At 42.5% G+C, this 243,793-nt stretch overlaps 4 protein-coding genes and 1 long non-coding RNA gene across 9 annotated transcripts in view; 4 read left to right on the forward strand and 1 right to left on the reverse strand.

The window, feature by feature from the left end:
- The window catches only part of LOC311131541 (RNA exonuclease 1 homolog), a 17,853-nt gene extending 15,962 nt beyond the window's left edge, over positions 1–1,891 (forward strand). The window contains exons 15-16 of the mRNA XM_084164583.1: positions 1–58; positions 558–1,891. The exon at positions 1–58 is cut by the window's left edge and continues 63 nt beyond it. Coding sequence (XP_084020709.1) covers positions 1–58; positions 558–646 — 147 coding nt within the window. The 3' untranslated portion in view covers positions 647–1,891. The remainder of the gene's footprint in view (positions 59–557) is intronic.
- Positions 1,892–19,408: 17,517 nt separating this feature from the next.
- LOC311131556 (casein kinase I) lies at positions 19,409–74,767 on the forward strand. 3 transcript variants are annotated; one of them, XM_084164610.1, is made up of 12 exons: positions 19,459–19,569; positions 22,318–23,119; positions 54,140–54,209; positions 58,865–59,013; positions 59,221–59,455; positions 59,758–59,843; positions 60,626–60,710; positions 60,836–60,984; positions 61,254–61,334; positions 62,382–62,489; positions 73,340–73,446; positions 73,725–74,767. In XM_084164610.1, exons 2-12 carry the CDS (start codon positions 22,892–22,894, stop codon positions 73,777–73,779), a joined length of 1,353 nt encoding a protein of 450 aa, XP_084020736.1. In that variant the 5' UTR covers positions 19,459–19,569; positions 22,318–22,891; the 3' UTR covers positions 73,780–74,767. The 3 variants fall into 3 exon arrangements, with proteins under 3 accessions (XP_084020734.1, XP_084020735.1, XP_084020736.1); XM_084164608.1 differs by lacking the exon at positions 62,382–62,489 and having other exon boundaries at positions 19,409–19,569; XM_084164609.1 differs by lacking the exon at positions 62,382–62,489 and having other exon boundaries at positions 19,417–19,569; positions 60,839–60,984.
- A 3,394-nt stretch (positions 74,768–78,161) lies between these two features.
- Positions 78,162–90,690, forward strand: LOC311131571 (major facilitator superfamily domain-containing protein 12-like). The gene is made up of 11 exons (XM_084164628.1): positions 78,162–78,757; positions 80,387–80,597; positions 83,505–83,637; positions 88,159–88,362; positions 88,455–88,547; positions 88,673–88,765; positions 88,878–89,048; positions 89,152–89,246; positions 89,348–89,478; positions 89,789–89,836; positions 90,199–90,690. Exons 1-10 carry the CDS (start codon positions 78,478–78,480, stop codon positions 89,830–89,832), a joined length of 1,455 nt encoding a protein of 484 aa, XP_084020754.1. The 5' UTR covers positions 78,162–78,477; the 3' UTR covers positions 89,833–89,836; positions 90,199–90,690.
- A 26,718-nt stretch (positions 90,691–117,408) lies between these two features.
- LOC311131572 lies at positions 117,409–124,407 on the reverse strand. The gene is made up of 2 exons (XR_014613433.1): positions 124,323–124,407; positions 117,409–117,775 (listed from the first exon to the last, which is right to left on the reverse strand). It is a non-coding gene; the product is annotated as an uncharacterized lncRNA (long non-coding RNA).
- LOC311131551 (nuclear factor 1 C-type-like) lies at positions 124,010–237,663 on the forward strand. Of its 3 annotated transcripts, none has more exons than XM_084164601.1 (11): positions 124,010–124,551; positions 160,395–160,926; positions 205,428–205,499; positions 205,865–205,939; positions 215,496–215,619; positions 216,268–216,392; positions 219,448–219,558; positions 221,779–221,960; positions 223,756–223,930; positions 224,818–224,903; positions 237,544–237,663. In XM_084164601.1, the coding sequence occupies exons 1-11, from the start codon at positions 124,549–124,551 to the stop codon at positions 237,562–237,564; spliced, it is 1,506 nt and encodes a 501-aa protein (XP_084020727.1). In that variant the 5' UTR covers positions 124,010–124,548; the 3' UTR covers positions 237,565–237,663. The 3 variants fall into 3 exon arrangements, with proteins under 3 accessions (XP_084020727.1, XP_084020725.1, XP_084020726.1); XM_084164599.1 differs by lacking the exon at positions 124,010–124,551 and adding an exon at positions 126,333–126,810; XM_084164600.1 differs by lacking the exon at positions 124,010–124,551 and adding an exon at positions 126,335–126,810 and having other exon boundaries at positions 223,756–223,915.
- Positions 237,664–243,793: the final 6,130 nt, after the last annotated feature.

Raw genomic sequence — 243,793 nt, forward strand, 5'->3', positions numbered from 1 at the left:
AAGCGGGCCCTGAGGAACCTCATGGCAGATCACCTCAAACGCATCATACAGGACAGCGGTGAGCAGCTAAACCCTCACTCCACTGTTTATTGTTCCTCTGTATTATATATATATATATATATATATATATATATATATATATATATATATATATATATATATATATATATATATATATATATATATATATATATATATATATATATATATATATATATATATATATATATATATATATATATATATATATATATGTGTATGTATATATGTGTATGTATATATATATATATATGTGTATGTATATATATATATATATATATGTATATATATATATATATGTATGTATATATATATATATATATATATATGTATATATATATATATATATGTATATATTATTTATATATATATATATATATATGTATATATATATATATATATGTATATATTATTTATATATATATATATATATATTATTTATATATATATATATATATATATATAATATATATGTATGTAACATGTCACTAGTAGGCCATTTCCCTCTCTGGTTTCAGTTGAAGGTCATGACTCCAGTGAGGACGCCTGCGCCTGCATGGAGCTCATGATATGGAAGATCCGAGAAGACGCCAAGGTAAAGAGATGACTTCTGCTCTCCTCTAACCGGACCGCTGTAGAGAGACGGACAGTGAGGGGGAGAGAAGGGGGGCTGAGGGCCCTGGAGAGAACTGTCAGTCTGAGAGGCCAACTGCCCAGTACTTGAGTTCTACTGTGGTCGGACAGTGACAGAGAGCGAAAGGCTGAGAATGGGCTCCTCTGAAGAGATCTGCTGGGATGGCCAAGTCACTATGTTGCCTGGTCAGGTGGGCCATAGTGAACAGGTGCTGCTGGAGTACATTGTTGGAGTGCAGCAGAGCCAGAGCCCTCGATAGAGTGAGCTGGTAAAATACAGAAATCAACAGTGTTTTCATTTACTGTTCCTATTTTATTGAGAAGATCCATGATCATGATTGTCACCAGTTTTTGTTTGTATGTATTCTTCTCCTTCCACGATCTAACTCTGAAAGACAGTGGGGGTGGGGGGGGGGGGGGGGGGTTGTTCACATTATGTTATGGTGAAAATGCTATTGCTGCTGAGCTGCATCCTTGGCCCAACTTGCACTATAGAAATGCTCTCCTTGTATTGGGCTAAAGTACCTCATCTGTGTTGAATGAATACAGTACTAAAGACTTGGTACTGAAGAACTCGGTGCATCGTTGTCTAAACATGGTTATTCTCAGACATGGAACGTTGCCACCATACATGCACTTGGTGTTGGAGTTTGGACTTAGATTGACCACATTTCATCTAATAGTACAGATGTGGTACAATCTTTTAGTATTTTGGCGGCTCTCGAACTTGATTAATCATGACGGACTTGGTCAGACCCCAAAACAGAAGTATTTATGTGTCTAAAATTGTCCTGGTATGGTTGATTTAGAGATATTGTGTTGAATAGCTTGACCATCAAATCTCACTATATCTGTGTCTTGTGCACTGCATGAAAGTGAACTTGGGCTACTTTTATAGCCACACAGATAGAACCTATTACTCACAGGGTATGTAGAAAAACTATGTCCACATTATGCAACAATTAGTTATTCAATGCAGACAGATATCAAATCGTTTATAGTAACTAACGCCTATAATTTTGTTAAATATGGTATAACATATGAGGGTCAAAAAAAAAAAAACTTATGCTGTAAATATGCTGTAAGTTGTTTCCTTTTGTATTAGTTTTTTTGTTTATCTTTTTCTATTAAAAAGATTGAAAAGATCTGGTTTATGTAATCATTTCAAAGTTAAAAATATTTCTGCCAATGTCAAAGCATAATAAATGTAAACATCACTAACAATAAGTGCCTTCTATAATGTATAGTTGTCCAAATGTAAGTTGTTTACTTATATTAGTGCATATCCTGTGCATTTACTGTGCCTTCAAAAAATATTCACACCCCTTGACTTTTCCCACATTTTGTTGTGTTACAGAGTGGGGTTAAAATTGATTTAATTGTAATTTTTTGATCAACGATCTACACAAAATACTCTGTCAAACTGGAAGAAAAATTCTAACATTTGTATTAAAAAAAATGTATATATATAAATATATATCTTGATTAGATAAGTATTCAACCCCCTGAGTCAATACATGTTAGAATCACCTTTGGCAGCGATTACAGCTGTGAGTCTTTCTGGGTAAGTCTCTAAGAGCTTTGCACACCTGAATTGTACAATATTTGCACATTTCTTTAAAAAGTTGGTTGTTGATCATTGCTAGACAGCCATTTTCAAGTCTTGCCATAGATTTTCAAGCAGATTTAAGTCAAAACTGTTACTAGGCCACTCAGGAACATTCAATGTCCTCTTGGTAAGCAACTCCAGTGTATATTTGGCTTTGTGTTTTAGGTTATTGTCCTGCTGAAATATGAATTTGTCTCCCAGTGTCTGTTGGAAAGCAGACTGAACCAGGTTTTCCTCTAGGATTTTGCCTGTGCTTAGCTCTATTTAGTTTATTTTTATCATAAAAAAACTCCCTAGTCCTTGCCAATGACAAACATACCCATAACATGATGCAGCCACCACCATGCTTGAAAATATGAAGAGTGGTACTCAGTGATGTGTTGGATTTGCCCCAAACATAACACTTAGTGCTCAGGACATAAAGTTAATTTCTTTGTCAGTTTTAGTGCCTTATTGCAAACAGGATGCATGTTTTGGAATATGATTTATTCTGTACAGGCTTCCTTCTTTTCACTCTGTCATTTATGTTAATATTGTGGAGTAACTACAGTGTTGATCCATCCTCAGTTTTCTCCTATCACAGCCATTAAACTCTGTAACTGTTTTAGTCACCATTGGCCTCATGGTGAAATCCCTGAGCGGTTTCCTTCCTCTCCAGCCTCTGAGTTAGGAAGGACACCTGTATCTTTGTAGTGACTGGGTGTATTGATACACCATCCAAAGTGTAATAACTTCACCATGCTCAAAGGGATATTCAATGTCTGCTTTTATTTATTTTTACCCATCTACCAATAGGTGCCCTTCTTTGTGAGGCATTGGAAAACCTCCCTGGTCTTTATGGTTGAATCTGTGTTTGAAATTCACTGCTCGACTGAGGTACCTTACAGATAATTATGTGTGTGGTACAGAGATGAGCTAGTCATGTTAAACACTATTATTGCACACAGAGTGAGTCCATGCAACTTATGTGACTTTAACATATTTAGGCTTGCCATAACAAAGGGGTTGAATACTTATTGACTCATTTTTAATTAATAAAAACAAAACATCTAAAAATATAATTCCACTTTGACATGATGGGATGTTGTGTGTAGGCCAGTGACACAAAATCTCAATTCAATCAATTTTAAATTCAGGCTGTAACACAACAAAATGTGGAAAAGGTCACCGTGTGTGAATACTTTCTGAAGGCACTGTATAGTACAGTATGTCTCTTCGCTGTGTGTATACTCTTACGGCAGGTGCGCTGGTATTAAGTCTCCTTTTCTTAGCAGATGATTGTGTGGGATACAGAACGGGACAGAAATGCTAAATGGAGAGGCCCATCCTTTCTTTTTCACCAGGCTCTGCATGTTTGCCTATTGAGCTTCTCCCGTCACATGTCAGCATGCATTTCCCCAACTCAGGCCAGAGATCTTCTAGACCCCAGGTATTAAAGACCCAGTTAGCACAGATCAATAACCACACAATGTTCTAGTGACAGGGAGGAGATTCCTAGTGTTTGAGTGTAGCGGCGATTTGAGCATGTGGGGCGAAGCAGCTTAGAGGTCTTCTTCATTATCAAAATCGATCAGTGCATGCCCTCTGATCACCTTTGACTGCTGGGGGTCGCTTGGTGCCGGGGTTGGCGACTGCTTGCGGGAGCACACATATGACCCCATGCTGGGATAAAGCTGGGTTATCCCTCAAAGCAAACCACTGACCACATCCCTCTCACTCTTTACTGGTTTTAAACATTTAATGAACTTTGGTTAGGTTTCCATTTATCTATACAAATATTACTTTGTATAACATATTCCTGTATTATGCCAGTTGTACTGTACAGTGGGGAAAAAAAGTATTTAGTCAGCCACCAATTGTGCAAGTTCTCCCACTTAAAAAGATGAGAGGCCTGTAATTTTCATCATAGGTACACGTCAACTATGACAGACAATGAGAGAAAAAAATCCAGAAAATCACATTGTAGGATTTTTTATGAATTTATTTGCAAATTATGGTGGAAAATAAGTATTTGGTCACCTACAAACAAGCAAGATTTCTGGCTCTCACAGACCTGTAACTTCTTCTTTAAGAGGCTCCTCTGTCCTCCACCTGTTACCTGTATTAATGGCACCTGTTTGAACTTGTTATCAGTATAAAAGACACCTGTCCACAACCTCAAACAGTCACAATCCAAACTCCACTATGGCCAAGACCAAAGAGCTGTCAAAGGACACCAGAAACAAAATTGTAGACCTGCACCAGGCTGGGAAGACTGAATCTGCAATAGGTAAGCAGCTTGGTTTGAAGAAATCAACTGTGGGAGCAATTATTAGGAAATGGAAGACATACAAGACCACTGATAATCTCCCTCGATCTGGGGCTCCACGCAAGATCTCACCCCGTGGGGTCAAAATGATCACAAGAACGGTGAGCAAAAATCCTAGAACCACACGGGGGGACCTAGTGAATGACCTGCAGAGAGCTGGGACCAAAGTAACAAAGCCTACCATCAGTAACACACTACGCCGCCAGGGACTCAAATCCTGCAGTGCCAGACGTGTCCCCCTGCTTAAGCCAGTACATGTCCAGGCCCGTCTGAAGTTTGCTAGAGTGCATTTGGATGATCCAGAAGAGGATTGGGAGAATGTCATATGGTCAGATGAAACCAAAATATAACTTTTTGGTAAAAACTCAACTCGTCGTGTTTGGAGGACAAAGAATGCTGAGTTGCATCCAAAGAACACCATACCTACTGTGAAGCATGGGGGTGGAAACATCATGCTTTGGAGCTGTTTTTCTGCAAAGGGACCAGGACGACTGATCCGTGTAAAGGAAAGAATGAATGGGGCCATGTATCGTGAGATTTTGAGTGAAAACCTCCTTCCATCAGCAAGGGCATTGAAGATGAAACGTGGCTGGGTCTTTCAGCATGACAATGATCCCAAACACACTGCCCGGGCAACGAAGGAGTGGCTTCGTAAGAAGCATTTCAAGGTCCTGGAGTGGCCTAGCCAGTCTCCAGATCTCAACCCCATAGAAAATCTTTGGAGGGAGTTGAAAGTCCGTGTTGCCCAGCGACAGCCCCAAAACATCACTGCTCTAGAGGAGATCTGCATGGAGGAATGGGCCAAAATACCAGCAACAGTGTGTGAAAACCTTGTGAAGACTTACAGAAAACGTTTGACCTGTGTCATTGCCAACAAAGGGTATATAACAAAGTATTGAGAAACTTTTGTTATTGACCAAATACTTATTTTCCACCATAATTTGCAAATAAAGTCATAAAAAATGTGATTTTCTGGATTTATTTTTCTAATTTTGTCTGTCATAGTTGACGTGTACCTATGATGAAAATTACAGGCCTCTCTCATCTTTTTAAGTGGGAGAACTTGCACAATTGGTGGCTGACTAAATACTTTTTTCCCCCACTGTATATCAAGAACATAATGGGTAATTCCACAGTAATGGAATGGACTTAGATCTTTGTATGCCAAACCAAAAACAGTGATTGCAAAGTTAAACAAACCATACAACTCTGCACAAGGACTACTTTTAACAATTTCCACTGAAGATTTTACAGAAACACGTTTACTTGAAGAACAGTGCAGATGCAAAATTTGGTAACAGAATGACGGTTGGTGCTGTTTGTGCCGTCATTAGTAGTCCTTGTACATAGAGTTGTATGGTTTGTTTAACTTTGCAAAAAATATGTTTGTTTGGCATACAAGTGGAAAATCTGAGTCTCAGCATCACCCTGCTACTGTGGAATTGCCCTTATTGTGACAGGGCAGCATATTTGTGTTGGTGCTGAAGACTGAAAAGTGGTCAAGCTTTTGTGAATTAGCATTTCATATTGAAACAAAAGCTAGCAATTAGAATTTTCTCATACAGTGAAATGACTTGTGCACAGAAACTGAAAATACATCTGTATGAATCATAGCACCTGCTTGCAGGTTGAGTGAAGCCTTTGTTTAGAGTTTGGATTATGGCCCATAATAGGCGAGTCCATTTCAAAGGTCACTTGTGTGCTCTCTTTGGTCCTAGCCAGCCTCTACCCGGCCCTCCGCTGCTGCCCTTGACCCCCTGGGCGGGCCTAGCAGCCGCCTGTCCCTCTCTCGGTCATTAACTCAGACTCATGCTGCCCAATTAAGTGACTGATCTTTACTCAGTCTCTCATATTGATCTGCCAGATGAGCTGCCTCTGGCAAAGCTCCCTAGGGTTTGGGTGGAGATCATATGAAGTTAATGTCTCTAGGCCTCATAAGAATGGAATTACTAGTGCCCAGTTAACCAAAATCAATGAGTTTCAGAGATCTCAATGCGCCACTCTAGATCTATTAGATGAGATTGATAGATTGGTTAGAGGCTGGTTGGACAATTTAATGGCCAATAGTTATGAGAGCAACTGGTAGGGATCAGTTAAACATTTTTCAAGTTCAGAACAGTCTGCAGAGGTTTGCAAAACTTTGCATTGGCATCAAGATATGCTGTTCTGGTTCTATGTCCTGAGCATTCAGTATTACTCCACATAAGTTTTATTCAAGTTCTATTCTAAAGCAGTAATCCAATGTTAAAAGGACAATACAGATGCCCCTATAGCTCCATTATTAGGTGTGTATGTGAGGTCATTGTCAGTCTAAGCTGTGTGTGTGTGTCATAGCTAGTGTCAGGGCTCACAGCGTGATCCTAGCACTCACTGGGGCTTAAGAAGGGCTACTGACCCGCCGCTCGCTATTCCTGTCCCCTATGGGTCAAAGGGCAGCCGGCCCCATCGATTTCCTCCAATGAAGAAGTCTTTAGCCCCTTACCCGCTCTCCTCTGGTCCTCATGCCACAGCCCTGACAAGGCAGGCCTGAAAGCCTCTGTATTGTGTTTGCGTGCCGATCGATCCAGTTGGTGTCCAAGGGGCCTCTCCTTTGAGCAGCTCTCCCACAGATAACTGACAACTACAAAGCTCGCCTCTTGACAGGCGCTTGTCAATACAAATGTCCACTATTGATAAGTAATTAAAGAAAGGGAAAAAGATAAAGCGGTGCTTTAGAGGGGGCTCCTCTGACTGCTGCTCTCCAGCTGAAACATCTGTTAAACAGGAGACATGAACAAAAACACTTTTAGAAGACAAAACCAGCCCCCCTCCACCCTCTCTGGCTCCCCTGTCGTTTTTACCAATCTGAAGAATATTAAAACACAATTCAGTGGATGGGCAAGATGAAAGAAACATTGTATAAACTGATCGTTTTTTGTTCTTCAAACTGTTCCTGCTCCAATTTGTCTGATATCAGGAGTATGAACTTGCTCTGTTTTCTTCTTTTGATAAGATTAGCATGAAAATATTAAAGTAAAAATGTTGCTTTTACAACATAATCATTTCTTGTGAACTTTCCGCACAATTTAACTTTTATTATTTAAAAAAATGTGCATGCAAAATTCCATGCAAAAGGTTTTAATGTTTTGTCAGTGATTATATTTTTCACCCTTCCAACAGTATTTCTCGACCCAATCATCTTCCAAAGTCCCAGTAATATCATGTCTGCTCACTGCAGTTATTAAACCTAATTTCGGTCTGCAAAGTCTTACCTGCTTGATGGTGAGACCATTGTGATGTGACTTACTAAAGATAACCTTTGTCTTTTAGTGCCAGTAATCCGTGCATGTGTAAGTGGATCCACCAAGAAGAGGATAATTCCCTTAAGCCCTTTTAAACGAGGGACTGCAAGCCAGTAATCTATTTTTGCCTCATCATTTACAGTAATCCAGGTTATTTGCTGAAATAATAATCTCAACTGTGCTGAAAAGAAGTAGCATGTGAATCATAATGCATGATGATAAATCCAGTCTCAAATTATGAATTTTGAGTCATTGCTTAGAGGCGCAAATGTCATTGGACATCAGTACTGTTTATTCTTCAAGTTCTATCGTCCTACTACTTAGTGGGTGGTGTGTGGGGTTTAAGACAAACAAAGCAATCAGTGAGGAGCACTTTTAATGACTTGGAACAGTGGGAGGAATCAGTAAGGACATCACTAATTTAGAGTGGAACCACAGTGCTGTGGTGGTGCCTGGGAAGTGGTGGTGGTGACGAGGGGAGGAGGTGTGCCTGTGGAGGGGAAGGTTTCCAGGGGGACAGTGAGTTGGGGTGGTGGCTATGGGGAGGGGGTCGCACACAACCAGAGTCTTTGTGTGCCTTTAATCCCCCCAGCCAACACGGCTTTGGCCAGGTTTCATCATGAAAGTGCCATGAAATAACTACTTTTTTTCTTAGCAGTAAATCTCCCCTAATCCTGCGGGCTGAGGAGACAAAGGCCTCTGGGACCTAATCCTGGAGCTTTTAGTGGGGTTCAGGGGCTGGCCTACAGAGCCTCTTCTAAATGACTTATTTTTATCAGACACTAATATAGCTTGACAGCCAAGAACAGAGAAAAGAAGGGAGAAAAGCAAGGGGAAAGAAAATAGAAAAGATTTCACATATTTTAGGAATCTGGATGGTGTACAAGTATGAACAAAAAGTTTACATTTCCAGTAAAATTGAAATGCTTATCTACACAGAATATGTGCATTTGTTCACGACAACCTTTTTAGGCAGATAATGATGTAATATTTTGTGTAGTGCATGATAGGCTATAAGCAAGATAGGGTAGTGGAGCTCATAAAAAATAAAAGGATTGTGTGACCTCTGAGACTGAGGGTCACTGATCAAATTCAGCAAAAATTAGAACAGAAACATGCCTGATAGTGAGGAAACCAGCCAAGAGGTCTGAGAACTCTATTCACGTTAAATCAGTGCATTAGGCAATTCAAAGCCTACAGAAATAGTGGAATCAAGTGCAATAATGAAAACATACTTCTTTGAATGTTTATCAGTGACACAGACTTTCACACAGCGTATTTGAGATCAGAATTTTAACACTCACAGTGTGAAATTAAACACTTTCTTAGAAATGAAATTTGACCCACCGAAATAGTGTTAAACGAACACTTTTCAAAGTGTTGATAAACTTACAGTGTTGGGTTTCTAACACCGTAGGTGTTGCATATTCCGACTTAAATTAGCACTTTATTAGAGCTGATGCCTTTGTGTAGTGTTACAGTATTTCTAGGGGCTGTTGTTTTAAGACTCTAAAGCCTTATTTGCATATTTCCCAGAGTACCTTTTGTGTGAATGTTAGAGTTACCCACCCATGACTGTGTTTGTTATCGACAAAATCAGTCCCTTCCCCTTGGCCCTCTATTTGCGTGTTCACGTGCGCCTCACATGCACCGTGATATGTTTGGAGTTTGTGCAAGGTAATACAAAAGAATGGAGAGGCATGATTAATTATATGCCACGTGCATTTGTTTATGTCTGATTTCGAGATTTGACACATGTAACAGATGAAATACCTCCCAAATTAAATATTTAGCTGTTACTGAGATTTATATTTTGTAAAACGACAGGGGGGATTTGTTAATTAGAATTTCATGCTTGTTTTAGTATTTAAAAGTGAAAATTGAAATGCGTCATTCAAGTCACGAGTGTGTCCCGAAGTTGATGCGTTTATTGGTCCCCTCGCCACTCTGGAAGTCATCTTCTTAGTTTCATGCTGGGAAATATGATAATGAGGCCCCTCCCATGTGTTTTTCACTCTGAGAGAGTTAAAGGAAATTAACTCAACACAGTCGAGTAACAACAACACCACACTGTGTTGATAGAAACCAGCAGCATACCACCCTGCATCCCACTGCTGGCTTGCCTCTGAAGCTAAGCAGGGTTGGTCCTGGATGGGAGACCAGTTGCTGCTGGAAGTGGTGTTGGAGGGCCAGTAGGAAGCACTCTTTCCTCTGGCCTAAGAAAAATATCCCAATTCCCCAGGGCAGTGATTGGGGACATTGCCCTGTGTAAGGTGCTGTCTTTCGGATGGGACGTTAAACGGGTGTGCTGAATCTCTGTGGTCACTAAAGATCCCATGGCACTTATTGTAAGAGTATGGGTGTTAACCCTGGTGTCCTGGCTAAATTACGAGTGGCGCAGTGGTCTAAGGCACTGCATCGCTGTGCCGCTAGAGATCCTGGTTCGAATCCAGGCTATGTCGTAGCCGGCCGCGACCGGGAGACCCATGGGGTGGCGCACAATTGGCCCAGCGTCGTCCAGGGTAGGGGAGGGAATAGCCGGCAGGGATGTAGCTCAGTTGGTAGAACATGGTGTTTGCAACGCCAGGGTTGTGGGTTTGATTCCCACGGGGGGCCAGTATAAAAAATATATAATAATAATAATGCATGCACTCACTAACTGTAAGTCGCTCTGGATAAGAGCGTCTGCTAAATGACAAAAAAAAAAAAAAAGGTCACCTAATCATCCCCAGCTTCCAATTGGCTCATTCAACTCCTCTCCTCTGTAACTATTCCCCAGGTCGTTGCTGTGAATGAGAATGTGTTTTCAGTCAACTTAACTAAAAAAATAAAAAATAAAGATTATACTGTGATTTCAAATAACACTTAATTTATTCACTGCAGGTGTCGTCAATTTCAATCTCACTGGTGTTAGCCCCACTGGAATCAGCACTCAGACATAACACTCACAACACTTTATACCTCAACACCGAGACTTTAACACCTGCAAATATGCGGTGTAATTTTTTTGTGGTACTGGATTCTCCTCTCCTGACTGTATTTGGCTGGTGTATTTGGTGTGTGTTAGCCCAGCGTTTCCTAAACCCGGTCAGAGACTTGTCCCGAAGCCACTCCTGCGTTGTCTTGGCTGTGTGCTTAGGGTCGTTGTCCTGTTGGAAGGTGAACCTTCGCCCCAGTCTGAGGTCCTGAGCGCTCTGGAGCAGGTTTTCATCAAGGATCTCTCTGTACTTTGCTCCGTTCATCTTTCCCTCAACCCTGAATAGTCTCCCAGTCCATGCCACTGAAAAACATCCCCACAGCATGATGCTGCCACCACCATGCTTCACCGTAGGGATGGCATTAGCCAGGTGATGAGTGTTGCCTGGTTTCCTTCAGACGTGACGCTTGGCATTCAGGCCAAAGAGTTCAATCTTGGTTTCATCAGGCCAGAGACTCCTGTTTCTCATGGTCTGAGAGTCCTTCAGGTGCCTTTTGGAAAACGGCAAGTGGGCTGTCATGTGCCTTTTACTGAGGAGTGGCTTCTGTCTGGCCACTCTAATATAAAGGCCTGATTGGTGGAGTGCTGCAGAGATGGTTGTTCTTCTGGAAGGTTCTCCCATCTCCACAGAGGAACTCTGGAGCTCTGTCAGAGTGACCATTGGGTTCTTGGTCACCTCCCTGACCAAGGCCCTTCTTCCCCGATTGCTCAGTTTGGCCAGGCTGCCAGCTCTAGGAAGAGTCTTGGTGGTTCCAAAGTTATTCCATTTAAGAATGATGGAGGACACTGTGTTCATGGGAACCTTCAATGCTGCAGACATTTTTTGGTACCCTTCCCCAGATTTGTGCCTCGACACTGTCTCTGAGCTCTACGGACAATTCCTTCGACCTGAAAACTTTCCGAAAGCACTGTATGTATTCATTTGTGGATGTCCGCCATTTCATATAATATGTTACGAATGACAATTTGTATGATATGTAACGGATTGCAATTCGTACAATTTGTACGGGGCGGCAGGTAGCTTAGTGGGTAAGAGCGTTGTGCCAGTAACCGAAAGGTCGCTGGTTCTAATCCCCAAGCTGACTAGGTGAAAAATCTGTCGATGTGCCCTTAAGCAAGGCACTTAACCCTAATTGCTCCTGTAAGTCGCTCTGGATAAGAGCGTCTGCTAAATGACTAAAAATGTAAAAAATGTAAAGAATTTGCTAAACATATGATATGTTGCGAATTCCAATTTGTTGTAGCTAACATTAGTTAGCTAAAGTTAGGTAGGTTAAGGGTTAGGAGATAGGTTAAAGGGTTAAGGTTAGGATAAGGGTAAGGCAGTGCTTAATATGTAAATCGGGAGGTCCCGGAACACATAGTGAGCGCGAGAGGGGGTTATCCAGGGTGCTCTGAGGTACCCCCCCCCCCCCCCCCCCCCACCACATTGCGAGCAAAACATTTTAGCAGCCACCCTCTTGACAGCGGAGAGAACATTTTCGTGCAATTCTACACAATTTGCCATGTGGCATAGAGAAGATTTAGCAATTTAAAACTAATATCATGCAATTCTACTCATTTTGCCATGGGGCAGAGAGGACAATTTGCTGTTTTTTAGCAGAACACGCATATGAGAATATATAGACCTCCTGCCTATGTGATAAAATGAAGCGCAAATTCAGATTAACTTCACAGTACAGAAAAATAAACAGGAAAAATATGTTCCTACCTTAGTTTTCAAAACCTTCCACAATGACTCTCCCAATGTCAAGTCCATTTAACTCCTGATTGTTAATTTCTTGCTCAATGCAAGAAATGTGGCTGTGATGGTTAGCCTCCTTGTAAGGCTGTTCGGAACACTGTCTGTAGTGTCTATTTTTTCATTTTGAGTGTTAACTATAACCTGGGTGTCCTCTTTAGCCTTGTCTACATTGCTTGCTGCCACTAAATGCACCTTGGTTCGGGTATGTTCAAAAACCTTTTTTTCTGAGGGCTCTTTGTAGTTTTTTTACGTCGGAGGCAGAGGACGTTACTGTAACTTCCACCCACTCTTTTGCTAGTTTAATCCATCCAGTCTTTTTTAGACCCAAGCTCCCTACTTTTTTGCATGTTGTACAGCCCAGCTTTGAAATTTGCATGACAAGCCAGGGGTAATAAGTTTGCTTGTTCTTGAACTGAGCCTTCGTCCAAATTGCACCTGCTCCGAGCACTATGTCGGTGGATGCACGGTGGAGAGGTCTGGAATCAGTGTGGCAGGATAGGGTGATTACACAGAAGGATCCCAGCACTTTTACGTGATGGTTTTTCTTGGGGGGTGGGAGAAATAACGAGGAGGCAACTTGATTTAACTCTGGTCGCTTTTATTAGAATGTTTGAAATTAATAAATAATGCCGCGAGAGGTAGCGGATCCGGGAAAATAGGTACCGGAATGAACTATGTCAAATCTGAGAGATGCCGGATCCAGCTCAAATTAAGCACTGGGGTATGGGTTAGCTAACATGCTACGTAGTTGCAAAGTAGCTAAAAAGTATGATTATTATTATTTAATTTTTTAAGTAGCTAAAAAAGTAGTAAGTAGTTGCAAAGTTGCTAATTAGCTAAAATACTAAAGTTGTCCGTGATGAGATTTGAACCCTTTGGGTTGCTAGATGTTTGTGTTATACACCCACCCATTGACTCCGACCAACAACCCTACCTTTGTTTTTGCCTTAAGTAAGATTCTGTGTTATCTAACCATACCAAACGTAACCATATCAAACTAATTTGAGTGTCCCAGATTTACATTTACTATGTTACGTCTAGTCTATGAGACCAGGCTATAAATATTTTCTGGGTGTGGAGTGCAACAGCCTACTTTCACAATAAAGTGCATTATCATGTTTACTGCATTTGTGAAAAAAATATACATTCTGTGAGTTCTGTGCAAGTGCTACTGAAAAGAAAACACTCCATCTAACCTACATGCAAATTATGAATAAAATATTTGCATGTTGTTTTTTATTATTTTAGTGTGACAAAGCACAATAATATGGAAAACTTAATTGTTTAATTAATTTCCTTATTTTGGTGGGATAATAGTTCTCTTTGAAGAGATCTTGAATCTGGTTTAGTTGAACCTTAGGAAATTGGTCTTAATGGCCCATGTCTAGATTGTATTTCACAGGCTGACAGTTTATGGGCAAAATATGGAGCCTGTTAGCAAAACAAACCGCAAAGCAAACCCCCTGCAAGTGGAGATTGACAAAGCAGGGAGTTTAGGAGAAAGGAGGCTGAGAACAGGGGACAATCAAAGGCTGTTATTTTAATCTGGGCTGCCTCAGAGATTAGCAGACCACATTGTTTTAATTGTTTTAACGGGAGGGAATGAAGCGCTCGTTTATTGTGGGGAGATCCTTTGCGTAAATCTCCTCAAGTTCAATAGTTTCAAAAACTTGAGCCCTTGGACCCCCCTCTTTTCCCTCATCCCACCTAATCCAAGCTAATACCTTTCTTTCTATTGGCTAATGGTTTAGGGGAGCTGGAGTAAATGCTTCTTAAATAGTCGTGGGTCGGTGGGTGAGAATGGTTTTCGGAGAATTAGATCCATGACGTGGCGTACGAGGATAAGGCCTGAATTTCGAAAGTATTGGACTGTATAGGTGGACTTCTTTGCCTAAAAGCGGACGAGAATTGGTTACATTTCTGCTGTTTTGTGAGCTTTTCAGGTAAAATAAAAAATACTAGAACTTTTACACACTTTTTTGTCTGATCTGTATTTTGAAAATAGTTGTATGCTGGTAGCCTACTGCAGCAGATTACACAAAATCAAGTGGCAATGGTTTATGCTTAGAGAATAATAACTTTCATTTACTTTAAATTATCAAGAAAGTTGAAAACGTATATTTACCAGTTGTTCTGTATTTTACATTTTTTAAGTGAGTTTAGACTGTAAATCTAAATTGCACAGTGCAAGCGTCTTACATTTACAGTAAGCTATATAGGCGATATAGTCTTTTCCATTGTAGGCTTAGTTATTATAGTTATTAAAAACGGTTATTTTGTCTATATACATTTAGGGCCGCTATGAATTCCTTGAATTTCTGCGGGGGATCCAACAGTGGAGTCTATCCTCTACACAGCTTCAACTCCGTCTTTTTCGACCACCACCAGATGGAAGACCAGTACCAGGTTTATTCATTGGCCAATCCCTCCTCGGTTAACACGTTCTCTGTTGCTGAAAGACTTGCAGGTATTTAGACTACACTACTTTAACTTATGACAGTGTCTGTAATCGATGCATGCAATCAAACAAATGCAGGTGGCAACATTTTTCACACACAAAAACAACAACATAAAAAACATTTGTAGGCTGCAAAATGATAATTGTCATCAAATCAAATTGTATTTGTCACATACACGTGTTTAGCAGATGTTATAGCAGGTGTAGCGAAATGCTTGTGCTTCTAGCTCCGACAGTGCAGTAATATCTAACAATTTCACAACATATACCCAATACACACAAAAAAGTAAGGAATGGGATTTAAGAATATATACATAAATGGACAAGCAATGACAGAGCGGCATGGACTAAGATACATAATTATATTATAGAATAGAATGCAGGATATGCTGGTATTTTCACGTTTAACCCGATATCTCACATGCCAACTGGCTGTTTCACCACTAATCTGGTTGTGGCTTTTCCTCTGTCCCCACAGAGTTGATCCTGGAGGCCCGTTATGGGAACCAGCAAAAGCAGCGTCGGAGCCGCACAGCCTTCACTGTGTCCCAGCTACAGGCTCTAGAGAAAGCCTTCCAACAGACCCAGTACCCTGATGTAAGCATGAGAGAGAGACTGGCTGTCTGCATCAACCTGCCTGAGGCTCGCATTCAGGTCAGTAAAGGCCGCTCTTCAAAGAGGACCAGCCTGTGCGCATGCATTCATTCATAATATTTATTTGAACTGCTGCTTTTAGTAACTTTATTCTTGTAATATACAGTACCTTCGGAAAGTATTCAGACCCCTTGACTTTTTCAACATTTTGTTATGTTACAGCCTTATTTTAAAATGGATTAAATATTTTTTTTTAAATCTCAGCAATCTACATTCAATACCCCATAATGACAAAGTCAAAACAGGTTTTTAGAAAACATTTAACATTTATTACAAATAAAAAACAGAAATACCTTATTTACATAACTATTCAGAACCTTTGCTATGAGACTCGAAATTGAGCTCAGGTGCATCCTGTTTCCGTTCATCATCCTTGAGATGTTTCTACAAGTTGATTGGAGTCCACCTGTGGTAAATTCAATTGATTGGACATGATTTGAAAAGGCACACACCTGTCTATATAAGGTCCCACAGTTGACAGTGCATGTCAGATCAAACACCAAGCCATGAGGTTGAAGGAATTGTCCGTAGAGCTCCGAGACAGGATTGCATCAAGGCACAGATCTGGGGAAGGGTACAAAACATTTATGCAGCATTGAAGGTCCCCAAGAACACAGTGGCCTCCATAATTCTTAAATGGAAGACGTTTGGAACCTCCTAGAGCTGGCCGCCTGGACAAACTGAGCAATTGGGGGAGAAGGGCCTTGGTCAGGGAGGTGACCAAGAACCCGATGTTCACTCTGACAGAGCTCTAGAGTTCCTCTGTGGAGGTGGGAGAACTTCCAGAAGGACAACCATCGCTGCAGCACTCCACCAATCAGGTCTTTATGGTAGAGTGGCCAGACGGAAGCCACTGCTCAGTAAAAGGCACATGACAGCCCGCTTGGAGTTTGCCAAAAGGCACGTAAAGACTCTCAGACCATGAGAAACACGATTCTCTGGTCTGATGAAACCAAGATTAAACTCTTTGGCCTGATTGCCAAGAGTCACGTCTGGAGGAAACCTGGCACCATCCCTACGGTGAAGCATGGTGGTGGCAGCATCATGCTGTGGGGATGTCTTTCAGTGGCAGCGACTGGGAGACTAGTCAGGATTGAGGGAAAGATGAACAGAGCAAAGTACAGAGAGATCCTTGATGAAAATCTGCTCCAGAGCGCTCAGGACCTCAGACTGGGGCGAAGGTTCACCTTCCAACAGGACAACGACCCTAAGCACACAGCCAAGACAACGCAGACAGTGGCTTCGGGACAAGTCTCTGCATGTCCTTGAGTGGCCCAGCCAGAGCCCAGACTTGAACCTGACTGAACATCTCTGGAGAGACCTGAAAATAGCTGTGCAGCAACACTCCCCATCCAACCTGACAGAGCTTGAGAAGATCTGCAGAGAAGAATGGGAGAAACTCCTCAAATACAGGTGTGCCAAGCTTGTAGCGTCATACCCAAGATGCTTTAATCGCTGCCAAAGGTGCTTCAACAAAGTACTGAGTAAAGGGTCTGAATACTTATGTAAATGTGATAATTTTAAAAAATAACTGTTTTTGCTTTGTCATTATGAGGTATTGTGTGTAGATTGATGAGGGAAAAAAACAATTTAAATAATTTTAGAATAAGGCTGTAATGTAAGAAAATGTGGAAAAAGTCAAGAGGTCTGAATACTTTCCGAAGTAGTGGTATCAGTATTACTTTTTAAAACCTTTATTAACACTTCAACCCTTCACCAATAACTAAATAATATACTCCTCCAGGTGTGGTTCAAGAACAGAAGAGCAAAGCTCCGTAAGGGACAGCGATGCTCTCCTCTTCGCAGAGTACAAAGCCTGGAGGAATCACATCAAACCAAGGCAGGAGGGGAAGAGAGCACTACCAAGGACTCCAAAACACAAAGCAAATTCGCTCCTCTCAGGGAAGTCAGTGATGCTCCCACCATTTCTTGTCCTGTAGACGCCATTGCAACTCAGGCCCACTCAAGATTACATTATCCTCCCGTTTTTCCCTTTGTGTGTGGAGAGCAGAACCACCTTCCACATCATCATGCTTTAGGGATGCTGTCAGCTGGCTTACATTTCACCCCCATATTCTGGCCCATTCTACAGCAACACAGCCCGGCCTTAGGAGTTGCCCCACCGGTTGGTAAAAATGGCAGCCTTTCCCTTCAGACTTTCTATCCCAGTAAAGCTTTACCCCACACCAACCTGGGTCTATAACTTCTCTGCAGTGTGTGTTGACAAAAAGGGACTCAAATAAGAAAAGAGTACACTGGTGTACTAGTATCAACATGGACACATAAACTACTGATTGTAACTTTGACTCTGTACAACTGTTTGTATGTGTGAAGGACCTTTGCTAATTGTCCTGTTAGAGTACCTCTGACAAATGATTATGTCTGTAGATGATTAGTTTGATTAAGAAACACTCAAGGGGCTAGTATGTTGTGAGCATTCGGGATCGCAACCGGGAGTGTATTGGTACATACTGCATATGCTTAGAGATGTTACTGTCAGTTTTTACTCACTTATGACAAGCACTCTGTGTTGTTGTTGGTTTTTATCGCACTGCTTTGCTTTATCTTGGCCAGGTCGCAGTTGTAAATGAGAACTAGTTCTCAACCATCTTACCTGGTTAAATAAAGGTGAAATAAATCAAATAAAAAAACGTAGGAGAATAGAGAATTTAAATGTGGTTTGGGGCACTTATTTCTTTTAAAATAAAATATCAATTTGTTCAAGACAATTTTCTGTAATGTCTCATGGTATGACTCTTTAGGCCTATCCTATATTAATTTCATGTTTATACACAATAAAACCGTAATTCAACTGTGTGTGAATACAATTATTTTGAATGTCTTTTTAGTTTTTCCATTTGTTTCTTTTTTCAAATAGAAAAATAATAACCCAGATGAGTTTGGGTCTCTGGTCTTGGGCAAAAGAAAGCAATAACTCAAGCAATGGGAGGTCAAGGGGTTAGAACAGAGGGTAAATGACTGGGATGTGCTCCAACAGATTCCTTGCAGGGAGGGAGTGCCAACCAGATACCCCTGTGTCAGGACAGCCAATAAGCCTGGCACGGAAGGCTACCAGCCAGGTGACCAGAGGTAGCAGATGGTGGTTATAGGCCTACAGCACACATCAACTATAGAGCTTCAGATTGACCTCTACACCATTGTTAGATTGAACTAATATACTAGTCAAAAGCACAATAAAAGATTGAAATAAGGGTCATGGCAGAGGAGGAAATATTTGACAAAATTCTCATGCTGTGTAAATCAGCAGGACATGAAAATTACTTTTATGTCTAGTAGGTTATATAGGCCTCCTGTAGCTCAGTTGGTAGAGCATGGCGCTTGCAACGCCAGGGTTGTGGGTTCGATTCCCACGGGGGGACAGTATGAAAAATGTATGCACTCACTAACTGTAAGTCTTCAGAGCGTCTGCTACATGATTAAGATGTAAATGTTTTAATATAGCCCCCTCAAGACAACAAAGTTAGACAAATAAATGCTCTTCAAAATCATGCAATATTGTTGGTGTTTGATGATTTTGGTATGCTTTACCAAATGACAGCCCAGTAGTTCACAAAAGCTCAGCATTTGTATCTCCATAAATTGTATGGTTGGAAACTGAGCCACAGCATCAACACACGACTATTTTCATGGGTTATTGAGCTGTATGGATTTTAGTCATATTCTCCAAGCAAGGTGCGCTAGTTTACCAGCGCGAGGATATCGGTGGGAGTGGAAGGTGACGCTGAATGCTTGCTTATCGGCTGGGAGGCTTAAAGAAACAGCAAGACCTAGCGAGGGAGAATAGATAAAATCTCATAAATACATGAACATGTTGATACATCCACTTTGAAAATACACGTTGACAGGTAAAATACGTTTCATGGTTAAGTGGGGGAGCTTTTTCCGAAGGCAATCGCATTTAGCCGTAAATGAACGACCTAGCTAAGGAAAGAGCTAACGTTAGCTGCAAACTGCATTTCTGTTGTGGGATTAAGGAGTTGCCCACTGATGTTATGTTTGGGAACTGAAAACAAACGCAGCTAATTTAGGTGAAATGCACTTTGTTAATTCGCTTTTACGTACTTCGTATAATATGTTTACACTATTAGAAGGGCTTGTCATGATTAATGTGGAATTAAGGTTATGGCAATTACTATTTGATGTTCTATGCAGTTTTAGCTTGTTCTACTCGGCAGTAGCTTGCTTGCTAACGTTAGCTAGTTAGTACGTGACTGATCAGTGTGTTTTGGGAACAAGTAGCTAGTAGGCCAGGATATTTTCAATGATCACCCGATGAGGAACTAACTAATCAACAATTTGAATAGTTTGACAAGAAAACAAGCTGGTGACAATATCAGTATTGGCCACTTCCAATTACATGTCAGCTACCTCACCTCAGCACGCTAGTAGTAGCTAGTTCGCTAATGTTAGATGGGTAGCTAGCTATCTAGCTGGCTGGCAAGTCTGAAAGTCGATTTTTCCGGCTCCTGTTTCTTTAACTCGTGGGTAGTATTTACGGAGTTGACAAGTAGAAAAATATGGAAATCACCGATTGATCACAAGTATTGTCCTCTTCGTACGGGTACCAGGTTAAGCTACCTTTCCTAAAAGGGCCACACAACTGACAGCAGCTGCCATAGAATCAGGCTAGCTAACAAGCTAGCATGAACTCTGCGCGAGGAAGAGAATGCGCTAACTAGCGAGTTAGCGCGATGTGAGGCCTTCTTTAACCAGTGGAGTTGCCTTCATCACATACCCTAGCTTTATAGCTTGTCACTAATCTCACTTGTTAGCTAATTTACTACAGACGTTATTGTTTCGTTTGTCTGTTACTGTTAGGACTCAACTCGTTGGAAAGAGAATATAGCAGGATACTAAGGCAAGTAGCTAGTTAACGGTCGCTAGCTAACACAACATCTCGTGAAAATGTGTCGCGCAAACATTCGACCAAGCATTTATTGTTTCTTCAGTGTCAAATGGCTACCAAATAGGATTCAATTCAATGCCTCATATTGGCTATAGTATTTATAGCTAGTTAGTGTCTTGTATATTGCTTGAATGATGACTATATTGTAAACAAATGTTGGCTAATTTATGTATGAAAGACGGTGGTTACTCTCATAACCACATGTTGGCAATTTATGCCAAGTTAAAACAAATGTGACAATAATATTCAACTGTTTATGTAGTTACTAACTAGTCAACTGTAGTGTTCTGTTTCTGTGGCTTTTCAATTTCTCAGTAAAACAGTCGGTTGGAATTGATAATGTATCATCACATTGACTCAAATTATTTGTTCATTTTACTGTCAAGTTTGAAATATGGTTTTCCTATTAAAACCAGCCACACTAATCAAATTCTCCTCCTTTTTCTCTGTTTACATGACTGAGCTGGAAGTAGCATGTGTTCAGTGCTCTCACAATTTCATAATTTGTGGTGATGGATACATTTAGCAAGTAATGGGGTTTCCATTTAATTGATTGACTTTTTAATGACTAAGACATGTCCAACTACAAGGAGGATACAGTGATTTAATGATTTACCTTATCTGCTCTGAACACATGCTTCTGTTTCAGTCTTTGCACAGGTGAAGGCACACACACACACATAGTCCTACATTTAGCCTATTCTACTCGTGTAAGTTAGTTTATTCTACTACTGCAAAAAGCTTGCACTGGGTATTGGGCAAGTTAAATTGGTTAATGTTGTGTTTTACTTGCTTTCTCTTTACATGCTATTTCATGATTTCATTGATGAACATTGATATATATTATATAGGTAAGCCCTTTGGCTTGCCCTCTCCATTTCAACTCTATGATGTGAATCAGTTTCCCAGGCTATCAGACATTTTGGCAGTCATTGATCAGTTTAAGTGCATTTCCTGAGGAAAGCATAGCTGCCTGCAGATATTGCTGGCATTACCTGCTCTCCATGAGTATCAGCAACATCACAGTTCCCAAGGGAAGGGGAGGGAGGAAAGCTGGGCCTCAGGGTTATACAGAAACCTCCATGTATGCTATTAACTATTCAAAGGCTGTCAAATCACACTACCAGTGAAAACTGATATATTGATGAGGTTGTGGATGATTGTGCCAAAGCATAGGCTATGTAGCACACTCCAGTTGAATTTGTCCAATTTTACATTCCTATGAATCAATCACGTTTGATAGTCTTTACAGCTAATAGTCAAGGAACACCTTTTGTCCAAAGCCATAGCCCTATAGTGTGTTTGTATAGATACAGGTTTTTGGGCATTCAAAGATGAAATGTCCTGGAAAGGGGTGTGTTGTTCTCAGTCTAGTATGTGATGTTTCCACCCGTATTGATTGCTTTATTGAATTCACTGCATGTACCACTCTGAAAATGGATCCAATTTCTACTTCAGGCTGGAAATGTATGAATTACCAGTAACATACTAGCCTTTATAAGATCTTATCTCAGACTATTATTGCATGCAGATTTCTGCAGTCTTTAATGCTTATAATTAGAAAAGACATGTAATTGATATCTGATCAATGCAAATGTGTCTGATCACTGCAAATGTGTCTTTGGCAAGAGATTCTGTAATGGATTGTTACACCTAGGGGCTAATTCAGTTTGTTTGTGTTTTTCAGATATCCAACTAAACAGAACAGGACTCTACTGCAGTATCTCATCATCATTGTTGACTATACCTCCACCATTGCCTCTTTTGCTGTGGCACTGGAACATGAAGAATGTCTGCTGTATTACCAAAGACTGACCAGAAGGAAGCAATGAGGGGCCCCGGGGGAAGTTGCCAAGCTGCGTTGTGGATCCAGTAGCTGGGATTCCGAGTGCTTGTTGTGTATGAGTGTGTGTTTGTGTGTGCGTGGGTGCATGCTAGCACAACCTGCCCACTTCAGGCAGCGACATGCTACTCTGAGACTGGAGTTGGACAAACAGAGAAGAAAGGAGTCGACCACCATAAACAAGAAGGAAGAAGGGGAGAGCACGCAGTACAACATTGGCAGATAGACGTACTCTGTGTTTTGGCTGCAGTTTTACCCCAGTGGAAGTGGCTTTTAATACATTGCACATTTCTATAAAACACCTTTCCGCTGTCTTTGTATCACCTCCCCCATCCCTTAAGAGTCCTGGTTGTTTTGGTGCCTCTGTGATTTGCATGGCCGGAGAGTAATCGTGGAGAGGCCAGGGTATCACAAGCTTATGGATTTTGACAAGAAGGGGAGTAAGGGAGAGACAGAGGAAGGGAAAAATATGTCTAAGGCAGCTGGCAGCAGGACTGGACATGGGGGCCGGGGTACAGGGACCAACTCTGGGGTTCTTATGGTTGGCCCAAACTTCCGTGTCGGAAAAAAGATCGGCTGTGGCAATTTTGGAGAGCTGCGGCTGGGGAAGAACCTCTACACCAACGAATATGTGGCCATCAAATTGGTAAGGCCAACATGCTTGACTAAACGGCATGGCTGTGGTGTGTTTCTGTTTGGATGCACTCCTACATTAATCATCCTCACCACTGTCTTTTTCAAATTACATACTGTAGGTCTATATTTTGCCATCCTCTCCAATCTAACATTCCTCTACACTACTTCACTACAACTAGTGCAGCTGCTTTGTGACATTCATTTTTTTGTGTTATTAGATTTGTGTTACTGTAGTTTAGCCAAGGTAATTTAATCCAGTTTCCTTATAGCAGCAGAATACCCCACCCCTGATGACTTGTTGACCTTTTAAGAGACAGGAAACATTTGAGTGCTTACAATGTCTCTCTCCCCCTCCCCCACAGGCAAATATTTACTTATCTGTAGCTAGGTCCCATGCACTGTTAATGAGTCAACCATGCTCAGTTTGTATTATATTAAAGAGAAGGAAGAATAATTAACTTCCCAGGTCATAATATACACGCCAGAGAAACGCCCACTAGAACTCCTTGAGGGAGCTAAGGGAATTGTTGCACAATATCACTATGAGAACAAGTCAACTACAGTACAGTCTCATGGTGATGTGTGCATGCATGTACACACACACACAGTAGGGCTCTTGCCTTTTAACTCGAAGGTGAAATGGAAACTCTGAGTAAACCAGCGTAAGGGGCTCAGAGAGGTTGCAAGTCAAGATTTTAATTCTGCAGCACGCAGAGAGTGGGTCTGGGAAACCACATGAAATGGCAAGACCCATTTATTTTCTGACTGGTGAAGGGAGGCCCGGCCAGAAACTGAGCTTCCTCTGCAATATACAGAGTGTGGGTCTGGGAAAACATGAGATGGCAAGACCCATTTATTTTCTGATTGGTGAAGGGAGGCCGGCCAGAAATTGAGCTTCCTCTGCAACATATTTTAAGTTTCTGTTTTCCTCCTCCAGTCATGTGTAAGACTGAATGTCACTGTATCCATATGTTTTATTGGGGTCATTTAAAGTTGCCAATTAGAAGTCTCCTGGAAAAAGGCCTTAGTGTAACTCTGCACCCTACGAGAGAGGTTGTTTGTCATAAATGGCGTCTGAACGCTGCACTCGAGTGTGGGCTTGGCGTCACCACCTACACAGCCACACTGGACCGTGTATGATTATCTTTACATTTGTATCTCCCGGGGAGGTCATTATCTCTGACTAGGCACATATTGAAGGCTTTGCTAACCGCATTGAAAGCAGAGGTTAGCGCTGTAATTTAATCTCTTTTACTTCTGAAATCCTCCGCTGTGCTGCTTCTTCTCTCTGTCTGAAACGTTCCATCTGTTTTGGGTATTTTTATCTGCATCATGTCCATTTTATATCCGGCTCTGGCATTATTTCCGTAACATCGCTGGATATTGTGCCACTGTTGCTCCATGAGTACATTTGAAGTGAACCAAATAATTTGTTTCAATGGTGGTTACTAGCTAACTACTCCCTCACCTTTCCTAATTAGGGCAGTGGCATTGTGCCCTGTTGATTGATCTCATCAGCTAGCTGGCAACATGGACCTGTTCAGCGAGGCAACAGATAATGGCATTACTGAACTGTTACTGGGCATCAACACAGCCAGCAAGATTTTGTTGTTTTTCTCCAGCGAAATATAGGCTTATGTGCTGCTGGTTTGACTTGTGTCCTCTCCTCTGAGGATCTGACGCATGTGAACTCCTCTGACCTCAGTTTGGGCATGAGTGGCTGGTTCTGCTTTAGCTCCCCTGGCTGACCTCCAGTCTAGTGTAGCTGTCCACATGTTTGTGCGTTCCACTCTCTGGTCACTCAAACATGGGTTATTCCACCTCAAGCACAAGAAAGAGAATTTTGACACCCACCATCTCAGATTGTGCTAAATTAATTTCTATAGTTCGAAACAGATAAGATTTGCATTCCTGAAACATTATTTTGAAATAGAATTTGATCTATGAGAAATTAAGCAAATTGATTGTACCCAAATGGCAATATTAATTTATAGGAATCATACAATCATCTGATTTAGACCATAATTCTTCCAAATAATGAGTAAGGGCAATTTCAGTGTTACAGATGTGACATTTGCATACAAAATGAGAAACAAAATGTCTCACAGAATTGACTTATCAGGCATAAATGTTAATGTGTACTGTGCATTCGGAAAGTATTCAGACCCCTTGACTTTTCCACATTTTGTTACGTTACAGCCTTATTCAAAAATGGATTCAATAGTTTTTTCCCCATCAATCTACACACAATACCCCATAATGACAAAGCAAAAAATTGAAATATCACATTTAAGTAAGTATTCAGACCCTTTACTCAGTACTTTGTTGAAGCACCTTTGGCAGTGATTACAGCCTCGAGTCTTCTTGGGTATGGCTCTACAAGCTTGGCACACCTTTATTTGGGGAGTTTCTCCCATTCTTCTCTGCAGATCCTCTCAAGCTCTGTCAGGTTGGATGGCGAGTGTTGCTGCACAGCTATTTTTCAGGTCTCCAGAGATGTTCGATCGGTTCAAGTCCGCGCTCTGGCTGGGCCACTAAAGGACATTCAGAGACTTGTCCCGAAGCCACTCCTGCGTTGTCTTGGCTGTGTGCTTAGGGTCGTTGTCCTGTTGGAAGGTGAACCTTCGCCCCAGTCTGAGGTCCTGAGAGCTCTGGAGCAGGTTTATATCAAGGATCTCTCTGTACTTTGCTCCGTTCATCTTTGCCTCGATCCTGACTAGTCTCCCAGTCCCTGACGCTGAAAAACATCCCCACAACATGATGCTGCCACCACCATGCTTCACCGTAGGGACGGTATTGGCCAGGTGATGAGTGGTGCCTGGTTTCCTCCAGATGTGACGCATGGCATTCAGGCCAAATAGTCCTTTAGGTGCCTTTTGGCAAACGCCAAGCGGGCTGTCGTGCCTTTTACTGAGGAGTGGCTTCCGTCTGGCCACCCTACCATAAATACCTAATTGGTGGAGTGCTGCAGAGATGGTTGTCCTTCTGGAAGGCTTTTCCATCTCCACAGAGGAACTCTAGAGCTCTGTCAGTGACCATCGGGTTCTTGGTCTCCTCCCTGACCAAGGCCCTTCTCCCCCGATTGCTCAGTTTGGCCGGGCGGCCAGCTCTAGGAAGAGTCTTGGTGGTTCCAAACTTCTTCCATTTAAGAATGATGTAGGCCACTGTGTTCTTGGGGACCTAAAATGCTGCAGAAATGTTTAGGTACCCTTCCCCAGATCTGTGCCTCGACACAATCCTACCTCGTAGCTCTACGGACAATTTCTTCATGGCTTGGTTTTTGCTCTGACATGCACTGTCAACTGTGGGACCTTATATAGACAGGTGTGTGCCTTTCCAAACAATGTCCAATCAATTGAATTTACCGCAGGTGGACTCCAATCAAGTTGTAGAAACATCTCAAGGACGACCAATGGAAACAGGATGCACCTGAGCTCAATTTCGAGTCTCATAGCAAAGGGTCTGAATGCTTATGTAAATAAGGAATTTTTGTTTTAGATTTTTATTACATTTGCAAAAATGTCTAAACCTGTTTTCGCTTCGTCATTATGGGGTATTGTGTGTAGATTGATAAGGAAATGTTTTTATTTAATCAATTTTAGAATAAGGTTGTCAAGTAACAAAACTTGGAAAAATAGAAGGGGGCTGAATACTTTCTGAATGCACTGTATATTTGTAGAACCCTATAGGGGAAGTGTGGACACAATTACAACATTCTAACTAATACCACTTTGAAGTAACGAAACAACAACTTGCATTATGGATGTGACGGAAATTGACAGGTATTTTTGTGAGAATGGTCTTAGGGTAAAATATGAATAGCCACTTTGAAAGTAAGGCTTGGCTACACACAAAAACAACAATTATGAAAATATTATAGTTGTCATATGCTTTAGAAGAAAATTTACTGTTATGGATGTGACATTCTCCATTATGGATCTGACGCTGAGCAAAATAAGTGTTTATATTTTAAAGATTTGTTCACCAAACTTCATCATCATACTTTTGTTGTCACCTGAAAATGCAGTGTACCACCAGTATCTTGAATAGTTACAATTTACAGTTCTTTATTTGAAAACCTCTTTTCATTGCGAATTAGAGTGCTGCATACCTCAACAATTATATAAATATTAGCACTTTCATAATACCGCTAGAGGAAAATGTTATGGATGTGACATTCTGCGTTATGGATGTGACATGGTCCCAAAAGACAGACAGAAAATGACACTGCACTCCATTTCAAATGTACAATATTTTAATAATTTCATTCTTGATCATTAATGACTTTTATTTAAAATATTAAATGTTATTATCAATCACCTACTGAGTAACAGCATAAACATACAAAAACTCAAACTCAATTCAAAGTTTATTTTATTTTATAAGGTCATGCTTTGTATTAATGTCACACCCTTTAATCTGCCAGCACAGGCTCTATGAAATGGTACCTCTTCCCCCTGTTGTCCACAAAAGTACACAGGGACTGGACAACTTGACCTGCAGCCACCCAAGCCTTGTCATCCTTGGCTGGCAAGATGTACACATCCAGTGTGGTCGGTTCTCCTCAAGAACTGCATTTCAACAGCATCAGAGTCAGTCTTTATCTGTTACCAGTCCCACAAACTGCCCTTATATCCACTGAGTATACCAAACATTAAGAACAACTTCCTAATTAAGTTGTCAACAGCCTCAATTCGTCGGGTCATGGACTCTACAAGGTGTCGAAAGCGTTCCGCAGGGATGTTGGCCCATGTTGACTCCGATGCTTCCCACAGTTGTGTCAAGTTGGCTGGATGTCCTTTGGGTGGTGAATCATTCTTGATACACACAGGAAACTGTTGAGCGTGAAAAACCCAGCAGTGTTCCAGTTCTTCACACAAACCGGTGCACCTGGCACCTACTACTATACCCCATTCAAAGGCACTTATATTTTTTGTCTTGCCCATTCACCTTCTGAATGGCACACATACACAATGTATGTCTCAAGGCCTAAAAATCCTTCTTTAACCTGTCTCCTCCCCTTCATCTACACTGATTGAAGTGGATTTAACAGGTGACATCAATAAAGGATCATAGCTTTCACCTGGATTCACCTGGTCAGTCTGTCATGGAAAGAGCAGGTGTCCTTAATATTTTTTACACTGTGTATAATCCACAGCATAATTAACTTAACCATGCTTAAATAAATATTCAATGTCTGATTTGTTGTTGTTACACATCTACCAATCACTGCCCGTCTTTGAGGCTTTTGAAAAGCTCCCTTGTCTTTGTAGTTGAATCTCTGCTTGAAATTCAATACTTGACTGAGGGACATGTATGTATGTATGTATGTACAGTGAGGGGGAAAAAGTATTTGATCCCCTGCTGATTTTGTACGTTTGCCCACTGACAAAGAAATGATCTGTCTATAATTTTAATGGTAGGTTTATTTGAACAGTGAGAGACAGATTAACAACAACAAAATCCAGAAAAACCCATGTCGAAAATGTTATAAATTGATTTGCATTTTAATGAGGGAAATAAGTATTTGACCCCCTCTCAATCAGAAAGATTTCTGGCTCCCAGGTGTCTATTTATACAGGTAACGAGCTGAGATTAGGAGCACACTCTTAAAGGGAGTGCTCCTAATCTCAGTTTGTTACCTGTATAAAAGACACCTGTCCACAGAAGCAATCAATCAATCAGATTCCAAACTCTCCACCATGGCCAAGACCAAAGAGCTCTCCAAGGATGTCAGGGACAAGATTGTAGACCTACACAAGGCTGGAATGGTCTACAAGACCATCGCCAAGCAGCTTGGTGAGAAGGTGATAACAGTTGGTGCGATTATTCGCAAATGGAGGAAACACAAAAGAACTGTCAATCTCCCTCGGCCTGGGGCTCCATGCAAGATCTCACCTCGTGGAGTTGCAATGATCATGAGAACGGTGAGGAATCAGCCCAGAACTACACAGGAGGATCTTGTCAATGATCTCAAGGCAGCTGGGACCATAGTCACCAAGAAAACAATTGGTAACACACTAAGCCGTGAAGGACTGAAATCCTGCAGCGCCCGCAAGGTCCCCCTGCTCAAGAAAGCACTAATACATGCCCGTCTGAAGTTTGCCATGAACATCTGAATGATTCAGAGGAGAACTGGGTGAAAGTGTTGTGGTCAGATGAGACCAAAATGGAGCTCTTTGGCATCATCTCAACTTGCCATGTTTGGAGGAGGAGGAATGCTGCCTATGACCCCAAGAACACCATCCCCACCGTCAAACATGGAGGTGGAAACATTATGCTTTGGGGGTGTTTTTCTGCTAAGGGGACAGGACAACTTCACCGCATCAAAGGGACGATGGACGGGGCCATGTACCGTCAAATCTTGGGTGAGATCCTCCTTCCCTCAGCCAGGGCATTGAAAATGGGTCGTGGATGGGTATTCCAGCATGACAATGACCCAAAACACACGGCCAAGGCAACAAAGGAGTGGCTCAAGAAGAAGCACATTAAGGTCCTGGAGTGGCCTAGCCAGTCTCCAGACCTTAATCCCATAGAAAATCTGTGGAGGGAGCTGAAGGTTCGAGTTGCCAAACGTCAGCCTCGAAACCTTAATGACTTGGAGAAGATCTGCAAAGAGGAGTGGGACAAAATCCCTCCTGAGATGTGTGCAAACCTGGTAGCCAACTACAAGAAACGTCTGTCCTCTGTGATTGCTAACAAGGGTTTTGCCACCAAGTACTAAGTCATGTTTTGCAGAGGGGTCAAATACTTATTTCCCTCATTAAAATGCAAATCAATTTATAACATTTTCGACATGGGTTTTTCTGGATTTTGTTGTTGTTATTCTGTCTCTCACTGTTCAAATAAACCTACCATTAAAATTATAGACTGATCATTTCTTTGTCAGTGGGCAAACGTACAAAATCAGTAGCGGATCAAATACTTTTTCCCCTCACTGTATGTATGTATGTATGTATGTATGTATGGGGAACAGAGGAAGGGTTAGTCAATCAAAATTCATATCAACCCCTATTTCACACAGTGAGTCTATGTAACTTATTATGTGATTTGTTGTGCCAAATTTTAACCTGAACTAATTTAAGGGCTGAATACTTCTGCAATGACTATTTATTTATCATAACGCTAGATCACCTTTACTCCACATACAGAAACGCGTACAAGGCCCTCCCTTTGGCAAATCAGACCATAACTCTATCCTCCTGCTTACAAACAAAAACTCAGAGTACCAGCTCAATACGGAAGTGGTCCGATGAAGCGGAGGCTAAGCTACAGGACTTTTTCACAGACTGGAATATGTTCCAGGATTCATCCAATAACATTGAGAAGTTTACCACAGTCATCCCCACAGGGACCGTACGTACATAACCCAACCAGAAACCATGGATTACAGTCAACATCTGCAATGAGCTAAAGGCTAGAAAGCTGCCGCTTTCAAGGAGCGGGACACTAATCCGGACGCTTATAAGAAATCCCACTCCGACCGCCGACGTACCATCAAACAGGCAAAGCGTCAATACAGGACTAAGATCAAATCCTACTAAGCCGCCTCTGACGCTCGACGGATGTGGCAGGACTTTCAAACTATCACTGATTTACAAAGGGAAACCCAGCAGTGAGCTGCACAGTGACGTAGGCCTACCAGACGTGCTAAATGCCTTCCATTCTCGCTTCGACGCAAGCAACACTAAACCATGCATGAGAGCACCAACTGTTCTGGAGGACTGTGTGATCTCGCTCTTCGTAGCCGATGTGAACCTTTTAAACAGGTTAACATGGACGCGTACTCAGAACATGCACTGACCAGCTGGCAAGTGTCTTCACTGACATTTTCAACCTATCCCTGATCCGATCTGTAATACCAACTTGTTTCAAGCAGACCCCCATAGTCCCGTGCCCAAGAACGCCAAGAAATGCTATAGCCATAAAATGCTTTGAAAGGCTGGTCAGACACCCTGGACCCACTCCAATTCGCATATCGCCCCAACAGACGCAATATCTATTGCACTCCACACTGCCCACACCCACCTGGCCAAAACGAATACCTACAGTATGTAAGAATGCTGTTCATTGACTACAGCTCAGCATTCAACACCACAGTCCCCTCCAAGGTCAGGACCCTGGGACTGAACACCTCCCTCTGCAACTGGATCCTGGACTTCCTGACGGGCCTCCCCCCGGCGGTGAGGGTAGGCAACACATCCGCCACGCTGACCATCAATATGGGAGCCCCTCAGGGGTGTGTGCTTAGTATCTTCCTGTACTCCCTGTTCACCCACAACTGCATGACTCCAACACCATCAAGTTTGCTGACGACACAACGGTGATGGGACTGATCACCGAAAACGATGAGGCAGCCTATAGGGACGAGGTCTGAGACCTGGCAGTGTGGTGCCAGGACAACAACCTCTTCCCTCAACGTCAGCCAGACAAAGGAGCTGATCGTGGACTAGAGGAAATGGACTGGAGAGCACACCCCTATCTACTTCGATGGGGTTGTAGTGGCGTGGGTCAAGAGCTTCAAGTTCCTCTGTGTCCACATCAATAAGGAATTAACATGGTCCACACACACACACACATACAGTCGTGGTCAAAAGTTTTGAGAATGACACAAATATTAATTTTCACAAAGTCTGCTGCCTCAGTTTTTATGATGGCAATTTGCATATACTCCAGAATGTTATGAAGAGAAAATGAAGTTAATCCCAAAAAAAACATTTCCACTGCATTTCAGCCCTGCCACAAAAGGACCAGCTGACATCATGTCAGTGATTCTCTTGTTAACACAGGTGAGAGTGTTGACGAGGACAAGGCTGGAGATCACTCTGTCATGCTGATTGAGTTAGAATAACAGACTGGAAGCTTTAAAAGGAGGGTGGTGCTTGAAATCATTGTTCTTCCTCTGTTAACCATGGTTACCTGCAAGGAAACACGTGCCGTCATCATTGCTTTGCACAAAAAGGGCTTCACAGGCAAGGATATTGCTGCTAGTAAGATTGCACCTAAATCAACCATTTATTGGATCATCTAGAACTTCAAGGAGAGAGGTTCAATTGTTGTGAAGAAGGCTTCAGGGCGCCCAAGAAAGTCCAGCAAGCGCCAGGACCGTCTCCTAAAGTTGATTCAGCTGCGGGATCGGGTCACCACCAGTGCAGAGCTTGCTCAGGAATGTCAGCAGGCAGGTGTGAGTGCATCTGCACATACAATGAGGCGAAGACTTTTGGAGGATGGCCTGGTGTCAAGAAGGGCAGCGAGGAAGCCACTTCTCTCCAGGAAAAACATCAGGGACAGACTGATATTCTGCAAAAGGTACAGGGAATGGACTGCTGAGGACTGGGGTAAAGTAATTTTCTCTGATGAATCCCCTTTCCGATTGTTTGGGGCATCCGGAAAAATGCTTGTCCGGAGAAGACAATGTGGTCAATCCTCAAGAGGCGGATGGACAAACAAAAACCCACAAATTCTGACAAACTCCAAGCATTGATTATGCAAGAATGGGCTGCCATCAGTCAGGATGTGGCCCAGAAGTTAATTGACAGCATGCCAGGGCGGGTTGCAGAGGTCTTGAAAAAGAAGGGTCAACGCTGCAAATATTGACTCTTTGCATAAACTTAATGTAATTGTCAATAAAAGCCTTTGACACTTATGGAATGCTTGTAATTATACTTCAGTATACCATAGTAACATCTGACAAAAATATTTAAAAACACTGAAGCAGCAAACTTTGTGAAGACCAATACTTATGTCATTCTCAACTTTTGACCACGACTGTACACACAGGCAGTTGTAAAGAAGGCACGACAGCGCCTCTTCCCCCATATGAGGCTGAAAAGATTTGGCATGGGCCCTCAGATCCTCAATGTTCAACAGCTGCACCATTGAGAGCATCTTGACTGGCTCCATCACCACTTGGTACGGTAACTGCAAGGCACCCGACCGCGTGGCGCTACAGAGGTTGGTGAGTACATTACTGGGACCTATCTCCCTGCCATCCAGGACCTCTATACCAGGCGGTGTCAGAGGAAGGCCCAAAACAACTCCAACCACCCAAGCCATAGACTGTGCTCTCTGCTACCACACGACAAATGGTATCATTGCACCAAGTCTAGAACCAACAGGACCCTGAACGGCTTTTACCCCTAAGCCATAAAGATGCTAAACAAGACTTCTAAATAGCTAATCAAATGGCTACCCGGTCTACCTGCATTGACCCTTTTTTGCACTAACTCTCTTGCACTGACTATGCACACACACTGGACTCTACCCACACACTAAGTACTGTGAACATCGACTCGGTACTGGTACTCCCTGTATATAGCCATGTTATTTTTTATTTGTTATTCACTGGTGTATTTATTTATCAAATTTTATATATATATATTATTTTTTTACTCTGCATTGTTGGAAAAGGACCCATAAGTAAGCATTTCACTGTTAGTCTACACCATGTGATAAAACAACATTTGATTGCTTTTTGTTCCCCGCACTTTTGCTCTGAAAACACCATCACCCACTAATGAATTTGTCATTTTTGCAGATTCAAAGGGTTTGAACTAGTAATGTGTCTATTTATCTTTCAAAAATGTGCTATTACATAGCCAATGAATATACCATGTATGTATGTATGTATGTATGTATGTATGTATGTATATGTGTGTGAGCACAACTTTTCACCCCAAAGTTTTTACGGAGTTAACTTTTCTTCTCCTCCCGTTTCGACCATGCAGTGCTGGTAGCTGTCCTCGTTATGAAGTGATCAACTTTACCCTGTATATCTAAAAATGACTATACACTGATTGTTTAAAGCAAAACTACCAGAACTATTGCTGATGGTGAACCTGAACAATTGAAATCAAATCTGATGTAACCTAAGCCCTGATCAGCTGGTAGGCTATAGCGAGATGAGTCGTCTCAGACGGTAGCTTAGGCTACTTTATTCCGGTAAAACAAAATGTTCAACAGCGAATTTAATGATTCCCAAATAGACAAGAAAATGATTTTTATTCATTATTTAGTTACTTGTCTTTAAGTCATATTCTGGCATTTCAAATGAAAACACAATTTGCTTGTATAATGATGATAACCAAGTATCTCGCTATTACATTTTGGGTAAGATTCACAGTATTTTCACTAAACCTAGACAAAATAACTATTATCTTGTGTGTTATTACAGTTGAAGTCGGAAGTTTACATACACTTAGGTTGGAGTCATTAAAACTTGTTGTTCAACCACTCCACACATTTCTTGTTAACAAACTATAGTTTTGTCAAGTCTGTTAGGACATCTACTTTGTGCATGACACAAGTAATTTTCCAACAATTGTTTACAGACAGATTATTTGACTTATAATTCACAATTCCAGTGGGTCAGAAGTTTACATACACTAAATTGACTGTGCCTTTAAACAGCTTGGAAAATTCCAGAAAATGATGTCATGGCTTTAGAAGCTTCTGATAGGCTAATTGACATAATTTGAGTCAATTGGAGGTGTACCTGTGGATGTATTTCAAGGCCTTCCTTCAAACTCAGTGCCTCTCTGCTTGACATCATGGGGAAATCAGCCAAGACCTCAGAAAGAAATGTATAGACCTCCACAAGTCTGGTTTATCCTTGGGAGCAATTTCCAAGTGCCTGAACGTACCACGTTCATCTGTACAAACAATAGTACGCAAGTATAAACACCATGGGACCACGCAGCCGTCATACCGCTCAGGAAGGAGACTCGTTCTGTCTCCTAGAGATGAACGTACTTTGGTGCGAAAAGTGCAAATCAATCCCAGAACAACAGCAAAGGACCTTGTGAAGATGCTGGAGGAAACCGGTACAAAAGTATCTATATCCACAGTAAAACAAGTCCTATATCGACATAACCTGAAAGGCCGCTCAGCAAGGAAGAAGCCACTGCTCCAAAACCGCCATAAAAAAGCCACAGACTACGGTTTGCAACTGCACATGGGGACAAAGTACTTTTGGGAGAAATGTCCTCTGGTCTGATGAAACAAAAATAGAACTGTTTGGCCATAATGACCATCGTTATGTTTGGAGGAAAAAGGGTGTGGCTTGCAAGCCGAAGAACACCATCCCAACCGTGAAGCACGGGGGTGGCAGCATCGTGCTGTGGGGGTGCTTTGCTGCAGGAGGGACTGTTGCACTTCACAAAATAGCTGGCATCATGAGGAAGGAAAATTATGTGGATATATTGAAGCAACATCTCAAGACATCAGTCAGGAAGTTAAAGCTTGGTCGCAAATGGGTCTTCCAAATGGACAATGACCCCAAGCATACTTCCAAAGTTGTGTCAAAATGGCTTAAGGACAACAAAGTAAAGGTATTGGAGTGGCCGTCACAAAGCCCTGACCTCAATCCTATAGAACATTTGTGGGCAGAACTGAAAAAGCGTGTGCGAGCAAGGAGGCCTACATACCTGAGTTACACCAGCTCTGTCAGGAGGAATGGGCCAAAATTCACCCAACTTATTGTGGGAAGCTTGTGGAAGGCTACCCGAAACGTTTGACCCAAGTTCAACAATTTAAAGGCAATGCTACCAAATACTAATTGAGTGTATATAAACTTCTGACCCACTGGGAACGTGATGAAAGAAATAAAAGCTGAAATAAATCATTATCTCTACTATTATTCTGACATTTCACATTCTTAAAATAAAGTGGTGATCCTAACTGACCTAAAACAGGGAATCTTTACTAGGATTAAGTGTCAGGAATTGTGAAAAACTGAGTTTAAATGTATTTGGCTAAAGTGTATGTAAACTTCCGACTTCAACTGTATGGTACCTGCCTCATGCCTAACAATAATTTTTTAACATTTTGTCCAAGACAATTTTTGGCGTCAACCCATAGGACATTGTCACACCAATGGACAATGTACAACATGCAGTCAAATTTTTTGTTAAAACATAATGATACTTTCAGAAGTTTCTGACCACTGTAAAAATGCTTCTAAACATCAGTAATGGATCCTCATATAAAGGATTTTAGGTGTGCTCATTCCAATTACAGGGACTCGAAAGAGTCCTGTATTGTTATTTTTTGTCACTACCTCCCTTAATCGGGAGTGGATCATTTGTGTGGCTGCTGGCTGTCTTTGATGTGGTAGCCGTTTCTCAAGGCTCCCTTTCTGGAATCAAACCCTGAGTCCCCGTTACCCGCGGTCACCATGGTAGGCACAGAAACTACCGTTTGAAAGTTGATAGGGGCAGACATTCTAATGAGACGCCAGTGCCACGCAGGGTCACCAAAAGTGTCCGGGGCACGAGAGAGCACCCCGTATAGGTTTTGTGTCTAATAAATGCATGTGTCCCCGAAGGTCAGCACATATCTTAGCTCTAAAATTGCCACAGTTATCCAAGTAACATTGGGGCGATCAATGGAACTATAACTGATTTAATGAGCCATTCACAGTTTCACTGTACCGACCATGTGTTCTAAGACTAGCATGGCTTAATCTTTGGGACAATAATATGGCAGGATCAACCAGGTAGAGCAGGGGGGAGCAGTCTCCAAAAGTGGCACGGCTGATGGGGGGCCCTCCCAGGGTAACTAGACCCTCCCCAGAGGACAGAGACAGACCCAGAGGTCGCCGGAGCAATGTTTACCTGCTGAGAGTGAATACATAAATATTGCACTCAGAACCACTTAAAAGGATCAAAATTGCAGCAGGATACAAATAGGTCTTATGAGCAAAAGCTATTGGTTTTCTACCCAAAGTTGCAAATAGAAAATGTTGTGATCCATTTAATAAAAACAAGTGACCAGTAAAATGGATAAGAGTGTGGCAGTGCAGGGCTCAATGCTGACCTTTTTTTAGGAGCACATGTGTGCCTAAGTAAAATAATATAGGAGCACACAAAGACATTTAGGAGCACAATGAAAAATAGTTAACAAGACGTTTTCTTTGTAGTAATGGTGCAAGCATGACGGTCATGAATCTGCGTTCAGTGTATTCTCCATGGTACTCTGGCTGCGCTACAGTGAAGTAATCATTGCAACAATTATCATCTGGGTGATTTTTTTTCTTTCTAGGCACACTGGTGCTCCTAAATAAACATTCCAGGTCTCACAGCAAAATATTTAGGCACATATGCGATTAAAATGGGGATATTGGAAATGTTATCCGTCTACTGGAGGACAATTTGTTCTTAAAGATGCACTATGCGGAAATCGCTCTGCCATTTCCTGGTTTCAAACATTTGAATATTTAGCATAATTTCAGTTTATGTGACAAAACAAGCAAGTATAGTGTAGAAAATCATTGTACCATCTAAACCGCTGTGAAATATCTTGCCCATAACCAAAAATATTGTATTTTCAGTTGTTTTGAAGCTGGTTACAAAAAAACGAAAGTAAAAGACGCAAAAACGAAACGTACAAACGGGAAGCATACAAATAGAGCACATAGAAAATATCTACTACTGCTTCTTTGACTTGCTTTCAATGCGAATGACAGATCTATAACTCACATTTCTATGTGCATTTTGTTGGGTCGCCCAAAAAGTTACAGTGCATTCGGAAAGTATTCAGACCCCTTGACTTTTTCCACATTTTGTTACGTTACAGCCCAGGTCTGTAGTGACGCCTCTAGCACTGCGATGCAGTGCCTTAGACCGCTGCGCCACTCGGGAGGCCTAATCTGATCTATTTCTAACTACAGAAAAGATTTCAGAACAATCTGACATGGTGGGTGTCATTTCTTGCTAAAATGACATGGAACGACTCTCATGCAGGCCCTGAATAACCCAGTGAATGTTACAGCCCTGTCTAATATGGCTTCTGTTTTAGTTGTCAGTATTATCCTCTGTTCATTATGGACTGGCAAGTGTCTTGTATATTATTTTCTGCCTTTATACGAAGTTGCACAAGCAGCATGAGGTTGGGTGGTGGCTGCACCTGGGACAAAGGTGAATGCCAGTGTCACCCTTCCCAGAGAGCAGAAAGAGAAAGAGACATGCTAGTTGCAGCCCTCTGTCAGAGTATTTGGAACTGCACTGCACAGACAAAAAAAGCAGAGCGAGAAACTGCTGAGCGCTGAAAGGTTGTCTTTGTTGGCCAGCCATTTCCACACACAGTGGTCTAGTCTTTGGTTCAGCTGTGCACTTTCTCACACTGACAAATCCTTCAGTGATGGAAGCAGGAGCCCGCTCCTGTAAGTACAGTGCAGGCTTACAATCTGGTGGGGATCCCAAACCTTAAAGAAACACATCCTAACAGCTTTACAGTAATGGCAGCTCGTAATTCATTTAAGCCATTTACTTGAAAAACAGCCATAACATTTTTCTTCTGCTCTCCCATGGTGACTTGTGATTTACGGATAATGTTTCTGTACATAAAGATTATCTATGATGTTGTTTGATTTCCATTAGGCTTTTTTCCTATCACATTTTTAGTAGGCTACTACTCATTCTCCTTTTACTGCCCCAGGGAGGTTCTGTTTTCCTACTGAAATCTCTCCACGTGCTACAATCTCCCCCCAGTTAATCTGTCCCTCTCTCCTGGTTGGCACACTCTTTGCCGTTTTGTATGGACTAGGGACCTGGCGATCAAGGTCATGATGCCCTGGTGCCCCCTCAATAAATCTGCCATGGATGTAGAGATAAGGGACCGCTTCTCCCCGTCACGCACACACACACTCATGCTTAGGGCGAAGACCGTAAATAGAAGTCAGCCTCCCTCTATAAGGAATAGGCGGGGTGGAAATCAGTTTTGTCTTTAATTTCTCCCCCTCCTGTACAGTCATTTATTGACAGCTGGAGATTGAGAGGATGGGAGTTGTTAAACCTGCCACCTATGAGGCCCATGTTATTTGCAATAAACCCCGGGCGGGCTTGTGGGCTGAATCTGCTGGTGACTGTGATGGACAGCTTCTGCTTTGACTGGCAATAACTCACGGCTGTTGAAGGAGAGTGATAAGTGAATTACACTTCCATGGAGACTCCCTATAAGATATCTCCCTACTACTGAAGGACTGATATTGGAATGACCTTATAGTGCTCATTACTACTTAGTGGATATGTATGTGGAAACAGATAGGTGTAAGACACTAAGGACCTGCTGTGGCATGCAAGGAGTTGAGTTGTGGTCGACCATAACATGGAAATCAGAGTTGCAGTATCGTCTTCCTCCTTTTACTGTATCACACACCTATTGCAGCTTGTGGCGGTTGTTGAACTGTGTTAAAGTACAAACGCTCGATCAGCATGTTGTGCATGAGCGAAACTGACACGTTGATGATTGAACTGCCTATTTTTCACAAGCCAACCGAGTAACCCTGTGATGTAAAAAGGCTGCTTTTAGTGAACAGGCTATTCACTTAATTAATCAATGCCCAACATATACATCAAGCTGTTGCTTGTTAATTATGAGCTATTAAACCCAGTGCTGTGTTGTGGGGAGAGAGAGCTGTGTAGTAGCAGGGGTACTGACTGGGTGTAGTAGTCGTTCCATTAGCTATTGAGGTCCACTCCTCCATCTCGTGTCAGAGCGGAGCCGCCTGTGTCACTGGTGCTAGTGTTCTTTCAGTGGCTGGGGGGAGCTAAGGCAGACATGTTTGAAGCACTGCTATCACGTGGTGGCAGCTGCCGGCTCCATCTGGGGCCTGAAACCTGATCTGAAACAGGAGAAGGGCTGGACACAGGCCAGCTGTTGCTCTCTCACATTGCTTCTTCCACACCTCAGGCAATTAAAGCTAAAGGGCCCGCCCCTCGCACCCTGTTTACTAGTAATAATAATAATATAATATACTAGTATTATAGCATCACTCATTTCCTTATGCAGGTATGGGCACAGTGGCAATAGCTGGGCTTATGCTCTGTTTGAATGTTCAGTGTGCTCTCTAAAATGAGAAATATAATTTCCATTTGTATGGTTTAATATTTCACTATAGCAGTGAGGATATAATCAGGGATGCCCATTTCTCTGAACTCTGCACCACGTACAGTGCCTGATTGACAGCCAAGATGAGGATACACAGTGGTGTATTTATCTCCCACTTCTTACGTAATTACAGTTTCAGTAATATGCTGTATTACAGTGAGTATCTTCCGGAGAGGGGTCAAGAGGAACAATGAACAAACAGCGCCGGAGAAGATGGCTGCCGTTTTACAGCCCTCTAACCAATTGTACTATTATGTGTGTTTTTCCGCGTTATTTGTAATTTATTTTGTACATAATGTTTCTGCCATCGTCTCTTATAACCAAAAAGAGCTTCTGGATATCAGGACAGCGATTACTCACCTCGTATTGGACGAAGATTTTTTCTTCAACGAGGCGGCCGCGAAGGATATCATACAGACACCCGACAAGGCCCAAATCCCCGTCATTCGCATGAGGAAGAGACGGAGATATCGTGGACGTAGGTCGGGGTGCCTTGTAAGGATCCGACGGCGAGCGAGTAAACTGCCGCTCCCATCAATCCTATTAGCCAATCTTCAATCATTGGAGAACAAATTGGATGACCTAAGATTACGGTTATCCTACCAACGGGACATTAAAAACTGTAATATATTATGTTTCACGAGTTGTGGCTGAACGACGACATGGATAACATACAGCTAGCGGGCTATACGCTACATCGGCAGGATAGAACGGCTGACTCCGGTAAGACAAGGGGTGGCGGTCTGTGTATATTTGTAAACAACAGCTGGTGCACAAAATCAAATACTAAGGAAGTCTCAAGGTTTTGCTCGCCTGAGGTAGAGTATTTAATTTTAATTTTAATTAATTTTACCTTTATTTAACTAGGCAAGTCAGTTAAGAACAAATTCTTATTTACAATGACGGCCTACACCGGCCAAACCAGGACGACGCTGGGCCAATTGTGCGCCGTCCTATGGGACTCCCAATCACGGCCGGTTGTGATACAGCCTGGAATCGAACCAGGGGGTCTGTAGTGATGCCTCAAGCACTGAGATGCAGTGCCTTAGACCACTGCGCCACTCGGGAGTATCTTATGATAAGCTGTAGACCACACTATTTACCAAGAGAGTTTTCATCTATATTTTTCATAGCTGTCTATTTACCACCACAAACCAATGCTGGCATTAAGATTGCACTGAATGAGCTGTATAAGGCCATAAATCAACAGGAAAACGCTCATCCAGATGCAGCGCTCCTAGTGGACGGGGACTTTAATGCAGGGAAATTTAAATCCGTTCTACCTAATTTCTACCAGCATGTTAAATGTGCAACCAGAGGAAAAAAAACTCTAGACCACCTTTACTCCACACACAGAGACACATACAAAGCTCTCCCTCACCCTCCATTTGGCAAATCTGACCATAACTCTATCCTCCTGATTCCTGCTTATAAGCAAAAACTAAAGCAGGAAGCACCAGTGACTCGGTTAATAAAAATGTGGTCAGATGACACATATGCTAAGCTACAGGACTGTTTTGCTAGCACAGACTGGAACATGTTCCGGGATTCTTCAGATAGCATTGAGGAGTACACCACATCAGTCACTGGCTTCATCAATAAGTGCATCGATGATGTCGTCCCCACAGTGACCGTACGGACATACCCCAACCAGAAGCCATGGATTACAGGAAACATCCGCACTGAGCTAAAGGGTAGAGCTGCCGCTTTCAAGGAGCGGGACTCTAACCCGGACGCTTATAAGAAATCCCGCTATGCCCTCCGACGAACCATCAAACAGGCAAAGAGTCAATACAGGACTAAGATTGAATCGTACTACACTGGCTCTGACGCTCGTCGGATGTGGCAGGGCTTGAAAACTATTACAGACTACAAAGGGAAGCACAGCCGCGAGCTGCCTAGTGACACAAGACTTCCAGACGAGCTAAACCACTTCTATGCTCGCTTCGAGGCAAGCAACACTGAAGCATGCATGAGAGCACCAGCTGTTCTGAATGACTATGTGATCACGCTCTCCGTAGCTGATGTGAGTAAGACTTTTAAGCAGGTCAACATTCACAAGGCCGCAGGGCCAGACGGATTACCAGGACGTGTACTCCGAGCATGTGCTGACCAACTGGCAAGTGTCTTCACTGACATTTTCAACATGTCCCTGACTGAGTCTGTAATACCAACATGTTTCAAGCAGACCACCATAGTCCCTGTGCCCAAGAACTCTAAGATAACCTGCCTAAATGACTACCGACCCGTAGCACTGACGTCTGTAGCCATGAAGTGCTTTGAAATGCTGGTCATGGCTCACATCAACAGCATTATCCCAGAAACCCTAGACCCACTCCAATTTGCATACCGCCCCAACAGATCCACAGATGATGCAATCTCTATTGCACTCCACACTGCCCTTTCCCACCTGGACAAGAGGAACACCTACGTGAGAATGCTATTCATTGACTACAGCTCAGCATTCAACAACATAGTGCCCTCAAAGCTCATCACTAAGCTAAGGATCCTGGGACTAAACACCTCCCTCTGCAACTGGATCCTGGACTTCCTGACGGGCCACCCCCAAGTGGTAAGGGTAGGTAACAATACATCTGCCACACTGATCCTCAACACGGGGGCCCCTCAGGGGTGCGTGCTCAGTCCCCTCCTGTACTCCCTGTTCACCCATGACTGCATGGCCAGGCACGACTCCAACACCATCATTAAGTTTGCCGACGACACAACAGTGGTAGGCCTGATCACCGACAACGATGAGACAGCCTATAGGGAGGAGGTCAGAGACCTGGCCGCGTGGTGCCAGGACAACAACCTCTCCCTCAACGTGACCAAGACAAAGGAGATGATTGTGGACTACAGGAAAAAAATTAGGACTGAGCACGCCCCCATTCTCATCGACGGGGCTGTAGTGGAACAGGTTGATAGCTTCAAGTTCCTTGGTGTCCACATCACCAACGAACTATCATGGTCCAAACACACCAAGACAGTCGTGAAGAGGGCACGACAAAGCCTATTCCCCCTCAGGAGACTAAAAAGATTTGGCATGGGTCCTCAGATCCTCAAAAAATTCTACAGCTGCACCATCGAGAGCATCCTGACTGGTTGCATCACCGCCTGGTATGGCAACTGCTTGGCCTCCGACCGCAAGGCACTACAGAGGGTAGTGCGTACGGCCCAGTACATCACTGGGGCCAAGCTTCCTGCCTTCCAGGATCTCTATATCAGGCGGTGTCAGAGGAAAGCCCTCAAAATTGTCAAAGACTCCAGCCACCCTAGTCATAGACTGTTCTCTCTGCTACCGCACGGCAAGCGGTACCGGAGTGCCAAGTCTAGGTCCAAAAGACTTCTCAACAGCTTCTACCCCCAAGCCATAAGACTCCTGAACAGCTAATCATGGCTACCCAGATTATTTGCACTGCCCCCCCACCCCATCATTTTACGCTGCTGCTACTCTGTTAATTATTTATGCATAGTCACTTTAACTCTGCCCACATGTACATATTACTTCAACTACCTCAACTAGCCGGTGCCCCCACACATTGACTCTGCACCGGTACCCCCCTATATATATAGCCTCCCTACTGTTATTTTATTTTACTTCTGCTCTTTTTTTTCTCAACACTTTTTTAGTTGTTGTTTTATTTTTTACTTTTTTGTTAAAAATAAATGCACTGTTGGTTAAGGGCTGTAAGTAAGCATTTCACTGTAATGTCTGCACCTGTTGTATTCGGCGCATGTGGCCAATAACATTTGATTTGATTTGATTTGAAGAGGCAATCTCCCGGGATCCGTGGCAATATGATCTCTCTCTCTCTCTCTCTCTCTCTCTCTGTCAGCTGCAATGGAGCTACCATGATCAGATTTAGATGATCAGCTGCATCCGTAATCCACCCAGAGATCCGTAGCACAGTGTTCAGGAACGCATTCATGAGTTAAAGTTAAAACCAGCCATGATCATGAGATCTATGACATAATGAGATGTTGACAAGCCTAAAGCGTCTTTTTTGGAATTAAAATGTTAATAGGGCAAGGCAAGGCAAGCTTGAAAGGGAAATGATATATCCCTTACATCAACTACTATTCTACTACAGGCTTGGCTGTGAAACAGATTGGCTGATGCTTTTAAGTTAGTCCTTTGTTGGAGAGCGGTCTGAGAGCGGTGTGGTGGTGGCAGCTTAGCAGGAGAGAGGCTGCAGCAGCAGCAGGTCCGACACTGAAGTGCCTTTTATCCCTGGCTGCAAGTCAGCTGCCCCGGTCACTAGCCCTGCCTGGTCACACTCCAAGTCCAACATTTGTAAAACACATGCACACACAAAACAAAATATCTGCTGTGCATGCTCAACTAAATAATATGCTTATAGAATGTTTTTAGAAAATCACAATTTATGAAAAGGATATTGACAAAACGTTAACCACACATAATGGGTTTTCCATACATAAGTCCAACCCTTTTTGGGTTTGACAGACACCTGTGTCCAGTCCAGCTGACAAGTTTCTATGAAGAATACATTTGTTTCATTGAAGTATGTAAGCCATTAGGCAGCTTATGCATTAAAATGTTGCATAAGCCATAGTGCGTGATTTCATTTGAATATTAGATTTAGGGAGAATAGGATGTCACCTTACGTTACAGATAATCTGCTTTTGGACTGCTCATTTCCAGAGCAGCTGTAGGAACATCCTTAAACGCTTAAGGTTCCAGGACCTCTATACCAGGCAGTGTCAGAGGAACGCCCAAAATAATGGTGAAAGACTCCAGCCACCCAAGCCATAGACTGTTCTCTCTGCTACCACGAGGAAAGCGGTACCAGTGCACCAAGTCTGGAACCAACAGGACCCTGAACAGCTTCTACCCCCAAGCCATAAAGACTGCTAAACAAGACTGCTAAATTGCTAATCAAATGGCTACCCGGACTACCTGAATTTACACTTTTTTGCACAAACTAACACGAGCATATTTATTACGAGCACACATGCATACTGACACCACACACACACACACACACACACACACACACACACATTATGTTATTATATCCTTGTGGGGACCTAAAATTAATTTTCCATTAAAAATCCTATTTTCACTAACCTTTACCCAAACCTTAACCCGTAACCCAAACCCTAAATCTAACTCCTAAACCTAACCCCTAACCCTATTTGTAACCCTAATTGTAACCCTAACCCTAAACCCTAAGTTTAAAATAGCCTTTGACCTCATGGGGATGTGGTAAATGTTCCCACGAGGGAGAATTGTACTTGTTTTACTATCCTTGTGGGGACATTTGAGGATTTTAGGTCCCTACAAGGATAGAAGAACCAACCAACACACACACACTTTCATACTCACCACATACGCTGCTGCTACTATCTTATCTATCCTGTTGCCTAGTCACTTTACCCCTACCTACAGTGCCTTCAGAAAGTATTCACACCCCTTGACTTTTTCCACATTTTGTTGTGTTACAAAGTGGCATTAAAATGGAAAACCCCCCAAAAAACATCTGATATATTTATGATGGGAGAAACAAACAATAGTCTTACATTTTGGAATGAATCGCCTTCATCAGAGCCTTGCGTAAGAAAACTGTGGGAGGCACCTACTGTATATACCCTCGCAGGGGAGTGTCCCACTCGTCATGTCAACCAAACATGTCAATAATATCTATACTGTCAGTAGTAGTAGTAGCAACTACACAGGTTATTCAAACAAGAGTATGATCATCATTCAAGATTCCTACACATACTTTCCACTTGAATAACAAAAGACAGAGAAATAAACAAAGAAAAACGTATTTACAAAAACAATGAGAAAGAGAGCTGTTTATTCAGACCCTTTGGCTCGCCGCAATCTAAGCAGTCAATCCAAAGTGCCTCTCTCTGTTACAATTACCTCACTATATTGCCACTGGAGGAAAGAGAAACTTTCTAAATTCCCCAGAATTTCAAGGTAGATGCTGAGCCATGACTGGCATTCACGTAATGCCGCGCGATCGCATAGTCCATATTTTTGGTGTGGATAGCTGTTTTTGTTCAGCTATTCTTACTTTGAGTGCGCATTTCGTCTGACCAGTATAAACAAGCCCACATGGGCATTTGAGCATGTAAACAACAATTAATGGGATTAAAATGGATTAAATTGTCATTTTCCGCCAACGATCTACACAAAATACTCTGTCAAAGTGGAAGAAAAATTAGAACTTAAATTTTTTATTAATGGAAAATAAAACACTATCTTGTTTAGATAAGTATTCAACCCCCTGAGTCAATACATGTTAGTATCACCTTTGGCATCGATTACAGCTGTGAGTCTTTCTGGGTAAGTCTCTAAGAGTTTAGCACACCTTGATTATACAATATTTACCCATTATTCTTGAATAAATTATTCAAGTGCTGATTGCTACACAGCCTTTTTCAAGTCTTGCCATAGATTTCCATGCAGGTTTAAGTCAAAACTGTAACTAGGCCACTCAGGAACATTCAATGTCGTCTTGGTAAGCAACTCCAGTGTATATTTGGCTTTGTATTTTAGGTAATTGTCCTACCGAAAGGTGAATTTGTCTCCCAGTGTCTGTTAGAAAGTAGACGGAACCAGGTTTTCCTCTAGGATTTTGCCTGTGCTTAGCTCTATTCCGTTTTTTATCCTAAAAACTCCCTAGTCCTTGCCGATGACAAGTGTAACAGTATTGCTTTCGTCCCTCTCCTCGCCCCCACCTGGGCTTGAAACCGGGACCCTCTACACACATCGACAAGTCACCCTCCAAGCATCGTTACTTATCACTCCACAAAAGCCGTGGCCCTTGCAGAGTAAGGGAAACAACTACTTCAAGGTCTCAGAGCGAGTGACATCACCGATTGAAACTCTACTAGCGTGCACCGCTAACTAGCTAGCCATTTCACACCGGTTACACAAATATACCCATAACATGATGCAGCCACCACCATGCTTGAGAATATGGAGTGGTACTCAGTGATATGTTGTGTTGGATTTGCCCCAAATATAACGCTTTGTATTCAGGACAAAAAGTTAATTTATTTGCCATATTTTTTGCAGTATTACTTTAGTGCCTTATTCTCTACAAGCTTCCTTCTTTTCACTCTGTCATTTAGGTTAGTATTTTGGAGTAACTACAATGTTGTTGATCCATCCTCAGTTATCTCCTATCCCAGCCATTAAACTCTGTAACTGTTTTAGTTACCATTGGCCTCATGGTGAAATCCCTGAGCAGTTTCCTTCCTCTTTAGCAACTAGGTTAGGAAGGGCGCCTGTATCTTTGTAGTGACTGGGAGTGATGATACACCATCCAAAGTTTAATTAATAACTACACCATGGTCAAAGGACATTCAATGTCTGCATTTTCTTTACTCATCTACCGATGAGGCCATTCTTGAACATGGAGTGAGACAATCTTTCTAATTTGCTAGAGAACCAGTTCGGATTTAAGTATAACTTTTGTATGACTGAAGCTTTTAGTGATAGGTCTAATGCTTTAATATTTAATAATGTCTGTCCTCCGAATTCATATTCATTATATAAATAGGCCCGTTTAATTTTGTCCGTTCCAAATTAAATGGAATCTTTTTTTCTCATGTAATTTAAAAAACTGTTCGCTAGGTGTAGGCAAGACCATAAGCAAATAGGTAAACTGGGATAATACTAAAGAGTTAATCAGGGTGATTTTTCCACAAATAGACAGGTATTTACCTTTCCATGGTAGCAAGATCTTATCTATTTTTGCTAACTTTCTATTAAAATGTATTGGAGTGAGATGATTCATTTCATTTGGGATATGTATTCCGAGTATATCCACATCACCATCAGACCATTTTATTGGTAAATTACATGGTAATGTAAAATTGTATTTTTTAGTGATCCAATACGTAATATAGTACATTTATCATAATTTGGCTGTAATCCAGAGAGGTTAGAAAATGTATCTAGATCCTCTATGAGGCTGTGGAGGGATTCAAGTTGTGGATTTAAAAGAAAACATGAATCATCAGCGTACAATGACACCTTTGTTTTTAAACCCTGGATTTCTAATCCCTTGATATTATTGTTGGATCTGATTTTAATAGCTAACATTTCGATGGCCTTAATAAATAGATATGCCGATAGTGGACAACCTTGTTTTACTCCTCTTGACAGTTTAAAACTTTCTGAGAAATAGCCATTATTTACTATTTTACACCTAGGGTTACTATACATGATTTTAACCCATTTTATAAGAGATTATCCAAAGTTTAAATGCTCCAGGCATTTATATATAAACTCCAGTCGTACTTTATCAAATGACTTTTCAAAGTCTGCTATGAATAGCAGGCCTGGTTTCCCTGATTTTTCATAGTGTTCTATTGTTTACAGTACTTGCCTTATATTATCTCCAATGTATCGTCCATGTAAAAAACCTGTCTGATTAGAAGGAATAATGTCAAACAATAACTTTTTAATTCTATGTGCAATACATTTTGCTAGAATTTTTGCACCATAACACTGAAGTATTAGGGGCCTCCAATATTTTAAATGGACTGGATCTTTATATTTCCCACTTGTATCCTGTTTCAGTAATAATGAAATCAGACCTTCTTCTTGAGTGTCTGATAATCTACCATTTACATAGGAGTGGTTAAAACATGCTAATAACGGTCCTCTGAGTATATCAAAAAAGGTTTGGTATACCTCGACTGGTATGCAATCCAACCCTGAAGTTTTCCCGGACTTAAAGTCTAATTGCATCCAGAAGTTCCTCCTCTGTAATTTCACCTTCACATTAGTATTTCTGTATGGCTGTTAATTTTACATTATCAATAGAAAACAAATCCCTACAATTAGCTTCAGTTAGAGGAGATGGAGGCGACTGAAACGAAAACATATGCTTAAAGTACTTCCTCCTTCAAAATATCATTTGGTGAATCATGGGTGACGCCGTCATCATGGGTGACTCTGTCGATGTGCCCTTCTTTGCGAATCATTGGAAAACCTCCCTGGTCTTTGTGGTTGAATCTGTGCTTGAAATTCACTGCTCGACTGAGGTACCTTACAGATTGTATGTGTGGGGTACAGAGATGGGATAGTCATTTAAAAATCATGTTAAACAGTATTATTATTGCACATAGTGAGTCCATGCAACTTATTTGACTTGTTAAGCACATTTGAACTCCTGAACTTATTTAGGCTTGCCATAACAAAAGGGTTGAATACTTATTGACTCAAGACATTTCAGCTTTTCATTTTTTATTAATTTGTAAACATTTCGAAAAACATAATTCCACTTTGACATTATGGGGTGTTGTGTGTAGATCAGTGACACTTCTCAATTTCATCCATTTTAAATTCAGGCTATAACACAAAATGTGGAAGAAGTCAAGGGATGTGAATACTTTCTGAAGGCAGTTTATTAGGTACACCCATCTAGTACCGGGTCGGACCCCCCTTTGCCTTCAGAACAGCCTGAATTATTCTGGGAATTCTACAAGGTGTCGGAAACATTCCACAGAGATGTTAGTCCATGCTGACGCGATGGCATCACGCAGTTGCTGCAGATTGGACGACGGTATATTGATGCTGCGAACAGCCCGTTCCATCTCATCCCAAAGATGCTCTATTGGGTTGAGGTCTGGGGACTGCGCAGGCCACTCAAGTAAACTGAACGCACTGTCATGTTCCAGGCGATGTTTTAACACTCCTTTATAGTCCAGTGTTGGTGATCACGTGCCCACTGGAGCCGCTTCTTCTTGTTTTTAGCTGATAGGAGTGGAACCTGGTGTGGTCGTCTGCTGCAATAGCCCATCCGTGACAAGGACCAATGAGTTGTGCGTTCCGAGATGCCGTTCTGCACACCACTGTTGTACTGCGCCGCTATTTGTACTGCGCCATTTGTGGTCAGCCTGTTAGCTTGCACAATTCTTTCCATTCTCCCTCGACCTCTCATCAACAAGCTGTTTTAGCCCACAGGACTGCCGCTGACTGGATGTTTTTTTGTTTTTGCACCATTCTCGGTAAATCCTAGACACTGTTGTGCGTGAAAAGCCCAGGAGGGCGGCCGCTTCTGAGATACAGGATCCGGCACGCCTGGCACCGACGATCATACCACGCTCAAAGTCGCTTAGGTCAGTCGTTTTGCCCATTCTACCATTCCATTGAACAGCAGTTGAATGCCGCAATGCCTGTCTGCCTGCTTTATATAACAAGCCACGGCAACGTGCCTTGCTGTCTGTAGGAGCAATCCATTTTCGTGAACAGGGTGGTGTACCTAATAAACTACACGGTGAGTGTATATGTACATACAGTGAGGGAAAAAAGTATTTGATCACCTGCTGATTTTGTACGTTTGCTTTTTAATGAGGGAAATAAGTATTTGACCCCTCTGCAAAACATGACTTAGTACTTGGTTGCAAAACCGTTGTTGGCAATTACAGAGGTCAGACGTTTCTTGTAGTTGGCCACCAGGTTTGCACACATCTCAGGAGGGATTTTGTCCCACTCTTTGCAGATCTTCTCCAAGTCATTAAGGTTTTGAGGCTGACGTTTGGCAACTCGAACCTTCAGCTCCCTCCACAGATTTTCTATGGGATTAAGGTCTGGAGACTGGCTAGGCCACTCCAGGACCTTAATGTGCTTCTTCTTGAGCCACTCCTTTGTTGACTTGGCCGTGTGTTTTGGGTCATTGTCATGCTGGAATACCCATCCACGACCCATTTTCAATGCCCTGGCTGAGGGAAGGAGGTTCTCACCCAAGATTTGACGGTACATGGCCCCGTCCATCGTCCATTTGATGCGGTGAAGTTGTCCTGTCCCCTTAGCAGAAAAACACCCCCAAAGCATAATATTTCCACCTCCATGTTGGACGGTGGGGATGGTGTTCTTGGGGTCATAGGCAGCATTCCTCCTCCTCCAAACACGGTGGGTTGAGTTGATGCCAAAGAGCTCGATTTTGGTCTCATCTGACCACAACACTTTCACCCAGTTCTCCTCTGAATCATTCAGATGTAGTTCTGGGCTGATTCCTCACCGTTCTCATGATCCTTGCAATTCCACGAGGTGAGATCTTGGATGGAGCCCCAGGCCGAGGGAGATTGACAGGTCTTTTGTGTTTCTTCCATTTGCGAATAATCGCACCAACTGTTGTCACCTTCTCACCAAGCTGCTTGGCGATGGTCTTGTAGCCCATTCCAGCCTTGTGTAGGTCTACAATCTTGTCCCTGACATCCTTGGAGAGCTCTTTGGTCTTGACCATGATGGAGAGTTTGGAATCTGATTGATTGATTGCTTCTGTGGACAGGTGTCTTTTATACAGGTAACAAACTGAGATTAGGAGCACTCCCTTTAAGAGTGTGCTCCTAATCTCAGCTCGTTACCTGTATAAAAGACACCTGGGAGCCAGAAATCTTTCTGATTGAGAGGGGGTCAAATACTTATTTCCCTCATTAAAATGCAAATCAATTTATAACATTTTTGACATGTGTTTTTCTGGATTTTTGTTGTTGTTATTCTGTCTCTCACTGTTCAAATAAACCTACCATTAAAATTAGAGACTGATCATTTCTTTGTCAGTGGGCAAACATACAAAATCAGCAGGGGATCAAATTATTTTTCCCCTCACTGTAGCTACCTCAATTACCCCTGTACATCAACTTGGTACTGGTACTCCCTGTACTGTACATAGCCATGTTATTTTCTACTTCCTGTATATAGCCATGTTATTTTCTACTTTCTGTATATAGCAATGTAATTTTTTACTCGTTATTGTTATTAGTTATTCACTGTGTATTTATTCCTCGTGTCACTATTTCTACATTTTTATTTAAATGTTTTTTCTTTAACTCTGCATTGTTGGAAAAGGACCCGTAAGTAAGCATTTCACTGTTAGTCTACACCTGTTGTTTACAAAGCATGTGGCTAATAAAATTTGATTTGATTTGATTTTTTGAGTGCTTGCGCCTAAGCACTTTATTCCATCCAAGTGAAAAGGTTGTTTGTAATGATTCTAGTGAGAGCTCCGTGAGTATCTTCTTTTAAAAGGTTGGTGGTGGAGATTTGGCATCGAGAGGGTCTGCTATAATTTTGGAGAGGTAATGATAAGGAAGTTAATGAACCATTTAACATGGGAAAGTAGGCTACCTACCGGTATTGTAGATATTATTTCCTGGGTTGGTTTGGTCATTTGCATAGTTATCTGTTGGGATGAGTCTGAATCGAAGCACGTAAAGCCCCATAAGCCTCTGTTTTAGGGTCCTGTGGATTTTAGCCATCTGTTTTTATTTATATATTTTTCCCACATCCTCCTCCCTAGTGGAGCGGCTAAGCCTCCCTCCACTGATGATGTCACAGACAGTGCCCCGCCCTGACCTCCCTCCCCCCCCTGTGCCTGGTCATGTGTCCAGTTCGGTTCCACTTAACCAGTCTCTCTCTCCTCAGATATCCACTTAAGATGGATGAGATGGGCCTAATGTTCAGACTGGGAGCAGGCTGGGGCTGCCTTAATAATCTTATTTTCATCTCCTTTCCTTCACCTGCACTAATCTGAAAACACAGGATAGGTAGAAGGGAAGCAGTATTAGTTCTGCTCAGTTTGGAGGAAGGAGGGGAGATTATGAAAAAGATGTACTTTAGACTACTGATATGCATCGCCACCCTGACAGCTGGCTGTCTGAGAGTAGGCTGGTGCTGGGTGGAGGAGAGCTGTTGAGTAGGCTGGGAGTAGGCTGGTGCTGGGTGGAGGAGAGCTGTTGAGTAGGCTGGGAGTAGACTGGTGCTGGGAGGAGGAGAGCTGTTGAGTAGGCTGGTGCTGGGTGGATGAAAGGTGTTGAGTAGGGATGTGACAAATATAAACGTTTTCTTCATGTTTAAACTGCAATTTGTTTTATCGGTTTTCCCTTATCATAACATTCTATATGAATTCACAATGCAGCTGTACTGCTGCCAGAAACGGTTTGGGTCTCTTGCTTGCATTTCTCTACCATTTTTCCAACTGTTAACGACGATGACGTAATTGTGGAGAGTCGACTCCAAAATATTTGATTAATCAACTCCTTGCACGTCAACTCCCATTTCTGAGTGTCAAGATTCGATTCCGCTAGTAATCGACTCCTAAGATTCAGTATTTTTGGAACAGTACTTCCGAGAACATAAACACTCGCTAGCTCGGGGAAGGGTACAGTATAGGCAGGTCGGTCACCAGGCACACAGTCAGAACCGTGCACTAGGCCTTGTAGCAATCAAAAGCTGTATCTCGCAATTTCTTGGCTTGCAATGTCTCACAACTTCAGTAAAGCAGGGCCTATCATCAATGAATAGGCTAGGATATTCTACACGCAACAGACCGAAGACTGAACACACACTCGCATCATTAGCGAGGAGAAAGAGCAGGCGAGCCAGCGCGACGGAGAGAGAGGATGGGGCATTCAGAAAGAACCGTCCTCATATGTCTTGGTAATCTGTATCTCACAATGTCTTGTCTTGTATGCCTCACGTTCACCAAAGTAGCCTAAAGTTTGCCTCTTCCTCACTGGTTTTATTTAAATTACACAACTTTCCCCAGGGCTATATAGCCTATTGTCTAGTTAGGCTATAACATGGAAAATTAAATCACTGCACTGTGATTAACATTTTTCTTAACGTTAAGGATCCCAATTTCATTTTAACATTTAAACAGGAGGAGGCTGGTGCTGGGTGGATGAGGTGTGTGGAGGAGGCTAATGCTGGCCTGGGTGGCTGATGTGTCTAGGGCCCTATAAAATCGGTTATTTTTTTCCTGCTTCCGTTTAGATTTTTCCCAAATTCTATTTTCTCCATTTAGTTTTTCCTCTTCCTAGCTACATTTGTTCATAAGTACATAATGCCCTTGCATCATCATCGTGGAGGAAGGATGTTGTGTTAAGCCGATGATGATTACATTTTAGGTTCTTAGCTCTACATGGTGGCTAAGCCTGAGGGATCTTAGGATGTTCTAGTAAGCGTGGATGCATCGCTGAGTTGTCTCATGGAATCTATCAAAAGGCCTATACTGTTTCACATACAACATTATATTATTGTTTTTCAACCATTTGTCACCATAATCTTGAGACGTTGATCCACCTATTGAATATGTTAATAACCACTAATTGTTATCCATTACTAATGGGGTTATTTTTTTTTCTTTTTCAGGAACCGATAAAGTCCCGGGCTCCACAGCTTCACTTGGAATATAGATTTTATAAACAGTTGGGAAGTTCAGGTAAGCACATACAGCTACAGTATTATAACTGTTTAATAGCACTGTGTTAGCTAGTAGGCTCAGCTGGATGGATGGAGACGTAGCTGGGAGATGTGAAAGCCCTGTCCCCCTCCTACAGATGGTTGGTCGATAGCAGGCCCAGGCCAATCATGCCATAGCTATGTGCTCTCTCTGTGCTGTGATCCGTGGGGCTGTGCTGTGCTGTACCTCCAGCCCTTTGATGTGGCCGCTTGGCTTCAGAGGGGAGAGGTGGGGCAGTAGGATCAGGTGGTGGGGAGGGACAGGGACCTGGAACAGCCCACAGCACAGCTTGGCCAGCCTGGCATGCTTAGTGTTTGATCCTCTCACTGCTTAATTCTTTCATTGAAAAATATGTCTCTGACATTAGACCACTGCTTTTTTTAGCCAAAGTGATGAGTACTGTACTTTTCATCATTAGTTAGTTCAAGTCACTTTCTATGAGCGTTTGATCTGTTAAGAAAACAACTGGTGAATATATTGTATTTATGGTACATAAATAGATTGTATTGTATTTGAGGGTAGGTAGGGACAAGCTGACCACTTGTATTCTAATTACACTAAATGTGACTGAGGACACTCGTCTTTGATCCTTTTGGCTTTTAAATGAAAAAGATGAACAGCTTGGGCAAAGCCTGTGCATCCATTTGATCACTGGAGTGGAAGGCCACACACACGCACTCTAAGACGAGTGTGTGTGTGTGTGTATGTCACTGCGCCCAGTGATGTTCTCTTTCATAAGACAAGTGTGTGTCTCTTTCTCTCTCGTAGAGAGCTGATCACCTGCCAGCTTGCTCTCTGTCCCTGTGCCAGAGCAACAGCTCCACAGTGTTAATAGGGAGTTGGAGCTCAGGGCATTAGAGGTGGCCTAGGCTAGTCTATTTATAGATGGCCTTCAATGTGCAGTAGGGCCATTATCGTATATCTACTTCCATCGCTCGTCTCGGCAATGCCTCTGCCTGCCTGAAGAAGAAAGCCCAGGGAAACTCTCTCATGATGTACAGGGAAAAGGGCTGGCCTATCTCTGTCTGTCAGCTATCCTTTGTTGTGATCTAACTGACTGGGCCAGTAGTTGTATTCCCAATCCCAGGCAGCACAGCATAGCACAATGTAGTATTTAGCTGCCTTACACCTATTTGGGAACAGAGTCGATTGAAGTCGCTTGTGGATCCTCATCCATTCATTGAATAGTGAGTCTTTATCCCCACTCCTTGGGCCAGCCCGTTGAAGGAGTCCAGGCAGCAGCCCCTCTGTAGCGTTTCCACTGATGCGTTATACACATCCTGACTTCCCTCTTCTGGCCACTGTGGCAGAGGGACCACCAGAGAAAGGCCTGCTACAATCTCATAGGCTAAGCTAAATATGGAGCCAGTGACAATGTTGGTCCAGCTTCCCTCCCATTATAGAATGGAGGGGGAAAAGTGTTCCTCTTACTGGTTGCTACATCCATTGAAAAATGAATGTGTGGAGTAGTGAGGAATTATCAAAGTCTTCTTTCTGCTGCTGATTCTTCTGTAAAAATTATTCTGAATGGTACCGATGGATACAGGCATGTAGTCCTTTTACAATATGAATGTGACATAACGTAAGCCAGGGTCAAGCCCTGGTCTGAACCTGGACTCCACGGCCACAAATACTGGAGCGGTGTCAGCTGTACATGGTGCTTAAGAGGAGCTTATCTAAAGAGTGTTAATTCTCTCCTGCCCTGGAAAGCACCCAATCACTAGAACAACACATTCAGTTACACACACTAGCTGGCCTGGCCACGCCCCAACCCCACCATTAACCACTGAGCATGGAGTGTCTAACTGAGACATCATCCACTTTTTATGTCACTATCAATAATTTAAATGAATGACTGGTTGACTGAGCTCACACAGTCCTGATAGCATGTTCTTCTCTTATGAAAGCACTGCACGTGACCTGTCTCCTTATGAGATAATTAAAATGTCACTGATAATATCAGTGCATGTGAATATTTAGTAACCCATCATCAAGGCTTTGCCTTAAAGCATTACCTGCTCTTACACAAGTTGTGTGTGTGTGTGTGTGTGTGTCCTTATACCATGCCCACAGCCCTGGTATCTTGGGAGTGATAAATCAATCAGAGTTTGAAGTGATCGTCTGTGGTCCATCCAGTCCTGAGCAGTCTGGATATTTCATGCGCTGCCTGCCTGGGATGGATAACATAACCTACCACTGAGTCACGCAGGCTCTATGCAGGGCAGGCCGGCTGGACGATCACGTTTCAGCCCGGCTACATCGCCACAGCGCTGACCGCCCGCCCGGCCTAATGGAATCAGCGCTTTCTTTTCTCTCCCCGATGCACTCGGCATTCTAAATGTTTAATTGAGACCGCCTCCCTCTCGGGCTCGGCCTAAACTTTGACATTTCATTGTAGGGCAACGTTGTCTGCCACAGTGTCCAGACTGAGAGGGGCCCCTGTCTTAGACAATACTCTGGATTGTTCTCGACACATTTCACTTGTGTTTGGAGAGAGTGGGTCGTGAGCAGTGCACAGAATGGCACTGGAAGGCAGCAGAATAGACTTTGAAGATATTGGTGCTGCGGACAGCAGCCAATTATATCTGTTGTCATAAATCACGATAAAGAATTGTTTCTAGGAAACCACTCGCCCCTTGCAAAAGTGCTTTTATTACAGGCGTGATTGGCGAGGGTTATTTTTACACCGGAATAACATCATCCACATAATATTTAGCAAATATGATTAGGTCTAGCTTTAGTAAAGGATAAAATCATTATCTTTTTCAATGGTTTCTCTGAAATTGACATTTATTCTTTCCATTTCAGTTAAAGCTTTTCCCCAGCTGTTATCCTTGTTTTGTTTACAGCTCTAGAGTTCCCCAGTAGGGAGTACTGTAGGTGTAGTCAGGGACAGTTGTTCTAGCGTAGCCACTTTCCTGTTGATTAATGCATTGGTCGGGCTGCTGAATGCCCTCCCTCCAGATTTGGGCAGGCTTTGATGAGTCAGCTTCCTTGTTGATCTCTTGTAGCTGCCGCCTTGTCCGCCATCACCATCATTACCAGGTAAATCCTGCTGTCTAAAGCGCCCCGGGACAGCTGTGTGGCTGTGTGAGATCTGCACTGCTTTGCTGTGGGAGTGACATGAGGGGTGATCAGGTAAATCCTGCTCTAATCCCTCCCCTCCTCCTCACACACACACACAGCCTCCAGGCCAGCCTGCAGTACCACTAAAGCTGCTGATCCTCTCCTCTCTCTGACGGGGTTGGGGTGCCCTCGGGGCGACAGCCGCCTGCCGGGAGGGGAGCATGCAGTCACTTTGGCACAACTGCCAGCCAAGGAATGGAATGAAGGCCACTGGCGTCAGATACTGATCTGAACTGGTGAGGCATAACCTGGAGCTGTATGTATCCTTGGCGGCTGGACCATAAGGTCATGGTGGCCATGGGGTCACAAATGGCCATTGCCCTTTGTTCTATTCCACATTGGGAAAATAGTTACTGTTAAACTGGAAGTCTCCTCTTCAGAGAGAATTTTTACTGTGATGATAAACTCCTAAATTCCTCCTAGGTCACACATACTACATTACCAAAAGTATGTGGACACCTGCTCGTCGAACATCTCATTCCAAAATCAAAATCCTGGGCATTAATATGGAGTTGGTCCCCCTTTGCTGCTATAACAGCCTCCAGCCTCCACCAAACTTTACAGTTGGCACTATGCATTCGGGCAGGTAGCGTTCTCCTGGCATTCACCAAACCCAGATTTGTCCATTGGACTGCCAGATGGTGAAGCGTGATTCATCACTCCAGAGAACACGTTTCCACTGCTCCAGAGTTCAATGGCGGCGAGCTTTACACCACTCCTGCCGACGCTTGGCACTGTGCATGGTGATCTTAGGCTTGTGTGTGGCTGCTCGGCAATGGAAACTCATTTCATGAAGCTCCCAACGAACAGCTCTTGTGCTGACGTTGCTTCCAGAGGCAGTTTGGAACTCGGTAGTGAGTGTTGCAACCAAGGACAGACGATTTTTGATGAACTGACTTGTCGGAAAGGTGGCATCCTATGGCGGTGCCAAGTTGAAAGTCACTGAGCTCTTCAGAAAGGCCATTCTACTGCCAATGTTTATCTATGGAGATTGCATGGCTGTGTGCTCGATTTTATACACCTGTCAGCAGCAGGTGTGGCTGAAATAGCCGAATCCACTAATTTTAAGGGGTGTCCATATACTTTTGTATATATAGTGTATGACCACATGACAGAGTGTGTTGGCAAACAGTTTTTTCCAACACAAGGCATCAACGTTGACACGTTTTTGTTTACCATCCATGTTGTTCTAATCTAAACCGCCTTCCCACACACGTAGGCTGCTCAATATCAACATGCCTCTGTAGCCTGATTCATGTCAGCAAATCAAAGCCCTAGTACCCTTCTTTAGCTACCACCTTTCATGCATCCATAGTCCCTCAGCCTCTAAGGTTTTTTAGAAGGGACTAATGCTTTTAATGCTTTTAGAATATCTGTGTCTCTTATGATGCTAAAACAGATGGTTAGTAACTAAAGCCTTTTTAAACCTTTAGGATACTAGCATGCTCCCGGTAAATTGTGTGGTCCCGCTCATATATCATGAGTCCATGCCTGTCTCTGTGTTGCAGAGGGTATTCCTCAGGTGTACTACTTTGGGCCGTGTGGGAAGTACAATGCCATGGTGCTGGAGCTGCTAGGGCCCAGCCTGGAAGACCTGTTTGATCTCTGCGACCGCACCTTCTCCCTCAAGACTGTCCTCATGATAGCCATACAGCTGGTAAGATTTTAATTGTTGTTTTACGTAAGTGTCTTACACACAGGTGCCCAACCCATAGTTTATAAGACTACTCTATGATGTCAGTTATCTCTATAGTCTATAGATGTGTTGATGGCTCATAAAGGTTTACAGTGTTTGCATTTGAAAAGTGCATTGAGAGAGTTTGAGATCTTAGCTTGTCTACATGCTCTGTGCTCTGCCTCCCAGATAACGCGGATGGAGTTTGTCCACACGAAGAGCTTGATATACAGGGACGTCAAGCCAGAAAACTTTTTGGTGGGGCGGCCGGGCAGCAAGAGGCAGCACACAATCCACATTATCGACTTCGGGCTGGCCAAAGAATACATCGACCCAGAGACCAAAAAACACATCCCTTACCGGGAGCACAAGAGCCTGACAGGCACGGCACGCTACATGAGCATCAACACACACCTGGGGAAGGGTGAGAAATAATAATGAAGACACATGCTGCTGTGTTATTGGAAAGATGGACCTTTTCTTTCCTAATCCTGTGAACCTGTCCTGGGCTGAAGTTGATTAGCAAGTTTTCCATTATGTTCAGTAAGGGCCGAATCCCAACTTGAGATCTGTACACATATCTGTACACATAACTTCCATAATGTAGATAGATCATGCATTGATTAATGCATTTGAGGTTTTCACATTAGGACATCAGCCTTATGGTGTCATATATAGTGGTGGATAACTGTGTGAGTAACAAACTCTTCTTCTGCTCTCATCCAGAGCAAAGCAGGCGGGATGATCTGGAGGCTCTGGGTCACATGTTTATGTACTTCCTGCGAGGCAGCCTTCCCTGGCAAGGCCTGAAGGTATACAGTTTCATGATATCTACATGACCTCAGACACACATACCCTGTCGCTTAGCCCCCCAGCGCAAAGTAACTTATTTCATTCAAGACCCAAGTGACATTTCAAGGCCTCAGACTCTAGAAAGTGTTTACAGTATTTAGGGAAGAGGAAGACATGCTAGGGGAAAATACTATGTAAATAGTGTTGTAACCAAACACAGAAAGGATTTTCACCTCTGAGATTTTAATCGTCTCTGTGTAGTTGGATTAATAATGGAAAAAAATATTCATGAAATACGATTCTACATTTTCTGTTTTATTTCTATCATTGTGCAATCTATACCGGATACCACCGTTTAGCTCATACCTTTTGGTCTCTGCAGTTTTTAATAGATGTAAATGGCATCTTATTATATCAACATAAGTCACTCCCACACTTTCCCCTTTGAGGTCCTCTCCACCCAGGCTAGTGTCAAGAAGAGGTCCTGTGTGGCAGTGTATAGCTAGCAAACTGTAGAATATCATGGTAGAACTTCATAACAGCTTCATATCGATGGGATGACTCAAGATATAAAATGGCTTACAAGAGGATTTGGATGTGGATGCGAACTAAGACACTTTAATGTTCTACATGTGTGAACATTATTCCCATTCAATTACACTACCTCCAGCTATGTATTACCCCAAACTTGGTATTATATTGTGCATTCTGCAAAGCTGTAGTTTTTCGACTCTACTGTGCTGTGTGGGAATTAAAGCTAAATACGTAGGAGAATAATTGTTGTACTGTCTGTTGATTCCAGGCGGACACGTTGAAGGAGAGGTATCAGAAGATTGGAGATACCAAGCGAGCTACGCCAATTGAAGTGCTTTGTGAAAGCTTCCCCGGTCAGTACCACCATTTTGATTTGATTGGTTTCATTTGGAATTTCCATTACTCCTTTTTGTTTAGGTCTAGTTCTAGATCAGTTTATGCAAATGAAATAATTGTGTGCCTTTGTCCTTTGCTGCAGAAGAGATGGCCACCTATCTGCGCTACGTGAGGAGGCTGGACTTCTTTGAGAAACCTGATTACGACTACTTACGGAAACTCTTCACTGACCTCTTCGATAGGAACGGCTACGTCTTTGATTATGAATACGACTGGGTCGGCAAGCCACTCGTGAGTCTCCTTCATCACTTGCTTCTTCTCCCTATTCAAAGTTTTTAGTGGACCACTTGACCCCTCTATCTGAAGATTTTCATTTGTCTATTTCTGTAAATAATCAGACTGTATCAAAATTGAGATTTCCTGTGATGTCTCAGTGGTTCAAGGGCCTATTTCTTCCCGTGTCATATTCATATCTTCATGTTGTGGTCGGTGTAAAGTATTTTCCCCCACGATTTTTATGTCCTAGATAAAATGCTGTGTCATTCTGTTCCCAACCATAGCCCACACCGATAGGCCCTATCCCCAGTGACACACCCGCTCAGCCCAGCAGAGACAAAGCACAACAGCAGACCAAAAACCAGGTGAGCTTACCGCCGCCTGCCACACCCACCCACCCACCTCGTCAGTCAAGTTCCCCCTTGTCTCAGAGGCAACTGCCAAACCTCCTGTCCTACTCTCAGCTTCCTCAGGAATATGGCCTCTTTTACAATGTTACCTTTATTCTCTCCAACTCTTCAAATTACTCTTTACTCTGTTGTTGCTATTGAACAAGAATGATTGGGAACTGATGACCCTATTATAATTGTAGTTAAATGTTGTAGCATCATCTTTGAAAGTTGAACTGTTTTAGAATTGGAGGGTTTTGTCTTCAACCTTCCTCCTTAAGAACTAGTCATTGCATTGCAAAATGCAGTGCATTGTTCACATCAGCAATGACAAAGCTGTTTGCTTAATGTGTGGCAAAATTGCATGCCTTCTTTTCCTTTGCTTGTTCTATCAGCATGCTATTTGAGCCTTGATCCTACTACACTGTCATAAACATGACACATCAACCTTTTTAGACTTTATTAGCCTTTTTCAATATTTTTCTCTAAGGCAAAGCGCATAAGGTTTTATAATTGCCCTTTGCTGTGTACTCGCGGCTGTAATTATGGCTCTCCAGTACAATGTAATGAGTATCATCATTTATGAACATAAACAGGCAACACGTTGCATAGTACAAACAATCACAGAGTTTATTGCAGAAACCGGAATAGAGTCACAACAATGATTAGCTAATTCAGTCAGACCAATAGACAGGAGACTGCTGCGGGCTGGAAGAAAATATAGATTTTGGAATAAAAGACAAGATGCTTAGTGTTTCCGATCAAGGCTGTTTTCACTCCTGCATGAATCAGTGGGCTCTGCTTTGTTTTGCTCTATTTTCCTTCTGTTAACATAGTCTGTTTTAACAAGCTTCTTCTTGTGAGATGTCTTTTGTGTTTATTTTCGTTTGTTGGTTTTTGTTGACTTTTTTTCCCCCATTCACTCCCCGTTCCCACTTTCCCATCACCACCACACTACCTTCCACCTCTTCACTCCTGACCCCCATAACCCGCTTCCCCTCCCCCCTGTGCTCTTTGCGTCAGTCTCCTGAGCCCAAAGGAGATGAGTCTCAGCGTCAGCCCTCTCCAATGACCAATAAGGAGACACTGGGGTCGCATCTCACGGCCGAAAGGCTGGGAGGCTCTGTCCAGGTACTGCTTGCTGCGCATGGTGCTGCATGACCGTCTGTCCACCCCAGCTTTCTCTCTCTCTGCCTCTCTCTCTATGTATCTATCTATCTATCTATCTGTCAGTCTACAGTTGAAGTCGGAAGTTTACATACACCTTAGCCAAATACATTTAAACTCAGTTTTTCACAATTCCTGACATTTAATCCTAGTAAGAATTCCCTGTCTTAGGTCAGTTAGGATAACAATTTATTTTAAGAATGTGAAATGTCAGAATAATAGTAGAGAGAATAATTTATTACAGCTTTTATTTCTTTCATCACATTCCCAGTGGGTCAGAAGTTTACATATACTCAATTAGTATTTGGTAGCATTGCCTTTAAATTGTTGAACTTGGGTCAAACGTTTCGGGTAGCCTTCCACAAGCTTCCCACAATAAGTTGGGTGAATTTTGGCCCATTCCTCCTGACAGAGCTGGTGTAACTGAGTCAGGTTTGTAGGCATCCTTGCTCGCACACGCCTTTTCAGTTCTGCACACACATTTTCTATAGGATTGAGGTCAGGGCTTTGTGATGGCCACTCCAATACCTTGACTTTGTTGTCCTTAAGCCATTTTGCCACAACTTTGGAAGTATGCTTGGGGTCATTGTTCATTTGGAAGACCCATTTGCGACCAAGCTTTAACTTCCTGACTGATGTCTTGAGATGTTGCTTCAATATATCCACATAATTTTCTTTCCTCATGATGCCATCTATTTTGTGAAGTGCACAAGGCCCTCCTGCAGCAAAGCACCCCCACAGCATGATGCTGCCACCCCAGTGCTTCACGGTTGGGATGGTGTTCTTTGGCTTGCAAGCACCCCCTTTTTCCTCCAAAAATAATGATGGTCATTATGGCCAAACAGTTCTATTTTTATTTCATCAGACCAGAGGACATTTCTCCAAAAAGTACGATCTTTGTCTCCATGTGCAGTTGCAAACCGTAGTCTTGCTTTTTTATGGCAGTTTTGGAGCAGTGGCTTCTTCCTTGCTGAGCGGCCTTTCAGGTTATGTCGATATAGGACTTGTTTTACTGTGGATATAGATACATTTGTACCTGTTTCCTCCAGCATCTTCACAAGGTCCTTTGCTGTTGTTCTGGGATTGATTTGCACTTTTCTCACCAAAGTACGTTAATCTCTAGGAGACAGAACGTGTCTCCTTCCTGAGCGGTATGACGGCTGCGTGGTCCCATGGTGTTTATACTTGTGTACTATTGTTTGTACAGATGAACGTGGTACCTTCAGGCATTTGGAAATTGCTCCCAAGGATGAACCAGTCTTGTGGAGGTCTACAATTTTTTTTCTGAGGTCTTGGCTGGTTTCTTTTGATTTTCCCATGATGTCAAGCAAAGAGGCACTGGGTTTGAAGGTAGGCCTTGAAATACATCCACAGGTACACCTCCAATTGACTCAAATGATGTCAATTAGCCTATCAGAAGCTTCTAAAGCCATGACATCATTTTCTGGAATTTTCCAAGCTGTTTAAAGGCACAGTCAACTGATATTGGACCATAAACAGATATGACTCATTAACCTTTACGAACCAAATAATGATGATCCACACTTCTTTGACAATATATATAATAAATTATCAACTCTGCAAGCAACTCAAGACTCTATTATTATGGTGGGAGATTATAATACCGTTTTAAATAGCTCAATGGAGCGTAAAGGAAATCACACTACAAACAATCACCCTCATGCTCTTAAGGAAATCGTGAATGTCATGGATACATTAGAACTAGTAGATATATGGAGGCTTAAATATCCTGATCTAGTGAGATATACATGGCGGAGACTCAAATCAAGCTAGTCGTCTTGACTTCTTTCTTATGTCATTCTCGTTGGCACCAAAAGTTTAAAAAGTGTTGATAGGGGACAGAATGTGGTCGGACCATCATATTATTGGCATATACCTTACTCTTACTGAATTTCCATGTGGGCGAGGATATTGGAAATTTAATCAAAGCCTATTGGATGATAACTTGTTTTTAACTAGGACAGAGGAATTTATAACTGATCTTTTACGACATAACATAGGTACAGCAAATCCCCTTATTGTATGGGACACCTTTAAATGTGCCTTTAGAGGCCATGCAATTCAGTACTCATCTCGAAAACAAAAGCAATTTAGGTCAAAAGAGACCACACTAACAAAGGAAATAGAAGGTCTAACAGAACAGATAGATAGCAATAAAAACTATAACATAGAGGCTCAGAATAAATTAGAGGAAAAACAAAAAGAAATTGAGAAAATTATTCAAGAAAGATCAAGTGTAATATATTATCAAAATAAAGCAAACTGGATGGAATATGGGGAGAAATGCACCAAATTCTGTTTTTAATCTTCAACATAGGAATGCTACCAAAAATAATTTATTGAAACTGGTTACAAATGACGGAGTCACCCATGATTCACCAAATTATATTTTGAAGGAGGAAACAAAAGTACTTTAAGCATATGTTTTTATACAGAAATTATTAAATATTAAAGCATTAGACCTATCACTAAAAGCTTCAGTCATACAAAAGTTATACTTAAATCCGAACTGGTTCTCTAGCAAATTAGTAAGATTGTCTCACCCAATGTTCAAGAATGGCCTTTTTCACTTTATTCAGATTACAACCTCTCACTTTCAGTTATTTGAAAAGGAAATAATCTCCCAAATATCACTATTTCTAAAACAAGCCATAGAAAGTTGGTTGCGATTTCAATTTAATCCTCCAGAAACGACAGAACAAATAATGCAACAACTATTGTGGTTAAACTCAACTATACTAATTGATAAAAAACATTATTTTTTGAAATAATCTTTAAAAAATGAATAATCTTCGTAAATGATATCATAGGTAGGTCGGGTGGAGTTATGTCGCACATGCAGCTAACAAAAACATGGAAATTGCTGCTCTACCCAAAATTACAACCAAATAATTGCAGCATTACCGCAAAAATGGAAAAGGAAAGTGGAAGGGTGAAAAAGTAAGGAACTTGTCTGTCGGCCTTGCATTAAAGAATATAATTGGTTAAAGAAAATTGTGATAAATAAAAAAGTATACCAGTTTCATTTAAGGACCAAAGGATTGACAGCCGTCCCATATAGATTGCAAAATAGTTGGGAAGAGATTTTTGACGTACCGATTCCATGGCATAGTGTTTATGAATTGATACGCAAAACGACGCCGGATTCAAAACTTTGAATTTTTCAATTAAAATTATTATATAAAATTCTTGCTACCAATAGAATGTTATTTATATGGAGGATACAATCTTCCTAACTCTGCAGATTTTGCTGCGAAGAGACAGAATCATTAGATCATTTGTTTTGGTACTGTCCATTTGTAGCTTGTTTTTGGACTCAGGTCCAGGAATGGCTAAAGGATTGCAATATTTACCTAGAGCTAACCCTGCAGATAGCACTACTGGGTGATCTGAAAAGTAATAGTCAATCGATCAATAATATAATAATACTTTTAGCAAAAATGTTTATTTTCAATTTACGATCTGTAGAAACAATGAGAATAGAAAGGTTCAGAACTTTTGTAAAACATCACAGTACAGTTGAAAAATATATGGCAAATAGAAATCCAATATGGATGGTGTTAAGAGATAGATGGGAGGTGTTGAATGGAGCTGAAGGAAAGGACTAATAACAACAACTAATAACAACAAGATAACTAATGTAAAGCATACTGTGTCCATAATAAGTATATACGTTATAGGTTGAGAGCCTTAAGTGAAAGAGCACAGTTAGAAAAATATGGCATATAGAAGCAAACCAGATGGACATCATGAAAATGATTGGAGGAAGTTCAGGAGTAAAAACAAACAAAATATAATTATTGTTGAATTTGACTGTGTCCATAAAATGTATATAGTATGTATGGGCTGGAAGTAGAGGCCTAAGCGTTGGTGTTCACTCCTTTACTCCAATTGGGGAAGGGGTGGTGGGGTTGGAAAGTAATTAAAGGAATTTTAATTTTAAAAAGTATATGTGTGTGTGTATGGATGTATGTATATATGTATGTACAGTGGGGAGAACAAGAATTTGATACACTGCCGATTTTGCAGGTTTTCCTACTTACAAACCACGTAGAGGTCTGTAATTTCTATCATAGGTACACTTCAACTGTGAGAGACGGAATCTAAAACAAAAATCTAGAAAATCACATTGTATGATTTTTAAGTAATTAATTTGCATTTTATTGCATGACATAAGTATTTGATACATCAGAAAAGCAGAACTTAATATTTGGTACAGAAACCTTTGTTTGCAATTACAGAGATCATACGTTTCCTGTAGGTCTTGACCAGGTTTGCACACACTGCAGCAGGGATTTTGGCCCACTCCTCCATACAGACCTTCTCCAGATCCTTCAGGTTTCGGGGCTGTCGCTGGGCAATACGGACTTTCAGCTCCCTCCAAAGATTTTCTATTGGGTTCAGGTCTGGAGACTGGCTAGGCCACTCCAGGACCTTGAGATGCTTCTTACGGAGCCACTCCTTAGTTGCCCTGGCTGTGTGTTTCGGGTCGTTGTCATGCTGGAAGACCCAGCCACGAGCCATCTTCAATGCTCTTACTGAGGGAAAGAGGTTGTTGGCCAAGATCTCGCGATACATGGCCCCATCCATCCTCCCCTCAATACGGTGCAGTCGTCCTGTCCCCTTTGCAGAAAAGCATCCCCAAAGAATGATGTTTCCACCTCCATTCTTCACAGTTGGGATGGTGTTCTTGGGGTTGTACTCCAAACACGGCAAGTGGAGTTTAGACCAAAAAGCTCTATTTTTGTCTCATCAGACCACATTACCTTCTCCCATTCCTCCTCTGGATCATCCAGATGGTCATTGGCAAACTTCAGACGGGACTGGACATGCGCTGGCTTGAGCAGGGGGACCTTGCGTGCGCTGCAGGATTTTAATCCATGACGGCGTAGTGTGTTACTAATGGTTTTCTTTGAGACTGTGGTCCCAGCTCTCTTCAGGTCATTCATGTGATTTTCTGGATTTTTGTTTAAGATTCCGTCTCTCACAGTTGAAGTGTACATATGCTAAAAATTACAGACCTCTACATGCTTTGTAAGTAGGAAAACCTGCAAAATCGGCAGTGTATCAAATACTTGTTCTCCCCACTGTATGTGATGATATACACATACATACAGTGGGGGAAAAAAGTATTTAGTCAGCCACCAATTGTGCAAGTTTTCCTACTTAAAAAGATGAGAGAGGCCTGTAATTTTCATCATAGGTACACGTCAACTATGACAGACAAAATGAGAGAAAAAAATCAAGAAAATCACATTGTAGGTTTTTTTATGAATTTATTTGCAAATTATGGTGGAAAATAAGTATTTGGTCAATAACAAAAGTTTCTCAATACTTTGTTATATACCCTTTGTTGGCAATGACACAGGTCAAACGTTTTCTGTAAGTCTTCACAAGGTTTTCACACACTGTTGCTGGTATTTTGGCCCATTCCTCCATGCAGATCTCCTCTAGAGCAGTGATGTTTTGTGGCTGTCGCTGGGCAACACGGACTTTCAACTCCCTCCAAAGATTTTCTATGGGGTTGAGATCTGGAGACTGGCTAGGCCACTCCAGGACCTTGAAATGCTTCTTACGAAGCCACTCCTTCGTTGCCCGGGCGGTGTGTTTGGGATCATTGTCATGCTGAAAGACCCAGCCACGTTTCATCTTCAATGCCCTTGCTGATGGAAGGAGGTTTTCACTCAAAATCTCACGATACATGGCCCCATTCATTCTTTCCTTTACACGGATCAGTCGTCCTGGTCCCTTTGCAGAAAAACAGCCCCAAAGTATGATGTTTCCACCCCCATGCTTCACAGTAGGTATGGTGTTATTTGGATGCAACTCAGCATTCTTTGTCCTCCAAACACGACGAGTTGAGTTTTTACCAAAAAGTTCTATTTTGGTTTCATCTGACCATATGACATTCTCCCAATCCTCTTCTGGATCATCCAAATGCACTCTAGCAAACTTCAGACGGGCCTGGACATGTACTGGCTTAAGCAGGGGGACACGTCTGGCACTGCAGGATTTGAGTCCCTGGCGGCGTAGTGTGTTACTGATGGTAGGCTTTGTTACTTTGGTCCCAGCTCTCTGCAGGTCATTCACTAGGTCCCCCCGTGTGGTTCTGGGATTTTTGCTCACCGTTCTTGTGATCATTTTGACCCCACGGGGTGAGATCTTGCGTGGAGCCCCAGATCAAGGGAGATTATCAGTGGTCTTGTATGTCTTCCATTTCCTAATAATTGCTCCCACAGTTGATTTCTTCAAACCAAGCTGCTTACCTATTGCAGATTCAGTCTTCCCAGCCTGGTGCAGGTCTACAATCAATTTTGTTTCTGGTGTCCTTTGACAGCTCTTTGGTCTTGGCCATAGTGGAGTTTGGAGTGTGACTGTTTGAGGTTGTGGACAGGTGTCTTTTATACTGATAACAAGTTCAAACAGGTGCCATTAATACAGGTAACGAGTGGAGGACAGAGGAGCCTCTTAAAGAAGAAGTTACAGGTCTGTGAGAGCCAGAAATCTTGCTTGTTTGTAGGTGACCAAATACTTATTTTCCACCATAATTTGCAAATAAATTCATTAAAAATCCTACAATGTGATTTTCTGGATTTTTTTTCCTCAATTTGTCTGTCATAGTTGACGTGTACCTATGATGAAAATTACAGGCCTCTCTCATCTTTTTAAGTGGGAGAACTTGCACAATTGGTGGCTGACTAAATACTTTTTTTCCCCACTGTAAGTATTTGATCACCTACCAACCAGTAAGAATTCCGGCTCTCACAGACCTGTTAGTTTTTCTTTAAGAAGCCCTCCTGTTCTCCCCTCATTACCTGTATTAACTGCACCTGTTTGAACTCGTTACCTGTATAAAAGACACCTGTCCACACACTCAATCAAACAGACTCCAACCTCTCCACAATGGCCAAGACCAGAGAGCTGTGAAAGGACATCAGGGATAAAATTGTAGACCTGCACAAGGCTGGGATCGGCTACAGGACAATAGGCAAGCAGCTTGGTGAGAAGGCAACAACTGTTGGCGCAATTATTAGAAAATGGAAGAAGTTCAAGATGACGGTCAATCACCCTCGGTCTGGGGCTCCATGCAAGATCTCACCTCGTGGGGCATCAATGATCATGAGGAAGGTGAGGGATCAGCCCAGAACTACACGGCAGGACCTGGTCAATGACCTGAAAAGAGCTGGGACCACAGTCTCAAAGAAAACCATTAGTAACACACTACGCCGTCATGGATTAAAATCCTGCAGCGCACGCAAGGTCCCCCTGCTCAAGCCAGCGCATGTCCAGGCCTGTCTGAAGTTTGCCAATGACCATCTGGATGATCCAGAGGAGGAATGGGAGAAGGTCATGTTGTCTGATGAGACAAAAATATAGCTTTTTGGTCTAAACTCTACTCGCGTGTTTGGAGGAAGAAGAAGGATGAGTACCACTCCAAGAACACCATCCCAACCATGAAGCATGGAGGTGGAAACATCATTCTTTGGGGATGCTTTTCTGCAAAGGGGACAGGACGACTGCACCGTATTGAGGGGAGGATGGACAACGACCCGAAACACACAGCCAGGGCAACTAAGGAGTGGCTCCGTAAGAAGCATCTCAAGGTCCTGGAGTGGCCTAGCCAGTCTCCAGACCTGAACCCAATAGAACATCTTTGGAGGGAGCTGAAAGTCCGTATTGCCCAGCGACAGCCCCGAAACCTGAAGGATCTGGAGAAGGTCTGTATGGAGGAGTGGGCCAAAATCCCTGCTGCAGTGTGTGCAAACCTGGTCAAGACCTACAGGAAACGTATGATCTCTGTAATTGCAAACAAAGGTTTCTGTACCAAATATTAAGTTCTGCTTTTCTGATGTATCAAATACTTATGTCATGCAATAAAATGCAAATTAATTACTTAAAAATCATACAATGTGATTTTCTGGATTTTTGTTTTAATTTAGATTCCGTCTCTCACAGTTGAAGTGTACCTATGATAAAAATTACAGACCTCTACATGCTTTGTAAGTAGGAAAACCTGCAAAATCGGCAGTGTATCAAATACTTGTTCTCCCCACTGTATATACAGTAGCTCACAAAAGGGAGTATACCCGTCACATTTTTGTAAATATTTGAGTATATCTTTTCATGTGACAACACTGAAGAAATGACACTTTGCTACAATGTAAAGTAGTGAGTGTACAGCTTGTATAACAGTGTAAATGTGCTGTCCCCTCAAAATAACACAACACACATTCATTAATGTCTAAACCGCTGGCAACAAAAGTGAGTACACCCCTAAGTGAAAATGTCCAAATTGGGCCCAAAGTGTCAATATTTTGTGTGGCCACCATCATTTTCCAGCACTGCCTTAACCCTCTTTGGCATGGAGTTCACCAGAGCTTCACAGGTTGCCACTGGAGTCCTCTTCCACTCCTCCATGACGACATCACGGAGCTGGTGGATGTTAGAGACCTTGCACTCCTCCACCTTCCGTTTGAGGATGCCCCATAGATGCTCAAGAGGGTTTAGGTCTGGAGACATGCTTGGCCAGTCCATCACCTTTACCCTCAGCTTCTTTAGCAAGGCAGTGGTCGTCTTGGAGGTGTGTTTGGGGTCGTTATCATGTTGGAATACTGCCCTGCGGCCCAGTCTCCGAAGGGAGGGGATCATGCTCTGCTTCAGTATGTCACAGTACATGTTGGCATTCATGGTTCCCTCAATGAACTGTAGCTCCCCAGTGCCGGCAGCACTCATGCAGCCCCAGACCATGACACTCCCACCACCATGCTTGACTGTAGGCAAGACACACTTGTCTTTGTACTCCTCACCTGGTTGCCGCCACACACGCTTGACACCATCTGAACCAAATAAGTTTATCTTGGTCTCATCAGACTACAGGACATGGTTCCAGTAATCCATGTCCTTAGTCTGCTTGTCTTCAGCAAACTGTTTGCGGGCTTTCTTGTGCATCATCTTTAGAAGAGGCTTCCTTCTGGGACGACAGCCATGCAGACCAATTTGATGCAGTGTGCGGCATATGGTCTGAGCACTGACAGGCTGACCCCCCATCCCTTCAACCTCTGCGGCAATGCAGGCAGCACTCATACGTCTATTTCCCAAAGACAACCTCTGGATATGACGCTGAGCACGTGCACTCAACTTCTTTGAGGCGAGGCCTGTTCTGAGTGGAACCTGTCCTGTTAAACCGCTGTATGGTCTTGGCCACCGTGCTGCAGCTTAGTTTCAGGGTCTTGGCAATCTTCTTATAGCCCAGGCCATCTTTATGTAGAGCAACAATTCTTTTTTTCAGATCCTCAGAGAGTTCTTTGCCATGAGGTGCCATGTTGAACTTCCAGTGACCAGTATGAGGGAGTGTGAGAGCGATGACACCAAATTTAACACACCTGCTCCCCATTCACACCAGAGACCTTGTAACACTAACGAGTCATATGACACCGGGGAGGGAAAATGGCTAATTGGGCCCAATTTGGACATTTTCACTTAGGTGTGTACTCACTTTTGTTGCCAGCGGTTTAGACATGAATGGCTGTGTGTTGAGTTATTTTGAGGGGACAGCATATTTACACTGTTATACAAGCTGTACACTCACTACTTTACATTGTAGCAAAGTGTCATTTCTTCAGTTTTGTCACATGAAAAGATATACTCAAATATTTACAAAAATGTGATGGGTGTACTCACTTTTGTGACATACTGTGTGTGTATATATATATATATATATATATATATTTGCGAGAGAAAAAAACATATGGGGGATTGGAAGTGAAGCAGACAATTACATTGATGGAAGTTACAATCTATCTGAAATATTAAAGCTGATCTACCCCCTAAGAAGAAAAAAAAAAAAAAAAAAATATATATATATATATATATATATATATATATATATATATATATATATATATATAATAATAATAAAAAATGTGTGTATGTAAACTTCTGACCCACTGGAATTGTGATACAGTGAATTATAAGTGAAATAATCTGTCTTTAAACAATTGTTGGAAAAATTACTTGTGTCATGCACAAAGTAGATGTCCTAACCGACTTGCCAAAACTATAGTTAGTTAACAAGACATTTGTGGAGTGGTTGAAAAACGAGTTTTAATTGACTCCAACCTAAGTGTATGTAAACTTCAGACTTCAACTGTATCTGTCAGTCTGTCTCTGTATGTCTGCTCGCGCTGTCTGCTCTGCTATGCTTCACTCATCTGCTCCAGGCTGATAACAGGGGAGGGAAGCTGTCAGGAGAACCATGCGGTCACTGTCTTTGAAACCTTTTATCAGGACAGGAACCCCCCTCTCCTCTCCCTAGAAAAGGGTGTGCTATAGGATCCCATTGAGAATGAACGGTCTCAGCGCTGACTCAACTTTGAAGGGATGAAGGGGCAACAGCAGCTCAGAAGATACCTCTGTTTAAAAACATTTGAATATTTGACTGGATATTTCATATCTTTAGTCGTTTATGGTGCAATTATGACTTGCTTTAAATGGTAAGTGATGTACAGTCTGCAGTCTCAGATTATAAACTTTTAGGATAATTAGTAGAGCAAATGTGCCATCTAGTGTTCTGGAAGGGAATTGCACACTTTGAAATTATTACCTCTTTTTGCCAACTAGTAGATACATTTACAATGTAATGTGGTCAAGGGTAACAATTATAAGCTAATGCTTCAAATAACACACTTCCTATGAAGGATTAAGTACAGATAATGTATCATGATTTGATCATATATCCTAAAAACATGTGTAGACAGACATCCTGCCTAAATTCCCTGTCTTCACCTGTACAGGTGATGAGCTCGACAAATGGAGAGCTGAACACTGACGACCCGACGGCAGGACACTCCAACGCTCCCATCACTGCTCCCACTGAGGTGGAGGTGGCTGATGATACAAAGTAAGACAGCTGTCTTTCCCTGGGGTTGACTGGCAGTGGCTCGCAATGCTCTGCTCTGTCTCACTACCTCAGGCAGCCATTGCAAGAAACACACTGTCAAATAGAAATATAGGTTCTGAACCCATTCATTCAAAATACGGTTAGAACAAAACATTGAACAAGTTGCACACATTTAAGGCCTCTAATGTTGAGTTTACATTAAATTTTTAACATTACATTTTTTGATATGCAACATTAATTTACTTTGAAACTAAATTATAGGATATCCTTGCCTGCAGGTGCTGTTGTTTCTTCAAAAGGAGAAAGAGGAAAGCCCTCCAGCGGCACAAGTGAAGAGAAGAACTTGAAACATTCTGGTCACTGTCAGTTTTAAATGGAAGCAACTACACAGATCACCCATCTCTCTTTCCCAATCTCTCTTTATTTCTCTTTCTCTCTTCTCTCTCTTAGCGCTCCCCTGCTGCAGGCGTGTAAAGGAATGTTGCCCTACAGACTCTGGCTCCGTTAAAAAAAAGAAAATAAAGAAACATTTTAAAGTACCTGCATAATAAAGGGAGATTGAGAGAAAGTTAAAAGCTGTAAAAATGAAACGTGAATACCGTGACGTGAATATATAAAAAAGATACTGTTTGAAACAGTTGTTGTATTCTAGATTCCATACAGGACATTTTCTGTTCAACAGCCATTGATCTGAGGGAACTGTCAATGAGTCGAGTGAATGAAATCTGTTCCATAGAAATAGTCCTTTATTTGTGGGATCAAGGTAAGAAGCAAGAATGAACAATACTAATGGTAACTCTGGAATCACTGAGCGCAACAGGAAGCATTTCATCTAAACCAGAATTGGAGGATTTTTATGCATTTTTTTCTTTCTTTTTTTGTAATTTAATCCTGAATAGTTTTCAAAGTCGACTTCCTGGATTGAAAACAAACTTTTACTTTTATGTTGTAGTGTTTCTGGAAATCTTTCTTTGTTCCTTTTTTTGGCTTTAATTTTGTCAATGTGGACTTTGTAGCACAGTCACTGGCCTCAGGTACTGTGGAAGATTGAAAGGAACCGATATTAAGCTCTTTTCTTATTATTGCACTTTTGAAAGAAAAGGAAAAAAAGTACAGTGGAATTCTAGGTTTGAAATTAACAAACAACAAAACAACAAAATAAAGAGTGATCTAGGAATAGTCCTATAAATGCTTATATCTGAGTAAGGGCCGAAATGTCAATCTACATGAAACGATGTCTTTCAGTTTTATTTCTTACATCAGAATAATTTACCAGGAAATCATAGTTTGTGCCTTTCCAAGTAAAATGTTTAAAGCTCAAGTAAGTGTCCTGCAATGACATTTTATCTGAACTTGTTCCAAATGTTTCTCATTGACTTTGCGTGTGTGTGTGCTTGTATCTCTCTGAAAGTATTGTCGATGTCTGACATTCCCAGTGTGTGGTCGGTCCTATGTAGAGGTCCTACAGTCTCCACCAATGACTGTATGGGTCTCCACCATCCCATCTACAGTCTATCTCCTCTGCTATGACAATCAAGGGATCTTTACAGTGGGGGTTAACTCTCTATGTGCACTTTCTGGAGAAAAAAAAGAAAGATTTGAAAGCGTGTGCATTGCGAGCTAAGCAATTCTAGTCATTGATGATGGCAGATCAAAGTTAGTAGCAGCAAGTAAGCGTGTCAAGTTTTTTTAAAGACTAAAATGAAGCGACTGCCCAACAATGACTGAAGTTTCCACCAGACGTATTGGATACACAACTGTTTTCTTTTGGAGTTCCTCACTGCATTAGTTACATGCATTTTTGCCTGAACATTGTAATGGTCTATGTTTGTCATGGCCTAACATGAGATGTTACCACAACAACGTGCTCTGTCATCTCTACAGTATATACAGTTGTCCCAAATGGTTTTGATCAGAGATGGCTGCAGTGTGGGGTCACATATACAGTGGGGAAAAAAAGTATTTAGTCAGCCACCAATTGTGCAAGTTCTCCCACTTAAAAAGATGAGAGAGGCCTGTAATTTTCATCATAGGTACACGTCAACTATGACAGACAAAATGAGGAAAAAAAATCCAGAAAATCACATTGTAGGATTTTTAATGAATTTATTTGCAAATTATGGTGGAAAATAAGTATTTGGTCACCTACAAACAAGCAAGATTTCTGGCTCTCACAGACCTGTAACTTCTTCTTTAAGAGGCTCCTCTGTCCTCCACTCGTTACCTGTATTAATGGCACCTGTTTGAACTTGTTATCAGTATAAAAGACACCTGTCCACAACCTCAAACAGTCACACTCCAAACTCCACTATGGCCAAGACCAACGAGCTGTCAAAGGACACCAGAAACAGAATTGTAGACCTGCACCAGGCTGGGAAGACTGAATCTGCAATAGGTAAGCAGCTTGGTTTGAAGAAATCAACTGTGGGAGCAATTATTAGGAAATGGAAGACATACAAGACCACTGATAATCTCCCTCGATCTGGGGCTCCACGCAAGATCTCACCCCGTGGGGTCAAAATGATCACAAGAACGGTGAGCAAAAATCCCAGAACCACACGGGGGGACCTAGTGAATGACCGGCAGAGAGCTGGGACCAAAGTAACAAAGCCTACCATCAGTAACACACTACGCCGCCAGGGACTCAAATCCTGAAGTGGCAGACGTGTCCCCCTGCTTAAGCCAGTACATGTCCAGGCCCGTCTGAAGTTTGCTAGAGTGCATTTGGATGATCCAGAAGAGGATTGGGAGAATGTCATATGGTCAGATGAAACCAAAATATAACTTTTGGGTTAAAAAAACTCAACTCGTCGTGTTTGGAGGACAAAGAATGCTGAGTTCCATCCAAAGAACACCATACCTACTGTGAAGCATGGGGGTGGAAACATCATGCTTTGGGGCTGTTTTTCTGCAAAGGGACCAGGACGACTGATCCGTGTAAAGGAAAGAATGAATGGGGCCATGTTTTGTGAGATTTTGAGTGAAAACCTCCTTCCATCAGCAAGGGCATTGAAGATGAAACGTGGCTGGGTCTTTCAGCATGACAATGATCCCAAATACACCACCTGGGCAACGAAGGAATGGCTTCGTAAGAAGCATTTCAAGGTCCTGGAGTGGCCTAGCCAGTCTCCAGATCTCAACCCCATAGAAAATCTTTGGAGGGAGTTGAAAGTCCGTGTTGCCCAGCGACAGCCCCAAAACATCACTGCTCTAGAGGAGATCTGCATGAAAGAATGGGCCAAAATACCAGCAACAGTGTGTGAAAACCTTGTGAAGACTTACAGAAAACGTTTGACCTGTGTCATTGCCAACAAAGGGTATATAACAAAGTATTGAGAAACTTTTGTTATTGACCAAATACTTATTTTCCACCATAATTTGCAAATAAATTCATTAAAAATCCTACAATGTGATTTTCTGGATTTTTTTTTCTCATTTTGTATGTCATAGTTGACGTGTACCTATGATGAAAATGACAGGCCTCTCTCATCTTTTTAAGTGGGAGAACTTGCACAATTGGTGGCTGACTAAATACTTTTTTTCCCCACTGTACATTAGTTCACAAGCAAATCCCCCTTGATTTTATTACTGTATAGATTTACACTGAGTGTACAAAACATTAGGAACACCTGCTCTTTCCATGACAGACTGACCAGGTGAAGGTGTTCCTAATGTTTTGTACACTCAGTGTATATGCCCTGTTACAAAAGACTGCTTTATCACTATGCCCTTTAAGTAGGATACTGTATGCTTGTGTCATTGTGGTTATGAGTCAAGGCCATGTGATCCAGAATGTATTGTCCATGAGATCAGTCATAGATGTTAGCTTTTTCTGGAAAAGTAAACATGAGGGCATTGGGGTAGGGTTGCTAAAAGAACGATGAAAATATCAATAGCAGCTATGTGTGAACTTTTTCATAAACGTCTCACGTTGAAAAGAGCAATAGAGACGTTATTGAAAATGTGTTTCACTGGACTCTAAATGAATGGAGCTAAATGAAGGAAATGGCTCTCTTTGTAAATAGCAATACCCAGGGGTTAAATCATTAGGTTAAATTTGGATTTTTCATGTAGTAGAACTGTCTCCAACGTCGTTGTTTTCCCATGATCATTTTTATCATACATCTATTTGATTTCCACTATGTGCTGTCTGCTATCGAGGGAGGCGATAGAACTCTTTTCCCACTTCCTTTCCTCCTAATTCAACCCCTGGCTATACTGTGAGTGCCCTGGTGATACAATATTCAACAGTGATGCAATATCCAATACGACAGAATGGATATGAGTTTCACCAATACAAGAAGCTTTATACTCATGCCATGACCAATTTGATTCTTAACGGGGCCGATCTCCATTAGGATTATGTGCTTTGAGCTCTGGTGCACCCTTTGCATAGGATTTTTGCAATATGAAAATATCACATTGTAAGCACATGATGCTGTTGATCAACCTGTATGATAGTCTGTATTGGGCATGTATCTTGTAAGGAGTCAGAACTCCGTGTTCTGTTATTTGAGCTATTTTAGTGAAGTGAGAGGAAGTGAAATACAGTAAGGAGGCTCATCCTGTTCTATGCTAGATTACTATGAGTAGTCTGCACTTGGATGATATGATATTGGTTTCTACAGGACTGGAAATGCAATTTGGCGAACCATATAACATGCATGGTTTCGTTTTGACAGGCGGCATTGAAGACATGAGCGCTCACTCTAAACATAATTTTGGCAGTGGATAGGAGTCTCTGGCTTGTGGGTGCAGGTTGAAACTCAGCCTGCGTAAAGTGTCTTTTGTTTTAGGATTAGGTCAAACTACCCCCTAGGTCCTATGTTAAATCGTTTCAGCTGATCAAGCAGGTGAATAGTTTAATGTAATCCTAATTTTGCTGGTTTCAATTTTCTAGGAATATTGTTGAGCGTTTTTGGAGTTGCCTAGCGCAATAGAGAAAGTTATCCTTAGCTCGTGTTTTTGGGGATATGAAAGGAACTTATTTTTTAAATCACTGATATTGAAGTGAAATTGTTGGTAATAGTTATGTCTGACCAGTTGCTCTCTAATGAGCGGTATTTACCCCTCTCCAGGCGGTTGTGTTACGCATCTGGTCACTTTTTGAACGACCTTTGCGCGTCATTATGGTTTACCTACCTATTGGTCTACTATCATTCGGTGCTTGGGTTCAAGAGCACATATGCAGGTGTGTTGCTGCTTATAGGTCAAATAGCGGATGGCGTCTCCACGCCCGTTGTCGGTATCGAGTCGGACCGAACAGCTGGATGTGGAGCATATGGCAAAAGAAAAACATGGCATTTAGTCGGTAAGTATGACTTCAATAATGATAATTTGACCCATTTGATTAGCCTGGCTGAACTAAAGTTAAATAACAATTGAGGGGTTACCCAGTAACACTATTGGGTGAGTGCACCTGTGCCATAAAGATCCATACCATTTGGCAGAGGCCATAATTCTATACTTGCATGCAGGTAGGCTAGGTTACACTCTCCATCTGTCGAAAAGCTCTTGAACACATGAGAATAAGAGAACAGTTCCAACAAAAGTTTGAGACAGTAGGCAGATTTCAATTGACCCACGTTTATTAGACAAAAGAAAAGTTCGCAATAACAAAACAAATAATTGCGAGATGTGTAGGCCTAATGGAAACCGCAGAGAGGATACGTTTTCTAAAGATCGACAATATTTGTAACTGTTAGACGGGTGTATTTTAATTTGGTCGAACTTTATTGCGACAAATGATGATGGAAACGGGTGTTTTTCGAATAAATGATTGTCGAATACTTTTGAAGGTACACGGGTGCACGTGATGTCATCACGTAACTATAACCTCCAATCCACATTTAATTCTAAACGCCTACTGCTTGCAAAATATTTTTTTTAAACTATCAAAATTATGTTTCTTTGCAGGACAAGGATTTTCCTGACTTTCAAGAATTCCTGAATTGCTTGGCCTTGCTTTTCAGTTTGGCTGGCAAGTTTCACCATGCAATTATTTCAGATCTACAGGAGTGCAAGTGTCTCCAAGACACGGACCCTGGCGATATGTATATGGAAAATATTAGTAAATTATTGCATTCTAACCATGTTGGCTTTCGCGGCCTACCTGAAACATGAAACAGATCGGTGGGAGGCATACAGTCTGTCGCCAATTTATTAATGCGCAATTTGTTTAAATGGGTAATAGAAACAATTCAACCACTTCATTTTTATTGGACACTAGGTTTTTGGAAATGATGCAGGGAATTGTTGCATCTATTTTCTATGCGAACTTTATAAATGTAGATAAAGAAATCACTGGGCAAGTTAATGAAAATATAGCTACTGTTGGGATCATCTCACTACTGCCACCAACGTAGTATTTGAGGGGGAACAGGCAGGGCGGGGCTTGGACTTGAACCAGCAACTCTCTGTGAGTGCTCCTCAAGGAGCAAGGACAGAGTTGTACCACAGTACCTAATAAGGGTGCCCAGCTTTAGGTTTTGAAATGTCCCACACATTGGACCATTATTAATGTAATTATGAAATAATCCCAGTAAGCCTACATATAGGGCGGCAGTAACTGAAATGTCGCTGGTTCGAATCCCTGAGCAGACTAGATGAAACATCTGTTGATGTGCTCTTGAGCAAGGAACTTAACCCTAATTGCTTGTGTAAGTCACTCTGGATAAGAGCGTCTGCTAAATGTAAAAAAAAAAAAATCATAATGTACAGGATTATACTGTATTATAGAATCCGTCAATTAACTAATAATCGTATAATATCTAGACCAGCTGATTAAACATCATTACAACAGGCTCATGAGACAAGGGTTTCTTTGTCCTGTGGCCTGTCCACATTTCTCTGTATTGATAGTTCCATGCATGACTAACTCTCATAGGCTGGATAGTTTGTTTACCCTGACCTCATCCCTCATATCCCTCCACCCTTACAGGCACTATCAGTGTACTTATCTCCTTTCCCTTCATCTTTAACCCGTGTCTGGGATGTGGTGACAACACTCCACAGTGGGTGGGGCTCACCTATTTCACCCCCTTCATCATCATCTTCCAGTTTGGCTGGGCCGCTACCCAGATCTCCCACCTGTCACTCATCCCAGAGCTGGTGTCCAGTGAGCATGCCAAGGTGGAGCTCACTGCCTACAGGTGAGCAGAATAGGCTACTTTAGCAGGAGGTAAACAGCAAGCTAGTGAGGTGATTCTTAACTCCCTAAATAAAAACATGTATGAGGAAATCAGTTGAAAGTGAAAAAAACAAGGTACTGTACCACAGGAGGCTGCTGAGGGGAGAATGTCTCATAATAATGTCCAGAATGCTGCAAATGGAATGCCATCAAACTCCTGCAAACCATGTGTTTGATACCATTCCACTCATTCCACTTCAGTCATTACCACGAGCCCGTTCTCCCCAATTAAGGTGCTACCTTACCTCCTGTATTACATAGTCTAATTACAGTTACAGTGGGGGAAAAAAGTATTTAGTCAGCCACCAATTGTGCAAGTTCTCCCACTTAAAAAGATGAGAGAGGCCTGTAATTTTCATCATAAGTACACGTCAACCATGACAGATAAATTGAGAATTTATTTTCTCCAGAAAATCACATTGTAGGATTTTTAATGAATTTATTTGCAAATTATGGTGGAAAATAAGTATTTGGTCACCTACAAACAAGCAAGATTTCTGGCTCTCACAGACCTGTAACTTCTTCTTTAAGAGGCTCCTCTGTCCTCCACTCGTTACCTGTATTAATGGCACCTGTTTGAACTTGTTATCAGTATAAAAGACACCTGTCCACAACCTCAAACAGTCACACTCCAAACTCCACTATGGCCAAGACCAAAGAGCTGTCAAAGGACACCAGAAACAAAATTGATTGTAGACCTGCACCAGGCTGGGAAGACTGAATCTGCAATAGGTAAGCAGCTTGGTTTGAAGAAATCAACTGTGGGAGCAATTATTAGGAAATGGAAGACATACAAGACCACTGATAATCTCCCTTGATCTGGGGCTCCACGCAAGATCTCACCCCGTGGGGTCAAAATGATCACAAGAACGGTGAGCAAAAATCCCAGAACCACACGGGGGAACCTAGTGAATGACCTGCAGAGAGCTGGGACCAAAGTAACAAAGCCTACCATCAGTAACACACTACGCCGCCAGGGACTCAAATCCTGCAGTGCCAGACGTGTCCCCCTGCTTAAGCCAGTACATGTCCAGGCCCGTCTGAAGTTTGCTAGAGTGCATTTGGATGATCCAGAAGAGGATTGGGAGAATGTCATATGGTCAGATGAAACCAAAATATAACTTTTTGGTAAAAACTCAACTCGCCGTGTTTGGAGGACAAAGAATGCTGAGTTGCATCCAAAGAACACCATACCTACTGTGAAGCATGGGGGTGGAAACATCATATTTAGTCAGCCACCAATTGTGCAAGTTCTCCCACTTAAAAAGATGAGAGAGGCCTGTACTTTTCATCATAGGTACACGTCAACTATGACAGACAAAATGAGGAAAGAAAATCCAGAAAATCACATTGTAGGATTTTTAATGAATTTATTTGCAAATTATGGTGGAAAATAAGTATTTGGTCAATAACAAAAGTTTCTCAATACTTTGTTATATACCCTTTGTTGGCAATGACACAGGTCAAACGTTTTCTGTAAGTCTTCACAAGGTTTTCACACACTGTTGCTGGTATTTTGGCCCATTCTTCCATGCAGATCTCCTCTAGAGCAGTGATGTTTTGGGGCTGTCGCTGGGCAACACGGACTTTCGACTCCCTCCAAAGATTTTCTATGGGGTTGAGATCTGGAGACTGGCTAGGCCACTCCAGGACCTTGAAATGCTTCTTACGAAGCCACTCCTTCGTTGCCCGGGCGGTGTGTTTGGGATCATTGTCATGCTGAAAGACCCAGCCACGTTTCATCTTCAATGCCCTTGCTGATGGAAGGAGGTTTTCACTCAATCTCACGATACATGGCCCCATTCATTCTTTCCTTTACACGGATCAGTCGTCCTGGTCCCTTTGCAGAAAAACAGCCCCAAAGCATGATGTTTCCACCCCCATGCTTCACAGTAGTTATGGTGTTATTTGGATGCAACTCAGCATTCTTTGTCCTCCAAACACGACGAGTTGAGTTTTTACCAAAAAGTTCTATTTTGGTTTCATCTGACCATATGATATTTTCCCAATCCTCTTCTGGATCATCCAAATGCACTCTAGCAAACTTCAGACGGGCCTGGACATGTACTGGCTTAAGCAGGGGGACACGTCTGGCACTGCAGGATTTGAGTCCCTGGCGGCGTAGTGTGTTACTGATGGTAGGCTTTGTTACTTTGGTCCCAGCTCTCTGCAGGTCATTCACTAGGTCCCCCCGTGTGGTTCTGGGATTTTTGCTCACCGTTCTTGTGATCATTTTGACCCCACGGGGTGAGATCTTGCGTGGAGCCCCAGATCAAGGGAGATTATCAGTGGTCTTGTATGTCTTCCATTTCCTAATAATTGCTCCCACAGTTGATTTCTTCAAACCAAGCTGCTTACCTATTGCTGATTCAGTCTTCCCAGCCTGGTGCAGGACTACAATTTTGTTTCTGGTGTCCTTTGACAGCTCTTTGGTCTTGGCCATAGTGGAGTTTGGAGTGTGACTGTTTGAGGTTGTAGACAGGTGTCTTTTATACTGATAACAAGTTCAAACAGGTGCCATTAATACAGGTAACGAGTGGAGGACAGAGGTGCCTCTTAAAGAAGAAGTTACAGGTCTGTGAGAGCCAGAAATCTTGCTTGTTTGTAGGTGAGCAAATACTTATTTTCCACCATAATTTGCAAATAAATTCATAAAAAATCCTACAATGGGATTTTCTGGATTTTGTTCTTCTCAATTTGTCTGTCATAGTTGACGTGTACCTATGATGAAAATTACAGGCCTCTCTCATCTTTTTAAGTGGGAGAACTTGCACAATTGGTGGCTGACTAAATACTTTTTTCCCCCACTGTATTTGTGATATCTTCTGATGTAGTTTTACAACCTTGTACCATCTCTCTCACTGTGTAGGTATGCGTTCACGGTGGTGGCCAATATTACAGTGTATGCTGTGGCCTGGTTACTCTTTCACTTCCAGTCCCAGCAGACTGGAGATCCCTCTGTCACTGACAGCTTGGGCATTGTTGACATCCCCATATTCAGGGTAAGAGCTGCCCTTCCTGACCTCACTGTTTTACAAATGGTACTCTGGTACAATGCAGTTGAAATGGGAAGTCCAATTAGTCCTCAAGCACACATGGGTGTTCAGATTGTTGTTACAGTCATGATGGCTGAATGTAGTATTTGTACCAGTCTTTTTAACAAACATTCTACTCTTTGTCACTCCTGTCATTTTCCAAAGACAGGAGTGGCAAGGTGAAAAATGTTAGCTAAAAAGACTGGTACCCAGGCTACCCACTGGGCACACACTGGTTGAATCAACGTTGTTTCCACGTCATTTCAATGAAATTACATTGAACCAACGTGGAATAGACGTTGAATTGACGTCTGTGCCCAATGGGTAGGCTGACCTCGATTGTAATCCTGGATATTACTTTATCCAGTACTCTACCGATTGGGACATTTTCAAAGATGAAAACGCCAACCTTCACGATTTACACAGACAGGGTCACATTTTACATCAGTGTTTGTGAGGAAAACTGCATTCCAACCATCACTTTTGTCAAATTCAACAACGACAAACCCTGGTTCATGCTGAACTCCAAGTCCTGCACTTAGCCAAAGAGGTGGCACATAGGAGTAACAACAAAGACAACTATAGAACTGCTAAACAGCTGCTCAACAAGGGGATTAAAGTGGCAAAAAGTTGTTTCAAGGAGCGCCACCAACGACTGCTCGTCTGTCTGGAAGGGTCTCTGGCAGATCACAAACTACAAACGGGTTCTACTGTCGTTTTGAAACACAAAGTGCCCTCAGCCATCAATAGATCTTGCCCCTCAGTTGACAACACCCTCAGCCATCATGACTATACCCCCCCTCCGGCCACAGACATGTGACTAACAGAAATTGAATAATGTGTCCCTGAACAAAGGGGGGGTCAAAATAAAAAGTAACAGTCAGTATCTGGTGTGGCCACCAGCTGCATTAAGTACTGCAGTGCATCTCCTCCTCATGGACTGCACCAGATTTGCCGGTTCTTGCTGTGAGATGTTACCCCACTCTTCCACCAAGGCACCTGCAAGTTCCCTGACATTTCTGGGGGGAATGGCCCTAGCCCTCACCCTCCAATCCAACAGGTCCCAGATGTGCTCAATGGGATTGAGATCCGGGCTCTTCGCTGGCCATGGCAGAACACTGACATTCCTGTCTTGCAGGAAATCACGCACAGAACGAGCAGTATGGCTGGTGTCATTGTCATGCTGGAGGGTCATGTCAGGATGAGCCTGCATGAAGGGTACCACATGAGGGAGGAGGATGTCTTCCCTGTAACACACAGCGTTGAGATTGCCTGCAATGACAACAAGCTCAGTCCGATGATGCTGTGACACACTGCCTCAGACCATGACGGACCCTCCACCTCCAAATCGATCCTGCTCCAGAATACAGGCCTCGGTGTAACGCTCATTCCTTCGACGATAAACGCAAATCCAACCATCACCCCTGGTGAGACAAAACCGTGACTTGTCAGTGAAGAGCACTTTTTGCCAGTCCTTTCTGGTCCAGCGACGGTGGGTTTGTGCCCGTTGTTGCCGGTGATGTCTGGTGAGGACCTGCCTTACAACAGGCCTACAAGCCCTCAGTCCAGCCTCTCTCAGCCTATTGCGGACAGTCTGAGCACTGACGGAGGGATTGTGGTGTAACTCGGGCAGTTGTTGTTGCCATCCTGTACCTGTCCTGCAGGTGTGATGTTCGGATGTACCGATCCTGCGAGGACAATCAGCTGTCCGTCTTGTCTCCCTGTAGCGCTGTCTTAGGCGTCTCACAGTACGGACATTGCAATTTATTGCCCTGGCCACATCTGCAGTCCTCATGCCTCCTTGCAGCATGCCTAAGGCACGTTCACGCAGATGAGCAGGGACCCTGGGCATCTTTCTTTTGGTGTTTTTCAGAGTCAGTAGAAAGGCCTCTTTAGTGTCCTAAGTTTTCATAACTGTGACCTTAACTGCCTACCGTCTGTAAGCTGTTAGTGTCTTAACGACCGTTCCACAGGTGCATGTTCATTAATTGTTTATGGTTCATTGAACAAGCATGGGAAACAGTGTTTAAACACTTTACAATGAAGATCTGTGAAGTTATTTTGATTTTTATTAATTATCTTTGAATGACAGGGTCCTGAAAAGGGGACGTTTCTTTTTTGCTGAGTTTACAGTTGAAGTCTGAAGTTTACATACACCTTAGCCAAATACATTTAAACTCAGTTTTTAGGTCAGTTAGGATCACCACTTTATTTTAAGAATGTGAAATGTCAGAGTAATAGTAGAGAGAATGATTTATTTCATCACATTCCCAGTGGGTCAGAAGTTTACATACACTCAATTAGTATTTGGTACCATTGCCTTTGTATTTGGTAGCATTGTTTAACTTGGGTCAAACGTTTTGTGTAGCTTTCTACAAGCTTCCCACAATAAGTTGGGTGAATTTTGTCCCATTCCTCCTAACAGAGCTGGTGTAACTGAGTCAGGTTTGTAGGCCTCCTTGCTCGCACACGCTTTTTCAGTTCTGCCCACAAATGTTCTATAGGATTGAGGTCAGGGCTTTGTGATGGCCACTCCAATACCTTGACTTTGTTGTCCTTAAGCCATTTTGCCACAACTTTGGAAGCATGCTTGGGGTCATTGTCCATTTGGAAGACCCATTTGCGACCAAGCTTTAACTTCCTGACTGATGTCTTGAGATGTTGCTTCAATATATCCACATAATTTTCCTTCCTCATGATACCATCTATTTTGTGAAGTGCACAAGTCCCTCCTGCAGGAAAGCACCCCCACAGCATGATGCTGCCACCCCCGTGCTTCACGATTGGGATGGTGATCTTCGGCTTGCAAGGATCCCCCTTTTTCCTCCAAACATAACGATGGTCATTATGGCCAAACAGTTCTATTTTTGTTTCATCAGACCAGAGGACATTTCTCCAAAAAGTACGATCTTTGTCCCCATGTGCAGTTGCAAACTGTAGTTTGGCTTTTTTATGGCGTTTTTGGAGCAGTGGCTTCTTCTTTGCTGAGCGGCCTTTCAGGTTATGTCGATATAGGACTTGTCTTACTGTGGATATAGATACTTTTGTACCTGTTTCCTCCAGCATCTTCACAAGGTCCTTTGCTGTTGTTCTGGGATTGATTTGCACATTTCACACCAAAGTACGTTCATCTCTAGGAGACAGAACGTGTCTCCTTCCTGGCTGATTTCTTTTGATTTTCCCATGATGTCAAGCAAAGAGGCACTGCGTTTGAAGTTAGGCCTTGAAATGCATCCACAGGTAGACCTCCAATTGACTCAAATGATGTCAATTAGCCTATCAGAAGCTTCTAAAGCCATGACATATTTTTCTGGAATTTTCCAAGCTGTGTGAAGGCACAGTCAACTTCTGACCTACTGGAATTGTGATACAGTGAATCTGTCTGTAAACAATTGTTGGAAAAATTACTTGTGTCATGCACAAAGTAGATGTCCTAACCGACTTGCCAAAACTATAGTTTGTTAACACGAAATTTGTGGAGTGGTTGAAAAACAAGTTTTAATGACTCCAACCTAAGTGTATGTAAACTTCCGACTTCAACTGTATATACATATGTGTGTGTGTTTATTTATATATATATATATGTGTGTGTGTGTGTGTGTGTGTGTGTCTGTGTGTGTGTGTGTAAATATATATATATATACACACACTACTGTTCAAAAGTTTGGGGTCACTTAGAAATGTCCTTGTTTTCGAAAGAAAAGCAATTTTTTTGTACATTTAAAAGAACATCAAATTGATCAGAAATACAGTGTAGACATTGTTAATGTTGGAAATGGCTATTGTAGCTGGAAATGGCAGATTTTTTATGGAATATCTACATAGGCGTACAGAGGCCCATTTATCAGCAACCATCAGTCCTGTGTTCCAATGGCACGTTGTGTTTGCTAATCCAAGTTTATCATTTTAAAAGGCTAATTGATTATTAAACCCTTTTGCAATTATGTAAGCACAGCTGAAAACTGTTGCGCTGATTAAAGAAGCAATAAAACTGGCCTTCTTGAGACTAGTTGAGTATCTGGAGCATCAGCAATTGTGGGTTCGATTACAGGCTCAAAATGGCCAGAAACAAAGAACTTTCTTCTGAAACTCGTCAGTCTATTCCTGTTCTGAGAAATGAAGGCTTTTCCATGCGAGAAATTGCCAAGAAACTGAAGATCTAGTACAACGCTGTGTAGTACTCCCTTCACAGAACAGCGGAAACTGGCTCTAACCAGAATAGAAAGAGGAGTGGGAGGCCCCGGTGCACAACTGAGCTAGAGGACAAATACATTAGTGTCTAGTTTGAGAAACAGATGCCTCACAGGTCCTCAACTGGCAGCTTCATTAAATAGTACCCGCAAAACACCAGTCTCAACGTCAACAGTGAATAGGCGACTCCGGGATGTGACCTTCTGTATATTGTTTCCCTCTGTCTGTGTCTCTCTCTCTCTTTTGTCTTTCTGTCTCTCTCTCTCGCTCTCCTCTCCTCCTGTCTCCTGCCATCAGGACCTGTCCCTCATTGTGCTGGGGATCGGGGCAGTGTTTTCTTTCGTCTTCCACCTGGGCACCCGAGAAAGGGCTCCTCACAGGGAAGAGCCAGGCTCGCAGAACGACGAGAGTCAACCCCTGATCTCCCTAAATCCCCATAATGCCATACCCCAATCTCTCCTCCAATGGAAACATTGGTTGAAGGAGCCTTCATTTTACCAGGTCTCTCTCTAATCTGAGTGTGTATAATATAAATTACCTTTAGGTCTCGTGGAGGTGTATTTGAAACTGTAAACCTGCTTCTTTTGGTCCAGGTTGCTTTTCTGTACATGTGCACCAGGTTGATAGTCAACTTGTCCCAGACCTACATCTCCATGTATCTCATCAACTCCTTATTGCTACCAAAGGTATGGCTACATCCATAGAATAAATTATAATGGTGCCATTTATAACTGTTCCTCAGAATCCTTTGTGCTTGTGAAACTTGCTGACTGTGTAGTAATGTTGGGCTCATTTCCTTCTCCTTTTCCAGAACTTCATCGCCACCATTCCTTTAGTGATGTATGTCAGTGGGTTTGTGTGTTCTCTGGTCATGAAGCCAATCAGCAAGCTTGTAGGCATTAGTGTGAGTTCTTTTGTCTGTGGTTTTTAAACTGTCCGAAAAATCTTATAAAAAGCCCCAGTATTAAGTTTCTTGCATACACATTTTTTTATTTTGTAATTTCCCCTCTCCTTAGATGACCTATTTGCTAGGCCTTGTACTGATCCTGGGGTTTTCCTCCTGGGTGTTGGTGGGCATGAACATAGGGAGGCTGATCTATGGAGCTGCTGTACTGCTGGGTGCAGGCTCTGCCACCATCCTGGTCATGTCACTCTCCATGACGGCCAAACTGATTGGAGAACAGACGGTAGGAACACCCTGTATGTTTTAGATAGATTTTCCTCCACTGTTGTCATGACGTTTCTCACCATGACCATGTCAAAGGAATTAACTGTGACCTTGTTCGGTAGCAAAGTGGGGCCTTTGTGTACGGGGCGATGAGCTTCACAGATAAGGTGGCCAATGGCATTGGTGTCATCATAATCCAGAGTTTGCATCCCTGCATGTGAGTATGGACCAGACTGGGATCTGTTCTTCTAACTATCACTTATTTAGGGCAACCAGGGTACAGCTTTGAGTAACTGTGTCGCTCTTGGTTGTATACAGTTCACAAGACAGCTGTCCAGACAGTGTGTGGTTCTATCGTGATGTCATGGTGATTGTGACTGGGGGTGTGGCCTTAGCAGCAGCAATTTCCCTATGCACCCTTCTTATCTGGCCTATTAGGATCCGACAACGTAAGTGTCCAAATCAGTTGTTGGTCATGTTCCGCTGCTCAGACATTGCTGAAGCATGCCAGATCTAATGCCTGGATGGGTATTTCACCTATCAAGGAACCGCATCATATTTTATAGCAACCTGGTGACGGCGGCACAGTTGATGACGTGGCACGCAACCATTGGTTGATGCGTGCAACATCTGAGCAGGGGAACGTGGCCGTTATCTGTGAGTGTGTGTGTGCAGTATCTGGTTATTGGGTTGTGAGAGTATCATCTTGGCGGAGGGTATGGTGGTGGTGGTGTTGTAACTTACTGCTCTGTATTCCAGTCTCACAGGAAAATCAGTTAAACGGTGGGAGATCTGCTCTATAGACAGGTGAAGTTTTTTGGTGATCAAATTATTTTTGACAGGTGAAGGGTTAAAACCAGTCCGCATGCAGCTTGAAGGTATTTAGATAATATGCTTAGCTCTTTATTCTTGTAAGCTTGCGCTACTAATTCCAGAAATATTTTGACTTGGAATTTGTATTTGCTAATTACAAAGAAGGTCTTTGCCAAACTTTTTTTTACGCCATAAGATAAAGCCACGCCTCCATCTAGTGGAAGAATTATGAACTACACCTCAGTTTGATATGGGCCTTGCACACAACAGCACTCAAACATGGGCACACTGGTTGAAAATATCCTACTATAATGGACTAGCTATGTATTTCCGTTTCCATTGTTCTCTCCTCATAGGTTTCCTCAGTACTTCTGTCCAGATGGAGGCAGAAGACAGAGAATGAGACACAGCAGTCAACTGAAGATCAGAGATTCATTACACTGATTAATCTGTGGGGAAAACAGTGTGCCTGTTCACAGGACAAAGACCAGGAGACTTTCAGTATACCCATTGGAGATGCAACAGGAACTTTACAGCAAGACTTTAACACCCCCATATCTATCTATACCTTTTCATAAGAGATTTAGATGTAATGCATTTATGAGGAATTTATGGAATTTATGGGGAGAAATCAATAAATGGGTACAATATTCTACTTTATAATAATACTGCATACTGTAGGCCTACTTACACAGACATGTCAATGTTTTACACTTAAAAGGGAGTCACTTCTTTCTCCCTGGCTTTTTTAAGGGGAAAATGTTTCTTCCATAGGTGTTATGAAATAATACACAATAACAGGGTGTGTGTGTGTGTGTGTTGTCTATTGTCTCCATTATTTCCTTCAGATTTTCATTGTACAGATTTTGAAATTATATCAGTCATGCAGAAATGTAAACTGGTTTTGGATGATTATTTTCTGATTTAAATTGTTAAAATGTCTTGTTGCCTTTAAGATTTTGAGAGCTTTTGGACAAGTTTGCCTGATGCATGGTTGACGAAATGACCACAATGCCTAGTTTCTGATGAAAATGCAGATGAGTTATCTCATAGGAATAAACATTTACATCTCACTCACATCTTCACTGAGAGAGATGAGACAATTCATCATCAGTACAGTTGCATACTATTTTCCACAGGTGGGCTCCCTGGGTAGCAATCGCAATTGACCACATTGCAGGTTGGATTTATGTGGTTGTTACGGTTGAATTTAATGTTGTGAGTTCCACATTGTAACCATTTGGTGAGTACAGTCAGTTGAGTCCAAAGGTTGTTATGAAATATAATCAAGAGAAACAAAGAGAGAAAAGGTCCTTTCATTATTGTCTGTGAGATGGGCTTGTTGCTCAGCCTACAGCCGTCTAACTGATTTCCCAAAGCGCTGTTTAGAGATGCGGTCTTGGGTCATTTGGAGGGTGGGCGTCATCACTGCTTGTTAGTTGAACCACTAATTGGAGTCTGTGCTGGCAATTGGTGGGAGGCGGGAGCGGTAGTAAACTGAGTGATCCCCTCAGGGGCTATAGATTTGGAACAGTGTTGTCAAAGGCTTGTTCAGGACTGACACCCTTCCTTCTCTGTTTTCATATTTGTCCATATGACAAAGTTATTATTTAGATAACATTTTCGTTGTCCCATTGAAATGTTATACTGTATATCAAGATATTCTACACCACCAGTTGCTTCATCAGTAGTTTTTTCAGTAGTTTTTTTTGGAAAATGAACCACCTCCTACCAAGAAGGCACATATCACACAGTCATTTACTTGTCAACTGTAGACCTACTTGTCAACTACAGCTATCATGCTTCCTTCAGGAGGAATATTTAATCAGTGGATAAATCCCATTAAATCTGAGCTCTTTCTCATTAATGTGTCAGATTGACCATAAACCACCCCTCACACACCATCTAATTAGTGTGCAAAACACACAGATACATACCTCCAATGGAGTTCGAGGGAGTCAGAAGAACAAACAGATTTTGTTCAGTGTTAACTGATGAATGTAAACAGCAGAAATTCCCCCAATGTGTTGTCTGCGATATAACTATAAGTGCTTGGTGAGCAATTGTATAAATAAGGAGGCTTGACTTTAGGATAGCAGCATGTTAGAAATTGAATTAGGCCAACCCATCTATTCTTGATCATAAGAACTACTGGTGTCCATTGTTCCATTGTCAATACTATGTCCCTTTTGTGCTCTGTGGCCCCTCGAAGCTATCAAATTCTCTCAAACATATGTAATTATAGCCAACGTATCGGTGCCTGAAGATATTTCATGGCTTAAAACAGCAACTTGACATTTACATTAGTTCTTGTGTCCCAACATAACTGTGGCAAGTCATGACAGCTGCTTGAGTTCGGCTCTTGGATCTGTGACATACTGACCTATTCCTGTGTGATTGCCCTGCTGCTTTGAGTTGAGTAACTTGAGTTGAATTTGTTTTGCAATGAAAGACAATGCATTGGACAGTGGACATATACTGCCCTACAAAGGCAAAGTGCAGTAACTACGTAAAAATGTAACTGCAAAATTTGACAAAGTATTTTTCTGTTTAGACAATCAGCCATTTCCGGTAGACTACTTCATGACATATTCTGATCGACTGGCTTGTTCTTCTCAAATTGAAATTACAGCCATTCCATGTATTTGAACTATTCAAGAGCTGTTACACCTGATTCAAATTTTCAACCGATTATCAAGCCCTTGATTAGGTGAAACAGTTAAGGAGACGTTTGACTGGCCTAAACCACAGACTACTGTGGATGAAACATATACACTCACTGGCTAGTTTATTAGGTACACCCATCAAGTACCCGGTCAGACCCCCCTTTGCCTCCAGAACAGCCTGAATTATTCGGGGCATTCTACAAGGTGTTGGAAACGTTCCACGGGGATGCAGATTGGACGGTTGTACGTTCATGCTGCGAACAGCCGGTTCCATCTCATCCCAAAGATGCTCTATTGGGTTGAGGTCTGGGGACTGCGCAGGAAACTCAAGTAAACTGAACGCACTGTCATGTTCCAGGCAATGTTTTCCACTCCTAAACTGTCCAGTGTTGGTGATCGCGAGCCCACTGGAGCCGCTTCTTCTTGTTTTTAGTGGAACCCAGTGGGGTCGTCTGCTGCAATAGCCCATCTGTGACAAGGATCGATGAGTTGTGCATTCCGAGATGCCTTTCTGCACACCACTGTTGTACTGCGTCGTTATTTGTCTGTTTGTGACCTGCCTGTTAGCCTGCATGACTCTTTCCATTCTCTTTCGACCTCTCTCACCAACAAGCTGTTTTTGCCCACAGGACTGTCGCTGACTGTATGGTTTTTGTTTGTCGCACCATTCTCGGTAAACCCTAGACACTGTCGTGCATGAAAACCCCAAGAGGGTGGCCGTTTCTGAGATACTGGATCCTGCGGGACTGGCACCGACAATCATACCACGTTCAAAATCGCTTAGGTCACTCGTTTTGCCCATTCTAACGTTCAATCGAAACAGTAACTGAATGCCTTGATGCCTGTTTGCCTGCTTTATATAGCAAGCCATGGCAACTTGACTCTGTCTTTAGGAGAGATCAATTTTCGTGAAGGGGGTGGTGTACCTAATAAACTGGCATGTGAGTGTATCTTTTTTATTATGTACTTTTTATATTTTACATAGAAACAGGAAGACAATGCTGAAGTTAACTCATTAGTGGTGTGATGGGTGCAACAAGCACTCAGGTCATGTGTTGCAGTCAAAATGTGGATGATTGACGGCTCAAATGAGACCAACGAGACAGAGCGCTCACTCATTCGATTGAATATAGAGCATCACGAAACTCCCGCCAACTTGAAAGTCGACTGTAGGCATACACAGGTGAGATAGCTAGCTAGCCATGAAGATAAAGTGGTCTACTATTTGCCAGTCATTGACAAGAACATTGCTAATTGCAAATACATTGATCAATGTTCACTCGACGTTTAGATGAAACGCTATTTCAACAGGAAAACGTATTTGTTTCAAACTAGCTAAGTAACCAAAAAAGTAGACTACAAAGGTGATGAAGGCTGCAGAAGTGCTAGCTAGCTAACTGTTATCTGTTGTTTATTTAGCTAGCTCATTTAGCTAGTCTCATTCAAACACGTTAGAACACATAATTATGTCGTAGCAGAATGTCAATGCATTTTGACTTCAAGTAGGCTTATGTAGCCAGTAGTCTACTAGCTATGTTTGTAATGGCAGGAACGCCCTGGACCAGAGCTATTGCCTGCCTCTTGACAGACCTGATCTGCTAAGTAGCCTACTAGCCTACAGTAGGCCTATGTTGACTCAGATACTGGTTTTGTGTTTTCTTTACAGTTGAAGACTACTGAGGGGTCTATTGATGTCTACTCACTGCTGGACAATAATAAGTATTTTCTGGTGAGTTATGCAGGTTGTTTGTTGAGTGCCTGATTGAATCGGGTTACAATGGTTACATTTGTGAGTCATGGAATGATGCCTTTTTTGTGGGCACAACAATTTCTCAACTTTTAGCCTTCCTTTTGAAACTATTATTATTTTTATGGTTGGGGAAAAATCTGTTTATGGTATGGAAGAGTGTTGCCACAATATTACCACACTGTCCTGATGAAACTCTGAGAAGTTGAGAGAATTAGAGGAGGGAAAAGGTTACTGTCGCAGTGTATGTCATTATTTTCAGAGTAAGGATAGGTCATGATTCATTGTGGATGGCCAAAGAATGTACATGGGTTATGATGCCAACTCAGCCAGCAAAAGTCCAGATCAGACCTGCTGGAGCTGGAATTCAAACAGTCACATTTACTACCATATCATTACTCCAGCGTACATACTTACAACAGCATGTGTGATCCAACAACAGCCCATACAGGAGTCTTTTTATTTGTTATTTTTTAATTGTATTACCCTGAGAGAGCTTTCACAAGCCATTAGAAGTTTCATATCACCTCATGAGGATATTTCAAATGACTCTGGATTTATTTGTGGAGAGCCACTACAGTTTAGTTGTGGTTTTATGTTTGAATAATGCCAGCTTTTTCCACTTTTCAAGCCTGAAATATCATTTTAAAACATTGAGTCTGTCTGTCTCTGCCAATTGTCCCCAAGAAGGTTGGTGAAATGTCATCCTCGTCTGAGGTTTGCCCTTTTTCTATGGTCATGCTTGCTCATAAAGTCAGAGAGTAAGCATGTGGTTCGTTTAGACAGTGGTTCATGCAGACCTTCTGTTTTCTACTGAGAAGATGCTAACTGAAGTGTCTGACCCAACATCATGCTCTGAGACACTGTGGTTGGACTGATGCCATTGACTGGTTTATGCTCACTTGTATTTTTCATTACAACACTTAGGGTTATCAAAAACAACATGATAGTTGAAAAATTCAGTTTTAGATTATGAGAAAGAAGTCTGAATTGTCCAGAACTGTGCAAAATAGATGTTAGTCCTTTGTCTACATTTTAGTGATCTTTTTTAGATTGACCTATATCATAATGGTTATGTTAGGCCTATGTGTTGTTCTTGATTTTTTGTTTCTTTTTTTGGCACAATTTTAAAAACATGAAACATACAACAACATATTCTTTGGTCATTGATATCTTTAACCACAGAAACAAAGGAAGAATAACAAGACAAAAAGAGTATGTGGTCAAAACATATGTTAATGTTTCAAAGGCTGGTTACCTCAAGACCGGGGCATGGGGAGGATTTGTGGAAGAGACATTTTATTTCTACACTCTTTGAAAGAAAAAGAAAAAGCCATTGCAGAATTCCTGCAGACTACACTCCAATGAAAGCATGTAATGAGTTTCTCTCCATTTTAAAGTCCAAAAAGAAGGAAAATCTTGAAAGACAGCCTTGTTAACTGACTCCAGCTGTGTGATTATTATGGGTGAGAAGCTACTCTCCCTGATGGCTTCCCTTGGCTGGAGGGGAGAGAAAAGCCACTCAGACCGGATGCCCCTGTATCATAAGCTCACTCAAAGCCATATAGAAAGGGGCTTGCAAAGTTTAAAGCACAGACTCTTGCTTGTTTGAAGTAGGATTGCCTTGTGGGGTCCACTTCTTATAACTTGGGGGTGATTGTTTTTAGGGATGGGTCGTTTTGTATTTTCGGTTCAACAAAGGTTAGCCTATATGTATTTTTAGGATAGCCTCAATTTTAATGTTCTGCACTGTTGTTTTTCTTTGAATATCTTCCCACTCTTATGTTTTTTCCAAACGTGTGCTTGATATACTATTCAAACATGTGAATCTGTGTGTGGGTTAGTACAGCTGGAATTTGGTAGGCTGTCTAGCAGCCTGTGGTGGTGGTGTCTATATGGTCTGGAGTGAGTGTGTGTGTGTGTATGGCTGCAGTTGGCTGCTGGTGTCCTAATCCTCCTGGTCTTACCCACTCTCTGTAGACTACCCAATCTCTCTGAGAGCCTCGCAGGGAGGTAAGGAAGGATGAGAGAGGGAGATGCCGGAGAGGGCTGGAAGCTGTGTGCAAGTGACTCCTGCCTGACTGTGAGACTGGAGTTGTGCTGAGCGTCCGTGCTTCACTGTACCGTTACATCTGGCTCTCTATGGAGCTCCCCAACATCACACATATGGGTGGCAAGGCAGCAGACAACGCTATCAAATGGCAGCTGTGCTATGACATGACGGCCAAGACCTGGTGGATGGTGAGTTCAAATGAAAACTCATTTGAGGTCTTTATTTTGAATGGTACTTGTTTTAAGTATTCCTGAAATCATAATTTATATTGCCTTTATCCACCGCTTTTGATAAAACTGCCTTTGGTTTGAAGTTGGATGTTATACTATCTGAGAGCTCACTGAATATTTTTGTGCATCCAGATGTGTTTCAGTTGCTTTGTAATTTACAGATTTTATTACAGTTTAAACAAAAATGACCGTAGAAATACCCATCATTCGTAATATCCTTGTTTGGTGTTTATATTATTCCAAAATGCAAAGTTTGAACATGCATGAATTCAATAATTGTTAGGCCTAGGCTAATTGTTTATACTTCAGCTTAATTTTGGGATGCTAATATCATACAAGTGGACAAAGCAACAGTGAATGCCTATACTAACATTGTGAAAGTCACTGAGTTGTCCTGTGCCAATATACAACTTTGTGCTTTGCAAATATTTTGTTTTGATCAAAATTAGTGGGCCACCATCACCATAATTTATAGCCCGTGCTGAATAAATTGCATGATAGTTTATTTTCTATATTTCTTGGTAAATATTATGAAAGTCAGTATGTTGATGAATCTGCACAAACCATGTGGGCAGCAGGTGTCCCCTGATGTCTTCAGAGATATTACATGCATCACCACACAGAAACAAACAGTATATATTCAACTTATAGAGACAATAGTTGCACTGTAGTTCATCGATTGATTACTGGTGCATCATGATCACACAATTGTATTTGGTGAAAACAATTTACATTGTGTTTGTTTCATCACTCTTTCATTCACAGATGCAGAATAAACTAGGTCAAGGTTTTTCTGTTGACATAAATGTATGACATCTCTCTTCGTGAGAAACTTGAGACAGCATATGCTCTTACAACTGATCAGCTAAAAAATATCTGTTTGCTTACACTATCATGTAGATCATAAGTACTGTCAAGCTGATTCCCAAAACCACTCTCGTGCACGCATTCACACATTTTCTCATGTTATGTTGTTGTGTTCGCTCAATTGCGACATATCTGTGTTGAGTCTATATTGGATTACACTGTCAAATGCAGTTGAACACATACACTTTATTTTCTGTCCCCAAAATGTTGGAGAAAGGACAACATAAGAAGATAAACATACTTTTAAGCTGTACACGAAAACTCATGTCTCGTGTTCAGTTTCAGTAAGAGCGGACTACATCCTAACTGCAGCTATGTGAACCTGGTCACAATTTGGCAGTGATATACAATATCAGTAGTTATGTAAATAATCAAGTGCTCAAAAATGTTTTGGGTGTTATCATTATGCTGAGTCTATACCATTCCTACTGTTCTATGCGTATGCACTGCACTGTTCTATGCGTATGCACTGCACTGTTCTATGCGTATGCACTGCACAGCATTTGTACATTCTACTGTATATCACATGTATTTTAATTTTATCTGTCACATGCTTCGTAAACAACAGGTGTAGACCAACAGTGAAATGCTTACTTATGGGCCCTTCCCAACAATGCAGAGAGAAAGCAAATAGATCAATAATAGAAAAGTAATAATAAATACACAATGAGTAACTATACCAGTACCGAGTCAATGTGCAGGGGTGCAAGGTAATTGAGGTAGATATGTACATATAACTTGGAATAAAGTGACTAGGCATCAGTTCCTACACTGTATACTTATGTCTGGCCCGCTCCTTTCTTCTCTCAGCCAGTTTCCTTTGGAATGGTCTGTATTTGCTTAATGTCCAAGTTCCCAGTTTTGCTTATTTATTCATCTGTAATAAATTGCATTTTTTCTCCCATATTATAACAAGCGATTGCTATCCTCCCGCTCGTTCTCTCTTTCTGCATTAGCCACCCGCACTTTTGTTTAAATCAGCTTGGCAATTAAGACTTGCTACGAGGCGTAACTAATAACTAATCAAAACGCTGCTCTTTGATTGTTTGTCAGACCCACTATGAGAAATGAGCTGTCTCACTAGCTGGTGTTTCACACATGTTCTCCTTTGTCAACATTAGCTGCTTGAGTTACCTTTTGATCCTGCCTGTATGTGTGCGGAGCCGTTTTGCTGCCATCACCCTGGAAGTACCCTTTTGGAAAACATCAAATCAAAATAGCGTGTGTGCCGCCTTGTTACTCAATTCATTAAAGTTATTTTTTTATTCTACTGCACATATGAAAAGCTTTTAGAACTTATGCGTAGTTTAGTCCTTCTCTCTGAATGTGAATCTAGCCTATATGATTAATTATTTTCATTACATAAAGGCCTACAGTGCCTTCAGAATGTATTCATACCCCTTGACTTATTCCACATTTTGTTGTGTTACCGTCTAAATTCAAAATCGCTTAAATCTATTTTTTCCATACCCATCTGCACACAATACCCCTTAATGACAAAGTAAAAACAAGTTTTTAGATTATTTTGCAAATGTATTGAAAATGAAACACATAAATATCTAATTTACATAAGTATTCACACCCCTGAGTCAATACATGTTAGAATGACCTTTGGCAGTGATTTACAGCTGTGAGTCTTTCTGGGTAAGTCTCTAAGAGCTTTGCACACCTGGATTGTACAATATTTGCCCATTATTCTTTAAATAATTCTCTGTCAAGTTGGTTTTTGATCATTGCTAGACAGCCATTTTCAAGTCTTGCTATAGATTTTCATGCCGGTTTAAGTCAAAACTGTAACTAGGCCACTCAGGAACATTAAATGTCGTCTTGGTAAGCAACTCCAGTGTATATTTGGCCTTGTGTTTTAGATACATTTGTCTCCCAGTGTCTGTTGGAAAGCGAATTGAACCAGGTTTTCCTCTAGGATTTTGCCTGTGCTTAGCTACATTAAATTTATTTTTATCCTAAAAAAAACTCCCTAGTCCAGGGGTGTCAAACTCATTTTAGCTCAGGGGCCACATGGAGGAAAATCTATTCCCAAGTGGGCCGGACCGGAAAAATCATGGTATATATAACTTAAAAACAACAACTTCAGATTGTTTTCTTTGTTTTAATACGATCAACATACAACATAAAGCTGGAGCCTGAGGACAGTGTGTCCAAAATAGTACAAGCACAACATCACTATTAATCATAAAACACGTCAAGTTTATTTGAAAATTCTAAAGAAAAAGAACACACAAACACACAATGCCTCAGTGATTAACAGAACTGTTTCACAGATCACAGAACTATATCAGGGTGTCATTTCTCAGGCAGAAATGTAGATACAAATAATGAAATCCTGTTCCCCAAACAAGTGCAAGAACCACAGAGTCAAGAATAGGTTAAATATACAAATAAAATAAAATCAATTAAAAACAATAGCACATCAACATAAAAACATATAAACATAAATCTGAAAGCGTTGCTCAAACTCCCGTAACAGTCCAGTTATTTTATCTTTGAACCGCTTCATGTCTGCCACATGTTGGGTCGCGCACACATTTTTCAGACAGGGGAAGTGAGCTGCATCACCACCGGCAAGTTGCGTCTCCCACAATAACAGCTTCAACTTGAAAGAACGTATGCTGTCATAATACTGCGTGACAACTTTGTTGCGCCCTTGCAGCTGTTTGTTCAAGTTATTCAGGTGCTCTGTAACATCCACCATAAATGCAAGGTCCGGCATCCATTCTGCGGAATGAAATTCTAACACTGGTTTGCCCTTTTCTTCCATGAACTGTTCAATTTCTTCTCGTATATCAAAGAAACGCCTCAGCACAGCACCTCGGCTTAACCATCTTACCTCAGTGTGGTATGGCAGGCCATAGATGTGGTCTTTCTCTCTGAGAAGGCTGTCAAACTGACGGTGATTCAGGCTTCTGGATTGGATGAAATTAACAGTTTGGATGACCACCTTCATGACGTTATCCATCTTTAATGACTTGCAACACAAAGCCTCCTGGTGCAAAATACAGTGAAAAGTCAAAAAATCACGTCCTCCATTTGCAGATTGCACTTTCTCTCTGAACTTTGTCACAACGCCTGCTTTTTTCCCGATCATTGAGGGCGCACCATCTGTAGCCAGGCTGACAGCGCGGGACCAGTCCACTCCGACCATGTCCAGCGCGCCGACGAGTGCGGTAAAAATATCAGCTGCTGTCGTTGTATCTGTCATCGGCACCAACTCCACGAACTCCTCGGTGACGGTCAATGTGTCATCAACTCCGCGGATGAAAAAATGGCCAGTTGTGCAACATCTGTAATGTCCGTGCTTTCATCAATTGCAACCGAAAACGCAATAAATGACTTTACTTTTTGCTTCAACTGGCTGTCCAAATCCACTGAAAGATCGGAAATCCTGTCTGCAACTCTGTTTCTTGTCAGGCTGATATTTGCAAAAGCCTGCCGCTTTTCAGGGCACACAATCTCCGCTGCCTTCATCATGCATGTTTTTACAAATTCACCCTCACTAAATGGTTTTGAAGCCACTGCGATTTCATTAGCAATGAGGTAGCTAGCTTACACTGCAGCGTCACTGATGTCTCGGCTGTGAGTAAACACAGACTGCTGTTTCTTCAGACCCGCCAACAGTTCATTCACCTTCTCTCATCTCCGCTGTCCTTGAAAGTTGTCATATTTGTCGGCATGATGACTCACATAGTGGCGACGAAGGTTATATTCTTTCAGCACTGCAACATGCTCTGAACACACCAAACATACAGCTTTCCCATTCAATTCCGTGATTAAATAGGATGACCATTTTTCTTGGAACACTCTGCACTCTGCGTCCACTTTTCTCTTTTTTGACAGAGACATATTGGGGCAATGAGGGTGCCAAAGCACATAATGTTAAAAGTAGAAGCCGTAATAAATATCGCGGGCAAAACAAAGTAGCTCATTGGCTGCACGTGCTTGACCTACTTGCTCTGCCCCGGTATAAACAGTTTGCTTGCTTAACACAATTGCTATTGCGCCATCCAGTGGACGCAATTGGAACAGCAGTTTATTCTATTGAAAAATTGCAGCGCATTTTTATACTTAAAAAAAAAAAAAATTTATTTTTATTTTTTAAAATCATCTCGCGGGCCGGATTAAACCCGTTTGCGGGCCTGATCCGGCCCGCGGGCCGTACGTTTGACACCCCTGCCCTAGTCCTTGCCAATGACAAGCATACCCATAACATGATGCAGCCACCACCATGCTTGAAACATGAAGAGTGGTACTCAGTGATGTGTTGTGTATGATTTGCCCCAAACATAATGCTTTATATTCAGGACATAAAGTTCATTGCTTTGCCACATTTTTTTGCAGTTTTACTTTAAATCCTTATTGAAAACAGGATGCAGGCTTCCTTCTTTTCACTCTGTCTTTTAGGTTAGTATTGTGGAGGAGCTGCAGTTGTTGATCCATCTGCAGTTTTCTCCTATCACAGCCATTAAACTCTGTAACTGTTTTAAAGTCACCATTGGCCACATGGTGAAATCCCTGAGCGGTTTCCTTCCTCTCCGGCAACTGAGTTAGGAAGGACGCCTGTTCTTTGTAGTGACTGGGTGTATTGATACACCATCCAAAGTATAATTAATAACTTCACCATGCTCAAAGGGATATTCAATGTCTGCTTTGTTTTATTTTTACCCATCTACCAATAGGTGCCCTTCTTTGCGAGGCATTGGAAAACCTCCCTGGTCTTTGTGGTTGAATCTGTGTTTGAAATTCACTGCTCGACTGAGGGACGTTTAAACACTACTATTACACACAGAGTGAGTCCATGCAACTTATTATGTAACAAAGGGGTTGAATACTTATTGACTCAAGGCATTTCAGCTTTTCATTTTTTATTAATTTGTAAACATTTCTAAAAACATAATTCCACTTTGACATTATGGGGTATTGTGTGTAGGCCAGTGACACAATCTCAATTTAATCAATTTAAAATTCAAGCTGTAACACAACAAAATGTGGGAAAACTTCAAGGGGTGTGAATACTTTCTGAAGGCATTGTATGCCTGTGTGACAGTTGCAATAAACAGACATTGCTGTTGCTAAAGAATGACAAGGGTTACAGTTGGTTGAATGGTCTCAGTCAACAGCCATCTCTAGCTGAGACTGAGAACAAACCACTGTCCTTCCCTAATGGCCTGTTTCTTTACCTCTGAATAACAAACTCATGCCCAAACAGCCATTATGCCCAGTTGAATGCATGTCTGTGTACTACTTGAGCTTCCTGTTCCCCCCATGCAAACCTCTGGCCAGGATCATTAGGAGTGCATGACACATGTTGGACTGGGTTGTGGTTTTGTGTAAAAGGCAGTACAAGCCGGAAAAATAAGTTCACCTTCCAAAAGGGGAGACACAACAAAAAGCCATTCGGATACATTTTTAAAATAGGGATGTGAGAGGATGTTCCATCCTCACCTTCATATTTTCATTCAGAGCAAACCTTATTATTATGTCACTGTTTTACTGCACATGCATTTCTATATAGAGGTTTACCATTATTAATGTGCTGAGTGCAAAACTTGTCATGGAAAATGAAGTGGGAGGACTACAGTGATATTCCAAATTGGCCTGGATTTACTTTGAAATCAAAGTTTTAATAACTTTCAGTTGACCAATACTTCATAGACCAATTGCCAAAGTCTCTTGCCTCTGTGTTTTATAATTTACATATACATTTTAGTCATTTAGCAGACGCTCTTATCCAGAGCGACTTTTTCATAATGTAGACATGTCCTAAGTACCAATGTTACATTTTCTGATTCAGTCAAATCTGATCTACACCATGCTTAAGGGACCCAAATAAAAATCCTTAATCAAAGAAACATCTCTTCAGAATTGAGGATTTCCTAAAGTAGGGGCCAAATGGTGGGAGAGGATTAGTGTTGGCTGTAATGTCTAATGGGTTTGGGAAATTAAATACCAACATTTACATTACCAAAAGTTTGGTGGACTTCAGGCTCATGCAGCATTACGCTATAGTCGCAGATCAGTGAAAATCCGAATTTGGGCTGGGATTTAAGACCCCTACTGTGCCACTCTGGAGGAATCCCTCCAAGTTCCTTATCACTCTGACAGGAAACGTATAAACATGTTAATGACAGTTTACTTATTTTAAGGTCTTTACATCTAACATAAAGACGTGTTAATGACAGTTTATTCTCAGGGCCTGTACTACAGTGGGGGGAAAAAGTATTTAGTCAGCCACCAATTGTGCAAGTTCTCCCACTTAAAAAGATGAGAGAGGCCTGTAATTTTCATCATAGGTACACGTCAACTATGACAGACAAAATGAGGGAAAAAAATCCAGAAAATCACATTGTAGGATTTTTAATGAATTTATTTGCAAATTATGGTGGAAAATAAGTATTTGGTCAATAACAAAAGTTTCTCAATACTTTGTTATATACCCTTTGTTGGCAATGACACAGGTCAAACGTTTTCTGTAAGTCTTCACAAGGTTTTCACACACTGTTGCTGGTATTTTGGCCCATTCCTCCATGCAGATCTCCTCTAGAGCAGTGATGTTTTGGGGCTGTCACTGGGCAACACGGACTTTCAACTCCCTCCAAAGATTTTCTATGGGGTTGAGATCTGGAGACTGGCTAGGCCACTCCAGGACCTTGAAATGCTTCTTACGAAGCCACTCCTTCGTTGCCCGGGCAGTGTGTTTGGGATCATTGTCATGCTGAAAGACCCAGCCACGTTTCATCTTCAATGCCCTTGCTGATGGAAGGAGGTTTTCACTCAAAATCTCACGATACATGGCCCCATTCATTCTTTCCTTTACACGGATCAGTCGTCCTGGTCCCTTTGCAGAAAAACAGCCCCAAAGCATGATGTTTCCACCCCCATGCTTCACAGTAGGTATGGTGTTCTTTGGATGCAACTCAGCATTCTTTGTCCTCCAAACACGACGAGTTGAGTTTTTACCAAAAAGTTCTATTTTGGTTTCATCTGACCATATGACATTCTCCCAATCCTCTTCTGGATCATCCAAATGCACTCTAGCAAACTTCAGACGGGCCTGGACATGTACTGGCTTAAGCAGGGGGACACGTCTGGCACTGCAGGATTTGAGTCCCTGGCGACGTAGTGTGTTACTGAGGGTAGGCTTTGTTACTTTGGTCCCAGCTCTCTGCAGGTCATTCACTAGGTCCCCCCGTGTGGTTCTGGGATTTTTGCTCACCGTTCTTGTGATCATTTTGACCCCACGGGGTGAGATCTTGCGTGGAGCCCCAGATCGAGGGAGATTATCAGTGGTCTTGTATGTCTTCCATTTCCTAATAATTGCTCCCACAGTTGATTTCTTCAAACCAAGCTGCTTACCTATTGCAGATTCAGTCTTCCCAGCCTGGTGCAGGTCTACAATTTTGTTTCTGGTGTCCTTTGACAGCTCTTTGGTCTTGGCCATAGTGGAGTTTGGAGTGTGACTGTTTGAGGTTGTGGACAGGTGTCTTTTATACTGATAACAATTTCAAACAGGTGTCATTAATACAGGTAACGAGTGGAGGACAGAGGAGCCTCTTAAAGAAGAAGTTACAGGTCTGTGAGAGCCAGAAATCTTGCTTGTTTGTAGGTGACCAAATACTTATTTTCCACCATAATTTGCAAATAAATTCATTAAAAATCCTACAATGTGATTTTCTGGAGAAAAAAAATCTCAATTTGTCTGTCATAGTTGACGTGTACCTATGATGAAAAGTACAGGCCTCTCTCATCTTTTTAAGTGGGAGAACTTGCACAATTGGTGGCTGACTAAATACTTTTTTCCCCCACTGTATATGTCGTTTAGTACAAGGGTTTGTATTGAGGAACTACTCAGTGATGATTGAATAATGAATGGCAACATGAAAGAGCTCTTGTACTGTAACTCAGCTGTAAGTGTAGCTTGATTAAATAATATTTTGGACGGTGCATGAGAGGCCTTTGATCGTACTCTGAAGTCTTTGTGCATATTGTCCAGTCAGTGCTTTCAAATGCCGGATGTTTATATGAGCCAATTTTGCATTTATTACCCAATAATGTACAGTGCAGCTAGCTGGGTGATATATCATGAAGGGGGTGCTAAGAGGTACACCACATTGTCTTCACTGGCTATCAGGAAGTCTGGAGAGAGAGAGAGCCTTTCACTGTTGACTGCCTTATTAGACAAGTGTCTGTACACAATGTTTCGCCCTGCAACCAACCCCCCCAGCATGACACAGCTGACACGCGTTGTTTTGCTTGCATCATTGTCCAGCGGTGCAGTGTGAATTTAGAACAATGTGCGTAATGCCTCTGCTACCATACGTGCCTAGTTTTCTACAGCCCGACCACATTAAAGCTTCCTCTGGATGTTGCCGTTCACCACAGAGGGCAGTAAAATGTATCCTTATGCTGGTGGATCTCCTTCCTCAGTACTTCTCCTATCCTCTGGGGGAACAGAGTCAGCCCTGGGATTGTGGTTCCAGGCCATGACATCAGACGTCTGGAAACTGACGTAAATTGTTCGGAGAACCAGAGGCTACTTCAACAAGGCTAAAATTAGGGGAAAATAATGGTTATTTGAGAAAATGGTAACAGTCATTTATCTGCCTTGACATGCGATTCTGACATACAGGAGGAGCTGGCATGACAAAATATGATATTGTTACTTGCTCTCTCTATTCATTAAAAATAAATAAAAAATACCTTAACAAAACTAATCGGACACTTCCCAACAACAAAAAAGCTTCCTGACATCCTCTTTGAATGACGAGAAGAAGCTGGAGGAGGATGCACTCTTTTCTTGACAATCTCCTAATTAACAGCCCTGGATAAGCACAGAAAGGGCATCTCCAAACTACAGATTATCCCACTCTTTAAAGAGGCCAAAACATGTTGTTTTCAGTTTCTCAGCAAATCGGCAAGTATAATCCACACACCATCTGTGCTATCAGATCTTAAGGAATGCACGCAATGTTGTGGCAATCCTTCCTAGTTACTGTACACTATATCCCATGTTATCCTTTTTCTTCTGGTCTGTCTTGGCTTCACTTGGCCCAATATATTATTCATTAAAGGGGCAATCTGCAGTTGCTACATCCATCAGAACCCAAAATATAGGTTTGTTTTACTCCAATGTTTGTAAACAAAGTAAATGTCAACAAACCCTATTTAGCCTTAAAACATGATTAAAACTATAATTTTGATATCATGGATGGTCAGTATTTGCATCCATAGCTCTGTCTATGAATTTGAGTGGTTCCATTTCTCCTGCCCCATTCCTCAGCTTTTTACCGAAACAGGGGCAGGGATTTACATTGTTATTGTTTCAACAGCTGATTGCCACTTTAAGTACAGCACTCTGTGCTAAATATCATCAAAGACAGTACAGTATGAAGATAGGCAGAAACTGCTTTTCCAATAGAAATCCCAAATCACTCTTGTAAGCGATGTCATGGCGACGCTAGCTAAGCTCATGCGCAGGAACACATCATTGGGTCTAACGGCGTCTCGGGCCGAACAGCGCATGTGCCGGCCGTCAAAGACACTCCTTCGATATAAAGTTGTTTTTGACAAAAATGAAAACGTGTCAGTTTGTCACTTTCACGAGGTTGGAGTAATAACATGTTCAACTACTTAAGACATTGGCTCGAATCTAGGTTGTGCCTTTAGATTTCGAGAAAATTAATAACTAAGGAATCATTTTTCACTTCTTTCATTGACTTCTCAAACCCCGCCCTGGTCTGCTTGGTCTGTTTCTGTCACGGATTCTGCCGAGGCTGCCCCTCCTCCTTGCTCGGGCAGGCTGCGGTGTTCGTCGTCACCGGAATACTAGCTGCTGCCGATCTATGTTTCTATGTTGCACCTGTTGCCCATTATTGTAATCACGCCTTCCCTATTTAACCCAGTGGCTCCCAATGTGTTTTGTGCGTGGTTGTTTTTCGTTTCGTGTGTCGTTGGTGAGCGGGTTAGTTCCTCCCTGTGTGGAGGTATTTCTAGGTTGTATTCTTTACTCATTTCAGTAAAGTACGTTTCTTCAAGTTCTGTGTCCTGCGCCTGACTTCGATCCACTGCATTACACTGACACTCGTGACAGAACCACGTACCATTTATGGAGTCAGCAGGTACAGCCCGTCAGTCCGAATCGATGGAGGAACGATTTCAACGACAGGAGAGTATCATCCAGGCTCTCGGCACCGCCATGGAGAGGGTGATGAATACTATGGACCGTTGGGAGAGAGGTGGCCTTCCTACACCTCCTCCAACCACTCTACCACCCATACCACAGTCCACCCCTTCTCGACCTGGGCCCAGTGGGATTCGGCTCTCGCTCCCGAGGGCATATGACGGTACACCAGCCGGGTGTCAGGGTTTCCTTCTCCAGGTAGAGCTCTACCTGGCAACCATTCACCCGGCGCCCTCGGGTGTGTCCGCCCTCATCTCCTGTCTGTCGGGGAAGGCGCTCAAGTGGGCCAACGCCGAGTGGGGAGGAATTGACGCTGCATCGGTCCGCTATTTCACCCGCCGCTTCCGGGCAGTATTCGATCATCCACCGGAGGGGAGAGCGGCGGGCGAGCGTCTGTTCCACCTACGACAGGAGAGGAGGAGCGCCCAGGATTTTGCGCTGGAGTTCAGGATGTTGGCAGCCAGCGCCGGATGGAATGAGAGGGCCCTGATCGACCACTATCGGTGCAGCCTAAGGGAGGACGTTCGGCGGGAACTGGCCTGCAGGGTTACCAATCTCAACCTGGACCAACTGGTGGAGATGTCCATCAGGCTGGAGACCCGTGGACGTTCTGATCAGGGCCCATTCATTCCATCCCCCAGCACCTCCGACTCTACCCCATGGAGCTCGGAGGTGCTGCGCTTAGGGAGACCAGGAGAGGGGCCGTCCCCTGCACCAACTGTGGCCGCAGAGTACACACTGCGGGTCGGTGCTGGGGAGGGTCCCCAGGGAGTCGAGGCAGTAAGCAGAGCACTGGTCGACCATCTCAGGTGAGTAGGCACCCAACTCACCCAGAGCTCCCTGTTGGTCAGTTGTGTATAGAGGTTGTGTTTCCGGAGTTTTCTCTTCATTCCCAGCATAAGGCGCTAGTAGATTCAGGCGCAGCTGGGAATTTTATTGATCGTCAATATTCTCATAGGTTAGGGATTCCTACTGTTCGTGTTGATGTGCCCTTCCCTGTCCACGCATTAGATAGTCGCCCGCTAGGGTCAGGTCTAATCAGGGAGGTTACCGCACCACTCTTAATGAGGACGCAGGGGGGTCATGAGGAGAGGATTAGTCTCTATCTGATTGATTCTCCTGCGTATCCTGTGGTGTTGGGACTTCCCTGGTTAACCACTCATGATCCCACTATTTCCTGGCAACAGAGGGCTCTCAAGGGATGGTCCAGTCAGTGCTCAGGGAGGTGTGTATGGGTTTCCTTGGGGGCTAAGCATGGGATACCTGAGGATATAGTGTCTGATCGGGGTTCCCAGTTCACCTCGAGTGTTTGGAGGGCGTTCATGGAACGTCTGGGAGTCTCGGTCAGCCTGACCTCAGGGTTTCACCCCGAAAGTAACGGGCAGGTGGAGAGAGTCAACCAGGAGGTGGGTAGGTTTCTGAGGTCGTATTACCAGGACCGGCGGGGGGAGTGGTCGGTTTTCCTCCCCTGGGCAGAGATGGCCCAAAACTCACTCCGCCACTCCTCCACTAACCTTACTCCATTCCAGTGTGTACTAGGTTATCAGCCGGTTCTGGCACCTTGGCATCAGAGCCAGATCGAGGCACCTGCGGTGGATGAATGGTTTCTGCGCTCACAGGAGACCTGGAACGCTGCCCATGTGTGGTGAGGCTCCGGTGTATGCACCGGGGGACCGGGTCTGGCTCTCGACCCGAAACCTGCCCCTTCGCCTGCCCTGCCGGAAGCTGGGCCGGCGGTTTGTGGGGACATTCAAAGTCCTGAGGAGATTGAACGAGGTATGTTATAGGTTACAGCTTCCTCCTGAGTATCGTATTAACCCCTCGTTCCATGTGTCTCTCCTCAGGCCGGTGGTAACTGGTCCACTCCAGGAGTCTGGGATACGGGAGGTTCCTCCACCCCCACTGGACATCGAGGGGGCACCGGCGTACTCGGTCCGTTCCATCTTAGATTCGAGGCGTCGGGTGGGAGGCCTGCAGTATCTCGTGGAGTGGGAGGGGTACGGTCCGGAGGAGCGGTGCTGGGTCCCTAGGAGGGACATCCTCGATCCCTCCATGTTGAGGGATTTCCACCGTAGTCATCCGACTCGCACTGCACCGCGTCCTCCTGGCCGTCCCCGAGGCCGGTGTCGTCGCAGTGCTGGAGCCGCGCGTCGGGGGGGGGGGGGGGGGGGGGGTACTGTCACGGATTCTGCCGAGGCTGCCCCTCCTTGCTCGGGCAGGCTGCGGCGTTCGTCGTCACCGGAATACTAGCTGCTGCCGATCTATGTTTCTATGTTGCACCTGTTGTCTATGTCACACACCTGTTGCCCATTATTGTAATCACGCCTTCCCTATTTAACCCAGTGGCTCCCAATGTGTTTTGTGCGTGGTTGTTTTTCGTTTCGTGTGTCGTTGGTGAGCGGGTTAGTTCCTCCCTGTGTGGAGGTATTTCTGGGTTGTATTCTTTACTCATTTCAGTAAAGTACGTTTCTTCGAGTTCTGTGTCCTGCGCCTGACTTCGATCCACCGCATTACACTGACACTCGTGACAGTTTCAGACCAAGTGTTCCTGGAAGTCTTGCAATGTTGCATCTCTGGGTTTAGAAACGCTGTGGTATCATGGTGTCTGTAAGACAGAAGTTGTACATACTTTCAGGATAGAGCTGGGTGATATGGACAAAAATACATATGATAAATTGACTGAATTATCCCGATAATGATAAATAGAACAATATGTTTATAACTTTAATGTGCACCAGTTAACCATACCCTTAGAACTACTACTACTACTTTGAATGTTGTAACTATCAATTGTAAGCCTACCGTTACCGATAGCCCATATTAGCAGACTTATTTCATTTCAAACTTCACATTTCTCTAGTATAAGCTACTTATCGTGATTATCGATATCTGTTAAATGTCCTCGATATATCGTTGGTGTCTAATGTTCGGTTTATCGTCCCAGCTCTATTTCAGGACATACTGTACAAAAATGTGACTTTATTTGGTTGCATTCAATTGCTTTGATCATGACACACACAATATGTAACATTCTGTATAATCTATATCTACTGTATTAATTGGAAAGTGACATTATGAAGTTGCATACTTTCATCTTTGTTCTGTAAGCCATTAGTGGTTATTTTCTTATTAGTAGTATTATGATAAAAAATTATGGAAAATTGTATTCTATTCGGTTTGCCCAGATGATCATGTCCACCGTCCTAGACAAATAAACCAAGTCATGACTAGCTCCTGAGTGGCGCAGTGGTCTAAGGCACTGCATAGCAGTGCTAACTGTGCCACTAGAGATCCTGGTTCGAATCCAGGCTCTGTCGCAGCCGGCCGCGACCGGGAGACTCATGGGCGGCGCACAATTGGCCCAGCGTCGTCCAGGGTAGGGGAGGGAATGGCCGGCAGGGATGTAGCTCAGTTGATAGAGCATGGCGTTTGCAACGCCAGGGTTGTGGGTTCGATTCCCACGGGGGGCCAGCATAAAAAAATATGTATTCACTAACTGTAAGTCGCTCTGGATAAGAGCGTCTGCTAAATGACTAAAATGTAAATGTAATGACTACAAGGATATTTAAAACATAATAGATAATTGATTTTCATCATACAGAGCTTAATAAACAGTCCTTTCATATGGATAGAATAGGCCTACTCACTGATGCTCTTTGTACCGTTTTACAAGTTATGTGTTGAAGTGAGCAACGGTAGGGTACCGATTCAGAACTGAGTTATTTGTTAAAATAAGGGAGTGGCACTTGCTGCTTTACATTGAGATAATCCCAACTAGATTGAATAAGGGAGGTTTAAAGTTTTAGGACACATGCCTGTTCAACTTTGGCCTTCCTCAGCAGTTTTCTATTCAATCCCAGCTTTCATTAGATTGAATTGGATGTTAGTGTAATTCTCCTTTTTGGAAATTGTGCATTTAGCTTGATGAAGTTTTTGGATTACTTGCCGGATTTGTGTGGGACTTTCTTTGCACTTTAGAAAAGTTTGAACATGTAGACAGGGAGTCAAGTGTTTACAGAGTGCAAGTTATCCTCGATGAGTAAGAGTGAGAGCCTGGGCATGGGTCACCTATCTGAAGAGGCTTACATATTACCTGGCTTTAGGGCCTTAACATTGAATTACAAACATCGCCCTTAATGTGGGCATTACCAGGGCTTGAGTTTATTTGAATGTATGTAGAGAGAAGATACCTTCAGTCGGTTTTGAAAGGTCACTGCTTTTGTTGACTACTGAGGGCAGGTAAACTAACCTGTTGAATCTCACTAGTTGCAATAATGTGTGGACGAGGACGTTGCAATTAGATGCATGCTCTTTTTATCACCAGTAGAGGATGGTAATGAACCTCTTCTTGGTTTCTGATCATATTTTTGAGTCTGGAGTGGAGACTCAACAGTAGATGTCACTAGATAGTCACTGAATCTCCTTTAAGAGATTTTTGAATGACAGTTTATGTTTACTTCTTGGTAGACTAATTTCATGACTACTTGCTTCCAAAATACTGAATTTGCTTTTGGTTTATTATCGTACACATTTTTGTTATCTACTGATAGAATGGTATGAACTCTCAGTTCTGCTCAGTCCCAGACCTGTAGACTTTATGTTTTTCATGCAGTAACTGGTTGGTCCCACTGTAAATTTTACATATGGACGTCCTGCACTTTAACTTTCAGCCTTTGACGTTGGAACAGAGAGCAGAGAAAACAAAAGAGGACCACAGATGTTTGAAAATTCAGCCTCTCGACAATACATTTTTAAGTTTCGTTAGATAACAGACATGTACAGCAAAAACATTTGCACATGACGTCAATTGCACATTTGTCTGATTTATTGCCTTTTGTTTCTTGTCATAGTGACATGACTGAAATCTGAATATATATGCATTTTCTTTTTTTTTTGCAGAGCTGCAATTTAACCAGCCATAGATTTAAAGTGAAACAACCTAAACATTGATATACAAGCATTAGATGAGAGAAGAAAATAGCATTAGTTCATGTGGAATATAGAATGAAATCAGAAAGTCAGGTAAAAGGTCAAAAGGTGTCCTATGACCTATCATGAGTTTGCGTGATAATCTAACTATTTGATTACGGGACCATCACTTTTGTTCACAGATTTGAAATGCCCAGTTCAGGTGAAATGGAAAAAGGAATGACAACATATGGACAGAAACAAGACCAGCCTTGTGTGTTGTGATACTTCTGTGTGAGTCTTACAGGCTAGTCAGCACTTGCACTTCGGCTCCAACTCATAGAGCCAGATGTGCTGGTGTCTACTTTACTGTATGGCCCCATATAACCTTACAGGTCCTTGGCAGGAGAATAATGACATAATGCTTCATAAGCTGTCTCGTGAAATAACTCACACCCTACTTGACATAGATACCTTTTATTTCCCATTGTTCTCTCTAAAAGTAGAATTCTAGCAACTCACTTTTTCAAAGTCATCCATATTTCTAATTACTCAGTCAGCAGTACAATTCTTACTCATTTTGTCCTTTTATTGTATTTCTGTGTGGTAAGCAAAGGTTTGAATTATAGATTTACGATTATGTGATAACAGGCCTTGACATGAGCTAACGTATCAGTACCTAATGAAAACCCTTGGATCGGTTGTTCCTAATACGTACATTAGCTTATTACAGCATAATCAGTGCCAAATTACTGCAGAGTAATCATTTTCTAATAGCCATTAGTTTTGTCTCCAAGGGGATTTGGATCATGATAAATTAAACCTCTATATTATGCAAATTGTTGTGATGTGATTCTGGGAAAGGGAGCTGAATAAGCCTACTTTGTGGTCCTTTGTAGCTCAGTGGGTAGAGCATGGCGCATGTAGCGCCAGGGTAACGGGTTCAATCCCTGGGACCACACATACGTAAAATGTATGCATTCATAACTGTAAGTTGCTTTGGATGAAAGCGTCTTTCATTTTATCACAAGGAGGGTTGACGCTGCTCTTTTCATTGTCATTTACATTTTTGCTGATACTGTTTGAAAGATTCCTTTAGCCTCTAAAGAGGGTTGTTTTGAGCACTATGTGTTTATACTCCAGGTATTTTAACGTGATTCAGGCTTATTATACATACTCATCTTAACCTTGTTCTGTAGATATACTAACTGTACCTTATCAGGTACAGTTTTTCACTCTTTGAAGTGATTTATGTCAGCTCTTTTAGAAGACAATGTAGATAGCTCCCTCTCCAAAGCTATCCTGGTGTTCCAGTCCAATCCTGAACACTTTCACTCTACTGACAAAAGCTAGGTTTCCATCCAATTGGCGATAGATTTTCATGCGAATATTATACAAAATCTGTTTCCAGCAAACTGACTGGTTATGGATAAAAGGCTGTGCGTGATGACGTAGTGCACATAAAAATAACTTTTGCAGTTAAGTTCCCCTGTACCGAATAGAAAATACAAGTGAAATGGGTTTCCATCGCATTTTCAACTCTACTGATGGTTTTGTCACAAAAACTGTTGCGAAAAAGAGCAAACTTGCCCAATCTGGTTTTGGTGCCTGCTCTTTAGACAAGAGTTTGCTGATAAATTGGACTAGGGGGTTGGTTATATGATGAGATATGGACAAGAGCATGATCATTTTATTTGATAATTGGCAGCCAAGCACTGATCATGTCACCAGCTTTCAAATAATAGCCTACCCTCGATATTTAGCCTATTGGACATTTGCATGATCACCGTGCACTTAACTACCATGTGAAGTTCATAACTTATTACATCTGCCTATAAACTTTTCATGCTTTTCCACGTTGTGGTGGTGGGCCTACAACGTAACATATCATCGTGTGACTACAAGTTTACTTCAATGATTATAATAATATGCCATTTAGCAGACGCTTTTATCCAAAGCGACTTACAGTCATGCGTGCATACATTTTTTTTTTTTTTTGTGTATGGGTGGTCCCGGGGATCGAACCCACTACCTTGGCGTTACAAGCGCCGTGCTCTACCAGCTGAGCTACAGAGGACCACAATTATCATATTAATATTTGTGCATAAAGGCGATTCCACCGACATTTCTCGCATAGTTAATTTTACAGACACAAATAGATCATGCCAGGTCGAACTAACAAATTCTCTATCGATGTTCATGAAATTGTACAGAGATTTTGTGTTTCCGTCAGCCCTGTCTTCTTTGTTGTTGGTCTATGCGCCAGGTAATTAATCTGCATGAAATAGTTGGATGGAAACCTGGTTAATGACAGATATTTTTTCATCATATTTTCCTAGTTGGACAAGCTCCCATTTCTCTGACGTTCTGGTTGTTTACGTTGGTTCTTGTCAATACCGGGACCTCACCAGTGGATGATGTAGTGCGTCTCCCTGCCGGCAGCAGGTCTGAAGTTCCCCTCCATTGATGGCCTCCCATCCACATCTCTCTGGTTTGGAGCATTTCAGGCTTGTCCACTGTAGCTGGTGTTGGACCAGTAGGAAATAGTCACTGTATATCCAGGAACTTCCAATACCATGTCAGTCGCTTTAGTCCTTCTAAATCAAAATCTTCTCCCACCTTCCTCAAGTTGCATATATTAGTACTTAGAGCATCTACACCTTACTGTCTGTCATGCTGCCCAAGCAGGAAGGAATATGTTTTTTTTGCAAAGAGAGTACTTATGACCCTCTGCACCCACAGTATCTGAAAAAAGTTACTGTGGGGTTGCAGAATCAAAAAATTATATATAAATAAAACTGAATAAAAGCAAGGCTGCTTGACCTGAACCATTTAGTTTTTAATGGCATTGTTTGGCTCACTGAAGGTGACTAATGTGCCTCAAATGGTCCAAAGTGGGAAAATTATGCGCAATTTGCTCTTAGTAAGCATTCAGAGGCTGAACGTAGTAAAAAAGTTACTTTCACTGAAAAGGAGAGAGGTCTTGGCACTCTGTATCTTGGCAAGTATCGGTCCAATTTGGAGAGAGTTTCCAGAACTTTTCCACTTTCATCTAGCTTATGTTTTGGAAAGCGAGGCGAATCTCATTCTGCAGAGCTTTGCATTGGAGACAGTAACAGGTCAGCAACAGAAAGCCTTCTTCTACTGTGTATGTTGTGCTACAGTTGTATGACACATAGACCCACTGACATGTTCTCACTCATGAGCCACCTGAGTACCCTACACTAAACCACCTTTCAAGTGGCATAAGCATCAAACTGAATGCTGTGTACTATATTTTGACTCCCTGAGGCAATAACCGGTCTGATGTCTTTTCCCGTCCATCCCCGGGGAATTATTGTATTATTTTACAGCTTGTAGATGTGATTGTAGGTTGGTTATTTAATTATCTATAACATCCTCAGGCTGTTTGCGCAGGGGATAAAAAGTGCTACATTATACAGTTATCAAACCACTTCATTAATTACACCACACATAAATCTATGTAGCCTATAAGTAGGCCTACTCTTTGTTTGCTGCCAATTGATGGTTATCTGCTTTCTAAACTAAACAAAAGCTGTTGTAGTACCTCTGCTTGCCAGCATCTGGAGTAGTTCACCATGAAGCACAGTAAAAGTTCTGCAACAGTTCTAGTTTTATGTATGCACAGAAATACTTAAATATATCACTCACAGACACAAGAACAATGCTCTTAGACTCCACTTAGAAATACTATAAAGTATATCTCTAACACTGTTGACATAAACCCATATACTTACACTATATATACAGAATTATGTGGACACCCCTACAAATTAGTGGATTCGGCTATTTCAGCCACACCCGTTGCTGACCGGTGTATAAAATCGAGCACACAGCCATGCAATCTCCAAAGACAAACATTGCCAATAGAATGGCCTTACAGAAGAGCTCAGTGACTTTCAATGTGGCACCGTTATAGGATGCCACCTTTCCAACAAGTCAGTTTGTCAAATTTCTGTCCTGCTAGAGCTGCCCCGGTCAACTGTAAATGCTGTTATTGTGAAGTGGAAACGTCTAGGAGGAACAACGGCTCAGCCGCGAAGTGGTAGGCCACACAAGATCACAGAACGGGACCATCGAGTGCTGAAGCACGTAAACATCGTCTGTCCTTAGTTGCAACACTCACTACCGAGTTCCAAACTGCCTCTGGAAGCAACGTCAACACAAGAGCTGTTCGTCGGGAGCTTCATGAAATCGGTTTCCATGGCCAAGCAGCCGCACACAAGCCTAAGATCACCATTCGCAATGCCAAGCGTCGGCTGGAGTGGGGTAAAGCTCGCCGCCATTGGACTCTGGAGCAGTGGAAACGCGTTCTCTGGAGTGAAGAATCACGCTTCACCATCTGGCAGTCCAACGGACGAATCTGGGTTTGGCGGATGCCAGGAGAACGCTACCTGCCCGAATGCATAGTGCCAACTGTAAAGTTTGGTGCAGGATGAATAATGGTCTGGGGCTGTTTTTCATGGTTTGGGCTAGGCCCCTTAGTTCCAGTGAAGGGAAATCTTAACGCTACAGCATAGAATGACAATCTAGACGATTCTGTGCTTCCAACTTTGTGGCAACAGTTTGGGGAAGGCCCTTTCCTGTTTCAGCATGACAATGCCCCCGTGCACAAAGCAAGGTCCATACAGAAATGGTTTGTTGAGATCGGTGTGGAAGAACTTGACTGGCCTGCACAGGGACCTGACCTCAACCCCATCGAAGACCTTTGGGATGAACAGGTGTCCACATACTTTTGGTCATGTAGTGTAGTTCCTTATTATTTTGTTGTATAGCATTTAGAATTTCACCATTGCAAAGTGAACATCACTGTAAAGTTCATAAAGCAGTGAGAGAGAATGCTGACTACCAGGCAACTCCATGAAACACACTCTGGTACTGCCCTCTTCAGGAGACCTTTATTCATGTCAAACATTACACTTCACTCACTTTTCGATTGAGTTCAGCATATCTATATGCTTTACATGCATCCTGTTCACTTGCGTAAAGATGACATGCAAGGCCCTTGTCATAGTTTTATGAGGTTTGAAATAATACTTTCATTGTCAGTTAATATCATGGCATGAGTCCTGGCTTTCACTCCTCTGTCTTTAGGAAATACACGTTTTTAGCTGTAGATTTTTACAGGAACCCTTCAATTCACATTGAACGGTCGGATCATGTCTCTACCGCTCACTCCAGCACAGCCTTCCTGTGGTAAGGTCAGATGGCATGCCAAGACAGCTTACTCCACCAAACTCAGTGACCTATGGATGAGAAGAGCAGATAACCAAAGGCATGTTAGACACATCATGAATCTGCAAGTGTCACGTACGTTAAGAAACGGGACGGACCAAGGTGCAGCGTGAAAGGCGTACATGTTTATTAAAGAATAAACACACGTCACAGTAACCAAAATAACAAAACTTAACCGTGATGGTCCAAAGGCTAACACACAAGCCTTAAACAGGAACACAACAAAAACCCACAACACAGGCAGGAAAACTGGCTGCCTACCCCCCCAAAGGTGCGGACTCCGACCGCACAAACCTGACTGAATAGGGGAGGGTCCGGGTGGGCTTCCAGCATCGGTGGCGGCTCCGGCTCCGGAGTGGAGCCGCTGACCGGAGCTGGACTGGGCACCGGTGGAGCGGACTGCTCTGGCTCCAGCGTGGAGCCGCTGACCAGAGCTGGATCAGGCACCGGTGGAGCGGACTGCTCGGGCTCCGGAGTGGAGCCGCTGACGAACCAGGCACCGGTGGAACGGGCACGGGCCGTGCCGGACTGGCGACGCGCCCCACTGGCTTGGTGCGACGAGCAGGAACAGGCCGGGCCGGACTGGCGACGCGCACCACTGGCTTGGTACGAGGAGCAGGAACAGGCCGGGCCGGACTGGCGACGCGCACCACTGGCTTGGTGCGAGGAGCAGGAACAGACCGGGCCGGACTGGCGACGCGCACCACTGGCTTGGTGCGAGGAGCAGGAACAGGCCGGACTGGCGACGGGCACCACTGGCTTGGTGCGAGGAGCAGGAACAGGCCGGGCCGGACTGGCGACGGGCACCACTGGCTTGGTGCGAAGAGCAGGAACAGGCCGGGCCGGACTGGCGATGCGCACCACTGGCTTGGTGCGGAGAGCAGGAACAGGCCGGGCCAGACTGGGAACACGTACTACTGGCTTGGTGCGGGGAGCAGGAACAGGCCGGGCCAGACTGGGAACACGCACCACTGGCTTGGTGCGGAGAGCAGGTACTGGGAACCGGCGGGGAACCGGACTGGGAACCGGCGCTGGAGGTCTATGACGGTCTCCGTCCTTTACACTCCGCGCCCCGTCCTCCTCCAGTGAGGACTCCTCCTTGAGCCCCCACGAGTGCAGTGGTCGAGGCTCCTCTCTGTCGCTCCCCGACCACCCTTTTAGCCCCCCCCCCCCAAAATAAAAATATTGGGGCTGTCTCTCCACCCTGATCCCTTTCAGGGCCTCCATCTGCCTTGCCAGATCCTCTCTTATCTCCTGCCAGGTCCATCCTCTCTGCTCCTCCTGGGCACGCTGCTTGGTCCATTGGTGGTGGGTTTTTCTGTCACGTACGTTAAGGAACGGGACGGACCAAGGTGCAGCGTGAAAGGCGTACATGTTTATTAAAGAATAAACACACGTCACAGTAACCAAAATAACAAAACTTAACCATGACGGTCCAAAGGCTAACACACAAGCCTAAAACAGGAACACAACAAAAACCCACAACACAGGCAGGAAAACTGGCTGCCTAAGTATGATCCCCAATCAGAGACAACGAGCGACCGCTGCCTCTGATTGGGAACCACACCCGGCCAAACATAGAAATACAAACCTAGAAATTCACACCCTGACCAAACTAGCTAGAGTTCTATAGGCCAGGGCGTGACAGCAAGTTTATTTTACCCATAAGTGAATTAATTTCAGGAATTGCATTGTGTAAGCAAGTGATAACATAAGTAGTTATTGACTGAGTAATGTATGTAGTATTTAATCAAGTTGGGGTTTTGCTCTCATTTAATGATTTTTAAAATGTCCTCTCTGCATCTTGCAAATAGAGTTTATTACCACATTTATGCTTGACATTGTCAAGTCCTATTTTTACATGTGGTAGAGGATGCTATTCTTCTCCAATGTGTATACTGAACAAAAATATAAATGCAACATGCAACAATTTCAACGATTTTACTGAGTTACAGTTCATATAAGGAAATCAAATCAAATCAAATCTTATTTGTCACATGCGCCGAATACAACAGGTGTAGACCTTACCGTGAAATGCTTACTTACAAGCCCTTAACCAACAATGCAGTTCAAGAAATAGAGTTAAGAATATTTACTAAATAAACTAAAGTAACAAATTAAATCAAAAGTAACACAATACAATAACGAGGATATATACAGGGGGTACCGGTACCGAGTGCGGGGGTACAGGTTAGTTGAGGTAATTTGTACAGTAGCAGCAGTGTAAAAACAAAGGGGGAGGGATGGGGGGGGGGGGGGTCAATGTAAATAGTCCAGGTGGCCATTTGATGAATTGTTCAGCAGTCCTATAGCTTGGGGGTAGAAGTTGTTGAGGAGCCTTTTGGAACTAGACTTGGCGCTCCGGTACCGCTTGCTGTGCGGTAGCAGAGAGAACAGTCTATGACTTGGGTGACTGGAGTCTTTGACAATTTTTTGGGCCTTCAATTTAAATAAATAAATTAGGCCCTAATATATGGATTTCACATGACTGGGCAGGGGTGCAGCCATGGGTGAGCCTGGGAGGGCATAGGCCCACCCACTTGGGAGCCAGTCCCAGCCAATCAGAATGAGTTTTACCCCACTGGTCTCAGATGATCCTGCAGGTGAAGAAGCCGGATGTGATCCTGGGCTGGCGTGGTTACACACGTGGTCTGAGGTTGTGAGGCCGGTTGAACGTACTGCCAAATTCTCTAAAACGACGTTGGCGGCTTATGGTAGAGAAATGAACATTCAATTCTCTGGCAACAGCTCTGGTGGGCATTCCTGCAGTCAGCATGCCAATTGCATGCTCACTCAAAATGTTTGACATCTGTGTCATTGTGTTCTGTGACACAGCTGCACATTTTGGAGTGGCCTTTTATTGTCCTCAGCACAAGGTGCACCTGTGTAATCATGCTGTTTAATCATCTTATTGATATGCCACACTTGTCAGGTGGATGGATTATCTTGGCAAAGGAGAAATGTTCACTAACAGGGATGTAAATAAATGTGTGTGCAAAATTTGAGAGAACAAGCTTCTTGTGTGTATGGAAAAATTCTGGGATCTTTTATTTCAGCTCATGAAACATGGGACCAACACTTTACATGTTGCGTTTATATTTTTGTTCAGTATATATAGCATACATGTTCACTTTTAACAGCATCAATATGTGTTGGTCCAACCCATAGTATTTTACTGTGAGTGGTCCCACACTCTGCATTATAAGACTATGTATTTCTTCTTCACTTTTCATGATAAAAAATTGATAACATAAAAGTATAAATCTGTATAATGTCTCCTGATGGGCCAAATCCTCATCTGAGATTTCAGTAGCATACATATTCGTATAATAAAGGAAATATACTTTGGAATGTTCAAATCAAGTATTTAAGATACCTTAGGCTATATTAATGTAGGCCTACTAGCCACACAAATGAGTCTATATCAGGCCTACACCATGAGAAGATGTAGTTATAAATTAGCTTGACAAGGCCTTTATGAAATCAATCATTTACATTTTAAAACCAACTTGATGGTACACAAATAGCCTAATGGCGGGAGATTCTATGAAGTTTGCAGCACATGGTTTCATATTGAAAACTCATTCAAACTAAATGACAAACCCAATGTTTTTATCCTTTCTGCAAGTTTTCTTCAGTTTGATTTTCTAATAATTTCATTAGAGATCATAAAATAAATACTACCAGACATCCGTTTTTTCAGAAGTCCAAGGTAAAAGAAACAAAAGAGTGACCAATCCCAAGTATTTCTACTGAGGTTAAAATAACTTTTAATTAGAGATTTCAGTAGTGTACTTTCTCTTTGTCTCCTTTTGGATTTGTGCATCCATGGATCAGTGAATGTTTCCCGATGGTTAATTAGACATTTCAGCATGCAGCTATAGCCAAAACCTGTTGCATTTGTTATTGTGATTTCATTCCATATAGGCTAGAGTTTAACAAACACTCTTCCAAGCAAGACAATTCATTTGGCCAGAGGCTTTCTAATCAACAGAAGATAATTGCATTTCTAATTTTGTTTACTGTTTGTTTACTGTTTAATGAATGTTGTTCTTGTGGTCCTGTCCAAAACTATCATAAACATTTGATAGCATTTCCAATACTCCTGCTAAGGGACTTAGAATAAACAATTACTGGACTTCAGAACTAAAAAGTATCAACAACCAACCACAAATCAACAAAAAAACACAATTTATCTCAGTGTAATGTAAAAGATCTCATAATTATTGGTAACCTGGAAATCATTTTGTATTTTAAATCAATGTCAGGAGAAATACAAATTAGGCTTCTTCAAAATGTTATTAAAAGACATTGAAATTGAGCTTATTGTCAAAGCAATGTGACATTTTATAAATATTATTGTTTGTTTCATTTAAATAGCCTACTCATTTGTTTTACCTCTCATATCACCAGTTTAGGCAAAATGTTTTGAAGTTAGTCTTCAAATGATACATTTATGGTTATTGATAATAAAATCCATTAATGTCTTGTACAATGCATGCTGGAACAGTCAATTACAAATAGCCAAATTCAATGCAAATCGGCCTACCCAGTCACTGTGGTGAAATACAGAATGCATTGACCCCAATAAAAAATGTTTGATTAACGTCATCCAAGAAGTGAGCAACAAGTAAAACATTTTGTTTTAGCATTTGAAGGGTTAAAAATATGTTGTACATTAGTAGATGTTATTTAAAAAATGATGCTTTCAATTGCATAAACCTGCATTTTCTAAAAACAGAACATAATGACAAGTTGGCCTATGCCTGGGTTGGGCCTAGATCTAACTATCAAACATTAGGCTATTGCACCATTAGCAAATAAAAAGTGCAATAAAAGTCAGAAAGCACAATCGCACACTCATTATTGAATGGATTCTGTCATTTTTGTCTCATATTAAATACTCCTGTATGGATTTTGCATGATTAGTTTGACTGTTAAAATGCAAACCTGAGACTTTAATTCAAAAAGGTGTATTATCCATTGCATAATCAAGTTCCTACCCTAGATAACACCTTATTATTCTTCATCAAATTGTTATATTACGATTCTAATGAACAGGGACATTTGACATTTGACGTAGAACAGTGAAGTTAAATCGAAAGAGAAGAAGAATCCAGTAATTGCTATACATTGGGGATGTAATTGCTAGTACATAAAATCATTAGTTCAGGTTAAGATAGGTAGCGACAAAAAGGTGTAGCTTGCATGCGAGAGACCATCTCTTAAAACCAAATCCTATAATTGCACTAAAGACCGAATTCTTCAACCAAAGAATGCATATTAATTTAGGTCAATTATCACTGTAATAAATTATAGAATTATGTAATATATACTGCTTTAAAATGTGCTCATGGCCTACAGTTTTCAAGCACTTTAGGCCTAATGAACTGAAACGCAGAAAGCAGTTGAACACACTGGGTTAATTCTTTGGGAATGCCACTCTTATAAACTCAAGTATGACATTCCTAAACGTTTTCAGTTATAACATGTCATAGGCCACATACCTTCGTGAGTTTTGAAGAATATTGGTAAACGTTTTTTAACGTTTCCAATATGAAGCTGCAGAAACCAGTTGGAGGCGCGGGGTTAATTCCGTGGAAAAGTAAAGTTCTAAGAATACTTCTACATTTATGAAAGTGAATATCAATAGCAAAACGACTAGGCTATTAATTAATTATGAATAGGCTACTCATTAATTAAATATCAAATCATCTTCTGTTTGGAATGTTAGGATAATGGTAGGCTATAGCAAACTTGATGTATTTTCCTTGAGGATTTACGCACAACCGGCTGTGGTTAAGTTCCCTGCTGCTCTTTTGAAAAGTGTGTGAGCAAAGTGGGGTTAAAGGCAGTGGCAAATTTGACAACACCTGAAACTTTGACAGCTCTTTAAACCATGAAGTTCCCTCCCAGGAAATACATTGTTTTAATTGAATTGTTTAGGTGTAATCACCAGTGTAATAAAGAGCTGGGGATGTAATTCTGAAATAACACACACACACACACACGCACACACAGGGAAGTATAGCTAAGTTCCAAACTTGAAACTTGCTATAGAACAGTGAGAGGAAAAACTATTTCATTGTATATCTATCTGAGATAACATGTTTTGTAATAGCGGCTCACAGTGGGTAAATAGTTGTATTTTTGCTTTTTATGAACTACGCCATCAAGTGCCACACTAATAGAATGCCCCAAGCCACACACACTCCCTCTCTTGCACACACACACCCGCGCACACAGCACCTTCCTGTTCATCTATTATTTCTCCGAGACGACTGTAAGATCGCCTATGAGCCCATCGTTCGGGCCGTCTGTAAGGACATTCATGATCAGACGAAGCATTGATACCATCATAACTAAGGACATCTATGTGTACAATGCTGCAAAGCAATGAGATCGAAGAATCAGTTCTGTAATTTAAAGATATACAACTAACAACAGCACGATACATTACGACACCATCAAGCAGTTTACAGTTAGCAGATTCTGGCCGAAATCGTGCAGCCCGTAGCTATAATATTATAGTCAAACCTTTATGTTGTTCTATTGTACCTTGTAGCGAGGATTCTTCAGGGGTTGAAGCTGCAGACTTCGCGTGGGACGTATCTGATTGATATCTGTGCGGGGTTTCTCCCCTCCGAAGACCACGGATTACCTCTGTTCGCGGATAAATGGATATGGAATAATAATAAAAACCCGTCGACGAGATGACCAGGCGTTGAACCGCGTTGCTGCATAAACTATAACTTTTCTGGGGGGTTGGCAGTTTCGCTTTGAAATGGTACGTTTACAAATCAATTTCATCATTATTTGTCCACGTTCCAACAGACTCAAGGCGAGAATGATCACGAGTTGTGTGCACTCTGTAAAATCAAATTAAGATAATCGCGTAGAGCTGTATTTTGGTGTTCTGCTCCTTTGTTTCTCAGCAGTTGGGCTACTCATTTTCTTGTTGGTTTTCAGCCAAGCGTATCGTTTGTGGGAAAGGCTAGAAATGCAGACATACTGTATATTTGTTACACCGGCGCGTAATGATTAAGATCGCCTACAAGGCGTTTTGGCACTTCTCCCGCAGTGAAAGGTATTCGTTTTTTTGCCAGTTTGAGTGGGGCAGCGCATATTCACTACGGGACGTCGAAGGCCAAGTTGAAGTTCAAAGCCAATAGACTCTGTGTCCGGTTTAGTTTGTTCAGCAGAAAATGGCCGCAGCCGGAGCCGCAGGCGCGCGGTCTTGAATTTGAACCATAGACCGACCGAGGCGCTCCGTCCCTGGATGCAGTATAGTCCGAGTGCGGTTATAACACACATACTCGCAGAGTTGCAATCTGAATGTTTTGAAAGTGCACTCAACTGGCATATTTAGAGTTTTTGTGAAAACAATATAATTTCTCTGGCCTACTGTTTATGAAATATCAAATAAATATATTCAGGACGTTATATTTTTGGATGTCATAGATAACAAAATGGCCAATTTTGTCTGAACTGCAGTTCACTTCACTTCACTTCAGGAAGGTTGATTTACCCACCACCACCACCGAACTGCTATAGACAAACTTATGCTAATGGTTTGGATGCAGTTATTACTTTATAGCATTGTCAGATCAAAGTGATAACAATATTGATGCAGACAACATTGTCCCTTCAGACTGATCTCAGAATAGTTTTCTTAGCTTTGCCGGAGATTTAAAAAGAATAACCTGGTCTACTCACTCAAAGTATACCAAGAAGAACGTGTGTATGTCCCTTTTCTCTGGTCTGCCCTAATGGAGAGGCCATGTACAGACCTACTCTTGTGTGTAATGACATGGGGATATACTTACACTTTATAGGCCCCTTACTATCATTTTGTTGGAAACCTTTTGTGTGCATAGTTACAAAAGCAGAATGTGTCCATATAGTTCAAAGAGAGAACGTGATCATCTTTATTTGCTAGTTCTCCAAATATTATTGCCATTACACCTACCACTTGTTTTGGTCAAGTCACATCTGACAATAAATACAATACTGTAGAAATTGATAAAAGTAGGTTATGTCTGAATTCCAATTAAAATAAATAGTATGCTCACCACTGACGTCTTTGCGCTTTTACACACAGACTTTTATAACTTATTATTAGTTTGTATAGATGTCTGTGTGACATGATTATAGAAAACAGTTGATAACGGATGATGAATTCAGACGCTTGGTTTTCTGAATTGGTATTGTAGGATTAGGATATCCACGTTATCAGAAGCTTATCGATTCTGATCATTTTGAAAAGATGTTAAATGTACAGTAATAACAGCTTAGTGTAGTTCATGTTGTGAGAGGCCACTTGGGAGTGCAGGCTATTGTGTCTGTGTTGCAAGACTGTCATCAACGCACTCCAATCGGTCATTTGTAGGATATTACGCAGCAAGTTGCCAACGACCCGTTTTGAATAAACGGCACAAGCGCACATGCAACATCGCTGGGATAGGCTACGCGAGGGAGGGAGTGTAGGCTCTTGCTTGGGCGAGAGAAATTCCTCTGCAATTTTAGTTTTTAACCATCCGTACCAGCGTTGCTCCTGATCTAAACGCATTACTTTGTTTTTCGTGGATTTAACGAGTATTGCTGGACACAGGGAATCAGGGTTACTGCTTCTTTAATTTTTTTTGGGGGGATGGGCTATTTTCATAACGTCATTTTATTCCTCCCTCTTTTTCATTTTGTCATTCTTTGATTCTTTTTCTCCCCCCATTTCCTAAATGGAACAGATTGGCCAAGCCATTTCATTTCCTAGCTTTCCCAATTTTTATTCAAAGTTACTATTTTTATTTTTCAGGATTTTTAAGGTGAACTTTTCTTCTGTGTCATCATTTTTGGAGGGCTTACACCTTAGTGGACGTAAACTGCAAGTCAATTGAGGCGATGGTGGAGGTGTTTATGATGATGATGATGATGATGATGATGATGAACTGTAAAATAATGATTCACTAACTTTTCTGTCTTTTGCTACCTGACAAGTCCTTATAAGTTCATTTTCATCATGATGTACTCTCCTCTCTGTCTTACTCAGGTAAATTATTCATTTTGCTTACTTTTTGGAGAGTTATTATGCATGAGCGTCTGTGTTGACTGAATGAACGTGGCTATGAAATGCAGATGATATTTCAGTTTAGAAAAGGGCGGGATGAGTGTTGGCACGGTCCGTAAGGATACGTGGAAACCTGAGTCTCTCAGCCTATACTAACTTCAGAATTTTTGTTATCACTACTATAGTTTACTCAATAGCATTATGCTGACTCATGTTTAAAGTCGATTTTTTTTGTCCCAACTTTTCATGAAGTTTGTTCACCTTGGAGAAGTATAAGGCTAAAATAGCATGTAATTCATTAGCTGTGACCGATGAAGGCGCATGATGGCAAGCTGTGCATGCCATAAGTATCATCAGAATTCTTAATCTTAAAGTCTCAGCAAAAGTTAGGCTATCAACCCTGTGTATGGGAGAGTTCTCCACGAAGTATTCCACTCTCCTTTGAGTTAAGGAGGGACAACAAACCACCCCAAGAACTGTGGTCAGGCCTGGGAGCACTTCGGCTCAGTATTGATGTCCTGATTAATTATTTAAATGCTTATAATCATTGTAAATATAACGTGTGTGTGTGTGTGTGTGTGTGTGTGTGTGTGTGTGTGTGTGTGTGTGTGTGTGTGTGTGTGTGTGTGTGTGTGTGTGTGCGCGTGTGTGTGTGTCTGTACCTTACCTGTGTCATGGAGTAGTTTGCACTTAGAGCGCTTTGCGGTATTTTGAAGTGCGGTAAATTGTGTATCCAAATAGTCTATCCGTCTATTTAGAACAACTATCACAGTCTGCTATCAGGATATTTATTTAGAATATTTAGGATTGAACAAGTCAGAGGCACATTTCTTACCTGATGTTGAGGATTCTTTCTTATTGTATTTTTGCTACATGCATTAGGATTAGGCTTATTTTGAGTCAGGTTGACACACAACATTTTTGGACATCTAGTTGAAGGAAATACATTTTTGATATAGTATGCATCAATTAACATTCGATTGAGTTGTAATTGAGGAGATAATATTGCATACACTCTTAGTGTAAAACTTAGAGAGAAGTAATATCTAAAGAATGGGACTGCCTGGCCTATATCAGAGAAACCACGTAGCCTATGACCTTTGTATTGCAAGGTAGGCCTATAATAGTCCATGGTTGGATTTGAGGAGCCTGTTTCAATCTGTAGGTGGATGTGTTTCATTTGGTTAAAACTATCTAAATATGAAAAAACACTCTTCCATTTATTGATAGCCTTTAGATGCCATTTACACACAATAAGGCATAGCCATAAAGTCTTCATATAGACCTATGTAGTTCACCAGTACAATTCTAATGTGTTGTTAATTTTGAAATGGAATTACACTGAATTTAATTCACATAAAGTAATGGGATAATACATCAATATACCTTGTTTTAATAGCTGAAGACATAAATAGTGCTTTAGTTTCTGTTAATAAATGCACTACAAGAGGAATCCAGGGAAGAGCTTGGGTTTTCTTGCCAGTTGGCAGAACTCAAGCAAGGACAAAGGGTGTTTTAAGGTCGATTTTCAGTAAAAGGCAGCCTACTGTATATTGACTTATGAGACTTGATGTGGCGTTTCAGATGGACACAATTGTCGTATTTACTTTGGCTTTGGGAACTGCAATGGATTTTATAGACCTGTTCAAAGATTTGTTTTAATTACAGAGGAAATTGTACTTTTCTTCAAAAATAAACAGACATATTGTTGCATGGTTCTAAACTGTTATTCTGAAGGAGGGTTTTTAATCCAGTAGAGGAAAGAATATTAGACCAAATTACTCATGTTGCTGTATGCAACAGGTTCCATATGTTTTACTGAATGTATATTTCAATAGTATTGTAACTTAACTTTGTAATAATACTGGTGACAGTTGTATTATTAGTGTGCTTTTGGAATTGCCTTGTATGAATTGTAGCAGTTCAAACTAAATAATGCATTTGGCATTTGCCAGTTTTTTAAAATTTGTATAAAACTTTATTGATGTCTCAGATAGTGACATTATATTTTTACTGAAGTGTCCAGTATATAATTATGATTGGTTAAAATTAGCCGATGCACGTATGGTTTATTCATTGACATTATCCAAATGAAATAATTAAGATGGTATACCAAGTGTGACGTGAAAAGTAATTTTGGAGGATTAGTAGTTTTAACTCCTAGTTTATGCTGCCAGCTGGTTTGTTGAATAGCTCGTATGCATATCTTTAAAAGTTTTGAACAATAGGGAATTCAGACTTGTTTTATGGTAGTAGAATATCAGTGCTGTTTGTAATATTTAGATTAAAGTTAATAAAGCAAAATAAAGAGGGGGGGGGCAGGGTGTGCCAGACAACGCTGCTGCGGCGGCTCTGGCTCTGCTGGCAACCTGAAGGGTTGTGGCACTGCTAACGCTAAACACAAGTTATTACACATTATTCCTTTACTGCTTCTTCTCCTCTCTGTAGCTGTGAAATGCAGATAGCTAGATTCAAACGTTCTGCTACCTTTTCCAAGAAGAATATTTGATTCTTTACTTCAGAGTTTAATTTCCTTGAAATCATAAGCGATTCTCCATTAAGGCCTGACTGAGTTTTTGCTGACCCCTAAACCGCTGTGTTTAGCAAGTTATTTTCACCAAGTTTCCCTGCTTGTGGTAGTGGGTTTTACGGGGCATAACCCCAAGCTAGCATCAGTATGGTCAATAAATATTGCCATGACAAAGTGCATGCCCTCCGCTACAAAGTGACAGTCACACCAGGATATTCCTACAGCTGCATTTAAAAAAACAGATGTAGGATAAAATATACATTTTAAGAGGGAGCAGAGCAAAAAATGAGTAGACGGGTTTAATGCTTGTTAGGATGGATGTGGAATTCATGGATGACAATATTTCAGTTATTTTTGACAAATGTAGACATTTACTAAATGTATTATGCTGAATCACATGATCATGAATAACATGAAATTATGACCCACCTTTTGTTTTGTAAAGGCATACATTTTCAAGAAGTACTTTGAAGCATGTCAGTTTAAATTATCTGTCAATCTGATTATTTTAATTTGTTAGTGAGACTGCCGCTTTGTAAGCCTGAGCAGACACAGTTTGGGGCATGTTTGCCAACACACTCTGGTGTCTGCTGGAGATCTCAAATCCCACTGTGGTGGAAGTGCACTCTCCTGCCCCCATTTCTCATCGATTCATTCCATTAGAGCTGCAATTAGTGCCCACGAGAGATCCCAGGGTCGGGCCAATCCAAGCCTGAGCTGGCCGCTACACATTCAAACCATTTCACCATATTAAAACGCACCCAGAGTTCACTCACTTGCGCTGTGTTTTGTTGTAATGGATGTGAAATCTAAATCTCATGATTGATATTGTTCTCTTACTCAACACAGTCCTTTCTTTTTGTCCCTGCTGTACTTGTAGTTTGCAAAGTTGTTTCCGTTCATCCACCCTCATAATAGTTTTGCTTTTGTGCGATCAGTGCATGCGTTGCATAAGCACGTTATAAAATGTAGGTTTTTCCCCAATAATGTTTAGGCTCAGTCTCAACAAGAACAGTGTTTGTGTGTAACAGTTGTTCTGGGGCTAGCAGACAGAGCAGGCCCTTCTTTAATTAACGCTGAAATGTTCTCCATGGTTGGACACATTGTGTTTTGAGTGCCGCTTGCTGCTCTCTCAACCCCAACAGTTTCCAAAAGAACCCCTGCTGGGTAGAGAGACTGGTCCTCTCTGAAACCATCATCGCTAGAGTGGGGGTGGGGAGAGTTCTTTCGGAGCAGAAATTCTTGCCCCACTTTTCCTCTGAGTCCTGAGTGGCAGTCCCTGACATGCTGTCCCTCTGCACCGCTCATCAGATGTACTGCGTCTGATGATGGTCACTCTCTGCCTGCGTGTGCCAATCAACATGCTAATTAAGTTTATTTTGATTATTGGCCTCTCCGGAGTGTTGGGGTGGTCTTCTACTTTTTAAAAGTCTTTATTTATTCATGTCAGGAAGTGGAAAAATGGGACAGATCTTAAGTGGAGCAGCTGCCTTCATGTGTTGATCCCGGTGACTGCCTGATTGTCACTAGGGAAAGTGGGAGGGTGGGGGCCCTAAAAAGTGCCCGCAGTTATAAAACCTTGGGGCTCTTGGCATAGAGGCTGGGACTCCATGTGTCCGTCGCTGCAGATGTCTGTGGAAGGTTGGCTGCATTTCATATCACACCCAGGTTCCTCGGCAGGGAGCATGGTGAGGAGCATTTAAAAATATTTACAGTATGATGCCTTGTTTGAATTCCATCTGAATATGCAACCTCCTCTCACCGGCAGCCAGGGGAGATTAGAACTGAGGAAGCTTTCTGGGCTTTTCACTTGTCACATTGGCCAGACCAAGGTGTTGCTAGCGCTCTGTGACAGATTAGCCAGGTTGGCAATGTCTCTTGTGGAATGACGCTTATAGTGGATGCCTTGGCCTGCAAAGCCCTGGCCCAGAACTGGCCTACAGGAGCCAGTTATAACAACTGCATCTAGGCTAGTCTCTGAAATGCTATTAGATAGAAGGAATTACAAACACAAACAAATAGGCTACACCTCAGCTCACAGCTCTGTGGTCCTGATTCTTATTCAGTTGTTATTTGTATTTGGTTCAAAGATATATAATATATATTATTGTGTACCTACATGGGCTAAGTTTTGGAAATGGATAGACATGGTCTTTACTGTGTTTACTATCTGTATATGTGTTTTGGAAGTGGATGAAAGCTTGTGAAGGCAGGCAGTTTGTTTCAGAGTTACGGGGTTTGAGGCTCAGTATTAGGTCGACGTGAGAAGAACCTCCGTTCTTGGCAACACAGAGTGCTGCTGGAGAGGCTTTGTTAAATGGTCCAACTGGAGCGCTATCAAAAATATACTGCTGCCGTGGCACAGCGCTGTGTTTATTTAAAATGTCTGTGAATCTAACCTTGGTTCACTGCTGGTGCCAATGTAGCCTTGGTTTTAACCGTTCAATTATTCTTTCTTTCTAACGTCCAACAAACTTTATTCTTAAATGTATCATGGAGTTAGTAAAATGGGAATAGTTTCTTAAGGATTTTGCTCAACTCATCATAGCTTCAGGTTGTCTTTGTGTGAGGCTATACGCCACGTAGTGTATATTGATCCGACAGTGATAGTAATTGTTTATCAGGAATACAGGCACTTGACAAGTAATTTTAAAAAAGGCTCAACACAGAGGGATAGAAAGGGCATTCAGGATCTTGGTTCTGTTTGCCTTTGATAATGGTGTGTGTGTGTGGTGGTAGAAGTGCTGGTGGGGGATGGCAGGGCGGTCATGACCCCCTTAACAGCTCTTCTCCTGTGTACTGTAATATAAAAGAACGGCATACATGGCAAGTGCTGTAGCAGTATGTGGAGATGGGACTGTTGTTTATGGCTGTAGAGCGTAACGTTAAATGAGGAGATAAAGCTGTATTCTGTGATTGGGACCCAGTCATGCACCACTGCCACTGAGCGAGAGCAAACATTCCCCCTGCTTGCTGCTCTGTTGCAGGTGCTCTCAGGGGGTGAATCATACATATTTTGTACGGCTTGAGTTTTTTTTGTGAGACAGCCGCATGTGACTTCCAGCCGCGTGTGACTTGTCCACCACTTTGTTTATATCCTTAATATTAATATGGGTACTTTATTACCACCTGAAATTAAGTGGCTTAGAAACACCATCTAATAGCGTATGAGGCATTAATGAATGCAACACAGTTTATTGGCATATTTCAAAATGCATGCCTCTAAGAACATACTCAATTGAAACACTAGTGATGCTTCTCACAGTGGAAAACAGGCTTTTTCTCTGTCCCTCCATCTCTCCTATCTGGGTTCAGCTCTATCCCTGACTGACTAATGCATACAGTAGAATAGCCCTTTTTAAAGCCTGATCCATAGCCTATCATCTCATCCAGGTCAGGTGCACAGCAGGGACTGTACTGCTGCAGCAGGAGCCCAGTGGCCTCTGTGGGTTTCTCCCAGTCCACCAGCAGACCTACAGTACGGGTGGGATGTGTGTTGTGTTGTATTGTACTGTATGGTGGTGCCCTCTGCAGCATGCTCTCTTGCATCTATGGTGTTCCTGTTGGACAAGTGACAAGGAACTATCCTGCCCTCTATTGAGATGCCCAGTTCTGATATTCCATCATCGTTTGTGATTTAATTACAGTAGGGGAAGAGTTTTAAGGAGCACAGTGCACAGAGGTACAGTTTCACACTGCTTAATAGGCAGCCTGTAATAACCAGAACAAAATGAATTCCTATGTGTATTTAGCAGAATCAGAAGCATAAAACATTTACCATAAAGGAAACTGACACTGTTCTGTAGGTTTTGAAACCATACGCATTGTTCATTGTTACTTTGACGTAAAGGTGGCATTTAGAAAAGAGTGACAGGTCCCTTCTGTTGAGTTATTTGGTTTAGCAGGAACCTGAAATGCTTAGAAACTGCTCCATGCCTGTGGTTGGTTTTACTCCCTTGTTTTAGTTTCACTCAGTCAAAACAGGATTTCCTAGTCAAACAGGGTTGACTTAATTGCATACTGTACGCTATTTTGAAAATATGTTTTTTATAGATGTGTTACAATCTCTGTCTGCCTTTAAAGATTCAGCTTTGGGCTCTTGTCATTGTCAGTAAGGATCACGCCATGCATAATAAAAGAATAACTCACAAAGACCTATTCAGCAGCAATAACTTCATTGTGGCAGTGAATGCAGACGATATGCAAGTATTTAGGCTAGGATGTATCACATCATGTATCACTGTCAAAGCAGAGGCTGCTCTCAGTGTAGAGATTTGCAGGAAGTACAGAGGTAGAGACAGTCCTGTGGGACTCCCGCTAGCTGGCTGCTGCTGGACCTCAACTCTCCTTGGCTCACATACGCCACACGGCACTGGTCCCAGTCCCAGACATGAGTTGAATTCATTTAGGAAACTCCTCTCCAAAATTCGGGCAAACCAAAGTCAATTCTTGAGGGAATTATATGATATTGATGTTTCAGAAGATCTGATGATGGTGGTAATGATCTGAATTTTTGATGAAAGGATATGTTTTTGAAGTTACAGTTAAGTGCATGTCAATGTTTCCATGCCAGTTGACCAAATGAGGCAATCTATGACACGGTCATATTTGTCATTGTCCCTCTGTAGACGACTGTGTTTCGAGAGGGATTTCTTTGTGTGGGAAATAAGTTCACCCTTTCATCCGGTGTGCCATGCTAATAGTGGGGGGAACAGGAGGGTAGGCGGAGGTGTACTCTCAAGGGCAGTGACCTAGGATACCTGTGAGGAGAGTGGTTGTGCCTGGGCTGACAAGAGGTTGGGATAGGATCGGGGGCTTTACGCTGTGGCTGACTGGATCTCTATTATAAAGCTGCTGGGGATAAACCATGTTCAGCAAGTTTTCTGTTCTCCCTCTTTTTTTGTTGATTTAAATTGTTTGCTGCTCAGTTCATTTACAACCCCTCCCCCACCAAGCAGAGCAGAGTAGAACGCCTAAGGACAGAGCACAGTGTAGCTATTCATGCTGGGTCTCTTTATTGAAAGGGTTTAAGAGCATCCTGCTCACTCTCTTTTCTCTTCAGTTCAGATGACACTGTGAGTGTATTCCTCGTCTTCCCGGCGCTCTCACACTGTGCAGCATATATCGAGGGGCTTAATAGGTGTCAGACATTACATGAGGGAGAGGGAGAGGGAGAGGGAGAGGGCCCTATAAAATCCGCGATGTGGAGAATGCGGACGGAATCACGAAATACAGACATTAAAACGGAATTCAACAATATTCAAAAAGTAGGAAATCTACTAAATGTATTGAACTTGTTATTAGTTAATTAATTTGCGCAAGATTATCATAAGAAATGAACAAAATGAATCAGTGATTGGTATTTTCCTTCAGGTTTCTATAGCAGCAACGTGGGAATGCCTCTGTCTGTGTGTGCGTGTTTGTCTACGACTTTGTGTAGCCGTTAGTGATGATGCTAATAATGATAACTGTCTTCTGGTAGATGGAAAGGCTTTCCCAAAAACCTTCTCAATTAAATGTTATCTACAAATTAGCCTATGCTTACCTGGCAAAATGATATCATGATTATTTGCATCAATCCAGTGGCGATTTGTTTAGCAAACTGTGCAATCACGTGTGCTACAGAAAAAAATGCTAACCAAACAAGTCTCTTGCTGGTGCGCACTGAATTATAGGGTATCTACACCCAAAGAAACACATTTCTTAGTTTTTTCCCAGACCTCAAAAGTGGTCTTGTGATGTAGTTTAAGCCTTGTTGTGGACTTAAAACACACCATTTTGTAGTTTTTTCTATTTAAAAAATCAAACGGGGGAAAAAACGGAAATCTGGAAAAACAAAACGGAGAAAACTGAATTTGGGGAAAAATCAACCGGATTGTATAGAGCCCTAGAGAAGGGGAGAGGGAGAGAGAAGCAGAAAGGCTGCAGGCCCCTTCAGAGGTGTGTGTCACAAGCCCAGACAGGGCTCTCTGGGAATCAGGAGGCTTGGCAACGAGCTGGGAAACATGAGGACACGTCAACATTTGGCCATTCTGCTGTGACCTAATATGACTCTAGCACCGTCCGGCTGCAAAAGTAGGGCAGGAATATCGCTCTCACCCAGTCTTATCTCAACAGGCAATATTGCACATAGAATTTCCTTTTACTTCAGCCCTGATGGTTGCCAGATAACTGCACTCAGAGGCAGTGTGATGTTCATTGATAAACATTGTCAAGGTTGTTGGAAGCTGTAGAGGAGGCTGTCTAATGGAACACTTATGGAAAAAATTATACATTCTCAATACTGTAACCTGGTTAAGTAAAGGTTGAATGTTATAACCTCCTTTTGAAGATTTCATTAATGAAACGTTGGTGAAGCACAGTAAACTGTTTCATTTGAGCTGTTCTGAGAACACAGTCTCCAGGAAACAAAAACATTTCAGTGGGAAAATATTGAAACAAAGCATTTAGCTCATTCACTTCCTTAGAGAAATGGTGTGAATTTTCTCAATCATTTTTTTAGTTTGTATATTATGATTATGAACATTTGTTACTGAAAGGATGCTTCTCCACCCCCACGACCCCGCTGTTTCAATGTCACTGGGAGATTGTAGTTACAAAATGATACTTGAGACCAGTGAACAAGCAGGCCAATTGAAGACTCAATAAAAGCAAACCTCATTACCAGAGTGGGATTCAGCCACAGTGAGGCTCAGTGAGTTGATCTTCAAAGAGCAGTCAGCACATATCTCACTGAGTGGCAGCACAAGGCCTGATGGCTCCAGCACAGCTCTCAGGGCAGGTTTTTCTTCCTCAAAACACTTACGGAGGAGGAAGGGAGCTTAAAGAACAGGCTTTGTTCAAGGATCAGAGCGGTGCCCTGTTGTGGCACGACAGGGATTAGGGAGATTAGCCCGCTAGTATGTTATGTAATTGAATGTAACTATTAGGGAGAGAGGCGCTAGGGACATCACTGTCGGGACTTACTGCTGCTTGAGAAATCACCCAGCCACAGACACCGAGCGAGGGAGAGACACAGAGAGAAAGACTGAGATGGAGGGAAAGAATGACCTCCCGAGTGGCGCAGTGGTCTAAGGCACTGCATCGCAGTGCTAGCTGTGCCACTAGAGATCCTGGTTCGAATCCAGGCTCTGCCGTAGCCGGCCACGACCGGGAGACCCATGGGGTGGCGCACAATTGGCCCAGCATTGTCCAGGGTAGGGGAGGGAATGGCCGGCAGGGATTTAGCTCAGTTGGTAGAGCATGGCGTTTGCAACGCCAGGGTTGTGGGTTCGATTCCCACGGGGGGCCAGTATGAAAAATACATACATATGTATGCACTCACTAACTGTAAGTCGCTCTGGATAAGAGCATCTGCTAAATGACTAAAATGTAAAGAGAGAGAGGGAGAAAGAGACAGAGATAGGGGCTGTTGGCCCGCCATGATCAGGTCACTCAGTTATTTTACCTAGAATAGCGCGGCAGACGAAAAGCTCTTCCAATCTGGGTCAGAGTTAGTTTAATCTGGAAAACATTTAGCGGAAAGTCAACAGAAATGTATCCATTGCCAAGCTGGTTCTAATGATATTTTGTTTTTAAGCTGATCCTTCTGTTATGCCCTCTGAGATTTAGAACCATGTTTATCTATTCAATCAATTTCTATGAATAGACACAAATTGTCATTTTTTAAAATCAGCCACGTAAGCCTCCAACATTTCTCTATTTGCATCATTCAATGACCAGTATGGAAAACAACAATGTACTTTTATGCAGTGGTGGAAAACGTACCCAAATGTCATACTTGAGTAAAAGTAAAGATACCTTAATAGAAAATGACTTAAGTAAAAGTCACCCAGTAAAATACTACTTGAGTAAAAGTCTAAAAGTATTTGGTTTTAAATATACTTAAGTATCAAAAGTAAAAGTATAAATCATTTCACATTCCTTATATTAAGCAAACCAGACGGCACCATTTTTATTTTTTTAAAGGATAGCCAGGGGCACACTCCACACTCAGACATAATTTACAAACAAAGCATTTGTGTTTAGTGAGTCCGCCAGATCAGAGGCAGTGGATGACCAGGGAAGTTCTCTTGAGAAGTGCATGAATTGGACCATTTTCCTGTCCTGCTAAGCATTCGAAATGTAACGTTCTTTTGGGTGTCAGGGGAAATGTATGGAGTAAAAAGTACATTATTTTCTTTAGGAGTGAAGTAGAAGTTGTCAAAAATATAAATAGTAAAGTAAAGTACTGATACCCCAAAAAACGACTTAAGTAGTGCTTTAAACTATTTTTACTTAAGTACTTTAAACCACTGCTTTTATGTGCTTTAATCCAATAGAAAAGCACAGTAATACTAGTGTAATTCTCTCTTTCCCTCTATTTATGTTATGCCTTGAGGCTTCTGGCCACAACATCCTGGCTGTTAAGAGGGTGAAATAGGTCAGGTCAACTTATGATAACTGTATTTATGATCATAGGAAATCTAACTGGTTGTTCAAGACATTGATCCACAAATGCAAGTTCTCATATGTTTACTGAATATTAGCACAGCACCTGAACAGATTTGCTACAGACCTACTTTTAACGAGGCTAAACATTTTGTGAACTGTTGTGCTTCTGGCACCAACAGCTTAGCCGTTCATGAAATGTTTTGCAATGCCAGGGTTGTGAGTTCGATTCCCACTGGGGACCAGCACGAAAAAAGTATGAAAATGCATGCACTCACTACTGTAAGTTGCTCTGGGTAAGAGCATCTGCTAAATGAGGTAAATGTTAAACACATTATACCTGCTCCTCAAACAGATTTACAGCACAGAGGCTGCAGGTGTTGCTAGCATTCTCTTAACTACATTATCTTGACAGCAACTCATTTTGTTAGAGCTTGAATAAATCTTCTAAAAACCTATGCCTTAACCAATCTTGATAAGGAAAGCTTCAAACTGGGACGGATAACTGTCAGCCAGTCCTGAAATTCACTTCTGACTTTAAATTATTGAAAGGCTCCATATATTCCTCTTTTTGACTGATCAATTATTCATCCCATTTGAAAGTAGATTTAATTTGATTTGCGTCTCTCCCTCTCTCTCTATCGGATATGCGGTTCCCCTGACATAGAGGAGTAGAGAGAAAGACATAGAGAGCGAGAGGAGAAGGAAGACCTAGTTAATTTTCCCTGGATTCTCCAGGATTAGAACTGTGTTGTCACAGTAGAGAGCTGAACCCAAATTCAATTAATGTGATTAAAGCGGTGGAGAGGAGACAGGGACTCCGCCTGTCCTCGGACCAGTCAACCGCAGACCAGGAAGTCTACTGAAGCTCCTCAGGCATAATCAGCCTGGGTCCAGTCAAATCACCTGCTTTCCCCTCATTCTAATCATAAATCACCTTACATAGTATCAAATATGATTTCTTTATGACCCCACAATAAATCAACATCTTCTGTAGAAACAGGAAGATCTGTCACCTGTTCATCTGTGGTCTGCTCTTCACCACAGTCAGTTTATTTCCCTGTCTTTTTTGGGTTATTCTCCGTCGAGCTGTGAGGAGGACCGTTCTGGGCTTAATGTTGTCTGAGCCTTCATTGGCTCATTACACAGGCGGGTTTTAAATAGCTGTTGTCTGCTTTCCCAAATTGTTTTGTCTTGTTTAGCAGCATGATAAACATCCATTATTAATCCAGCCATGAGTAGTTCTTCACAGGGTTCCCTGTGGTACGCTTTATGCCATTTCGCAGATGCCTCTCCAAGACTCCATGTTCTACTTTTCATACACAGTGTACCGTAATAGTGACATCAATATTGTATAGATATGTTCCTTTGTATTTGCATGAAGTCTAGGGGGCCTGTGTTCTGTCTATTGCATACTGTACTTTCACTGTACAATGAGTTAATGATTGTGTACATGGTGCACCTTTAGATATAAAAACCTAAAAACTACAACTCTAACTGAGTGTAGCCTAAAACAATAATTGTCTAGTTTACAAAATTGCATTGTTTCTCTCTCTCACAGAGGCGGAAATGTTTTGAAATGGAGCAGTTCTCAAAAGGACATCAGAATTCCATACAAAAATACTGACATTTTTGTAATCTGTCTCCACTTAAATGAAGACTATTGTAATGTAGAAACAGCTGGAATGGAAATAGTATTCAGAGACTGTCCTTTTATGTATTTGGATTGGGATGAGATTCAAATGAGATTAGGATGAGATGACAGTCAAATGATCTCACTATCATACTGTGTTGCTTACCAGGTCCACGCTATCAACATGATTTGAAAACTATAAGGCATATAGCTACTACAACAGGTCACACCAGTAGTCTGTGCTTAACAAAACACTCTAGCTAATAAGAATAGTTTTCTGAAGATACCAGATTAAATAGCAGGGCAGTTGAGTTTTCAAATTAAGTAAGACATGCATCTTTTACAGTAGGCCTATATACGCTACATGACCAAAAGTATGTGGACACCTGCTCGTCGAACATCTCGTTCCAAAATCATAGGCATTAATATGGAGTTGGTCCCCCCTTTGCTGCTATAACAGCCTCCACTCTTCTGGGAAGGCTTTCCAATAGATGTTGGAACATTGCTGCAGGGACTTGCTTCCATTCAGCCACAAGAGCATTAGTGAGGTCGGGCACTGATGTTGGGTGATTAGGCCTGGCTCGCAGTCGGCGTTCCAATTCATCCCAAAGGTGTTTGATGGTGTTGAGGTCAGGGCTCTCTGCAGGCCAGTCAAGTTCTTCCACAAGATCTCGACAAACCATTTCTGTATGGACCTCGCTTTGTGCACGGAGGCATTGTCATGCTGAAACAGGAAAGGGCCTTCCCCAAACTGTTGCCACAAAGTTGGAAGCACAGAATCGTCAAGAATTTCATTGTATGCTTTAACGTTAAGATTTCCCTTCACTGGAACTAACGGGCCTAGCCCGAACCATGAAAAACAGCCCCAGACCATTATTCCTCCTCCACCAAACTTTACAGTTGGCACTATGCATTCGGGCAGGTAGCGTTCTCCTGGCATCCGCCAAACCCAGATTCGTCTGTCGGACTGCCAGATGGTGAAGTGTGATTCATCACTCCAGAGAACGCGTTTCCACTGCTCCAGAGTCCAATGGCGGTGAGCTTTACACCACTCCAGCCGATGCTTGGCATTGCGCATGGGGAGCTTAGGCTTGTGTGCGGCTGCTCGGCCATGGAAACCAATTTCATGAAGCTTCCGACGAACAGTTCTTATGCTGACGTGGCTTCCAGAGGCAGTTTGGAACTCGGTGAGTGTTGCATCCGAGGACAGACGATTTTTACGCGCTTCAGCACTCGGCAGTCCCGTTCTGTGACCTTGTGTGGCCTACCACATTCGCGGCTGAGCCGTTGTTGCTCCTAGATGTTTCCATTTCACAATAACAGCACTTACAGTTGACCGGGGCAGCTCTAGCAAGGCAGAGATTTGACGAACTGACTTGTTGGAAAGGTGGCATGCTATGACGGTGTCTTCAGTAAGACTACTCTATTGCCAATGTTTGTCTACGGAGATTGCATGGCTGTGTGCTCGATTTTATACACCTGTCAGCAACAGGTGTGGCTGAAATAGGCGAATCCACTAATTTGAAGGGGTGTCCACATACTTTTGTATATATGGTGTATCTAAAGGTCTGTTTTTCCTGAGCACACTGTACATGTACAGTGGGCAAAAAAAGTATTTAGTCAGCCACCAATTGTGGAAGTTCTCCCACTTAAAAAGATGAGAGAGGCCTGTAATTTTCATCATAGGTACACGTCAACTATGACAGACAAATTGAGAATTTTTTTCCCAGAAAATCACATTGTAGGATTTTTTATGAATTTATTTGCAAAATATGGTGGAAAATAAGTATTTGGTCACCTACAAACAAGCAAGATTTCTGGCTCTCACAGACCTGTAACTTCTTCTTTAAGAGGCTCCTCTGTCCTCCACTTGTTACCTGTATTAATGGCATCTGTTTGAACTTGTTATCAGTATAAAAGACACCTGTCCACAACCTCAAACAGTCACACTCCAAACTCCACTATGGCCAAGACCAAAGAGCTGTCAAAGGACACCAGAAACAAAATTGTAGACCTGCACCAGGCTGGGAAGACTGAATCTGCAATAGGTAAGCAGCTTGGTTTGAAGAAATCAACTGTGGGAGCAATTATTAGGAAATGGAAGACATACAAGACCACTGATAATCTCCCTCGATCTGGGGCTCCACGCAAGATCTCACCCCGTGGGGTCAAAATGATCACAAGAACGGTGAGCAAAAATCCCAGAACCACACGGGGGGACCTAGTGAATGACCTGCAGAGAGCTGGGACCAAAGTAACAAAGCCTACCATCAGTAACACACTACACCGCCAGGGACTCAAATCCTGCAGTGCCAGACGTGTCCCCCTGCTTAAGCCAGTACATGTCCAGGCCCGTCTGAAGTTTGCTAGAGTGCATTTGGATGATCCAGAAGAGGATTGGGAGAATGTCATATGGTCAGATGAAACCAAAATAGAACTTTTTGGTAAAAACTAAACTCGTCGTGTTTGGAGGACAAAGAATGCTGAGTTGCATCCAAAGAACACCATACCTACTGTGAAGCATGGGGGTGGAAACATCATGCTTTGGGGCTGTTTTTCTGCAAAGGGACCAGGACGACTGATCCGTGTAAAGGAAAGAATGAATGGGGCCATGTATAGTGAGATTTTGAGTGAAAACCTCCTTCCATCAGCAAGGGCATTGAAGATGAAACGTGGCTGGGTCTTTCAGCATGACAATGATCCCAAACACACCGCCCGGGCAACGAAGGAGTGGCTTCGTAAGAAGCATTTCAAGGTCCTGGAGTGGCCTAGCCAGTCTCCAGATCTTAACCCCATAGAAAATCTTTGGAGGGAGTTGAAAGTCCGTGTTGCCCAGCGACAGCCCCAAAACATCACTGCTCTAGAGGAGATCTGCATGGAGGAATGGGCCAAAATACCAGCAACAGTGTGTGAAAACCTTGTGAAGACTTACAGAAAACGTTTGACCTGTGTCATTGCCAACAAAGGGTATATAACAAAGTATTGAGAAACTTTTGTTATTGACCAAATACTTATTTTCCACCATAATTTGCAAATAAATTCATTAAAAATGTGATTTTCTGGATTTGTTTTCCTCATTTTGTCTGTCATAGTTGACGTGTACCTATGATGAAAATTACAGGCCTCTCTCATATTTTTAAGTGGGAGAACTTGCACAATTGGTGGCTGACTAAATACTTTTTCCCCCCACTGTATATGTGTGAGTACAGTATGTGTTGGAGAACCCTATCAACCCTATCTCTGGGTGACTGGAGGTAATGGGGTCTGCTGCTGTCATGTTCACGTGTGGCTGCATGACGTGTCCACATGCCTGCAGTCACAGTGTCTGCTCTACATGGGCCACCTCTGATAGTCATCGATGGGCCGTGGCGCGTTGGAATTTTCAGTCTTGCCACCGGCTGTTGTTATATGAAGTCGGTTACACTAATTTATTTTTTAGCTAGGCCATCTTTGTGTGTCTGTAGGTTCATTGGGTTTGTGGTTTCTGATATCTACTGCAAGGGAAAGACCAGGATAAAATCTCTATCAACTCTGAATCAAGTGCCAATAAAAGCAATTTTATATGTGTACAAGTATAACAAACTGGAACTATGAATGGAAATTATACAACAGCACCACTAGAAAGTTCTGTCATGATGTCATGCATACGGTTTTATATTATTACTAATTGCTTACTGAGCGAATAACAGCATCTGTGATTCAAGCTCGCTCAATGGGCCTTTTAGTGTGCATTTGAACCCAGAAACGGGTTGGTTAGTCCGATGCGTGTTTTGATGGATGTCGTGCGACGCAGATGTTGGCATCATCCTCTACCTCAACGTCAGCAAAACAAAGGAGTTGATGGTTGACTTCAGGAAACATCAACGGAACTGCAGTAGAGAGAGCCAGCCGTTTTAAGTTCCTGGGCGTCCACATCACCGAGGACTTGACATGGAACAGCAATACCACCACTCTTGTCAAGAGGGTGCAACAGCGTCTCTACTTCCTAATGCAGCTGAAGAAATTCGGCATGCCATCACGGTCCTCTCCAAATACTACCGCTGCACCATCGATAGCGTCCTGACCGGTTGCATCAGGGGCTGGTACGGGAATGGATCCACGACCGCAAGGCCCTCCAGCATGTGGTGAAGACGGCCCAGTACATCACTGGGACCGTGTCCCCACCCATCCAGGACGTCTATTTGAAACATTGCCTGAGGAAGGCACGCAGCATCATCAAGGACCCCACACACCCCAGCCACGAGCTGTTCACTCCCTTACCGTTGGGCAGACGGTATCCAAGCATGAGGTCTGATACCAACAGGCTCAGAGACAGTTTCTGTCTACAAGCCATCAGATTGCTGAACACTTGAACTGGAGTGACCACCTGCACTGACTCTCCGCACATTTACATTTTAGTCATTTAGCAGACGCTCTTATCTAGAGCGACTTACAGGAGCAATTAGGGTTAAGTGCCTTGCTTAAGGGCACATCGACAGATTTTTCACCTAGTCGGCTCGGGGATTAGAACCAGCGACCTTTCGGTTACTGGCACAACGCTCTTACCCACTAAGCTACCTGCCGCCTTAGCACACATGCACTCACTCACGCACGCACACACACATAGATATACACTGATCCACACACACACATGCTACACGCACGCACACACACACACGCTACACACACATTCATGCTACACACACATCACAACTAAATACTGCACAATTTATACACTTGCCCCCCAATCCCCCCTTCCCCAAAACACGTGTAAATATTGGACTATAAATTGTTCCTTCCTGTATTATACTTATGCTCAAATGTTTTCTATTCTAATGAGCCATTTACTTTATGTTCGTATTGTTATCTTTTATTATTTCTTATTGTTGTTACATTGTCGAGAAGGAACCTGCAAGTAAGCATTTAGTTGGATGGTGTATACCATGTGTATCCCGTACATACGACTGATAAAACTTTAAACTTGTTCGTCAGCCATGTCATAATGTGGAGTGGCCCCTGGCGATGCTGTCTCATTGTCAGTGTGCATGGCCTCAAATCCTTTTAGTCCCGAGGTCATGCCCTGTCTGAAATGGCCATTGAGTTGGGGCTGAGGCATGAGCTGGGCTTAAGCAGAGCTCAGTGTGGAGGTCAGTGTCTCTCAGGCCTGGGACTGTAGTGTCAATAGGAGGCTATGGGAGTCTATGAGATGGCACATATTCTCAGGGTCAAGGGGGCTTGGGCACTTTGATCCTATAAATCGAAGGCCCATTGTTTTGTGCTTAACTAGGTCAGAGCTCAAGTGGTTGTGCAAAAACGTTTTGCTCTGCTGTAAGATTCAGCAATGCATGACTGAGGACACCTGACCAATCATGCTGTTCTGAGCCATGTGGCGACACAAAATTATTACAGTCTATGATCCAATTTAATGAAGAACAACAAATGGATAATTGATCAGATAGTGTCTTTGTAGTCATAGTTTGTAGTCTAACTCTGTAGCCTAACACAACAAACAGATAAAGACACTGTCTGACAGCGAGAGATAGAGGTGAGAGGGAGAGGGAGAGCTGAAAGGGAGAGAGAGCTGAGAGAGAGAGGTAGAGCTGGGAGAGAGATAGAGCTGGGAGAGAGAGAGAGCTGAGAGGGAGAGCGAGAGGGAGAGAGAGCTGGGGAGAGGGAAAGCAGAAGGTGTTGAAACGCTATTGATTTTGAGATGTGACTCCCATGTGTCATTTTCTGTTTTGCTGCACCAATCAATGTAGCTAATGTATGACTGCCTGTCTTTGTTTCAAAGAGCCCTACTAGCACACCTGCGATCAGAGCCGGGCTGGCAGTGTTGTCAGTTTCAATGTCTGGTTGCAGCATTGGTCTTGTTCCCACTCTGGTGGCCTAACAACTTAACTGTGGTGGTCTCAGCTGCAGTCTGCAGTGTCGGCGCCTCAGCCTGCTTGCAGAACATAACTTTCAGTCCTCAGTCAGTCTCAGCATGAATTCCTAGCCCGCTCACCTCTCTCTCTTTCTCAGTATGAGCAAGCCAGGGGAGGGTGGGAGAGGACAGATTAAAAGTAAGTTATTTGAAGTGAGACACGGACTGAAAAAAATGTAATATTGCATTTACATGAAAGTAAGCTTATCAGGGGTTTCACCTTGAATCGGCTGAGTATTTTCAGCCTGGGTTCATCATTCTGGCACTGACGGAGGAGGAGAGATATGTCTGTATCTTCACTTTAAACTGTGTCATTATGAATCTGGATTCACACTTTTTGAATCTTTCGTCATGACATGGGTTGCTCCAGTCATCCAGGGATCTGAAACTTATATATGGCAGAGGAAACGCACAACTCCCTCCCACAAACAAACAGTGACTGAAATATAAACTGAAATAGCCTATACATTTGTATTCGATCCCAATGTCACAGTTTACAGGACTACTGGAATCTTGTTATTTCCTGCAATTAGAAAACCAACTGGCACGCTCCTAAATGATGCTTTTTAACATTGAAAGGACTTTCTTTGATGTTTTGAAGATGAGGCAAGTCTACATTATCAGTTACTCTCTCAGGACTTTTGTTACTGAACAGTCCTTTGCCAAGCCTAGACAGCCAGACTCGCACATGTTCAACCATCCTATGTACACCCAGACATGCATGGTCATTACTTCAGTCTCTTTTCCCACGTTAGGGGCTCTCTTGGGATGTGTTGAAGGCACACAGAGGCCCCCTGTGGCTCCCTTATCTCTCAGACATAGGGCCGTCTCAAAGCAGCCCAGACGCACGACTGCTTGTGCTGCTTGAACCCAAGGCAGAGGCAGGGAATAGATCCGTCAACATAAAGCACGTATTGTTAATGGCATGCAGTGGAGTTAATGGTTTATTTGCCACTTCTTTACAATTAATAGCAAAGAATGATGCACCCTCACTACTCTCACTGAGACTGATTTAGTGTCGTTTTCTCATTCATCTTCAGACGTTATCCGTTGGGTGATCTGTTCATCAACACTAATAAACAACTTTGAAGGGGAAATTGCAGATGGGTTTTTCCCAGTATTGAACTGAGTCATATTAAGATGTGAACGTGGTGAAACTCGTACCAACACATCACAAAACACAGTTTGTTAGATCATCATTTCAAAGGTCAGAGGGTTTTCTTCCAGTTGACGGAGCACCTCCATTGTTGTCAGACCCTCACAAAGTTTAAGCCTCCACGAGGGAGATCGACTGAGCCGGCACAAGGAGCTAACCCAAATATTGCAGTGAGTCTTCCCATCCCCCCCCCCCCCCACCTCACTATTGTCATTGTGCATGGCTGAGGGCTGACTCAGCAATTGTGCAGCGACGAGGCAGGATGACTCACTACTGGAAGTCAACACCATATCCCCTTTGACACACTTAACATGCACAGCCCTACCTACCTTCCAGGGTTCTGCTGGAAACCCACCAACATACTTTCCCTAACTAGCTCTGTTATTAGTCAGTAATGGAGCCAACAGTTATTGACATTCAGAATCACACAGGCACATTCCTGTAATACAGAAGCGTGAGAGTGGTGCACTCTTGGGGTTATGATTGATGGTTTGTTCTTGAGGGGAACGATATATTTTAATATAATAAGGAATGCCTCTGAAACGAGTAGAATTGAGCTGATGGTCTGGAGGAGACCAACATTGCAGACACTTTCATGAATGGTCAGTGTCTAGCCAGTCACACCCTCGTCACTCTCTTTCTAAATCTGGTCGCCTTCTCTCCAGTATTGTGCCTCTTTGTAGGTGGAGTTGGCCGGAAGTGTGGTTGGAAGGCCTTTTTGGTACTAGCGAAATGCATTTTTCTAATTCTTGGCAATCTGCTGTTTTAGTATTCTACTACCATTAGCATTGAAACGAGAGAGTGAAAAGAGGAGGGAGGGACAGAGAGATTTTGTTCAATTTTAATCCAGAGCCTCTGGCGATTGCTGCAGTTACAGTTCAGGATGGGGTGGGGAGGGAGGGAGGGAGGGATTATTGTCATGAAAGCTTAGAAAGGCATAAATTCAGAGCTTAATAACTTCTCCATTGCACTTGCCTGGATAAAGAGAATATGAAAAAAAAATATATATCTTCATAATACCGTACCTACAATATTCACAATGCAAAATAGAACAAGGCTATACCAACCTTCCTGATGGCAAAGTTGATAAATTCTGGCAGAAGTCATTTGAAAGTTAGATTTATTTCATTAACTGTAAGAACACTTTTTCCACTCGTTGTTTGCTTGGGTTGGGACACATGCTTGGCACAAAGTGTGACCATGGCGACATTGTACATCTGACCACAACTCCACCATTCTCTCATCCGCTAGAAAGACCAACCCCCAAACCCCTCCCAATTCCTCTCTCCTTGAAAAAAGATTGGCAAAGAAATTACATTCTCTGTTTAAGACATAATAAAAATGGTATCCGAGCAACGAGCAGGAATAAAAGCACATCTCCCTGGGCTCTGCAATAACAAAATGATTAAATTACTGCATAAATACAGCTGTGAAGGCCATGTCTTTCCTCTCTGTGTGCAGGGCTCTAGACTTATTTCTGGCCACTGACTCCAGTAGCCACCAGTATATCCCTTAAAAAAAGGAAGAAAAAAAACATGTCAAATTTGCATTTTCACATGGGGCTGGGCGATATGGCCTAAAACTCATATCTCTATTTTTTTCAAACTTATGGGCGATAAAAATGTAAATAAATGTTTTCTCAAAATAAACGTTGTTTGTACAATTAAATGTCAAATACACTGCATTTAAAACAGTCAGCAATAATCAAATGAATTCAGAGCTTGTGAAATTATACCTAGGCTGAATATATACCTTCCACAACCATAAGACCCACTAATAATTTAATTATTTTATCAAGATAGTTCTACCAGTTCTTTTTGCAATAATCACTGCTCTGGCTTTCAGGTCTGGCTATAAATGCCCTTTTTGTAAAATGTTTTACCAGAACCATGCATAATGCACATTCACTAATAATATAGCAGGCATTATAGAAAATTTGCACCGGTCTCATCAACAATCTCTCAAGCACAAGCCCATGTGCTAGTGAGTAGCCAGCTAATATTTATATTTTAAGTTCAGCCAACTTGGATGTAGGTATAATTTCACAAGGTCTGAATTCAGCTAACATGGCAAAGCAGTTTAATTGTTATGAACACAACCTTCTGTCCGTCTCCAACTCTTTGAACAGCATGCTAGCCTGTCCACTTTGTTCAGATGTTGAAATCAAGTGGCCTACCTTCGTTCTCAGAATGAGAACGAGTTGCCAATTTCTTATATAATTGTTTTATGCTTATTGCACATTTATAAAACAGACTAAACAGCTAGTATAGCAATCTTTATTTGACTAAAATGCTGCTGCCGATACGTGGTACTGTAATGCGCGCTCGACAATGTCTCCATGTGTTTCGGTTTCCAAATTACCGATTCTGTTGGACCAAACCTCAAATGCAAATAGCAAGTTGAAACCATTTGTCAGAGAGGAAGAAGTGATCTCATCATTGTTGTTGTTGAGTGGTAGTGGGAGGGGCTTGGGTGAAAGGCGAAGCGAGAGGTTTCACTCTCGCCAAAATCTGTCCAAAATAAGCCCAATTCATTTCTATGTGCTTATTTTAAACCTAAGCTTGCCTTCCCGCCTTTGGGACAACGACTCCCATTGTTAGGGCGGAGACATGAGCATCTCATCGTTATATACAGATCTCTGGTGTAAATGGGAAGGTGCACAGCACCGAAGGAAGGAACGAGACGAGACCGAAAAGACATGAGAACAAGCAGACATATAGTGCATTCGGAAAGTATTCAGACCCATTGACTTTTTTGTTACGTTACAGCCTTATTCTAAAACGTATTAAATAAAAAACATTCCTCATCAATCTACACACAATACCCCATAATGACAAGCAAAAACAGGTTTTTCGAATTTTTAGCACAGTTATTAAAAATTAAAAACATAAGTATTCAGACCCTTTGCTATGAGACTCGAAATTGAGCTCAGGTGTATCCTGTTTCCATTGATCATCCTTGAGATGTTTCTACAACTTGGAGTCCACCTGTGGGAAATTATATTGATTGGACATGCTTTGGAAAGGCACAAAGCTGTCCATATAAGGTCCCACAGTTGACAGGGCATGTCAGACATTGAAGGTCCCCAAGAACACAGTGGCCTCCATCATTCTTAAATGGAAGAAATTTGGAACCACCAAGACTTCCTAGAGCTGGCCGCCCGGCCAAACTGAGCAATCGGGATAGAATGGCCTTGGTCAGGGAGGTGACAAAGAACCCGATGGTCACTTTGACAGAGCTGCAGAGTTCCTCTGTGGAGATGGGAGAACCTTCCAGAAGGACAACCATCTCTGCAGCACTCCACCAATCAGGCCTTTATGGTAGAGTGGCCAGACGGAAGCCACTCCTCAGTAAAAGGCACATGACAGCACGCTTGTAAAAGGCACATGACAGCACACTTGGAGTTTGCCAAAAGGCACCTAAAGGACTCTCAGACCATGAGAAACAAGATTCTCTGGTCTGATGAAATCAAGATTGTACTCTTTGGCCTAAATGCCAAGCGTCATGTCTTGAGGAAAGCTGGCACCATCCCTACGGTAAAGCGTGGTGGCAGCATCATGCTGTGGGGATGTTTTTCAGCAGCAGGGACTGGGAGACTAGTCAGGATCGAGGCAAAGATGAATGGAGCAAAGTACAGAGAGATCCTTGATGAAAACCTGCTCCAGAGCACTCAGGACCTCAGACTGGGGCAAAGGTTCACCTTCCAACAGGACAACGACCCTAAGCACACAGACAAGACTATGCAGGCGTGGCTTCGGGACAAGTCTCTGAATGACCTTGAGTGGCCCAGCCAGAGCCCGGATTTGAACCCGCTCGAACATCTCTGGCGAGACCTGAAAATAACTGTGCAGCGACGCTACCCATCCAACCTGACAGTGCTTGAGAGGATCTGCAGAGAAGAATGGGAGAAACTCCCCAAATACAGGTGTGCCAAGCTTGTAGCGTCATACCCAAGGAGACTTGAGGCTGTAATCGCTGGCAAAGGTGCTTCAACAAAGTACTGATTAAGGGGTCTGAATACTTATGTAAATGTGATATTTCAGTTAATTTTGATGTGTGCAAAAATGTCTAAAAACCTGTTTTTGCTTTGTCATTACAGGGTATTGTGTGTAGATTGATCAGGAAAAAAATATATTTAATCAAGTTTAGAATAAGGCTGTAACGTAAGAAAATGTGGAAAAAGTAAAGGGGTCTGAATACTTTCCGAATGCACTGTATGTGTATATATACAGTGTGTATGTATGTGTGTATATACAGTACCAGTCAGAAGTTTGGACACACCTACTCATTCAAGGGTTTTCTTTATTTTTACTATTTTCTATATTATAGAATAATAGTGAAGACATCAAAACTATGAAATAACACATATGGAATCATGTAGTAACCAAAATAGTGTTAAACAAATCAAAATGTTTGAGATTCTTCAAAGTAGCCACCCTTTGCCTTGATGACAGCTTTGCACACTCTTGGTATTCTCTCAACCAGCTTCATGAGGAAAGCTTTTCCAACAGTCTTGAAGGAGTTCTCACATATGCTGAGCACTTGTTGGCTGCTTTTCCTTCACTCTGCGGTCCAACTCATCCCAAACCATCTCAATTGGGTTGAGGTCGGGGGATTGTGGAGGCCAGGTCATCTGATGCAGCACTCCATCACGCTCCTTCTTGGTCAAATAGCCCTTACACAGCCTGGAGGTGTGTTGGGTCATTGTCCTGTTGAAAAACAAATGATAGCTCAAACCAGATGGGATGGCATATCGCTGCAGAATGCTGTGGTAGCCATGCTGGTTATGTGTGCCTTGAATTCTAAATAAATCACTGACAGTGTCACCAGCAAAGCACCCCCACACCATCACACCTCCTCCTCCATGCTTCACGGTGGGAACCACACATGCGGAGATCATCCGTTCACCTACTCTGCGTCTCACAAAGACACAGCGGTTGGAACCAAAAATCTCAAATTTGGACTCATCAGACCAAAGGACAGATTTCCACCGGTCTAATGTCCATTGCTCGTGTTTCTTGGCCCAAGCAAGTTTTCTTATTGGTGTCTTTTAGTAGTGGTTTCTTTGCAGCAATTCGACCATGAAGGCCTGATTCATGCAGTCTCCTCTGAACAGTTGATGTTGAGATGTGTCTGTTACTTGAACTCTGGAGCATTTATTTGGGCTGCAATCTGAGGTGCAGTTAACTCTAATGAACGTATCCTCTACAGCAGAGGTAACTCTGTGTCTTCCTTTCCTGTGGTGGTCCTCGTGAGAGCCAGTTTCATCATAGCGCTTGATGGATTTTGAGATTGCACTTGAAGAAATATTCAAAGTTCTTGACATTATCCGTGTTGACTGACCATCTTAAATGATGGACTGCCGTTTCTCTTTGCTTATTTGAGCTGTTCTTGCCATAATATGGACTTGGTATTTTACCAAATAGGGCTATCTTCTGTATACCCCCCCCCCCCCCCTTGTGTACAAAGCTGTCATCAAGGCAAAGGGTGGCTATTTTGAAGAATCTCAAATATAAAATATATTTTGATTTGTTTAACACTTTTTTTAGGTTACTACATGGTTCCATATGTGTTGTTTCATAGTTGTGATGTCTTCACTACTTAGAAAATTGTAAAAATAAATAAAAACCCTTGAATGAGTAGGTGTTCTAAATCTTTTGACCGGTAGTGTATGTATATATATTTTTTACTTCTCTAGGGATATAATTATTGTTTGGATAACCTTATTTACTATTATGTATTTTTTCACTGTTTATGTGATGCGCACTGCAGAGAACACCGGAAGAAGAATTATCAATGAATTATCACAGTGAATTATTGTAATGTTTGTTTGTGCCAACTGGCAATCCTACAGAATAATACGAAATGCTCTGAGACCAGGTTGAACTGTCATACCCCATCAGAACTCAAAATATAGGCTTGTTTTACTCCAATGTTTGTAAACAAAGTAAGTGTAAACAGCAACTGTATATCCTAAAAACATGGTTACAACTATAATTTTGATATCATGGATAGTCAGTCCTTGCCTCCATAGCATAGTCTATGGATTTGAGAGTGGTTGCATTTCTCAAGCCCCATCCCTCAGCTTTTTACTGAAACTGTGGCTTTGTTAATGTTTCAATTAAGGATTGCCACTTCAAACACCTTTTAATAGAGTAATAGTGTTATTATATGGTGCAATCCTCTAGTGCGGCAGTCCCAAACTGGGGTACGCTTACCCCCAGGGATATGCGCAGTGCCGTCGGGGGTATGCCAAATAAAAGTGTGATTCACATTTTCAAACAGTCCATTTAGTTTTTCCAACGGGGCTATACATTTGGGTGATGTTTTTTTCTCGCCTGAGTAGCCTCATTTCACTGCCAAAAATACAATTAAACCATCTAGTGTTCAGCTAAATAACAACACAATGGCAAATACAGGTAGCCTAGTCAAATAATTAACATCCAATCACATTAACCGTTACTCTCTTGGGAATTCCACTAACAGTCCGTATGTAGCCAAACGTAGCTGCTACTCATTCCGTTTTGCTCGAAAATGAGTAACAAAAGTAAGTCCATAGAGACACATACCAGCTCTACTGGTAGTACTGCTACTACCAGCAGTACTACACCTGCACCTGTAGACGACACAAGTTGTTCTGCTTCCTCGAGCACATCCAATGCTAGCATCAGTAATTCTACATTTGTTGCTAGCCCAGCTAGCATGGACACTGACAGTTGTTTGTCTGATGCAGCCGAAGAGCTACTGCCCCCTTACCCGGGAAAGCACCGAACAACAGACAGGGACGTTGGACCATCGAAGAGGCGCAAATATGATGAGACCTACATTGATTTGGGGTTCACTTATATTGGGAGTAGTGCCTTTCCTCAGCCACAGTGTGTTATATGTGCAAAATCTCACAACTCGATGAAACCTTCACTCTTGCGCAGACATTTAGAAACGAAACATGCCAATTTGAAAAATAAGCCACAGGAGTTGTTTGAGGGAGAAATAAGACTACTTTCGTGTAGTAAGTCATGTATAAAAGCAACAGATACCATTAATAAGAAGGGGCTAGATACATCTTATATGATGAGCTACCGAGTGGCTAGGACAGGCAAGCCCCATACTATTGTGGAGGACTTAATTCTTCATGCTGCCGCGGATATGGCTGGGACAATGCTGGGGGAAAAGGCCCAAAAACTATACAGACAATTCCTTCATCAAACAACACTGTTTCACAACGCATCAGTGACATGGCAGGAGATGTTTTGAAACAATTACTGCTTCGCATACAAGCCAGTGAATTCTATGCGTTATAGCTGGATTAGTCAATAGACATGGCGGGCCTGGCACAGCTCCTGGTATATGTCTGTTACGTTTATGGGGGGTCAATTAAGGAATACATCCTCTTCTGCAAACCACTGGAAACCAGGACAACAGGAGAGGATATTTTTTAAAGTACTGGACAGCTTTGTGACATCAAATGGACTTTGGTGGTCAAGATGTGTTTGTATCTGTACTGATGGCGCAAAAGCCATGACAGGGAGACATAGTAGAGTGGTAACGCGTGTGCAAGCAGTTGCTCCCGACGCCACTTGGGTACACTGCAGCATCCACCGAGAGGCTCTTGCTGCCAAGGGAATGCCTGACAGCTTGAAATACATTTTGGACACTACAGTGAAAATGGTAAACTTTGTTAAAGCAAGGCCCCTGAACTCTCGTGTATTTTCTGCATTATGCAATGATATGGGCAACGACCATGTAACGCTTTTACAACATACAGAAGTGCGCTGGTTATCAAGGGGCAAAGTATTGACACGTTTTTTTTAAATTGAGAGACAAGTTTAAAGTTTTCTTTACTGACCATAATTTTCACTTGTCTGACCGCTTGCATGATGACGAGTTTCTCACACGACTGGCCTATCTGGGTGATGTTTTTTCTCGCCTGAATGATCTGAATCTAGGATTACAGGGACTCTCCGCAACTATATTCAATGTGCGGGACAAAATTGAGGCTATGATTAAGAAGTTGGAGCTCTTCTCTGTCTGCATTAACAAGGACAACACACAGGTATTTCCATCATTGTATGATTTTTGGTGTGCAAATGAACTCAAGCTTACGGACAATGTCAAATGTGATATAGCGAAGCACCTGAGTGAGCTGGGTGCGCAATTACGCAGGTACTTCCCGAAACGGACGACACAAACAACTGGATTTGTTATCCCTTTCATGCCCTGCCTCCAGTCCACTTACCGATATCTGAACAAGAGAGCCTCATCGAAATTGCAACAAGTGGTTCTGTGAATATTGAATTTAATCAGAAGCCACTGCCAGATTTCTGGATAGGGCTGCGCTCAGAGTATCCTGCCTTGGCAAATCGCGCTGTTAAGACACTGATGCCCTTTGCAACCACGTATCTATGTGAGAGTGGATTCTCAGACCTCAGTAGCATGAAAACTAAATACAGGCACAGGCTGTGTGTGGAAAATGATTTAAGACCGAGACTCTCTCTAATACAACCCAACATTGCAGTGTTATGTGCGTCCTTTCAAGCAAACCCTTCTCATTAACCTGTGGTGAGTTGTTCACAATTTTTGATGAACAAATAAGGTTTTATATGTAAGATGGCTACATAAAGAGCAAAATTATTGATTATTATTATTTGTGCCCTGGTCCTATAAGAGCTCTTTGTCACTTCCCACGAGCCGGGTTGTGACAAAAACTCACACACTCATTCTTATGTTTAATAAATGTATCGTATAGTGTGTGTGTGTGGCAGGCTTACAATGATGGCAAAAAACAACATTTGAGAGTGCGCTGATCCTGGTGCTAGAGGGGGTACGCAGCTGGAGGTTGAATGTTTGAAGGGGTACAGGACTATAATACGTTTGGGAACCACTGCTCTAGTGAGTGAGTTACTTTTGCGTCGTTAATATCAAGCAAAACTCGAGAACAGTCGAGAACAAAATGATATGTATTGCATACAAAAATAATGATATTGATAGCAAAACAAAATTTTGCCAGGAAATAATTTCTAAATGCGAGAACAAATGAATTATAAATGGATGCAAATGTTTTTTCTTCTGTGAAATACATTTTATGTTTTGGCACGTTTATTCAAGCAACATAGCACCATGCATCCCACTGCTGGATTGCCTCTAAAGCTAAGCAGGGTTGGTCCTGGTCTGTCTCTGGATGGGAGACCAAATTTAGCTGGAAGTGGTCAAAAATAAACGTGTGAAAAATAAATGTCACATGAAAAATTTACATGTGAAACATCACTCGTCTGAAAACCACGTGTCTGGCTCGTGAATAATAAAATAAATACATTCACATTTTTCAGATGTGATTTGTTCACACGTGTCCGAAAACCAAGTTTTTTCACATCTGATTTTTTTTCATATGTTTTTCTTTGTTTTTGTAAGGGATACCATTGAATGGCCAGACTGAGCTAGGTGCACAGGGCAGATCTCTCAGCAGGCCTCTGTGCTGAGCTGCCATCAGACCCAGGCTCCGATCAAAGATCTGCAGTCGGTTTGCCATAGGGATCTCATTCATCACTTCTGTTTATCAATAACATTCTCATCGTCAGAGCGTAAAATAAAAATAAAAATATAAACAGATCTGAAGTCAAGGCAACCTTTTGATTTTGATTGTAGGAAAATCAGAGCAATATGGAAAGGCAAGAGGAGAGAGAGGGCCTGCTTCTCAACCCCTTCCCTCTGCACAGCTTTTTCATCCTCGTGTTTACTGTAGTAAAAACGCAATAAGGCAACACTTGTTTCGCAGCTAGGTTAATGGGTACATTTAAATGAAGGCGTCTGTTTGGTCTCAGATCTCTATTCACCTGTGTATTGGGGTGGGGTTGGGCTGGAGAGACGCTAGAGCGCAGGTGAAAGAGGGACAGGTTTGTGTGGCTAAAGACTACCATTAGGGGCCTGTAAAAGTCTGGTTTGCACAGATGGAGGCTATAGCTAGGGGGTATGTGGATGGAAGGAGCTAAGAAAACATAAGGACATCATAAAAGTGGAGGCAGGGATAAGTGGAAAAGAGGGACCTACCTTAAAGTTTGGAGTTCACTCTAAACGTCATGGAAATATTTCAAAAATATGAACTAACCTCAGTGAAAGCCTAATTAGTGTTTACTTTTGCCGCAGGAATGGTTGGTGGAGATTCCAGCTCAATGTGTTTAATGAGAGCAGCTACATGGGCCAGGCAGGGGAACATCCATGGTTAGGAGTCTTTTATTTCTGGGCTAGACTGTTAAATAGGCCCCCATTTGAGAAGTATAGCACACATTGAAAATGGATTTGGCCTCAAACTGTTACAATGTCTTCAGGCTTTCCCCCGTAAACGTTTTGTGGTGTTATCATTTGGCTAAAACACATATGATTTATGAATGCCTGAAATGGAAGCTAACCTCTCTTCATTTTGACTGGAGAGCTGCAGCTCTACTTGAAACGTTCAGTTCAAAAACCAAACGTTATGTAGACGTTATATAGACGCACTGAGAGATTGCTGTACCCATGGCAGTGTTGAATTGCCTTCTCTTTTTGGACATTCATAAAGCCCTCATCAGATTGTCTGTCTTGTTTCCAGGCCTCTGGTTTCTATCAGGAGAGTTTCTCTCTGCTCTCTTTGTTTGCTTTGGAAGGTTTACACCGTAACTCTATCACTTCTCTTCCGCCCCTGATTGGAGATGTGGGTATGTGTGCTGTGCATTCAACAAGCCAAGACAAGGGACTCTGAACCCCAAAATTACAGCTGACTGTTTTCTTTGAACCCTGTTCAGATATAAAGTTGACATAAGCGGACATGAAAACACAATTTGCCCTGCTGTTACTGTTTAAAATAGAAGGTATACATCTGGTTTCCTCTTCTCAGTGGAGTCACTGCTTTCAATATATTGGTTTTTACAACTGTCCCGAATAGGAATACAATTAAGCCAGACTGAATAAACCTGAGTAAAGGATGTCACCACAGATGTTTTATTACGATTAAACTTAAAAAAGCATAAACCTTATCATACAGAATGCCCTCAAGGACATGATGCATATTTTATTTAATGCAAACAGTAGTGTTACTTTTCAAGAACAAAGGAAAGAATACACTGGCCATCCCGGATCAAATGAAACATCAGTGTGGGAGGGATGTTAAAAAAAATATATATATATTTATCTGAAACCGATGTCGTCCGCTTGGAGCAGGCAGCCATGGTTGGGACAGCTGGAAGCACTTAAAATGTTGTGCTGCTGAGAGCAGTGCTGCAGACTGTTTATTGCATGAGATCTGCAGAGTGCAACAGTCATTTCCAATTATGCTCCCTGGGCCGGCTCCTAGGGCCTGTATTGGCTCTCTGAAGCACCTTCACACTCCGCTTTGCTCCAACCTCTGTGTGTGGAAACCAAGCAGCCCATAGAGACTCCATTAATCAACATATTAACCCTTTGAGGAAAGAGATTCTAGAATGTTCTATTTGGAATTGTACAGTTCTACGAAAGAGATGATCACTGGATAGTTGATATTGGGACATTTGTATTCCACAAAGCGTTAAACCTCTTAGACACAGGGGCAAACATACAAAGCCAAAAGGGCAGCATGGAAAATGGCTTGTACCGATTTGAACACTGTACTACTCGCAATACATCTTTAACTCTGCTTATATGTGCACATTTCATTTTATTATATTTGGATAGATGACCTCTGCACACAATCACTCCAAATGAATTGGCCTTCATGTGCAAGCACAAGCACAAACACATACAATGAGGGAAAAAATTATATGATCCCCTGCTGATTTTGTACGTTTGCCCACTGACAAAGAAATGATCAGTCTATGATTTTAATGGTAGGTTTATTTGAACAGTGAGAGACAGAATAACAACAACAAAAAATCCAGAAAACGCATGTCAAAAATGTTATAAATTGATTTGCATTTTAATGAGGGAAATAAGTATTTGACCCCTCTGCAAAACATGACTTAGTACTTGGTGGCAAAACCCTTGTTGGCAATCACAGAGGTCAGACGTTTCTTGTAGTTGGCCACCAGGTTTGCACACATCTCAGGAGGGATTTTGTCCCACTCCTCTTTGCAGATCTTCTCCAAGTCATTAAGGTTTCGAGGCTGACGTTTGGTAACTCGAACCTTCAGCTCCCTCCACAGATTTTCTATGGGATTAAGGTCTGGAGACTGGCTAGGCCACTCCAGGACCTTAATGTGCTTCTTCTTGAGCCACTCCTTTGTTGCCTTGGCCGTGTGTTTTGGGTCATTGTCATGCTGGAATACCCATCCATGACCCATTTTCAATGCCCTGGCTGAGGGAAGGAGGTTCTCACCCAAGATTTGACGGTACATGGCCCCGTCCATCGTCCCTTTGATGCAGTGAAGTTGTCCTGTCCCCTTAGCAGATAAACACCCCCAAAGCATAATGTTTCCACCTCCATGTTTGATGGTGGAGATGGTGTTCTTGGGGTCATAGGCAGCATTCCTCCTCCTCCAAACACGGCGAGTTGAGTTGATGCCAAAGAGCTCGATTTTGGTCTCATCTGACCACAACACTTTCACCCAGTTCTCCTCTGAATCATTCAGATGTTCATTGGCAAACTTCAGACGGGCATGTATATGTGCTTTCTTGAGCACGGGGACCTTGCGGGCGCTGCAGGATTTCAGTCCTTCACGGCGTAGTGTGTTACCAATTGTTTTCTTGGTGACTATGGTCCCAGCTGCCTTGAGATCATTGACAAGATCCTCCCGTGTAGTTCTGGGCTGATTCTTCACCGTTCTCATGATCATTGCAACTCCACGAGGTGAGATCTTGCATGGAGCCCCAGGCCGAGGGAGACTGACAGTTATTTTGTGTTTCTTCCATTTGCGAATAATTGCACCAACTGTTGTCACCTTCTCACCAAGCTGCTTGGTGATGGTCTTGTAGCCCATTCCAGCCTTTGTAGGTCTACAATCTTGTCCCTGACATCCTTGGAGAGCTCTTTGGTCTTGGCCATGGTGGAGAGTTTGGAATCTGATTGATTGATTGCTTCTGTGGACAGGTGTGTTTTATACAGCTAACAAGCTGAGATTAGGAGCACTAATCTCAGCTCGTTACTTGTATAAAAGACACCTGAGAGCCAGAAATCTTTCTGATTGAGAGGGGGTCAAATACTTATTTTCCTCATTAAAATGCAAATCAATTTATAACATTTTTGACATGCTTTTTTCTGGATTTTGTTGTTGTTATTCTGTCTCTCACTGTTCAAATAACCCTACCATTAAAATTATAGACTGATCATTTCTTTGTCAGTGGGCAAAAGTACAAAATCAGCAGGGGATCAAATACTTTTTTCCCTCACTGTACATAAACATGCATGCATTTATAGCCTATGTGCTCACAAACAACCTTTGTCTATACATTGTTTGGCTCAACCTGCATACGTGCAAACACAAACACGCAGGCACCATGCCTATATTTAATACCATATAGTTTTGCATATTATATGTGCAAATGGTCTCAGGATGGTTTTTATATGGCAGGCTGGTGCATATGGGCTTTTTGCTCTGTGAAAATATGGAAGTAATTAGAGATACCAAGAGAACATTGCTCAACGGTTGTGTTCTAAACAGCAAAGCAACTGGCTTGTGAGGTGCCCCAAAGGCACGCAGATGTGTATATTTTGGTTGTTGAAAATCAGACCACAAAGAAGGAAAACAATCAACAAAGCATAGTTGAATAAATGATTACTGTTGGTGGTGGTGTTTCACTGAGCGTGGAGACAAAGAACCACTATGGTTAAACTTTTATTTTATTTACGGTCATTTGTTCCATACACACGTACTGTATAGGCTGTTAACGGTTACGGTTCATACTGCTTGGTCACTTCTGGTACATTTATGTATACAGTAGTACTCACCCCTTCTTGTCTTGTCCCCTTCTCCAGGATGAGTTTCATCCGTTCATCGAGGCCCTACTGCCGCATGTGCGTGCCTTCGCCTACACCTGGTTCAACCTGCAGGCGCGCAAACGCAAGTACTTCAAGAAGCACGAGAAGAGGATGACCAAGGAGGAAGAGCGGGCGGTGAAGGACGAGCTGCTTGGAGAGAAGCCCGAGGTCAAGCAGAAGTGGGCGTCGCGGCTGCTGGCCAAACTCCGCAAGGACATCCGGCCCGAGTGCCGTGAGGACTTTGTGCTGTCCATCACGGGGAAGAAGCCCCCCTGCTGCGTCCTCTCCAACCCTGACCAGAAGGGCAAGATGAGGAGGATCGACTGCCTGCGCCAAGCCGACAAGGTATGGAGGCTGGACCTGGTCATGGTCATCCTGTTCAAGGGAATCCCGCTGGAGAGCACGGACGGAGAGCGCCTGGTCAAGGCGGGGCCGTGCAACAACCCCATCCTCTGTGTCCAGCCACACCACATCAGCGTCTCGGTCAAGGAGCTGGACCTCTACCTGGCCTACTTCGTACAGGAGAGAGGTACGTGCACTGCCCTCACACTCACACACATTCTCACAGACTCTTTATAGTCTTTATCATCATATCACAAGTTAGTCAACTGTTGACCATTTAGAATAGTTCATATATTTCCCCCCCATACAGTAATGGCAAATCAGTCTTAGAATTTTGACACCTATGTGTTTTACTAGGAACAGACAATAGGAAGGAAGTATCCTTATGCGTCAGTGACATGTCAGTGCTGCAGTAAGGCTCTGTAGGAGGAAGTCTACTTAGATGCTGTGTCATAGTGAAAACTCAGTGGATGATCAGGCCTGTCCAGGTGTGGTGTTGTAAACGCACACATCCTGCAGCAGCAGACCTGGCACCGTGCTCTGTGACCTTTTAAACAACTGTTTTACTGTCAGTCACACAGCGCTGAGCTGTAGAAGTTAGTTTGTCTTGGAAGGAGAGAGATGGACCGTTAGCGAGAGGAAGAGAGAGAGAGAGAGAAAGAAAAAGTCCTGACAGTGTAAATCATTTTAAATGAGCATGGGTTTCGAACGCCAGCCTCAGAGATGTGTTAAAAGTTACAGTGTTGTATAAAAGGGTGTAGCCTGGTAGTTAGCGGGGAAAGCTGGGCGCCAGCTGATGCACAGGCAGGCGGGCTGTCTCTTAGGGCTGGAGCCAGCAGACATCAGCCAAGACCTCTCTCTGCATCTCCACTGCTACTTGGCTCATCCTCTGATGGGGCAGCTCTTCCCTGGCCCCTGCCGTGGGTCCCGATCAGCCTGCCAGGCCACCCCACATAATCCACAAACAGTAGGATAGACACACAATGGGCCTGTGTGCCCACTATTAAGGCGAATAGGCTGTTCTATTAGGCGTATTTAGTGGCAGGGAGGAGCACAGCCTGTCATCAAATAAAAAGATCATAAAAACGGAATTATCTGCTACTGTAAGCCTCTGTTACAATGCAAACGGTTTTGAAATATTATGGGAACAATTGGCGTCCGTATGCAGTTAAAATAATAATTTAGCTGTTTTAAATACTGAACGCTGGGAATCAGCACTGCAGAAGACCCTCCTCAGCCCCTCTGTGTGTGAGTTGACCCCAGCAAACAGACAGGGTCTTCTCCGTGGCGTGTGTGTGTGCGGGAGCAGTGAAGTGTGTGTTTATGAGTGCATTTGAGAGGTCAGTGTGTCAGGATGATGTAAAGCGAGTGTGAGGGGGTGATTGTGTGTGTGTGTATATATATGAGTGTGTGTGTGGCAAGGGTGAAATTGTGGTGTAGATATTTAAAATGCATTTCCTCCAATTCTACACACTTTGACATTACTTATTATGCTTCTTTTGAGGGGTATTTTGAGAGCAAGTAGAGGGGTATTTAGAAAAACAGTAAGTGGAAGGATAAGTGAAAGACCCCCCCCCCCCCCCCAAAAAAAAAAAAAATCACATTGAGGGGGGAAAACAGCTAACTTGCTGCATTTCAGCACATTTTGCCATAGGGCACAGAGAACAATTTGCAGTTTTATAATGCTATTCTACACATTTTTTCATGAGTCTGAGAGAACATTTTACAGTTTTAAAGCTAATTTCCTGCTACTCTACACATTTTGCCATGAGGCTGAGAGAAAATGTTGCGATTTTAAAGTAACTGTAAAATGTAAATGTGAATATACTCATATTTGTGGCCAAAGCATAAATTGAAGAAGAAAAAAAAAACACTTCAAAAACCCACCTCAAACTTGTATCTCAAACAGACCGTTTAAAAAATGCTTGCTATTTCCTCAAGAGGATGATGTCATTAATATTTTTTATGACCAGTATACACCCACACCATTATGTTGTTGGGGTACGCCCACACCATTCCAACACAGAAAAGCTTATTTTTAACATACGTAATAAAAAATATTGGAAGGAAAACTATTTCACTCATTGTGAAATAGTTGTAATACATTTGAGGTTATATTTCATAGAAATCTGGAAACACCGGACAGTTACTTTAAACGTTGACACAAATAACGGCTTTAAACTGTATAACTGATCAATGCACCATCATACCAGGTCATTGAAATAAAAATAAAAATAAAATAATTGATGAATAAGATATTTGGCTACGGAAGTGCCTTTTCCTACTGATCTCTACAGCAGGGATCATCAACTAGATTCAGCCGCGGGCAGATTTTTTTTCTTGACCCGATGTTAAGGGGACCGGAACATCAGGGGGCCGATGGTCATGACCATACACTGAGTGTACAAAACATTTAAGAAACACCTTCCAAACATGCTGACCACACCGCCCGCGTTGCGTGCGTGAGCGTTGCAAAATAAATGTACACATACTTGTTATTCAATCATTTCATCCAAACTGCTCACACGCCTCAACGAGCGTCTGTAGCCAGGCGCTAAAATAGAACTTGATTCTATTTTTGACACTTGACGCGCTGCAAGTCCCGCCTCTCCCATCTCCTCATTGGTTTTTAGGAGCATATACCCACGTGGGTCATTGAAAGATTAACTGAGGTCCACACTCCAGTCAAAGTTGGTTGCCAACCGCCATATAAAGTCCACAGAAGAAGAATACTGAAGGAGGAGAAATTACTAAAAACTAACTAGGTTTCCCCTTTTATCTGTGGATTAATTGTTGGAGTAGAGAACACACGATTTTGTGTGACTCAAAATGGGTAACAATTCTACAAAGATCTAGAAAAAAAGGACCTTGTGCATTTCAAGGAAAATAACAAGCCAATGTTTATATCCCAGGACAAATTAGCTAGCAACAGCTAACTAGCTAAATGTCCATTAATGTTTCATGTGTTTCGACCTGTCCCCAAATTAATATAGTTGGTTCAGAGTTTGTTTTGATATCTCAACCTGCGTGTTCTGATCGTGTCTGGACTCTACAAGGTATCGAAAGCGGTCCACAGGGATACTGGCCCATGTTGACTCCAATGCTTCCCACAGTTGTGTCAAGTCCTTTGGGTGGTGAATCATTCTTGATACACACGGGAAACTGTTGATTGTGAAAATCCCGGCAGCGTTGCAGTTCATGACACAAACTGGTGTGCCTAGCACCTACTACCATACCCTGTTCAAAGGCACTTAAATCTTTTGTCTTGCCCATTCACCCTCTGAATGACACACATACACAATCCACATCTCAATTGTCTCAAGGTTTAAAAATTATTCTTTAACCTGTCTCCTCCCCTTCATCTTCACTGATTGAAGTGGATTTAACAAGTGACATCAATAAGGGATCATAGCTTTCACCTGGATTCACCTGGTCAGTCGATGTCATGGAAAGAGCAAATGTTTTGTACAGTCAGATTATATCTCTATTATGCGTGGAAATATTTTGGAACAGATTTCCAAAATTAACATCACTTGGAGCTGATTTGCTGGTGTTCAATGTTTTTATGTAGATAGCCCTATTTGGTAAAAGACCAAGTCCATATTATGGCAAGAACAGCTCAAATAAGCAAAGAGAAATGACAGTACATCATTACTTTAAGACATGAAGGTCAGTCAATACGGAATATTTCAAGAACTTTGAATGTTTCTTCAAGGGCAGTCGCAAAAACCATGAAGCACTATGATGAAACTGGCTCTCATGAGGACCACCACAGGAATGGAAGACCCAGAGTTACCTCTGCTGCAGAGGATAAGTTCATTAGAGTTACTAGTCTCAGAAATTGCAGAAATTCACGGAGTTCAAGTAACAGACACATCTCAACATCAACTGTTCAGAGGAGACTGCGTGAATCAGGCCTTCATGGTCGAATTGCTGCAAAGAAACCACTACTAAAGGACACCAATAAGAAGAAGAGACTTGCTTGGGCCAAGAAACACGAGCAATGGACATTAGACCAGTGGAAATGTGTCCTTTGGTCTGGAGTCCAAATTTGAGATATTTGGTTCCAACCGCCGTGGCTTTGTGAGACGCGGTGTGGGTGAACTGATGATCTCCACATGTGTATTTCCCACCGTAAAGCATGGAGGAGGAGGTGTTATGTTGTGGGGCTGCTTTGCTGGTGACACTGTCTGTGATTTATTTAGAATTTAAGGCACACTTAAACAGCATGGCTACCACAGCATTCTGCAGCGATACGCCATCCCATCTGGTTTGGGCTTAGTGGGACTATCATTTTTTTTTCATCAGGACAATGACCCAACACACCTCCAGGCTGTGTAATGGCTATTTTACCAAGAAGGAGAGGGATTGAGTGCTGCATCAGATGACCTGGCCTCCACAATCCCCCGACCTCAACCCAATTGAGATGGTTTGTGATGAATCGGACCGCAGAGTGAAGGAAAAGCAGCCAACAAGTGCTCAGCATATGTGGGAACTCCTTCAAGACTGTTGGAAAAGCATTCCAGGTGAAGCTGGTTGAGAGAATGCCAAGAGTGTGCAAAGCTGTCATCAAGGCAAAGGGTGGCTATTTGAAATATATTTTGATTTGTTTAACACTGTTTTGTTTACTACATGAATCCATATGTGTTATTTCATAGTTTTGATGTCTTAACTATTATTCTACAATGTAGAAAATAGTAAAACATTTAGAAAAACCCTTGAATGAGTAGGTGTATCCAAACTTTGAATCTGCCTGTTCTGAATATTGGGGGGGGACATGTCTCCCCCCATCCCCCGTGGCAATTTTGCCTGTGTGTGTGTGTGCAGTGCGGTGGCCCAGATAGGGTTACTCAGCAACAGTGGAGGCTGCTGAGGGGAGGACAGCTCATAATAATGTCTAGAACAGAGCAAATGGAGTGGCTTCAAACACAAAGAAACAATGTGTTTGATACAATTCCACTCATTCCGCTCCAGCCATTACCACGAGCCCGTCCTCCCCAATTAAGGTGCCACCAACCTCCTGTGAACAGCAATAGCTGCATCCCAGGGCAGGCTGTCTCCACAAGCCAGTCAGATTGAGACCACACAGCCCCGATTCACACACAGGCCTCCCACCCCTCCCTCTCTCTGCAGCTACGGATGCTGACATTCATTACCTTCTCATGTCACCACCAGTATCATCATGCAGTTGTACATACTGTACTGTACAGTACTCCGCCGTACAGCCCAGCCCAGCCTGTGGATGTTCCTTGCTATGCACACTGTCCTGGTGTGATTTTTGTGTGTGTGTTGTGTAGGCTACATTATCAATAATTGCTTTAATTTCCCTGAATGTTCTTAGCCGAAATAATAATAATAATAATATGCCATTTAGCAGACGCTTTTATCCAAAGCGACTTACAGTCATGCGTGCATACATTTTTGTGTATGGGTGGTCCCGGGGATCGAACCCACTACCTTGGCGTTACAAGCGCCGTGCTCTACCAGCTGAGCTACAGAGGACCACAAAGAGTTGGCACAGTTGCATTGGGTAATACTTTTTTTCGTTCAGCAAAAAAAACTTAACTCAAACAACACATTTTAACCCAGCATCGTCCTTGAGGATCCAATGCATGCAGGAGTACTGCACTCTGCTCAATTAGTAAAGATATGGCATAAAATAACTTTTTGTAAAAGTTTTCAAGTTTGTTAGCTTAGTTTGTTTTCTTCTTAATTATTAATATCTTGGTCTTTTTATTTAGGATATTTTTACACATTTCACTCTGAATATGATTGGCCTACTGTACAGTGTATCTGTAAAGCTGAAAGCCTTTCTGTTCTGGTCAATCTGCTGTACTCATTTAGATTGAATAAACATGGCTGTTCCTGTGGTGAACGGAAAAAGGAAGATGGCAGAGAAAAAGAATGGCACTGGAAATTGTTTCTGTCCTCAGCTGTGTGTCTCCGCCACTGATCTACCTCTGGCCGGCTGGCCCCTCCCAGTAAATCCTATCACCCCCCCCTCATTAGTTGACCTTCACCCTGAATCGTCTGGGTCACGGTGCTGCTCGGCCTCCCTATCACCTGACCTGCCTAATAGCCTACAAACCCCTGGCTGTAAACACTCAGATAAGGAGCTGCAGCTTTTCACTTTCACTCAGACCAAAGAAAGAGGGGGAAGGAAGAAGGCTAGTGCTGAGAGAGGGAAAGGAAGGAGGCGGGGGAGGGGGAGAGAGGCAACCAGTCAGCATTTGTTCTTAAAGGCACAGACCCCCCTTTCAGTTTCAAGGCTATGTTATGCTCCGCTTCCTTCAACAGAGCTCTCTCTCCCCCTCCTTCCTCCCTCCTCCCTGCTCTCATCTCTGAGTTGGACAGAGTGAACAGTGTTAGCAGTGTTAAGCCATCAAACGGCAACGCTGTGTGTTGGTCCCTGCTCATTTGCTGGCCTGTGTTTTGGTATCTTTACTAATTGAGCAGAGTGCAGTACTCCTGCATGCATTGGATCCTCAAGGACGATGCTGGGTTAAAATGTGTTGTTTGAGTTAAGTTTTTATTGCAGAACGAAAAAAAGTATTACCCAATGCAACTGTGCCAACTCTTTGAACACGTTCAACTTGTATTGTGTCATTCAGGATTTTCCAGATCTCGTGTTGAAATACTTTTTTATTAAACTCAATATGGCATAAAAGTTGTCATAATAGATTGTACGGTGGTTTAACCAATTTCATAAAACACTCTTGAGAGGAGTGCCAAAGTTCTAAGTGAGCACATACTGAGAAGCCGAGCTGTCTCTGCCTTGAACTGCCCGTGAACCCCTCCCATCTGCGGGCTCTTCCATCTGCAGCCACAGCACTGCACAAAAACAAATTGTGGTTGTGTGTATGTGTGCACTGTAAAATGTAGCTGTTATCTCACACAGACTAAAACTACTACACTGCACTGTACTGTACAGAACAGTTGTCTCTGTGACCGTTGAACGGTATACCGTAAGTCTGCACCATGCACTGTGGCGGCTGCTGTCTGCTGCTGCAGAGATCATTCTCTCTCCGGCTCAGTCAACAACACGCATGTTCAGTCAACACAGCCACAGAGGAATGTGCTCCGCGGCTCTGGCAACGGAAATTTAGAAGGGGCGGGAGGAGGAGCGAGCCACCTTAGGTCAAGTTCAGCTGTGTTGTTTGCCTCTGATAGGGGGAGGTGTTCTGCTCTCGCCTTATCTCTTTTAAAGGGCTAGCGCCTGGAGTTCTCTAACAGCCAATGAAACAGGCTGTGATAGACACTTGATCTAATTATATCACCTTGGATGGCTAAAAATGGTACTGTGAGCTGCCCTCCATGTTTTGCATTCCTTTCCCCCTCTGGTTATTATCAAATATCACTGCCAGTAGTTTGAAGGTGCAGTAGTATGACTGATATGGAAAGAAACCAGGCTTGAACCAAGCTACATTCATTGGTAGACCACGTTGTTCAACATAGGAATTGGGTGGTGGTGTTAATTACTGCTTGATATTCAAACACAGAAGTTTGAAGGTAAACAAGATATTAGTCCATATTGTCAAATATGATTTGCCTTTTGTTTACTGTAAATAGAGTTATGTATCCTCTCGGTCTCTACCTCCTCTGGCCCCTAGAGCTCCCATTCCCAGTGGACAGAAATAAAGCTTGGACCTGAGCCTGGCCAGGAGTCTCACTTTCAGCCTGCTGGAAAATCCATGGGGCTGACCCCTTTCCCCCTCCCTCCCCACTCCAGCTTGCGCTTGGCTGCGTATGTCAATATGAAATGAAGTAGAGCAGGGAGTTGGTGGCTGTGATTCCACTGTGTTCACCTTCACAACCCTATATTTCACTATTATCACGAGGCTTCTACACTCACACACACATAGATACTGCCAGTGTGAGAGAGGAGATGGATAGAAAGGCAAGCAAGAGATAAATAGAGCGAGGGAGAGAGAGTGAGTGAGAAAATACAGTAGATAGCATGCGAGAGAAGGAGAGGGAGGTCACGGGTGAAAGTCAAAGACATTGCAGCGCTACGGTAATCAATCTAGTAGATCGATGGGCTGGGAGTGTGCTGGCAGATTGCAGGCGGGTCGTTCCATGAATAGAGTACATTTTGGGTAGTGTAACTTGGTAAAAAAAACTAAAGTGCCATTAAAGTAACAGGATTGACCTTAACAGGGTTGAGATTTTCATCTTAAATCAGCCATTACTCCCCCTTGTGACAGGGGGAATGGAAGCTTGTTGTGTGCAACAGGGAAGTGCAATTAAATGCAAGCTTCACTATTTATTTATTGTTAAAACATTTGTATAGCCTATCTATGGGTAACATGGTTGACATTTTATGCTTGACTCGCTCAGTTTTCCATCACAAAACACCAGACAATGGCCCAAAAAAGAGTAGAACCAGCTCACCTGCTTTTACGCTATCATTTCAGTATTATATGTTAAATGTTTCTTTTGAAAAAATTATTTTAAAAGGAATAGTTTCACCATATTAAAACAAGAGTTCAGTTCACGTAACAGGGTTGACCTTAAAATGAGGGACAGAAGTAAATTGATCACTAATCACATGACATTGATTATTTTCTTCAGAAATGACTTTGTCAAAGCAAGAACATAACTAGGGCTTTACAATGATGGTGAAAACTTGGCGATATTTTGGGTTAAGTGGATTAAAATCTTCCTAGAAGTCGGAAAAACATGAAGAGGGACCTGTCAAAATACTGATGTTTGGCACTTTAGCAAGTCTTTATTCATATTAAAAATCTGATTTATAAAAGTTTCATGTGGTCTATATTAAAGAGCCACTGAGCATGTCGATTGGCACGTGTGTTTTTCTGTTGCTCATTAGAAAAACGAGTTTTCAGTCTTGGAGGTGTTTCCTGACTGATTCCGAGTTTGGTTAATGATGTTTGTGCCCCATGAGACACCTCAAAATCCCCAGAATGAATCAAGAAACTCAAGAAATCTGTAATAAATGTTGATGTTTTTGCCAAGGATGTTTTAGTTGTGCAATTTTACATCTAACTAAGGTGTTTGGTGCAGTATTTCTCAAGTAAACAAATTTGTGACGGGTTGTCTTATGTAAACAAAGTCGGGATGCTGGGCAGGTCTGTCTCACTGTCTATGCTATTGGATAGAGAGCAATCACCGCAGTTGTTCACCCTATGTTAAGGGACAAATGTACATTGTCAAATCAAAACCCAACCTTCATTTACCCATTGTGACGCAAGGATGTGCCAAACTCTGTTTTAGAAGAGACTGAATTTATGACCAAAATTATCCTATTTACACTTTGTAGTAAATTTTGACACTAGAATAACTGTTTTTGCCACATAGGCTGTTTTCAAAGGGATTAGTTGCTGTTTAAAGGCAGTCGCTCTTTAAAGGGAACTTAATTTAATATAAAACGCTTTTAAAATTCAATATTGGTGCAAAATTTCTACTTAAAATATCAAAGGGACGCTAAATATACTCTATTCGTGGAACGACCCAGGCGTTGTGCTGAGTCTGGGCTCTGTGTTGGAGAGATGTCAGTGGACATGTGAGAGAACTCAGATAGGCAGGCTGGCCGGGGTGTGAGAGGATACTAATGTGCCTGATTACTAGGAACACTAAACAACACAGACTGACTCAATAAGAGATATGCCTGTATGCTGTGTCCCACAAGCAAATTGTTTTGTTGGCTTTTTTTTACCATAATTTTCTAGGTGTTTGTGTTTGCATAGGAAGTATAATTTTAGCACAGCAAGTGGTCTTGGGCATACATCAATATCTATTCATTTGGACTGATTGTTAAGTGAGGACTTGGATTTAGCAACACGTCCAAGAGAACACTTGTTTACTTGCCTTAAAATCGTCTACCAATTTTTGAAAATGAAATGCGAATGCTGTTTTCAGATAATGCATTTCAGGTTCTTGAAGAGAGGTAAGACACTTACAACTCTATACTTCAGAGTTTTGGGTCAATGGTTATTGCGCCATTTAAAGTAAGCGTTGACTGGTGATCAATTTCATTTGAACTTAGGCCAAATCAGGAAATAGGTGTATATTTAGAACATAATTTTTGGGGTAGTTATCAATAACAAATTCCACTCACCAAGCTCAATAATAGTTGAAGAGGCTAATGGGATAGAATTATATCTGACATTCTCTAAGTTGATTTTCAAGCAGAGCACTTTGACACATTGCTCTCTGAGTCCCTGTGCTGTAAGAGTGCTATTTAACACCCCCACCAAACCATTATGAGACTACATCCTCTATGCTGCTGTAACCCAACTCACAACGTTACTCATAATGTTATAGCTAACAAAGAGCTTACCGATGACTCAAGTTTTATATTAAATCCGCAAGCTATATCCCTGCAATGTCTCATTGAAGATCTAGATCACTTTTCTGGCCTCTCTGGACTGAAACCTAATTTTGATAAGTGTACCATATTACGTATTGGATCTTTAAAAAATACAACTTTTACATTAAGCTGCAGTTTACCAATAAAATGGGCTGACGCTGAAGTAGACATACTTGGTATTCATATCACAAAATATATAAATGAGCTCTCCACAATTAATTTCAATAGAAAACTAGTAAAAATAGACAAGATCCTGCAACCATGGAGAGGTAAATACCTGTCTATTTGTGGAAAAATTACACAGATTAAAACTCCTCAGTCATATCTCAGTGTACTCACTTACTTATGGCGTTTTTCAAATCATATGAGAAAAAAGATTTTGCTTTATCTGGGATGCTAAACCAGACAAGATAAAGCGTGCCTTTCTATATAATGAATATGAACTGGGTGGGTTGAGATTATTAAATATAAAATCACTAAACCTCTCTCTAAAAGCTTCACTTATACAAAAGTTGTACTTGAACCCAAAATGGTTCTCAAGTAGATTACTAAGAAAAGCAAATCCATTGTTTAAAAATGGCCTTTTAGCCCTTGTGTAGATTGCCATGTCTCATTTTCGATTAATTGAAAATGAAACCTTGTTCAAAGTATCTGTCTTTTTCAAATAAGCATGGCACAGCTGGTTACAAGTTCAATTTCATCCCCCTGAAAAGATAGAACAAATATTACAAATATTATGGTTGAACTCAAATGTGCTGGTTGATAAAATACCTGTATTTATGGAAAATATGTTTGAAAAGGAGATTTTGTTTTTAAATGATATTGTACATTTACATTTTAGTCATTTAGCAGACGCTCTTATCCAGAGCGACTTACAGTTAGTGAGTGCATACATTTTCATACTGGTCCCCGGTGGGAATCGAACCCACAACCCTGGCGTTGCAAGCGCCATGCTCTACCAACTGAGCTACACGGGACTAAATTGGAATAGTAGAGTTATGTCTTTCATGGAGTTATCAGAATTCTATGGGAAGGTCTGCTCAATCCAAAATTACAATTGATTACAGCATTACCACAAAAATGGAGGAGGCAGGTGGCAGCGGAAGGAGGTAGGGAACTGGTTTGTCTGCCAAATATAAAGGATCAAAACTGGCAGAGGAACAAAAATAGCATAAATAGGAAAGTATACCAGTTTCATTTGAGGACCAGGATGTTGACAGCTGTGCCATACAGATTTTTGATGTACCGATTCCATGGCACAGGGTGTATGACTTGATATATATAACGATGCAAGATTCAACACTTTGTGCTTTTCAGCTAAAATTATTGTACAGAACTCTTGCCACCAACAAAATGTTGAATATTTGGGGCATACAATCATCGCAGCTCTGCAGATTTTGTTGTGAGGATACAGAATCAATAGACCATTTGTTTTGGTCTTGCCCTCAGGTAGCCTGTTTCTGGTCTCAGGTTCAGGAATGACTGAAAAAGCATTACACTAATCTAAAATTAGAAATAGCATTGTTGGGAGATCTGGAGAGACCTGGTCAGTCAATTACTAATATACTAATACTCTTAGTAAAAGTAGAATCTGTGGATTCTATTCGATTAGATTAAAATTGTATGTTAAACATCACAGCATAGTTGAAAGATATATGGGTTGTAGAAATCCGAAGAGGGTGGCCAGCAGAGATAGGTGGGATGGGCTGAGGGTTGGGATGTGGAACTGGAGACAAGTGGGAGTGGAGTTGCTGAGCGGGGGATAGAATGACGGTCAAAGATAAAAGTAAAAAATTAAGTCAAAATAAACGAACAAAAAAAAGTATGTTTGAATGACACTGAGCGGCAACACTGTTACATCCTATGCCTGTTTGCCTGAGGCTGATGCTGCGCAGGTGCTTGTACGCGTGTACACATGCAGATACACATACTCGCATTCAAACGCACACATGTAAATAGTGCCACACATGCACTAAAACGTATACAGTTGGCCTTGTTGTTTCTATTTTTTGTTTTTGCATTGTTTTCTATTTTCTTTTGTTTTTCTATTTTTACAATTTTTTTCATTTTGTTGGTTGTAGGTGTCTTGGGGGAAGGTGTCTTGGGGGTGGGGAATAGAGGGAGAGGTTTTTTTTTTCCGGGGGGGTCTCGGATGGTTGAGGGGTAGCTCTCGGGGAACTGTGGAGGGGATCTTGGAGGGTTGGTGGCCGATAGGTCGCTGGTTCGGGTCACCGTTTTTACTTGGTGGGAGATCTGTCGACGTGCCCTTGGGCGGTGCGCTTGTCCCTGGTTGCTTCTGTGGGTCGCTCCGGATGGGAGTCTATTAGATGACTGAATGTTAAGTAAATGTTGAACGACTTCACTGCAGGTAGATTGTATGTTTTAATATTCAATAAAAAACAAATACCAACAAAAAGCAAAAACAAAGAGCTCACCAGCCCTAATGCCTGGCAGTCAGAACTGCTAGTGCTAACACCCTCCCTCCCCTTGCTGCTTTTCAGCTTCAGACCAGCTGCAGGCTCATATGCTCCCTAATTGCTGAGAAGGTTGGAACATAAGTGACTTAACATTAGGCTCACTCCCTCTCTGCCTGGTCTATCCCAGCCCCAGTGGTCTGGTCAGGGCCTGGCAGACAACAGAGCAGGGCTCCCCACCACAGCTAATTGGAGCTGAGGAGAAGTGGATTTGAGTAGTGATCCTGTAAGTAGGCGATGAGGCCATCAGTCTCTCTGGGAGTCTGAGGTTACTTCTCCTCCAGGTAGGGCTGGCATAATTACCATATAACCATGTAACCGACGGTCATGGTTGAAGACTGTCATGAAAATAAATTAAACATCATAACCGTTTCATTTATTGTATTATTTTGGAATGAACAGCTGACTGAAGACAGAACGGTTCAGGCATTCATGCGGTTGAGTCTGTTTCTGCGATAACATGGACTCTTAACAACGTGATGAAACTTTGCCACTTGCTGAAACAAGCAAGGTGTTGTAGCAAACGATGAATAGAATGGGCTTGGAACCACTAACCCAGGCAATTTGACTGGTAAACTCATGGGTACACTTGCAATGGCTGCCTGGTATTGTGATGCAATAATTTCCATGTTAATGTAGAATGTTCGTTCATTCAAATGATGTTAACTGATGTGGCTCATGCAATGGAATGTCTTTTTTGTAATCTCAGTTGAGTTAAATAAAAAAATCACTTCACGTTGCTGGGGATACTTCCTGCTTTGCTCCTATTGGTGCACTCGCAATGGCCGCCAGTCCACCCATTATGACATCTTTGACTTGAATGGGAACGCCCGTTCTATTCATTCTATTTCTATGGCAGCACATGAAATCAGGAGCACAGGAAAGGAGAACATGTGCGTATTCTAACGGTTATTACGGAGACTGCATTTGGCTGGCCAATTACCGCCATCCAAAATTCCATGACCGTCACAACCCTACCTCCAGGTCCCTCTATTCAGGCCAAACAACAAGAGGGAATCTCTTTCCCAACTCCCAGCTATTCACAAAAGAGAGAGAGCAAGCTTTTGATGTAGGGGGGAGGGGGGAGTTTGGCAGAGAGAGAGTGAGGAGGTCTCAGTCTCAATAAAAATATTTTCATCAGAATCGATGTGCAGCTGTTGTCATGCAGAAATACAGCTACATTGACTCCCCTTGTCCCGACACTGCCAGACTGTTATTTGGTCTGGTGGAGGGCGTCAGACGTCACTCGTCAGATTCCTGTCCACAGAGCCGTGTTACGTTACGCCTGTGTATCAGAGACAAAAGAGACCCACTGAGAGGAAGATAAGCCCCCAGTCCTCGAGCTGGAGCTGTTGTTTAGACTCTCATTCCAGTCGCTCAGTAAACCACCTGATTCCATTCATCGTGGTTTGAAACAAGCTAATTCAGCTGGCCGCCCTGCTTCTCCCACTGTTGATGTTTCTAATAAAATCTCTTTAAAACCTCCAGGACCTTAGTGTAGCCACGGAGCACCTGGCCAATCCAACAGCCTCCCCAAACACCAGTGCTCTGATTGGTTTCCGTAGTGAGCTATGCCCCAGCCAAGCACCAGCACTGCACTGGAGCAGGAGAGACATTCATTTTCATTAGGCCTGGGTCCTAAAGGCTTACATTAATGAGACTTCAATGTAAAACACGTCTCATTCTAAGCCAGTGTTATTTTCAGTATATGTACATCATCCTCCTCACTGATGGGAACTTACACTTAAAACATTTCCCATTTTGAGTACATAGTAGTGACAATTTGACACACACAGTCACGTTGTTATCAACTTTGCACAGTGTATTCATATAGTAGAGGGACTGTAACCTTCTAAAGTGTCCAGTTTACAGTAGCTCTCTGTCATTTCTGGCATCACACTGTATGTGTACAGTAAACAAAACACTCATACACAGACACACCTATGGGACTCAAAAACTTAGTGAGGTTTCTGTTTTACAGAGCATAACTTTAAGTTGCTTTCATGCAGTTGGTGAAATGACTCATGAGAAGTCATAGATTTTCAGAGGTAGATGATGTATCTGCATCCATACGTTGTTGTAGATGGATGATGATACCTCAGAACCTCTTTGAAGCCTGTTGTAGGGGATGGCTAGGAGCGGGCCTCCATGCTGCAGTGTTGGTAGCGTTGGAGCTGATCAAAGCGCTGAAGGATAGACTTGACAGTTGAAAGGCAGACATGAAGGAGTGCTGCTGTTCCTCCCAGATGGAGAGATGGAACACAGGTCCTCCCAGAGAGAGACTTGGCAGGATCTCCCACTCACTGAGACCTAGCCTACATTCTGGCCTCCTTTCAATGCTCGGGGAGCAGCAACTCACACACGTGCACGCGCACACACACACACACACACACACACACACACACACACACACACGTACACGTGCACATGCACACTCAGGGGAGTCACAGAGGAGCGTACATGCTCCAGATACCCATACTACACAATATATAAGATGTAGTGTCCATCCATGGAGATGAACAGGAGACACATCCATGAGATGTGCACCGTTAATAACAACAACTCAAAGCATGGTAGTGGAACAGCATACAGTATTACAGTTTGTTCCTCAGCTACTGTCTGTGCTGCTGTGGGTGTTGGCTTTTTGCACATTTGTCAGGCTTCCCTGACAGAGATTGAAAGCGTTAACAGTTTTTCTGCCACGCATACATGCCACTCCACCCATAAGCATTTGTCATGTGCATTCCCTTTGAATACTGAGCTGGTATTTGACAGTGGTACGTTATAAAAACTAAGTAGAGTATATTGATCACAGTATAGTTCAAAATAATGTTGCAGTGCTCAAACATTCCCTCTTGTTTTTGTTGGTGGAGAAATGCAGTATGCTTGTCAATGGAGGACGGTGGAAAATGTTGGAAACATGACTTCCCCTAGATATCTGATAGTTTGACTTTCTGTGAGTACGATGAAGTCTTTAGCAGATCATCTAATAGTCTAGATTTGGACAGATATGATACATTTAAGGCAAGCTATTTACTCTCCAACATGCCAGCATGTCTAATTAGTACACTCTAAATTCCTGGAAAAGGCCTACCTAGAATCAATTCATATGCTTAGAGTCTGTAAATGCCCATATTTATTCATTTGGTGGGAGAATCCTACGAGACCCTGCGCCTCGGCCTAGTTTCTTGTTGGCCTCATCTCCCTTGATCTAATCCTTTCTGCCCTCAAAGGAAGCAATTAAGACCCTTCCTTAAATCCCTGCAGTTAAACAGGGAGATTGCAGACTACTTTGACGGCCAAATGAACCATAAGTGGTTGTTTTGCAGAGGGACTGCTGTTGGAAATAGCAGGATCGGAATTTAGTGGAAATTAAAAGGCTGAACTACTTTAAAGAGAAAAGTGTATCAGTGTTTGAACTGAAACTGAATATTTACTTAGTATTTTAGTAACGTTGCTCTGAGAATGTGACTGCAACTCTCCTGGATGTTTTATGAGATGTATGTTTTAAAACTGGAAGCTTAATTTGGTCTTTTGGAAAGTCAAGTGTGTCTTGGGGGCAAGTAGTTTACAGTTTGACCATAAAAATAATTGTTTCACGGTCGCCAGTTGTACGGTGCTTCCTCCGACACATTGGTGTGGCTGGCTTCCGGGCTAAGCGAGCAGTGTGTCAAGAAGCAGTGCGGCTTGGCAGGGTCGTGTTTCGGGGGACGCATGGCTCTAGACCTTCGCCTCTCCCGAGTCCGTACGGGAGTTGCAGCGATGGGACAAGACTGTAACTACCAATTGGATATCACAGAATTGGGAAGAAAAAGGGGTAAAAAAAAGGACAAACAATGTAAATAATTGTTTCTCTTTAGTGCAAATGTACAGTATGACTTCTAATTTACAGTCTGTGAATCACGGGGGGGGTTCTTCTTTCTCTCAAACCATATGATCTTAGAGTAGATGTTATGTAATGGACTAAGTAGGCACTGACAAATTCATGTGGGATTGTAATAGCTAGGCTTTCTTCTCAGGACTACACAGCTGGCGGCAATCAGTCCTGTCTTCCTCCTTTCTATCTAGCTTTTCTCCCTCTCCCCATCTGTCTTTCCCTCTAGCCTACAGTAAGTGTGTGACTTCATCTGTAGGGGTGAGCCAAACCCGCTGATGTTACACATGATGCATATGACAAAACAGACAACATGTGTACAGTCAGAGTGATGTGGTCAGTCCCTTTATGGTAGCTGTTCACTAAAACCAACAAAGAGAAACCTGGCTGTTAAAGGCACACTGCAGTCAAAAACGTGATTTTCCTGTGTTTTATATATACACGGAGTGAACAAAGCCTTAAGGACACCTGCTCTTTCCATGACATAGACTGACCAGGAGAATCCAGGTGAAAGCTATGGTCCCTTATTGATGTCACCTGTTAAATCCACTTCAATCAGTGTAGATGAAGGGGAGGAGACAGGTTAAATAATTATTTGTAAGCCTTGAGACAATTGAGATGTGGATTGTGTATTTGTGCCATTCAGAGGGGGTAATGGGCAAGACAAAAGATTTAAGTGCCTTTGAACGGGGTGTGGTAGTAGGTGCCAGGCGCACCGGTTTGAGTCAAGAACTGTAATGCTGCTGGGTTTTTCACGCTTAACAGTTTGTCGTGTGTATGAAGAATGGTCCACCACCCAAAGGACATCTAGCCAACTTGACACAACTGTGGGAAGCATTGGAGTCAACATTTTACATTTTTACATTTTAGTCATTTAGCAGACGCTCTTATCCAGACCTACTTACAGTAAGTGAGTGCATACATTTTTCATACTGGCCCCCCGTGGGAAACGAACCCACAACCCTGGCATTGCAAGCACCATGCTCTACCAACTGAGCTACATGGGCCAGCATCCCTGTGGAACGCTTTCGACACCTTGTAGAGTCCATGTCCTGACGAATTGAGGCTGTTCTGAGGGCAAAGGGGGGGGGGGTGCAACTCAATATTAGGAAGGTGTTCTTAATGTTTTGTACACTGTGTATATTTCCACACTATGAGATTGAAATAATATTGTGAAAATTATGATAATGCCCTTTTAGTGAAAGAGCTGTTTGAAATGGCCGCTTGAAATTTCTGCCTGTTTTGGTTGGATGGAGTTTTTGCCTGCCAGGTGACATCACCGGGTGGTAAAATAGTTAATAGACCAATAAGAAAGAAGTTCCAAACCTCTCTGCCAATAACAGATCGTTTTCAGTTTTTCACTCCCAGACAGTCCAAGCTAAATTCTTGCTTGAGAAATTGCTCTTTGATAAGAAGCTCATTTTGTTTATTTTTGACCATTTTAATTGAAAACAATCACAGTAAGGTACTTAATTGTTAACCAGAAATGATTTGATATTGAGACAAAAACGGCTGCATTGGACCTTTAAACTCAACATTTCTGAAATTACATTTGGTTATGATATATTGTGCCTTGTCCGACTGTAAAATGAAAAAACCTTGCCAGCTCACCCCTAAACAATGGGAAACAGTGCTATGTTGCGTTTAACACATTTTACAAACCCAGTATCTTCAATTAGCATGCGCATCCTTTATTTACTGTAGTGTGATCTGATAAAGGGTTTTTTCTCCGTTAGCTGAGAAAATGGAGAGGGACAGAAAGTTGAATGCTTTAGGTTCAGCCAGGTTTATCTGGTCTAAATCTATAGATTCCTTTTTGCTGTCAGCCTAATTCACTGTCTACATCTGGAGAATTCTGTTTTCTCCATAATAGCTCTCATATGAGCCACAGCAGGCTTGGGCTGCAGTAAGTTAACCTCAGTTGACATCATGGTATAGCTCAAACCGTTTTCCAGCTATACACAACAAAGCTAGTGCTTGGATCAGCGTTTATTTATATTTTTCTCTGTGCAAGGAATAAATTATCTGTCAACTTAGATTTTCTGTAAGTTAATTCATGTTTAAACATTCACAGAGTAATGGATAACATATTTAATCAATGGTAACATATAAAGCAACAAAACTTGATACTTGTTTGAGGGTTCGGAAGAAGGCTGGCTTCTTCCTTGGGGAATAAACAAGTGACACTTTGAATAGGATGTCAAACTTTTTCACGTCGCCATTGTGTGTGTGAGATTAGTTATTTTACTGTAGAGGGACATTATCAAGGCAGTGAAGGCGTCCACATAATGTAATGTACCTACTGCATATCATGGAATGGAGAGAAGTGTTTCATTGTGAGTTATGGAGGCTGTTGTGTGCTTAGGGCCACCTGAAGGTCTTTTTCAGCTCATTAAAGTACACGGAGGAAAGGGAGTTTGAAACTTGTCCTTGTAATTATTTTCTCACACTGTATATGTATAAGTAACCTGTTTCTTTTCACCTACTCAACATAACTTGTCCTCCTTTGCTCTGTCTATCTCCCTATGTCTGTACCCAGGAGGAATGTGGTCGGACTGTTTGGCTGAGCGTGTTTGTGGTTTTCATTGTTCCAGGGTTTATTTTTCACTGCCAGTATGCGATACATTGTCAATATTGATTTTAAAAGAATGGATAAAAGTAGGGTACAAAAGTTAAACAAAAATAACGGGATACCGAGAAAATATTGTTGCAGCGGCATTGTGGTCACATTAATATACAATATTTATTGCATCAGCCATGCAGAACTTTATTTGTATTACAAGGCTCATTAAAGTCACAATGCTCGATATCCACAGTTCTCATATTTTTACAGTTCCACAATTATAAATAAATACTGTAGTAACACATGTAGATGCTGCTGTACAGTACTTTGAAGTAGGGTTAACTTTGTAGCGATATACCATGGTCTACAGTACCCACATGAACAGACTTGATTCAAGCATTTGATTGGAAGGAGTAACACATCTACAGTAAATGTCACATATTTGCACGTTACCAGTCGGAATAAGTAAACATCTTTTAGGGTTAAGCTGAGAGGAGGTCTGTGGATGAAGTGTCCTTGGTGGGGGAAGGGGGGAGGGGAGGGGAGGGGAGGGAAGGGAAGGGGTCTCTCCACTGCCTTCCTCCTATCACCACCTGGCATTAAAAAGTGGAACATTAGGGTTCAAAGATTGAGAAGGGTGTGTGTTCTGCACTTCGTCTCAGTTATCTCCTCCTATCATGGCAGTCTCTATTATCTCTCTCACTGAACACCATAGAGATCCTATTAAATTACAAGAGGGGATATGTCATAAACCTTAAAAGTTCCAGAATGATATGAAAATGGCAGCCATTGTGGTCAGGGAGAAATCCAAACCAGTCAAATTGGAATGAATAGCAGTAGAGGCATAGGTGATGCATTTCCTGCTTTTACTTACACAGGAAAATAAAAGTAAGGTGTGTGATATATCAGAAATTGTGTAATAGAAATATTGTCAACCTAAAATATTGTAATACAATTCTAAATACAGTTTATACAGGTTTTATACCAAGTTTCTGTATACATAGCCTCTAAAATATATGTAAACAGACCATAAATGTATTCATGTTTGTTTTCTTGGAAAGCTGTGAGTGATATAATATGATACAATATCAGTACTTGTTGCATTTACAACCTGTGTAAGTCCTATCATCAACTGATTTCAGCCAGTGTATGACTGGATTGACTGCATTGTTTGTATGGAATGTTGGCATATTGGCAGTTCATTTGAATTTGTTTTGGAATCATTCCACTTAAACTGGCTGGCTAGCTAGCTAACAAACATGCTGTGTAGATACAGTTGAAGTCGGAAGTTTACATACACTTAGGTTGGAGTCATTAAAACTTGTTTTTCAACCACTCCACAAATTTCTTGTTAACAAACTATAGTTTTGGCATGTCAGTTAGGACATCTACTTTGTGCATGACACAAGTAATTTTTCCAACAATTGTTTACAGACAGATTATTTCACTTATAATTCACTGTATCACAATTCCAGTGGGTCAGAAGTTTACATACACTAAGTTGACTGTGCCTTTAAACAGCTTGGAAAATTCCAGAAAATGATGTCATGGCTTTAGAAGCTTCTGATAGGCTAATTGACATCATTTGAGTCAATTGGAGGTGTACCTGTGGGTGTATTTCAAGGCCTACCTTCAAAATCAGTGCCTCTTTGCTTGACATCATGGGAAAATCAAAAGAAATCAGCCAAGACCTCAGAAAAAGAATTGTAGACCTCCACAAGTCTGGTTCATCCTTGGGAGCAATTTCCAAACGCCTGAAGGTACCACGTTCATCTCAGGAAGGAGACGCGTTCTGTCTCCTAGAGATGAACGTACTTTGGTACGAAAAGTGCAAATCAATCCCAGAACAACAGCAAAGGACCTTGTGAAGATGCTGGAGGAAACAGGTACAAAAGTATCTATATCCACAGTAAAACAAGTCCTATATTGACATAACCTGAAAGGCCGCTCAGCAAGGAAGAAGCCACTGCTCCAAATCCGCCATAAAAAAGCCAGACTACGGTTTGCAACTGCACGTGGGGACAAAGATCGTACTTTTTAGAGAAATGTCCTCTGGTCTGATGAAACAAAAATAGAACTTTTGGCCATAATGACCATCATTATGTTTGGAGGAAAAAGGGGGATCTTGCAAGCCAAAGAACACCATCCCAACCGTGACGTACAGGGGTGGCAGCATCATGCTGTGGGGGTGCTTTGTTGCAGGAGGGACTGGTGCACTTCACAAAATAGATGGCATCATGAGGAAGCAAAATTATGTGGATATATTGAAGCAACATCTCAAGACATCAGTCAGGAAGTTAAAGCTTGGTCGCAAATGGGTCTTCCAAATGGACAATGACCCCAAGCATACTTCCAAAGTTGTGGCAAAATGGCTTAAAGACAACAAAGTCAAGGTATTGGAGTGGCCATCACAAAGCCCTGACCTCAATCCTATAGAAAATGTGTGGGCAGAACTGAAAAAGCGTGTGCGAGCAAGGAGGCCTACAAACCTGACTCAGTTACACCAGCTCTGTCAGGAGGAATGGGCCAAAATTCACCCAACTTATTGTGGGAAGCTTGTGGAAGGCTACCCGAAACATTTGACCCAAGTTAAACAATTTAAAGGCAATGCTACCAAATACTAATTGAGTGTATGTAAACTTCTGACCCACTGGGAATGTGATGAAAGAAATAAAAGCTGAAATAAATCATTCTCTCTACTATTATTCTGACATTTCACATTCTTAAAATAAAGTGGTGATCCTAACTGACCTAAGACAGGGAATTTTTACTAGGATTAAATGTCAGGAATTGTGAAAAACAGAGTTTAAATGTATTTGGCTTAGGTGTATTTAAAGTTCCGACTTTAACTGTAATCTTAAAATTCATTGTTTTACACAATATATTATCAAAGCAATGGCTGACCATGGCTGAGCTACTCTCCCTGAACAAAATGGCTGACCTTTTATACTGTCATAAGAACAGTCATGTCCATTCTAATATTCTAATTCCTTATTTGGTGCATAACACAGTGAACACGCTGAATAGACTGAATAAAGGGAGGCTGTCTGCATTCAACTCCCATATGATCCAGATGTTCAAATTGTGTTTCCTGTTGAACAGAATCAACATTATTATTCCCCCTTCTGCTTGTAAGCGTATGTCTTCCTACTATTTTATTTCTGCTTAAACGGGACAGAGATTAAATGCCAGGGAGTATTATAGTTCATGGTTCTCTGGAGACTAGAATAACACAGCTTTTGGGCATACTTTTTGTCACAGACCCAATTTTGTGTGTGTGTGTGTGCGTGTGCGCGCGTGTGTGTGCGTGTGCGTGCGTGCGTGTGTGTGTGCATGCGTGGGTGTATATTATGTGCGCATGCTTGTTTCTAATTTAAGACATCTTTTGTTTTGATCTTTATTACCCCAAAAAATAATTCATCAAAGATAAAGAGACGTTGATAGTGAGCAGCTGCCGGGCATCCTGCACCACCTGCTATTGATGAGACAAACAAATAAACAACAGAGAGAGAGACGAGAAGAAACATAACAGCCAGTCGACAAGGCAGGCAGCTGGGCATCTGGTTAGGGGCACGGAGGGAGGTTACTGGTGGCAGCTGTTCACTATGAACCAATACACACCTGGAGCCTCTGAGAAGGTAGGCAGGCCAGAGATGGTGGACGTTGTCAGGTTGGATGGTGTTGTTGTTGTTGTTGTTTATCATATCATTACACACTGTCTAAACAGATGATGTAGGCCTACCTCATTCAGCAGAAGACAAAGGTCATAAGTACTTTCATCTCAGATCACTGCATTATGTCAGTTCAAGGCCTAAACTGTTTTGGAGTCTCAGCAGTCTCTGTAGTAAAAAAGAGAGCAAATACACTTGTCTTAATTTAGTCTTTAACTCAACACAGGCTTTCACATGACATTTCCCCCCAACCCTAATTTGCCCACAACCCGCATCCCTCCCATCCAATCTCTCAACCCCCCAGAACCTCCCTCACCTCAGTGTTCCCAGCATAGTACCAGCTGTCTATAGGCCGCATGGAGCCATGCCAACAGTGGCAGCTGGTATCACTGGTGGCATTGAGACAATGACGCTGCCACTGATGGCATGCTTGGCATGCTGCCCATCCGCAACAAGAGGAAGATGAAGAAGTGGAGGGATGGAAAAGCAGCAGGAGCTGATCTACACAGGGAATAAAGAGAGAGAATGGGCAATTACATGGTTGTTTGGGTTTACTCAGCTCCCCCTCTCTCCCCTCCCCCCTCCTGATTCATTACGGTTTGATTAAAAACCTCTCCACTCCACAATCTACATCTGGCAGAATGGGGCAGCTGCCTTGTGTCACACATTAATTACAACGTGCTAGATTGGTCCATTTGCAGCCCGTATGCTACACGGTGTTATTGTTCTCCTCTCGTGTTTACGGCTTACTGATAATATTGTCTGCTTTGTCTGTTGCAGCCTTTATTGCCTTTATGATTGAGGAAGTATGTGGTCTATGACAGTAAGTCACAAGGCTTTGTTGGTGTCGTCAGGCTGCATTAAACCACAGTGCTAAGACGGTGCTAACTAGAGTTAGAAACATTATGGTATAAACATTATGGCTGCAACATCTCCTACTGTGTTTGAAATGACAACGGCCTTATGGCAAGCTCTGTTTGCCCCATCCCTTCCACATTATCTATTAGATTAATGATTCATAAAAACAGACAGGACATCTTCCATGTATCTTCACATCAATGGGGAAATAAGAATTGTCATTAATTTAATAGATAACAAATCGGGATAATCTGTGATTAGATCTCAAACAGCCTTTCGTTGTCTTGTTGGTCATCCAAAAAATAGATATTTTCCAGCTCTACCACAGCACAGTGCCACAAAGTGAGTGGTCTCAGTGGCCGTGACTGTCTGAGTGACTATCTGCAGTCAGGACTGAGAGGAAACAGATTGATATGTCAGCCACAGGGACATAGATGGGGAGAGGAGGACTGAACAGGGGCAATGTGAGGCTACGCTTTAAGCAGGTTTTAATAATACATCTGTCTCCCCTCCCCTGATCCTTTCAGCCTCTGAACTCACTTCCACTCCCCAGGGGCTGGAAGATGAACAGTTTATTTTACCAAGGCCCAGTCCTGTTTATGCCTCAGGAGCTGCAGTATGTTATTGTTACCTTAGGACCTGTTGTGGGAGAATGAATCATGTTTAACTTGTTCTATTGTTAATGATTAGTGAAGGTTCACTTGGTTTTTCAAGTTCAAAACTGTTTACCTTAAAAATGTAAATGTGTCTTTGGCATCCATTTTAGGGGCTCACATTGAAATGATTGTTATTGTTCACCTCTAATGTATGGTCTACATTCTAAAATAGAATAATATTAACACTGGTTCTTTTCACCCAGAGAGATGACCTTTCCACTAATCTGAGGCTAGATTGCGAGTTAGAATTCTCTCCCCAGACTAGAGGGCCAGCAGACAGACAGGAAGCCTGCTGATAGGTCAGCAATGTCCTGCCACACCTTATCTACCCAGACCGCTCTTTTCAGGATTTAACTAATATTTGTTGTACAGTACCGTTACAGTCTGGTTATGACTGTCTCTGTTTTCATTCCTTAGAGCTGAAGTGTGGTAGTAGAGCCATTTATTTTGCACATGACTAGAAGGTGACTCAAGGCTACTGGACTTGGGACAGGCCTGGGCAAACCTTCCATGTGCCAGCTGACTGTGTGTGTTTGTGTGTTTAGACTGCAAACAGAGCAGTGGGTCGTTGGCACCAGCAGGGCAGGGACAGCACAGAGAGCAGCTGGACTGGAACCGATGGGGAGGAGAGAGGGAAGGGAAGACCGTTAGGACAGAGATGGGTATTGAACAGGAGATAATGGGCTGGGGTTCTTTGTAGTCCCTCTCCCCCTGTGTTCTGTGTTATGCTCTGTCGGCAGGTCAGAAGAGAGGGAGATGTTTTAGGTCCTTGGTTACTGATTTGGTCCTACAGGGCTGTCCTAAAAGACGACCAAGTAAATTCACTAAGTTGTTAATTGTATTGATTTTAACTGTTGTAAGAGGAGGTAGACAGTGGAATAAATGCTTCATAAACACAGGTGATAAAGTATCTGGATTGTTTACTTTTTTTGTTGGGAAAGGCAGTGTATTTCAAAAAAGGGAAGAGAAAAAAAGATAGATCTTTTTTTAATATTCTGGTACAGGGTTAGCTCTGGATAATGTTCCTAGTATGGAACGACTGCTTAGTCCAGAGATTGGGGAAAAAGTTAAATGGCTATCCCTTATTTTGTCCAGATCACATTTTATGGGCATAGGGTCCAAGTAGGAGGGGGTAGACTGCTCACAAAGTTTAAATGCTGGCCTGCTTAGAGGCTGCGGGTTATATTTAACCCAATATCAATTTTTCCTTCTTTGCCTTCTCCCTCAATCCCGTCCCTTATTAAATTGATTGAGAACAGGAAAACTTATATTTGTGTACTTCAGCCCACCCGAAAAATATAAAATATTTTATATGCATGTTTATTTGGAATAAAAAGCATGTGAGAGATTACTCAGAGAGAGAGAAAGAGCTGGCACCAGCTGTTTAGGGGGTTTGAGTTACACAGCTGCATTCACCCATGACCCTCGCCTCCCTCCATAAACCCCCATCCCACCAGCCCCAAGCCTCTTGCAGGGATTTCTATCCCATATATGACCCTGCAACAGATAGATAGATAGATAGATAGATAGATAGATAGATAGATAGATAGATAGATAGATAGATAGATAGATAGATAGATTGATTGATTGATTGATTGATTGATTGATTGGTGTGGAGATCTGGCTCTGGGAAAACTCTGAACATGCAAGTTCACTGTAATAGACAAGCTCAAGTATTACTAGTGTTACTACCTTTTGCTCAAAATAAGACCACTACAGGTCACAAAGGTCACTGATGGTATGTAATTGAGCTTCCTCACTATGATGGTCACTCCAGCAGATTTACAGCTGCAAATATCTGCTTAGAACATGTAACATTCATCCATATGATTAATGGCGTGTGCATCAATGGCTAATAAAGTCTGTTTTGATTTAAAAGACAGGCCTCATTTGTTGGGGCCGTGAACTGCAATCCTTTGGCTCAATTAGACGTTTCCTGTTCTCCAAGTGGGTGACAGCATCGTCCGTTTGATTGACTGGCTTTGTACAGTACGCTGTTGGGACAGAATTTTGATGTTTCGTGCATGTTGTAGCATTATCATATATAATTATGCTGTGAATCAAAGAGTCGTCCATCAGTTATTTGCAAGGCCTTGCAGTATGCCTTTGGCTCATGTTCAAGTCTTCTGCCTATAGGGTTATCCTTGGGTTGGCAGAGAGACATTTTGAGTATTATTGCACAGTGCATGTTGCCATTATTTTACACACAGACTAGAGCCTGGTTTGTGACCAAATATGACCAATAATTCAAAGGCATCCTAAAACAGAATGCATGTCATAAATGTCTCTACAGGAGTAAACGTCTCAACGGGAGTACATGAGTATCCAAAAACAACTAGCCAAACGTGGATGTTGGTCTAGAATGTGCCACTGCAGCTCTGACACACACACGCTCACACAACCACAGCCATTCTGGTATTTTTATTAAGGGGTCTGGATTGTGGATCTGTGGTGCGATCTGTGGTGCGAGTTTGTGTGTGTGTGTGTCAGTCACAGGCAGCAGCTCAGCTCCCATCTGGATCGGCCCCGATCAGCAGAATACCTGTAGATTGGCAGCCCCAGACACGCTCTGTGACTGGATGAGCCTACTAGCGGATTGGATTTCCTTGCTGTGTCTCTGTCTGCCTCTCACATATTGATCAGGGTTTCCATGCTATTCTTAGTCCCACTGGGGCCCTGAGCACTCAGCACAGCACATGGCAGCTGCTCTGCTCCATGAGAACACAGGCCTAGTTGCATGCACTATCATGCTGTGGGGCTTGTCTGCTATTGTAGAGCAGTCATGATGCTTTTCAACTACAAGACATTGAAGACAATTGCGCTTGAAGTGAAGCCAGAAGCACTGATATTACTGTTATTAGTTTTTTCTTTACTGTATATGTATCAAGACAAGCATCCGAGCCAGTATACTGTATTACCACGTGTAAAATTATAGTAACACTTTGTTAGTGCCAAGATAGGGACACTCATGGACAAATGTTGAACACTGCGCTGGACTCTGTACATTGAAGTATACTTTGTTTTTGGTTAGTGCAGCCGCTGGACTGTATAATAATATTTCACTTTTTCAGACTTAGTTTGACAGTAGCCTATTTGCATTTAGTAATGATATACTATGACATGATTTTGTTTGATTTATACTTCTTCTCTACTTGTTCCTTTGTTACTTGGATGAAGCCCAGAAAATGAGCAAACTTGATTACAGAGGCAGCAAAAAGAGAGGGGGGAGAGAAAGAGAGAGAAGTAGATATAGCTCCCTTTTTAACAAGGATTCCAGATGGCTTGAGGTTAATGTTAATATTTGCCACATTGCTGCATTGTTGCACAAAGCATATAATAAAACTATAAAGAGAGGAAAGTGAGAGAGAAAAACGAGAGAGGGAAGGGGAGAGAGAGAGTTGGGGGAGGGGAATAACAGTCACGTATTGAAGAAAGGGCATTTCAGGACAAGTGCCACGTCACACCCTCAATCTCTCCTCCATCCCCTTTTCCCTTCTCCCTCCCTCCCTCCTTCACTCACTCACTCTCTCTTTCTGTCAGTAGCCGTTACTGCACAGAAATATCATATATTTGAAACAAAATGTTTTGCCAGAGAGGGTCAATCTTAGTTCAGAGTATGATATTAAAGTTACAATAACACACCAGTTAGTGATATAGTGAGAGAACAGCATGTCAACACAGCAAGTCTTTGAACCTTTTTAAACGTTACTTTCTATCTCCTTCAACCTCATGGATTGCATAATTTTGATTAGAACCATAACCGTCTATTGCAGGTTTTCTAATCCCATACAGTTGGAGGGAGCCTCAGCCTTGATTAATCTGTTGTTTTTAAGTTTCCATGCAAAAGAAATGACAAGCGTCTGTTATTTAATTCAATTTCTACAGTCTTAATCAGAGTAGGGTTTCAGAAACAGAAACAACACACTGTATTATCTTGGTGAATCTAGCTAGGTTAGGAGAGTTGGTAACTGTAGGGTATCGATTGGGGATAATGACAAAGTTCATGGCAGTAATGCTTCCCCTAATTCCACTAAATCAGATATGGTAATCAGGCCCAACGTCTCGTCAGTGTAATCAGGCAGAGCAGAGTCTCAGGACAGGCCCTCTGCCACTGCAGATAATCACCCCTCCCTCTAAACTGGGGAGATGTGAAGTGCACCGCCGCGTAGCCTACGTCAGGGGCGGGATCACAACTACAGGAGGAAAGCTAGCTAGATAACCGTCATCCTGTAACTGCCTTTACCCTCCAACCGAACCAAGGGCACAGTCATCTTCTCATGTCTTGTGGTGCTATTTAAGAATAACAAAGCTACAGCTTTGAGAGTGCGTCATGAAGATATTCCAATGAAATGTACTCAGTCACCACATTCCCTCCTACCACTTTATTGAATTGATTGAATTCAGATGTATGTGCTCTTTTCCTGAACTATTTAGCTATGCTCAGTAGTTCTACTGTACCTCTCAAAGTCTATATGATCAACACCCAAGATATTAGTCAGTCCCATGCCTCAGCTCTAGCAGATCCCCTTTTGACAAGGCAATTTTTCCTCCAGAGGGATTCCTTTTTGCCTTGTATTTGAGGTTAAGCCTTTAGGCACCAGTGCCAAGCCACGGTCCATCAACTGGAGCTGCCATCCATCTATACAACACATCGCATCACCCAGGCAGGCTCCAGGCAAGCACCCAGCCATTTGTGGGAGCAGGGATGCCTCAGATGACCTTTTGTGTTGATGCCTCTCTGCTCTCTCGACACACGCTGCAAGTTTGATAGGAGTGCTGAGATAATCCGAGTCGCTATTCACTATTTCCCCACCTTGGGGGAAAACATGGGGGAGTTCTCATAGAATGCCAGCAAAAAAAGCCTCAATTTTTACAGTGCCTTCAGAAAGTATTCACACCCCTTGACTTTTCCACATTTTGTTGTGTATCAGCCTGAATTTAAAATAGATTAAATTGAGATTTGTTGTCACTGGCCTACACCCAATACCCCATAATGTCAAAGTGGAATTATGTTTTTTGAAATGTTTACAAATTAATTAAAAATGAAAAGCTGAAATGTCTTGAGTCAATAAATATTCAACCACTTTGTTATGGCAAGCCTAAATAAGTTCAGGAATACAAATTTGCTTAACAAGTCACATAATGAGTTGCATGGACTCACTCTGTGTGCTTATAATAGTGTTTAACTTTTTAATGACTACCTCATCTCTGGACCCCACACATACAATTATCTGTAAGGTTTCTCAGTCGAGCAGTGAATTTCAAACAATTTCAGATTCACCCACAAATACCAGGGAGGTTTTCCAATGCCTTGCAAAGAAGGGTACCTATTGGTAGTAAAAATAAACAGACATTGAATATCCCTTGGAGCATGGTGAAGTTGTTAATTACACTTGGGATGGGGTATCAATACACCCAGTCACTACAAAGATACAGGTGTCCTTCCTAACTCAGTTGCCAGAGGGGAAGGAAACCGCTCAGGGCACCATGAGGCCAAGGGTGACTTTAAAACAGTTACAGAGTTTAATGACTGTGATAGGATAAAAACTGAGGATGGATCAACAACATTGTAGTTACTCCACAATACTAACCTAATAGACAGAGGGAAAAGAAGGACGCTTGTACTGAATACAAATATTCCAAAATATTCATCCTGTTTGCAACAAGGCATAAAAGTAATACTGCAAAAAATGTGGCAAAGCAATTAACTTTTTGTCCTGAATACAAAGTGTTATGTCTGGGGCAAATCCAATACAACACATTACTGAGTACCACTCTCCATATTTTCAAGCATAGTGGTGGTTGCATCATGTTATGGGTATGCTTGTAATCGTTAAGGGCTGGGGAGTTTTTCAGGATAAAAAATAAACATACTGGAGCTAAGCACAGGCAAAACCCTACAGGAAAACCTGGTTCAGTATGCTTTTCACCAGACACTGGGAGATGAATTCACCTTTAAGCAGGACAATAACCTAAAACACAAGGCCAAATCTACACTGGAGTTGCTTACCAAGAAGACAGTGAATGTTCCTGAGTGGCCGAGTTACAGTTTTTACTTAAATATACTTGAAAATCTATGGCAAGACCTGAAAATGGTTGTTTAGCAATGATCAACAACCAATTTGACAGAGCTTGAAGAATTTTGAAAAAAAATAATAGGCACAATTCAGGTGTGGAAAGCTCTTAGAGACTTACCCAGAAAGACCAACAGCTGTAATCGTTGCCAAATGTGCTTCTACAAAGTATTGACTCAGGGGTGTGAATACTTACAGTACCAGTCAAAAGTTTGGACACACCTACTCATTCAAGGGTTTTTCTTTATTTTTACAATTTTTTACACTGTAGAATAATAGTGAAGACATCAAAACTATGAAATAACACATATGGAATCTTGTAGTAACCAAAAAAGTGTTAAACAAATCAAAATGTATTTTATATTTGAGATTCTTCAAATAGCCACGCTTTGCCTTGATGACAGCTTTGCACACGCTTGGCATTCTCTCAACCAGCTTCATGAGATAGTCACCTGGAATGCATTTCAATTAACAGGTGTGCCTTCTTAAAAGTTAATTTGTGGAATTTCTTTCCTTCTTAATGCGTTTGAACCAATCAGTTGTGTTGTGACAAGGTAGGGGGGGTATACTATTTGGTAAAAGACCAAGTCCATATTATGGCAAGAACAGCTCAAATAAGAAAAGAGAAACGACAGTCCATCATTACTTTAAGACATGAAGGTCACTCAATACGGAACATTTCAAGAACTTTGAAGTTTCTTCAAGTGCAGTCGCAAAAACCATCAAGCGCTATGATGAAACTGGCTCTCATGAGGACCGCCACAGGAATGGAAGAAACCACTACTAAAGGACACCAATAAGAAGAAGAGACCTGCTTGGGCCAAGAAACACAAGCAATGGACATTAGACCGGTGGAAATGTCCAAATTTTAGATTTTTGGTTCAAACCGCTGTGTCTTTGTGAGACGCGGTGTGGGTGAACGGATGATCTACGCATGTGTAGTTCCCACCGCAAAGCATGGAGGAGGAGGTGTTATGGTGTGGGAGTGCTTTGCTGGTGACACTGTCTGTGATTTATTTAGAATTCAAGGCACACTTAACCAGCATGGCTACCACAGCATTCTGCAGCGATACGCCATCCCATCTCATTTGTTTTTCAACAGGACAATGACCCAACACACATCTAGGCTGTGTAAGGTTATTTTACCAATAAGGAGAGTGATGGAATGCTGCATCAGATGACCTGGACTCCACAATCCCCCAAACTCAACCCAATTGAGATGGTTTGGGATGAGTCGGACGGCAGAGTGAAGGAAAAGCAGCCAATAAGTGCTCAGCATAATGTGGGAACTCCTTCAAGACTGTTGGAAAAGCATTCCAGGTGAAGCTGGTTGAGAGAATGCCAAGAGTGTCCAAAGCTGTCATCAAGGCAAAGGGTGGCTATTTGAAGAATCTCAAATATAAAATATATTTAGATTTGTTTAACACTTTTTTGGTTACTACATGATTCCATATGTGTTATTTAATAGTTTTGATGTCTTCACTATTATTTTCCAATTAGAAAATAGTAAAAAATAAGTTGTGTCCAAACTTTTGATTGGTAGTGTATGTAAATGAGATATTTCTGTATTTCATTTTCAATAATAAAAATGTCTAACATGTTTTCACTTTGTCATTTTGGGGTATTGTGTGTAGATCAGTGAGAATTCAGGCTGTAACAGAACAAAATGTGGAATAAGTCAAGGGGTATGAATACTTTCTGAAGGCACTGTATATGTTGCTAATTTGTGCAGTTCACACTACTTTTGGATTACATTTGGATTGTAAGGCTTGTATAAATGAAAATCAGCTGCATTATACAAAAACAACACTTCAACTTCAACCAGTAAAATGGCTCTTTTGGCTAGCTTTGCTACAGCCTATGTCAATGAGCATTAGCATTCTAGCTAACAACTGCTGCATCCAAAATAGGTATTTTGCAACTATCATTTACATTTTAGTCATTTAGCAGACGCTCTTATCCAGAGCGACTTACAGTTAGTGAGTGCATACATTTTTCATACTGGCCCCCCGTGGGAAACGAACCCACAACCCTGGCGTTGCAAGCGCCATGCTCTACCAACTGAGCTACAGGGAAAATATAATCAAATATAATCTTAGCGACTGTTCAAGCAATAAACAAAACATCATTATAAGCCTATGAGAAGTAATAGCTAAGTAAATCTAGGCTTTGTTGAATGGGCAGAGATGGTGAACCGAAATTGTTTTCCCCCATGGTGGCCGTTGTACTTGTTTATGACGTGAATAGCAACTCAGAGTGTAAGTGGTGTGAACGGAGAGATTGTTAAGTAAGGGTCTCACTTTCAAGGGAATACTTTCAAAGAATCTCCACCAGCATATTAGACAGAGCATTATCCCTGTATCTAAACTAAACATGAGACCTACAGAGATCTGTCATGGTTGCCCTCTCTCTCTCTCTCTCTCTCTCTCTCTCTCTCTCTCTCTCTCTCTCTCTCTCTCTCTCTCTCTCTCTCTCTCTCTCTCTCTCTCTCTCTCTCTCTCTCTCTCTCTCTCTCTCTCTCTCTCTCTCTCTCTCTCTCTCTCTCTCTCTCTCTCTCTCTCTCTCTCTCTCTCTGTGTGTGTATCCAGGCTGCACTTGACAGCTCACAGATTTGTGTTGTGGTGGTGGACAGACAGTGGTGAGGTCTCGTCAAAAGAACACAAACAATCTTATGAAAAACCACTCTGGTTGCTTAACAACCTCTCTTTCTCTTTCTGGTCGCTGCTGGCTCACCCCTCACATGTGGCGTAAACATGCCAGAGTGTCAGACCACCTCTGTCTGACTCATTAGCCTCCCTGACTTCACTGGCTCTGGTTCACTTCAATGTAGTGACAGCATCTGCATCTGCCAATGAAATGTCCCATAGTGACTGATTACACTAGTGCTTTAATTTAATGTATTACAGTAGATGCAATGTAGACTAATATCCATTGCCAGTTTGCGAAAACACTTATTAGTCAATTCAGGCTCATCTGCTTGACAGCCGCCATGAAGCGCACCGTTATGTTAAGGTTGGTCAAGACGACAAGCCAGCAGTTGTGAATGTGTGTATGTGACAGCTGGACATGTCCTTACACACAATCAGAGCAGTGTACAGTAATGTAGTAGTTAGTGGCTGTGGCTGGGTCATCTAAGCTGAAGCATGCTGTATCAGTAGTGAGTGCTGCATCAGAGCCTCTCAGGGCACCACTGGCCTCCACACTGCCCTCTGTGGTTACAGGTGGACATCCACCCAGGCCAGGGCTACTTGGAAAATGTTTTTTAAATGGTAATGCTATTACATTTACATTTACATTTTAGTCATTTAGCAGACGCTCTTAACCAGAGCGACTTACAGGAGCAATTAGGGTTAAGTGCCTTGCTCAAGGGCACATTAACGTCATTTAGCAGACGCTCTTAGCCAGAGCGACTCACAAATTGGTGCGTTCACCCTATAGCCAGTGGGATAACCACTTTACAATTTGGGGGGGGGGGGGGGGGGGGGGGGGTTAGAAGGAATACTTTATCCTATCCCAGGTATTCCTTAAAGAGGTGGGGTTTCAAATGTCTCCGGAAGGTGGTGAGTGACTCCGCTGTCCTGGCGTCGTGAGGGAGCTTGTTCCACCATTGGGGTGCCAGAGCAGCGAACAGTTTTGACTGGGCTGAGCGGGAGCTATGCTTCCGCAGAGGAAGGGGAGCCAGCAGGCCAGAGGTGGATGAACGCAATGTCCTCGTTTGGGTGTAGGGACTGATCAGAGCCTGAAGGTACAGAGGTGCCGTTCCCCTCACTGCTCCATAGGCAAGCACCAATGGTCTTGTAGCGGATGCGAGCTTCAACTGGAAGCCAGTGGAGTGTGCGGAGGAGGGGGGTGACGTGAGAGAACTTGGGAAGGTTGAACACCAGACGGGCTGCGGCATTCTGAATGAGTTGTAGGGGTTTAATGGCACAGGCAGGGAGCCCAGCCAACAGCGAGTTGCAGTAGTCCAGACGGGAGATGACAAGTGCCTGGACCAGGACCTGCGCCGCTTCCTGTGTAAGGCAGGGTCGCACTCTCCGAATGTTGTAGAGCATGAACCTGCAGGAGCGGGTCACCGCCTTGATGTTGGCGGAGAACGACAGGGTGTTGTCCAGGGTCACGCCTAGGCTCTTCGCACTCTGGGAGGAGGACACAGCGGAGTTGTCAACCGTGATGGCGAGATCATGGAACGGGCAGTCCTTCCCCGGGAGGAAGAGCAGCTCCGTCTTGCCAGGGTTCAGCTTGAGGTGGTGATCCGTCATCCATACTGATATGTCTGCCAGACATGCAGAGATGCGATTCGCCACCTGGTTATCAGAAGGGGGAAAGGAGAAGATTAGTTGTGTATCGTCAGCGTAGCAATGATAGGAAAGGCCATGTGAGGATATGACAGAGCCAAGTGACTTGGTGTATAGGGAGAAAAGGAGAGGGCCCAGAACCGATCCCTGGGGGACACCAGTGGTGAGAGCACGTGGTGCGGAGACAGCTTCCCGCCACGCCACTTGGTAGGAGCGACCGGTCAGGTAGGACGCAATCCAGGAGTGAGCCGCGCCGGAGATGCCCATCTCGGAGAGGGTGGAGAGGAGGATCTGATGGTTCACAGTATCAAAGGCAGCAGACAGGTCTAGAAGGACAAGAGCAGAGGAGAGAGAGTTAGCTTTAGCAGTGCGGAGAGTCTCCGTGACACAGAGAAGAGCAGTCTCAGTTGAATGACCAGTCCTGAAACCTGATTGGTTTGGATCAAGAAGGTCATTCTGAGAGAGATAGCAAGAGAGTTGGCTAAAGACGGCACGCTCAATAGTTTTGGAAAGAAAAGAAAGAAGGGATACTGGTCTGTAGTTGTTGACATCAGTGGGGTCGAGTGTTGGTTTTTTGAGAAGGGGAGTAACTCTCGCTCTCTTGAAGACAGAAGGGACATGGCCAGCGGTCAAGGATGAGTTGATCAGCGAGGTGAGGTAGGGGAGAAGGTCACCGGAGATGGTCTGGAGAAGGGAGGAGGGGATGGGGTCAAGCGGGCAGGTTGTTGGGCGGCCTGCAGTCACAAGTCGCAGGATTTTATCTGGAGAGAGAGGGGAGAAAGAAGTCAAAGCATAGGGTAGGGCAGTGTGAGCAGGACCAGCAGTGTCATTAGACTTAACAAACGAGGATCTTTTTACAGTGCATTCGGAAAGTATTCAGACCGCTGCACAGCTATTTTCAGGTCTCTCCAGAGATGTTCGATCGAGTTCAAGTCCGGGCTCTGGCTGGGCCACTCAAGGACATTCAGAGACTTGAGGCCCGAAGCCACTCCTGTGTTGTCTTGGCTGTGTGCTTAGGGTCATTGTCCTGTTGGAAGGTGAACCTTCACCCCAGTCTGAGTTTCTGAGTGCTCTGGAGCAGGTTTTCATCATCAAGGATCTCGCTGTACTTTGCTCCGTTCATCTTTCCCTCGATCCTGACTAGTCTCCCAGTCCCTGCCGCTGAAAAACATTCACACAGCATGATGCTGCCACCACCATGCTTCACCATAGGGAAGGTGCCAGGTTTCCTCCAGACGTGACGCTTGGCATTCAGGCCAAAGAGTTCAATCATGGTTTCATCAGACCAGAGAATCTTGTTTCTCATGGTCTGAGAGTCCTTTAGGTGCCTTTTGGCAAACTCCAAGCGGGCTGTCATGTGCATTTTACTGAGGAGTGGCTTCCGTCTGGCCACTCTATCATAAAGGCCTGATTGGTGGAGTGCTGCAGAGATGGTTGTCCTTCTGGAAGGTTCTCCCATCTCCACAGAGGAACTCTGGAGCTCTGTCAGAGTGACCATCAGGTTCTTAGTCTCCTCCCTGACCAAGGCCCTTTCCCCCCGATTGCTCAGTTTGGCCAGGCGGCCAGCTCTAGGAAGAGTCTTGGTGGTTCCAAGCTTCTTCCATTTAAGAATGATGGAGGCCACTGTGTTCTTGGGGACCTTCAATGCCTTGGGGACCTTCCCCAGATCTATGCCTCGACACAATCCTGTCTCTGAGCTCTACGGACAATTCCTTCGACCTCATGGTGAAGTAACAAAATGTGGAAAAGGTCAAGGGGTCTGAATACTTTCCGAAATGCACCGTATATTAGTGTAACTAACTGTCTTGGTGAACAGTATGTGAGTCTGCTGTGAAATAATTATTGACCACACAGAATAACAAGGCATTGGCCCTCTGTGTAAAAAATTAGCTGGGCAGACAGAGAGCAGCAGGAAAGTGAGACATTAAACATCCTTGGAGGGTCTGTCCATGAAGTTGTTCCTAGAGCATACCATTGTGGTCTGATACATGTTATTGTTTGCCATCAATTCAGCTCTCTGGCTCACATTATTGTCATTCCAGTAAAGTCCACTTGAAGCAAGCGGGAAACTGTAGACAGAGTGTAAAGAAAGGGATCAGCGAGCTAGCCGGGGCTTCTCACCACAGAGTGTGAGATTTTGTTATGGATATACTACATTGTTGCCAAGCCAAAAGCCTATTTGAAAGGGAATCTGCTGTGGATGGAAGAAAGAGGGGAGCGTGAAAGACAGCCTGCCTGCCTGATGGTAATTCCTCTCTGTTGAGGGTCCAGGTGGTGGAGGTGGTGGTGGGAAGACTCCTGTAGCTGTCTCCAACACAAACAGGCCAAACAGGCCGCGCCGCTTAGGCGCCCACCCAGGAAGGAGAGGCCAAGACAGGCTGCCACATAGTCATTGTGCCGCCCTGTCGATATGGGGATGCTTGAGCATGGTGTCACTATGTTATCATGTGACTTTATGTTAAGATGTGCGTGTGTTTTATAATTTATTATTTCATCTGGAAGGTTGTGTGTGCGCTCCACGGGTCCTCGCAAATGACATGTTGTGCTCAAATTGCAGGGAGAGATCTTTATATCCAATCCAAAGGGGATGGTGGGTGGTTTAAAACCTTTTATATAAATATATATTTTAATAAGTCTATGAAATCTGTCCAAAAATAGCTTGAACAGAGCACGGCATTCGCATTTGGTTTTTATATTGTGGCTTATGGAAAAGCAGGGAAAATAGAGTTTTATCATTCTTTACACACAATACAAGCGAGGCCTTTTCTGGCGCTTTTTGACGCTCACGACTAGTCACTATTGTTGTTTAATAGCTCTTCGTGTTAGCTGGGGGGGGGTCTGTGGGCATACCCTCCCGGCAGGTAGCCTAACGGTTAAGAGCATTGGGCCAGTAACCGAAAGGTTGCTGATTCGAATCCCCTAGCCGAATAGGTGAAAAAATCTGTTGATGTGCCCCTGAGCAAGGTGCTTAACCCTAGTTGCTCTGGAAAAGAGCGTCAGCTAAATGACAAAAAATTTTAAATTTTAAAGGTTGTAGAACAACTGTGAGAAGGTCACTTCTGGTGACTGTTTAAAAGGACATTCTATTCCAAAATGCATGAAAATATTCTTATGTTGACACTATCTGAAATATAACTGACCAAGGCCCTTCTCCCCCGATTGCTCAGTTTGGTCGGGTGGCCAGCTCTAGGAAGAGTCTTGGTTGTTCCAAATGTCTTCCATTTAAGAATGAGTGAGGCCACTGTGTTCTTGGGGACCTTAAATGTTGCAGACATTTTTTGGTACCCTTCCCCAGATCTGTGCCTCGACACAATCCTGTCATGGAGCTCTACGGACAATTCCTTCGACCTCACGGCTTGGTTTTTGCTCTGACATGCACTGTCAACTGTGGGACCTTATATAGACAGGTGTGTGCCTTTCCAAATCATGTTCAATCAATTGAATTTACCACAGATGGACCCCAATGAAGTTGTGCAAACATCTCAAGGATGATCAATGGAAACAGAATGCACCTGAGCTCAATTTTGAGTCTCATAGCAAAGGGTCTGAATACTTATGTAAATAAAGTATTTCTGTTTTTTATTTGTAATAAATTTGCTAAAATGTCTAAAAACCTGCTTTCGCTTTGTCATTATGGGGTATTGTGTGTAGATTGATGAGGGGAAAAAAGTAATTTAATCAATTTTAGAATAAGGCTGTAACATAACAAAATGTGGAAAAAGTCAAGGGATCTGAATACTTTCCGAATGCACTGTATAAAATTAAAATAAACATTACCGGCTACGATTTAGCAGCGGCGCACCACCGCTGCTAAATGAATATTAGGGAAACACTGCAATGTGTGTGCTTAGGGGAAAAACACACGTGCAGACACTTTATCCTTTATCTGAGTGAGTACCCTTCCCCAAGCTGGTAGCTATTCCTCTAGTCTCCCGATTGAGGAAAAAGCCTTGTGTGTTATTACTGTCACGCCGCCCCCACCCCTTAAAGACCCTGTACTACAGGAAGCTGCAATCTACTGCAAGAAAGGCCAGCTGGTCCAATTATCAGAGCCCACCATTTTCACACAAATGCCTGACTGCCTTACATTCACTGTAACCCACTCCTTTCCTGGATTCTCAGCCCGGCCCGCCGAGGAGCTGGAATTTTGGCTTTTTGCAGCTGCGTAGCGTGCGTCATTACTGTTGACATATTTTTCAGCTACCTGACTTTTCCCATTAATTTCTTTCTTAGTATTGTGAAATTTATTTGACGACAACCTGACCTCTACTATACTTTTCTTTTTCCTATCATCTCATTTTCTCTCCCTTCATCCTTCTCTGTCCTTGCGTCTCACTTTTTCCCCCCTCCGAATCCCTGTACTTTTTCTGTCTGTGTTTTACAGTGGGCCGTGGCTGTTTATCAGTTTGAGAGCTGTGCGTAGTGTTTGACAGACATGACTTAGGGCTGTCCTCTGCCCAGCTCTCCTCGGCGTAGCCTCTATCTATCAGACTGTATATAGGACACTTTAGTGCTCCAGCACATAAAAGGATGACTGTATTAAATTAAAGGCAGTACTGCAGCGCCTGATTCTCTCATGCTCAGCAATTTTTTCTGAATGAATTAAAAGAAGAATGCTCTCCAAGCTGACTGAGGGCTCTGTAATTCTGCAAGGACTTTCCCTTGTGTAATCAGAGCAGGTTTACTGTGTATTTCAGCAATAACCCAGCTTCAGGCTAAAGATGCAGGAAAGTCTATCTTGAAATATATAGTATAAGCAGGATTAAAGCAGCCGTTTACCAGCCAAGCCAGTGCAGTCAGCACTTGCTTTCTTTACAAGAGAGGTTAGCTATCTTGAATGTAAATTAGCGGTCTCTGCAACTTATTCTGAATAAATTAGGATTATGTTTAACAACACCATGGAACTCATTAGATGGTTTGATAATTTGGCCAATAAAAGTTTTCCGTAGGATTGGTTTCTATGTGGATTCTGGTCTAATGGACCAGTCCTCCTCTATTTACTGTCTTTTCTGACATTCTCCACCCCATCCATTCTAAATGTTAAACAGCGTAGGTAGTTTGTGGGTGGGGAGGGCTGCTGGGGCTGGGCTCGGTCGATAGCTCTAACTCAGACTGTCTGCATGGGCAGAAAGTGGGGGAGGAAAAGGGGCGAGGCAGAGAAGTGCAAGCAAGAGGGGGAAAGAAATCGAACAGATAGGGAAAGAAAGACTATCAACGTTTTTTGCTGTAATATCTCTGCGTTGACTATGTTCTTGTCATTCCCAAAAATTAGGTTTGAAATTGATTTGGAGATGTGAATTGATTGGGGGTGCTGAAGGGAAAACAGAGACGGAGAGAGAAAGACAGGGAGGCAGACAAAATGGAGGGAGATTGCTGAGCTCGCTAGCTCTGTTGCTGGGGTAGAACTCCATTAATTGGTTTGTTCTCCTGGCATGCAGGCCTTGCTAGCCAGGCTCTAAGCTCAGCTGCAGTGAGCAGAACAATCTTACCACACAAACACTGAGATGTACCGGCAAACAGTACTGGAGCGTCGGCTCTCGGACCAACAGGATCCGAGACAGCTTCTACCCCAAGCCATAAGACTGCTAAATAGTTAATTAAATGGTTACCCGGACTATTTGCACTGACCAGATCTTGCACTGACTCTATGCAAACTCACAAGACTACACTGAGTGTACAAAACATTAGGAACACCTGATCTTTCCATGACATAGACTGAGCAGGTGAATCCAGGAATTTGCTGCTGCTACTTTGTTTTTTATTTTACTCATTATGATATATCCTGATAACTAGTCACTTTACCCAGCCTTCATGTACATATCTACTTCAAATACCTCATACCCTCCCTACACATTGATCTGGTACTCCCGAGTGGCGCAGCGGTCTAAGGCACTGCATCTCAGTGCTTGAGGCGTCACTACAGACCCCCTGGTTCGATTCCAGGCTGTATCACAACCGGCCGTGATTGGGAGTCCCATAGGGCGGCGCACAATTGGCCCAGCGTTGGCCGGTGTAGGCCGTCATTGTAAATAAGAATTTGTTCTTAACTGACTAGTTAAATAAAGGTAAAATAAAAAAATTGCTCCATTCTTCTTTATTTTATTCCTCTTGTTACTATTTGTTATTATTATTTATTTTTTAACTCTGCGTCGTTGGGAAGGACTCGTAAAGCAACCATTTCATGGGTATGTCTACCCTTGTTGTATTTGGCACATGTGACATATAGAAATTTGATTTGAGAGAGATCACAAGAGACAGCCACTGGTGTCAGGGCACAAGTCATTGTTTTATTTACCTGCATTTTTCAATATCATTCCAAACTAGTAAAGCGTGCAGTGTATGCTTCAACATACCACAACAAGAAGTAAGCTTTGTATATATGACTGTTGTAGGAAACATATAGGGTACTGTGGTTGAGGATAGAATTTGAGTGAATTATCTATTATACAACAGTAAGAAGGGGAGGCCTTCCCCCAGTGGTCTTACTCCAGCCAGACAGAGCCTAGATGAGCTTTGCTCCAGCACTGTCAATAGTGCTAAAAAGTGCATTACTGTGATTACCTTGTTACTCACTACAGAGAGGTTATCAGTTATAAATTGGATTTGAATTGACCATTCAATTCCATTTGCGATTTCACAGTAGAAAGTCGGTCTAACCGGTTTAATCGTTACAAGGTAGCCTTCTCTATACCAACGACACAGATGGCAAAAGCTTAATTATCTTCATTAATTTGTGCATTATCGCTACATATTAAAGCCTCTCATAATGGTTCATGTTCAATAAGTTATTTTTCCTAATGGCTCCAGTAAGGGGTGTGGTATTGAGACCACAGCAATATCTGTGATTCATTTGAAATTCCTGATCTCAGTTGTAAGGGAACAGATCGGTCATAATTGTTTCAGTATTTTGGCCTATGTTGTTCCACTGTCACATCATCATAGCTTGAGTTCTAGTTCCTGCCAGAAACAGAGCTGCTGGAGAAATAGCTCCTCTCACCCAGTGACTGATGGGAAATGGGTTTGGGAGAAGCCAAAGGTTGTCTCTCCAAATTAGCTCAGGCACCAGGGTAACTGTGAATAGACAGCCTTGCCTCCAAATCCCTCTCTTGGCTTCCTCTGTCCACTTCAGCCTGCAGTTGGCTTTAGCCAGCCAGCCGCTATATTTACAATAATGTCATGAGATGAAAATGAAACCAAATACTGGGAGCATTGTAGAAATTCTAATTCACCAGTCTTATGGTTTTCCTGTTATGGGAACATGTATAGTGTACAAAGGGTTGTGTTACTACAATGAATCTCTCAGTTACGAGCATACTTGCATCTTGGACCATATCTCTGGTGGTGGGGGACTTTTATGAGTAATTGTAGTCAGTTTACTACAGACAAGCCCTGGTTGGACTGAGGAGGGAAGCTACTTTGCTTCCCTGTGCTTGTAATGCTGTCTTTCCTGTGTTGTAATTTAACTGTGATTCCAGAGTAACTCGGCTAGAATGTCTTTCTCGTTAAGTCACTTATATAACAAAATATTATGTCTTTCTCTCTGCCAAACCCCACCCCCACACTCTCTGTGCATCTCTGTCCCTCTCTCTTTGTTTCTCTCTTTTTCACTCTTTCTCTCCCTCTGCCAACAGCAGTTCACTGGCACTGCTCTGTCTCTGTCTTTTTGTCTTTCGTCTCAAGGGGTGACTTGGCACAGGGGCATGCTGGCACTGTTCAACAGGGTTAGTTGTACTTTGTGTGTTCTTGCTCTGGGCGAGAAAGAGAGCGGGAGGGAGGGTGAGTGAAAGAGAGACAGGAAAAAGAGCAATCTAAAATGGCTGCCAACAGCAAAGTCCTCTGCACATGAAATGTCTGCCAAAATATTATGTTACATTGAGCAATCCCTGGCCAGAGAAATAACTTACTTGGAAAGAAAATAGCAACAACAAGGGCTACGATAAATATTTATTAATAGTAAATGTGTAAAGATGAGGTCGGGAATATGAGAGAGATATAGGAGAGAGAGTTTTTCAGCAAATTCTGAAAGTGCGTAATAACACAATTCCAAACTGCTTATATTGATGGAATGTGAATAAAAATATATATATATAAAAAAATTAACAAGTTTAGGGCCAGGATGGGGCAGTAAGAAGATCAGTTTTGCCCTCATTGAACCCTGTTCAAGCTCACGAGGGGACAGCTGCAATGTTCATTTAATATCCATTCTGACATTTATACGTTTATCACGTTTAAATGGTATTGCAGAGGTGTTGGAGATTTGTTCATTAACTCTTATAATCCTGGAATGATAAAACCATCAAAAGTAAGATATTACTTGAAAATATAACAATAAGATTTTAACAGTTAACAAAATGGCCGTCACCTACTTTCGTAGGGAAAATGGATGGTGTCCTGCTTCGGCCACGTTTTATTGCATCATCATATGGCATGATGTCCTGCACCCCCACCCTCCTAAAAACCGTTAGAAACTCTAATATAAACTTTGTTCGAAAATATACGAAAGAAAATATGGAAACTATGTATTTGTTTTCCAGAGCATTGTCTTTGGGGCATTACGGGTATTTGTGTGTGAGTGTGTGAGTGCCAGTCTCTCTAGCCTAGTCTCGCTCTTGTTCTCTCTTTCTTTCGCTCTTTGTGCCTGGGATTTTGTCTGAGGGCGGCCTGCCTAAAATCCACTGCAGCTTTTGGTAAGAATTTATTGGATATTAAAGATAGCAGAGGAACGAAACAATCTGTGCCATATGACTTGGCCAGTGTAAAATCAAGATGTTTTGCTGTTTTTTTCTTTGTCTTTCTACTGCAGTAGATTAGCAACAGAACGAACCACAACCCAGAGGTCCGACCATACTCCTCAATCAGTTTGAATACTTTTTTGTACATCGCGCCAAACTTACAAACTGTTTTAAGCCTTATGTCCTTGCAGAGGCTGTGTCATGTCATGATAGTGAGTATAAGCTCGAGCACTATCGAAGTGGCTAAGGTAGGAATAATGCCATCCTCTACAGAGCTTCAGGAACAAGACAGTTATTGCTAACTGTGGGGATGGTGCTGTCAGCAGTGGTTGTTACACATCACAGTATGGTGTCTGGCTCACTTGTCCAGTGTAGAGGGAAGTCAAGGGGAAGCAGGGTGCTTGATCTAGGGGGGTCAGTGTGAAGATTGCAATGAGGCGCTCCCTCCACAGGCTCTAAACTCCACCATGTGGAGCATTGTGGAATGTGTGTGGCTTTGATCCGTGAGTGGAGTCATGCCTATCTGATAGAAGAGGCCCTATTTATTTATCTTTTAGGTTTTTACTGCGGTTCACTTTGAACGCCAGCCAGACTCTTTGTGGTAAATCTAGTATTCTTCTGGTTTGGACCGCACTTTATTGATTTACTTGTATTATCTGAATTCGCCAGGTGCAGCAAATATTAAGTTCACACAAATAAAAGTAGGCTTTATGGTTGGATTGTGTGGCCTTGCCATTGTTGTGATGCTTCACTGAGTGTACATTTTGGCAAAACAACCAGAATAGCCTGCCAGAAACCTTTTTTGCAATTGGATTAGAGTTACATTTGCCAAACAAGAAAGTTATTAAGGGATTTATTTGGGTCATGTTTCACATTTTCACATTGAAACCCTACTTGTTATAATAGCTTTAGTACTATCTAGCTATAAACTTAGAATTTAATATAGTGCTTAACCTTTTTGATATTTGTTACATTATTTCTCACTAAATAGGTTATTTCCTAGAGACTGTTTATAACTACTTAAACACCCTCAAATGAGCCTTTTATGTGGTAAAACAAATGATGCTGGGTTTAGACGTATGTTTCTGACACCCCCCTTCCCCTCTCTGTCTGTCTCTTTCTACCCCCTCTCTCTCTCTTCCTTTCTTTCCCTCTCTTCAGAGTCAGAGCAGAGCAGTAGCCCACGCACAGGTATTGGGTCAGATCAGGAGGATAGCCGAGCTGCCACCATGGGTAAGGGGCCCGATGGACTCTCTCTCTCACACACACACACACACACACACACACACACACATCCAAATACCAACACACGCTGAAATATTCATACACATTTACACACTACCAGACAGTGACATAAGCGTTGAGATAGTTATTCATCCAGTACCCACAGACGCACACAATACCTTTCACTGTAATATTTGGAATCCAATATATTCCAGGTTGCTATTAGGCTAAAACATTATTTGAATTGTGTTTTACTGGCTTGCTGATACTCTTGTCCTTTTCTTGTGATGTCTCTTAAAAGTGAGAAGTTACTGTAATGCTTGTTGTATTATGTCACAGAACTCTCCATGGTGACTCATCTCTGTGTTTTCCAGATGCTCCTGAGTTTCAGGAAAGCTTTGTGACGTCAGGAGTTTTTAATGTAACAGAGCTGGTGCAAGTGTCCAGAAGTAAGATTTTTCACCTTTTTATTAAGCTACTCGTGGTTTTAAATATTTGTGGTTGAATGGATGGATGGGTGTGTGTTGGTGGAATAACTTAACAAAAATCCATATTTTGTTCTTAAAACGTCATGTGTGGCTACTTTCATTATAACTACCTATCCATAACTTACAGAGCAACATGCTTAGGAGCTGGGCATGTGTCACATAAACTATGGTGATTAAAGTTCTTACAGCCCTCTTCAGTGAAATAATTGCTAGCTCACTAACTCTGGCCCTCAGGCAGGGGGTGGAAACTCCCAGCCACTCTGGCAGTCACACTGCTTCCCTCAGTAGCTGAGCTCATAGTCTCTACATTGCTGCCTGTTTCACTGCAATTCAACGAATATCCCCATCAGATAGATACACAGAAATAGGAAACACATGGATGGTATAACAGGCTAGATGACAAAGATGGTAGTGAATATCCAGACCCAGGATTGCGGGAGATACTAACGTAATCCAGTTACAGCATTAATTGCAGGCAACATGCAGAGTAAACCTCTCCTTACAGTCTACACCCCATCAGACACTCTGACTGGGAATCAGATCATATGGCTTTAGAATGACGTTTTCTATGACTTCCTCTTCCTTTTTGTTGTTTTATCTGTCTCATTGTGGATTGTGCAGATGTCATATCCATTCAGTAGTTTCTATTCACATTGCCAAGGCTATGTGTGCTGTGCTGTGTGCTCTGAGCTCAGTCATTGGCTGGGGATGCTGTGCTCACCAGGCCTGGCATTAGCAGTGAATTAGGGCCACATTAACACAGCCCCCACATGGCCAACCAGCCTCTAATCACTCTGTATGAATAAGCATCCCCTCCCAGCCACACACAAGCCTCACCAGTCACCACCTGAGACCTCCATTCACTTACCGTCCAATCTGACTCGTCATTTACATACGTTATTTCATTAGGTTTAGAAATGGAGTTGAATCAGATTTGAAAGGCAGCTAATGTGAAGGGAGCTGAAGGGAGAGAAGCTCAGCCATCTGTCACATGTAATTGGTCACGTTTTCAGTTTTCACAGTGATATGCCTTTCTCCAAAGGGTCAGTCTTCATCTGTCATTCAGTATGAGCAACAACCTCTGATAACCGTACATTCACTCACACACACAGCTGACAGCTGATGTAGAATGATGTAGCTACAATTATCAAAAAACTAAACGAGTGAGTTATGGTGCATAGGGAAAACATTTCACATTACACCTGTCAAACAGGCTCTCTGTTTTCCATGTTACACTTGTCTTTTTTTTAACCTTTATTTAACCAGGTAAGCCAGTTGAGAACAAGTTCTCATTTACAACTGTGACCTGGCCAAGATAAAGCAAAGCAGTGCGGAAAAAACAACAACAACACAGAGTTACACATGGGATAAACAAAACATACAGTCAATAACACAATAGAAAATCTATATACAGTGTGTGCAAATGTAGTAAGTTATGGAGGTAAGGCAATAAATAGGCCATAGTGCAAAATAATTACAATTATAATTTAGTATTAACACTGGAGTGATAGATGTGCAGAAGATGATGTGCAAATAGAGATACTGGGGTGCAAATGAGCAAAATAAATAACAATGTAAATAACAATATGGGGATGAGGTAGTTGGGTGGGCTAATTACAGATGGGCTGTGTACAGGTGCAGTGATCGGTAAGCTGCTCTGACCACTGATGCTTAAAGATAGTGAGGGAGATAAGTGTCTCCAGCTTCAGAGATTTTTGCAGTTCGTTCCAGTCATTTGCAGCAGAGAACTGGAAGGAATGGCGACCAAAGGAGGTGTTGGCTTTGGGGATGACCAGTGAGATATACCTGCTGGAACGCATACTACGGGTGGGTGTTGCTATGGTGACCAATGAGCTAAGATAAGGCGGGGATTTGCCTAGAAGGGATTTATAGATGACCTGGAGCCAGTGGGTTTGGCGACGAATATGTAGTGAGGGCCAGCCAACGAGAGCGTACAGGTCACAATGGTGGGTAGTATATGGGGCTTTGGTGACAAAACGGATGGCACTGTGATAGACTACATCCAATTTGCTGAGTAGAGTGTTGGAAGCTATTTTGTAAATGACATCGCCGAAGTCAAGGATCGGTAGGATAGTCAGTTTTACGAGGGCATGTTTAGCAGCATGAGTGAAGGAGGCTTTGTTGCGAAACAGGAAGCCGATTCTAGATTTAACTTTGGATTGGAGATGCTTAATGTGAGTCTGGAAGGAGAGTTTACAGTCTAACCAGACACCTAGGTATTTGTAGTTGTCCACATATTCTAAGTCAGAGCCGCCGAGAGTAGTTATTCTAGTCGGGCAGGCGGGTGCAAGCAGCGTTCGATTGAAGAGCATGCATTTAGTTTTACTAGCGTTTAAGAGCAGTTGGAAGCCACGGAAGGAGTGTTGTATGGCATTGAAGCTCGTTTGGAGGGTTGTTAACACAGTGTCCAATGAAGGGCCAGATGTATACAAAATGGTGTCGTCTGCGTAGAGGTGGATCTGAGAGTCACCAGCAGCAAGAGTGACATCATTGATATACACAGAGAATAGAGTCGGCCCGAGAATTGAACCCTGTGGCACCCCCATAGAGACTGCCAGAGGTCCAGACAACAGGCCCTCCGATTTGACACATTGAACTCTATCTGAGAAGTAGTTGGAGAACCAGGCGAGGCAGTCATTTGAGAAACCAAGGCTATTTAGTCTGCCGATAAGAATGCGGTGATTGACAGAGTCAAAAGCCTTGGCCAGCTCAATGAAGACGGCTGCACAGTACTGTCTTTTATTGATCACGGTTATTATATCGTTTAGGACCTTGAGCGTGGCTGAGGTACACCCATGACCAGCTCAGAAACCAGATTGCATAGCGGAGAAGTTACGGTGGGATTCTAAATGGTCGGTGATCTGTTTGTTAACTTGGCTTTCAAATACTTTCGAAAGGCAGGGCAGGATGGCTATAGGTCTGTAACAGTTTGGATCTAGAGTGTCACCCCCTTTGAAGAGGGGGATGACCGCGGCAGCTTTCTAATCTCTGGGGATCTCAGACGATACGAAAGAGAGGTTGAACAGGCTGGTGATAGGGGTTGCGAAAATTTAGGCGGCTAATTTTAGAAGGAAAGGGTCCAGATTGTCTAGCCCAGCTGATTTGTAGGGGTCCAGATTTTGCAGCTCTTTCAGAACATCAGCTGTCTGAATTTGTGTGAAGGAGAAGCGGGGGGGGCATGGGCAAGTTGCAGCGGAGGGTGCAGAGCTGGTGGCCGGGGTAGGGATAGCCAGGTGGAAAGCATGGCCAGCTGTAGCAAAATGCTTGTTGAAATTTTCGATTATCATAGATTTATCGGTAGTGACAGTGTTTCCTAGCCGCAGTTCAGTGGGCAGCTGGGAGGAGGTGCTCTTATTCTCCATGGACTTTACGGTGTCCCAAAACGTTTTGGAGTTAGTGCTACAGGATGCACATTTCTGTTTGAAAAAGTTAGCCTTTCCTAACTGATTGTGTATATTGGTTCCTGACTTCCCTGAAAAGTTGCATATCACGGGGGCTGTTCGATGCTAATGCCGTACGCCACAGGATGTTTTTGTGCTGGTCAAAGGCAGTCAAGTCTGGGATGAACCAGGGGCTATATCTGTTCTTAGTTCTGAATTTTTTGAATGGGGCATGCTTATTTAAGATGGAGAGGAAAGCACTTTTAAAGAACAACCAGGCATCCTCTACTGACGGAATGAGGTCAATATCCATCCAGGATACCTGGGCCAGGTCAATTAGAAAGGCCTGCTCGCTGAAGTGTTTTAGGGAGCGTTTGACAGTGATGAGGGGTGGTCGTTTGACCGCGGACCCATTACGGACGCAGGCAATGAGGCAGTGATCGCTGAGATCCTGGTTGAAGACAGCGGAGGTGTATTTAGAGGGTAAATTAGTCAGGATGATATCTATCAGGGTGCCCATGTTAACGGATTTAGGGTTGTACCTGGTAGGTTCCTTGATAATTTGTGTGATATTGAGGGCATCTAGTTTAGATTGTAGGACGGCCGGGGTGTTAAGCATATCCCAGTTTAGGTCACCAAGCAATACAAACTCTGAGGATAGATGGGGGGCAATCAATTCACATATGGTGTTCAGGGCACAGCTGGGGGCTGAGGGGGTCTGTAGCAAGCAGCAACAGTGAGAGACTTATTTCTGGAAAGGTAGATTTTTAGAAGTAGAAGCTCAAACTGTTTGGGCACAGACCTGGATAGTATGAAAGAGCTCTGCAGGCTATCTCTACAGTAGATTGCAACTTCGCCCCCTTTGGCAGTTCTATCTAGACGGAAAATTTTGTAGTTGGGAATGGACATTTCAGAATCTTTGGTGGCCTTCTTAAACCAGGATTCAGACACTGCTAGAACATCAGGGTTGGCTGAGTGTGCTAACGCAGTGAATAACTCAGACTTAGGGAGGAGGCTTCTGATGTTAACATGCAAGAAACCAAGGCTTTTGCAATTACAGAAGTCAACAAATGATAGCGCCTGGGGAGCAGGAGTGATACTGGGGGCTACAGGGCCTGGGTTAACCTCTACCTCACCAGAGGAACAGAGGAGGAGTAGAATAAGGATACGGCTAAAGGCTTTAAGAACTGGTCTTCTAGTGCGTTGGGTACAGAGAAAAAAGGGGGCCGATTTCCGGGCGTTGTAGAATAGATTCAGCTCATTATGTACAGACAAGGATATGGAAGGATATGAGTACAGTGGAGGTAAACCTAAGCGTTGGGTAAAGATTAAAGAGATAGCATCACTGGAGGCACCGATTGAGCCGGTCTCCGCGTGTGTGGGGGGTGGGACAAAGGATCTATCTGAGACAGGTTGAGCAGGACTGGGGGCTCTACATTGAAAAAGTACAGTTAGAACTAACCGAAACAGCAATAGGCAAGGCATATTGACATTGGAGATAGGCATAAAGCAGTCACAGGTGTGATTCGAGAGAGCTAAGACAACAGCTGGTAATGGCGACGAAAGTTTGAGCTGACGCTAAACAGATCAACAGGATGGGGTACCGTATAAAGGAACAGTCCAGCAGGCATCAGCTGTGTAGCTGAGTGATCATAAGGTCCAGTGAACAGCAATAAGTAAGTCCGGGAGCAATTCAGTGGCTGCTACGTTACAGGCACGGCTGTTGATTGCGTGTGCTAGCGGGCCGGGGCTAGCAGATGGATCTTCGTGGTCGTTGCAACGGGAAGCCTGTTGAAACCACATCAGACGATTACGTCGGCAGACCAGTCGTGATGGATCGGCGGGGCTCCGTGTCAACACTAGGAGGTCCCGTCCGGTTGACAGAGAGGTAGATAGCCGGGAGATGGGCCTGGCTCGAAGCTAGCTCAAGGCTAACTGGGGTTAGCTTCAGGACAGTGGTGATTAGTGGTGATTAGCCAACAACGACAACAGCCATTCGGTTGCAGCTAGCTAGTTGCGATGATCCGGTGTTAAGGTCCAGTGATTCCGGCAGAAAATCCGATATGCTCTGGCTCGATAGCGCGATGTGCAGACTGTGCAGACTGGCCGATAATTGGACAATGGTGAAAACCGCTAACGGTGGCTAAAAGCAAGTAGCTAGTTAGCTGGCTAGCTGGCTAGTTTCAGCCAGAGGTTCTGGATAAAAATGTATGAAGAAATAATAGAATCCGTTCCACATTGGGTGAGGCAGGTTGCAGGAAAGTATATTTAGTTAAAGGATGGAAAGTGAGATTGAGAAATATATACGGAAAATACATTTTTTTATTTTTTTTTTTTTTACATGAGGACACTACAGAAAACACGTCCGCACTGCTATGCCATCTTGACTGACTAATTGGAAGTAAACGTAGTTAAAGACTTCAATTAACCACCTGCCATCTGGTCTCTCCTGGGAAAAAGACTGCTATTCCAGATTCACTCCCTTCACTCCCCAAATCCTCAGCTGCACATGATGCTATGCTATAACAACTATCACCTGCATCTCTGTTTATGTGACACATTCAGATTCATATCACAAACTCCACAACACTTGTATCATGTATTTACGCCAATATCAATGCTTGTGTTTTAAACCCCAAGAGGCGTTGATTTTAGACTACGTAATTAGCTTATTTAACTAATGTTACTTTTAAGTGCTTTCTACTGTATTTACCCAGGCCTCATATGGGATGCATATCCTAGGAGACATTAGCCGCCTTTTAGAAATGATGAATTCTCCACTGACCTACTTTGCTAGTGTAATTAAACAGAGCAGAATGTGTTGTTATTACTGCTTTGCATCACCATGGCTATCCAGCTCAACCATAGAAATAGAATCCCACACATTGATGTGAATGGGGATTCCTTTTCTAATAATTAGATTTCTATGCGTTCAACCACCTCATGTTCGGAGTTCCCTCCCTGGTTACTCCTTTTTGGCCAGAGTTTCCTGTAAGGTGCACATGAAAGACTTTCTACACTGGAGATCCATGAATCCTCCCTTTGTCTTGTGTTCCCTAGCGTCTCGGTACAGTGTGTGAGTCAGGGAGAGATTGATCGCCTGGGGATCTGTATTGACGCCATCCCACTGTTAATAAGCATACCTGCCCTAACAAATGGGACATTGTTCTCCGAGCTCACTGTCTCCCCACGGCTCGGTAAAGTACAGTACACACTAGCGTAGTATAGTGCAACAACATCTCTGTCCACTCCAGCCAGATCACAGCACAGTAGCAGGCAGCCATTAATGCACATGGCCATATAAATGACATTAGTGGAAACCTGAGAGGGGAAATGGGGTAAATGCTGATAGATGGCTGCACAGCCCCAGACCCATAATGCTACATCATCATGCTCTTGTCCTGAGAGTTGAAGTACAGTAGCAGACTGCAGCTGGGATTGTCCACTTTTTGTAACCTCTCGCTCAACGTCAACAAAACGAAGGAGCTGATCGTGAACTACAGGAGATGGCAGAGAGAGTACGCCCCCATCCACATCGACAGGACCGCAGTGGAGAGTCAAAAGCTTGAAGTTCCTCGGCGTGCACATCACTGAGGACCTGAAATGGTCCCTCCAGGACATCGACAGCAGCCGGTGTCACAGCCGGTGACACAGGAAGGCCAAGAAGATCATCAAGAACCTCAGCCACCCAAGCCACTGCCTGTTCACCCCGCTACCATCTAGAAGGCAGAGACAGTACAGGTGCATCAAAGCTGGGACCGAGAGACTGAGAAACTGAGAAACAGCCATCAGACTGTTAAACAGTCACCACTAGCCAGCCTCCGCTCAGTACCCTGCCCTGAACCATAGACACTGTTCTAGCCGGCTAACACCTGGTACTCTACCCTGCACCGTAGGGACTGCTGCCCTATGTACATAGTCATTGAACACTGGTCAGTTTAATAATGTTTACATACTGCTTTACCCACTTTATATGTACACTGAGTGTACAAAACATTAAGGACACCTGCTCTTTCCATGACATAGACTGACCAGGTGATTCCAGGTGAAAGCTAAGATCCCTTATTGATGCCACCTGTTAAATTCACTTCAATCAGTGTAGATGAAGGGGAGGAGACAGGTTAAATAATGATTTTTAAGCTTTGAGACAATTGAGACATGGATTGTGTATGAGTGCCATTCAGAGGGTGAATGGGCAAGACAAAATATTTAAGTGCCTTTGAACAGGGTATGGTATAAGGTGCCAGGCGCACCTGTTTGAGTGTGCCAAGAACTGCAACGCTGCTGGGTTTTTCATGCTCAACAGTTTCCCGTGTGTATCAAGAATGGTCCACCACCCAAAGGACATCCATCCAACTTAACACAACTGTGGGAAGCGTTGGCGTTAACATGGGCCAGCATCCCTGTGGAACACTTTCGACACCTTGTAGTTTAGGCCCCAACGAATTGAGGCTCTTCTGAGGGCAATTAAGATGTTCCTAATGTTTTGTACACCGTGTGTGTGTGGGGGTGTTTGTGTGTGTGTACACAGTGCATTCGGAAGGTATTCAGACACCTTGACTTTTTCCACATTTTGTTACGTTACAGCCTTATTCTAAAATAGTTTTTTCCCCTCATCAATCTACACACAATGCCCCGTAATGACAAAGCAAAAACAGGTTTTTAGAAATGTTTGCACATTTATAAAAAAGAGAAATATCACATTTACATAAGTATTCAGACCCTTTACTCACTACTTTGTTGAAGCAACTTTGGCAGCGATTACAGTCTTGAGTCTTCTTGGGTATAACACTACCAGCTTGGCACAACTATATTTGAGGAGTTTCTCCCATTCTTCTCTGCAGATCCTCTCAAGCTCTGTGGGATGGCGTATCGCTGCAGAATGCTGTGGTAGCCATGCTGTTTAAGTGTGCCTTGAATTCTAAATAAATCACAGACAGTGTCACCAGCAAAGCACCCCCACACAATCACACCTCCGCCTCCATGCTTTAAGGTGGGAAATACACATGCGGAGATAATCCGTTCACCGACACCGCGTCTCATAAAGACATGGCGGTTGGAACCAAAAATCTCCAATTTGGACTCCAGACCAAAGGACACATTTCCACTGGTCTAATGTCCATTGCTCGTGTTTCTTGGCCCAAGCAAGTCTCTTCTTCTTATTGGTGTCCTTTAGTAGTGGTTCCTTTGGAGCAATTCGACCATGAAGGCCTGATTCACACAGTCTCCTCTGAACAGTTGATGTTGAGATGTGTCTGTTACTTGAACTCTCTGAAGCATTAATTTGGGCTGCAATTTCTGAGTCTGGTAGCTCTAATGAACTTATCCTCTGCAGCAGAAGTAACTCTGGGTCTTCCATTCCTGTGGCGGTCCTCATGAGAGCCAGTTTCATCATAGCGCTTGATGGTTTTTGCGACTGCACATGAAGAAACTATCAAAGTTCTTGACATTTTCTGGATTGACTGACATTCATGTCTTAAAGTAATGATGGACTGTTGTTCCTCTTTGCTTATTTGAGCTGTTCTTGCCATAATATGGACTTGGCCTTTTACCAAATAGGGCTATCTTCTGTATACCCTCCTACCTTGTCACAACACTACTGATTGTCTTAAACGCATTAAGAAGGAAAGAAATTCCACAAATTATATTTTAAGAAGGCACACCTGTTAATTGAAATGCATTCCAGGTGACTACCTCGTGAAGCTGGTTGAGAGAATGCCAAGAGTGTGCAAAGCTGTCATCAAGGCAAAGGGTGGCTATTTGAAGAATTTCAAATATAACATTTATTTTGATTTGTTTAACACTTTTTTGGTTACTACGATTCCAAATGTGTTATTTATAATCTGTGTACGCTACCAATAAACTTTTATTTGATTTTGGGGTGCTTTTCTTGTTACAGAGAAGTACACACAGATACAACACAATATGTTTGCTCACAGAGCGACACAATTCTTTAGCAGCGATGTGTGAGTGAGCTTGAGGATGGTGTTATGTCATTTGTGTAGATATTTTAGGATTATTCTATAGATAATTGATGTCTAATTGAAAGTGATGTACAGTGTGTGTTCCTCCCCTGACTGACCTGTCCCCCCTGTGTGTGTGTTTGTTGTGTGCAGCTCCGGTGGTGACAGGGGCAGGCCCTAACTTTTCTCTGGGAGAGCTGCAGGGGCACCTGGCCTACGACCTTAACCCCTCAGGGGTGGGCATGAGGAGAACCCTGCCCAGCACCTCCTCCAGTGGGTCAGTACCCAGCCCCGAAACACACACACACACACGCACATGTGCGCACACACACACACCTAGACTGGAAATGAATATACAACATACACTTCAAATAGACAAACTCACTGCACAATACACTCGGTTTGTTTGTACTCTACCCTGTGAATAAACTCACATTTAGAGTGAATGTTAGAATATATTTCATGTTAACAGGAGCCTTGCATAAGTGAATTGCTGGATGTGCAAACACTTGGGTCGATGACAGGAGGACTGTATGGTTGTTTTTATTGGTGCACAGAGAGCAGTATCCTGGTGTTGAAAGCACAAGACCTTCACTACAATAACAATGGCTGTTCCTCATGTGACTGCAGGCTATGTAATTTATCTGAGCGTGTGCAACACTGCCAAAACACAAGCTGTGACTTATTGTCTTATTTTTCACTGTAAACGTCAAGTAAAGCTGGGACAAACTGAGACCGTAAATAAACTGGTTTACCTGAGAGTCCTGGAGCTGCTCAGTTTCCTACCGGCCATCTCCAGGTTGACGTTGTTGACCCACTTGTGTACTGTGCATGTGTATATACTTTATACACAGTTTTGAGCTGTCAATGTTTCACATTGCCTTTCCCTTATTTCCTCCTCCCTCTTTCCCTCTGTGACATACAGGAGTAAGAGGCACAAGTCGGGATCCATGGAGGATGATGTGGACACCAGTCCTGGGGGAGAGTACTATACCTCTCCCAACTCCCCGGCTAGCAGCTCCCGCAACTGGCAGGAGGATCTGGAAGGAGGTGAGCATCCCCTCTGGGCTTCCACACAATCTCTTAGCTATTGTATAGTTTTGACCAAGGACAGTGCTTATTGCTCGTCAGTTAGTACAAACTCATTATGTCTTGCTGAGGACACTGGCTATCCTCCAACTCTTCAGTAATTTCAAACGGTGACTCAGTTCTGGTGTCCCTCTTAAATGTTCTTCATTACGGGTGTCGAGAAACGTCTACAACTCATACTTTTCATAATCACAGTGGGGAAACAGCTGAAATATCAGGCCATATGTCACGCCCTGACTCTAGGGATTTGTATTGGTTGAGTCAGGGTGTGTATTTTCTGTGTTGGGTTTGTCTATGTTAGTTTCTAGATCGTTTAGATCTATGTTGGCCAGGGTGGTTCCCAATCAGAGGCAGCTGTAGCTCGTTGTCTCTGATTGGGGACCATACTTAGGTAGCCTGTTGGCACTAGTGGGGTGTGGGATCTTGTTCCGTGTTGAGGTATGTTATTTGTCTACCTTGGACTTCACGTTTCATTTGTTGTTTTGTCGTGTGTTTAGCCGTAAATAAATATGAATGCATATCACGCTGCACCTTGGTCCTTCTCGTCCGTAAACGATCGTGACACCATACTTTCACTTCAAGTACCTTGAACGCCATTGACACAGTGCAAAAGAGCAAATTATAAATATATCATGTTATAAACAGAAAGTACGCAGCTTCAAATTTCCCAAATTGAGCCTGAAGTCGTAATTAATTCATGAACCAACAATTTTTGTGAAAGTCTGCAAAAAGTCAAGTGGCCCAGGATACCTTGGAGCAGTATCCACAAATGCACCGTCGCAGTAACTACCTTCTTGCTTTCCTCTCACCTCAGGTTCACGAATCAGTTTGCTAGTATGGAATGATTTTCCTAACAAAGATATCTAGCAAACAGCAAAGCTACTGTGTATCTCTCATCCAGATACAAGCAATCTTTTCAAGATAATTGTATAAAGCAGTATTTGAAATATTGATATCGCATATGCCTTTCACATTGTCTTGTACAGTATGGCCCTCCTCCCCCAACAGCACTGACCAGGTTCTGGTAGAAATAGGATGAGTAGGTTACAGCATGCACAGTTTGGTCCAGTGGTTGAGTGAGTGAGTGTGGGACAGAGTAAGTGGTCAGGTAGTGGGCGTGCTGAGTGAGTAGGGCCTGCCTGGTAAGTGCACTACACATGTGGGATCATGTGTGTATGAGCCTCGAGGCAGCTCTCTAACCATGGGTTAGCAGCAGTAAGTGGGAGGAGGATCAACATCTTTACAACACAACCGTTACCTGAGTGTTTAACACACACCGAAAACATTTTAACACACTGTGTGTTGTTCTACCGGGGGAGTTTCTAGGCATCCCATATGATCTAATGCTGTTAAACTGCGGTGGACTCTCCACGCTACACTAATAGTGTCCAGTGGCCTGTAAAGGGCCCTGGTGGCGTGTCTGGGGGCTTTGTGGTGCTATTAACCAGAGTGGCCCCGGCTGGGCCCCAGGCTCCAGGAGGGCACCCGATACAGGTACCTTGACGCTGACACCAGAGCTGTGGAGGTCAACAGAGCAGAGCCGGCCCCTCTCACCCCCAGCCCCGACCCCGTCAGAGGCCCTGCAGGAGTCTGGCCCAACCCTCCTCGTGTCGTGCTCTCTCTTCCTGTCTAGACAGCTCTAATGAGCTCCTCTTTAACGACCCCTTCGGATGATTGCTCTGAGATGGTGGGGGGGCTACAGGCTGTGTGAGAGGAGGATGTTTGTGCACCTTCCCCAGGTAGAGGTGGTCAGGGAAGCTTGCCTCAATACTAGGGGAAGCTTGCGTCAGTCTGCAGCGGGGCGACTGGATTGGAAAGGTAATGCCTGGCCTCCTGTAGAGCTGTGGTTTGACCCCTGGCTCAGGTCACCAGCACTACCAACTCTTAGTTAAGGAGGTTACGGTTTAAGCCTCACTTAACCATCGATTAGATTACAACTCATACTCTGTAGACTTTGTTCAAAAGAGACATTCTCAAGGTATTGTAATGTAAATATTAATATAATGTGTCAATACAGTAGGTAGATGTGTGGGTTGGCCTAGTCCCTTGAAGACTGAGCTGAGTGGTCAGTCAGATTAGTGTGATCAGGTAATTAGCGTCAGTGCTGTAATGGCTGCCCCTGCCTAACCCCCAGCACTAAGCCGGACGTGCATGTTTATCCTATGAGCAAGTCTCCCGTTGAACCTCAGCTGCCCCCCTGCCCTCTGACATTCCTGAAAAGCTCTGATTTACTCACTCACTCCACTCTGAGACAGAGGGCTGAGGGTGGAGAGCTGGGGTAGAGCAGGGGAAGAGGAAGCTGTCAAATAAACCTTTCCCCCTCTCTCTCTGTCTCCCTCGCTCTCTCTCCAGCTCTTTCTCAGAAAACAATTAGAGTGAGGGGTATAAATGTATAATGTGTGAAAGAGAATCCTCACTCCATGACTGACTCCCTCTGTACAGTATCACAGTAAGAACTCCGCCACTCCTAAGAAGGAAACAAAGAGCTGTGCAATGTTAATACCCTAATCTAAAACAGGCCCGAGCTGGGTGGAGAAAGGGTTCCTCACACACATTCTGTGTGCGATAGCAAGCTAAACACAGAGGAGGAGGACAAGGAGGGTTGCACCCTGCCAGTAATATCACTGCAACAAATATGCATTTGTTTAGCACATCTAAGCAACTCTGGTATCAGGCACTGCAGGCCACTTGGGAATGTGAGTGATCTACCTAGGCGAACCGGATTTGGGGTAGACCTGGCCAAAACATAACATTGATTCTGATCCTGTTGTTTTGGCTTAATGAGGAAGTTGGGAGCCCATGTGCTCACTGCAACTGCAGCACTGAGGACTTACTGGGTCTTGTCAAGGCACCCTGCCACCCTGTGTTGAGTTACTGTAATTACAACAGCCATGTAGTAGCAGATTCAATTGGGCAATTTAAATATAGGGTCTTTTCAATAGTATTCTCCAGACAGTCATTATTATTATGGGAGTCGCATCAGTAACACCCTCTGTATCTCTGTCTCTGTGTCCAGGCATGTCCCCTGGAGTAAAGAAGACCGAGATGGACAGCCCGTCTCCTCAAGAGAGCTCCCCACGCCTCGGCTTCACACAGCACCACCGGCCCGTCATCGCAGTGCACAGTGGTCAGTACACACACTCTTATGCACATCACATTCACAGGAGACATCTTGTCACTGTTGCCACAATCCACCCCCCTCACACATGCACATCTCCTAGGATATGAATCGTGTTTAAAAATTTCAAAACAAAAGTCTGAACTGTCATTTTTTTTAAATCAGCCCTTCTCCACAGCTAAGATATTCCGTATGTAATGTCTCGTGCTGTAGGGAGGTTCAACATCAGCAGCAACACTATCTACATAGTTCCACATTTTGACTGACTGAAGGTATTATGCTTTCAACAAGACCAGCTTCCTTTCAGACCATGCATTATTTGAGGTTTTAATTGAACATCCCGTTAACACTTTCTGACAGATAATTGTTTGTGGAAACAATGAAGAGTAATCTATGAGCAGGTAGTGTTCCCCAGGCAAACGTCTGCTGGATGATGCATGAACAATTAAAGCCGCTATTAAAATGAATTGGCCGTGCATCACCATATGTCAGCTAAATTAGCGCATGGTGCTGATAGAGTTGCCATACTAAATGTGATAAACAAACTCATGCAATAGGTACTGCACGAAGGGAGAGGCGCAAAGACTGAGTCATTTCATTACATATACACTACCGGTCAAAAGTTTTAGAACACCTACTCATTCAAGGGTTTTTCTTTATTTGTACTATTTTCTACATTGTAGAATAATAGTGAAGACATCAAAACTATGAAATAACACATATGGAATCATGTAGTATCCAAAAAAGTGTTAAACAAATCAAAATATATTTTATATTTGGGATTCTTCAAATAGCCACCCTTTGCCTTGATGACAGCTTTGCACACTCTTGGCATTCTCTCAACCAGCTTCACCTGGAATGCTTTTCCAACAGTCTTGAAGGAGTTCCCACATATGCTGAGCACTTGTTGGCTGCTTTTCCTTCACTCTGCGGTCCGACTCATCCCAAACCATCTGAATTGGGTTGAGGTCGGGGGATTATGGAGGCCAGGTCATCTGCTGCAGCACTCCATCACTCTCCTTCTTGGTAAAATAGCCCTTACACAGCCTGGAGGTGTGTTGGGTCATTGTCCTGTTGAAAAACAAATGATTGTCCCACTAAGCCAAACCAGATGGGATGGCGTATCGCTGCAGAATGCTGTGGTAGCCATGCTGGTTAAGTGTGCCTTGAATTCTAAATAAATCACAGACAGTGTCACCAGCAAAGCACCCCCACACCATAACACCTCCTCCTCCATGCTTTAAGGTGGGAAATACACATGTAGAGATCATCCGTTCACCACACTGCGTCTCACAAAGACACAGCGGTTGGAACTAAAAATCTCCAATTTGGACTCCAGACCAAAGGACAAATTTCCACCGGTCTAATGTCCATTGCTCGTGTTTCTTGGACCAAGCAAGTCTCTTCTTCTTATTGGTGTCCTTTAGTAGTGGTTTCTTTGCAGCAATTCGACCATGAAGGCCTGATTCCCGCAGCCTCCTCTGAACAGTTGATGTTGAGATGTGTCTGCTACTTGAACTCTGTGAAGCATTTATTTGGGCTGCCATTTCTGAGGCTGGTAAATCTAATGAATTTATCCTCTGCAGCAGAGGTAACTCTGGGTCTTCCCCCCCCTACCTTGTCACAACACAACTGATTGGCTCAAACACATTAAGATGGAAAGAAATTCCACAAATTAACTTTTAAGAAGGCACACCTGTTAATTGAAATGCATTCCAGGTGACTACCTCATGAAGCTGGTTGAGAGAATGCCAAGAGTGTGCAAAGCTGTCAAGGCAAAGGGTGGCTATTTGAAGAATCTCAAATATAAAATATATTTTGATTTGTTTAACACTTTTTTGGTTACTACATGATTCCATATGTGTTATTTTATAGTTTTGATGTCTTTACTATTATTCTACAATGTAGAAAATAGTAAAAAAAATAAAGAAAAATCCTGGAATGAGTAGGTGTTCTAAAACTTTCGACCGGTAGTGTATATATTATTTTTTTCCGTGAATAGTGGTTGTATGAAAGTCACTGACTGTAGAGAATGGCACTCAAACTGAATAATTATTTTGTTTTGCAGAACCACACATCTTTCAATGTCACTTGTATTATCTCAAGCATACCATCATTGTGGAGCATGAACAAGTACATTTATTAACACATTTTCTCTCTCTGTCCCTCTGTCTTTCTCTCTCTTTCTTCCTCTCCCTCTCTTTTCTCCCTTTCTCTCTCTATGTGCAGGGATTTCTCGTAGTCCGCACCCCTCCTCGTCTTTGCACTTCCCCACCACCTCCATCCTGCCCCAGTCCACCTCCTACTTCCCCCACACCGCCATCCGCTACCCGCCACACCTAAGCTCCCAAGACCCGCTGAAGGACCTGGTCTCCCTGGCCTGTGACCCGTCCAACCAGCAGCCCAGCCCAGTGAGTCCAGCCCATCTAACAACTCTAACTAGGGCCCAGAGTTTGTCCTGGTCAGGTCATGTGGTCAGTAAAACTCCTGACCCTACTCATTACTCACTGTCATACTAGATAGAAGTAGAACCCAGCATGGCCAGGGCACAACTGAGCCAGCTACCAATGCTGTCACTAATTGATGTGTGGAGAGAGTTGGTCTCCAATTCACCATGTTTAATGTGTTCATCTCACAGAACCTGTAGTAGTGTGACATCATGTTTGGGCCGTGATTTCATGGCAAGCTCTTCAGTTTGAGGTAATGTTAAGGGAAGTTCACTCACTCGGGTATATTTCCCAGAGGAAATGTATTATACTTTTGAGTGGTTTATTCAGAGATTTGTGTTATTTCCATTTGTCATTTAGATTCACCTAATCGTTTGTTTAATATTTAATTCCTTCATGCTTCATGTTTTCTATATCGTCACCCTGTCTCAGATGGCCTGGTCCCCTGTGAACAGTATGATATGCCATTTCATTCCTATATTCTCCCCCTCTGTGGTCTTTACTACTGGACTGGCCTGGGGATACTCTACTGTAGGTGACATAACCTGAGAGAGAGGCAGCAGCCCACAGCAATGTAGGAACATAGTATACTGCTAGAGTCAGGTTACCCTCACGTAGCTGCTACTCCTCCCCTCTGCTCCAGACTGCAGAATGAAGCCACCACAACTATGCGTGACTCTCAGAATAATTAACACTCACCATACTGTATCTTTAAACATGACAAAGGAGAAAGGGGCAACAATTCGATAGATCTGAAGCCATAAAATCATTGTAATCACTGTATGTGTTTTAGTCAACTTCTTAGATTATCGTTGTTCAATGTATTGGCTGGCCGGTAGTACAGCAGTGGTGAATTCCCCGTCACAGAGAGGAAAATAAGCCCTGAGACTTCCTGCTCTGTTTAGACTCAGCCTGCTGGCCCTGCTGGCCCTGGGACCCACCCAGATCCTCAGACATGGTTATACTCATTACCAATATATGACACAGACCTGAGAGGACCTGCCACTGCACCACATGCAAATGACCCTCCTCCCAGCTTCAATAATGCTGGCATTACAAGCCAGGTTGCTCAATGAAGCTGCTATACTGTTTCTGTTTTGACTTGAAAGGAGTGAAGGGGTGGAGGGAGAAGGAGATCCCTGTACGTCTCTAGCAGTGATGCTGAGGGTCTGGCGCAGGCAGGCAGGCAGCTCACAGAGGAAAGAGGAGAGACATTTATCAGGAGTGCCCCTCAGCAGCAACCACGCTGGGCTCCACTCAGCCCAAACTGCAGAGTCATTGAAATTCGCCCTGCTGCAGTGCGACTGCAGCCAGGCAGTCACAAAGGACGAGCGCATGGGACCACAATGTAGCTGACTCATTTGCTCATCCATTGTTGTGGAAGACAGTGAGTGTGCACTGCAGTCCTCTCCTCTGGGGAGGAGAGAGTCTCTGAAAGCCATGCCAGCCAGTGGAAGTGTAGCCATGGATGGGTGACTGGTTGAGCAGTGCAGTGCCCTGGACATCACTCATTCCCTCTCCCCTCTCTCTCTCTCTCTCTCTCTCTCTTACACACACACACACAAACATGCTGATGGAGAGGGAAAGCATGTGTATGAGAGAGAGTGAGAAATAGTTTGAGAGACAGGGACAGTGCAGTGACATCTACAGTAATATATCATCTGTGCTGCAGCAGTGATGCCCCCTCCTCCTTTCCCACCCCCCTTCTTCCACTCCCCCACTAAACAGCTGACATGTGCCCTCCTCTCTCCCTTCCCAGCTGAACGGCAGTGGTCAAGTGAAGGTGCCCAGTCACTACATCTCCTCCCAGATGCTGGCGCCTCCTCCGCCCCCCGGGATGCCCCGACTGACGCTGCCCTCCGACTCCAAGTCCAGCACCACCACCTCGGACGGGGGAGCCAACTCCCCCACGTCACCCAGTAAGTGGGCCGCTGGTGAGCCTGCTACTCCCAGCCCCTAGGTCTTCAGTGACAATAGTTTTTAAGTGTATAGGGTTGTCATACAGATCCATCGTACTCATTACTGATGGACTTGTTTATGAAAAACAAAGCCAAAGTGATTCAGTACCTGAAGGACGAGGCTATTGTCTCGCAATCCTTTATAAGAGGGAGGAAGGGGGAGAACATTCAGGCGTTTCCGTGCAACTCCTACTCCCATCATCATTAATCATGATCATTTCATTGAGATACACAGGACAGCTCAATATGCTTTACTGAGGACGCTTTAACAATACCAATAAATGACTTTGATTGAAATCTCTGCTAAAGTCCTTCACAACGCCAGCTTCCATTAGTGATACACTTTCTTAATCAGTAATGGAAAGTTACAGTACAAAGTTTGTTGGATGCTGACAGGAGTCCACTGTTTCAGTTAAATGAGCAGGGCCCACCTGTTAATAGATCAATTAGTCAGTACACAGAAGATCACTGTATAATTGATATCAAAGGGCAGGCTTGTGTCCTCACTGTACTTACTGCCCTTATTGTTAGCTATCTTACTAAGTTCCATTACATTGTACTGTATGATCAAGATAAGTTATGACCAACAATGGTTCTGATGTATGGTCTGCGATCTTGTATTGCTGCACAGTATTTCAAAATTGTGCATATACCATAATAAGATGTCAATTTCAGTTAGTATCTGAGGCAGGGGAATTCCCTTGAAATAACTGTGTGCATGACACATCTGCCATTCTTAATGATCTGGCTGCTAATTCAGTTAACAAAAGATTAAACACATGTATTCATTACTGCCCAACCTGATTGACATAACAAGCCATTATGTTCTAAGAGTGTTCTCTCTCTCTCTCTCTCTCTCTCAGCATACTCAGCTCCTGGGACACCTCCTGCCAACCGCTCTTTTGTAGGGATCGGACCTCGAGACCCTGGCACACTCTACCAGGCACAGGTACACAGCACAGCTAACTTTACTGTAGAAAAGCAACTTTGATTTCTCTGTTGTCTGTTACACACTACTTCACTTATGTCCATAACTGTACATAACTCGCGCTCATGTTCACATAGCCACCACAGGGAATGCTACTGAATTAGTACCAGTTGATGGAAGGAATATCTATACACTGTATTACAGTATATTATGTAAATCACTTGAATAATCCTAATCACTATGATTTAAGAAAGTTGCTGATGTCAGACATACTGTATGTAGGCCTCTGCTCTAATGCTCATAGCAGCTCAGAGCTGTAAACCCTCTCACCCCCCTGGCTCTGTTCCTCTCTCTGATATCAAAGCCATACGTCTATGTTCAATTATAGATCTGAGGGCATTAGCTAGGATCTGCCTCAGGGTCTGAATGTTTACAGCCAGCCCAGGACCCTTTTGATGTAACAGGGCTTTTCCCTGTGTGTGAGAGATTTACATGGCCTAAGAAATGTCTCTCTTGTTCAAGCTTACATTTACCTCAGAGTGAGATCGTAGATATTCACTGTTAACACTCATGGCTTTCTCTTCCATTTAGGGATAGATGAGGCTTAAACGTTGATCTATTAAGTTGGTCTCACTTACAGTGGGGAAAAAAAGTATTTAGTCAGCCACCAATTGTGCAAGTTCTCCCACTTAAAAAGATGAGAGAGGCCTGTAATTTTCATCATAGGTACACGTCAACTATGACAGACAAAATGAGGAAAAAAAATCCAGAAAATCACATTGTAGGATTTTTAATGAATTTATTTGCAAATTATGGTGGAAAATAAGTATTTGGTCAATAACAAAAGTTTCTCAATACTTTGTTATATACCCTTTGTTGGCAATGACACAGGTCAAACGTTTTCTGTAAGTCTTCACAAGGTTTTCACACACTGTTGCTGGTATTTTGGCCCATTCCTCCATGCAGATCTCCTCTAGAGCAGTGATGTTTTGGGGCTGTCGCTGGGCAACACGGACTTTCAACTCCCTCCAAAGATTTTCTATGGGGTTGAGATCTGGAGACTCCAGGACCTTGAAATGCTTCTTACGAAGCCACTCCTTCGTTGCCCGGGCGGTGTGTTTGGGATCATTGTCATGCTGAAAGACCCAGCCACGTTTCATCTTCAATGCCCTTGCTGATGGAAGGAGGTTTTCACTCAAAATCTCACGATACATGGCCCCATTCATTCTTTCCTTTACACGGATCAGTCGTCCTGGTCCCTTTGCAGAAAAACAGCCCCAAAGTATGATGTTTTCACTCCCATGCTTCACAGTAGGTATGGTGTTCTTTGGATGCAACTCAGCATTCTTTGTCCTCCAAACACGACGAGTTGAGTTTTTACCAAAAAGTTCTATTTTGGTTTCATCTGACCATATGACATTCTCCCAATCCTCTTCTGGATGCACTCTAGCAAACTTCAGACGGGCCTGGACATGTACTGGCTTAAGCAGGGGGACACGTCTAGCACTGCAGGATTTGAATCCCTGGCGGCGTAGTGTGTTACTGATGGTAGGCTTTGTTACTTTGGTCCCAGCTCTCTGCAGGTCATTCACTAGGTCCCCCCGTGTGGTTCTGGGATTTTTGCTCACCGTTCTTGTGATCATTTTGACCCCACGGGGTGAGATCTTGCGTGGAGCCCCAGATCGAGGGAGATTATCAGTGGTCTTGTATGTCTTCCATTTCCTAATAATTGCTCCCACAGTTGATTTCTTCAAACCAAGCTGCTTACCTATTGCAGATTCAGTCTTCCCAGCCTGGTGCAGGTCTACAATTTTGTTTCTGGTGTCCTTTGACAGCTCTTTGGTCTTGGCCATAGTGGAGTTTGGAGTGTGACTGTTTGAGGTTGTGGACAGGTGTCTTTTATACTGATAACAAGTTCAAACGGGTGCCATTAATACAGGTAACGAGTGGAGGACAGAGGAGCCTCTTAAAGAAGAAGTTACAGGTCTGTGAGAGCCAGAAATCTTGCTTGTTTGTAGGTGACCAAATACTTATTTTCCACCATAATTTGCAAATAAATTCATTAAAGCTCCTACAATGTGATTTTCTGGATTTTCTTTTCTCAATTTGTCTGTCATAGTTGACGTGTACCTATGATGAAAATTACAGGCCTCTCTCATCTTTTTAAGTGGGAGAACTTGCACAATTGGTGGCTGACTAAATACTTTTTTTCCCCACTGTAAATACAAACTAAACACAGTACCTCGATATGTCCCAATGTGGCTGCAGAGCTGAGGCATTTGGGGCTTGCTGCTGCATTGCAGTGCTTCCTGCTCCATAAAAAGTGCAAGTGCACCTCAGTGAGGGGTGTGATGATGTAAAGGGAGAGAGGAAGAGAATGAGAGAGACTGCTGAGCTAGGAGGTGTGTGTGTGTGTGTGTGTGTGTTTTAAGAATGTAACTTGAGAGGTGAATTAGATCTGAAGTAAAATGGCAGAGTCAGCTCATCTGGCCAGTAGAAACATGAAAGAACATAGGGATCCTGCACATGCGATAATAACCAACACATTGTAATGTAATAACACAGGGACAATGCTACACCCCAGGTTACCTTTTCTTTTGTTGTAACCCATCTCAAAGGTATAGAGAGAAACTACTTTGTAGTGTTAATTCTGCCAATTGTCACGGGATATCTAGTCTCTGCTGCATAGTCCTGCTGCACTCATAGGGAACGTCTTTCTTTGTCAGAGGAAGTCATTGTTCCTTTGCTCTGTGTCATGTGGCCTCTTCTGGGCCTCTGCTCCTTCAGCCCTGCTCAGAGAGAGGAACGATAGGGAACCAAAGGGTGGGGGGAATGGAGGGGGCCTTATGAGCCTGCTCCGGAATGGTCACGTCCAGGGCTGTCTGGTTGCTATGGGAAACCAGACATGATGTAATTGCAGGATGAACTTGAACTTCAGGGAGTGGGGAATAAAAAGTAACAGCAGACAAAACTAATGCAAGCCCTGTCCAGCTCGAGTCATTCATCAGCTAGCGGTCCGTCCACTGTGCAAAAAAGCTGGGATTGAAAACCTGCTCCAGCGCGTACTGTGTGTGTCTGTGTCACTATTGTTTACATTTTAATTATCTTATCATCTTCTTTTGGATAGCAGTACGATTTATTTTTCTTTTCAGAAAAATACAACCTCATAACTCAAGGCAGCATTGTAATAGAGTAATACAAGGTCAGTGAGTATTCAGTACAATAGTGTGCTGCATTGAGGGGACAGCTGGGCAGCTCTCTTGCTCCCCTCAGACTGTGCAGCTCTGTCCCAGACTCTCAGCTCTGTATTTTCTTAACTATACTTTCCCCTCTTGGCGAAACGTTTTACAAGAAACAAAAAATTGTTTTTGGAGTGAGACACTCACCACAGTTTGTCACGTATACTCCCTCTCCGGCGTACGAGGTCGCCAGTCTGCTGATTATTACGCACACCTGTCACCATCGTTACGCGCACCTGCGCCTCATCAGACTCACCTGGACTCAATCACGTTCCTGATTACCTCCCCTATATACACTACCGTTCAAAAGTTTGGGGTCACTTAGAAATGTCCTTGTTTTCCATAGAAAAGCAATTTTTTTGTCCTTTAAAATAACATCAAATTGATCAGAAATACACTGTAGACCAGGGGTGTCAAACTCATTTTAGCTCAGGGGCCACATGGAGGAAAATCTATTCCCAAGTGGGCCGGACCGGAAAAATCATGGTATATATAACTTAAAAACAACAACTTCAGATTGTTTTCTTTGTTTTAATACGATCAACATACAACATAAAGCTGGAGCCTGAGGACAGTGTGTCCAAAATAGTACAAGCACAACATCACTATTAATCATAAATCACGTCAAGTTTATTTGAAAATTCTAAAGAAAAAGAACACACAAACACACAATGCCTCAGTGATTAACAGAACTGTTTCACAGATCACAGAACTATATCAGGGTGTCATTTCTCAGGCAGAAATGTAGATACAAATAATGAAATCCTGTTCCCCAAACAAGTGCAAGAACCATAGAGTCAAGAATAGGTTAAATATACAAATAAAATAAAAACAATTAAAAACAATAGCACATCAACATAAAAACATATAAACATAAAGCTGGAGCCTGAGGACAGTGTCCATCCAAAAGCACAACATCACTATTAATCATAAAACACCTCAAGTTATTTGAAAGTTCTGAGGACAAAGAACACACAAACACACAATGCCTCAGTGATTCACAGAAGTATATCACAGATCACAGAACTATATCAGGGTGTCATTTCTCAGGCAGAAATGTAGATACAAATAATGAAATCCTGTTCCCCAAACAAGTGCAAGAACCATAGAGTCAAGAATAGGTTAAATATACAAATAAAATAAAAACAATTAAAAACAATAGCACATCAAAATAAAAAAATATAAACATAAAGCTGGAGCCTGAGGACAGTGTCCATCCAAAAGCACAACATCACTATTAATCATAAAACACCTCAAGTTATTTGAAAGTTCTGAGGACAAAGAACACACAAACACACAATGCCTCAGTGATTCACAGAAGTATATCACAGATCACAGAACTATATCAGGGTGTCATTTCTCAGGCAGAAATGTAGATAAAAATAATGAAATCCTGTTCCCCAAACAAGTGCAAGAACCACAGAGTCAAGAATAGGTTAAATATACAAATAAAATAAAATCAATTAAAAACAATAGCACATCAACATAAAAACATATAAACATAAAGCTGGAGCCTGAGGACAGTGTCCAAAAGCACAACATCACTATTAATCATAAAACACCTCAAGTTATTTGAAAGTTCTGAGGACAAAGAACACACAAACACACAATGCCTCAGTGATTCACATAAGTATATCACAGATCACAGAACTATATCAGGGTGTCATTTCTCAGGCAGAAATGTAGATAAAAATAATGAAATCCTGTTCCCCAAACAAGTGCAAGAACCACAGAGTCAAGAATAGGTTAAATATACAAATAAAATAAAATCAATTAAAAACAATAGCACATCAACATAAAAACATATAAACATAAATCTGAAAGCGTTGCTCAAACTCCCGTAACAGTCCCGTTATTTTATCTTTGAACCGCTTCATGTCTGCCACATGTTGGGTCGCGCACACATTTTTCAGACAGGGGAAGTGAGCTGCATCACCACCGGCAAGTTGCGTCTCCCACAATGACAGCTTCAACTTGAAAGAACGTATGCTGTCATAATACTGCGTGACAACTTTGTTGCGCCCTTGCAGCTGTTTGTTCAAGTTATTCAGGTGCTCTGTAACATCCACCATAAATGCAAGGTCCTGCATCCATTCTGCGGAATGAAATTCTAACACTGGTTTGCCCTTTTCTTCCATGAACTGTTCAATTTCTTCTCGTAAATCAAAGAAACGCCTCAGCACAGCACCTCGGCTTAACCATCTTACCTCAGTGTGGTATGGCAGGCCATAGATGTGGTCTTTCTCTCTGAGAAGGCTGTCAAACTGACGGTGATTCAGGCTTCTGGATCGGATGAAATTAACAGTTTGGATGACCACCTTCATGACGTTATCCATCTTTAATGACTTGCAACACAAAGCCTCCTGGTGCAAAATACAGTGAAAAGTCAAAAAATCACATCCTCCATTTGCAGATTGCACTTTCTCTCTGAACTTTGTCACAACGCCTGCTTTTTTCCCGATCATTGAGGGCGCACCATCTGTAGCCAGGCTGACAGCGCGGGACCAGTCCACTCCGACCCTGTCCAGCGCGCCGACGAGTGCGGTAAAAATATCAGCTGCTGTCGTTGTATCTGTCATCGGCACCAACTCCACGAACTCCTCGGTGATGGTCAATGTGTCATCAACTCCGCGGATGAAAATGACCAGTTGTGCAACATCTGTAATGTCCGTGCTTTCATCAATTGCAACCGAAAACGCAATAAATGACTTTACTTTTTGCTTCAACTGGCTGTCCAAATCCACTGAAAGATCGGAAATCCTGTCTGCAACTGTGTTTCTTGTCAGGCTGATATTTGCAAAAGCCTGCCGCTTTTCAGGGCACACAATCTCCGCTGCCTTCATCATGCATGTTTTTACAAATTCACCCTCACTAAATGGTTTTGAAGCCACTGCGATTTCATTAGCAATGAGGTAGCTAGCTTTCACTGCAGCGTCACTGATGTCTCGGCTGTGAGTAAACACAGACTGCTGTTTCTTCAGACCCGCCAACAGTTCATTCACCTTCTCTCATCTCCGCTGTCCTTGAAAGTTGTCATATTTGTCGGCATGAAGACTCACATAGTGGCGACGAAGGTTATATTCTTTCAGCACTGCAACATGCTCTGAACACACCAAACATACAGCTTTCCCATTCAATTCCGTGAATAAATAGGATGACCATTTTTCTTGGAACACTCTGCACTCTGCGTCCACTTTTCTCTTTTTTGACAGAGACATATTGGGGCAATGAGGGTGCCAAAGCACATAATGTTAAAAGTAGAAGCCGTAATAAATATCGCGGGCAAAACAAAGTAGCTCATTGGCTGCACATGCTTGACCTACTTGCTCTGCCCCGGTATAAACAGTTTGCTTGCTTAACACAATTGCTATTGCGCCGTCCAGTGGACGCAATTGGAACAGCAGTTTATTTTATTGAAAAATTGCAGCGCATTTTTATACTTTACAAAAAATATATATATATACAAATATATATACTTTTTTTTGTTTTTTTACTTTTTAAAAAAAATCATCTCGCGGGCCGGATTAAACCCGTTTGCGGGCCTGATCCGGCCCGCGGCCCGGACGTTTGACACCCCTGCTGTAGACATTGTTAATGTTGTAAATGGCTATTGTAGCTGGAAACAGCTTTTTTTTTTATGGAATATCTACATAGGCGTACAGAGGCCCATTATCAGCAACCATCAGTCCTGTGTTCCAATGACACGTTTTGTTTGCTAATCCAAGTTTATCATTTTAAAAGGCTAATTGATCATTAGAAAACCCTTTTGCAATTATGTTAGCACAGCTGAAAACTGTTGTGCTGATTAAAGAAGCAATAAAACTGGCCTTCTTGAGACTAGTTGAGTATCTGGAGCATCAGCAATTGTGGGTTCGATTACTGGCTGAAAATGGCCAGAAACAAATAACTTTCTTCTGAAACTTGTCAGTCTATTCTTGTTCTGAGAAATGAAGGCTATTCCATGCGAGAAATTGCCAAGAAACTGAAGAACTCATACAACGCTGTGTACTACTCCCTTCACAGAACAGCCAGTAATCGAACCCACAATTGCTGATGCTCCAGATACTCAACTAGTCTCAAGAAGGCCAGTTTTATTGCTTCTTTAATCAGCACAACAGTTTTCAGCTGTGCTAACATAATTGCAAAAGGGTTTTCTAATGATCAATTAGCCTTTTAAAATGATAAACTTGGATTAGCAAACACAACGTGCCATTGGAACACAGGACTGATGGTTGCTGATAATGGGCCTCTGTACGCCTATGTAGATATTCCATTAAAAATCAGCCGTTTCCAGCTACAATAGCCATTTACAACATTAACGATGTCTACACTGTATTTCTGATCAATTTGATGTTATTTTAATGGGCAAAAAAATGCTTTTCTTTCGAAAACAAGGACATTTCTAAGTGACCCCAAACTTTTGAACGGTAGTGTATGTCACTCCCTTTGGTTCCTTCCCTAGGCGTTATTGATTCTGTTCCGTTGTTTCATGTCTGTACGCTACTCGTGTTTTCTTGTTTTGTTCCTTGTTCCATGTATTATTAAATTCACTCCCTGTACTTGCTTCCCGACTCCCAGCGTACACGTTACACAGTTAACCTTGATTGGCTGCGATTGGTTGTCTTTACCATCACTAAAATGTGCTTTTGGTTTCTTGGGAAGCGTGTATAATATTCAAATAATGAAGTCCATTAAATAAGTTCGCATGCAACAAGAGTTCTCTAAACGTAATTCCTATTTCCGCGTAATTCACCATCGAATCATAACATTTTGAGGGACTTAATGGACTTAACTTTACGTTGATCAACTTTTTGTATTAATTTATTTTTATAATAGTAGGCATACTCATTGCCATGTTACACTGTTGAGATTCATCATTCATATGGATGAATGTAATTTCCAGTTGAATCGGTTGTGAAGAAAGGAGTAGTGAGGGAGGGAGGCTTTCCCCAAGAGGACATAGAGTGAACTACTGCTTCACTGATGGCTCAGTATCCCCTCCCTTCATTATTGTCCAAAGTTCATTCATGATCATCACATTAATTGTTACAACGGTAGTCCTTGAATAATTGAGGGATTTACTTTGTTTATGTACTGTAGCCTCACACTTTAATTTAGCCCTGAGTGTGTTATGTTGAGTTCTGGTTTGGCCTGTTTGTTACTTAGTTGGACTTTAGGTCAAGTACTGCTGCATGTTGAAACAGTCTCCATTCTCACTGCTCCAAGGCCACATCGCTCCCATTGCAGATGTGTCTTTCCTTCCAAGTGTGCAGAGGATTTGGACACAGCTGGTTGTTTTCTCCAGCTCCACTGACGGTAACGTCAGCACAACCACATGACTCTCTGTGGCTCCAGGCTAGGGCTGCTGCTATTGACCGACTCACATGAAGGTTTCACCTAAAGCTGGGCCTTTATAAAGCACATTCATCAGTTACATTATATTGCTCAACATGTAAAGAGAGAGACATGTTCTGTTTTAAGGAAGGAGTCGGAGTCCAATGGAAAGAGGTCTGGTAAAGCTTATACTCATTTGTAAAGAGAGAGACCCAGGAGGTTGCCACAGAAATGCCCAAATGAGAGGGGGAAACTCAGAATGTAAATTGTGAGCCTCCACTGAGGCAAGTATTGTGTTTCTATAACATAAACTCGAAATGTATTGAATTATGAGTGGGTGTAGATTGTATATTTATCCCAACAAAGAAAAGCATTTCCAAAATACTGGAATGGCATGCGGTCATTTTAATCTGTTGCATAGATGAGATCCAGAACTCAAGAAACACATGTATTTGTTGATTCAATTATGCCAGTATTAGAAGGCTCATGGGACTGTGTTGAATGTTCTGAATTTGACGAGGGGCTGCAGTAAGTTTTCTGTCAATGGCTAAGGTATGGCGCCTGTAGCCTACAGTATGTGCATTTACCCTTTGCACACAGTGAAGACAGCAGCCCCAGTCATTACAGTAGGATCTATCCACATAGACTCAACAAGCAAGGGGCCCTCCAGAGTTCATTCCCCTGGCACAGACCCTCATCGCCCCCTGCTTTGACTGGCAACCTCCATTGTGGTCTTTCCAATGAGCCAGGCAACCCCTCTGAATTACAATACTGCCTCTTTAATGTGGCTTTGGCTTGGTTTCTCCCGACCCTGCTCAGCAGTTTGTTTCCAAACCCCATTTCAACGTTTTTCCAAGAGTCTGTCCATAGCTCACTCCCCATTCCCCCAGAATACAGTGCTAAGTAAGTACAAATTTGTGCATCTGTGAATGATGAAGCGCCACCACATTGATGGTATAAGCATACTAGCAGGCTCACTGTGTGTGTGTGTGTGTGTGTGTGTGTGTGTGTGTGTACCTGGTGAACAGCGGGCAGGCAGGAGTTAGAGGCTGGAGCCATGGACCACATGGTATTTTACTCTAAGCAGTAACAAGGAATAGGCAAGATGTTTCCTTTTTTAACTTTATTAAATCAATACAATTGGGTGTAGTTAAAGACGTCTGTTTGAGGGCTGTTAAAATGACATAAACCTTGGTGGAAAATGTTGAGGTGGGGGCTAAGGTCTGTATGTGATTTCTTTATTCAGCCCTGTCAAGTTTTTAAAAGACTTCAGTGGTCTGCAGGAGAAAGCCAAAGTCTTATTATGTTTTTTAAAAGGTTTGGTCGGAATCCTGCTGCGATCTTTCGCTGTAGCAGCTCTTTTACTCCATATTATTTTTAATTGCTCTATTTGGTTGGTCGTCCTGACTGGAGTTAAGTGTTTGGGTCCCATTAGTTGAGAAGACACTGATTTGGAGAACACTGTGAAAGTAAAGCGCCGTGTCTGGAGTTGGCCACAAAACTACCCCATGTCATGCATTATTCACAATCACTACTATTCGCATGGCATCTCACATTGTACCGTATGCCCAAAACAACACCGACATGCGTTCGCCCACTTAGTTTCACACATAGGGTTTGCAATTATACATGTACTACTAACCCTCTTAATTGGCAATTGTTAAAGCAAAACATTGTTTTATTGTATTTATGCACTTCAAGTTTTATTTGTCGCATACACAAGTACAGTGAAATACTTAACTTGCAAGCCCTACCCAACAGTGCAGTATTCAATATCGAAATACTATAACTAATAAAAAAAGAATATACAGGACCAGTGAAATGTTTGGACACACCTACTCATTCAAGGGTTTTTCTTCATTTTTACTATTGTCTACATTGTAGAATAATAGTGAAGACATCAAAACTATGAAATAACACATATGGAATCATGTAGTAACCAAAAAAGTGTTAAACAAATCAAAATATATTTTATATTTGAGATTCATCAAATAGCCACCCTTTGCCTTGATGACAGCGTTGCACACTCTTGGCATTCTCTCAACCAGCTTCATGAGATAGTCACCTGGAATGCATTTCAATTAATAGGTGTGCCTTCTTAAAAGTTAATTTGTGGAATTTCTTTCCTTAATGCATTTGAGCCAATCAGTTGTGTTGTGACAAAGTAGGGGGGGTATACAGAAGATAGCCCTATTTGGTAAAAGACCCAAGTCCATATTATGGCAAGAACAGCTCAAATAAGCAAAGGGAAAGAACAGTCCATTATTACTTTAAGACATGAAGGTCAGTGAATACGGAACATTTCAAGAACTTTGAAAGTTTCTTCAAGTGCAGTCGCAAAAACCATCATGCGCTATGATGAAACTGGCTCTCATGAGGACCGCCACAGGAATGGAAGACCCAGAGTTACCTCTGCTGCAGAGGATAAGTTCATTAGAGTTACCAGCCTCAGAAATTGCAGACCAAATAAATGCTTCACAGAGTTCAAGTAACAGACACATCTCAACATCAACTGTTCAGAGGACTCAGTGAATCAGGCCTTCATGGTCGAATTGCTGCAAAGAAACCACTACTAAAGGACACCAATAAGAAGAAGAGACTTGCTTGGGCCAAGAAACACGAGCAATGGACATTAGACCGGTGGAAATGTGTCCTTTGGTCTGGAGTCCAAATTTGAGATTTTTGGTTCCAACCGCTGTGTCTTTGTGAGACGCAGTGTGGGTGAACGGATTATCTCTGCATGTGTATTTCCCTCCGTAAAGCATGGAGGAGGAGGTGTTATGGTGTGGGGGTGCTTTGCTGGTGACACTGTCTGTGATTTATTTAGATTTCAAGGCACACTTAACCAGCATGGCTACCACAGCATTCTGCAGTGATAGGCCATCCCATCTTGTTTTGGCTTAGTGGGACTATCATTTGTTTTTCAACAGGACAATGACCCAACACACCTCCAGGCTGTGTAAGGGCTATTTTACCAAGAAGGAGAGTGATGGAGTGCTGCATCAGATGACCTGGCCTCCACAATCCCCCAACCTCCACCCAATTGAGATGTTTTGGGATGAGTCGGACCGCAGAGTGAAGGAAAAGCAGCCAACAAGTGCTCAGCATATGTGGGAACTCCTTCAAGCCTGTTAGAAAAGCATTCCAGGTGAAGCTGGTTGAAGCTCTTTGCCAAGAGTGTGCAAAGCTGTCATCAAGGCAAAGGGTGGCTACTTTGAGGAATCTCAAATATAAAATATATTTTGATTTGTTTAACACTTTTTTGTTTACATGGTTCCATATGTGTTATTTCATAGTTTTGATGTCTTCACTATTATTCTACAATGTAGAAAATAGTAAAAATAAAGAAAAACCCTTGAATGAGTAGGTGTCTCCAAACCTCACTGATATTGTGTGTATATATATATTCTTTAACACGAGAAATAAGAAATAAAAGAGCTATATATAGGGTCAGTGCCAGTACTAAATGTAGAATGTGCAGGGATACTTTACCCCTACCTACATGTACAAATTACCTCGACTATCCTGTAACCCCGCACATAGACTCGGTACCAGTACCCCCTGTATATAGCCTCGTTATTGTTATGTAATTTTATTGTTACTTTTTATTACATTTTTTACTTTAGTTTATTTAGTAAATATTTTCATAACTCTATTTCTTGAACTGCATTGTTGGTTAAGGGCTTGTAAGTAAGCATTTCACGGTAAGGTCTACACCTGTTGTATTCGGCGCATGTGACAAATAACATTTGATTTGAAATGTGATTTGATACTGGAGTATTTGACATAGATATGTACATGTAGGCAGGGATTAGGAGAAAGTGACTGGTAGGAGGATAGATTATTAAAAATATGAGTAAACAGTATGGCAGCAGAAGTGGTGGGTGGGTGTGGTGCATGTGCACTTGATGTAGACATAAAAATGCAACTGTTTATCATACAACATATACATCGACTGTGGTAATCAGCATTGTAGTCAGATATGAAAATGTAGTCAGATATGATTATTATTTTTTTTGAATATCAAATAACCATTTCTGCCATTCATGTGTAAACTGACATTCTTTTTTACATTTTTAATTTTTCAGTCCTGGTACCTGGGGAACTAAACAACACAAGGATAAGCGAAAGGGGCATGGACACATGGATTTGAGATTCAACACTTTTTGTGGAATTAAGAAAATTGCGAATGAGATGCAAGAGGGAAATGTGTGTATATATATATATATATATATATATATATATATATATATATATATATATATATATATAATATATATATATATAATATATATATATGTGTATAAATATATGTGTATAAATATATGTGTGCATATATATTTATGTATATCAACATAAAAGATGCTTCAACACACCTTTTTGGAATGAAAGACCGAGGCAGAGTGAGCAACGCCAAGGAAAGAAAGAGAAGAGAAAGAGAAGAGAATGTTTGTGCAGCCAAAATGTACGGCGGGGCAGAGACATGACCCCATGAACCCCATCCACCATCCCCCCCCCCCCCCCCCCCCCGTCTCCAGGATAGTGCCCCTCCTCTTCAACACCCCCCTTTGCTACAGGTGCTGCTTCCTCATATATGCAAAATAAGTATCCTTTATTTTCTTAATCAACAAGGAAGAGAAAAATCCGATTCCAGTGATTATACTTTTCCACACTTCTTCAGAGACGGTAAAAAACAACTATTTGAAAGTAGTTAGGGGAGGTTGGTCACGCATGGTCAATAACCTCCCTTTACCCACGAAATGGAAAAGTCTACTTTTCATCTCATTTGATTGACAATCCTGTATCTGTGTCAGTTACTTTGTTTAAAGAGTGGGGTATTTTTAAGATTTCATTTAACACAGCCCATTTGTCATTTTTTAAAACACTGATAAAAGTGTCTTCTATGAGGCACAGCGATATGCACACACAATCAAAAGGCTCAGGCTTTAGAGCATCGTAAAAAGACAGATACTGTAACAGGTGTGTGTTAGTCTTCACAATAACTGAGATGACCTTTTGTGCCTGTTAACTGTTGTGTGTTTTTTTAGACATTTGTTTGTGTGTGCATATGATTCAAACATAATGAAACCTCCTCTCCCTATCCTTGCCCCACTCTTGAGTTAATATTGCATAAAGTTTGTATTAATGTAGATAACGGGTTTATTCTGCATAGTGACAAAGGGAGTACAAAAATAGTTCTGTCACTATTGAGACAGTATTGGGTGTAGAGGGGAGAGTTTTCTTTTCTTTTTTTGTGTATTTAGTTTAAATTGCATTGGACATTACAGGCATTGCACTACTATAACATTACTTTTTCATTTTTAACAGCTATCCCTTGGCCTAATCATATGAAATGTTGCAAGTCAGAGATAGGTTTTAGGATTATGTTGTAGAAACTACTATGTTGTGTTGTTTTGGTAGCAGGGTACATGAGTTTATGAGTGTTGGCTTTCTTGAGCTATCAATTAGGATAAGAACAAACCAACCCTATTGTGTTTCAGATAATCTATGCTCATCTAGAGGACGTTTTCTTGTGTACGTTGAGGTACAGGGAATCCTGACAGGTTTAGGTAATTACACCGTTTTGGATCTCTTTCTATGTGTATTGAAGTCACACCTTTATTATTTTACTCATGCTGTCTTTATATAATTGAAAACAAAAGCAATTTATGAATCTTTTTTTAAAGCAGATCACATACTTTGGATGAGTGGAGGAGAATGTGAATGATTTGATCATTAGAAGCGTGGCTGTAAAGGTAACCATTAATAGTAACACCACTGACCCCAGACCTAATGGTTGCTAGGCCAACAGCACTGCATGTTTCCATGTGTGCACATGGCATGATTCTGGCACATTGATGACACGGGCAACTGACTGACCAGCAGTGTCCATCACCAGTCTATTTGGTCAGAACTTTCTTTACAGGTTTTGTCCCTGTCTCATTTGCTGATGCAATGCAATGTTTGTGACAACAGTCTTTGTTGCAGCATGTGTTGGGATGAATGCAGATTCATATTTATAAATTGAAAACAACATCAGGGCTTAAGACTCCTCAACCAAGCCCAAACCATATATACACAGCCATGAAAAGTGCCTAAGACATAGCAAGAGTTCTTTCTACATTTCTTTGTATTTTTGTTTTTATTTGTTTGAAGTACTGCAAACCTCAATGAGCTCTAGGCAGGCAACAGAAGTGGTGGGAGAGAGAGGTGTGATGCACAGAGGGGGAGAAGTTGTGGAGAGCTCACAGCCCCAACCTGTCTCCAGCCAAATGCACCTTCCATGTGTTTTTCTGAGCACAGGCTTCTCATTGGTTGTCTGCTGGGGACAAGCTAAGAAAAGACACAAACATAAAACCCTGCTATCAGCAATGACATAATTAAACCAACATATCAAAGCTATATATATATATACACACACACTGAACATAAATATAAACGCAACATGTAAAGTGTTGGTCCCATGTTTATGAGCTGAAATAAAAGATCCCCCCAAAAAAATCCATACGCACAAAAAGCGTATTCTCTCAAATGTTGTGCATAAATTAGTGAGCATTTCTCCTTTGCCAAGATAATCCATCCACCTGACAGGTGTGGCATATCAAGAAGCTGATTAAACAGCATGATCTTTACACAGGTGCACCTTGTGCTGGGGACAATAAAAGGCCATTCTAAAATGTGCAGTTTTATCACACAACACAATGCCACAGATGTCTCAAGTTTTGAGGGAGCGTGCAATTGGCATGCTGACTGCAGGAATGTCCACCAAAGCTCTTGCCAGAGAATTGAATGTTCATTTCTCTACCATAAGCTGCCTCCATCATCATTTTAGAGAATTTGGCAGTACGTCCAACCGGCCTCACAACCGCAGACCACATGTATGGCGTCATGTGGGCGAGTGGTTTGCTGATGTCAACTTTGTGAACGGAGTGCCCCATGGGGTTATGGTATGGGCAGGCATAAGCTACGGACAACAAAAACAATTTTATTTTATCGATGGCAATTTGAATGCACAGAAATACCGTGACAAGTTTCTGTGGCCCATTTATTTTAAGGTATCTGTGACCAACAGATGCATATCTGTATTCCCAGTCATGTGAAATCCATAGATTAGGGCCTAATGAATTGATTTCAATTGAATGATTTCCTCATATGAACTGTAACTCAGTAAAATCTTTGCATTTATATATGAGAGAGAGAGAGAGAGAGAGAGAGAGAGAGAGAGACGCACGCGCTGGTTACAAAAAGCTAACCTTTAAATACGGCTTTGCAATGGAAAACTTAAAATTTGCGCTGATTGTTCCAATTCACATCTCTTATTTAAAAACAGAATACCTACAATGACTTATTTTAAAGGTGCTGATATGAAATGATACTCATATATATTCATGCATGGTGATTTCAAAAGAAAATCATGAGATACTAGCTCTATTGACCATCATAATGCTGACATGGGTGCATGGCAGAAACTCTTACTACCCTTCTGAAGCTGTCCCCCCTGTCCCCCATAGCCCCTCTTCCCTCTAATCTATGGAACAGAGAGCAAATAATACTGATGGGTTCTTACCTTTTTACCTATTCGTTTGGATTTTTATTCCCTGTTGTTAACTTCTATTTTGCACGATATTTTATATAACACATTATGTGCCTTGCCTTTAGTTAAGAACAATAATACATGATACAAATTATGTAAATTCATTTCTCTTTTTGGTATAACTGGTAACGCTGCAAAAATGACAAAAAAACGTTGCTGCATGTTTGATTCATTATCCAGTTTCGATGAATACAGTAGTAGATGAAAGTAGTGACAGATTGCGATTATCGAGATGGGGTCTTTTCACCGTTTTCCCTTTTTGTGGGTATTATACAGTAGTATTTGTCGTTCCATCACATGGAACCCTTGCTGCAATTGAATCTTGTTAATTTCTTCGTTTTTATTGACTCTTGTTGCTTTCCCTTTCATTATGTCTTCCAGCTTGGTGTAATATGTGAAATATGCAATTCTCGTCTCCTCTGCTCAGCGTTTGCTTAAGTTGTATTTTTCCCCCTTTTTAAAGCTCTTCTTCAATGATAAAGAATGTGCTGCAAGAATTAGAGAAAATGTCCAAGTACTCCAATTCAAGATGTGGATTTTTACCTATTTGATTTTGTTGATTGTCTCTGCGGCTGGAGGTCAGGGTAGAGAGCTGTGAGGGATGTGTTGTAGGTGATCAGGCTCCTAGCATGGAACAGAGCTGTAAAGCACTGAGCTGGGCTCACATTTCCCCCAGCACCATGGCAACTTCTGCCCCTGCAGACAAAATTCCTGGCACCAAATGACCAAAGCTGAATATGGGGTACATTTTGTCCCCCTATTTTGTTACATTACAACCTGCGAGCCTCCTATACGCAGATAGGCAAATCCAAGCACTTTAATAGCTTTTCAAACGGGAACATCTACAAAATAATGACTCTTTATCCATATGTTAAGACAAGCAAAATTACTCATTTGGAATTGTTTAAGGATAAAGCTGAAGCTTCTGAGACGACAAATTCTTTACATGGAATGGTAACTGTCTTATTATGTCATGTGTCAGTGATGAGCAGGGCACAGTGCTTCACATCTCTGTTTTTGTTTGTGTTTCATGGGTGTATGATCGAGAGAGAAAGGGAGAGATTGAGATCGTGTGAGTGTGTGGCTAGATAGCCTCACCTACCACAGTACTTTGCTGGTTCTCAGATTGTACATACATAAATCGGCCGATAGCAAAGAGCGAGAGTGTGTTAGGTGTGTTAAAAAACGCTAACTTGAGAAGACTGAAAATGAAAGATAGTGAGGAAAAAGGATGGGGTATAACTACTAGAAATGTGTGACATGATAAACAAGTGCTGTGAGATGCAATAATGACATGATAAATTCCCCTCCTCAATTTTATAACGTGATTTAGAGTTACATTTTTGCATCGCACTGCATTTTCCATCGGGTTAAGGGGTCAAATTATTTCACTGGGAATATGCACAATACCTGGAAGTTATTGAAATGAAATGAGCAAAAATCTGTAAAAAAAATAAATAAATAACAAATTAAGGTTTCATAACACTGGCTACAATAGAATGTTAAGCTTTATGTACCATGTGTAGATTATTATTTTCATGTTAAGTGTGTAATAAAAACTTTAGCTTCTCCAAATTTAGGTCCATTGTGTGGAATCTACAAATCCACCTTATGTTGTTTTAAATATTAGCCCTTCAGAAGTATAGACTGAACTAGTCAGAATCATGGTATAGAGAATGAAAACAACAGAAAATCTGTTCATAGCTGTTCAAATTACTGAAAGATGCCAAGACATTCGTTTTTTTATTAGAGAGTAGGTTATAATTGATCATTTCTTACTGCGTAGTGTAATGGGAGTATATTGAATAAGAGAGGATATTGTGTATTTTTTCAGCAGGGTCAGAAAAGGCCATGTGAACGTTTGTTATGCAGTGTACAGTATTGTTTCTGCAATGGATATTGCAATGCTGGTAGCTATTAAGAATTCAAGTAAAATGGCAGAACAAGAAGTATTGTTTACATCAGTGTTTCCCAATTCCAGTCCTCCAGTACCCCAAACACTACACATTTTTGTTTCATCCCCGGACAAGCACCCCTGATTCAACTTGTCAACTAATCATCAAGCCCTCAATGAGTTGAATCAGGTGAGTTTGTCAGGGGCTACAACAAAATGTGTACTGTTGGGAATACTCGAGGACTGGAGTTGGGAAACACTGGTTTACATGCCTTTCTTAAGATCTTGGCAATGACGTTTATGTGTCCCAGTTAAAAGTCCCAGGTTGAAGTGGCGTGCTGTAGCAAAGGCATTCCATCAAATCCATACGATCCTCAAGCTAAACGAAATGCTGCCATCATTCAGCAAGCAATTTTATATTTGTTAAACAGGACATGTGGTGAGGCAAGCGTCTGCTCCTGATCAAAGAACGCCCACGGTGTGGGTTATGTTCCTGGGGTCTGTCATGCATCGAAGGAGGACAAGGCCAACTGCCGTGTTAACCATACACACCGTACAGTCAGTGGGCTAGTTGGAGCACAAGGCTCATAATCAAGTCATCACATTCGCCTCCTAGATTTCAGCATGGAGTCCAATTCCTGCTGTAGTACTGAGGGCTCCAAAGTGCTCATGTTTGGTAGCACTGGAGAATGCTCAAGTTTACTGTATGTCGACTTATTAGGCCTTTCCAAAAACTACATTTGGACGTTTTAAACACAATTAGTGGAAGTAGAGAAAGAATCCCCTGTAAAGTTCCCCTCTGGTTCTAACTGTACATTAGCAGCAGACGCTGGAGTCTCATGACATGTTC

This window comes from Coregonus lavaretus, assembly GCF_964263955.1.
Source record: "Coregonus lavaretus genome assembly, chromosome: 6".
NCBI lineage: Eukaryota > Metazoa > Chordata > Actinopteri > Salmoniformes > Salmonidae > Coregonus > Coregonus lavaretus.

Bases quoted from the DNA above. Each gene is read 5' to 3' on its own strand.
- LOC311131556 (XM_084164610.1), top strand. From the start codon at position 22,892: ATGGATTTTGACAAGAAGGGGAGTAAGGGAGAGACAGAGGAAGGGAAA. The intron at 54,210-58,864 runs GTAAGCACATAC...TCTGTGTTGCAG, and splicing joins TAAACAGTTGGGAAGTTCAG to AGGGTATTCCTCAGGTGTAC. The intron at 59,014-59,220 runs GTAAGATTTTAA...TCTGCCTCCCAG, and splicing joins TCATGATAGCCATACAGCTG to ATAACGCGGATGGAGTTTGT.
- LOC311131571 (XM_084164628.1), top strand. From the start codon at position 78,478: ATGTCTGACCAGTTGCTCTCTAATGAGCGGTATTTACCCCTCTCCAGG. The intron at 78,758-80,386 runs GTAAGTATGACT...CCACCCTTACAG, and splicing joins AAAAACATGGCATTTAGTCG to GCACTATCAGTGTACTTATC. The intron at 88,766-88,877 runs GTGAGTTCTTTT...CCCTCTCCTTAG, and splicing joins GCAAGCTTGTAGGCATTAGT to ATGACCTATTTGCTAGGCCT.
- LOC311131551 (XM_084164599.1), top strand. From the start codon at position 126,781: ATGATGTACTCTCCTCTCTGTCTTACTCAG. The intron at 219,559-221,778 runs GTCAGTACACAC...CTCTATGTGCAG, and splicing joins CGTCATCGCAGTGCACAGTG to GGATTTCTCGTAGTCCGCAC. The intron at 221,961-223,755 runs GTGAGTCCAGCC...CTCCCTTCCCAG, and splicing joins CCAACCAGCAGCCCAGCCCA to CTGAACGGCAGTGGTCAAGT.